Consider the following 288,358-nt stretch of genomic DNA (forward strand, 5'->3'; position numbering starts at 1 on the left):
TGGTGCCTTCCTCCCCTTTCATCTTCTCTCATGCCCTCCCCACTCTCAAATCCTTTATATTGGAATAATGTAGGGATGTTTTTATTTTCTTGTTCCTAGAACCAAAGGCCTGACAAGAAGCAACTCGAGATGAAGGGTTTACTTTGTCTTACAGTAAAAGGCATATACTAGGGAAGACAAGGCAGCAGGGGCATGAGGTAGCTGGTCACATTACCTCAATGGACTGGAAGCAGAGAATGAAAAGGCAGTGGGAACGTGCTTTAAAACATCACGGCTCACCTGTAGTGATTGACCTTCTTCCCTAAGGAGGCCCCACCTCGGAAGGAAGGTTCCATATCTTCCAAAACTATGCAACCAGCTGGTGAACAAATGTTCAAACATATGGGCCTTGTAAAGGACACTTGACATTCGAGCCACAACAGTGGACATAGTATTTTGTCTGAGAATGATAAGCACCTGTATTTCTTCCTAAACTAAATGTTTCTGCAAAAGTCTGATAAAATCAGACATAGGCTGGAACATCAGGAGTTGAAGGCCATCCTATGCTACACAGTGAGATCCTGTTTCACCAGACAAACAGATAAAAATGTTCTGATGAAAACTAGACTTGTTTTCCTGTTTTGAAGTACTTCCTCCACCCCCATCACCCCTGCTTCCTGTTAACTAGACAATTCTCTTGCTAACACTCAGCAACACATTTCAACACATTTCAATGTTGTCAATCTAGTATAAATGTTTCCTATTGGAAGCATGTACTTCCTTACTAAAGACATTTTCTATTATATATCTTTGAATACTCTCCCTTCCCATCTGTTCTTGTCTTTGGAATGGCAAGAGTTTTGTCAATTATCCATGTCTACCAATCTCTTCTAATTGCTTTCCTTTACACTTCACTTTCATTTAGTTATGATATTATGAATGTCGTCCACCACATTAATTTGAAGCTAACTATGTCTCATCTATTCTTTATTTTCTAGTATATTTCTGTTTTACATCTGCTTAGGATTCCCTAAACTAGTACTTACTTGCCATGGGGGAGGAGGGAGGGGGAGAGGAGGAGGGGAGGGGAGGTGGGATGAATAGGGTAAGATGGTGGCTGGGAGTGTTTTATTTTGAGACAGGGTTGTCCTAATTTACTTCTCAGTTGCTGTAATAAAGACCATGACCAAAAATAATGTGATGAGGAGAGGGGTTTGGCCTACAAGTTACACTCCATCACCAGGAAAATCAAAGGAGGGGTTCAAGGCAGAGATCACAAGCTATGTTATTTGCTGACATAGCTCCCTTTGGATTGCTCAGCTACCTTTCTCACACAGCATAGGCCCACCTGCCAAGGAGCAGAGCCACCCACAGTGTGTTGGGCTGTCCTACATCAGATAGCAATTAAGAAGATGCCTCATAGACATGGCACAGGTCAATCTGATCTGAGCAGTTCTTCAGCTGAAGTTGCCTCTTCTCATTTGCTTCATTGACCATTTATATGAACATTCTTCCACAGCGAGGGGCACTCATAGGGAATGTCCATTACTGAATTTATAGATTTTTACAGGTTTTTTTTTTACATCTTGTATTTGCTTACAATTGGCAATATTTTTCAGACATTATGTATTTTGTTTGTTTTTTTGTTTTGTTTTGTTTTGTTTTGTTTTTCAAGACAGGGTTTCTCTGTGTAGCCCTGGCTGTCCTGGAACTCACTCTGTAGATCAGGCTGGCCTCGAACTCAGAAATCTGCCTGACTCTGCCTCCCAAGTGCTGGGATTAAAGGCGTGTGCCACCACCGCTCAGAGATATTATGTATTTTAACACGTGAACTCAAAATCATGTTTTTAAAAATTTCCACAGCCTTCCACAACAGTAATGGCAAAATATTTAATTCTGCTAATGTCTACCACAAGAAGAAATTAATAATTAATACATTCAAATATTGCTACATACTGACACTGTGTTAAGCACTTCAAGTTGATTTACTATAATTCCATCATGGTAGGCACTACCTTGCAGTGGCTAGCTAAACAGTCTCTAGGACAAACTATGTGGGTTTTAACCTGTGTATTTGGTCAATAAATTATTTGTTCTCTGCAGACACTTGTTTTATAATATCTAAAACCAAAGTAATGAAGTCATTTAATCTTATTAATGGAAAGAGTGAGTAAAACAGTGTACTCATACATATAAGACACTATGTGTCAGAGAAATGAACGAATATTCTCAGAATAAAACTTTTAAATATCACAATGTATTTTCAATTTCAACTGACTTGATTCTAAATTTGTGAATTGGTGCCTTTATCATTCTTTTAAACAAGTACAGCTGTTGCATGCAAAGATGCAACTTCTAAACAGCAGCAATTCTTTAGCTCAGAGTGCCACAGAGAAACTGAAAGACGATGCTTGCCATCTAGTGGAAACCGGTTAAATTTCAGTGCCTCCACTGAGTTGTTGAATTAATACAAACTGGCACTCGGATTAAACATGAACCGTTCACTTTGTAATGTCCGTGTGCTAAGCTTCCTTCATAAACCTTTTTGTCTAAATTTATCAGAGAAAAATGTTCTGTAGTAAATAAAAGCAACAATAACAACAATAATCTTGAGTTTCCCTCTTATTATAAGAGAGTATGTATATCAAGGTATTGTTCATAAGCCAGGATTAAAAATCTGTTCCAGAAAACAATAAACAATTAAAAAGACATCTACTTGTTTAAGAGTTGTTGGAGGTCCAAGAATATAAATAGAATCCTGGGTCTAGGTTGCTTTCTGATTTTAAGGCTCATTTCTTTGTTTCTACAAGTTACCTTCTTTTTCTTCGCACTCATATATCTGTAGATAAAAGCATTTTCATAAAGTTCTGTCCTAATTTATCTTTCAAAGAAAGGTTTCATTTTATTGTTGATACCATCCCGAGTCTGAGGAAATGGCTCAGTGTGATAAAGTGCTTGCACCAAAACTTGAGTCCCCCGAGTCCCAGCATCCAAGTAGCAGCACATGTGTACAACCCCAGTATAGGGATGCAGGTGGCAGGCACTCTACATTGTACCACTTCCTCCGTAGAAAGAACAATGCTTGTCCTCACTACAGTAAATTCTTATTACAAGTATAGATTTGCTTTTCCTGCTCATAATGCATCTACCAAAACCATCTGTGGGCTTACAAAATATCCTATCAGCCATCATGGTCTTCCACACTATATTGCTTCTAAGCAAGGTATGTAGTTCACAGCCAGAGAAGTATGACTGTGGGCCCACAGCTATGGAATCCACCTGTCTTATCGTGTTCCCCACCATCCTCAAGCCATCTAGCCTAATAGAAAGATGGAATGGCCTTTTATCAACACAATTATAGTGCCAATTAGGCGGCAGCAGCCTGGAGGGTTGGGGCAGCATTCTCCAGAAGACAGTATATGCTTTGAATCATCACATGACCAGTTGCAGAAATGGGGATTACAACTGACATTTTCTGTCATATTTTATGAGGAATATGTTTGACAGATATTTGTGTTTTCTTTCCTCTAATATATGGTACAGTTTCTTCCATAGCTAAGATCCATAGGTACAAGGGTCAAAGGGTAGAAAAGAGAAAACTTCCACTTACTTCCTTCTTTACTAACCCACTAAGAAAATGTCTACTTCCACTTTCCAAAACCTTGATTTCTCTTGGCCTAGAAGCTTTGCCCAAAAGTGGGCAGCATCCCTGTCAGGAGTCACAATAAATATTACCTTGAACTGGAAACTCAGATATTCTCCCGGCCACTTTGGGCTTCTGATGTCAACATTCTGATGTCTTATGTCAACAATAGGCTAAGAAAGAAATAACAATTGTAGAAAGGGTGATTGAACCAGATTACTAAAGGAAAATTGGCAAAGTAACTGTCTCCATAATGCAGGTAAGAAAGATTGTCTGAGGTGTAGGAGACCCTTTAGGGCCATTTTTGGTACTACCATGTCCTGTGATTAAAGTCAATGAAAAATTACAACAACCTAACCAAGGTATGAGTTACTACTCTAGGATAAAAGCCAAGACCTAGTAAGGTGCTCCCTGGAGGAAATGCAGAAGGGCTAGTAGAGGGAGGTAATTATAAACACCAGCTAAGGCCACATGACCAGTTGCAGAAATGAGAATTACAACTGACATTTTCTGTCATATTTTGTGAGGAATGTGTTTGACAGATATTTGTTTTCTTTCCTCGGTATCTTTATAAAGAGAGCATCAGTGGATATGTTTAGGTTTAACATACTAAAAGAAGGGCTCTCAAGGTACATCTCCACCTAAATTTATAATATGTTTGATATTGTAGAAACTTAAAATTAATAGAAAGCTCCTATTTCGATTTTAAACCCAAACATTAACTTCCCCCAGGGACACATCCGGGGAGAAGCACATTTCAAAGACTCAAACAAACATTCCAGAGGAAAGGGCCCAAGATAAGGGAGATGAACCCTTAATGCAATATACCTGGATAAACAGAAGTCACTTAAACGAATTCTCCTGGATTATAAAGATAAAGGTATAAATTTGAGTTACTTAGGAACCGAGCCTGGGAATGGAAACCAGGCTTGAAATTGGCTGTTTGAAATCTTTTTAAAATATTGTCCAAGAAGCAATTAACTGTCCTTGTTAACTCTGTATATAAACCACCCTTTGCCTCAGTTCAGGGTTCCTTCTCACCTGTGAGCAGAAGGGTCCCGGTGCACCGGCCACTATCAATTCATCAATTCATCAATAAACCTTATGCTGTAGAGTGAAAAATTATAAAGGCCATTTTATGAAATATGTGTAGATTTTTTGCCTTAGACCTGAGCAGGAAAAGTGCAGATTCCAGAACATGGAACTGAAAATAAGATTTCAGGCCTTCACTACCCCAGGGCACATTCCAGGTGAAGGACATTGCCCCTGAATCAGAGGACACTTGCTGGATTACATTCCTCAAGCCTCAGGCAGCAGGCCCACCTGTGGGTGGGTGGGGGCCCCCGAAGCAGGAAGACACATTCCTGACCATAAAAAAATACAAGCCATCTAGGTGGGGCTGTGACTGGAGGAAGTGAGAAATATTTTGTAATGACGGCATAGGGACAGTGACTTGGTAAGACCACATTTTTGAGAAAAATGATTGTACTGAGTAATTTCCATAGCTATTAACCTTTCAGGGTGGGTTTCTCTGGAATGTTTTGCTATTCTTATGTTATGTATCCTTGGCAACCCCTCACCCCCTCCTCACTCCCCTGGTTTGCGGTTTTCCTCTTTAAAAGACCCCTTAGCCCGCCACTCGAGGCCAAACCTTGCTCTTGAGAGAGAGCTTGTGGTTTGACCACCGGCCAACTTCCCTAATAAAGCCTCTGCTGATTGCATCCAGGCATGGTTTCTTGTGATCTTTCGGTGGTCATGATTTCCTGAGACTTGAGGAAGGGTCTCCCAAGTATGGGGGGTCTTCAATTTGATTGCAGTGAGTCCCTTCCGTGAGTATCTCTGGGGAAGCATGTCCCATGGTTTTGGATCTTTAAAATCCAACAATACCACTATGCCTAATGGGAAATACTCCTTTAATCCTGACCTTCTGAGTTGGGAAAATCCACTTTTAGTCAGGCCACACCTTCTGCCATCAACCTATGTAGGGGTGATATTTAGAAAATGGCACCCAGTCTGGCTTGTTCCTGGGCAGCCGCCATGTTCCCGCTGCTCCTCAGCTCTGACCAGGGCTCCAGCTAGCTGGATGCACAGGCCCTGGCACCCACAAGACACCAGCCTAGGGAATGGCTGTGCCAATCCACCACACTGCATCTACAAAGCTTGGCTGAACCCCAGACAATATCTGCCATCCTTGTAGAACCCAGTTGTAGCCTCCAGCAGCTGCGGGAAACCGGATTCACCTGAGAGGAAGCCTGGGAATGAAAGGGAATGGAGGGCGAGAGAAACATGGGGCCATGACAAAATTCTCTGATCAAGGCCCAAAGTTTAATATTTTGCTTTCACATATAAAGAGTAAGCCCCACCCCCCAGAGTCTCTTCTCCATTCAGCCCAGGGGCTAGGTAAGGAGATAGCAGTCTGGAAGGTGTCAAGGCTAGCCCAGCAGGCAGTCCATTCTTCTTAGCTTGGTAGCAGACTCCAGGGCATCAAAGCTAGCAAGGCAGTGCCTCTCCTAGGTCCTACTGTTGTTTGGTCTATTGTGGTAAAAGACTCACAAGCCTGCTCAGGCCTGGGAGAAGGGCACACCCAGTAGAAATGAGAATTGAAGACCCCCATACTTGGGAGATTTATATATTTAGAAATGCTCAATCAACAAGATTCCCACACAATTAGAGTTGTTATCCAATATCTAAACTTTTGATAGAAGTTGCTAGCCAGGACAGCCTTCGACCCATCCGTGGTTCTCCCTGGCTGATAGCCTCCTTCTTCTCCTCCTCTTTTTCTATTTCTCTCTTCTGCTTTTTCTTTTTCTCCCCTTCCCTTCCTCTCTTCTCCCGGCTCCACCTCTTCTTCTACTGCCTGATCAGGGAGTTCTACTGTGAATACAGTATAGTAGAATAAATATCCTGCTACAAACCTATATAAAGGACATAGAAGACTGGAGCTTTCTTCCTTTGTCTACTTGCTCTCACTTTCCATTTTTTCACTGGCATTAGAATCTGTGTCATGACATTAATATACAATAGAAATATAAATAATACATTTTCATTCTATACATACATACATACACACACACACGCACAGGCACAGGCACATACATGCACTGTTGGCCAGGTGTGGTGGTACATGACTGTAATTCTAGCACAATGGAAGCTAAAGCAAAAGGATTTCAGGTTCAGACCAGCTTGGGTGATTTAGTAAGTTTGATGCCAGCACGAGCTACATTTAAAACCATTTTTAAAATATCTTAAACAGTTTTCTTTCTTAGCAGATTATTATTGTTAATAAGCCTTGCTTAATTTGAACTCAGTAAGTTCTTTTAATCCCCAAAGAGGTAACATAAATGGCCTAGATCTCAAAATATAAATTATGGCAGAGTTAAGAACTGTGGCAATGATGTACAGTTCTTGGGTCAGAATGGTAACTAATCTACATGTTGAAAAAGAGTCGTGGTCACAAAAGAAGGGAACTTGACAAAGTCATGAGCAATAATTCTTAAAAGAGGCAAGTAAGTAGAATCTATAAGAATTATTTGAAAGGTTAATGTGTTTAAAATATAATGAGTCAGAAACTATGGTCAGTCAGGAACATATGCCAATGAAGCAAGGTATAAATGTATTTGTGCAAAGGAAAAAGGCAGTTTGAATCAGGCTACTTTTGACATTAATCTGTATACTGAGCTGCTCTGTAACTAAACTTAATTGCTTTTATCTTTCAGGTAGGATAATTCACAGACCCAGAGGCATAAGAGAAAAGAACAATGATGAACATGTATGTCTAGTCATACAGATGTTTAATCTCAAATGTACCAGTGCACCTAGTAGTGCACACAATGTACATCGAGATGCCTAACCTAATCAGGCAGTGGACCTGATAGGGTCATCTCAGAATGAGCTTTCTAAATCCAGGCTTCATAGCAAGGCATTTTGTTTTCATCAGGCTTGGGAACAACAACAAAACCCCAGGCAATTTTTTACTGAAAAAAATGTCACTGTCTTACTATAGAACCTAGGGAGATAACTGTTAGTTGTTATCCCAGATGTATGTCCGTCGGCAGCAAACAGACCACTGCAGACCACACGGTTCCAAGGGGGGGGGGGGGGGGTGTAGCCGCCAGTGGCTACGGGAACTGGGTTCACCTGAGAGGAAGGCTGGGAATGAAAGGGGAATGGAGGGCAAGAAAAGCATGGGGCCAAGACAAGTATTCTGATCAAGGCCCGAAGTTTAATATTTTGTTTTTACATATAAAGGGTAAGCCCCCCCCCCCAAAGTCTCTTCTCAGTTCAGCCCAGGGGTGGGGTAAGGAGTAGCAGGTGTCAAGGTGTCAAGGCAAGCTCAGCAGACAGTCCATTCTTCTAGCTCGGTAGCAGACTGCAGGGCACCAAGGCCAGCAATGCAATGCCTTCTCCTAGGTCCTACTGTTGTTTGGTCTATTGTGGTAAATGGCTCTCAGGCCTGCTCAGGCCTGGGGGAAGGGAACAGGGGTTGGGGGGGGAGAATTATTCAGGAGATATGGCAAAGGTGGGGGGAAGAAGATGGAAGAATAAGAGGAGAGAGGAAGAGAAGTAGAGGCCGGCCATGACCACGTGGAGAGAGAGGAAGAGTGGGAGAGGGGACAGAGAAGCTAGAGGCAAGAGGGTAAAAGATTAAGAGTAAGAGATTAAGAGAGAGTAAGAGATTAAGAGAGTGAGGAGGGGGCAAGCAGCCTCTTTTATAGTGGACCAGGTCTACCTGGCTATTGCCAGATAACTGTGGAGGTAGAGTTTAGACAGAATACTAACAATAACAGTGGTAAGTTTCTCACCATAACTTGCCACGAAGTCCACACATTTTGTCTCACAAAACCTCTAGTATCATATATTTTATACATTGAACAAGCCAAGTGATAAGGCTACCTGCATTACACTCCACACTTATTTCTGAGTTCTTTCCTACTTTAAAACCATTTAAAGTTGGCAGTCTTTAATGTTACCCACAATATAAGTTGGAGAAGTATTTTGAGGTTTGCTGCTTACAGAATACTGTAGCTGCCTACAGCTACGGGTTACCGGGTTCATCTGAGAGGAAGCCTGGGAATGAAAGGGAATGGAGGGCGAGAGAAACGTGGGGCCAAGACAAAATATTCTGATCAAGGTCCGAAGTTTAATATTTTGCTTTCACATATAAAGAGTAAGCCCCAGCCCCAGAGTCTCTTCTCCGTTCAGCCCAGGGGCTGGGTAAGGAGATAGTAGTCCAGAAGGTGTCAAGGCTAGCCCAGCAGGCAGTCCATTCTTCTTAGTTAGGTAGCAGACTCCAAAGTGCCAAGGCTGGCAAGGCAGTGCCTCTTCTAGGTCCTACTGTTGTTTGGTCTATTGTAAAAGGTCTATTCCCCTCAGGCCTGGGGGAAGGGCACAGTTCCCCCCCCCCTTAATTTTTTAAGATGGCAGTACCAATATCTGGACGGGGCACAATATTTCATCCCGTCTAGGGTCTAGAGTGGCTGCGCGACCGTGCCTGGCTTAGGTTGGCATTTATATTACTCCTATATTACCCGTCATTGAGGAAATCATATATAGCATATTGATGTATGTCTCTGTCTTAGGTTTATAGGAGCTCAAAACACTCTTACCCATCGTTGACTAACCGGCCATCATTGGCACACTCTTTAGATCAAGACCACATTCAGATCAAAGGACCTGTGGGCATGTACTAGATGCAGTTCTTCACAGCGATGTGTAACTGCCATGATGAATAGCTGAGCTTGCTGAAAGCAATCCTGTGTGAGGGCAATCAATCTGCTTAAAATACAAGGTTCAAAGGTTAAAAGCAACATGATTATCCAGGCAATGTAGAAAATAAGGTTGGAAGTGGAAGTATTCCAGTATCTCATTCAACTGCTAATTAGCAGGGATCAGACACAAGTATGGCCACCAGATATATAGTGGGTGGCTTTAAGTAATGATAAAAAACACTCTCCAGTAAGAGTGGAGATTATTTGTCAAGTTAAATAAGCTGATTGATAAATATTTTGAGCCATCTTCATCATTAGAATCATAATTATTAGGCTCAAGATCTGTGTCCACTTGACAGACCAGTCTTTCAGGCAGCCATCAGGCTCCATTTTCATTTTCTTTTTCATGTAGACTGACCCACGACCTCAAATTAAAACAGGATTGGGACCACACCAAGTATTAGTTAAGGGGTCTCTCCACAAGACCCTGGCATATGAGCTAGAAGTAACTGGATGCCAGTGGCAATCCACTGCAGACTGACCTTTAGCATCAGTTTGCAGAACATTTAAAAGAAGGCAAAAGTAAGGTGTGCTTTTGGTGACCTTATGGGGTATAATTCCCCCTTTCTAGCTTAAAATAGCCAATTTTTTAGAATTTACAACACATAATTTAATTATTTGTGTTGAAGCAGGGGAAACTCAAGAAAATAAACATGTGATTTAATTACATATACTGTCTTCTCAATAGATGAGGCATCTGCAAATATAGTAAATATAGCAAACATCTTTTCAATGGGCTGCATGCATAGTAAATTTTAGGAAATACAAAAGCATCATAGAGAAAAACTGTAACAAATGATTATCAAATTTGTCTAAAAAGTTTGCCATATAATAGGCCAAATATCATTATTTTTTAATAACCAATTTAATAGCTATATAAGGAATAAACCTTTTATCCAAAATGCTTTTAGGGTTTTATCATATAATCTTGTATTAACACAATTATAATTTTATAATAGGATGTTTAAACTTTACTTGTAAATGAAGAAAGATGAATCCACATTAATGGTTTCTTTTGTCAAAGGGCTGCTGTGGGCATATGAGTAGTAATAACACAAACAGCCAATAATTTTTCATAGTCTATATAATTTATCTGTTTATAGCTAACAGCTTACTCTATTTTCAGCATAGCTATCTCTCTTTTATAGTTAATTGTCAAGGGGAATTAGGACTTGCATCCCCTTGAGAATATAAAACAGAGATTTAAATTTTCCTATGGTAAGTTTAAGATAAGATTTAAGCCAATTAATATCTCTTAACAACTTTTAAAAATCATTAAACACAAATCAAGATTAAAAGTAAACTATTTTCTTTCTGCATGTACACTTACATGCAGTACACTTACAAGCCAGAAGGGGGCGCTAGATCCCACCACAAATGGTTGTGAGCCACCATGTGGTTGCTGGGAATTCAATTCTTATATTTTTAATTTTAAGTCTAGTCTTTAACAGCTGAGCCATCTCTCTAGCCCCAACTATTTTTTATTAGAATTTTCTGTGTCACAATCTGTTTAGGATATAACTGAGGTCTCAAATATTGAAAAGATACTGCCTTTGAATCTTTTCTGGAGCAACAAGTACTCCAAAAATTTTTAAAGCTCGTTATATTGGAGCAAAGGCTTGCAGAAAAATTTCTTTAGAGAAATCCACTAATAAAGTATCACACAATGAATAATATACACTAAAAGATTTAAACTTTTAATTTCTAGTATCAAAGTAACAATAATATATATATATATATATATATATATATATATATATATATAATCAATTAATCATTCTTTGATATCAGTTCATGGGCTCCCAAAAATTACAAATAAATTTATTGACTGCAAACCTCCCACCTTTACCAGAAATGTAAAGGAATGGTATAAAAACATCTTTTATATCTATAATAATTCTATATGTATTTACTGGAATGGCAGCTGAAGTAGGCAAGTTAGGCTGTAATGTCCCATTAGTTTCATAAATCTTAAGTTTGAACTTCCTTTTGGATTAATTCAATAACCAATCTTTTTTAGCTGAGTGAGAATATCAGATAAAGGCCAAGCTGCAGGCAATAATAGCCTCTAAATATTGTTACACACATTAGAGGAACCAAAAGCATCTCATTTTTAACAACTTTGGGAGGAAGCGGATGAAAAGGAACAAAAACAAATTGAACAATTTTTCTTTTTTGTCAGCAAGTACAGTTATAACTCATGGAGGAAAGTAGGCATAATTTTAATGTCTCCAGCATAATCATAACTCTCGGCCCACAGACTGTTGTAAACATCTGATTTACCTCTCCTCCTGCAAGAAACAAGGAAGGCAAAAGACAAATTCCGGACCCATTTCTAGGAGCTCCTGGTAAAGACCCAGGACAAAAGGAATGCTTGGCACCTGGGCTGCAGAGCTCAGTCTGCATTGTCTTAATTCAAATGTAAATGTTCTTAATCTTGGCCTGTTCTCTGAGGCCTGGCTAGGCCTGTACTGCGCTGCAACTTTTTTTTTTTTTTAAACTTTAATATAACTCTATGTGCTGTATTTTTTTTTCTATAAACATGGGCAAATCAAAAAATCTCAAACTCACCATTGAACTACCAACTGTAGCCAATGGAATATTGGCAGTTTAACTATGTTTTTAAGCCTCTTTTGTAACATTAGAGTATAACCATAATTTTGAGAAAAAAAAAATTTTTAACGATGTAAGCAATCTATTTTCTCTAAAATCAACACCAAGTAGATTAGCTCTATGTTACAAAGTTTTGCTGCCAATTCTTATATATGAATGCACGATAGTGCAGCTTTTACTATCTCACTAAAGAGACATTGTTATTAAATCTTTATACATCTGGTTTCTAAATGACTCTAACCCTGAGTTACCAATCTTAAGTCAACTTTGTCACCAAGGTTGTAAATTTTTAATCATATCTAATATGTTTAGGCCAATAATCTATAACCAAGACATGTAGAACATATTTATACCTTAAAACCAATTAGAAACAAAAATGAAGTGACAACACATCTTATATATTTAGACCAAACAAAATTTCTTGCTTTTTCTGGCTGTAATTTTAAGATAAAAGCACCTTGTCACAGAGATTTTTCTAGGACAAACCACTCTTAGCTTCCTTATTGAATCCAAAAAACCTGTTGGTCCCTTTAAAAGCAGTTTATATGGACAATCAACTTTTGGAAAGACTTTTCTATTTTCTAGCTCAGCTCAGCTCTTAGCTACAGGTGTTAAGCAAACGTATCAGCCTCTGCTCTGCATATTAAAACTGCCTCTGAAAACCAAGTTAAACTAGACCAAGGGTTGGATCAAGCAATTTTAATGATCTTTTGAACATTAAACATAGAACACCACAAAACATAGACCACCAATCATTCACACAACAAAACAAGAAACACAATGAGACACATGGACATTGGCACACCAAGGACAAGCAAACAAAGGCAGAATTATGAATACTACTCAGTGCTCTGCCCTTTTTTGTTTTTCAAAAATTTTTAAACCCTGTTCCTCTCGCTTGAGGCTGCTTTTAGGCTTGCTGAATACTCTCCTATCCCCAACTCACTGTCACCTCCCTAGATGAGTTTAGCATCCGGTCAATGCTCACTCAATTCTAAACCCATATCCACCTTAAGCACACTTCCTGTAAACACTTCCATAACTTAGCTAGCATCAATGCTGTTCCCTGTTTACCAAGTGCTCAGGATACTCTACTTTTTCTTCCATTTTCCATGGATCTCTACTAAGACAGTGTTCCTCTGCTGGTCTTCTCTTCTCAGGTTCCACGGGTGGGTGCCATTCTGTAGCCGCCTGCAGCTATGGGTTACCTGGTTCACCTGAGAGGAAGCCTGGGAATGAACAGGAATGGAGGGCAAGAGAAACGTGGGCCAAGACAAAGTATTCTGATCAAGGCCCGAAGTTTAATAATTTGCTTTCATATATAAAGGTGAAGCCCCTCCCCCCAAGAGTCTCTTCTCAGTTCAGCCCAGGGGCTGGGTAAGGAGATAGTAGTCCGGGAGGTGTCAAGGCTAGCTCAGCAGGCAGTCCATTCTTCTTAGTTTGGTAGCAGACTCCAAGGGGCCAAGGCTGGCAAGGCAGTGCCTCTCCTAGGTCCTACCGTTGTTTGGTCTATTGTGGTAAAAGGCTTGCAGGCTGGGGGAAGGGCACAGAATACAGAGGTTCACCAGCTGATGTGAGTCCTTTTGATATGGAGAAGAGCAATTAGTATCTGAGCCCAACTAACTATCTCTATTGTATAGTGCAAGATCACAATACCACTCACAATTAAGATAGGTCTTCCTATAGCAATTAACATAGTCAAGACAATCCTTCACAGGCATACCCATAGGCCATCTCAACCTAGGCAATTCCTCAGATAACTAGATTTTGTCAAGCTGACACTAATGCTATTACAGAGCTATTCAGGCACTTGGCTAATCAATGAACCTTTAACAATGCTATGCCTTCTTTGCCTTGAGGGTCTTTTCCTTGAACTATAAGCTAAACAATCCTTTGTCCCTTAAGTGGCTTTTGTTAGTGTATTTATTATAGCAACAAGAAAAAGAAAAATGCACAATCACAAACCAAAACTACCACCCTAAGATTCTGTCTTACTCCAGTCAAAATGGCAATCGTTAAGAATACAAACAGACATGGGGGTCTCAATACTTGGGAGGCAGAGACAAGAGGATCATAAGTTCAAGGTCAGGCAGGAGAAATGACTCAGTGGGCAAAAGTGTTTGCAGCTCAGGCCTGGCAACCTAAGTTCAACCCCTGAAACTCAAGTGCAAGTCTTGTTAAGATTACCATCTGCTATCCCAGCACTCTAATGCCAACATGGCAGGACAAGACAAGAGGATCTTCTGGCAGCTTACAATCAAGCTGTTAGGTCTTGCGAAGTCTATGACTAGAAAAAGGCTCAAGCTAGATTATAGAAAGACTTCTGGCAGTTAGAGAAAAGCCAGAATTCCTCAGTAACCTGTAAAACAAGTTTTCTAACCCCCAAAGGGATGTTTTCCCCAGCTCCTCATCCTCTTTATAACCCTCTTGATTTGTCTAACACTCATGTCTCCTTATGCTCACACTATCTTGATACTCTCAAACTAGAGAGAATAAAGTATGTATGTGTGGGAAGGATTATGGACTGTATTGTGTTTATTCCCACTTATGGCTCATATGTTGAAGCCCCCTATTACTGGAAATCTTGTAACAAAATACTACAAGCTAGACACCTTTATTAAAATCATTTTTCTAGCTGGACAGTGGTGGCACACGCCTTTAATCCCAGCATTTGGGAGGCAGAGGCAGGTGGATTTCTGAGTTCAGAGACCAGCCTGGTCTACAGAGTGAGTTTGAAAGAGAAAAATCTAAGTTGACCCCCTGAACCCTCTTAAAAGCAAAGACATAAAAACCTGTAAGTCAAACACTGTGTCGCCTCAGTCCCAGGAAATTAGCTGACCATTTGAACAGATGGCCCTAACTAAACAAACCCTAAGATTAATGGTGTCAGGATGCTATGGGCCCGAGATTAGCCTGGCCGTGCTTTGAACTAACAGCCCTGAGACAGTTGGTGCCAGGATGCTAAAAGTTTGAGGTAAGCCTGACCCACTTGAATGAATATATATATATATATATATATATATATATATATATATATATTAGTGTATATATATCTCTCTATATATATATTAGTGTGAAACTAGTCCAAAATAGCCAATTATAAAGTGACACACCATCCATCTTAAGAATTTGAGATCAAATGTATCAATGACCTAGTGACCTGTTCCCCTTCCTTCCCCTTCCCTAACTCCACTCTCAGCCTTCCCCCTTCCCTAACTCCACCGCCACCTGTTTTGTAGATTCCCCCTTAAAAGCTGTAAAATTCTTTTGTTTGGGGCTGAATTCCTCTGCCCCTGTGTGGGCTAAAAGTGAAGACAGCCCTGGCTAGCCAGTAAACCTCATGCGATTGCAGCAAGTTGTGTTTCCCAGTAAACCTCATGCGATTGCAGCAAGTTGTGTTTCTCGTGAGTGATTTGGGGTGCGTCTGCAGTTCTCCACGGATAGTGAGGTCTTTTTTGGTTGGGCTTTACAAGTTCCAGGACAGCCAGGGCTACACAGGGAAACCCTGTCTTAAAAAAACAAACAGACAAACAAACAAACAAATACCCAAAACCAGAAAATTTGTTTTCTACAGTACTCGTGTGACTGTATTTATAAATATAGCCTTTAATATGGTAATTATGGATAAATGGAATCATAAGGGTGGAGCCCTAGTATGATAACACTGGTGTCCCTCATAAAAGAAGGGACAGCAAATATTTCTCTTTTCTTGCACTACAGAAGAAAGGCAATATGAAATCCCTGAAACAAGATGATGCATGCCTTTCTTTATTCTCTATGGGTTCATTTCCTGAACACAACAGCTCTTATGATATTAGACAGAGCAGAGCCCCTAGTGCAGGCTCTCAGAGGTTGGACAGGGTAGAATAGGGAGGAAAGAACATAGGAGTACAGTCTGACAATGTCTCAGAGTCATGTAGAATGCACTATGCATGCCCATGGTAGGATAGCATGACAAGGAATGTCAGAGCCAAGGGAGAGTGACAAGAGTATCAGCACTTGGAGGTTACCAAACATATGTAAATATGTAGCCCTCTGACTATAATGGGATACTAAGAGATTATCCTTAAGGGTCCTCTGAAGCTCTTCAATTATTTATGTGGAGCTTGAACTGGGAACTGAATTCATCAGCTCATCACTTTGTCCAGCCATACCAGCATCAAGAAACCAGCAATATTCTAGTTAGTCTTCAGTTTTCTTGAAACTCTCCTGTCAACATCATAGGAATGATGTGCCCATTCCTTATTCATTTCCTCCTTTTCTTATTATAAAGAGAAAGCCCACCAGGTACAAGTGAATAGAAAATTGCCAGGCCTTGGATCATTCCAGAAACCAGTTCAATTCAATCCTGTTCATCCTCAGACTTTGGGGGATAACCTGTGACTATCAGTGTACTTCCTCATGATCCTTCCCTAGGCCTCATCCCACACTTTTTTGATTGAACACTTTTTTTTTTTTTTTTTGGTTTGTGAGTCTGTCCTCTATGTCTCAGTTTTATTTCTGAAACACTGTCCTGTCTTGTATCAGGATCACTTCAGGGCTTCTTGTATAGGCTATGGAAATGTTCCCATTGACCTGACTCTCATGTGACTGTGTTTGTATTATCATAATTTTAGTATTTTATCTTATGAGGCAGGCTGTCAAAGCCATGTTAGTCTGGCTTCACAATACTTCCTACTGTGGCAAGGAAAGAAAGAGAAACTGTGGGGGACAGGAGAGGGCAAAGGAGCCCTTATCCTAGAATCTGGTTAAAGATTCTGGCAGCTGAGAAACAATATTTGCTGTCGAGTCTACTGATAGCCAGTTAATATTTCTTTTACATGTAGATATCCTATGTCAAAATAGCAATAGCCCAGGCTTAAGGCCTGAAGGTCTGTGACCATCCTTGAGGCCTTATTCCTTTCCCCCAACCTCTAGGGCAGTGGTTTTCAACCTATAAGTCATTGTAACCCCGAGGGGGTTGAGTGAACTTTTTATAGGGGTCATTTAAGACCATCAAAAAAAAAAAAAAAAAAAAAAAAAAAAAAAAAAAGATATTAGCTGCGCGGTGGTGGCGCACACCTTTAATCCCAGCACTTGGGAGGCAGAGGCAGGCGGATTTCTGAGTTCAAGGCCAGCCTTGTCTACAAAGTGAGTTCCAGGACAGCCAAGGCTATACAGAGAAACCCTGTCTCGAAAAACCAAAAAAAAAAAAAAAAAAAAAACAAAACAAAAAACCAAACAGATATTTACATTATGATTCATAACAGTAGCAAAATTACAGTTATGAGTAGCAAGGAAAATAATTTTATAGTTAGGGGTCACCACAGCATGAGGAAACTGCATTACAGGGTCACAGCATTAGGAAGATTGAGATTCACTGCTCTAGGGAATGCAGCTCAGGGGCAGAGTGCTTCATCAGCATCCATGAGGTCAAAAGGTCAGAAAGCAGGTAAGAAAAGAGCTGGCAGGAGAGACTGTTCAGTGGGTCAGAGCACTGGCTGCTGATGCAGAGAACCTGAATTCAATCCCCAGTGCTGATATGGGGGGGGTGGGGGTGGGTGCACAACTATCTGTAACTCCAGCTTCAGGGAGTCAGTACTTTCTTCTGACTTCATGGGCACATGGCAAAAATATATACATGGGAATTCATACACATAAATCTTTTAAAAATAGAACCAGGCATGGTGGTGCATGACTTCCAGCACACAGGAGACAATAGAATCTCTGAGTTCCAGGGCATCCAGAGATACATAGAGAAACCCTTACTTGAAAAACGGAAAATGAAGAAATTAAAAATTCTGCAGCAAGTCCTTTCCCCAGTCACTGAGGCTCAAACCAAACTGGTTCATCCACCTTAATGTATCTTTGTGGACTAGACAGCTGCCTTTCCAAGTGTTACCCTGTCAGGTGTCCCTAAAGACGTACCCAGTTCTAAGACAATAACTTTAAATGACCCAAATCTTGTATGTGACTAGTGTAAAAAACGAGTGTGCCCTCTCCCTTGAGGAGCCCATATCCACACTTAGGTATAGCTTCTTTCTTTTTCTCCTCACTTTTAAGCCTATATTAAAACAGCTTTAATAAAATCTTTTACTTTTCTTCATAAACTAACTAGTCCAGCTATGAATCCTGATTTGACCTGAGTTATGGTCCCTGAAACTTTAGAGGAACAAACTTTTCGGGCTGCTGAGGATGACAGTGGGGAGCTGTGCCTCTTTTACCGGTCCCTGCAAATGCTCAACCATTTCATCCTTCAAACTGTTGAGACAACAAGGCCCGAGCTGCCCCTGCCTAATTGAGCTTTCCTTAACATTTCTTTTTACAAAGGTTGAACGAAGGCTCAGTAGTCTCAACTTCCACACCTTTAATCTTTCACAACATTTACCCACTCATAAATGCTGCCTTAGCTTCAGTTTCTTGGAGGATCTGAATATAAGCAATGGCACAGAGAAACTACTAGGCTAGACTGCTCCATGGGCTTAAGATTTAATGGGGATCAAATTGCAAAGGCTATTTCTTTGGAGGTGCTGAAGACAGAAGGAAAAGCAAAAAACGACAGAAAAGCAAGATTTTATATGATGGCTAATGTCCGGTTTAGGAAAAAATCACCAGCACTGTTATTTTTTCCGGGGGCAGGGGGGATCGGTTTAGACCTGACATTGAGCAGGAACATCTTATAGTACTTACGAGATTGTACTATTTAGTCTGGAATTTGACCATCTTTACTCAAAAATTTAATTCAGATCATTTTCTCATGACCCTGTAAGGGCGTTTTCGCCCTCCCCGATGTTTTCCTCTCCTCTCCTCACATGCTTTTAACTTGAAATAGTTGACTGACTTATGATTCAGAATTCTGAAAAAGTTACTTAAATTTCTTTTCCCCAGGACAAGGACGGAGAGCCTTGTGCATAGTCAGTAATAATCAGCCGTGAAGCCACACCCTAGCACTCTCTAGGTTTTGAGACTGGATCTAGTTAAGTCACCCAGGCTGGCTTTGGGGATATCTTTCCTGGCAGCTGGGGAAGAGATATAACACTTCTGTAGGGGAAGCATTTCCCTTCAGAGCCCCAACACTTACAGTACATATAATGGGCTGCCCTGCCATTCTCCATCCTCCTGCCTCAACCTCCCAGCCTTAGGATAACAGGCATGTACCACCAACTGGCAAAACACACTCTAGGAACCAGTGCCACAAGATGCACTGCAACCGATATCCACTGAGAAAAGTGTCTTATTCTACTACGGTCCTTAGATTCTTGAAAATAAGAAAATTACATTTCTAGTTGGGATAATTCAAATTAAGTGCTAAAATTAAGCGGATATAACTTCACGTTACGTCTACTTCTCGGAACAATTCTTCTTCTTCTTCTTCTTCTTCTTCTTCTTCTTCTTCTTCTTCTTCTTCTTCTTCCTTCTTCCTTCTTCCTTCTTCCTTCTTCCTTCTTCCTTCTTCTTCTTCTTTCTTCTTCTTCTTCTTCTTCTTTCTTCTTCTTCTTCTTCTTCTTCTTCTTCTTCTTTCTTCTTCTTCCTTCTTCTTCTTCTTCTTTCTTCTTCCTTTTCTTCTTCTTCTTCTTCTTCTTCTTCTTCTTCTTCTTCTTCTTCTTCTTCTTCTTCTTCTTCTTCTTCTTCTTCTTCTTCTTCTTCTTCTTCTTCTTCTTCTTCTTCTTCTTCTTCTTCTTCTTCTTCTTCTTCTTCTTCTTCTTCTTCTTCTTCTTCTTCTTCTTCTTCTTCTTCTTTCTTCTTCTTCTTCCTTCTTTCTTCTTTTTTCTGGCCCAAAGGAAAAAAAAAAAACTAAACGGCAATCTGAAAGAAAAAAATCTTTCAAACTCTCTAAAGCACCTTTTCTCCTCAGAAATGGACCACACTGAAGAGAACCCAGCTTTGACAGTGCAGCCTCAAACCAACAAGTGTGGCCCGCAAGGGTCGGACTTTGTAAATCGCGCCAAGCCCAGCGCACAGGGCGTCAACCGTTGTGGGCTCCCCTACCCCACCCCCACGCGCCGAGCATCACGGGAGGAGTGGCGAGGCGGTAAAGGGGGCCAGGCTGTGGAGAGAAACAAACTCCACGCGCAACCCGTCGGGCCGCCCCTGCTCTGACGCTTTGTGCTCACACAGCGGCGTCCAGCGGCGCGGGGGTGGGGGGTGTTTCCTGGAGTTCCGGAAGACGCTCCGTGACGCAATCTCTGAGCGTGCCAATCCCAGGCATCGGAGGGCGGGCTCTCGGGATTCGAAATCCGGCGCTGTTGTCTGTGTTGGTGAAGTGGATGCTGAAGGCGGGCGGAGCGCCGGTCTGTGCCTCTGTGGACACGCGTGTCGCCCTTGCCCGGGCCTCCGTGGGTCTGAGGCGCTGCGAGCCCTGGGGCCCCATGCCCCTCGGCTTGGTGCCTAGCCGTAGCCACGGCCTCGTGCTGCTGCCCTCACCGAGGTAGGTCGTCTGCTCCCTTAGCCTCGCAGACCGGTTGTCCCGGCCCCTGCCCGGCTCTTCCGTGTTCGCGATCACCGGCCTCGCGCACGTCGGACTTCCGCAGTGTTGGCTCAGCCGCGCGTTGACCTTGCTGCCCTAGCGCTCGAGATCTGTTCTAAGATCAGACGTCTCTGTGAGGAGAAGCGAGCCAGCGCCCAACCCATCGTCTCCGGACCAGCATTCATAGAGGCATCCGCTTATGCGTTCTTAGGATTAAATTCTGTGCGTGTTGCAGGCATCTTTAGATGTTAGAAACGTTGTTTGAAAAATAGAAAGTCCCCCCCCCCCCAAAAAAAAAAAAAAGTAGCCGGGCGGTGGTGGCGCACGTCTTTAATCCCAGCACTTGGGAGGCAGAGGCAGGCGGATTTCTGAGTTCGAGGCCAGCCTGGTCTACAGAGTGAGTTCCAGGACAGCCAGGGCTATACAGAGAAACCTTGTCTTGGAAAACCAAAAAAAAAAAAAAAAAAAAAAAAAAAAAAAAAAAATAGAAAGTCCCTTCATTCTACCCTTAAAGGATAACACTTTGCAGTCAGGTGCATTTGTTGTCATTCTCCCCTCCCTTTGCTCCCTCAAACCCTCCCTTACAAACTTACTTACTCTCCTTCAAATTCAGTGGTTCAGGTTCACACAATAACAGTTGCAAATATATATATATATATATATATATATATATATATATATATATATATATATTCATTCCTAGCTATAACCTGCTGAATCCTTGTAATGTTGCCAGTATGTATGGTTTTTGTTGTCGTTTTACGGGTTTCTTATGTGCGCATGCTCATAAGCATGTGATTTGGGTTTTTAACAATGTGGCTATAAAGTCTGCTTTGCCATTTAATCCCTCTGCAATTTTTAATGTCGTTCTTATTGTTTTTGTTGTTGAGGACATTGAATTGAGATTTATAAATGAATTGTCACTGGGGGAAGCAGGAGCCCATGAGGGGCTCTGCAATTAGGATGTCCTGCAAAATTTGTCTTTTGAATATACCTGGTTTATTCACACAAACATTCCATATGACGCCATGCTGATATAAAAGTTAAACATACATCTCACCAAGCGAGTGACAGTATTTGGGTAGAAGTGCTGCTGCAGAGCTCCACTGGGCAATCTGGTAATAATGTTTTGGGATCCTGAGGGCTGGACCCGTATTTCCTGTGAAATCCCTCAGCTGTGGGAGGCTGGGATATTGCATTGCTAGAGGTACCAGGAGACACTTGAGAGCAGGACACTGACTTGGTGGTACCATGTGGGCCCAGCAACAGTACCTGAAGTTCCTTAGTCACTGAGGCCAAGGTCTCAAGTCCTCTTGCCAAGGGCTATAGACACCATTCCCAAAATTTCAGATTTTATTATTTTGGTGGTTTAGTCCTAGGGTCGGGAGGTCTGGTTGGTTCATGTTGCTATTCCTATGGAGTTACAAACTCCTTTAGCTCCTTCAGTTTTTTTTCTAACTCCTCTGTTGGGGTCCCCATGCTGTTGGGGGTTGGCTGTGAGCATCCACCTCTGTATTTGTCAGGTTCTGGTAGAGCCTCAGGTAGCAAACTCCTGTAAGCAAACACTTCTTGGCATTCACAACAGTGTCTGGTTTGGTATCTGTATATGGGATGGATCCTCAGGTGGGGCAGTCTCTGGATGGCCTTTCCTTCAGTCTCTGCTCCACACTTTGTCCCTGTATTTCCTTTAAACAGGAACCATTCTGGGTTAAAAAATTGGAGATGAGCGGGTGGCCCCATACCCCAACTGGGAGCTTTGCCTAACCTCTGGATATGGTCTCTTACAGGTTCTCCCTCCCCTTTGTTGGGCATTTCAGCTAATCTCATCCTTGTTGGATCCTGGGAGCCTCTTTTCCTGGCATCTGGGACTTGCTGGTGGCTACTCCAGTTCCCCATCCCCTATTGCTACACACCTTTGTTTAAATTCCTGACCCTCTGTATATCTGTCAGGGGCAGCTTTGCGTATACACTGAAGGCCTACAGCCATAGGCCTAAAATCAGCCTGCTAGCACAAAGTCTTGGGTCTCTGTGGAAAAACACTAGATCAGATAGCTATAAGATATTGTGAACAAGCAGCTTTGGTGGATAGTTGCCAGGCTTTAGTCATAGACCTTGTAGATAGGTAACCTTGGTGGATAGTACCAACTTAGATTAGGACAAGTGAATCATAGGCGGAGTCATAGTGTCCTGTTCCCTGAACCTTCACCCAGCTGGCACTCTGTTCTAGAAGATATCTGTACTCTTCCTGAACACCTACGCTCCTGTGTCATCCCCTTCCCCACATCCTGCCTTTTTGTGTATATAACCCCTGTGTGAAAAAAGTAAAATCAGCGATTTGATCAGCCTATAGACAGATCACCATTCTTTGCGTTCACCTGTCTCCCATCTTCTCTTTCAGGTGACTTCTGGACCCTTGTTTAATGCCCTGCTGGCCAGGACATATATCATCCCAGTCTCCTCCCATACCTGATCCTGGCCCCGTTTTTTTCCCTCTCCCTGTCTTCTCTTCCTCCAAAGTCCCTCCCACCCTCTACCTCGAGTATTTTGTTTCCCCTTCTAAGAAGCACTGAAGCATCCACACTTTGGTCTTCCTTCTTCTTGAGCTTCATGTTGTCTGTGGACTGTATCATGGGTATTCTGAACTTTTGGGCTAATATCCACTTATCAGTGAGTGTGTACCATGTATGTTGTTTTATGACTGGGTTAACCTCACTCAGGATGATATTTTCAAGTTCCATTCATTTGCCTGCAAATTTCATGAAGTCATTGTTTTTAATAGCTGACTAGTACTCCATTGTATAAATGTACGACATTTTCTGTATCCATTCCTGTGTTGAAGGACATCTGGGTTGTTTCCAGCTTCTGGCTATTATGAATAAGGTTGCTATGAAGACAGTGGAGCATGTGTCCCTGTTGTATGTTGGAGCATCTTTTGGGTATATGCTCAGGAGTGGTATAGCTGGGTCCTCAGATAGTACTATGTTCAATTTTCTGAGGAACCACCAGACTTGATTTCCAGAGTGGTGGTACCAGCTTGCAATCCCACCAACAATGGAGGAGTGTTCCTCTTTCTCTGCATCGTAGCCAGCATCTGCTGTTACCTGAGTTTTTGATCTTAGCCATTCTGACTGGTGTGAGGTGGAATCTCAGGGTTGTTTTGATTTGCATTTCCCTGATGACTAAGAATGTTGAACATTTCTTTAGGTGCTTCTTGGCCATTCGATATTCCTCAGTTAAGAATTCTTTGTTTAGTTCTGTGTCCCATTCTTAAATAGAGTTATTTGGTTTTCTAACTTCTTGAGTTCTTTGCATATATTGGATACTAGCCCTCTATCAGATGTAGGATTGGTAAAGATCTTTTCCCAATCTGTTGGTTGACTGTCTTAGTGACAGTGGCCTTTGCCTTACAGAAGCTTTGCAATTTTATGAGGTCCTATTTGTCAGTTTTTGATCTTAGAGGATAAACAATTGGTGTTCTGTTCAGGAACTTTTCCCCTGTGCCTAGGTATTTGAGGGTCTTCCCCACCTTTCTCTTCTTATTGTTGGATTCTAAGGATCCAAACCCACAGGAAGTGCTCCCCCAGAAATAATCACGGAAGGGACTTGCTGCAATCGCATAAGATTTATTGATGAATAGATGAATTGACAGTGGCCAGTTCACCGGGGCCCCCTCTGCTTGTAGGCGAGAAGGAAACCCAAGTGGAGGCAAAGGATGGTTTATATACAAAGCTCACAAGGACAGTTAATTGTTTCTTGAACAATACTAAAAATTATTTCAAACAGCCATTCCCAAGCCTAGTTTCTGTTCCTAAGTAACCCAATTTACACCTTTATCTTTATGCCTTTATCTTTACACCTTTATCTTTATCTTTTTGTTTAAGTGACTTCTGTTTACCCAGGTGGTTCATGGCCCTTATCTTGGGTCCTATTCTCCAGAATGTTTGTTTGAACCTTGGGAATGTACTACTCTTGGGATGTGCCCTGGGAGCAGCTAGTATTTGAGTGTAAATTGAAACTCCGAACCTAAAAAAAATTCTTCATGCTGTTACCTGAAATTACATTCTTACATTTCATTTTTACACTATTAAATTCACTTGATCCACTTGGACTTGAGCTTTGTACAGGGAGATAAGAATGGTTCAATCTGCATTCTTCTACATGCTGACCTCCAGTTGAACCAGCACCATTGTTGAAAATGTTGTCTTTTTTCCCACTGGATGGTTTTAGCTTCTTTGTCAAAGATCAAGTGACCATAGGTGTGTGGGTTCATTACTGGGTCTTCAGTTCTAATCCATTGATTTTCCTGCCTGTCTCTGTACCAATACCACGCAGTTTTTATCACTATTGCTCTGTAGTACAGCTTGAGGTCAGGGATGGTGATTCCCCCAGAAGTTCTTGTTGAGAATAGTTTTTGCTATCCTGGTTTTGTTTGTTTGTTTGTTTGTTTGTTTGTTTTGGTTTTTTTGTTTGTTTGTTTTTTTGTTTTTTGTTATCCCAAATGAATTTGAGAATTGCTCTTTCTAACTATGAAGAATTGAGTTGGGATTTTGATGGGGATTGCATTGAATCTGTAGATTACTTTCAGCAAGATGGCCATTTTTACATTTTAATTTTGCCAATTCACGAGCATGGGAGATTTTTCCATTTTCTGAGAACGTCTTCTAATTTCTTTCTTCAGAGACTTGAAGTTTTTGTCATACAGATCTTTCACTTTTGCTTAGAGTCACACAAAGGTATTTTATATTATTTTCGACTATTGTCATCCTCTTTATCCTTTGAATATAGGAAAGCTACTGATTTATTTGAATTAATTTTATATCCAGCCACTTTGCTGAAGTTGTTTATCAGGTTTAGGAGTTCTTTGGTGGAAGTTTTAGGGTCACTTAAGTATACTATCATATCATCTGCAAATAGCAATATTTTGACTCATTCCTTTCCTACTTGTATCCCTTTGACTTCCTTTTGTTGTTTAATTGCTCTGGCTAGAACTTCCAGTACTATATTGAATAGGTAGGGAGAGAGTGGGCAGCCTTGTCTAGTCCCTGATTTTAGTGGGATTGCTTCAAGTTTCTCTCCATTTAGTTTGATGTTGGCTACTACTTTGCTGTATATTGCTTTTACTATGCATAGCTATGGGCTTGAATTGCTGATCTTTCCAAGACTTTTACCATGAAAGGGTGTTGAATTTTGTCAAATGCTTTCTCAGCGTCTAGTGAGATGATCATGTGTTTTTTCCCCCCTTTGAGTTTATGTAGTAGATTACCTTGATGGATTTCCATATATTGAACCATCCCTGCATTCTTGGGATAAAGCCTACTTGATCATGGTAAATGATCGTTTGATGTGTTCTTGGATTTGGTTTGGGAGAATTTTATTGAGTATTTTTACATCAATATTCATAAGGAAAATTGGTCTGAAATTCTCTTTGTTGGGTCTTTGTGTGGTTTAGGTATGGGTGTAATTGTGGCTTCATAGAACGAATTGAGTAATGTTCCTTCTGTTTCTATTTTGTGGAATAGTTTGAAGAGTATTGGTATTTGGTCTTCTTTGAAGTTCTGATAGAATTCTGCACAAAACCCTTCTGGTCATGGGCTTTTTGTTGTTGTTGTTGTTGGGAGGCTTTTAATGACTACTTCTATTTCTTTAGGGGTAATGGGACTATTTAGATGGTTTATCTGTTCCTGATTTAACTTTGGTACCTGGTATCTGTCTAGAAAATTGTCCATTTTATCCAGATTGTCCATTTATCCAGATTGTCCATTTATCCAGGTGAACATTTACGTGAGGTGGAGTTTCCCATGATAGAAAAGAGGAGAAATGCTTTGTCCAATGGGAACGTTCCCTTGGCCTCTTGGCTTTTGGGGGAATTCCACAATGGTCCAAGAGCGCCAAGCCTTCCCGCAGATTTAAGAACTGGCAGCCGCCCTATAGCTTTTAAATGGCTGCTGCGTTACCAGTTTTCTTTTTGTTTTAAAGAGAGTCTAGATAGAGAATCTTTGCCAATGCCCGTTGTGGGCTGTCAGAATTTAAGCAGAGGCCAGGGAAGCCTTGAACCAACACCAGAGAGTGGCCCTGGCCAGGAGGTAGCAAAAGCTCCTTTGGCTTACTTAAATCCCCACGATGGCTTCCGACTGAAACACAGGAGGAAAAAACAGATTGCTTGTTTCAAGAGTTGGGGGCTTACCTTCCCGTGATATCAGTGGCTGCGTGGCTCTGTGGCTTCCAAGGCCCCACGTTGGGCGCCAGCTGTAGGGAAAAAATAAGGCTGGGGATCCCAGGGTTCCTCCATGCTGTGTGTAGTGTGTAGTCGGCTGGGAATGCCCTGGGTTCCTCCAGCTGGAAGTTAGGCCTGGCTGCTCACTAACTAAAGGCCTCTCCACAGTTCCTCACGGCACAGCCCCAACACACGAGGAAGTCCTTGGGTTTCCAAAACCAGTTTATTCACATGGCGGATGGTGGATGGATCTGATGCATACCCCCTCAAACCCAGGATTGACCTGAGTTAAAAAGGGGAGGGGAGAAGGGGAGAGGGGCTGGGAAGAAATGTTTAATCGGCTCCACTTCTGGCCTTCAGGTACCTCATTAGTATGTAAATCTCTCTAGGGCCTATTCACGCCCTCCACCTGTGACTGAAGGGTGAAGGTGGAATGGAGATTAGACCTCGTGTTAGGCCTGACAAGGTACATTTCCTGTATGCAGCAAAATGCTGGGTCTTGTCTACAGTCTGTTAGTCTATGTCTTTTTATTGGGGAGTTGAGTTCATTGATGTTAAGAGATATTAAGAAAAGTGATTGTTGCTTCCTGTTATTTTTGTTGTTAGAGGTGGAAATATGTTTGTATGGCTGTCTTCTTTTGGGTTTATTGAAAAAAATTACTTTCTTGCTTTTTCTAGAGTATAGTTTCCTATCTATTATCCTTTGTAGGGCTGGATTTGTAGAAAGATATTGTGTAAATTTGTTTTTGTCATGGAATATCGTGGTTTCTCCATTTATGGTAATTGAGAGTTTTGCTGGTATAGTAGCCTGGGCTGGCATTTGTGCTCTCTTAGGGTCTCTATGACATTGGTCCAGGATCTTCTGGCTTTTATAGTCTCTGATGAGAAGTCTGGTGTAATTCTTATAGGTCTGCCTTTATGTGTTACTTGACCCTTTTTCTCTTACTGCCTTTAATATTCTTTCTTTGTTTTATGCATTTGGTGTTTTGATTATTACATGACAGGAGGAATTTCTTTTCTGGTCCAATCTATTTGAAGTTCTTTAGGCTTCTTATATGTTCAAGGGCATCGCTTTCTTTAGGTTAGGGAATTTTTTTTTTTTTTTCTATAATTTTGTTGAAGATATATTGGCCCTTTAAGTTGGGAATCTTTGCTTTCTTTATACCTATTATCCTTAGTTTTGGTCTTCTTATTGTGTCCTGGATTTCCTTGATGTTTTGGGTCGTTGATTTTTGTATTTTCCATTTCTTTGAATATTATATCAATGTTTTCTATGGTATCTTCTGCACCTGAGATTCTCTGCTATCTCTTGTATTCTGTTGGTGATGCTTGCATCTGTGACTCCTGATCTCTTCCTAGGTTTTCTATCTCCAGGGTAGTCTCCCTTTATGACTTTCTTATTGTTTTTATTTCCATTTTTAGAGCCTGGATGGTTTTGTTCAACTCCTTCACTTGTTTGGTTGTGTTTTCTTGTAATTCTTTAAGGGATTTTTGTGTTCCTTTTTAAGGGCTTCTACCTGTTTACCTGTGTTCTCTTGTATTTCTTTAAGGGAGTTATTTATGTCCTTCTGAAAGTCCTCTATCATCATCATGAAATGTGATTTTAAATCAGAATCTTGCTTTTCCAGTATGCTGGGGTATCCAGGATTTGCTGTCATGGGAGATCTGGGTTTTGATGATCCCAAGTAGCCTTGGTTTCTGTTGCTTCTGTTCTTGCACTTGCCTCTCACCATCTGGTTATCTCTGGTGTTAGTTTGTCTTGCTGTCTCTGGCTGTAGCTTGTCCCTTCTCTGAACCAGTGCTTTCAGGTATGTCAGCACTCCTAGGAGACTAGCTCTCTCCAGGTGGTAATGGAGTGCAGGGAGCTGTGATCTTAGGTGTGTCACAGGGATTTGGTTATGGAGAGCTGTGTCACAGGGTTAGTTCAGGGGCACTGATGGAGACAGGAAGGATCCTGTCCCTGGCTGCTCTGTGGTACTTGTGTGTCCCTCTTTGGCCAGTTAGTGGAGCAAAGTGGTAGTCTCATCTATGAACTTAGGAGCAGTCCTGGGAGAACAGCTGTTTCTGAGCAGGATGTGGGTACGGAGGGCAATGGGACAGTCTTAGCTCTGGGGGAGCTTTTTTTCTTTTTCTTTTTCTTTTTCTTTCTTTTTTTTTTTAAATGGGCAGTTTTGAATGCCAAACTGCTCTTCTCTTGAAAAATGATGAAAATTGTAATTTAATAAACATTAAACATCAGCCTGTTTTGTGAGCTATATATTCTCTATTGTTGATAAGAACTAATTAAGCCTTTTAATGGTAAATGTTGTTAATGAAAAATTGGTAAATTTTTTAAAGGGACCAAACTGATGAATGTTAATTTCATTACAGGTTTCTCTGGACTCCTTCTGAAGTTCTGTCTAGAAATTTGTGTTGATTGAGTTTTTTATAAAAAGAATTTTGTTGCCACCGTTCTATCAAGATGTTTGTAACACCTTTGAAACATTCAGGAATTCATTTGTCTTCTGGGACATTGCAAAAAGGAAATATGCCTGTAGCTGCAGTCTTTATTGACAGCATCCCTTCAGGCACACTTACTCCTATGAAAGACTTGATGAAATATCAGAAGTCCTCTCTAAAATTGAATGGTCATAAAAAGAATCAGTTATTAGAAATAACAACTTCTAACAATAAAAATGTATTTCAATCCACCATGCTATCAGAGGATGCCCTTTCAAACTGCTCTCCTGATGTCAGTGTTATAAAGCCCAATATGGATATGATTTATGAATCACCAGGAAAAATGTTTCAAAGAATGAAAGAAAAAGTACAGTTTGACAAACAAGAACAACCATCAAGGAGCATGTTGGGATCACCAAAATGTGAACATAATAAAGTCTTTCCTCCTAACAGAGGCAAGAAAACTCAGTTGCAACATACCTATATCTGTGAGGAAAAAGAAAAATCATTCCAATCCAATAACTCTTCATTGGGAGGTTAGTTTGATTATGTAAGGGTTTAAAATGTCTTTTTAACTGTTTAATGTATCAGTTTTAAGATCTTGGTTATAATAATGACAGAATACTAAAATGTCATCTCAAATTCCAGTGAAAGTAATTTTTATGGTACCACAGAAAAGAGAACTGCAGACATGGTATCAAATTCCACCACTGGGGAGGCATGTAGTCTAGATTGGCCTCAAGTTTGAAAGTCTCCTGAATACTGGGATTACAGAAATATATATCACATTGCATTACTTGATATGTGTATAAATACATGTTGTATGTGTATGACTAGAACACATTATTTGATATCTATATATCATGTAGTGTGTATATAAATATATACTGTGTGTAGGGAGTGTGAGAATCAGTAGTAGGATTTAAGAGCAGATAAGTTCCTGTCTTTGAGATTCTGATGACTCTTTGTCTGGTGTGCACATATAAAAATGATCTTTTTCTTCTCTGGCACACATTTTAAGTGTTAATTCTCTTTATATATCAAAAAAGTTCACTTCTGTATTTAAAAAATGCATTAAATGGAAAGACTTAGAATATAAATCAGGATAAAATAAAAATAGTACTGCCAGTCCTTATTTATCTAGTTGACAAACTTTGATTTCTCCACAAACTTTCATTTCTTTAAAGGCCTAACCATTATGGCGAAAGCTGGGTGTGGTGACCTGTAATCCCAGTATTCAGGAGTATTCTAGAGGCCAATCCCGACTACAGAATGAGGCCCTACTGGCAAAATGTCAAAGGAATATAAATTTTTGTTGAATTTGTAATTAGGTCTTAATATTTTGAATATTCAAGGGTAGATTCAAAGTCATTAATTGTTTATGCCCTTAGTCAGAACCACCTGATGGAACCTGTGGTCAGCCACTTAGGACTTTGGCATTCTCTGGTAAACAGTGGGGTGGAATGTGTTGTTAATCCAAAATCTGAGTAAAGCAGATAGCGCCCATGGCATTTGAGGACTATATTTTAGTCTTCGGTGCTGCTTGTACTAGGAGGAATCACAGCCCAAGACTGTTTACAGAGGCTTAATAGTATGCTTTTGTCTTGAAAAGGCAAATTATAATTTGGAAATTGTTAATGTTTTTTCTCTTTCCTCAGTAAGTATAGAAACTGAAATGAAGGCAAGAGAAGATAGTAAAGGGAAAGGTTTTTAAATTAATTTATTTTCATTTTATGTGCATTGGTGTTTTGCCTGTATGCATGTCTATGTGAAGGTTTCAGATCTTGGAGTTAAAGACAATTGTGAACTGCCATGTGAGTGCTGGGATTTTTAGCCTGGGTCCTCTGAGCCCTCAACCACCTAGCCATCTCTCCAGCTAATACAATTCCCTCTTTGTTCCCCCCCCAATCCCCACCCCTCAACAGGGTTCTCTGTGTAGCCCTGGCTGTCCTGGAACTTCAGGCTGGCCTCATAGAGATCTTCCTGCTTTGCCTCCTGGGTACTATGATTAAAAGCTTAGCTAAAGGGAAATTTTTATGTCATTGTTATTTATCATGAAAGCATACTATACTGGTCTGAAGACCTTTTCCTCTGTGTTTCTAAAGTGCCAACCTACAAGTTATTCTAGAATCATCAAGCATTTCCAGTGTCTTAGTAATTGTTCTTTTGCTGGGAAATGACACCATGATCATGGCAACTCTTATAAGAGAAAGCATGTAATTGGGAGCTTGCTTATAGCTCAGAGGCTTAGTCCATTATCACCATGGTAGGGAAGCATGGTGGCATTCAGGCAGGCTCTGAAGCAGTAGCTAAGATCTACATCCTGATCCACAGGTACAGAGAAAGAGAAAGGGGGTGGGGAAGGGAAAGGGAGAGGGAGGGAGGAAGGCAGAGAGGCTTTGAAATAAAGCCTACCCCCAGGGATATACTTTCTCCAACTAGGCCATACCTTCTTATCATTGACTAAGTTTTCAAATAGATGAGCTTATGGGTGTGTGTGTGTGTGGGGGGGGTCATTCATATTCAAATCATCACACCCAGCTAACAAAAGATTCAACACCAGCAGTAAAAGTGGAAAGGTACAATTTTAAGTTGTGGTAGACTCTTATGTGTTGTTGGCTCCTTATGCTTGCAGTTGACATTTTTTGGCCAGTTACTTCAAAGTATTCTTAAATGTTCTAGGTAGTTTCCAGTGGGTAATAAGAACTATCTTTGTACCTTGAGTTATAAAAGTGGGTGTGGTGATGCATGCCTTTAATCTCATCAGTCAGGGAACAGAGGTGGGTTTGATGCTAACCAAGGCTATATAGAAAGATTGTCTTAAAACAAAAAACTAGCCGGGCAGTGGTGGCACACATCTTTAATCCCAGCGCTTGGGAGGCAGAGGCAGGCGGATTTCTGAGTTCGAGGCCAGCCTGGTCTACAGAGTGAGTTCCAGGACAGCCAGGGCTACACAGAGAAACCCTGTCTCGAACCCCCCCCCCCAAAAAAAAAACAAAAACAAAAACAAAAAACCAACAACAACAACAAAAAAAAAAACCAAAAAACTAGAGACACTTAAATTGAACTTGAGGGTGGACTATCCTTAACGTGGTATCTTTTTAATATAAACAGTTTAAAACTTTTAATTTCCATAGCACCTTTCTATAATTTTTTGTTGTTGTTAATTGTTTTTTACTTTCGGCAGGTCCTCCAATTCTGAACCAAGAACAAAAAAATGTTTCAGCTTCATGCATTTCAAGGAAGGCATTAACTAGAGCTCAGTTTGGCAGACAAATTCTTCATTCAAAAGGGAGGCCACTTGAAACCACTGTGTTCAAAAAGAACACATATGCTTTGGAAGGCATTGATTCTACTTATGAAAAGTTTGAAAATACTGATATTCGTAGTATTTGTGTTCCTATTAAGAATCATAGCCAGTCTACTACTTCTGATAATGATGTGACAACAGAAAGGACTAAAGAGGATATTACAGAAGAAAATGGAGAAATGATGTCTAGAAAGACTATTCTTCAAGATCCCATGAAGAATATATCTAAAGTTAAGCGTGTAAGTCCAAGACTTAATTTAATAGTATCTGACCGGTCTCAAAGAAAACTTACAAAGCTTGAAACTGTTGTAAGTGAAGTAAAACAATATCAGGTAGGGGGACATTTAAGGCAAGTATTTATTCCTGTTTTTAATTGCCCTCTTATCTCTGTTCCTCAAAGGTTTAGACTCTCTATGCTTTATTTTTTATTATTACGGTAGCCACTATAAGCCTAGTGAAAAAAACAGGTGAGCTGAAAATAAGGTGGCTTGGTTGTTAATTCTTACCTTGCTCTATTGCCAGTTGTAAACTCCACTTATCCTGAAAGAGGTGAACACTGACATTGCTCCTACTTTTATTCTGACTTTTGAGGAATTGTTAACATTTGAAATAGAAAGGAATTATTACAGCCAAAAGGTTGAGATTTTTCTTGATAAAACTTACATGAGATGAACAGTAAAATATTTTAAAGCATCAAACTATGTTGTATTGAGGTACATTTTTTGAAGGAAATGTATTATCAGTTCAAGAAGTACAAGCATGTATGAAACTTAGGCTTGATCTTCCAAGACTAAACAAAGAAAAAGGTCAATGTAAAACAAAAGTATGTCCATTAAGTTTTAAGTACACATTAATGGGTATCCAATTGAGATAGTATGTAATTCTATCTTAGTTTTAGAAATGATGAAGTGTTGTGGACCGCTCTATCAGTGTTGGAACCTGTGCTGCCCAAAGCCTTGGGGCTAAACTGTCAGAGCCCTTACTGCCCCGAGCTGCTCCGGTCCATGGGTTGGGGTTCAGCAAGAGAGAGAGTGAGGACAGACTCAAAGAATGGAGACCAGACAGAGTGATTCAATCTCGTTTATTCTTCAGTCTCTCTTCCTAGTCCAAGTCCCAAGTCTTGAGTTCCTAGTCCCTAGTTCCTAGTCCCTAGTGCCTCCAAGTTCCAAGTTACTTCTTCCAAGTGCCAAGTGCCTACTACCTAATAATCTTCTGCAAGTTGTACTGAACTCTTCTGTCTGCCTCTCTCCTTTTATATGTCTCACGTCTAAGCCACGCCTCTAAGTCACACCCTTAAGTCACACCCTTAGACCTTGTCTCTAAATCTGATCTCTAAGTCACGCCCTTAAGTCTCGGCTCTAAATCACAGCTTTGAGTCTCACACACCCAAGGGAAGATCCTGGGTATCTATAGCAAGATGTTATCAGAGTGTGCTCAGCTGTTGTAGGCTGATGTAATCAAGTCTCTTGTCAGGGTATATGGCTCAAGATGGCTGCAAGGTTGATAGCCGCCTTCTGTCAGCTCCCCACAATGAAGTGGTTGCAATTTTTAAATCTCACGTATTTGCTACAAATTGTATCACATACAAATATTTAATGTTTGATATAGTGATAAAAAGTTTGGATATTGATTTAAATGTATAAAATTATTCTAAGATTTCCTAGTACTTCTTCATCTCTACCATGCCTGTTTATACCAGTTGCCATAAGAACTTTAAGCCTTCCAGAACTTAAATCCATATGTTGTACATTCCACAGCTCTGACCTAGTCTCTCACTCATCCTCATTTTTTCATTATATTGTTGCTTCTTCAGTCTGTGAGGTATATTATCAATACCCTGTCACTTATGTCCTATGGATATATTTTTACCCTGCTCTAACTGAAATGGGCCTTCTATAAACAACCCCTTTGGTTTCTTTGTCTTGGATGAGCTCACTCCTACCTTTACTCTCTACGCTAGCATTACTGCTAGCACATGAGCCAGATTCTCAGTGCAGACGCATCTCATGCTACTGTCATTACCCTCTTACTGGTCTTTATACCTCCAGATCAGTATTTTTACATCACTAAGATAGTCTTTAGTTCATGCCATTTGCATGTCCACCATTACCAGTTTCACCCCATGCAGATTTCCATTGTCCGGTTATGACCATTATTAGGTTAACTCTCAACTCTATTATTCTAGTAACTTCCAGTTGCAGAAGAAAACATTAAGCCTTTAGCTCATGAATCTCTGAACTTACTTTTTATTCCTTCTTGCTTAGCCCTTTCAAGTAATTGTGCTTTCTATGCTACCTATTTAGGGCTTTTAAATTTGTTCTTTGATTAGAAAAATCTTATAAACCTGGTGGCTTATACTTCATTTTATTCAGTTCACTGCTCTCAGACCTTTCTTAACTGTCTTAAAGCGTCCTTGTGTGCCTTTATTTATTCATTGTAACTATGTGTACCACCTCCTTCCGTCTTCTACTTCCTTCCAGTATGTTCTCACACCCAGGCAATGTTGAACCTGTAAGGGCAGCCATTTTATTTCTTGTCCAATCCCCAATGTCTGTAACAGTGTGACTATAGCTCAAATGTTTTATGACAGCATATTTTTAAATAAGCAATAGAGCAAAAGATTCTAGAGGCTGAATTTAATTTGCAAGCCATATATGTCACTAGCCATATATTTCAGGAAAGTTATTTAGATATATTTTACAATTTATTTTTCTGTAAAATGGAGATGGTACTTGCCTCCTAGAGTTGTAAAGATAACATGAACTAGTGAATCTAAGGCACATGGAACACTTCCTCATATTTCCTATCACTTACCTGTATCTGTCTGTATATCCAAATGTGAAAGAAACAGTGTTAATCCTACTCTTCTAAACACTTTCTCAGTTCTAGGAATCAAACTCAGGGATTTGTGTTATATCATTGCGCTACAATTCCAGATATCTGTATATCTATATAAAAGGATAATTAAGAAATGCGATACGAAAGACTGCCCTCCCATTTTAGAATCTTTTCTTGGTTCAGTTTAAAGTTTCTGGGAAATTTGTCTTTATATAAAAATTTATACTTTTATTTAAAGTGAATGGTCACTCATTAGTTATATTAATTTTGACTTTAGTTCCACTTAGAAACACTTTCATCTTAAATTCGTATCAACTATAAATGTTCTTACTCTCAGTGTTCATAGAAAATTTTACATTTTAATGGGATTTTACTTACACTAAAGTCTCTTTTTGACTTAGATTCAGCTGTTTACTTGGGAATAGAATTGAATCTTCATTGCTAGCTGTGATCTTTATAGAAACAAAGTGTCACTCAAACTCAGCTTAACACATATATATTTAACATATAAATATATATATATATATATATATATATATATATATATGGAGACAAGATATGTGATACATTTAACATTTTCATCTCTAAGTTGCTGTGTTTTCTATAAGATTTCGTGGTTCAATGTATATGATAGGATTCTCCTCCTTTTGGCTAAGCCATTTTTTATGAGTTTTTTGTTTTGTTTTGTTTGTTTGTTTGTTTTTTGTTTTTCGAGACAGGGTTTCTCTGTATACCCTTGGCTGTCCTGGAACTCACTGTGTAGACCGACTGGCCTTGAACTCAGAGAAATCCGCCTGCCTCTTCCTCCCAAGTGCTGGGATTAAAGGTGTGCACCACCACTGCCTGGCTTTTATGAGTATTTAAAATGCAGATCCTTCTGTATTACAGGCAAACCATACAGTACAACTTCAGTTAAGTTTTTGTATTTTTTTTTCTTTCTTTCAATACTGTAGTTTTAACAATTGGTACTTTAAATGGGCTGATTCCTGTATAGATGGCTACTAAGAAATAGCCTTAACAGATGGCTATTAAGAAACTTCTTAAGACTAAGAAGCAGTATTACATAGGACTTTTCTTGTAATTCACATTTTCTGATGTTAAATGCTAACTGTAATACTCTATGCAAGTAGTACAAGAAATATATATATTTTTTTTTATGATTGATTAGGTAGTCCACCTACAGGAATGGATGATTAAAGTCATCAATAATAATACTGCTATATGTGTAGAAGGAAAGCTGGTGTAAGTACAACATTTAAATGTTCTTTTAATAATGATTAAGTTGGCTGTATGTAAGTGATGAGTGACAAATAGCATTTCCTACAAAACATGTTCTCATGCGGTTATAAACTGAAGGCAAAAGCAAAACATGACATCAGTCCCTTGCTTAAGTTATTTGATGTAAATTGCTGATCCATGAAAAGATCAAAATTATTTAAAGTTCCCAGGCAGTTATATGTTAGTTGACACTTTTGGTTCTCAGAAGTGAAAACATTGTCAGACAGTAGACTTTACCTCTGATACTCTTTTCTACTTCTGAGAACCAGCTTCTCCATAGTAAACAACTTGTGCTGGCACAATGTCATTTATTACTGCTCAAGGTTGAACATATAAATTCTCCTGGTCTACTCTGTCTTACCAGAGTAGACCATGCTCTTTTTCATGTCTAAGATGCAGCATAGAGTACCTTTGCAGGGATCCCGCTAATACTGCTTACTACCAATGTTGCTTGAACAAATTACTTCTACTCTATGAGGCTCAACTTCTTCATTAGAGCAATGATAATAATATGATTAATATTATGGGAAGACTTTTGTTTTGAGAGTGTATCATGTAGCCTAGGCTGACCTTGGGTATTATAAGTACTACATGTAGGTAAAAACATTTACCTGTGTATTTATATTTTTAAAAAGATGAAACAAACTTTGAAATGAGATAGATCTACTTGACATTTTTGAGCATGAAGCAGGAGGGAGGGAGTTAGGTGCACATGTAATCTATAACCTCAGGTAGTTGGAGGATGGGAAAGTCCAAGGCTATCTTGGGTAACATATAAGACCCAGGAGCCAGCAAGATGGCTCAGAGGGCAGAGCCTGCTGCAAGGCTGTACAACCTTAGTTTGGTCCCCAGGTCCCATATGTTGGAAGTAAAGAACTGATTTCCAGAAGCTGTTTCTGGCTCTATATGAATTCCATTGTATACACACACACAAAATAAATATGTGGAAAAAAAAATCTCAGCAAGACACCGTCTGAATAAATAAAAATAAATTTCTACAAAAAGCCAACAAAAATGTGAAAAGGGCCTCCAAAAATCTTTGAATTCTTAGGAACTATTAAGCTGAAATGTCAGATGTTGCCAGCAGCAAATGTTTGTTAACAGTGTCTTTGCTTTCTAATGCTGTATCTTATATCAGGTATATATATAGATTGATTGAGCACAGTATGGTTCCTTGGCATAGACTCTGGGGATTACATTAGCCAAGCAGTTGAATTCTGTACTGGTCAGTCCTCAGGTGTATTGTAATTAGATTAATAATGCCATGATTGTTGTGGTAGCTAAGAGTACAAAATGAGCACTTCCGTTTTGGAGTAGAGGGTAACTCAAGACTGCATCTCACTGTGAAGCCCTAGTTGGCATGGAACTTAGTATGTAGAACAAGCTGGTCTCAGATCTAGAGCAGTCTTCCTACTTTTATATACAAGGTGTTGAGATTACATAAACCTTGCTCCAAATCAGTATTTGATTATCAGTTTGTATGTATGCTTCTATATGTATATACAGTTCCTGGTAAAGTGTAAATATTTTGATCTTACTAAACTTATTCTTTTTTCCCCCTAGAGATGAGACTGATGTTTATTGGCATAGTAATGTGATTATAGAGCGGATTAAACACAATGAACTTAGGACCTTATCAGGCAACATTTATGTATTAAAAGGATTGATAGACCGAGTTTCCATGAAAGAAGCAGGTAAATGGGTAGCATTATTAGTTAAATCTTTTCATAGCCTCTCCTCTTTCCTAAATAAATCCCAGGATCATAAATTGACCCTACCCCTTGTAATGTCCCACACAGTCATGACTTTTATTACTCATTTCAGTATTTGTCTAGTACTGACTCTTCATTGCAGTCCACCTTTGCTCACCTTATTTCACAAACAAACCAGCTGTCTGTCACAAGGCATTTTCCTAGTTCTAATATTCGGATTCCATTTTACCACATGACTCATTCCCTCAGGTTCCCATGACCTGTCTTTCTATTTCAGTAGAATTTTCTTGACTACCCCCTTTTGAAATTGCTGTCCTCTCTTTTTCTCCCATGAATATGTTTAACTACTTTTTCTGAGATAATCAGTCTAGCAAAGAATTTTACTTCCTGGGTTTGCTTTTTCTCTCTCTTTTTTTTTTTTTTTTTTTGGTGGGGGGGTATTATATTTATATTTCAGATTTTATCCCCTTATCCCACTTCCCCCCACCACCCAGAAACCTCTGCTTTTTCTCTTATACACTAGAAATTCAGTGTGTAATGATGTGGATTTTTATTTTTCTAACTGATGGGTCCTTAGTACTCCATTAGTACTTAGAATATAGTAAACCAGAAATATACATTTCTTGACTGACAGTGAGTTAGAGGGACCTCTTTAAAAGTCTAGGCTTTTGGATAATTTCATTTTCTTATTTTTAAATTAAAATAATTTTGTATTTATTTTGCTCATTGTTACATAGGATATCCCTCTATTTTCACAAGAAAATTTATGTTTGGATTTCCTGAAAATTGGAAGGAATACATTGATAATTTTCTAGAACAATTAAGGTAAACTGTCTAAATTTTTAAAAATCAGCTTTATCAAGGTGTAAGTTATAGTTCCTAAGATGTACTCATTTAGATACAAAATATAATGTGCCTTTTCAACTGTATATGTTTATGTAACCAATGTAAAGTGGTTTTTAGTTTGCTGAGTTTTTGTGTTTGTGTGGTAGTTTTGATGATTTTTGTGATCTTAGGAGTTGTATAAGTTAATTGTAATAAATCTTTATTAGAATTTCTGTCGCCGGGCGGTGGTGGCACACGTCTTTAATCCCAGCACTTGGGAGGCAGAAGTAGGCAGATTTCTGAGTTCGAGGCCAGCCTGGTCTACAGAGTCTGAGTTCCAAGACTACACAGAGAAACCCTGTCTCGAAAAAAACAAACAAACAAAAAAAACCAAACAAACAAACAAAAAAAGAATTTCTGTCATGTTGAGTAAATTCAAAAAGAAAATAAAATTGGAGACACATTTCTAAGGAAAATTCATAAATTGCCTACCCTTTGGATAGCGTGTAGTTATTAAATATTGGACTGGGGTTCTTGATTCATTTTTCTCTATTTTCAGTAGTTTTTGAGTACCTGCTAGGTACTCATTACAAGGGGTAGGGCCAATGAGAGAAAAATGTTATTAATTCTTGTTCTTCAGGAGCTAGTAAGGGATAAAGAGCTTTAAACTTGATCAAGTAACTTATAATAGGAATTGGTGACTATTTCTTCCCGTAAAGTACCAGATGATATTTTTCTGGATATGTTGCTTTTTTTCTCAACAATTTAACTCTGTCTTTTCAATAGAAAATCAACTGTAGGTAATGTAAATTGAATGAGTATGTCTGTGTTTCAGTAAACCTTTCTTATAAAAATAGACCACTTCCCAATAGTGCTTTTTAATCCTGACCTCACATTTGCTAGGTAAGTACTTTATTTCTGGAAGCTCTTTGTCATATAGTTTTCTTAAATCAGATTACATAGTTTTGTTTGTTTGTTTTTTTTAAAGTAGTTGTTTTAGAAGGGTCTTATGTAACAAGTTATCCTCACTGTGTAGCCCAGTCTATTCTTGAACTCTGATTATTATCCTATTTGTGGGTTGAGGTCTTTCTTTCTTTTTTTCTGTCTCTGTCTCTCTCTGTCTCTCTGTCTCTCTCTCTCTCTCTCTCTCTCTCTCTCTCTCTCTCTCTCTCTCTCACCAATATTTGAGAAAACAATAATACAATTGTTGTAGGGCTGAAGAAAAAACCAAGAGTAAGACCAGACAGAAAACTACAAGATCCCAAGATAAACAAAAATCGATAAAAAATGATGGAGAAGATAAACAAACAGATGTCCTCCAAAAGGCCAACATCACTTACCACCTTAATGGTGATAGCTTAGGTACGTTTGAATTTTTCTTTGTTGCTGCAGTGGTAGAGTTTTACATAACCTAAACATTGTTTGTAGTATGTGTGGTGTGTGGTATGTTGCTCTTTGACCGATTAGGACCTTAAAATTCCTTCTTTTTTATTCTAAGGTGACTGCATTGCAGACTGCTGCTTCATCTTTTTATTTCATAGAGTAAATCCTTAATCACATTCCCAACCCCCTGATAAATAAATATATTAGTGAAAGATTATATTACGACTACCAGCAGTCTTGTAGTAGAGACAAGTGCAATTTGATTTTATGGAGGAAATTGCATGTATACTTGAGTATCATGTACTATAAGGGTTGGTAGAACTGTTCTATGTGAGCTCTTTTTACATTGTAATCTGCATCTCACACGACCCCACTTTCGCAAATAATATATGAAAGTGATTAAAGTTACTGAAATCCTTTGTGTACGTTTCTTGGATTTTCCCTTGACGTTGTAGCTAAAATGTGTACAAATTTTTAAAATCTCTGAGACTTGCACATTGTTTTTGCTGAAGCTGTGGCACCATGTTAGATGTAAATACACTACAGCTCTCTCTAATGCTGTTATGTCATCTCAACTCCCTTTCTCTTGGAAATTTATATTTTTTATTGGTTTAAAGAAAGCAATAACTTAAAAATATAAATGATTGCAGAAATTTCACTTACTAGAGCTTTAGTTTTTTTCTCAACCCTTCCTTTTTACAAAAGTCATCAATTTTTCTTAACTTTTGCTGGTTGCTTATCATTTCTAGAACATTTTGAATCTTCTGGAATCCTGGGACTGTATTACTTGCTATTACCTCCACCCTACTGCCTTTTTTACTCCTAAATGAAAAATAACTCTGGGCTGCCTTTTTAGAAAAGTGATCTGAATTGTAACCATGATTATTGCAAATGTCATAGAAAACATGTGACAAGTAGGATGGAATGCAAAGAAGGTGGAAGTCTGCTAAACGATTTAATACGCTGTCTATGCACATATGAAAAACCAGTCCATTATAAACCTTGCTTTATGCTAGAAATTTGGGGATGAATAAGGCTTAGCAGCTCCTTTTAGTAAGTGCTGTTTAGGGTATATACTATATTATAATTGTATTCTTTTTCTAAGAATACACTTAAAGATGCACTGTATCTTTTGTTTTATGATACTTTTAGATAATTATTTTATGAAGTTTTAGGTATCACAGATTTTGATCAATGATATTTTAGTGATTATTTTTGTTGTCATCAGTATGTTATACTTTCTATGAGAAAATAACAAAAACCACTGCTAGAAAAGATGACTCAGTGGCTGAGAGCATGGATTGCTCTTTCTGAGAACCTGCTTTTGTTCAGTCCCAGCACTTACTAAGCAGCTCGCAGATGCCTGAGTCTCTACCTCCAGGGAGTCCAACACCCTTTTCTGGCCTCTACAGTCATATACACACTACACACATACACACACACACACACACACACAAAAAAAAGTTTAAAAAAAGGGCAACCTTTAACTGTGCCTAATGTTAAACAATAAGGTTATATAAATAATCTTATAAAATGCCAACCCGCCGGGCGGTGGTGGCGCACGCCTTTAATCCCAGCACTTGGGAGGCAGAGGCAGGCGGATTTCTGAGTTTGAGGCCAGCCTGGTCTACAGAGTGAGTTCCAGGACAGCCAGGGCTACACAGAGAAACCCTGTCTTGAAAAACCAAAAAAAAAATAAAAAGATAAAAAAATAAAATAAAATGTCAACCCATGATCCTTTAAGATAGCATAATTGTATTTTAATTGTCTAACATGTAATTTTTCATATTTAATGCTGTAATCATTATATCATAGTATTGCAGTTTAAAAACTATCTCTGCTATAATATAAGCATGTTATGAAGGATTTATTAGAATATCAGTTTCCTATACTTTTACAGTAATCTCTAGGGCTAGAGCCATCCATGTTGTGTCTTACAGTTCTTAAAAGGGTAATAAAATGCCTTTAAGGCCAGATATTCTGGCACATACTTCTAATCCTAGCACTTAGGAGAATGAAGCAGGAATTAAAATTTGGGCCTGGTCTATAGGATAAAACCCAATCTCAAAACACAATAATAACAACTCAAAAATTTAGTTATACACTGAAGAATATAAATTAACTGAAACATAATTTCATACACATAATGAAATAAGAGAAATAACCACTAGCTTTTTATTTAGTTGATGTGCAATTAGGTTGTACAGGATGTGTGAATTCATAAAATTATACTATACTATTCTGTATTTAGATATAACAATAGGTTCAACGCAGGTATAAACAACAATGTGATTTTATATATATATATTTTAGGATAATAAAGGTGATTTGAACTGAACCATACTTTGGGAGAGTAGTCTGTGGTACAAAAATTATTTTATTATAATCGAATTACAATGGATAGAATATATTTGACATTTCATTATACAGATTGCTTTTTTCATAGTTAGTTCTTTAATATGGAAAAGCTGTGTATCTTTTTGTCCTTCCATTTTTTTCTCCTTCCCTGCTCCTCCTTTTTAAAAAAATATTATTTATTTAATGTATACGAGTACACTGTAGCTGTCTTCAGACACACCAGAAGAGAGCGTCAGATCCCATTACAGATGGTTGTGAACCACCATGTGGTGTCTGGGAATTGAACTCAGGACCTCTGGAAGAGCAGTCGGTGCTCTTAACCACTGAACCATCTCTCCAGCCCCTCCTTCTTTTAAACTCTTTTATTCCTTTATTTTTTCTTTTTATCTATTCCCCACCCCCACCCCTTCCTGAGATAGTTTCTTTATATTGTCAGCATGCCATCTTCTTTAGTCTCTAGGATGTTGAGAATATAGGCATGGATCATCACACTCTGTTGAAAAACAGCTAATCTTTTATGTAATTATTTAATGTTCCATCTTTGAATTCACAGAAATGAAGAAAAATGAGAACAGAAAGTTTTCAGGAGCTGCAGAAATAAACACCAGATATAACAATTGTCAAAATAAGCCACAGTTAAGGCTCCTACATAAGCAAGTAAGTTACTCTATTTGTCTTAGTTAAGGTTTCATTACTGTGAAGAGACACCATTGTTTCGAATTTCAGAGTTCAAGGTTCAGAGGTTCAGTCCATTATCATGGTAGAAAGCATGGCATTGTTTAGGCAGACTTGGTGCTGGAGAAGCTGAGAGTTCTGCATCTTAGTCTGAAGGTGTCAGAAGGATAGTGTCTTGTGCAGGCAGCCAGGAGAGGACTCTTTTTCATACTGGGTAGAACTTGAGAATAGAGGCTTCAAAGGTCATGCCCATGGTGATGCCCCAGCTTCATAACCCTAACTCTGTCTACGTTTGTTCTCCCCATTTATTTAACCAGTCAGAGAATACAGTTTACATAACATTTGGTGTGTGTGAGAGTATGCTTGTTAGAGGCAACCAGATCTGGTGTCCAGAATTAAGCATTTGAGTACATAGCAACAGACTATCCTGCAACATTTCCCCTTTCTGTCTACCTAAGGCTCTTTCTCTTATAATAATAAATGACAATCATAAGAACAAGTAAGAAACAATTAGGTAAGAGTTAAATTTATAAAGTCCAGTCCATCTGTATTTGGCACCTTTGGATAAAGTTTTCTATTATCTTATCTTGGTGAGTTTAGAGTTCTGTACTTAAATACTTTTTTTTAAATCATAACTTTCGTTACCATCATAAAACATCTTTTAAAATCCTAATCAACTTAAGTCTAATTGTGAGAGTATAAGTATTTAGTCTTCAACCCCATCAGAGACATGAGAAGGAATAAATATTATTTGAGTATGTAGAAAGTACAGAGCAAGCAGTTTCCAAAATGATAGAAATGACAGAAAAGTTGGTTGCCTGGACAATCTTCCAGAATTGGCTCTAAAATGCTGAAACATCATCCATCTTTAGCCTTTTGGCCCAGAATATCTGATAGACTTTTCTGTGGATCAGGAATTATGAAGGACTAGCCTACCATATGCTTGCAAAACTTGGCAGTTGACTCCCTGCATCCATGTTTTACATTTTGGACAGCATTTAGTCTATCTTAAGCAAGAGGAGTTTAGAAGTTATTTGTTTTATTATAATAATAATAATAATTCCTTGAATCACATATTCTGTAAGTCTCTGGGTTTTTTTTTAAACCATCTATCTATTCATAGCATATCTGAATAGGCAAACTTTGTTTCTAGCTATTTGCTATCTGTTCAACTTGGAAACAGTTATGTGATAAACTAGACTAATGTCTAATGTGACCGTGAATTTGATTGTCCAACTCTTAACTTGCGTTTCTTAATTATCCTAAACAGTTTGTAGTAGCAACTTTAAAAGGACTAGAACTTTACATTATTAAGAATCATATTGGTACAAATACCTCAAATAAGATTTGAAAACATGTATACATGGTTTGTTGTACTGAAAATAGACTGAAGTTTTGCATCAATGTACAAAGATCTATACCAATTTAACAAAATATAACCTTAATGTGTATCAATATATAAAGATCTATACCAATGTAAGATTATTTTTGATTTAACAGTAGATTTAATAATCTACCTCCTTTTCCTATTATTCCTATAATATTCCTATATTGCCCCTTTTTCTTTTCAACCCCTCTCGCTCTACATAAGAAAAATAAGGATAGAGAAGAGAAAAGGAGAGAAATCCCTGAGTCTAACCTCCTATACCTCTTTTCTGTCTGATGAAGACCATTTAATAACTTGTAACCAACCCCTTTATAATGGCAAGCATCTATCACCCAATAAAATGACCCAAAACTACCCACTCTGCCTTAAGGGAATGAGACATTGCTTTCTTAAAATTTCTTCCTGCTGATTTGGGGCAAAGTATTTGGGGGAGGGGGCAATAAGATTGGGAAAATTGTTAGTCTTAAGAAAGTTAGCATTTAGCATGTCCAGTCTCTGCATGCTGAGAAAGTTCAGGCTTAAGTGAAGTCCTGAGTGGATTAATCTGTAATGCTGGACAAATTGAGTTAGTTGTTTTGGAAGCAAGTCTTATGGTGAAACAGCATTCTAGCACGTTTCCTATCAGTAGCTGATCAATTTCATTATTAACTTGTACCAGAGGGCCTGGCAGACTCGTATGGAATCTGATATGTATTGTATACAATGAATAATTTCTATTTCTAATCACTTGTTTAATGAACAGTGAAGTTAATTTGGAATCATTCTGAATAAGTTTAGGAGTTTCTATATGTAAAACAACTCTTTCAGTATATTGAGAGTCAGTTACTATATTAGATTCTTGAAAATCTAATAACACCACTAGAATTGCATATAATTATATTTTTTAACTGAATCATAAGGACTGTTAACTACCTTACTCATAATTTCTGACTTATATCCTGGCTTTCCCAATTTATTTGCATCAGTATAAAATGTAAGGACTCCAGACATTGGTGTCCCTGCAGTTATACAAGGGAGGACCCAGTTAGTTCTTTTCATAAACTCAAGTCCCATGCTTTTTGTGTATTTGTTGCTAATTTCTCCCCCCAAAATTATTGCAAGCTGTTTGTCACAGTGATCATTTTCTGCTCATAATCATTCATAGAAACCACAATCTTAGCTGGATTTATTCCAGCTAATTGACATAATGTTAAATTATGGTTTGAGAAAGTTGTTTATGAATTATTTTCAATGGCTGTTATACAAAATAGTGGCATAAGGTAGAGTCCTTCAACATTCCTGTGGCAAGACTCTTGGGTTGTTTTTTAGTTTTCATTTTTGATTTGTACCATTTGTTTGGCATTGGTGTACTGTTTTGTTTTTTCGGGGTTTTTTTGACATTGAACAGCTAAATGTGGTCATTGTGAAAGCAAATCTTTATCTTGTTCTTATAAAGTAATTGTGAAAGAGCCATCTTTTAAATCATTACTATGGCCTGTCTAGGTAACAAAGAAGCTAACGAGATTCCAGGCTGTAAGGAACCCATTGGCTGAATAATCTTATTACTTGCTCTCAGATCTGTCAGCATCCTCCATTTGACCGATTTCTTTTTAATGACAAATATAGGAGAATTCCAAGGGCTAGTGGACTCTTCTATATGTTGAGCTTCCAACTGCTCTTAGATCAGATCAATGGTTAGCTGTGAGCATCCTCCTCTGAATGTGTCAGACTCTGGCAGACCTCTAAGGAGACAGCTATATCAGGCTCCTGTCAGCATGCACTTCCTGACATCCACATCAGTGTCTACCTTTGGTGACTGCACATGGGATGGGTACCAGGTGGAATGGTCTCCAGATGGCCCCTCCATCAGTTTCTGTCCCACACTTTGTCTCCATATTTGCTCCCTTGGGTATTTTGTTACTCCTAAGTAGGACCGAGGCACCCACACTTGGTCTTTCTTCTTCATGGGTTTCTTGTGGTCTGTGAGTTGAATTCAAGGCCACACCTTTTAATAGTGACACTTACCATGGGCCAAGTATATTTAATCCACCACACTATTCAGGTGGAGTAGTTAGTTGGATAATGGACTGATGTTTAGGAATGAAATGTGGTACCTGAAAAGTTTCAGGACTGCATCAAAGGATACAAATTTTTTTTGGTGAGTATGATTTAGAATTGTTGAAAGTGCTGTTGAAGTTAAATAGGTATTTGTAATAGGGATTATATTCTAATAAATGATAAAGAATAAAAATAGAGGGATGAACATGCATTTCTGTTGTTAGAGTATTTGCTGTGTGTGAGATACACAGTAGTCCTGAAATTTTAAGGTATGTAATTTGCATAAATGTCTATAGGATAAAATTTCAATCATTTTTATGCCTCTTAAATGTCTAGATGAGTTGTAATTATTTGTTAGCACTGCCTGCAGTCAAATAACCACAGTACACATCTCTAGACAGTAGGAAAATTTTTTGTGTAAGTCTTTTTCTTTTGAGAGCCTCTTAACTGCATTTTGGGAAAAAAAATCTTTTAAATTTAACTTTAATTCTCATAGGTTTGATTTTTGTTTGTTTGTTTGTTTGTTTTAAAATTTACATTTATTTATTTATTTGGTGAGGGGGCATATATGTGTTACCTGAAACATGGTGGCAGGCAAAACTCAACTTACACAGTCAGTTTTCATCTTTCATCACGTGAGTTCTGAGGATCTTTTCTTGCTGAGCCATCTGTGCTTTCACTCATCTCTCCAGGCCATAGAGATTTTTATTATGTTGCAACTATAAGTAAATGATACTTTCCATTTTTTAATAAAAATATACAGGCATCAATAATATAAGTAGAGTAAAGCTATGTAATGCCTTAAATAAAGCATATAAAAATACTTGATAAACTACAAATATGGGCTGGAGAGATGGCTTAGTGATTAAGAGTGCTTTTTGGTTTTCCAGAGGATCATAGTTCAGTTTCCAGAACCTATAGTTAGCTCACAGTTGTCTAACTCCAGCTCTAGAGGATCTGATACCCTCTTTCTTCTGGCCTCCATTGTACACTCTTAGATACATGGCATGTATTCAGACACATAGATTACACATAGTTTAAAAACTAAATACTTTTTAAAAAGTAAAACTAAGTAATAAGGGACTTTTGTAGGATCATGCAGCCGTATGTAGCACTTACTCGTAAAGTTACAGTTCCAATAGGATTTTCTGAATGTTCCATCAATAAAATTTGTAGAGTAGTAAGGACGTAGAAATTTTTTTATACTTGATTAATGCTGTGTAATTGCCTAAGATGATGTCTAGATTGTAGTTGTTAAAAGTATAGTGTTTGTTTTGCAGGAATTAACTGGAAAGAAAAATTGCAGAAAATTTTCATCAGAAAGCTTTGAAAATTGCGAAGAGATCAATGAAACAAAAATTCACAGTCAGGAGGAAGGTAATATCTTTAGTGGGTATGTGATGACTAGGATAATAACTGCTTAAAATATTTTTTAACATAATGAACTTTTGAAGTTTCTGGATATACAATGAAAAATATGTTTATGATTTAAAGTAGTTATTTATACATAGAATGATTATTTAACCTGTTACTTTAAGTATGATATTATTTACAGGTTTGGCTTTAATGTGATCGATCCCTAAGTAACTTTGTTTCACAGAGTTTTATATTACTTCATATGTGCTCATATGAATGTCTCCTTTTATGAAATTAATGCCATAATTAAGGTTTGATAAGTGTTGAATTTTAGAGTAATTAAAGTCTTGTGTACCAAAATTAAAGTGTTTTTTGTCTGAATATGATTTCCTGTCATGATAAATCCATGGGCCTAGTGGCATTTTTTACTAAAACTGAAAAGTAAAAATGAAAACAACCATCAAAACAAAAGTGGGAAGAATGCAGTACTTCTATGATTTAAAGTACCTTAAGGAGGCTGGATGATTATTAAGATTATTAAATAAAGTGGAATGACAGAAAACATTCTTACTAGAAATATTTTGAAATAAATGAGAATGTTCAAAATTTTTAAAATGTCTAACTGAATGCTTGATTTGATTTATGTAAGGAATTACAAGAAATATTTTGTAAATGTACGATTTCTGTAAAAAATATTGTGGAGACATTTTTTGGGTTTCTTTTCATTAGGATAGTTGCACTAATCACATAAATTATTGATAAATTATAATATTGAAGTTTTCCCATCATCATTAGTGGTTAACCTTTCAATTTTGGGTTTATCTGTTATGGCATGATATGTGTACATAATTGCAGTATTTTATCCTGATGGTGAAGTGATTTGCAATTCATAAATGTGTCTTAGTTACTGTTCTATTTCAGTGAAGAAACACCATGATGAAGGAAGCATGTACCTGGGGGCTTTCTTATAATCTGTTGCTAACATGATAGTAGGTAGGGATGGTGCTGGAGCAATAGCTGATGGTTCATGTGTGACCCAAAAGCGTGAGACAGAGAGCTAACTGGTAATGGCGGGTTTTTAAAACCGCAGAGCCTTCTTCTCAGTGACATAACCTCCTACATACTGTACAGTCAGCCTCCTAATCCTTCCCAAACAGTTCCACTAACTTGGGACCAAGGATTCAAACCACAACAATAAACATAAGTAGGAGTTAATACGGTTAGAATTTCAGGTGGATTTGTTTCTGGATTCTCCATTTTTAGATCAGACTGCTGATCTTATTTGCTTTCTTCACCTGTGTGTAAGATGATTGAATAAATATTAAGTTCTGTAGCTTTAGTTATTTCCCATGATAATTCTTGGAGATAGGGAGAGATTTCAAAGACGAGCTGCTTTGGCTGCATTGAGGATCAAAGTAGAGCTGTGTGGATAGTGTTTCACATTTTCCTAATTACATCCTTAACTAGCACAACTTGTTTTGTATCTTACGTGGCTGCTTAGGATTAATGACCCTTGTGGATTTCTTATGTCTTCTAACTATTTTATGTCTTGAGAATTGATTTTTAAAATATTTGTTGAATATCTACTAATTCTTGAGTGTCTACACTAACATCAGAAAAAAGAAAGTTTATGAAAATTAAGTTCTGACATTAATGATTTTCTCAGTCTAACTAAAAGATAATACTGATGTACAACTAAAATGTAGGACACCAAATGGCATTCTAGAGAAAATATTGTGGGAACTCAATGGGAGAATGGAAGAGTTTGGAGATAGAGTTGGCCGAAGAGTGAGTTCTGAGCAAACAACTGAGGATCTTGCAGATAAGTAAAGGAACATTTTAAGGGAGAGTAAACAATGAAATTCAGGCCCAAGCAATTTTGAGAAATATGAGGTCTAATACCCATAGAGTATGGTTCTAATTTTAGGTCAGTAACAGACTAAAACTATATTGAAGGCCAGATAGAAAAGCTACATGTATGCCAGCCAACTGGAAAGTCATTGGCAGAATTGTATACATGTTTACATTTGAAGTGATCTAAGTAGACCAGTACTTTGTGTAACCTGTCATGAAAAATTGTCTTCTTTTGTAAGAGTATTCTCTCCTATACTTATGAGATTTTGTTTTCTGATTTCCAATGAAATAAAGAGAGAACTGAGGTACTAAATGTACCCATTGATCCCTTGAACTCACTGGAACAGTCTACCCCCGACAAAGAAAGGAAACACCTGCCTGTGAGTCAGAAGAAAGCTTATGTTTTAATAACACCACTTAGAACCACGAAGTCGATAGTGCAAAGATGTGGGGAGCACAGTCTCTCTTTTGAAGGAATAACAGATTTTTCCAAAGCAAAGCATCAAGAAGAAAGTGAGTCAGATGTACATGAAACTCCAAGTCCTACCTGTAAGTCCTTAGAGACCTTTGAACATAGAGTGGGTTATGAAGGCAATACCAAGGAGGACTGCGACGAATGTGACATAATCACTGTCAAACATATTCAGTTACCTTGCTTGAAAAGTAAAGAAATGCTCACCAATAATTTTAAGAAAAAGAACAAGTTGCCCTCGAAACTGCAGAAAACTGAAAAACAAATTGTATCACTGTATAAACAGTCCTCATCACATTTGTCAAGTGAAGAGAATGAAGTAGAAATTAAAAGTAAAACCAGAGCAAGAAATACAAGGCTGAATCAGGAGAGAAAAAACACAAGCAACATTACAAAAGATATCCTCCTCATTTCAGAATCTAAAGGTGAGAGTGATTCTTACATCACACCAAAGAGACTTAGATCTTCTGCTAAAGGATCACATAACAAATCTGATGTTAGCAAAACCTTTCTAATTGAAGTTAAGGCATCTGATACAACTAACAGGCAACAAGTGTTAGACCATCTACCTGATTTAGTTGATGATGGAGAATGGACTGAGCAAGAGTTACAGAAGCTTCATCGGTAAGTAGTTTTGTCTCTGGAATATCTGCAGAATGGTTACAAAACAGCAGAAATGACTTAAAGATTTACTAGTGATGTTAGCAAGCTTTTCAGAAGATGTGAGTAATTAATTATTCTGCTTGTAACTGGTGATAAATCACATTCTTTAACAATTGAAGTTGAGTTTGGCTGGAGAGATGACTCAGCAGTTAATAAGAGCACTGGCAGCTCTTCTCCAGGACCTGAAATTGATTCCCAGCACCCACACAGTGATTTACAATCTGTAAGTCCAATTCCAGCGGATTTTATGCCTTTCAGACCTCTGCACAGATATAGGTGTAGGCAGAACACTCATATACATAAAAAGATTTTATTAAAGAATAATTGAATATGACTATAGAGACTTACTAAGAGTAGTGTGGTAGTATGGAAACCAGATCACAATTGATTTATGAAGCCTAAATAGGAACATTAAAGAGATATGAGAACCTTTGTAGACAAATCAAGAACATTGGCAAAGATGAGGACTAGAAATCCATGTGAAATAAATATAAGGGAGTGTAGAAACAAGGGAAGATAATTTGGTTGCTTTTTTGTCAGAGAGTTAATGCTATCGTAGAGTGGTAGCTGATGGAAGTGATGTAGTCAAAGGAAAGGAAGCTGTAACTGATAAAGGAGAGGCTGAGAAAGGAACATGCTACATTTAGTGTTCTGTTTACTGTATGTCCTAAAAGTGCGTAGCTTTGGAATACATTTCAAATCTTTCTGAAAGTTCTTTCTGCGACATTTCTGTGACACTGTACGACCTTCACTGATATTTTCAATCCCTTACATGATCCTTTTTTGATTATTTTTGAGGCAAATAATTCGCTTTTACATCCTCAAATTCTTACTTTTGTCTGCTTTCTTGCTATGGTATGTCCCTTAGTGGTCTTAATCCTCCACAATTCTGACTTTCTTCTTTGTACGGTGACCCTCAGATTTACCATGGCCCTGAATTGTTATACTTAGATTTCTATGCCCTTGGTAATTTTGTAAATTTATTTTTTTTTTTTTTTTTTTTTTTTTTACTAATTCACTGTACATCCTGCTCACTGCCCCCTCCAGGTCACCACTTCCCACAATCCTTTTCCCCCTCCTCTTTTCCTCTAAGCTGGTGAGGACACTGTGGGTCCCCTGCCCCCCAGGCACAAGGTGCTTTCTTTCCCACTGAGGCCAGACAAGGCAGCCCAGCTAGTAGAACATATCCCACAGACAGGCACCAGCTTTATCGCCTCTGATCCAGTTGTTTAGAATCTGTGCATCTGCTGCATATGAGTGGGGAGATCTAGGTGGTAAGTTTTTATTTCTGAAGATGAAGTTTTTTCCATCAAATATATTTAAACTTTGCCACTATTGGTTAAAAAAAAAATCGTAGTGGATAGCTATTGCATAGGACCATCTATGTGCAGCCTGTTTTCTTACTATTCCTCCATTTCAGACCTCACCTATTTAATGCCTGGATTGTAGGAAGAGCTTTGTGCTTGTCATATGTACTTTCCATCTGGGTAATCTAGCTCAAATATCTTCAGATTAGGCTTGAGAATGTCACTGAGACACAGTTGGTGGCAGTGCACACCTTTAATCCTGGCAATTGGGAACTAGAGGCAGGTGGATCTCTGAATTTGAGGCCAACCTGGTTTACAAAATGTTCCCAGGACAGCTAGGTCTGTTACACATAGAAATTCTGTCTTCAGAGAGGGTGGTGGGGGCATGGGGAGAGAGGGAGAAGAGAGTGTAACTGAGATTCTGAACTATCAGAAATTTTCATTGCATTTAATATAGCATCATATTTTATATTCTGCTTTAGGTCAAAGGCAGACCATGCTAACAGTTTTACCTTTTCTAGCTGTATCTCTCAGCTTTCCTTATAATACAACTTTTTAACCTTACTTTATATAATAATATATATAATATATTATTAAAATAAATAAATATTTAAAATATATATTATGTATATATATAATATATATATATATATTTTTAATATTCATTGCCGGGCAGTGGTGGCGCACACCTTTAATCCCAGCACTTGGGAGGCAGAGGCAGGCAGATTTCTGAGTTCGAGGCCAGCCTGGTCTACAGAGTGAGTTCTAGGACAGCCAGGGCTACACAGAGAAACCCTGTCTCAAAAAACCAAAAAAAAAAAAAAATTATTTACTTTTTTGTTTGAGACAGGGTTTCTCTGTGTAGACTTGAGTATCCTGAAACAGACAAAGCTGGCCTACTATTCTTGATCTGGGTTTCACAAGTGCTTGGATTACAGACTTGTACCAGCATACAAAGTCCCTTCCTCCCTCTTTCCTCCTTCCTTCCTTCTACAATTGAAAAATCCGTAATGTTACATATCACCAAACCTGGAGTAAATGTCCATTTTTCCTTCTTTTATAGCCTCACCTACACTAGACTTAAAGCTAAAAGCAATCAGGAAATGGACAAACAGGTTTGTCCGTTCTAATTCCCTTGCTTTTCTTCTTTCTTGGTAATCTAGTCTACTTGTGATCCCACAAGGGCTATTATCACAGCATGTCTTAGAGTTAGACATAGACATAGACAGATGAAGACCAGTTTTATCTATCACTTCACTGAAACTATTTCTTATCACCTGTTCTGACTTCATTAGATGTGATGTCTTTTTTTGTGAACAAAAACCCATGCTAATCCTTGTCATTGATATAATCAATTGATGAGCATCTGAACAACGGAAATTACTGCCTAGTCTTACTTAGTGAATTGAAATCTTCAATAGCTTTGTATTTTTTATTGTGTTTATACCAGAGAAGGCAGGTGTTTAGCATATACAGTAATCACTGTAACAAGTTTATAAGAATATGTGTTTATGAGACTATAAGCACAGTCTGACCTACTTTAGATGATATGGGAACTAAGAGGTGAAAGAGATCAAAAGTGAGCCGAAGCTCCAATGTAAGTGTGTTTCATATAGAAAGGGAGAGGGTATGCTGAGAGATCTTAAAGGAGCCTGGAATGAACAGAATAATGAAGGTTGAGGAAAGAGCACATGAGTGATGGACTAATGCCAATCAGAATATCACCATAAGTTAGAGCAAGAATTTTAATGGCTGTGATTATATGTTAAATTTGCCTCATTATTTATCTGGGATAACTTGGAAGATAATGATAATTGCTGACTTTTATTAAATGCATTAAGAATTATTTTTTAATGAAAAAATAGTTCTTTTAGACAGTTGTAGATTTGCTAATAATTTTATACAATACTAGAGAACTTGATAAAGTTGAAGTAACTTTGGCATACTAGTTAATTATCCCTAATCTGAAAGCCCAAAAGCTCCAAAATCTAAAACTCTTTGTCCTAACTAATAACATCAGTGGAAAATCCATACGTAACCTCCTGTGACAGTGGATCACGGAACATAAGGTACATTAAAGACTGTATGAAATCATCTTCTAGAGGTTGGTACGGTTTAATAGTAGCATGCTTCCAAGCTATCAGAGAAACAAACTTCTGTAATTACTTTTGGTCTCCATTTATGAACATATATATGAAATATGAATTAATTTCATGTTCTGACTGGGTCCTGAAACACTTGTCTCAAGTATATGAGATAAGGAGTATTCATCCTGTGCCATTCTAGGGTAATTACTGAATTAGTTATCTGGCTGAACTGTCACCTTAACCACAACATAGCAAGTCTTGATGGGACTATGGGGAGGTGGAAATAGTATAGTAGGCTTTAAAACAGTGATTTGCAAGTGAACTTTAGGGTTTCATTTATAGTTTGAGTTGGAATCACCTTGTATTTAGACTTTTGTTAGTTTTTGAGACCTAGTATTGCTATCCTTAAATTTTAACTTTTTGTCTCTTGCCTCAACTTTCTCTAGTTCAGGGATCACAGGTGTATGTCACCATGCCCAGCTTCATTTTTATTATAAGTAGTCTTAAAACATTAATTATATGAATTAAAGGGTTTCTCTGTGATAATTCCATTTATGAACATGTCATGCATTGATCATGCGCATCCACACCTAATCATAAAACTATGGAAGAACTAGGAGTTTATCTTCTTGAGATTTAGTACTAGCAATACTTGATAGACAATATACAGAAGTTAATATATGCCAGAATCCCTCAGAAATGAAATCATTGACTAGCTGGATTGGGGAAAAACGTTGAAAGATTAGAAGAATTATCATATGCAATAGAAATAGTTTGAAGGCATTTTACTAGACACATACTGTTATATCTTCACAGTTTATTATATTATAATAATAAAATTATGGAATGGAGAGAGATTAGTATCTTTTCTGAATAGTTACCTAGAATGATTTTAGTTTAAAAAACATCCTTCAGCTTAGTAAATATGACTGACTCAGTATGTCCTCAGATTATTTTTATTGATTTGAATTTCCTGTCCTTGCCTGGTTTTGGTCTGCTGTAGTGCTTTTACATCTCTTCCAAAGTACAAACCTGGCTTTTGGTCAGATGTGGCTATGGCAGTAGGTTCTCGAACTGCTGATGAATGCCAGAAGAAATACACAGAAGAACCCCAAGGCAGAGGCTCCCAAAAACATGTCTCTAAGAAAAAGCAAGCCGACTTCAAGGTCCAGAACGGTAAATCTTATTACTGTTTTCTCAGAGTGTGTAATGCAGTTGTTCTCAGCCTCCTGATGCTGCGACTCTTTAATAACGTTCCTCGTGTGGGGTGACCTCAACCATATAATTATCCTTTGTTGATACTTCATAACTGTAATTTTGATAGTTTTGAATTATAATGTAAATGTCTCATATGCAAGATAGCTGACATGTGACGCTTCTGAAATGGTTGTTTGGCATCCAAGGGGCTGTGATCCACGTGTTGAGAACCACTGGCTTAGTTTCTACTCATAACTGTTTACCAGTTATTTATTCATGAATCTGTATTAATTGTTTCTTTCAAATTTTAAAATTGGGAACACAGAAGATAATATTTTAAGCCTTAACCAGTGTAGCTAATTCCATCAATAATAGTTTAGTAGGTCATTTTTTTTTTCATTTGTTCTAGGAAGCTTGATATTGGATAAATACTTCAATGTCTGAGGGTATAAGTTTACTTGAGCATTTGCTTTCAGTTCATCCTCCTTTATTGAAACTATCAGATTTCTGCCTTGTAATCTGAGATGTACTGTTATCCATGGCTGCTAGTAAAAGGTGCTCTTTGTCAGGGAAGTTCTAGAGTAAGCATAGAGAGTACCTAGTGCCCACTGGCATAATAACAGTAAATTAAGTGGATCTCACAGAGTTACTCTATTTGGTTTTATTTTTTAATTGAACTTAGAGCCCTGTACATGCTAGGCAAGTACTGTATGGCTTGGCTATATTCTTCAGTCCCACTAAGAAGTTTTGTTTGGGTAGGGAAGAGGTTTTTTTTTTTTTTTTCTTTTTTACTATTTATTTACTTTACATCCCAATCAGAGTTTCCTTCCCCTCCTCACCTCCTAGTTCCTCCCTCTCACCTTCCCTTCTACTCTTTCCACCTCTCCTCCCCTTCTCCTCAGAAAAGAGAGGATCCCATAGATACCAACTAGCCTTGGCATAGTACGTTTCAGTAAGACGAAGTACATCTTTTATTGAGGCTAGACAAGGCTGACAGGGGGAATGGATCCAAGGGCAGGCAGTGTAGTCAGAGACAGCACCTGCTCCTGCTTTAGGAATCCTACATGAAGACCCAGTTGCACAACTGTTACATATGTTTAGAGGGCCTAAGTCTTTCCCATGCATGCTCTCTGGTTGATAGTTTGGTCTCTATGAACCCTTATGGGCCCAGTTTAGTTGATTCTGGTTGTTTTTGTTGTTTTGTTTTTGTTTTTGTTTTTGTTTTTGTTTTTGTTTTTTGGCATCCTTGGCCCATCTGGCCCCTTAAATCCTTCCTACTCCTCTTCCACAGGATTCCCCAAGCTCCAGTTAATGTTTGGTTGTAGGTCTAAGATGTCCTTACTATGTTCTCTGGCAACACTAACTGGGACACAGTAACTATGTAGACAGTCTGGCTCCTTTGAGTCTTGTAACGTTTTTGTGTATGCTTGAGGAGTATCACATGAGCCAGTACAGCATCCATTCCAATGTAGCAAGAATTACTTGTGATACGTATGCTACAGGCTCGGAGTACCTTCCTGCCATTTACTTATTTGTTTGAGGGGTAAAAGTCTCAACTTTTTTGTCCAGACTGAGCTCAAGGGACAACAGGCCTATGTCAAGGTACCATGTTCATAAAGTCACCACATTTTTTGTCTGAGCTGTGCCTAGTAAGCGCTGTTGGGGGTTTTGGCCTTAGGAATAAAAGTTTTAGATGGGAAGTTGCCTCTTACCTTTGGTCTTTTTTTTTTAATTTGAAATTTTATTAGCATTTATTTGTGTATGTGTATGCTTGGTGTGTGTGTGTGTGCCAAGGCGTAAAAATGGAGGTCAGAGGACATATTTGGGAGTTGGTTCTCTTCCACCATGCAGCTTTTAGCTATTGAACTCAGGCGGTCAGGCTTGGAGAAGGGTACCTCTACCTGCTGCGTCTTGCTGGCCACCCTTGGTCTGTATAAGGAAATGCATGGGAATTAAGTTATTCTTAGGACAAAACACACTTTGAAAGAGTGAGAGTGGAACTGGGGAGATACCTGAGTGATTAAGAGCACTTGTTACTTTTTCAGAGAATCCAGGTTTCGTTCCCAGCAACTCACATGGTGGCTCATCCCGTCCACAATGCCACAAGTTCCAGAAGCTCCAGTATTCTCTTCAGCTTCAGCAGCACTAAGGAGGCATGTGGTGCACATAAGTGGATGTAGGCAACACACATACACAGAAGATGAAATAGATAATTAAAAATGTATTGAAAAAATGATTTGTTCTGTAGGAAACTTAAGAGAGGCTTTTAGTTTTATAAAGCAGGTAACATAAAGACCAAATCATTATTAAAATGTTTTATTGATTCTTAGATGAGGAAGATAGTACTGATGACAAGAAGACTATTAAGATAACTGCCAGAGAGGGAACTCTTAAAAGGAAACGACAGATGAGGGAATGTCTCGAACACTTGCCAAAAGACAACCACGATGATTTTTTCACTGCAACACCCTTGCAGAAACAAAGAATACGGGTAAGATTGCTGAATGCACAAAATCTGAATTTTTATATATTGTTAGTGTATATCACTAAGTAAGAAAGTCCAGGATCTGTAGTCTTTACAGACATGAACAAAAAAATATGAAGAGATCTGCTGATAATATGCCATTCTTATCAGTTTCTAGTCAGCTCTCGAGTGTTTCAAGAGAATACTGTTATAACCTAAAACAATGAAGGGCATCACGAGATACAAAACATCACTTTTCTTTCACAAAAATAAGCAAAGCCACTGGTAGACAGATGCATGTGGAAAGTCCAGACCAGAGTTGGAATGCACACAGCTCTAGAGGACAGAGGCCTCTGTCCTTCCACCCCTCGTGCTCACAGATGTCACCCTCACGGAACCACCTAGAGCAGCAGTGCCTGTTGCTGCAGCACCTAGACAGTGTCCTATAGGAGATAGTTGGTTCAGCTGGGATAGCTTAAAAGTCTCCCATATAACAAGTGATTATTATTTTTTTGTTGTTGCTTGGGATCTGTTTGATAAATGTTGTTTTTAACAAAATCTCGAATGTTCCAATTTTACTAATAAAGACTCAGTAGCTCAGAGAGGCAGAGAACGCACCCAGGTGACTTTCTTCCTTTGCCTATGTCCCAGAAGGAAAAAAATCAGCTCTCCTTTTTGCCTTTTCCAAAACCCCTCAAATTGAATGTCTCTTCCTTCTCCTTCCTGTGCATCACCCTATCAGTCCTGTCTCCTCTTCTTCCCTGTGTTCATTCCCTGTCAACTGATTGTTTGCTGTGCCTCTTGATCTATGGTTGACATTATTTAATTCTGTTTACAATAAGCAGAAAGGCCGTGGATTAAAGGTGTGTACTAGGGCTGAACCACACCACGGCTTTTCCATGACACAGGCTTTTCCAGTAAACAACACAATATCAGGGTTCACAGTATGACCACATATCGTGTAACAAATATTATTAGTCTACATAATTCTCATAAAGAACTGACATATTACTAAATGGGATGGGTGCTGATTTTTATATGTAGAAAGAGTCCCCAAAACTGAAGAAGTTAAGCAACATTGCAGCTCTAAAGCCAACACATAAAGCTAGGGCTTTGTCTTAGTCAGGGCTTCTGTCCCTGCACAGACAGCAGGACCAAGAAGCAGGTGGGAGGAAAGGGTTTATTCAGCTTACACTTCCACATTGTTGTTCATCACCAAAGGAAAGTCAGGACTGGAACTCAAGCAGGTCAGGAAGCAGCAACTGATTCAGAGGCCATGGAGGGATGTTACTTACTGGCTTGCTTCCCCTGGCTTGCTCAGCTCAGGGATGGCACAGCCCAAAATGGTCCCCCACCACTTGATCACTAATTGAGAAAGTGCCTTACAGCTGGATCTCATGGACCTCATGGAGGGAGGCATGTCCTCAAGGGAGGCTCCTTTCTCTGTGATAACTCCAGCTTGTGTCAAGTTGACACACAAAATCAGCCAGTACAAGATATATCTTCGTGATTACATGTGCCAGGCCCTAGGTTCTATTTCTACCACTTCTCAGTGAGTTTAACCTTTACGTGGGTTCAAGGGATTAAACTCAAGTCACCCATCTTCACACAAGTACTTTTACTGACTGGCCCTTTCACCTGCTTTTTATAAACCAAGTTTTACTGGAAGGTAGTCATATACATTTGCTTTTGTGTTTGTATTACAGTCTTCGTACAGCAGTAGCAGACTTGAATAATTGGGACTACATGGATCATAAAGTCTAAAAGCTTTTAACATGCTTAGAAAATACTTGACTACCTCTGTTCTCCACAGCCTTTAGAAATAGGTGTGATTGTCTTTATTTTGTAGAAGATAAAGTTGTTTTTGTAGTGACTATTCTGTGTTCTATTAGTTTTAATTACAAAATTTGAAAAAAAAATTTATAGAGGAAAACAACCTAACCTACAAAGTTATTTTGTGATGACAAAAATTTGAGAACATGGTGAAAATACCTGTTTTCTAGTTGCCAAGTTTTCAGTTCAGTCAAGACGATGCTGCTCTGCTGTGTATGGACAGGAACCCAGCATCCCCGCCTTCGGTGACTGCCACACTGACAAGCACCACTCCACAGTGCAGCCATGTCAGTCCCAGCATGCTAGCCTCTGTAGAAAGGTAAATGTGAATGTGATGCTAATGTCATATTTAAGTTAATTCAATATTCAAGAACATTAAAACATTTTGTGAAATGAGGAAAGTATCAAGGGAAAGTTATCATTTTAAAAAATGAAGAATAAATAGTTCCTAAAAATTAAGCATGTTAGGTTTCAGCAAGTTATTGGTTATTTCAATGTATAATACTGGAAGTGGGATAATTTTATCTGAAAATTTTCAAAAAATATATTAAAATTTTTAACTAAACTCATATATGATATATACCCCTAGTGATCCTTTGTAGTATTACACTGTTAGTTAACAGTCTTTCTAACTCGAATGCAAAACCCATAAATCACTAATGAAAAGATCTAATATATTTTATTTGCCACCAATCACTGTCTACAGTATTAAGACAATCAGAGAAAAGACTGTCCTCTGGGTCTGGAGAAATGACTTGGTAGTAAAGAATACTTAGTACTCTTACAAAGAATTTGAATTAGGATCCTAGCACCCAAGTCAAACAATTCATTCCAGCGCCAGGAAATCTGACTTCCTTTTCTGGCCTCCATGAGCAGTGCACTCATGTGCATAATGCCCACCCCAACTCCCACCTGCACGCATGATTAAAACTAATACTATAAAACCTTTTAAAAAGGAATATAACATAACTTAATCCAAAAAATGTTCCCTTTAGTATATTTAGCATTACTGTAAATTAACAATGAAACAGTAACCTTTTTTTTTTTTTACAACATGTTAGCAAAAAACTATAAATCAGTATTATCTGTACAGCTGCAATTTGTTGGCATCTATTACTATAGTCATGAACTTTGACCCAGGAATCCTACTTTTGTAGTGCAGTGTTCAAAGAAACTAGAAGTTAGTTTGCTGTGCGTGCCTTTAATTCCAACACGTTGGAATTAAGACAAACAGATCATTGAGTTTGGGGACAGCCAGGACTACATAGTAAGATACTGTCTCAAAAACTGAAAAGGGATGTGCATGTGTACATACACAGTTACTTTTTATGACAATTTGAGAACTAGTATAAAGTGAAAAACTTCTGCTATACAAAACAATCGCTTGGAAAGTAGACCTGTAGGGTGCTAATCTGGGTAGACCTATCATTCACTAAGCAAAGTATTAGTAACTGGTTGGTTTATTCATTTGTATGCTTCTGATTAAGTCATGTATCTTAATATATAGTCAAACAAGAAACAGAATTATATAGAAAGAAAAGACTTGCTAAGTTAGATTGGAACTTGATATAATTGGAAGATACAAATTGATAGTTTTAACATACTAGGCATAATCTAAAAGAGATCAACTGTGATACTTGGTTTGGATTAATGGAACTGAACAACAAAAGTAGTGAAGATAGGAAGTGAACAGTTTTAGGGACAAACCTAGATGGTGTCTTAGTTATTGCTCTTTTGCTGTGAAGAGACACTATGACGACAACTCTTATAAAAGAAAGCAGTTAATTGTGGCCTGCTTACTGTTTCAGATATTTATTAGTTCATTATCATGGCATGAGCATGGCGGCGTGCAGGCAGACATGGTGCTGGACAAGGCAACAGCAGAAGAAAGACCCTGGGCTTGGCTTGGGCTTCAGAAACCTCAAAGCCCCCCCAGCCCCATACTTCCTCCAGCAAGGCCACGCCTGCTAACCCTTCTCATGTAATGCCACCCCTGACAACCTAGCTTTCAAACCATAAAAATATGGAGGCCATTCTTCTTCAAGAAACTACAATAGGATAGTGACCAGTTAACAGAACAGTTTTCTAAGATAGTCTTTTGAGTAAAGTTAAGAAAATTTTAGACTTTTATTAATTGCTGTTTAACTTATAGGTAGAATTATGATAATGCTGATTTGACTTCTTGGTATAATTTTATATTCACACAGGAATGATTGTGATAAATATGTTTACCATATGCAAAAAAATGCTAAAAAATATGGCAAGAGTAAAGGTGGCCTTGTCTGGGGCAACATCAGGAAAAAAACAGTAAGTATGTTTATTATTTATCCTACACTATATGTAGAACAGTTATGATGCTTGATCAGTTATTGTAATTATAAGTTGTATAACTGTCTATGCCCTCCAGGAACTTACAACCTAATCTAAATTTAATATGAAGCTATTAGTGATGTAAGCACATAAGCACTGTTTGTACGGTTCTTGAGATCTGCCTGCCTCTGCCTCTGCCTCTGCCTCTCTCTGCCTCTGCCTCTGCCTCTGCCTCTGCCTCTGCCTCTGCCTCTGCCTCTGCCTCTGCCTCTGCCTCTGCCTCTGCCTCTGCCTCTCTGCCTCTGCCTCTCTGCCTCTGCCTCTCTGCCTCTGCCTCTCTGCCTCTGCCTCTCTGCCTCTGCCTCTCTGCCTCTGCCTCTCTGCCTCTGCCTCTCTGCCTCTGCCTCTCTGCCTCTGCCTCTCTGCCTCTGCCTCTCTGCCTCTGCCTCTGCCTCTCTGCCTCTGCCTCTCTGCCTCTGCCTCTCTGCCTCTGCCTCTGCCTCTGCCTCTGCCTGCCTCTGCCTCTGCCTCTCTGCCTCTCGGCCTCTCTGCCTCTCTGCCTCTCTGCCTCTCGGCCTCTCTGCCTCTCTGCCTCTCTGCCTCTCTGCCTCTCTGCCTCTCCTCTGCCTCTCTGCCTCTCTGCCTCTCTGCCTCTCTGCCTCTCTGCCTCTCTGCCTCTCTGCCTCTCTGCCTCTCTGCCTCTCTGCCTCTGCCTCCCAAGTCCTGGCATTAAAGAATGAATTAGGTAGTGTTTCTTCTGTTACTATTTTGTGGAACATTTTATAGAGAATTGGTATTAGGTCTTCTTGGAGGTCTGATAGAATTCTGCACTAAAACCTGGTCCTGGGCTTTTTTTTTTGGTAGAGAGACTTTTAATGACTGCTTCTATTTCTTTAGGGGTTATGGGACTATTTAGATGGTTTATCTGCTCCTGATTTAACTTTGGTAACTGGTATCTGTCTAGAAAATTGTCCATTTCATCCAGATTTTCCAGTTTTGTTGAGTAGGCTTTTTTAGTAGGATCTGATGATTTTTTGAATTTCCTCAGTTTCTGTTGTTAGGTTTCCCTGTTCAGTTCTGATTTTATTAATTTGGATAATGTCTCTTGTGCCTTCTGGTTAGTTTGGCTAAGAGTTTATCTATCTTGTTGATTTTTCTCAAAGAACTAGCTCCTGGTTTTGTTGATTCTTTATACAGTTTTTGTTTGTTTGTTTGTTTGTTTCTACTTGGTTGATTTCAGCCCCGAGTTTGATTATTTCCTGCAGTCTACTCCCCTTGGGTATATTTGCTTCTTTTTCTTCTGGAGCTTTCAGGTATGCTGTCAAGCTGTTAGTGTATGCTCTCTCCAGTTTCTTTTTGTAGGCACTTAGAGGTATGAGTTTTCCTCTTAGCACTGCTTTCATTGTGTCCCATAGTTTTGGTATGATGTGTCTTCATTTTCATTAAATTCTAAAAAGTCTTTAATTTCTTTCTTTATTTCTTCCTTGACCAAGTCATCATTGAGTAGAGCATTGTTCAGTTTCCACGTGTATGTGGGCTTTCCATTGTTTTTGTTATTGAAGATCAGCCTTATCTGTTGAGGCCTGTTTTGTCACCAATTATATAGTCTATTTTTGGAGAAGGTACCCTGAGGTGCTGAGAAGGTATATTCTTTTGTTTTTGGTGAAATGTTCTATAGATATCTACTAAATCCATTTGGTTCATAAATTCTTAGTTTCACTGTATCTCTGTTTAGTTTCTGTTTCCATGATCTGTCCATTGCTGAGAGTGGGGTGTTGAAATCCTCCACTATTATTGTGTGAGGCGCAATGTGTGTTTTTAACTTTAGTAAAGTTTCTTTTATGAATGTGGGTGCCCTTGCATTTGGAGCATAGATGTCCAGAAGTAAGAGTTCATCTTGGTTGATTTTTCCTTTGACCAGTATGACGTGTCCTTCTTTATCTTTCTTGACAACTTTTGATTGAAAGTCGATTTTATTTGATATTAGAATGACTACTCCAGCTTGTTTCTTCGAACCATTTGCTTGGAAAATTATTTTCCAGCCTTTTATTCTGAGGTAGTATCTGTCTTTGTCACTAAGGTATGTTTCTTGTATCTGGAAAAATGTTGGGTCTTGTTTACATATCCAGTCTGATAGTCTATGTCTTTTTATTGGGGAATTGAATCCATTGATGTTAAGAGATATTAAGGAAAAGTGATTGTTGCTTCCTGTTATTTTTGTTATTAGAGGTTTATTTATTATTTATTTATTTATTTATTTATTATGTTTGTGTGGCTGTGTTCTTTTGGGTTTGTTGAAAGATTACTTTCTTGCTTTTTTAGGTTATAGTTTCCCTCCTTGTTGGAATTTTTCTCTCTATTATCCTTTGTAGGGCTGGATTTGTAGAAAGATAGTGTGTAAATTTGGTTTTGTCATGGAATATCTTGGTTTTTCCATCCATGGTAATTGAGTGTTTTGTTGGGTATAGTAGCCTGGGCTGTCATTTGTGTTCTCTTAGGGTCTGTCCAGGATCTTCTGGCTTTTAGAGTCTCTGGTGAGAAGTCTGGTAGAAGAAGACTTCTTTGGAGAAGTCTGGTCTGCCTTTATGTGTTACTTGACCTTTTTCTCTTACTGCTGCTAATATTCTTTCTTTGTTTTGTGCATTTGATGTTTTTATTATGTGACGGGAGCAATTTCTTTTCCGATGTAGTCTATTTGGAGTTCTGTAGGCTTCTTATATGTTCATAGGCATCTCTTTCTAGAAGTTTTCTTCTTTAATTTTGTTGAAGATATTTACTGGCCCTTTACGTTGGGAATCTTCACTCTCATTTATAGCTATTATCCTTAGGTTTGGCCTTCTCATTGTGTCCTGGATTTCCTGGATGTTTTGATTTAGGAGCTTTTTGCATTTTGCATTTTCTTTGACAGTAGTTTCAATGTTTTCTATGGTATCTTCTGCACGTGACATTCTCTATCTCTTGTATTCTGTTGGTGACTCCTGATCTCTTTCCTAGGTTTTCTATCTCCAGGGTAGTCTCCCTTTGTGATTTCTTTATTGTTTCTACTTCCATTTTCATGTCCTAGATGGATCTTTCTACAAATTTCTTCACCTGTTTGGTTGTGTTTTCGTGTAATTCTTTAAGGGATTTTTGTGTTCCTTTTTAAGGGCTTCTACCTGTTTACCTGTGTTGGAGGAGTTAAATATTTATGTCCTTCTTAGATTCCTCCATCATCAACATGAGAAGTGATTTTAAATCTGACTCTTGCTTTTCAGGTGTTATGAGGTATTCAGGGACTTGCTATGGTGGGAGAACTAGGTTCTGATGATGCCAAGTAACCTTGGTTTCAGTAATCTGGTTATCTATAGTGCTACCTGCACTCACTGTTTCTAACTGAAGCCTGTCTGTCTTGTTATCTTGGTTGTGTCAGAACCCCTTCCAGAGTTCAGCTCTCTCTGTGATCCAGAGAACTTGGGTTTTGTCATGGAATATCTTGGGTATAAAAGCTCCTGGGATTCAGGCAGCTTTCTGGGATCCTGGAATCCGGGTGTGACCAAGCTCCTGAGATCCTATTATCCTATGTACCTGGGTATGTTAGACCTCCTATGAGTACAGCTTCCTCTGGGTGTTCTGGAATTGGGTGCTGAGCTGGTGCCCTGGAACTGCTCAGGTCCTAACATGCACTTTCTTATAGGTTGAAACTGATCTCTCATCTCCGATACCAACACGAAAAGCCCTGTTTAACAAAGGTATATTTCTTTATTTTGTAGCTTAGTTTCATTATAATATGATCTCTATTCGATGGTATTAAATCTTGCTGGTTCTCAAGTAGACAAACCTACCATTTAGTTTCTTGGTATTGTTTTCAGTTCTGTTACAATGGAAATGTATTAATTCTTCTCATTAAATTTTTCTTTTCAGATTTAGATGAAAACACTGATATTCCAAAGTTTTTCATTGATGATATAGAATCAGATGAAGAAGAGAAAGATTATTACTTTTCCAATTCTGACTGACAGTAAAATGATATGCAGGACTTTTACCATCAAGAAGAATATACTTATATTCTCATTTGATGACTCACTATTTTCTTTGTAATTAGGGAATGCAGATTTGTTTTCCAAAGATGTCTTATGTTTGTATGCAAGGTAAACACCCTATAGAGCATACCTCAGAGTTATAGCTTACAAGTACAATTATTTTGCCTGTGTATGCATTTGTAAATTTTATGTTTGTAATATTAAAGTATATAAAGGTCAGTCTCTTGAACATCCAAATCTGTTTACTTTAGTAATCATGTCTCAAGTAGATTTTTAAATAAAAATTTAAAAGCCCTTAAATGAGGAGAGGTAAGGGGCTGGAGTTAACAGTGTGGATTCGTGGATACCAGAATGAAAACGTTTAGCATCATGCAGCCTGGAATTATAAGCCAGAGTTCTTTCTCTGTTAAAATTATGTCATTCAAACTTTTTTTTACATGTTTTTATGTTTTACATGTTTTTTCGTCTGATAGTTCTTCTTACATTTTTTACTATATGTTGGTCTGTTTATGAAATCTATCTCTAATTCATTGTTCTTTATTATTTTATAAATAAAAGGAACCAGAGGACAGGTTCTGTTGTATTCTGCAGCCCTGCTATAGTTGATAGATCCACTGTTACAAGGAATTATGATGTCATAATAAACAGGTTTTCCCTTTCGACAACTTTCATTCTGCCATTGTTTTAAAGTTTGACATATGTATGTATTCATCTACCCTTTGCATCCAGATAGACTACTCAAATAAAAATGTAAATTTGTGAAGTATTTTGTTTCTGGATTTGTTGTTGTTTTATTTGAAAATAATACATTTTGTTACTGCTTTCTAATTTGTTTCTTAAAAACTCACTGGAACATATAGTAAGAAATAAATTATTCATTCCTATTTGACTCTGTTTCTGTCTCTCTCTTCTACCTAAGTCAGGGTCGTACTGTGTACCTGGGCTGCCCTGGACTTCACTATATAGAGCAGGCTTTTTAATTAAGCCTAGGCTTGGTGTTTCAGTCATGTAATTAATACCAGTTACTCAGGAAATTGAGTCAGGAGGAACTTCAAGTTTGAGACTAACCTGGGCAATTTACTGAGACCCCATCTCAAAAACAAAATTAAGGGAGTGGAGAGATGGCTCAGCAGTTAAGAGGACATGAATTTGGTGCCCAGTACCTATGTTTAGTAATAAACAATTACGTGTAATTCCAGCTCCAGGAGATTGAGTACTCTTCTTGCTGCCACGGGTAATAGACTTAATGTACACACACACACACACACACACACACAAAACCACAAAGAAAAACATGAATAAATGTTTTTAAAATATAAAAATATAAAAAAAAAACATGAAGTGGAGGGAAGAGGCTGGAGGTAACTATTAGAACACTTGTCTGCCATGCAGAAAGTACCAGGTTGAATCTCCAGTAATACCTCTCTCCCAAAGAACCTACAGTTATTCCAGCTGGAGAATAAAAGGAAGGTTGTTTTAGAATCACCCTAAACAAAATCGAATTTGTGTTGTCAATATGCAACCTGATGCTGTGCTGGTTGAGGTGATAGGTAACATTTTAGAAGAAAATCATTAAATCTCCTTTATAGCTTGCAGTGTTTTTTTTTTTTTTAAACTGAATAGATATTGAATATGTGAATTTAGATCTGAGAAGTATTCACTAATTGCATGCTAGCCAATATATTTGAATACTTTTTTCTCTGGTTATAACACAATTTTGAACAGTAGATTAAGAGATTAGTGGCAAGCAGGAGATCAGGTTTTAAAATATCAGATGATCAAAATTCAGAATGGAGTACCTTTTGTAAAAAAAAAAAAAGGTTTCTGGGCAGTGTTTCTAAATTTACCAGTGTAAATATGAACAAGCTAGTTTCAAGGTCTTATTTTTACGATCAACACAATTATGAACAACACAAATTGAAATAGATGAGTTCTGAAGTTACTGTGAGATGTAGGATGAGGAACATCTGGGACTTTAGAAAGTATGGAGGCGGGGAAAGCTGACAGAAGGAAGTCACATTGCACATATAAACAGGCACATCTTAAAATACGGCGTAAGAGGAATCAAAACAAAAGTTGATGTTAAGTATTGGACTACACTTGGATGGAAGCTTTATTTGGTGGTAATGATATATTTACTTGGACATTTGACTTTAATTATTAGATCATTTGTTTCATATCCATATTTTACTATCTATCAATTTAATGTTTGTATGTATGTCTGCACAATGTCAGTGCACCGCCTAAGAGGGCCAAAGACATTGGATACACTGAAGCTGGAGTTAGGCAGTTTATGCTACCGCATGGGGTTGTTGTGCATACAAGAGCAGTGTGTGCTTTTAACCTCTGTGCCATCTCTTCAGGTCCCCTGGACTTAGTATACTTACAATGTTATATATTATAATTCACATACAGCACAAATTTATTATAAAGTTTTTGCCAATCATAGGTCATAGTACTTATTAGGAAAATTCTAAAATACTATTGCTTTTATGCTTTTTTGAGACAGCATCTTGTTTGTAGCCAAGGCTAGCTTCAAAATCATGTGCCTACTGTGCTAGCCTACAATGTGCTGGTATTCCAGGAGTATGTCATCAGTCAGCATACTCATCTTTTCTATTTTTGCAGATGTGAACACACAGCCAGGAATTGTTTGTGTGGTGGCTAGAAAACTGACATGGTCTATTTTCATCTATCACTCTTCATCTTTTTTTTTTTTTTTTTTTGCGAGACAAAGTTTTCCACTGAACTCAGCAACTTTGCCATACGAGCTAGCAAACTCCTAATATCTTCCCTCCAGTCTCTGAAGCCCCAGCACTTTGATTCCATCACTGTATTTGGCTTTTACATGGGTATTGGGAATTGTCTTAGGGTTTCTATTGCTTCGATGAAGATGAAACACTATAACCAAAAATCAAGTTGCAGAAGAAAGGGTTTATTTGGCTTATACGTCTCTTCATTGGAGGACGTCAGGGCAGAAATTCAAGCTGGGCTGGCACCTGGAGGCCGGAGCTGATGCAGAGGCCATGGAGGGTATGACTTGCTCACCTTGGTTTCTTACAGAACCCAGAACCTCCAGCCCAGGGATAGCACCACCACCAATGGGCTAGGTCCACCCACTCCCATCAATAACTACTTATATATAGTAAGTAGATCTTTTCTCAGTTGAGGTTCCCTCCCTTCAGATAGCTTAAGTTGACATAAGACCAGCCAGCACAGGGAGGAACTCCGGTTGTCAGGCTTGTGCAGCAAACACTTAGGCAGCTGAACATCTCCCAGCCCTTTGGCTTCTTTTCTTAGATGCTTAAACCACTCTGAACAACATTTCTAACAGTCTTGATTTATTCATTAAAATTTTGTTTCACAGTCTAATCAAAATGATTATGGAACATTAAAGATTTCCTTTTAAAAATAAATTATATAGTCTATAAATAAAAAGGTATATACAATATAAAGATCATTAAGAGATGAAATACATATTTTTAACTGGCAGTCACAAACTACAATGATTATTGAAGTATATTAGCATCATGAAAGTTCTTTCATAGTGACTCTGAATGTTGATCATGTATCAGATTTTTGTCTTTCCTGGTTAAGATCATTTGGCAACATTTGCATGTCAAATATATAATGAATATATTTATAGATCTCCTCAGCCTTTTGACGAGTTACTTGCGCACATGTGAAGATTTCTTCAGGGGAGCTGAAAACAAAAAAAAATAGTGAAATTGGCTTTTATGAAATTACTATTTTTATCATGGCTCATGATACAGATGTAAGTCAGTGGAGGAGCATTTGCCTAGCTGGTAGGAGGCGCTTCATTCAGTTACCAGCACAAACGCAAAGCTTCCTCTTCCGCTATACATGCAGTTAATAGCATTAGGCCAACAGTATGAAAGCTTGTTTTGTTTAAACCTTCAACAATATACTGGGCATGGTAGTGTACTCCTGCAATACCAGCCTTTTGAAAGCAAAGTTTGGAGAAAGCATGGTCTACATAGTTCCAAGGCTACAGAATGGGACTGTCTCAAACAGTCATCTACAAAAACTTAAAACTTCAGATGCATTAGAATATACATCTCTAAAATCTTTCCCAAATTAATCATTTGTAGGGCCCTGAAGCGAAGATTGCCAATATTGGAAGACTGGACCTTTAAGAGTTGGGGACTTTGGGGAAAGTCCTTAGGTGCCTGGGGGTTGATACCTCTGAAAAAGTGTAGGTTAGTTTTTGCTGTCAAATCCATAAAACTTAGAGCCACCTTGAAAGAGGGATGACAATGCTTCCCATAAGATTCATAGACTAAAAGAACCCTAGTAGCACGCATGAGAAACAACCTTTTCAGTAGTTAGAGGAAGATGAGAGACTCCTATAACAATAGAGGCTATTGATGTGACCCTTGGTTGCCTCTCTGAGGTTTAAGGTAAACCCCTGATGCTTAAGACTCCACGCATTTAGGACCCAGACCTTAGAAGATTCAAGTAGGGTTTGACCTGAAAGTCCCTCCCCTAGATCTAACATCATAGTACCAGACAGCAGACCACAATGGACGAGAGTGGCAAGGTAAATGTAACTCTGTCTTCAATAAAGAAGCTTCTTTTAGGAAATGGTGAGATAGTTGAGAGTACTGGCTACTCTTCTAGAAAAATCAGGTTCAATTCTCAGCATCTAACATAATTCAACTGTTACTCCAGTACCACTTGGGGATTTGACACACATGGAGGCAAAGCATGCATGCATGCATGTTTATATACACATAATACACACACACACACTGTCAGGAGCCATCATAGGAGAAGAGGTAAGGAGCCATCATAGAACCTAATAACTAGCAGCTGTTCTTCCTGAGCTGGGTCTGCCACAGATTTGCTCTGGTAAGCAAGGCCCAGGAAAAATTCATTTTAGGAAAGATTCCTGGTAGTTTTTAGCTTCTATGATGGCTCCTGAAAAAATATAAATTACTTACACACACACACACACACACGTACACACACACACACACACACGTAAAACAAAAAACTCTTTGCAGCAGATGGAGATCACTACAGAAAACCACAACTGGTCAAAATGTAGAGATCAAATGATTTTAAGGTGCCCAGACTCAGTGGACACATCTACAATACAACTCCTGCATGAAAGGCTCAGGAAAAAACAGCAAGAGCCACGGGACCAGGATCTGTGAGACTGTGTCTCCTAGAAATGACAGGGAAGCTACACCCATGGAGACTTAAACAATACCTGACGAAGTAAATACCAACAGACATATTAAACATGGCAGGGGGCAAATCTCTCAGGACCATACCCACAGACAAAGAACTATAGGCAACTAATGACTACAGACTACAGAGAGAGGGGCAATTACTCTTTTCCAGGGATGGGTCCCAATTAGTTGATTCAAGTGGTCAGCCCTGAAATCATACTCATAAGTAATACAGACTCAGAAGGTTATATAATTTTGTGTATGTATGCAACAAAGTAGAGGCCATCAATATGCGAGTGAGAGGAGCAAGGTGACATAAGAGAGACGGGAAGGAAAAGGGGGAAATGACACAATTATATTTACCAACTTTATTAGTAACCACAGAAATTAGATATAAGATTTTAAACTTTAAGACAAGATTTTACACTCATTACATGGACACAATATATGTGATAAAAAAAAAAAAAAAACAAGGCAAGAATAACAGATGCAACACGTGGAAGAATAAAACACAAAACCCAAGACAACTCCAGGAATTACTTGACATACAATAATGGCATCTAGTGAGAGTGTGTTAGATGAGATCCCAGACAGAATTCACAAGAGTGATGGTAAACATTCAGAGAATAAACTCAGCTGGAATACAGACAGCTGTATGAGATAAGATAACGCAAAATACAGAAGAAGGATTCAAGAAAAACAACAGTAACAAAGACAGTGAAGACAAACCAACCCGAAATACTGGAAATGAAAAGCAAGCCCAACAGGAAGTCTAGCAGTAGGATTATGGACAGGACAAAGTGTCTGAGCAGGAAGACAAGGTGAGAAGCTGGACCAGTACAAGGATAGAGATGAGATAGAAATGACTGTATAAACAAGGCTGGGTCAATGCACATGCTAACGTGCATGAGGAAGGTTTTCTCAGGATCCTATTCACAAAGAATGCAACTAATGACTTCTGGGAGAAAGAATTTGCCTTCACTAGGGACCAGCCCCCTCACTTGCCCAGTGCAGAATGGTCAGGGTCAGCCTTGAAACCATATACACACAAAAACAGTTCAGCAGGTTGTCCTTACATATATGTGTGCATACACACACATATATGTGTTTAACAATAATAAAAAGAGGCTGTCAGCTTGGGAAGGGCATGGGATAGGTTTGAGGGAAGGTAGCTGGGAAAGGCTAGGGGCGTTGGGGGGAAGTGATGTAAAAAATAGTAAGGTACCAGTGGGAATTCTAAGATGGACATCTTAACAACTATGGATAAGCATAAAGAAAGGAGAAATTAGTCATAAAGGGTAACTGTCGTCTGCCGCTGAGCCGCGTCACGTAGGTTTGATTCCTCAGACTTCACGGGTTGGAGAGAACCAACTGCCACAAACTGTTCTTTGACTTTGATGTGTACACTGTGGTAGGCAGGGAGATGCATGTATGTGCGCACGCGCGCACACACACACACACACACACAAATGCAATTTAAAAAACATAGTAACCATTTAAAAATACTAGTAAAACAGACATACCTGTTAGCCATCTTTTTCACAGATGAAAACTGGTGACACATATTTAAGGCAGTTATGTAACTTACACTGGGAATACTTAAATAGAACTGAAGTGCCTCACGTTTACTAGGGCTCAGCAGTGCTGGAATATGAATACCAACATTCTTTCTTTGTTCCACCAATGATAGCTCCTTCAGTAAATCTGCAGTCTCTTCTTGTCCAGAGCTAAAAAGGATTCGGATTCCAGCACCAACTAAGGCAGTCAGCAAACTGTCATAGCACTTCGATCTTCTAAACATTTTTGACGTGTCTCCTAAAATTTTCATATTTAGGAAAAATATGTTTAGTGATAAAATCAGGGAGAGTAGTTGATACACTTTATTATAGAATTCTACCATCTCATCGTTGAGTTATCGTACCTTTTACTAATGAGAAACTACAATTAAGCTTTAAATTGATTCTCTAATATCTGATCTGAAATTAACTTATTAAAAAGCTCATTAAATATTGACTTAGTTGATATAAAATTGTCTATTTATTCCAGTGACTAAGATTCCTGGACGGCCTTCTAACGTTGTCTACAGTAAGCTCGTCAGTAAGCCGTTTCCAGCATTTCTACCAGATCCGTTTCCATTCTGTTTTAAGAGTTTTCTTCACCCCTCAATGTTCCAGTCAGGGTAAGAACAACAACAAATGGAGCCCATTTCTGAAAGATGCATGTACGTGCGCGCACACACACACACACACACACACACACACACACACACACACACGCGCGCGCACACGCACACACACGCACACACACGCACACACACGCACACACACGCGTGCACACACACACACATATAAAAGCTTATCCAAGGCACAACCACAGCACACTGTAGTCATCCACCCCAGAAGCACGAGGAAGGAAATGCTGTCCAATCTCTAAACCAATGTTTTTCACAAACCAGTATAAACCAGTATTCCCTTTTACTCAAGTTTCCCAGTATTTCCATAATAGCTTTTAATACCATGGTTTTATCTCATCCTTGTAACCCCATGAGATGAGCAGGGGAAGCAAGCATCCCATCAGCACTAAACTCTTGTCATTCAGTCAACGCTTTGTCAATGAAATACCAACAAAGCGGCAGAGAAAGCAGACATCAGTGCATCTGCTGGCTCTGAGGCCCAGAGCGTTCACTGTTCTCAACATCAGTGCATCTGCTGGCTCTATAGCCAAGGGTGTTCACTGTTCTCAACATCACTGCATCTGCTGGCTCTGTAGCCAAGGGTGTTCACTGTTCTCAACATCAGTGCATCTGCTGGCTCTATAGCCAAGGATGTTCACTGTTCTCAACAGATCCTCCACTGATTAAGCTCACACCAGAGAAATCCTACAGCGATAAGCCCAATCTTGCATTTGTAGGTGCAACCTAGGCGCACCTATTTCAGCGACTTGTGTAAATCCAGTCTTGCCATGTTTAGAATGAATCCTCCCTTCCCCGTCATGTACACCACCACTTATACTTACAGTTACACAAACATTTACTGCACTTTATCAAAGACGTTGTTCAGCCCGGAGTAACTCAGCTCTTCCCACCAACCCCACACACCCTGACTCCTAAGCATCTGAGTCCTCTTTCTTCCCATGACTGTACTGTTTAACAAATTCATCTTTTCTTATGATTGGTCATCTCCTTGATTCTATGATTGTGGTTTCTTACTGTTCAGTCTTCATAGGCCTCATTAAAATACAACAACTAACAAAAACATAGTGGTATTAAGTATGAAATGACACACTCTGACAGCAGAAGAATGAACTAAGCAATAGTTAATTCTGTTTACAGTCTCACAAATATTTGAAAATACAAACCTGCTTTTTCTCTGTCTTTTTCCACAATTACACATATTCTTTGAAACATGCTTTGCAGGCGCTGGATCTGCTCAATGAACTTGTTCTTACCAGTATTACTTGACATTTCAGACTGAGACTTCCTCTCTACTACCATCCGGTTGCTTACGATGTAGTCACAGCCATTAAGAGGACAGATCTCCACTCGTAACCCATGAACTGTTCTTAGCGAAGAGATTATTTCCAAACCGGTAGTGATTTCACGACTGTCTACAAGAATGCAAGCCCTGTTTCCTTCTTGCGGATGCCTAGGGGCTGTTTGTACCTCGGCCACATGTGGTAGGAAAGTAGAACAGGGTGCTGCCGAGGTGGCACTGTGCTCGTCCTCATCAGCCTGAAAGAGGGGAAAGCACGGGTCACACATAGTCCGCTGGATATGTATGCATCAGTACATGAATGTCACCTGGCTCTTCCTACTGAAAAACTTCATCATTTAAACTTTATCGTAACCAAGTGACTCAATAATGTAAGTCACCACGCTAACAATTCAAAGTAAAGCCACAGCTGACAGCAATCAATAGGAGAATGGAAAGTCACGATGAAATACAGTGAAGTCTACAGCCAAACAGGGAAGAAAATACATTTTCAAAGATAACATATTTTTTAAGCTAGGGAATGTCTTGATAACATGAAAGCAGACTGAAACACATCTCAGGAATAAGGACTCGAGACAAGATTTTATTGAAAAACTGAGATTAGATAAGCAGAAACTCTTTCTAGGTGAAAGTGAACCTTCATTGTGTTTGGGTTTCTCTGTTCTGTAGTAGTGAACCCAGGGCCCCTTGCATGCTAAACAAGTGTTCTACCATTAAGCTACATCCCTAACCCTTTAGTAACCTTTTTTTTTTTCCTTTTATCATTTTTGGGGACTTGGCAGGGATGAAAAGTGGTAGTAGGGACTGTACCTAGCATCTTGTATGTGCTGGGCAAGTACTGTCCCACTGAGCTGTGTATAAAGCCCAGCAATACAGTGATAGTTTTAAATATTGCATTATTACATGATGGGTGCATGGGTGCATGCCCTTGTGCACCTGTAGAAATCACAGGACAATCTGGAATCAGTTCTTTACATCAACCTCTCCATGGGAACCAAGGACCAAACTCAACAGGCTTAGATGGCAGGTGCTTCTGCCCACCCCTAGTAATGTTTATGTGTATGTGCCTGAGTGTATGTGTGTGCATCACATGTATGCAGGTGCCCACAGAGGCCAGAGAAGGGTATGTGAACCCCTCAGATTGGAGTTGCAGGAACACTGAAAATGGAAGCTGGGAACTGAATGTAGGTTTTCTTCAAGAAAACAAGTTGCTCTTAACTGCTAAGCTATCTCCAGTTTCTTAGTAAGACTTAAAAATAATTAGAGCTGAAGACGTAGCGCAGTGTTAGAACACAGACCTCGTCCACACAGGCTCCAAGGATCTGGACCAGCAATGTAAAGAAAACAATAGATACATGACTAGCTGACATGCAGAGGTCAGAAACAAAATAAGAGTCCTGGAAATGAACTAAGCCCAAATAAACCCGAGTTCTCTTAGCAGCTAAATCCTGTTCAGAGTGAGTTCTTTATGTAGAAATCATATGTACACCCAGACCTTTACTTTAAAAAAAAAAATAATGTTAAAAAAAAAAAAATCAATGGTCTGGGGAGATGGCTCAGCAGTTAAGAGCACTGACTGCTCTTCCAGAGGTCCTGAGTTCACTTCCCAGTAGCCATCTGTAATGGGATCCTATCCAGTCTTCTGTCTAAAGACAGCTACAGTGTACTCATATAAATAAAAATAAATACATCTTAAAAAATCATTCAGTGTAAAAATAATTCTATTACATGAAAGCAGAAAGCAAGAACTAGTTAGGTGAAGACAGAGAATTTTCTTAAAATCTGATCCATCAAAGAACCCTTTAGCCCGTGACACTGAAGCCAAGGTGTATGTAATGCCTGCACTGTTGGCAAATCCCTCAGCAACTGACTAGAAGTGTTCTCCAAACACAAATGCAAATGCTCGTATGTCATTTGCTATCACAGGAAAAATGCTACCTTGGAACTTCATGTTAATGCCATTTCTCACTAGATAGACTGTATTCTGTTGATGAGGTTTAAACAATCAGGAATTCTAAATTGTATAAAAAACAAACAAAAAACAGCAAAACCCTATGGAAAAGTTAGAAAATCCAGGTAGTGGTAGCCCCTGTCGTAGGAGGCAAAGGCACATGGATCTCTGAGTTCATCACCACTTTAGTCTACAGACTTTTCTTCTAAGACAGCCAGGGCTATATGGAGAAACAAAACAAACACAAGAATTAAAGAAAAAAAAAAAAAAAACAGATTGGCTGGGCATGGTGTTAAGTCTCAATAATTCTACAACTTAACACCTAAGGTCAGCCTCAGATGAAAAGCTATCTCAAACAAAACAAATCAACAAACACTCAACCCAACCCAAACCAACCCAAACCAAACCAAAAAACCCAAAAAACCAAAACCCAAAAGCACTTGTCGAAAACATCAAAGGCTGGAGACGCAGAACACACACATAGGTTTGATCAAGGACACACAAGCGGAATGAGAGATTAGGAACAACCAGATATACATCAATTCTGAATGGTTGAAAAAAAAGATACAATCATACAATAAGGGTTATAAAGAAAAATACTATATCTGTACTCTAGTATAAACCCTAAGATAGATATTTAAATGAAAAACAAGTGGAGACAAGAGTGAACTGGATGCTATAATTAAACTTGCAGAGCCCAGAAAGACTTCGTGTCCTGCCTTACCACTCTTTGCATAATCTTTTACATGGCGCACTTCTCACTGAACCTAGAGTGAGGCCGGCAGCCAGCCTCCCCAGGTTCAAGTTTGAGGTTCACCTGGGCTACAAGAGACCCTGTTTCAAACAAAACAAAACAAAACACTATTTTTTCTTTGACTGAGTTATTTAGTATAAAATTCAACACACACACACACAGGCATCAGCGACAGTACCTTCCTTCCTTTTCATACACACCTTCACCTGAACTGGCCGGTTCCCACGTTCCTTCCCTGACTCAGCACCAGGACATGGCGGTGAAGGAGATTTGATTGGATTATGGCTCTGAGCCTTCAGGTTCAAGGCTCTAGGAACAGCATCCTTCATATTGGGTAGCAGCTGTAGTCTCTGCCCGGATGACTGATTCCCTGCTGGGTTAGAAAGGATCTTGGGCTGCACTGAGGACCCCGATGGCCCCGAAGCCCAGCGCTGGCCCTGCTGTGTATGCTCATCAGCAGCGCGGCCACCAGCACCAGAGTCCTCTCTGTCACTGGCGGTGTTTTCTTCCTCACTTGACTCCTCCTCGGGTAAGATAATTCTAGACAATTTCTTTCCTGACCGTGTGTAGTTCTGTCTCTTGTTCATTTGTCTGCGCTTTACTGCGTATCGGGTTTTATATCTTCTGTCCTCATCTGTAAAGGAATCCTTAGTCAAGTTAAAATCAACACAAATTTCTTCTTCACTTGACAGGCTTTTGCAAGACTCTTCTTCATCAACACAAAAACTGTCCTCTAAATAGTTTTCATCTTGCTCAGGAATCTGTAAAAAAAAAAACAGGCAGAAATATTTAAATTTATAATTAGTCTGAATTTACATTCTTTGAGGAACTAACTCTTTTGTTTGTTTGTTTGTTTGTTTGTTTGTTTTAGGTTTTTCAAGACAGGGTTTCTCTGTATAGCCTTGGCTGTCCTGGAACTCACTCTGTAGACCAGGCTGGCCTCTAACTCAGAAATCCACCTGCCTCTGCCTCCCAAGTGCTGGGATTAAAGGTGTGCGCCACCACCGCCCAGCGAGGAACTAATTCTTATTCCATTAAATGAATATCTACGAAGAACATTCATTATAAAAAGAAATGGGAACTTGGGAGATTAAAAAACAAACAAGTAACATCTTATGTTCTAGAAATTTACAGTCCGCTGCAGGCAGCTAGAAAAGTAAACAAGAAAAACCTGTGCCAAGTGCTACAGAACTAGAGATGTAAATAGCTGTATTATCCAGCAGAATATGGCAGTTTATGGATAGAGAAAATATGGCCTACATTGAAAGCTATCGTATCCATGCATGTTGCTGTGTGCTTGTAATCCCAGCCATATGGAAGATTTTCAGTGGAAGGGCCTCGAGTTCAGGACCAGTGCGTGTATGTAGGTAACGGAGAGAGGTGCAGCAACTGCCTAGTGTGTGGAGTGAGGCCCTGGGTTTGATCCCCAGGACTACAGTCGGTAAAAATCAGATATCAGCATGAGCAACACAATAAAATCTCATCCAAAGCCCGACAACAAGCCGGCCTGCAGAGGAGGTGGGGAAGCTCTGGTTACATGTGGCACTGTGGATTCATGGGAAGTTCGGCACAGAGTAAAATCCTATCACAAAATACCAATAAAGGAAGAAATGAAAGATCCACATGTAATTTCTAGAAACATTTTTATGAAAAAGGAAAACATTTTAAAAGTATGACATACAAAAAAAAATTAGCTAGTAGATGATCAAATTCTATTCATTTTCTTTAAACTAATTCTCCTGATGAGAAAGAAATTCATAGTAAAACTATCCAAGCTACCTTTGACTCTCTAAGTTTAGAAATGAAATGGAAGCTTTATTAATTGTACTGTATTTAAAATTACAATTAAAAAAGTCCACAATTATTTCAGAGGTATATACCTGTGAGAAAATGTTCCTGTTGGTGTGCTTCTCACGGACCATTTTGTACTTAGTGCCCATCAATGGACTACGTACAGATTTCATGTAAATAGCTCTCATGTCAGAATCTGTAACGATAAGAATTAAAAATGAAGTAGCAATATCAGTTACATGAAAATTGTCATTTAACTCTGACTACTCCAGATTTACTTGGCTCAACATTAAGCAAAGGTTTATAGAGAAGATACACACAAATATGCATGTGTGCATGCACACGCACACACGCACATGCGCACCCACGCGCGTGCACGCACCCAGATGTATGTTTGTATGTATACATCAGTTTGAGCAACATGGTGAGATCTCATCCCAAACCTAAATACACCTCAGTATTCCAGAAATCGAGGCAAGAGGATCTGCGGTGACTGACCTGGCACCCTGGATACTTAGCAAGTCTAAAGTCTGGCTGGCTTAACACAGTGAGATCCTGTTACAAAACACCAACCAAGAAATAAAAGATCCACCTATAATTTCTAGGATAAAATGTTTTTATGAAAAATTAAAATTTAAAAGAAATAATGAGAGAAAGATGGGAGGGGGGAGAATCCTAAAAACAATTATTTAAAATGTTGTCAGAGGCCAGGTGTGATGGTGCATGCTTTTAATCCTATAATCAGGAGACAGAGGCAGGCAGCTCTCTGAGTTTTAGGTCAGCTTGCTCTACAAAGTGGGTTCCAGCCAGAACTATGCAGTGAGAGCCTATCTTTAAAAAATAATAATTTTAAAAAACTCTCAAAAGAACACTAATAATGATGTTGAAAGTTTTACCTTTGAAATCACTGTTTAGTTGGGTGAAAGGCATTTGGCAATTCGGATTAATAAAAGCAATTGAAGAAAACACTAACTTTACTAAATTTATCAGATAAGGAGATCTGCTTTCAGAAAACCATGTGGTCAAATAATGTTTGGGCATTCACAGTACATTCAGAGCAAAGAGTCAGACTGGCTGCCCCTGAAGTGAGATCTATTCTGATTGGCTCATCAATACTTTGGCCTTTGAAAGATCAGATCTGTCTTATTGACTCTGTCTTTGCAGTCTGGTCTAATTTAAAGCAGCAAAGTTTCCTAAGGACCACGAGATTAAAGGGAAAAACATGCTTTTGGACACAGTTCTCCACATTTTTCATAGCATAGTGCCTTCCGTGCTCAGTCATTCACATGGCTTTTGCAGATTTCAGTAAAATCTGTTAAGATTCAAAGATAACAACAATTCAAAGGCCCTCAGGCAGCAGCACTCCTTGACTACAAGGACTTCATCAAGAGCGGGAAGCAGGGCATGCAGACCCGTTAGGTCCCAGTCTGGTATTAGTCAATCTCCTCACAGTGGAAGGGCAGCTGGATGGCTGCACAATGCACAGGGTGACAGCGCTCGCTCCTCCAAGGACAGGACTGGTGAGGGAAAAGGACTAGACTCCGGCCAGCAAAGCTCCCAGGATTCTGAGAGAGCGGCAGGAGCCTCCGGAGGGACAGGTGGACGTCTGTGCAACTGGGCCCATGCAGTGGCTACAATGAAGAGGAGAGACCCCTATCTCTAGTTAGGCAAAGCACCTTTCAAAGAAAATACTTCAAAGCTTTTTAAAATTACAGAGAAATTCTTGTTATTTTCATGTATGGTTTAAGTACTTTTGCTACAGCTTTTAAAAACAGTATTCGCAACACGTAAAAAGCCTGCGTTTCCCCACTTTCTCCTACACCAAAACTATCAATGTTCTTGTCTCACAGAAGCTTTTCAGTACATTTTCCTTTCTGGTTGACTGCATTTCTTCTCTTACTGTTTGAGCTTTTTTTTAAAAAAGTCCTTCTGTAAGTCAGTTTTGTCGTGAAGTCTTTTCATGCTTTTGTTCTGAATAGAGGGTTGTGGTCCTGCTCTTCATTTTCTGAAGACAGCTTAAGGCAGGCACTGAGTCCCGGTTAAATGAACAGTTGATGCTTGAACCACTGAGGTAAATCTGGAGACACGTGAGTACTCAGAATCTATAAACGAATGGATCTAAAAACTAGTATTTCAGAATTCAAATGAAAGTGAACAAATAAAGGTTTTGTACATACTGCATTTAATCCCTTAATTAAAGCCAAGCTTATGAGCATCATCTTTTAAAAAAGATGACAACAGACACACTGAAATTACCAAGTGTCATGACGGCATTTACCATTTATAGCCTGTGAAAGCTGCGTCCGGTCATTTACAAAGTCGAGGAGTGAGGAATCCTGCTCGTTCTCAGAGTCATCACCCTCATCTGAGGAGACACAGTCTGCATCCTCTCCAGAAACCGCTGCTTCATCGTCTAAAAACCTCCGAGCTAGAGTCTGTGGAAAAACAAGAAACATGAAGATACCCCACGGAGATGAAAATAATTTTTGTTTGCAGTTCTTGTTCTGGGAAGTATATTTTTAAGTTTTTATTTCAAAAATTGATTTTGCATGTAATTGCACATATTAAGGCATTTCAATACATGTATATAATATGTAATACAGAGATCATGACATGACCAGGACCTTACACATTCTTGATGTGGGAACAACACTGAACAACACAATTAACTGTGACCCAGAGCTGCCTACTAAGTCACAGACACAGACAGGGTTTCTCTGTGTAGCCCTGGCTGTCCTGGAACTCACTCTGTAGACCAGGCTGGCCTCGAACTCAGAAATCCGCCTGCCTCTGCCTCTCAAATGCTGGAATTAAAGGCGTGCGCCACCACTGCCTCGCACAACACTGTTGCTCTTAAGGAAGTGGCTTTCTTGTCAATATTTTAAAATACACACACACACAAAACAAGATTAAAAACTACAACAACAACAACAACAAAAGACATCTGTGTAAAATTTCTTCTGATAATGTTAGATAAAACACCATTTAAGACTCTTGCTGGCTTGCTAGATGTTTCCCAACAGACTAGAGAGATAGAAGTTAAGCTCTGGCATGAAAACACTGACTATCAGAAGCACTAACTAGACAGGGACATGTGCTACCGAGTGTTTCTCAAATACTTAAACTAATGAACAGAGCTAAGGGAAATGGAATCAGTGAGCTGGTGTGAATATGACCAAGATGATGACCTGTGTCCGACCCGGAGGGAGGAGGAGCTGACTCCCACAGTTTGTCCTCTGACAGCCGCTTTCCCACTGTGGCATGCACCAACGCCTGCCACCCATACAAAGCAATAATGTCACAAATTAGCAGTACTGGTTCTTTTATTTATTTATTATCTTTGTTGGTTTTTTTTTAAGTTTTAGTTTTCTGTCTGTGAGTAAGCTGCCTACATATATATCATGTATATCTATGTACTACGTGCATGTCTGGTGTCTATGGAGGCCAGAAGACCCTCTAGAAATAAAGTGACATACGGGCGCTGGCCACCATGTGGGCTGAGACTTGAACTTTGGTCCTCCGCAAGAGCGGCCAGTGCTCTCATCCACTGACCTATCTCTCCAGTCCCAGTTTTTATTGTTGTTTGTTTTAAGAAATTGTTTTTGTTTGTTTTAAGAAAAAAGCAAATTTCCTAAAACTTAGGTCTGGTTCTACATTTTCTTCAAATTGAACAAAAAGTCGATATATTTCAATTTCTTCATTTAAACATTCAAGATAACATACCACTAATAAGATAAAGCCAGAACACACACACACACACACACACACACACACACACAAAGTAGTACACTTTGAGATTTTTAATTAAAAAACAAAAAAAAAAAAAAGAAATACAAAATTGGTGGTTAAGTACTTCTTTTAAAAATGTGTTTTCTGGGGCCGGAGGGATGGCTCAGCACTTAAGAGTATGATTTGCTTTTCCTAGCACCCACACTGTAGATTACCATCATCTATAATTCCAGTTCCACCCTTTTCTAGCCTATGTGGGCACCAGGCACATATATGGTACATAGATACATAGAGGCAAAACTCCCATACACTAAAATTTTTTTCAATTCTATCTATCTGTCTGTCTGTCTATCTATCTATCTATCTATCACATGTTAACATAGCATATACACATAGACACGGATTCTAATCCACATGCACATGTATGAATGTAACAAATATACATTCAAAAAAAGAGTAAGGAAAGATTACCTTTACTTGAATCCGTTTCTTTTGGGCTTCGGAGCCTTTTCTGGTGTTCCTGTTACGATCCTTGAAGTGTTTCAGTCTTGGACATGGTCTGTGAAAATTCTCACTCTCATCGTCGCTAGATGATAATTCTGACTATAAAAAGTTAACACAATACTTACATAAGAAAGAAAAATCTAACTGGATTGATTTAACTTATTATATTTCTCAAAGGTGATTGATTTTAGTTTTATTTTTCCTTTTCAATGACTAAGTATTCTAGTCAACATTCCCAATTGTTTTCAACAGTTAGATCACAAGTGTCAGTCAGGTAACAGTAGTCTTAGAGTTTATATTCCCTCAACCTAAGTGTTACATCAAACATATCTGGTGAAAACTTACAGTATTTTCTGTAGATTTTCAAGGATTTCATGAAAGATAAATTTCATCCAAACATACAGAAAACCTTTGAAGTCAGCAAAGTAACGGAACAGTGACAAATTGTAACACAGACCCCCAACCACTGTTGTTGCACAGTAAGAAGACTGCAAAGTTTATCAGATAACTTCAGTGTGTAGGAATAATTTTCACAGAACGCAGCCCAACTTTGTCTGAATTTTAACTCACTTTTTATAAGCCACTAGTTATTTTGGGTAGAGCGTAATGTTAAAGCAAGTTTTTAAAGTGCATGTATGAGAATACAGGTTAACATGGATTGGTGGTATTTTTAGTCAACTGATCCAAATGACCCATTAGACAGAAGCTCGACAGGGTAGCGCCTGCAGATACTTGCTGCTACAGTAAAACACATATGAAAGACAAAGATACTATCTTATGCATGAAGCAGTTACATGTCCCTGGCTTGGAGGAGACAGGACGAAGTTCAAGACCTCGTAGTGCAGAGGTGCAATTGCCCTCCTGGGCCCGTGCAGGCTGTTCCTTCTGTGCACAGCCCCTTTCCCGGCCAGCTTCTTTGCTGTGTTGTCCATTCTGTCCCCTCTCAAGAAGCTTACCACGTACACCTCCTAATATTCAGGCTAAAGGCTGCGTTTTTCTTATCTGGACTTCAAAAATTACACCTCCGTAACCTGCTTTCCTTTTTATTAATTCTACTTTTGTCTCTTTATTATTTATACTTGTTATCATCAGGAAAGCTTACAATGAATCCATTTCTTACAATGAATCCATAGCACAAGTAGAAATTCTAATCAAATAATGATGTCAGCTGTGTGGGAGCGGTGGTGATGCACGCCTTTAACCCCAGCACTCAGGAGGCAGAGGCAGGTGGATCTCTGTGAGTTCGAGGCCAATTTGGTCTACAGGGTGAGTTCCAGGACAGAGAAACCTTGTCTCGAAAAACAAAAACAAAACAAAAGATATAATGTCTATTGTTCTGCTAAGCATATACCTGTAAGATCAAATATACTAATTTTTTTCTTCTGTGCAAGTTTTTTGCTTATATTACTTATCCTAAAAAAATTTAGGTTACTGTGGCTGAAAAGATGATGTCGTGGTTAGGAGTACACACTGCTCTTCTAAGGACCTGAGTTTGGTTCCCAGCACCCATTGGTTGGGTGGCTCGCTCACCCTGTAACTGTAACTTCAGCTCCAGGGCCTCTGATGCCCTTTCTTGCTTCCCTGGAACAGGCACAGACACATATAGACACCCAGACACACACACCCCTAGGAATACAAATGCCTGTGTAATTTACTTACCCTAAGAACCCTGGACTTTTTTACAACATGAATAGGTGAATCAACTTCGTTGTTTTTCTGATACTAGATAAAACAAACGGATAAAACAGTTTAAGATATAACACAGTCCAAGGGAGAGCATGGCTTCACCTGACTGCAGCACTGTGGGGAAGGAATGACTTACCTCGGGGGACTTCAGGACATTTCCTTTTGGTTTTTTAGTTTTTCTCAGGAAAACATCATCTTCGCTTTCACTAGTTAAGTGTTCAACTATAATTAATTGAAAAGTGAACCTAGTTAATAATTAAAGTTACTCTATCACAATCATATTATTGATTACCATAATAAAAAAATTCCTAATTTTCTTAATCTCATTACTTATTTACTTTTGTGAAAGGTCATCAGGCCAGGCATGGTGGTGTATATCTTTAAATTTAGTAGATGGAGGCAGATCTCTGAGAGTTTGAGACCAGTTGGTCTACATAGTGAGTTTAAGGTAAACCAGGGATACATAGTGAGATTCCATCTTAACAAAACAAACTAAGACCCCGTCTTATCAAAACTAAAAGATCACCGGAAGTTTGACCAACATCAGCATACAGAGACAGTTCTATAAAACAGTGATGGGCTGGAAAAATGGTTCAGTGGGTCAGGGGATTTGATGTTCAACCAGAAGACCTGAGTCTAGTTCCTAGTATCCCTGCCATGCAAGTCACAGTGGGCTTCCAAGGACGAACAGATATGTGGAATATGTTCACAAAGACACACACACACACACACACACACACACACACACACACACACACACAAATTTTAAAAAAATAAGATTTTTAAAGTATTTTAAAAAAGAACAGAGAATAAAAGATACTGGTTTGCTAATAAATACATATTTAAGAGCCTGGAGAGATGGCTGGCTCAGCAGTTAGAGCACTGGCTGCTTTTACAGAGGACCAGGGCTCAGTTCCCAGCACCCACATGGCATTTACAACTTTCTGTAACTCTATTTCTAGGGAATACAACTCCCTTTTCTAATGTCTGAGGACACTACATGCATGTGGTACACCTGCACTTGTGCAGGCAAAATACTACTCACATACAGGAAATAAAAATAAACCTTTAAAATACATATTTAAAATTATAAAATGTAAAGAGAAAAGGCAGATGTGATTTTATCAGTCCATGCCTTTTTGTTTTAAAGAAACATTTACAATGTGTGGGATATTCGTATGGTACAGCACACAGATGGAGATCAGAGGACAACCTGTGGCGTCTGCTCTCTACTCTGCCACAATTTCTTTGATCATCAGTTTCTTTCCCCTTGAGCATAGGACAAACTTAGTTCCTAACAGAAGTCTTTCGTGGAGCTGGGGTGTGGCATGTGGTGGGGTAGCTCAGTTGGTAGAGCATGCACAAAGCCTTCCTTGATTTCTATCCCTAGCATGAACAAAACTGGGAATGGTGCTAAATAAATCTGCCTGCTGTGGCTGCTCAAGCCAGTAACCCCAGCATCGGAGACAGGCAGGAGTGAAACCTGAAGGTCACTCTCCACTACACAGGGAATTCAAGGGTAGCCTGGGTTCACTAAAAAACTAAAATACTATCAGTTAAATATAAAGGATGTGTGTGTGTGTGTGTGTGTGTGTGTGTGTGTGTGTGTGTGAAATTAATCATTTGAACCTGAGTAGTCTCTAGAACCTATGGTAGAAGGAAAGAACTCCTAAAAATTGTCCTTTGACTTCACACACTCAACCTGGCATGCTTGCAACCCCATTCTACTACCCAGCATCCACACTGTGGTGGTTTGAATGAGAATGGCTCTGTAGCTACACTCCTATGTTTGAATACCCCCAGATGTTGATAACACTTGGAAGGATTAGCAGGTGTAGGTATTAGAAGAGGTGTGCCACTGGGGGGCAGATTTTAAGGTTTATAAGCCCAAGCCATTCCTAGTTAGCTCTCTGCCTTGTGCTTGTGGATCAGATGTGAGTGCTCAGCCACTTTTCTAGCACCAGGCCTGCTGCCATGCTCCCAACACTATGATGTCCATAGATTCACCCTCTTAAACTGTAAATGTCCATAAACTCTTCTATAAGTTGCCTTGGTCATGGCACCTCTTCACAGCAATCAAAAGGTAACTGAGACAGGGCTGGAGAGATGGCTCAGCAGTTAAGACCACCAGCTGCTCCTCCACAGTGCCCGAGTTTAGTTCCCAGCACCCACATGGCATATTACAGAACTGCCTCTAACTGCCTGACTTTCCTAGTGCTCTGTGGTTGTAAGGACTTTTGTGCCTCCAGCTGAATGACACGCTCATTCAGATATATATGTGCAAGCAAAACACCAATGTACAATAGAAAGACAGACAGACAGAAAGACAGAAAGAAGGAAGGAAAGAAAGACAGAAAGATAGAAAGGAAGGAGGGGCTGGAGAGATGGCTCAGTGGTTAAGAGCACTCACTGATCTTCCAGAGGTCCTGAGTTCAATTCCCAGTGATCACATGGTGGCTCGCAACCATTTGTAATAGGATCTGATACCTTCTTCAGGTGTGCCTGAAGACAGTAACAGTGTATTCACATACATAAAATAAACAAATCTTAAAAAAAAAAGAAAGAAAGAAAGAAAGAAGGGAAGAAAGGAAGAAAGGAAGGAAAGAGAGAAGGAAGAAAAAAAGAAAGAAATGAAAAGTAACTAAGAAAGGCTGATACCCAGAGCAGGGCACAGCCGTGACAGGCTTGACCGTGGTGTTTCTGGAGGATGTGGAAGACTTTGGGACTTGGATTAGAAAAGGAAACGTGGACTCTAGTAGGGCCTGGAAGACAGTGGTGCGGAGGGCAATGTGCACTGTGCTCAAGGATACAGAGGGCAACAATGTTAGTAAATGGAACAGAGACAGCTGGGGCACAAAAGTCCTTAAACCACAGAGCACTAGGAAAGCCAGGATCAAACACACTGGGGCCTCTTCTCATCAGAGGTTTTGCTTGGTTTTCTGCCCAGAAGGCTGGAAGTGGGTTTTGTTAATGACCTGTAGAAGCACACAGGTAGCAGCCATTCCCTGGAGTGATTATTGGAGACCTTTCCTTCCCTGGACTGGTTACCTATGCTTGGGGGAGATGTCACATACAATTTATGGCCTGCTGATCTCTATGCTGTTGGTCAGAGGCCACACTAGACTCTAGGCTGTTGAGCTATAGAACCCACCCTCATGGTCACAGGAACTTTGTAAAAGAGTTTCTTTTTTCTATATAGTCACACCTTAAACTTTATTGTGCAACTGGAATTGCTGCATGGAAATCTTCCCCCAGATTGTACTATGCTTTATATATGCTGACAATGAACTGCCTGGATAGATTTGACTCCCCAAAGTCATCTCTTTGCAGGTGCTTCCCTGCCTGACACCTGCAGGGATCCGCTCTACAGACCACTGTAGCAATGAATGTAGCTGGCCCAAGATTCTGCTTGAGGCTAAATTGAAGTGTTTTTGACTACCTTTGTGGCAAAAACTTCAAAACAGCCTAATCTGACTCTGTCACATAGTTTATTAGTGGTCACTCTTATGCAAGTGAAAAGGGGCATGGAGAAGTATTTAATGTGGTAGCCAAAGTTTGTACTGAAAGAGATAAGGAGAAAGAGAATAAAGAGTGGTGCCCTCAGGGAGCGACTCCACCCAAATAATCCTCCTATTTGTAAAAAGAAAAGGCCTAAGAAATGATCTGTTCCTGGAGCAACAACAAAGCAGAGCTGGCGGCTGTAATTCAGGGGCGGCCTGTTCTCAGCCCAGACAGGCACTGGGACTCGGCAGCACCAGCCTTGTGGCTTTGGCTTCAGAGTAAAAAAGATGCAGTGGTATAGGAGTTGTGGAATCTTCCTCCACAGCTAAGGGAAGCTACCGCCAGGAGGGAGGCAGGGGAGTCCCTGCAGGTCAGTCTGGAGAAGCCATTGTGTGAACTGTGAAAGCGAAACCGAGATTGGTTTGGAGAACCCAAGATGTTAGAGCTGCCAGAGCTTGCCAAGGAAATCTGCAGATGGGTAGCGGAACCAGCCCAGGACAGAGAGAGGTTTGAAGTTAGCAAACTGGAAGTGTGGAGCCATCTAAGCCTTGAGGCACTGGACATAGAGTTATAGTTTTTGAAATTTCCATTACTTGGTCTGGGTTTTGTTTTAGTCTTTATTATCCCCCAATTCCTCCCTTTTGGAATGGTAATGTATATTCTGTGTCATTATATGTTGAATGTATGTAATATGCTCTTTGACTTTACAAGCAGTTACAGTTAAGGGATTGCTCTGGGTCTCAAAGGAGACTGTGGATATTGTGTTGGTACTGTGAAGGACTATGACAACTTTTGAAGCTGGAGTAAATGCATTTTGAATTGTGGTGGTTTGCATGAGAATGGACCCCGCAGGCTTGTATGCTTGACTACTTGGTCCTCAGCTAGTGGAACTGTTTGAGAGGGGTTAGGCGATGTGGCCTTGGTGAAGGAGGTGTCACTAGGGGCAGGCTTTGAGCTTTGAGCTTTCACAGCCCATGCCATTACCAGTTAGCTCTCCGCCTTGTGCTTGTACAGGGTCAGATGTGAGCGCTCAGCTACTGCTCAGCACCAGGCCTGCCTACTGCCATGCTTCCCAACAGGATAGTCACGGACTCATTAAACTGCAGGCTCCAAAGAGCTTTCTTCTACAGATTGCCTCGGGCAAGGCATCTCTTCACAGCAATTGAAAAGTAAAAAGGTAAGGTGTGCGTGCACACGCGCACACACACGCACGCACACACGCACACGCACGCACACACACACACACACACACACGCACGCACGCGCGCACACACACACACACACACGCACACGCACACACACACACACGCACACGCACACGCACACGCACACGCGCACACGCACGCACACGCACACCCCACATAATTTGAAAAGAGACTATAATAGAAATGAATATGGGCTACTTATAAGTCAAGCTCACTTGCTCTATCACTTTTATGATTTGGGCTAGGAGAAACCAGAGGTAATGATTTTTTTTTTCTATGGTGTCCAGGGTGGTTATGAACTCATGGGTTCACCACACTATTGCCTCAGCTACCTGAGTAGATGGCATCACAGCCATACACAACTACTCTAAGATACTAAGCAACCCCACGAAGAGGTTTACAAGTAAAAACGGAGGAAGTCCCTGACCAGCAGTGCCGTGAGCAAGCCAGCTTACAAGCACATCTTCCAGGGGTGCTGGGGAGATGGCTCAGGCACAAGAATCTAAGTTTGAATTTCTAGTACCCAAGTAAAAAGCCAAGCATGGCTGTGTATGCCTGTATCCCCAATACCAGGGAAGGAGGGAAACAGATACTGAGAACCACTGGCCAGCCAGCCTAGCTGAAACAGCTCAGTGAGAAACCCTGCATCAAAAATAGGCAGAAGGTGACAGAGGGAGACACATAATATCATCTGCTGACTTCATGCACATGCACAGGAGTACAAATCTGTGCATTTATGTGCATTCAAGACATATATGCTCACATGAAACGCCCATCTTCCAAACACTGTCATGGTTTCAGAGAACTAAAATAAAGCCCTGGTCCAAGGGTTGAAAGCAACCTCAATATCCTGAGCCAGGCCCACCTGGCCACACTTGAACTCACGACTCACAGAAACCCAAGGAAATAATGTTTTTGTTCTAAGCCATTCAGGTTAGGGGAAGTTCACACTGTAATACCACATATATCACGTACATTTTGATATCTAGAAAGAAGAGGCTGCAACTACAAAAACCTAAACCAATGAAGTAGCTTTGGAGCTAGACCAGGGGTACGATCTGAGATGATTTCGGTGGGTTGCAAAGGCTTAGGGAATGTTCACAGAGAAGATCAATGGTTTAAGAGAAGTTACTGGTGAGAGCTCATTAAAAATCTTCCTGGAAACAGGAGAAAAGGAAATCCCTTAAAATCATGTGAAGAAAGTTTAACATGGTAAAATTCAATGCCCCAGTGAAGAACTCATACCCCAGATCTGTAAGGTATAAGCAGCTGATCCTAGCTGCTGTAGCAAAACAAACGAGACAAACTACTTTTAAACAGGAAGCAGCTGGAACTTACTGTTTTTGAAAATCCCCAGCCTCTCTAGATGACAAAAAATACTAAAATTAAGAGATCTTCCATTCAAACATCAAATCCAGGAGATAGCCAGGCCAACATGAAGCTGAGAGTCTGATAGCAAATCCTTGGGAAAGACCTCCAGAAGGTCAAAGGTGACACACAGCATGGTACCTAGCAGGCAGACAAAAGGCACCTTATGTTTTTAAGGGATGCTCCTCAAAGACCCTTGCAGGTCTCCTTCTATGGGGCTTAAAGAATAATCTTCCAGCATCTCAGTAGAACAGGTCAAAGTAGAGGATGGCTTTTGTTCAAAAGGATTTGTGAACAGGGAGTGCAATGAAGCGCTCTCTGAGAAGATCCACCAGAAGTCCATTCCTGGAGATTGCTTAAGAGTTCTCAGGGTTGTATTAGAAGAAGTGGATCTAGTTACACAGAGGCCTGTTTGTGCTCGATGTATCTGCAGTGCTGGGGAAGAACCTACAGCTCAGCATTGTGTCACACAAACTCACTGAGCCACACCCCTAACCCTGCATCCCCAAGAAAAAATCAAGGGGAATCAGGTTCAGAAACCTCACAGGGTCTACACAGGATGAAATCAAATTAGAGAACAGTCACAGGCCCAGAGTTCTAATCCAGGACCTCCGAGTGGCAGGCTAGGCATGGGCACACAGACTTTTTTTGCCATTTCATGGCCAACAATTCCTGAATGGGGCTGGTGGAAGGAGGTTCTCTGTGCTCAGTTGAGCTTCCAGGTGAGTTTAACTCTAACATCACTCAGCTAAGACACTGCTAACGTTGAGTGAGACGCTGAACATTATATATTCCAATTGCCGTTCTTTCTTCATTATCTTCTAATGAAGCCAGAGTGAAACACATCACTTAGCTACAGCAATTATTATTTCAGGAAGCCTATGTTTTAACTGCCTTGGTGGAGTTTTAAGGAACCTTCCTCCCACAGCAAACATACAGAATGGTAAAAAAATATTAAATCCTCTTTTAATTAGGTGAAGCAAAAAGTACTAGCTACAGATTCCCTTATTAGTAATTCTTTTATCTATTTGCTGTTCATTGTGTTGTATGTGAGCAATAGTTAAATCAAAGGCTAGGAGAAGTTTCAGTTTAAATGATACAAAACTAGAAACTGACCGAGGATGTCAGTAAACAGGAGCGGAGGCTCCACAGAACTCGGGTTCTCAGCCTTCCTAAGGCTGCTGCCCTTTAACACAGTTCCCCATGCTACAGTGACACTTAATCATAAAATTATTTTCGCTGCTACTTCATAGCTGGAATTTTGCTACAGTTACGAATCGTAACACAAATATCCGTGTTTTCTGATGGTCTTCAGTGACCCCTGTGAAAGGGTCAATTTAACACACCCAAGGGGTCATGACCCAAAGGTTGAGAGCCACCTAGTAAGAACCACCATAACTAGTGAGGAGGTGTGTCAGAGCAGTCCCTAGGTTATGTTTTAAAAATTTAACGTTATTTAGCAGGCATGGTGGCGTATGCCCACAAGCCCAGCATTTGAGAGGTAGACACACACAGGAGGAACTCAAATTTAAGGGTTCTCTGACGTGCTGTTCTCTTGATCCTGTGGTCTGACATTAGCCTTCTAAATATGTTATATAAACACTTCGACCCCCTAGCTGTCCTTTGTTTCATTAACTTTAACTCCTCAATTCTTTATTACTTTCAACACCTAAATTATATGCATCCCTGGGGAACCAAACTGAAAGTCAACAATACCCAGGACACTTCCCATCTAATCTTTTCACCACCTTCTCAACGTCTTCAACAGCCAGTATCTTGGCAGTTACTGCTACACTTTACTGGCATTTCCCTAATGTCTTACACGTGGTTCACACACAAGTAATTGGGCCAAATTTCACACTTCTTTGTGAATTTGACAATAAATAGCATAAAACATTCCTGTGGCATACAAACCCATATCTCCTGGCAGCAGCAGCATCAACTTAAGAAACAATACATATGTAATTATCTAGTTTGATATGTATGCTAAGAAAAGTTAGTTTTGGAGTAGTACAGACTTACTTTTAGAACATGTTTCCCAGAAAGTCGTGTATTTCAGAGACAGACTCTTACCTTCAGGGTGCTGAGGGGATTGATGCACAACGAGCTGATCACTGCTCTTGGTCTCTGCTACAGAAAATCCTAGATTGTCCAATCTTGGGTTTAATGTCACTTTGAAACCCTGCCCACCTGCTTTCTCCCTGGTAGAGTCTAGTGTCTTGAGCATGTGTGCTCCTGTCTTAGAACTCGTGTGGGACTTAGAAAGTGGAGTACTCATGACTCTCTCCTTCACAGGAGAGGAAGGGGCAAAGTGGAAAGACGCACATTCCTCATTCTGTGCCCAAGGTGACCACTGCGCTTCTTCAGTTGGGATTGGTGAGATGGTTCCACCCAATGGACCTGAAGTCAAACTGGCATCCTTTGTCTCCTTATCAGAACTCCTTGAAGGCACATTACCTGCTCTTAGGGCGCTACTCCTCTCAGAGGCACGTGCTGAGATTTCATCATCAGAACCTGAACTACAAAATCCTAAGTCAAAGGTAACAGAAAATAAGTCTGCAGAGCAATCAAAAGTCTGTTCCTTGGTCTTCAGCTCTTCATGTCCATCCTCCACACCTTCATGACATTTCCAACTCTTGGTATCACAGATGACTTGATCTTCAGGTTCAGAGTCATCATCTAACAACAGCTCATCCGAAATGAAGAAGCGAGAGACCGGAGGCACGACACCTGTGAGAGTCTCATCCGACACACTGAGGGGCTGATTGACACTGCTGACGGGAGGAAGGCCCGCCCCATTCAAGTCTTCAGTAACATCTTCAACCTTCTTCAGGTCATCTTCAAACAACAGTAAGCTCTCATCCTCATCAGTGAACACTACAGGGGCTTCACTGTCTTCATGGCTATTCTCATCATCCAAATTATTTTCAAGGTTTACTTGTATTTGACCATAACTATTAGATGTTAAATTTTGATTTTCAATATTATGGGACTTACTATCAGAGTCACTGAAGGAGGGCTGATCAGAAATCTTATTATGAGTTGTGCCAGGAAGACAATATTTTTCAGAAGGATGATTAATACGTTTAGCTGAATTCAATTCTAAATTTTGTTGAGAATTCCCAGCAGAGTGTGATGCCAGAAAAGCAGGTTTATGACTGTGTTCACGCTCTGGGTAGGGTGAGCCAGGTTTATGACTGTGTTCATGCTCTGGGTAGGGTGAGCAGGACACATTGTCAAGTTCAAAACACTGACTAATGTCATACTCCACGTCTGAGAGTCCACTGAGAGATGGGGGAGAACAGGATAAAAATCTCTCCACATTAGCTAGTACTTCTTCTGTCACGGGCTGACAATTATAAAACTGCTCAGCTGCTCTATCTGTGTACAGCTCCTCTTCCAACGGAAGGAACAAATTTGATGACACAGATTTCTCATCACTGAAACTACTATACCCAGAATCTAATGAGTACCTGGCAAGTGATTTATCTGTGATCTGACACTCCATTAGTAATGTTCCTGGATGGCTATCATCTTCAGTAACAGCACCCAGGATGGAAATTCTACCTACATCTGCCATCCTTTCACCTCTGGGTCGTTCCACCTGGGAAACAGCTCTGGCAGGAGAATGTCTGTCAGTGTCTGAAAAATCTGTATCTGCATCATCAGCATCATCATCAGCATCATCAGCATCATCACCACCACTTTGCTCACGAGTCTGGCCTTTTCCCACTGCTCTAAAAGCTTTTCCCCTTAGAGAAGTAATTTTGGTCCATTCAGAATCCGTTTGTTTAACAGTGGTAGCACGCTCTTCCTCAGACTCTATCACTGACAAGGAACCTCCTGCATCTACACGCGGTCTAAATGAAGACTCCTTGTGAGCAATACTGGTGACACTGGCTACATTATTATATCTATTCCTGGGAGCATTGTACTTTGAGCAGATATCTTCCATTTGTAGAAAAGGCTTAATTTTTAATTCATAGCTGCATTCATTCTACAAAACAAGAAACAGCAGAAAGTCAGAAAAACAAAATAAGCCAATTCTAAGAAATAAGTTTCACTCCATATAATTTTCCTAAAAATCTGTATCATTCAAATGATTTTGTTTGAAATCCCCCAAATTCTAACAAATCAAGAAAAAAAAAAAAAAAAAAGCCAACACTATGAAATCACTGACTACTTTTAAATCTCAAGACACAGAGCCACCATAATGGCTAGTCCTTCACAGAACAGCTTCAATTAGTATGTAAGGTTATAGTATAGATACCTAGCATTTAATATAGTAAATTTAAATTCTCAATAGTAAACCAAGAGAAACCTTGTTTGTTTGTCTGTTTTGCTTTCTGAAACATGGTCTTGGCTTGTAGGTCAAGCTAACGCATCCTTTTGATTTTGTCTCTGGGGTGCTGGGGTTACAGGCATGCACCACAACCTGGCAAAAACACTTTCTGAGGGCCCTAAAAACAACAGAAGCTTTGGATATAGTTCCATTTTTAAGCAAAATTATCAACTAACACAGTTTTTAAAATTTCCAACCAATTTTTTGCAGGGCTGCAATCTCCATGTTCCCGCTGCCCCCGTGAGAACGCTTCTTCAGTTACAATTTCTCTGCTGCCCATAAATGTAACCAGTCACCTCTCTCTATTTCTGAATAATAAATAAAGCAGTTATTAAGGTCAGCACTGTCTGTCTCTGCTAACAGATGTATGCAGAGAGACAGGACATTTCCTTTGGTCTCTTCACGTTTGTGGTGCTATGACCTAGAAGCCAGTTTCAGATACGGAAGTCCTTCAGTAAATGTAATGTGTTAACTAGATGGAACATAATTTGCTAAGATCTATAACTCTAGCCATTTTCATACATAGACACACTCACATATATACCAAACAAAGAGCAGGAAGAGGAGAGAGAAGAAGAAATACGGAAATGTTAAGCATTCTAGGTTTCTAGTTTCATCAGTACACTATCGAGAGACAGCCATAGCCACATGACCAGAAGTGGCAGCACATGCCTGTAATCCAGCACTCAGGAGACTGAAGCAGTTAGGCTGGAGTTCAAGCTACATAGCAAGACCCTGCCTCCAAAACCTGACAGAGCGAGGAAGGCAGGATGAGAGAGGATCAGAGAAGGATTTGTAATGACAAGAGCTGTAAGAATCGGTACCTCTTCATGTCTCATCCCTTCTATCATTTGCATAATGCTTATAAAATGGTGGCAGCGATCTGAATGGTCAACTTGATGTGTAGGAAGCGGATGGTCTTGCCAGACACTCCACTCAGAGAGAGAGAGCTGGTGAATTCCAGTAGTTGGTTCTTGAGTCTTCATTTAAAATAAGTAACAGGGAATGAGATTTCACAAGCCAATTTTAAAGACATGTTTTATTACAAAAAAACAACCTTAAATTGGAACTTAAAATGTAAACCACTTAAATTCATACAGGCACTCTCAACTGAAATCCTCAGAGAAAACAGGAAAATAAGTTTATAATGTATAAGGTTGCTTTTTAAATTACATTTAAAATTAACCGTCACTTGAGTTGTGATTTTACTGTATTCCTGTTTCTATAAAACACATTATGAGCAAATATTTGAAAAAAACGTTTGGTTTTAAACTCACTACTTTGCTATATATAGATCCCACAATATAATGGAGTGGCATCCATTGATCCTTGATCAAGTGATCGCAACTCTTCATGCCCACTGCTATGTCATTCTGCTAGTGAGAGAACACACCTTCATAGCCAGATTCAGAAGCCATCCCTGAGCGTCTCCTTCCAGCTATCTCATAGCACATCAAATCTGGGGCACCTCTCTCCACTGTAACTAAGCTTACCAAGTTTGTTCATGTAAGCAATTAGCATCCAACTTAAAGTCTTGACTAAAGTTTCAAAAAAACAAACCAGTTTGCACAGAGGGACACAGGGCAATATAATTCATGCTAGTACCATACTGAGGGTCTAAAGCATAGCAGGGAAATTGCAGAGGACTCTGCGCCATTCTGCAGGGTGATAATGACCATGTAATGTTATGAAATCAAACTACAACCTACATAAAAAACAGTTATGAGAAAGGAAATGAAAGAGGAGTTCTTAAAGGTTTGACTTTGGTGTTCCCTTTTAAACTGACCATTACTTTAAGTGAACTGACATTCCAATCACAAGCATGTGTTACTGCTGCCAAACCCACTGCACAAGCACCACACACAGCCAACTCACCGCTCTGTCCTCCTGTACAGACAGGAAGTGAGACTGAGGCAATGTCACTCCTTTAACTGTGTCACTGTCTCCTAACCTATAGAGTCTGTTCCATAGGTTAAATTCCTCTTCTGATAAGAGCCCATCTTTATTCGAATTACTAGCTCTTGTTCCTGGAAGTTGAAACAATAGTTGGGAAGAGATTTAAAGGAACCTATCAGACAAACACAAGATACACAGTACCACCTGAACCCTACCTGCTTCATCTATTTACTTCTGGTTCTGCTAAACCAAGATTCCATTTCTGGAAACTAGAACCAGTCACATAAAATTACTCTGTATTGCTTCTCCATTCTACTATTGCCTAAGCTTCTCTTGGCGAGCTCTTTGAAATGAACTTTGAAATGAACTGGGTGCACATGTACGAGCTAGCCTTAGCAACGGGTTCATTAGTGGAACAGAGAGCGAGGTGTCTGGCTTCTCAGCTCTGGCTTCTCTTGGACACCCATGTAAAGCTTGTTGTGAATCTGAGTTAGACTGACTTACACATGAAAACCAGCACTAGCACAGCAGTACCAACATGGTTATCTGAAGCTTCTGGAGACAGAATAATATCAAGAACAAGAGAAGAACACAGGGGAGGGGAGCAGAGCTGTGGTCCGACTCAGGCAGGAAAAACAACTCAAAGGTTACAAAACAGGAATTCAGAAACTTTGGTCTGCACTATTCCTAAATACTATGCACGAAGTTTTAGAAAAATGACTTGTCTGAAAATGTTTTCCCATCTTAAATTAAGCCTTTAAGTAAATGATCTTAAGGGCTGTCTTGACTTATTAAGATAATGTCATTTCTTTTATGTGTATGGGTGTTTTTACCTACATGCACAGTCCACTGACACACAACATGTATGTCTGTGCACTATGTGTGTGCAGTTCGAAAGGTTAGAAAAGGGCACTGGATCCCCCTGGGACAGGTACAGACAGTTGAGAGTCACCATGTGGGTGCTTAGAGTAGAAGCCAGGTACCCTGAACAGCAGCTAGTGCTCTCAACCACTGAGCCATGTCTCTAGCTTTTTAAATAGGAAGAGACTCCAATGCTTTAAGGCTCTACACATTGATAAATTACACATTCGTGCACACGCAAGACAATTTATGAGAAACTGCAGAGAACATACTCACGTAATTTTGGAAAGGAGGGTCATAGCGCTGAGACAGTCAGAATGGAGGGAAAGTAGGAAAATGTGAACTAGCAAATACTTCATCAATTTTGCTTTGCTTTGTTTTTAAGACAACCTCAAAACTGACCCGGAACTTGCCATATAGTCCAGGCTGCCTCCTAAATATATCACAGTGCATGGCTGTGAATCACAGTGAGTGAGGAAATGCGTGCAGCCAAAGGTGGTGTCCTTCTGTATGAAGGCAAGGTGACCTTGGGAACATGCATGGAAAAAGCAGTGTCTGCCTGGGTGCACATGTGGGGAGAACTTCCTTCTTCCTTTGTTAATACAGGAGACGGTGCAAATGCACATGCAATCTAACTGAATGCAGAGTCTGCAACTGTTTTCTTTTTAAACTTTCAGTTTCCCTGCAGAGTTTCTGGCACTCCATGTCACCAGTGTCTTCCATCAGTTACATCAATAATTTCTTATCTTTCCTAAGACTCAAAGCATCTTAGAACATGGACATTTTTAAAGAAAAAATACTGTATAAAGATAGGTCATGTGGCAGGCAATGGTGGCACACACCTTTAATCCCATTACTCAGGAGGCAGAGACAGGCAGATCTCTGAGTTGGAGGCCAGCCTGGTCTACAGAGTGAGTTCTTGAACAGCCAGGGTGACACAGAAAAACTGTCTTGAATAACTAAAACAAGATGATGACGGCGAGGAAGATGGCAGGAGGAAGAGGTGGTGAAGGAAGAAGAGGGTGGCAGAAGAGGAGGAGGATGGGCATGCTCTGTTTCTTTCAGGAGCCAACATTTTCCATTAACTCTCCAAAACGACAATATACTGGGAAAGAGGAGAGGTGCTCATGCATGTTCTCCAAGCCTTTTAGAAAACAGTTGTTTCTTTGGCCACATACATGTGAATCTACAAGAGTGATGCCATAGTTATTCAAGGATTAGGCACTTTTCAAAAAGGAATCCCTAATTGTTACCATGACAAAAGGAGCATCTACAATGCCACTCAGCTGCTGCTGGCCTTGTAAATGAGCATGTTAAGGGCAAGATTCCTGCCAAGAGAAGGAACAGGCACAGTGAGCATGGTAAGCACTGTAAGAGTCAAGATGGCTTCCTGCAGTGGATGAAGGAAAGGTAAGAGTCAAGATGGCTTCCTGCAGTGGAAGAAGGAAAGGTAAGAGTCAAGATGGCTTCCTGCAGTGGATGAAGGAAAGGTAAGAGTCAAGATGGCTTCCTGCAGTGGAAGAAGGAAAGGTAAGAGTCAAGATGGCTTCCTGCAGTGGAAGAAGGAAAGGTAAGAGTCAAGATGGCTTCCTGCAGTGGATGAAGGAAAGGTAAGAGTCAAGATGGTCCTGCAGTGGATGAAGAAAAGGTAAGAGTCAGATGGCTTCCTGCAATGAAAGAAGGAAAGGTAAGAGTCAAGATGGCTTCCTGCAGTGGAAGAAGGAAAGGTAAGAGTCAAGATGGCTTCCTGCAGTGGAAGAAGGAAAGGTAAGAGTCAAGATGGCTTCCTGCAGTGGATGAAGGAAAGGTAAGAGTCAGATGGCTTCCTGCAGTGGAAGAAGGAAAGAAACCAAGCCAAAGGGAAGGCACCTGAGGGAAGGAACTAAAGGGTTCCACTGAGGTTTCAGCCTGCTCCATATAGGGAAGCACTTTGTGTGAACAGAAAGGAGTCTGAGATGCTGGAGCCCATGCCTCAGGAATCCCTGGCTCAGTAGATGTACAAATGAGAATGAAAGACCTAAACTGTAAAACAAAAACAGGGCATACCAAGCATGGGAGGGAGTGAAGAATATGTCAAGTGAACACGTATTACTTACCACCCCTCGAGGAAAACGACTTTCGCTGTACACTCCGAGCCTTCTCTGGTTCATAGACACTATGTGTGATGAACATTTTGTGTAATTCAGGATTGATTTTATCAGGAACCATTCGTGGGCTTTCTTGGTATAACTGAAGTACTTGTCTGCTACCTGAAATAGCTTTATAAATATTTTTTTTGTTGGACTGACTCTGATTATATGTCTGCAAAACAAATACAAAATACAATTTTTCACTGTTTTTTGTAGTAATCATTTAGCTATAATAAGCAGCTAATATGTCCAAGATTATTTTAAACGTAAGATTAAACTTTGATTCACTTAAGCACTAGAGAACAGAATTCCTACAGTCTTGAATGTAAAAACAGATCAGTAAACTTAGATTCTTGAGGAAAATCTATTACTACAAAAGCTTAACAACTATTTGTAAAAAGGAAAAATAAATACATATATGTGGGAATCTCAAGGAACTATTTATTTTTATTGGATTACTGCTTTTGATATGGCCGACATTTGTACCTCAGTATAAGGGAAGGGAAAAGATTTACGAGGCAGGAAATGAAGCCTTTACTTCAGCTTGTTCATCTGTCTACATTTCCACTTTCTTCACTGTCTCCAACAACAGAAGCACCACGTTGCTCAGAGGCACGGGCTGGATTAGATAACACAGACAATCTCGAGCACCTGAAACACTGCACAGCGCACATGAAGCCCTCATCAAGTAGGAGACATTACGTCCATTTTACAGATCAGAAAACACATACCTAGGTAAAGGTGTTAAGAGCTCTGGCTAGCTAATAAAATCAGAATGTAGATCCCATTATTTGACATCTAACATTACATTTATTAGGATCATTTTATGGGTAATACACGTTATAATCAACATGAACAGACTTATTAAATGGAATTCACTTTCCAGGTTGAATTGAAGGGTGAATAAAACATTTCAAATCAGTTTCTAAAAACTATCACAGATAATGAGAGAATCTATAAGGTGAAATTGTGTATTTGCTTACTGAATTTGTCCCAATATGTTATAAAGTTAGTCAATATTTTATTGTGATAGTATAAAAAGTGCAATATCATATCTAAAAAGTTCTGCCACTCACGATTGTAGAGAACATTAGTATAATTCAAGTTCCTTCTCAAATAGATGAGGCACCAACACCTCAGTGAAGAACTGGAGCATCAATACATTAAGTTTCACATACTGTGCTAGCTCTGGTGCATGTTGTTAGCTTTTCATTTATTTATTTAGCTAATTACATAAAATGCAAAAATACTGTTAAAGGAAACTAATCTAAGCACATGGGTGTCCTAGCAGTGCAGGGAGGGGCTGCACACACAGCTCGGTCGGCGGAGTGCTTGCCCAGCACACTGGAGCTATAGGAGCTGTGGCAGCACTGGTATACACATTTAGTCACAGCACTTAAGAAATGAAGGCCAGAAGATCACAAGTTCTAGGTCATCCTTGGCTACAAAGTGAGTTCAAACCAGCCTGGGACACATGAGATGCTATCATTAAAAGGAAAGTATAGGGAAATGGAAAAATGAATACATATTAATTGTTATATCTTATCTGAGTTATAGTGAAGTACCAAAATGTGTTTCCTCAAACGAGAAAAAATTAGGAAAGTGAATTCTGGCAAAAATTTCTTTCTTATAATCAAGACAAACTAAGAGCCGGGAGGTGGTGGCGCACGCCTTTAATCCCAGCACTTGGGAGGCAGAGGCAGGCGGATTTCTGAGTTCAAGGCCAGCCTGGTCTACAGAGTGAGTTCCAGGACAGCCAGAACTACACAGAGAAACCCTGTCTCGGGGTGGGGTGGGGGTGGGGAACAACAAAATAAAACAAAAACAAAAAACTAAGAATCTAGTAACAATGTAGGCACCTTTGTGCAGAGTGCTTGGATTTTGAATGCTAGAAGACTGTCTTTGGGTTGTCTCTCAAATTCCAATGTCAGTCATGTTTACATAATCCACTTACACGCTCTTCCCGTCCTTCTGCGAGGATAACAACAATCCTGCCCTGCCGTCTGCGGCCAGTTCTACCCATGCGCTGTATGAGGCGGATTGGGCTCTTCTGGGCATCAAAGCATATTATAAGATCAACTTCCCCTATATCCAAACCTTCTTCTCCAACACAGGTGGAAACCAGTGTGTTATAGCCGCCTTCACGGAACTGTCTCACCACCTCAAACACAAACACAAACAATCAAAAATCACTTCACAACAATATCACAGATTTTCAGAGTTTGCATTATTTCCCCATTCATCTTGAAAAGATAAAATCAGACTTTAAAGCATTAAGGTGGTGAGGGCCTGGGGTGTCATAAGATGGCAAAGTAAATCAAAACCATGCTGATACAATGGAAAGAACAGCCCCAATGCCTTTGTCTTAATAATGACTAGGATGCCAAGTCACTCTGTTAATAACTTTGTATGTTTCTTTGCCTATGAGGAAGCCCAGTTTTACTTTTAGCACCACTGAGAGGAGAAGAGGGCAAGGAAAGAGCCTGGGGCCAATTACTCCTATTTACTGTACCTTAGAAGTAAATGTATGGTTATGTGTATCTAAACTAAGAATGTTCAGTCCTGGAATGGTCATGCTCATTTTAAATCCTAGCATTCAGGGGGCAGATGAGTCTGAGTGGCAAACCAGCTAGAGCTACAAAGTGAGACCCTGTCTCTAAATAGATTTAAAAAATCAGAAAGAATGCCCCAGGTCTTAAGAAGAAATTGAGCATCCTTGGAGTTACTCCAGTTGTGGTGAGACAGCCACTAGACAAGAATTGCCTCTTTCCATCTACAGACAAATTACTGTCCAGAAAAGGACACATTTGCAGAATAGTCGACTGATTATATCTGCCTAGACAGAGTAATCAGCCCTTAATAATTCTGCAGCACTAAGGTCTGTCAGATGATCCTGGGCCAGAAGGCGGAAGAACAGATGCTCCAACGTTTTGTAGTAGAGGGAGTGTCCAGGTGTTCAGAGGTCTCTATAAATTGGCTAAGTTTTAGAAGCTATGCTTTGTGTTTCCCACAATTATAGTTAACTCAGTCATTCTGGATTTCTGACAGGGTTGAAAACTTATAGCCTCATAGCCAATCCTGGCTATTTACCTTGAGAGAAAAGATTTGAGTGGATGGTCGTCAGCTGACATTCATCCTAAAGCCAAGGAAAAAGCCAAACTCAGAACTAAGTGTTTTAGTTAGGATAGACGACAGAGGTTCTGGTTAGTCAACAAAATGATGGACTGGGTATTAGGACTATCTTGTACCTCACTGGTACAAATTGGCATAATTATGCTCTAATTGTATTTAGACAGAAAAGTTTCATTTTAACAGGAAGGGTGATATGTAGGAGGAGCTAAGGTGGGAGGAGTACTGAGAGGAAGAGAAGGAGTAAGAAGAGGAGGAGAAGGAGGAGAGGAGAAGCTAGGTGATGAGAGAGAGAAAGAGGGGGGAGACAGGGAGGCAGATGTTCACGTGTCTCCACCAGTCAAAGATAGTTGATATATCTAGGTTGGGTATTGGGTTACACCTCTGATTGAGCAATATCAAACTTATAAAGCCTTTGATTAACATTTTTAAAAAATATATAAGTGCAAAAAGGAAAAGGGGGCATGGGATAGGGGCTTTCTGGGGGGGGGATGGGGAAAGGGGATGGCATCTGAAGTGTAAATAAAATATCCAATAAAAAAAAATGGGGAAAAAAAAAGAATGCCCCAGGTCTGAAAGAAGGCTCAGCATGTGAGAACACTTGCCAGCAAGCCACGCAACCTTTGGAATGATGGAAGGAGAGAACAACGGATTTCCACAGTTTGTCCCCGATCTCTACACACATGCTGTGATGTGTGTATCCACACACAAAAAATAGCTAAATCTAACAGAAAGTTTAAAATAAGGGCTGTAGAAATGGATCAACAACTAAAAGCACCTGCTATTATTGTAGAAGACGCAGATTTGGTCCCCAGAACCCACATCGAGCCAGTTCATAACCATCTATAACTCTAGTTCCAAGGAATCGCCTTTTGATCTCTATTTTAATCGTATGTACACATACTCATACATACATAATTAAAAATAAAAATATTTATAGAAATGTAAAATGTTTTATTATTCCTAAAACTCTGGCACCCCACGGGCAAACATGGGCTACATGCTGGATATGTAAGAACAAGATCATTCAACATTAAGCAGGTTTCAAACCCTATATAAAACATATCTGACATTTCAAAATGTGCCCATCTTTACTTGCATATTAATTATAAAATTATCCTTTTGTTTTTGCAGGGTTCTTTTTTTATGTTTGTTTGCGACAGTCTTGCTATGTAGCTCTGGATGGCCTAGAATATGCTATGTAGATCAGGCTTGCCCTGAACTCAGAGAATGCCTCTCTTTCCCTCCTGAGTGCTGGCATTAAAGATGTGCACCACCACAACCAATTAGAAGATGGATTCCAACAGAGCTAATCCATCCTATTTTTATTTCATTACCTGGAGAATTAATAATTAATTACCTGCAGTTGTTCCTTCTGGGTAAAACCTTTTGTGTTTTTCCCTGAAGCATGGCCCACAAACGTCATTACTCTAATAACTGGCTGGTGCTGTAAAAGCATTTCTGCAATTTCCTCAACGCTATCTCGAAATGAAGAGAAGATCATAACTCTGCTCTCATGGTATTTCTTTTCAGTGGTGTTTTTAGCTGTAGAACAAGAAATATGTTATGTTTCTAAAGAAGCATTTAAGGTTAAGAAACTACTTCAGTAGTAGATGGCCTAGCACGTACAAAGCCTTCTGCTCAAGGCCTAAGACCACACCCAAACCAAAGAGCATTGTGAGAGCACCTGCTAGAAATCACAAGCCTGAAACTACACACTCACGAATACCTACTAACTCAATTTCTCACCGGCTGTCATAAAATAAGCTCAACACCTGGAGCAGTACCTGGCTGGCCCATCGATTCAAGCACATGCATGTTACTTCCTTTGTAGACGAAAGCACTACAGAACTCCAACTGCCTGCACCAGCCTCTCCATCTTCACTGCAGGCCCTGTCTACTCCAAACCTGCTAGTCTTTCCAATTCCCCAACAGGGGCTGATTACTGCAGCCTATATCACACTACTGGCCAGTGTCTCAGTGCTCAGGAAGAGAAGGAAGGAGCTGCTAAGAGCAACTCTAAGAAAGACAGTGTCACTCCCTCTCCTGGTGTCTCCCAGGGATCGAGAACCATAGCATCACTAAACCTACTTGAACTGGTTGATTCTCTGTTTCCTTTATATTGCCCCAAACTAAACTTTTCATGTAAAATCCAAGTTTTCAAATTCCATTTTTCTTTCACTCTTCCTATCCTAGCTCTTCAGATGTTCTAAATATCATTATCTAGAGTAATTAGAATCCACCTCCTCCCTAGGGATTTTTTTTTTTCAGTTAACACTTTGTCTTAAAGCCACTAATTGTGACCCACCATTCCATGACTTGAAGTGTTCAAGTATAACTTCTTCCAGTTTCTTTAACTTTGGATGACTATAGACAAATTTTTTCTCTTTATTTCCTGAAGAGGGGAGGAAAAAAAGCAATTATTTTTATCTATTGATGATATTCCTATATCAATGATGGTCTTGAACTCATAGAGCTGCTTGCCTCTGCGTCAGGACTGCTGAGATTAGAGATGTGCACTACCACGGTCAGCCCATCTCAATTCTCTTACTGTGGAGTAACAGATCTTTTTGAAAATACACATTATGGCTGGAGAGGCAGCTCAGCAGGTGAGAGCACATGCTGCTCTTGCAGAAGACCTGAGTTTGCTTCCTAGCACTCATATCAGGTGACTCACAACCACCTGTAACCCTAATCCTCCAGCAGCCACAGGCATCCCCCCACCACACACACACACACACACACAGACACAATTGTAAAAAAATAAATCTAAAACAAGAAAAAATACATATTAAAACTTAAAATTTTCCCTCAGGTATGGTGGTACACAGTTGTAATTCCACCACTTGGGAGGCTGAGGAAGGAGAATTACAAATTCAAGGCCAGCCTCGGTTACAGAGCGCTCAAGGCTAAGCCTTAGCACATGAGAACCTGTCAAAAAAAAAAAAAAGCCCCAAACACAAAACCTTACTTTTTTTGCCTGCCAAATGTAAGTACCCTCTATACAGCATATAAGTACACACAAAACCTTTAATTTTCATGGGAATGTCATTCTGAGAAAGAATTCAGATGAACTCAGCAAAACAAAAGGGATTAAAAAATACATACTTCGTTAATCTACATTTCAATATTGAGTTGTTCTGGGACTTTTCACTACCAATAACTACGTACTGACATATCCATTTACAGTTTATTATCCTTATATAAATTTGTATACATCAATTTTAATATCCTAACTCACTAAAGAAAACATACTTAGCAGGACCATGGCTACACGAACAGAAGAATGTATACACAGATGAACACAGGGAAAAGTTTCAAAATTAATCTTAAGAAAAACAATATGTAGTAGTATTTATTTTTCTGAAAGGGGTCTCTTGTGCTGGGGGGCTGCCTAAAATCTTGGGCTGAAGTGATCCTCCGCCCTCAGCATTGCAAGCAGCTGTCACTGTACTCAGCTAAAACAACACAGTTTTTACTAAACTATCAGACCTTTCTGGAAAGCCAAAGCATCGCTGGCTGCTGCAGGATCTCGAGTGTGAGCAAACACATTCTGCAGGTGCGTGTAGAGCTTCATGAAGTCCTCATTTCTGCTGAGCTCATTTTTTGCCCTTGTCATTCCTTTAGGAAATATGAAAAGGTTTCACAAATAAGAACATTTACTCCTTATTAAAAAGAAATGAAACTTTAGCTATGAAGCAAACTTCTCAAATTTAACATGAAAGTCAACAATCTGCCCTAGTTCATGATGTGAAGTGGAAACTGACGGGTTCTTTGGAGAGTCCATTGTGTTGGATGGTGTTCTGCAGTGGGCACAGCTGAAAGACTGAGGCAGATGTATGAAGGAACATTTAACTGCAGTAGACACATGAAAGAGGATGCTCTGCTGAAGCAAGTATGTGAAAGGACATGAGATGAAGGACTCTTAGCTAATGACGCATGTATTCGTCCCCCTTGCATTGCATAGTTGAGGTGCATTTGTTGGAACTCCATATGGAGAAATGCACCAAAAACCTCCTGATGATGTATTGTAGTTTCTTGCCACTTCCATAGACTCAGGCTGATTGGATACGTGTGCTGAGGCAAGACCCAAGGAGGACACTGGATGTTTGGAGGGTTTAAATAGGACTCACTGGACAGTGATGGCGACTGAACTTGGCTTGCTTATAGAACTAGCTGTGCAAAGCTTGCAAGTCTCACATCTTCGCAGATCTTCCCTTTGTTGAGAAGACAGCTGAGAACTTCTGACATCTCTCCGGGCCCTTCCTGCTGACTCAGCTGAGGCTTGGCTGTCTCTGCTAGGTTCTGTCACTGCTGGATATGCAAACCATACTTACAAGGCCCCATGCCCATCAATAAATGATCAACACAAAATGAACTCAGCGGTACTTAAGGAGATGTTTGTTTCATATTGTTTTGTCTGGGTATTTTCTGCCTTACTGGTCTGTTTATGGTTTCTGATTTTGTTTTCTGGGATTTGCTTTTTTGTGTGCATATGTATTTCCTTTATGTTTTCTGAAGAGAAAGAAAGAAAGAAGTGGAGTCAGACTGGCCAGGCGGCGGGGAGGACCTGGGAGGAGACCAACCCAGCTCCACTTTCCACCGGGGGGCGGGGAGGGGGGAGACACACAGTGACCAGAATATAACTACATGAAAAAAAATTATTTTCTCTGGGAAAAAAAAAGTTAAAGTTTGAGTGGACTCAAACTGTACTTTTGGCTCAGTGTCTTGAACTGGAACAAATGTCATTTTTTTTGGGAATAATTTCCTATAACTTACCTTTAGTTCCATCCATGATTCCAGAAAGAAAGAAATATAATGACCGCATTCCCATCTGCTGCAGTAACTCATAACCATGATACAAACTAATACAGATGGCAAACTCTCCTTCAATTATGCCTTGCTGAATTCCCTGGAACAAACATGTCAAATTTAACCAAAGAAATGACAATACCCACTCCATGCCACTGTCACTGTAACATAGAAAGGTTCAGATGAGCAGAATAACCATTTATACTGGTTATAACTTGACGGTTCTACCCAGTGTCACATGACAGGGTGTGGCTATGTAATTATGTAGTTTCCATATAAAGCCCATCCCTTAAAAAAAGGAATTAACAGCAAACTAGTATTTATTATTTTTCTTCATAGGTAATTTATTTACAATATATAGGTCGGTTCATGTGTTCTTTCAAAGCCATTAATCTTCCACAGGTCAAGCACTAAGGCAAATATGTGAGTTATGAAGGAAATGAAAAATAGTTGGATAGACATGGTCTCACGAAGGACAAATATTTTGTTTTGTTAATTTCTGTGTGCGTGTGTGCACACGCATACACCAAAGGGTCTTGCTATAAGGCCTCAATCTAGCCTGAACTCAGTATATAGCCCAGTCTGGCTTTAAGAGGCACATCCATATGAGAGCTTTAGAGGCTTACCCAGACAACCTTCATTTTCCTGTCTCTGATAAAAATACTACTTTCCTCTCTCCCACCTTTCCTTCCTTTCTTCCTTCCACTGATCTATTTTGTTCGTTCGTTTGAGACAGAGCTCCCCAATTGCAGCCTAGGCTGTCTTGAACTCTTAGCAACCCAGCAATCCTCCTGCCTTAACCTACTCAATGTTGAAATTATAGGCATCATACCCAACTTAAATCCACTTTCTTCCCTACTTTCTTGCCACAACTCTGCAAAAGACTTGTCGGTACACATTAATGACTTCCAGTCCCATCTCAGCCACTGTCCTCTTTCAATCGCCTCTGGCCTTCTGGTACAGATCATTCTCAGTTCAAAGGACTCAGCCTTTCTGTATGGTGAACATCTTTTCTGACTTCGGATATAGTTTGATAGAAAATTTCCCATCCATCCACTATTTTTCTACTGCAATTAAACAAGAAGCTTGTGGCTCAGCAGGTAAAGGTGCTTGCCATCAAGACTAGTGACCTGAGTTCAATCCTGGAACACATATGGTAGGAGAGAACGTCCTCTTCTGTGTCCTCGGACCTCTACACGCATGCTGTGCATACATGCCTATAATACACACACACCCATATGGGCATACATACATAAACAAACAACTAAACATCTAAACAAATATAATCAGTCTTTGTTTCTTGGCTTCTTTCTTTCAAGTTTGCGAGAACGCAAACTTGACTTCTGACTTCTGGTGTCAAGAGCTAGACTAAATGCTGTGGCTTTAAATTTTAGTCAGAAATAGATTAAAAGACTATTTGTTAAAAGCTAAAACATTGGGTAGAAAGATAGCTCAGCTCTAGCTACACAAGTCTGATGGCTCAAGCTTCATCACTGAACCCACATAAAAATACAGGTACAAGCTTGACATGGTGGTGCCTGCCTTTAATCTCAGCAGAGGCAGGTGGATCTATGTGAGGTCAAGGCTAGCCTTGACTACATTCAGAATGTAGGGCCAGCCAGGGCTAAACAAACAGACAACTGGGATGTAATATGGCACATTTGCATTCCCAGCACTCCAGGCAAAATGGGAGGTAGGTGTCAGGGGGCCAACTAGCCTGGAGTATGCATGGAAGCGTCACAAACAACAGCCTCTGCTTCAACAGCGAGGACAGTGGAAATGAACGGGGCACACGTGCCCAAACTCAAATATACGTAACATAAATTCGTTAAACACAAACTATATAAATCATACCCAAATTCTTTTTTAAAAACACTTTAAATACATTTAGTGTGTATGTGTGTAACTCTCCTTGCATCACACAGCTTCCGTGAATAAACTCAGGTCGTGAGGTTTGGTGACAAGTGCTTTTACTGCTGTTTCCTTCGTGAACTGATAGCAATGCTCTCACCTCAGCTTCCCCAGTGCGAGAATAACAAACTCGAACCAGCACACCTTCACTAAATTGTATGTAAATGCCGGGCGGTGGTGGCGCACGCCTTTAATCCCAGCACTTGGGAGGCAGAGGCAGGCGGATTTCTGAGTTTGAGGCCAGCCTGGTCTACAGAGTGAGTTCCAGGACAGCCAGGGCAACACAGAGAAACCCTGTCTTGGAAAAAAAAAAAAAAAAAAAAAACTGTATGTAAATTCTTACTGAACTAATTAATATATACCTAAAAAATTATCATTTAGACTTCACCAGGCACTCAGTAAACATTTAGTTAAATACAACAAAATGTATTTAAAAATACATACCACAATATTTGGAGATGGGTTTTTTCTAAATTGATCTCTTGCCAGAATTATCTGATACTTTGTTAGATTGGGAATGTCTCTTTTCATCAAAACATTTCTCTGAATCAAAGAACTGGCAAATGTTTCCAAAATCTGCCAATTTAAAAGACATTTAGTTCAAGTTTACTTTTAAGTCCTTTTTCAAATACAATGACTTTATCATATATTTTTATATGTGTTATATTAAAAGTTCTGTATTTAATAAAATATACTATGAAATTAATTTTTAAACACAAGACATCAAAATTCCAAAACACTGGCATTTATATCCAGATACCATCTACCTAAGAGTGGGCAGAAACATAAACTCAACTGTAATTCAAGACCATATCCACTTCTTTTCCTTTCTTCTTCAGCATGTAGGGCTGAACCCACAGTCTTGTACAAGAAAGGCACAAGCAAGTGTTCAATCACTGAACAAAATCCCAACCCCATTTCTTTCTTTTCTTTTTCCTTCTCTGCCTCCCTCCCTCTCTGCCTCCCTCTCCCTCTACTTCTTAGGCAGATGCTCACTATGTAGTCCTGGCTTGCCACATAGCATCATGTAGACCAAGCTGAACTCACAGAGATCCACTTGCCTTGGTCAGCTGTGAGTGAAGAAAGGTCTCTGTGTCCATGCCTGGCCTACTAGCTTATTTCTAAATCAGGACAAGCCAAATTTGAGGAAAGGGAAACTTGATTTCTCAGTTGAAGATACATGGTTCTTTTCTAGGAGACTAAGAATAAAGGACAGACAGAATGACCTTGAAAAAAAGACACTAGCAGTTTCTCAATGGCTGCAATATTGGCATATGGTAATTGGGCCAGAGAATCCTTTGTTGTGGGATGCCTATTCTGTATGCTGCAGGATGTCAGTCACTTCCTGGCCTCTATACAATAGGAGCAGTAGTAACTCCACACTAGGTCCCCTTTCTCGCATCCCCCTGCTCCCAGATAAAACAACAACAAAGTGTCAGAACCTTGCCATCACCTGATGGGGAAAGTCACTTCCATTCAAGAACCATATTATAAGAATATTCTAAAGAAACTATTGCTGTCACCCAAGGGGCAGGAACAGGCAGATCTCGGTAAATCCAGGCCATAGCAAATTCTACATAGCAAATTCTAAGATAGCCAGGGAGACCTTGTCTCAAAAATGGAAAGAAGCTTCTGGCTGAACTATGGCTATGTTGACTCTGTGAAACTTCAGAGCCACAGTTTGTGGGTAATGCTGCTTATATACATGCATGCCCATGTGCATTTCACACTGTGGTCCACAGGGTCACTTAAAAAATATATAATTGGCTCAGGAGGCCTCAACCCTAGACAAAGAACTACAGGCATCCAAGGAATGCTGAGAGCAGCAGAAAAATCCTGCGCAGGAAAGAGCTCACTAGCTGCTTGTGTAAGACAGACTGGTCAGCTTTACAGGACACTATGCAGATCGAGCAGGATATGGCCATGTATTTAGTAATGCACGCACGTACGTACGTATGCATGCAGACACGCTCACCAGGAATGTTTCCACATTCCTTGTGCAGGGCAAAAAGGTCCTTGTGTATACAGATACATGCTGGAGAAGCCAGGAAAAGGGAAAAATACAGCTGATCTCTCAAAGGGGAGAAGATATTAGCCTATTTGTTCTTCCAGAATGCTGAGGGAAAAATGCAGTTTACAACTTGGTGATCCTTTGCTGTCTGATGAGCTGGTCTCTCCACCTGTATGTCCCCAAAGTGACGCTTCACTTATCCCAGATCCTTCCCCTAAAACCTTGAGCATTACTTCTCGGCCATAAAGCTCATCCTTGTGAGAGACGACACTTGTACTTTACAATAGTCTAAGTGACTTCTATGTTTTCTCCTATGGGCATTATGGCTTCTGTTTACCTCAGTCACTCTCCCTAGACCTTGTCTTGAGCATAGTTTCTAAGTCAACCAGAACCCATATGGATGGAGCCATATATAGTTTGTAAACACGTCTTAACTTTTGTTGCACTCATGGGCCCGAGTGAATTGTTATGTGAAAACTTGTTTCCACAATTGTGGTGTACTTAAATACCAAAAAATAAACGAGCTGATGTCGACCCCTAAAGTACTGGCCAAACACCAGTTACTAAAATCAGACTGAATTGAGTTCCATTCTTCCCTCACCCACATGTTTCCCTGTGGCGGTGTAAAGCTTTCAGGGACTGCCTACAATTCCTGTAATCCTAATACCCAAGAGGATGGGGCAAGGTGGTCACAAGTTCTAATCCAGCCTAGGTTACAGAGAAGAAAAAAAATAAAGCCCAGAGTCATCTAGATGTATGTTCATTAGGTACCAGAGGCAATCCCAGCAGCACCCCCACAGCCAGTATAAGGCTATTTGTTTCACAAATGACCATTTTTGTAAACAAAAAAATGGTTTAGTGCATATGAAAATGCACTAAATAACTGACCCCAAAAAGCTTCAATTTCAGAGATTTTTTTAAACTTCATAATTATAATGAAATGAAAGGCTGCATAGATACTCCACTCTACACAGCATAACCTCACTGTACTCTGAGATAATTCCATTACCAGCTTGTTTATCAGAACCCCAAACTGATGAAAATAGCTTACCTGGATATACGTCTTTTGAATGGCTCCTAGTTCTTCCCCAAGGGGAACAACGAGCTTCTCAACTCTTCTTTCATGAGAATAAGGCAAAATATCTGGAGAATCTTCCGAACGAAGCTCTATCTTCCCAATTCGTAGGTTAGTAATCACCTGTTGCACAGCCTGTACAGAACCAGTGAAGTCTAAGTTAGATAGCACGCTCAGCTATAAATCTGAAGCTAGCTTGAGCTACATGACAAGACCCTGCATCAAAAACATGATACAATAATAAATACCTTTCTGAGGAAATTTTCACTCACTTCAAACTTAGTGAGACTTAGATCTATTGGGTAGGAAGACTACAGCCCTGACACTGTGATCAGTAGTTAAAAACAAACAAGCCCGTCCTGTGAGTGCAACCACATGCCTGGCAGGGCCTCAAGGCCAAGGGCTGCCAGGGCTTTGGACTAAGTGAGACTCTACCTCAAAAACATTAAACAAAATGGAAGGGATTCTGACTTAGTTTAACTCAAAAAATATTGAAGCAAGAACCACATCTTAGGGTTTGGAAAGATGGTTCAATGGTTAAGAGAACTGTCTGTCTTTCCAAAGGATCCAGGTTCAGCTCCCAGCACCCATATGACAGTTCACAACTGTCTGTAACTGTAGTTCCAGAGGATCACCACCCTCTTCTGGCCTCCCTGGGCACATGGTACGAGAACACAGATGGAGGCAAATCATTCATACATATAACATAATGAAATACCTTTCCAAAACCAATCTCATCTTAACCATCTCTGTACACCCAAGACTTAGCACAGGACAAATGCACCCACTATACTTACTGTAGGAGGTCCATGGATCTAAGTAACACATTTACACCACTTCATAAAATTAAGGCTTTCAGCTGGGCGGCGGTGGTGCCAGCAGTGGCACACACCTTTAATCCCAGTACTCAGGAGGCAGAGGCAGGTAGATCTCTGAGTTCAAGGCCAGCCTAGTCTACAGAGTGAGTTTCAGGACAGCCAGGACTACACAGAGAATTCATTTCTTGAAAAACAAAAGCCAAGCAACCAATTAAATGAATAAAATTAAGTCTTTCATGTATTATTATCTATTTAATAGAGTCAGGGTCTTATTGTGTGGCTCTGGCAGACCCGGAGCTCACTACATAGACCAGGTTGACCTCAGACTCATGGAGATCTGCTTGGTTCTGCTTCCTCAGTGCTGGAACTAAAGGCATGTACAAAAATACAGAAAAAATATTTTCTAAATTTCAATCACTCAACAATTTTCTTGTTGTTGCTCTCCTTCCTTCCTTCCTTCCTTCCTTCCTTCCTTCCTTCCTTCCTTCCGAGACAGTGTCATTTTAGCTAGAGTAGTCTGGATCGTACTATATAACCCAGGGTGGCCTCAAACTAGAGGCAATGTTCTTTCGCTTGGCCTGTAAGTGCTGGAATCACAACTGTGAGCTACCATACCACCTCAATGAATATCTGGGTAAATCCTATAGATCAGGCATTCAGTTAGTGATAAACTATTGGTAAAATGGGCTTAACTACTGTGTGCATGTATTTAGTCTAGTTGGGGCAGAAAGATAATAAATACATTTTTAAGAAGGCGGATTATAATGAATTTTAAATTGAGAAACAATAGGACTGAAAAGATGAGTCAGTGGTTAAGAGTGCTTGCTATAAAAGCATGAAGACCTCCATCTGAGTCCAAGTAAAGGTTGCTTTAAACACTAAGAGGCTGGGTTTGACTGTGTGTACTATATTATAACCCAGTACTATGGGGGACAGAGACAGGGAGACCAGAAGAATCCTAGCGCTTGATGGCTACCAGCCTACCTCTAGATTAAGTGACAAGCCCTGCATCAAAGGGGGCGGGAAATAGAGCTAGACGCCTGCCACTCTCCTGTGGGTTCTGGATTTGAGCACAAGCAGGAATACCACATATGCACATGTGCGCACACAAAAATAATAAAAAGAAAAGCTAACATGATAAGGAAAGCTGGCTTTTGATAACTTAGTTAAAACTTGATCTTTTAAAGAGGATATTTTAGATCTTTTATAAAGGGGATATTTAAGCATTAATAAAGAAGAGAAGAGATGAAATTTTTCCTTGTCATGAAGACTATGTATGAAGTATGGAATTACCAAAGAATAAACACAAGAAGATATGCACAGATGCAGTGTGTCAGAGGTAAAAACAACCTAAGAAAACAAGGACAAGGAAGTAGGCTTCAGGCGGGAATCTGACACTGGGCCAGGACACGGAAGTAAGCTCAAGCAGGAATCTGATTCTGGAATAGAACAAAGAAGTAGGCTTCAGTCAAGAATATGACTTTGGGCTAGGACAGGGAAGTAGGCTCAGAGAAGCCCTTAAAAACAGTGACGGCAGAACTTTGTTCATTGCCTTGCTTGTTCCTCAACCTAGAACTGACCTTATTACTTACATGTGATTAAAATGGTATAAAAGCAGATTGGGAAAAAATAAACCCGCCTCAGCCTCGGAACTGGTTGGGGTCGTGCTACAGTGTTGTCTAATTGCCTTTTTTCTTTTTAATCCTCACTCCTGCGCTGGAGAACCTGCTGACTGAGCTGGCTTTGTCAGTGTGGTGTGATACGGTGGTACATGACTAAGAAACACAGGAGCCATTTCAAAATGGCTTTTCCCAATGGGCAAAGCTAGGACAGCTGGCACCAAAGCAATGCCTGAATTAGTCCACAGACAAACAATGAATATACATTAGCGCACATGACGATAAATAAATAAAAAAGTAAATACGGTTTTGAGAGAACATGGGTCTTTATTGCAGAGGTCACACCGCACATGCCAACCTGGACTAGGAATTCATTGCAACAGTAGAGTACTTGCCCTAACAGGAACGATAACTTGGGTTCATCCCCAGCACAGCCTTCCTTTGGCCTAGTGATTGCATGTCTATAGGACCAGGATTCAGGAAGTAGAGGCAGAAAGATCAAGAGTTCAAGGTCACCTTCAGTTACATAGAGAGTTCAAGGCCACCCTCAACTACGTAAGACCCTTTCTCAAAAACTAAAACACTAAGTAAAAGGAAGTAGGGAAAGGAAAGAAGAAATGACAAAGCTGCAAACGTTAAGGGAATAAGTGCATCCGGAACTGTGACTAGTGCTGAAGCAGGATGCGAGCTTTCTGTGAACCTCCTCCACCAGGAAGAAAGCCAAGGTTACACCACAGAAGACCACAACTATCACTTTAACCAATTCAAGCAATAACATGCATTCCTTGCTAGGCTATGCTGAGAAAGGCTCTACTTCATTTCTAGAACATCACAAAAGCACCAGACAAACCCAAACTGAGTGATAGTCTACAAAACAGCCCATGCCTACTCTTCAAAAGCCTTCAGTCATGGCTGGAGACATGATCAGCAGTTATGAGCACCAGCGGCTCTTCCAGAAGACTGGGGTTCAATTACCAGCACCCACATGGCAGCTCACAACAATGTAACTCCTGTTCCAGGGGACTGGACACCCTCACACAGAAATACTGAATAAATTATTTAAAACACAACAACAAAAAAAGCATACAGTCCTGGAAGTAAGACTGAGCTATCACCATCCTAGATGGGAGTTAAGACATATTGTGTCTAACCACAAAGTGGGATCTTAGATCACAATGCAGAATGCAAAAACCATGGGGGTGGTATGTGTATGTGTGTGGGGGGAACACTGGTAAAACTCAGTAAGATCTTGCAGAGGAGGTATTAGTTTGTCCATTTAATATTGTGGTTTAAATTTATAGTTATATCAATACTAATACCAGGAAAAGAAAGGTGAAATTCATATAAACATTTTAATCTTCTACAAATTAACTTGATGGCAAAAATGGTGGAAAATCAAACTTAAAAACAAACAAGCGGCCGGGCAGTGGTGGCGCACACCTTTAGTCCCAGCACTTGGGAGGCAGAGGCAGGTGGATTTCTGAGTTCGAGGCCAGCCTGGTCTACAGAGTGAGTTCCAGGACAGCCAGGACTACACAGAGAAACCCTGTCTCGAAAAACCAAAATAAAATAAAATAAAATAAAATAAAATAAGCAAACAATCAAACAAAAACACATAGCTAGGCCCTTAAGGTGGCATAGGCCTACAATCTGAGGTGCTCAGGAGGAGAAAGCCAGGATTGCACCTGCCTAGGGAGACCATGGGTTAATAAATACTAAGAAGAGGCTGGGAGCTCAGAAAAGCACAGGCAGAGCATGCTTAAGGCTCTGGGTTCAAGGTCCAGACCAGCCGTTTCAGTTGCGGCTCAGGTCTGCAGTCATAACCAAGTTGGAGGCTGAGGAAGGATGATCCCTTAAGCAAGAAGTTGAAGGCCTGCCTGGCAACGTGACCAGAACCAGTCTCCAAACAGGAAAGAAAAGAGAGAGGAGAGAAAAAGAGGGACAGATGCTACTATGATAAAGAAACTTCTGCAGTTGTATAAATGCCACAGGCCTCAAACCACAGCAGGTTAAACACTAAATTGGAAAACTGACCTGGCTCCATATAAAAATTTGTATTTTCTTCCACATAATAAATAGAAAGTTAAGGTGCTCACCTTGACATCACTACCTGGTGTGGCAGTAAGAGCCAAAATTCGAAAATGGTTGGTGTGTTTGACCAGTTCCCTTACAACCTTAAAGAAAAAAAAGGACATTAATTTCATCTGCTCAATGTAAAAATAATAGTGGTTCAATTAAACAAGGCATTATGTCTGGTCTATTCTGGTTATTCCTTCATTGATATACTGATAGTCTGGTGTATGGAAGTACCATCAATCATTTTATCCCATAAACAAATGATTTAGATTTAATGATATCAAGCTGAATCTCCACTAATGCTCAAACATATTATTTAAGGTACTTTTTTTTAAAGATTTGCTTATTTAAGTGAGTACATATCTGTATGTACACCTGCATGCCAGAAGGGGCATCAGATCCCAGGAGAGATGGTTGTGAGCCACCATGTGGTTTCTGGGAATTGACCTCCAGACCTCTAGAAGAGCAGACAGTGCTCTTAACCACTGAGCCATCTCTCCAGGCCCATTTAAGGTATTTTTTAAAGATGCTAGACACCACATATAAAGGCATGCCATTTTATACAAGACAGACCTCAGTAGATTTAGTCCAATTAAGAACTAATGAAAGCGGACATGGTGGGCCACACCAGTAATAATCATAGCACTTAGGAGGCGAAGATGAAATAGCCAAAAATCAAGGTGAGCCTGGGCTGCATGAGTTCTAGGCCAGCCTGGGCTACAGTGAGATATGGAAACAGGAGAGAAAACCATTATTGATAAAGATCCAAGGACATAACGGTGGGAAAGCGCTTGCCTAGCATGTACACAGAAGGTCCTAAGGGTCATCCCAGCACTGCAGAAACAAAAAGTTTCATACAAGATAAAATATCCTCAATAACCATGTTTGTCTCAGTGTTTCTCTAGTGCACTCTGGGGAAGACAGGGTTTATTTCATCTTACACGTTACAGTCGATGGGTGAAATGCTGGAAGTCAGAGTAGGCACTGAAGCAGACACCACAGAGGATTTCGGCTTACTCATGAGCAAGGCTGGCTACCTCACAATAATAGTTAGTCAAGGTGACCCCCAGACATATCCCTAGGCCCATCTGATGGTGGCAGTTCCTCATTTGAGGGCCCCTTTTCTCGGGTGACCCTACTTTGTGTCAAATTGACAAAAACTAACCAGCACAGCGCTAGAGGTGATCCCCTCGGTACTGTAGAAGGATGAAAAGCAAACGTACGGCCGAGACAAGTAGAAGATAGAAGCCAGTGGCTCTCAACCTCCCCAGTGCTGCAACCCATGTTACATGTTACAGTGATCGCCAACCGCGAAATCATTCTCGTTGCTACTTCATGATGAAAATCTCTGATAGGTGACCCCAAAGGGGTTGAGAGCCACTGGTGTAAAAAGAGCACTTTCTGGATTGGTTCGTTAAAGAACTCCTTTTTAGGATGAATGCGGTAGGAGCCTGCAGCCTTTGCTCTCAGGAATCTTAGGATTACAGCAAGTTCAAGGATAGCCTGGACCACATAAGCAAGACCTTTGTTGGGAGCCGTAGTGAGCATGCCATTCCAAGATGGTGCGGACATTGTGTCCTCTCCACTGGTAAACAATTAACTGTGCAGCTGCAAAGGCAGAAAGCCCGCCAAAGTCACTGGCCAATCTCGAGGCGTAATATTGGGTGATGAGTGAACAGCCAATCAGAATACGTCACTCTAGGGTGTATTTAAGCTGGGCCTCTTCCTGTCTTCAGCCCTTCCGGGGACTTTATTTAGAGTAAAGCCTCGCTGTGGTAACTACCCGAATTCTGCCTCTCATGTTTCTCTTCCACGGGCGGAGGGGACACAGGAGGTGCGCGCAACAGACCTTGTCTCTAAATAAGCAAATAATGACAAAAAAATGTAAATGAAAGCTACTGGGGGTGGGATGAAGCTCAGTAGTTAGTAGGCTGTCTGTGCAGGATGCTGAGGCCTGAGTTTCATCTCAGTACTTGAAGTACAAAAGAAACTGCTCTATGAGAACCAGGATTCAAAGCGTTCGTTCAGACAATGAAGACATCTTTGGCCAAGTAACCTTCTGTGCTGCATCCATATCCACCCAGTATGTCTACCGAACTATCATACACAGGAAGCGAGCTGCTGGGTTGCTCACAGCTATACTGCCAGTGTTTGGAAGACTGAAGGAGAAAGACTACCCAATGGTTTAAGGTCAGCCAGGTGCCTTTAATCCTAGCACTTGGGAGGCAGAGGCAGGCAGATCTGAGTCTGAGGCCAGCCTGATCTACACAGAGTTCCAGGACAGCCAGGGCTACACAGAGAAACCTTGTCACAATTCCTGACACCACTACCACCACCAACCCTCAAAAAAGGAGAAAGAAAGAAAGAAAGAAAGAAAGAAAGAAAGAAAGAAAGCAAGCAAGCAAGCAAGCAGTCTGGGCTATCCAGTGCTTGTGTGCTTGTTGTCACTTGTAACACACACACACACACACACACACACACACACTGTCCCTAAGACTGACAAGTATTTGTCTTCTTACCCCAATTCCAAACAAAGCAGTGAATATCTACTTCCAAAACTGGGATTATTTACACTTACATTGTACTTTAAATTATTGTCTAAACTAAGACCAGGCTTATCTAGAGATTATAAATACAGCCTTACCTACTTTAAGAATGCTGCTGGGCGGTGGTGGCGCAGGCCTTTAGTCCCAGCACTTGGGAGGCAGAGGCAGGCGGATTTCTGAGTTCGAGGCCAGCCTGGTCTACAGAGTGAGTTCCAGGACAGCCAAGGCTAACAGAGAAACCCTGTCTCAAAAAATGAAAAACAAAAAAACCTACTTTAAGAATGCTTACATACCAGGTTCTTAAGGGGAGAACAATTTGACAGTTCATTAGACAGTTTTGGATCTGTGATGAGGTCCAAGTGTGAAAGCAAGCTGTTATGTAAGCATGCAAATACACTGTCTTTAAATAATTCTCACAGAAGAGCATAAGATTCGAGGTGAAGCAAATTCTTTTTTTTTTTTTTTTAAAGAACTGAGGACCGAACCCAGGACCTTGTGCTTCTAGGCAAGCGCTCTACCCCTGAGCTAAATCCCCAACCCCAGAAGCAAATTCTTGGCCTTGCTAAAGTTAAGTTAGCAGAGAGTTGGGTGTGGTCGTATACTCCTAGTAGAGACTTGCAGAGCTCTGGGAGTTGGAGGACAGCCTTGTTACACAGTGAATTCCAGGCCAGCAAATCGACATAGAGAGATGCTGTCTCATGAAAGAAAGAAAGAAAGAAAGAAAGAAAGAAAGAAAGAAAAGAGAAGAGAGAAAGAAAAAGGAAAAAGAAAAGGAAAAAAGCAGCAAACACAGATCTGAATGCACCAGGGAGTGGGTTTCCCGACACTTTCTGTTCCGACAGAGTGAATGCAAGGTATTTACAATCACACTAGCAATGTTTCCTATCACTGAGACTTATTCCCCCACATGCCCCTTAACAACACAGGCGTCCTTAACAAAATGGCATCTGACAAAATGATTACCTGGCAGTAAGCATAGTTCCCAAGGGCCTTGTGAGCTTCATCAACCACCAGACACTTCACATGGGCAGCAGGAACAGCCCCTCTAGTAAGGTCATTTACCATGACCTGAGGTGTGAGAAAAAGAACCCTCCTGCTGGACCATATCTCCTTCCTGTTGATAGCTTGAGTTGAACCTGTGAATAAAAGTGACAATGGGGCAGCAAGGTGTGTTGGCAGTCCCCTGTAACCCCAGGTCTCTGGATCTTGAGGTAGGACAACTGAAAGTTCAAGGCTAGCTTGTTTTATGTATGGAGTTCCAGGCCAGCCAAGGTATACAGTCAAGACTGTCTCAAAACAGAAGAAACAAATAGCAGCCCAGTGAACACTCAGAAACTTCAGACCATCCTATAGACTGTAAATAAATAGTCTGGCCTACTTTCTGAATACATTCAGGCTCTGGTACTCTACTTAAGAAATACTTCGTACTCTACCAAGAAATATGTTCAGCATTCCTTCCTCCCCCCCCCCCCCCCAAAAAAAATGTTTCAAAACACTGGCAATTTACAAGATACCTTTGAAGATATCTTGCATCAGACTGGGGCTACCGACAGACGATATCTTATGGGAAAGAATGTGAGATGAACGCATTTGCATCGGGCAATTCTGCCTGCATAGTTACTGCCACAAGAGCAGGCCTTTCCCCGGGAGTCTAGTTTTTCTCAGATACCTGTCATTTCAGCCATGTGAGACTGTGGAATACCCATCACGTGGAAGCAGGCTTCCATCTGCTGTGTCACCAGGGGCTTCGTGGGTGCCATGAAAACCACCTTGCCAGAAGGGAACCAGCGGTAGAAATTATACATGACCACGGCGGCAATAAAGGTCTTCCCCAGCCCGGTGGGCAGGCACACCAGGGTGTTGCAGAACAGAGCGGTCCGGGAGATGTCCAGTTGGTAGTCGCGCACCGGGCAATTGGTAGGGTAGATCCACAGGGCGCCCGCAGCCGCGCAGAAGCCGCCATCCCCGAGATCCAGCTGCCGCTCGGCCTCGTAAGCCGCCACCAGCAGCACCTCGTCGTCGTCCTCCTCCGGCAGCGCCTCCGCCACCGCGGGCGAGCGCGGCTGGCCGCAGCCGGGAGCGCCGGCGCCTCGCACGAGGCTCGGGCCCCACGTCTGGAAGAGCGTTCTCTGCCGTCCGCTCATTGTGCCTACCAGCAGCGGGGCTCCGCTGAGGAACCCGCCCGGACGGCAGCACAAGCGCCGCGGCTCGGGAGCCCATCAGTATCCCACCGGCGACACAGTGGAACACGGGGGCGGGACTGCCCGCAGCCCGTCGGGTTGAAGAACCCGCCGCCGATTTTGCGGCGGGAAGATGATTGGTTGTTACTCCGGAAACCAGCTGAAACGCATGCGTGTTGCGCGAAGGGGGCGGGGCGGGTGCCCGGATTTACAGTCTTTGCAATTTTTGTTTTGGTTTGGTTTGGTTTTGCTACCCTTTCCTCCCAGGCGTGGTGGCTCTGCCCTGTGGTGTAGTATGAAGAATCAGGAGGTCAAGGTCATCCTTGGCTACCAGAGTTTCCAGGTCAAGAGTAACATAAGTAAATAGAAGGTAGTTTTTGCTCTGCTTCAAATGAGGTGTCACTGCTAACGGGATACTACATACAATGTCAAAACACATTACTTGTGATCCCAGGGCAAGCATTCACTCATCATTTGTGACCGTAACATTATTGAATATTTAAACCTGAAGATGAGAGTAAAAACAAAAGTAAGGTAGAGTTATATAAATATATAAAATATATAAAAATAATATTTTTCCATTTATGCTGAGAAAATGTAGTCTTGTGCTACAAATGGCAATTTTAATATTCTGCCTGTCTTTGGGAGGCAGAGGCAGGCGGATTTCTGAGTTCGAGGCCAGCCTGGTCTACAAAGTGAGTTCCAGGATAGCCAGGACTACACAGAGAAACCCTGTCTCGAAACCCCCGCCCCCTCCCCTAAAAAAAAAATCCTGCCTGTCTAAAGAAAGTGAATGTGCTCTGGCCCTGTATTCATTGAGAAACTAAAACAAATTTTTGTCATGGGATTTCTTTTTCTGTTTCCCTTCATATGTTTTTGTTTCACATAGAATCTTGCTCAGAGGCCCCCTCTAGCCTGGATCTCAGCATGTAGACCAAAATGATCTTGAGCTGGCCGATGTCCTGCCTCAGCTTGTAAGGGGCACAAGCTCCTAAAGTACTACAAGCATACACTTCGCATCTTAACTCTCACATAATACAGACTGAGAGCAGTAAGCATTTTTGCGCAGTTCTGTCAGTCATAGCTTTCTGCATTCAGACTTGGGTACAAGTACAAATTGGGTAAATATCTATTCCTTCACCCACTGAAACACAGTACAAACACACGTAACTCCTGCTGCATGCCATCCTCACTATCCGAAAGAGGTATTTTAAGTGCAGCTTAATTACATTGTTTTATTCAAGTCTCTAAATTTGTAGGCAAAGCTCAGTCGGGGGAGGTTTGCATTTAGCTTTGTGTAAAGTGTTTGGATGAGCAAGGACGAAGCCAATTCAGATAAGATTAGAGTACAAGTAGATAAAATGAGTCCGAAAACCGGAATGCTGGTTTTTTCTTTAAACTTTTTTTTTTTTTTTTTTTTTGGTTTTTCGAGACAGGGTTTCTCTGTGTAGTCCTGGCTGTCCTGGAACTCACTCTGTAGACCAGGCTGGCCTCGAACTCAGAAATCTGCCTGCCTCTGCCTCCCAAGTGCTGGGATTAAAGGTGTGAGTCACCACTGCCCGGCCAATGTGTACTTTTAAACACATATTAGGCTGTAAAATAACAAACAAATGCCTGGGATATTAGGCAAGCAAAAGTGATGACTGCCCAAAGAATGCCTCAGAAAGCTTAAAAATAAGATTTCACATCATCATTGCATTCAGCTGGCGGAAGCGGCCTCAGATTTTCATTCTACTCAATAAGGTCCTCACAGCCCAGTCTTGACATCACCCTAGCCCACGTCCCAATCCGGTTTAGGATCGTGGCCGCCCTGCCCCTGAGTTTCCTGCAGGCCCCATGGCGACGGAGAGTGGACTCAAGAAGCTCCAAAGTGCAGCATAACAGAAGCCACGCCCCCTCCAGCGCGGCGCATGCCCAGGCCACGCTTCAGGGGCGGGGCTCCGTAGAAAGTGTGGCCGGACTCAGAAAGGCGGAGGCCCCACCCCTAGAGCGTGGCGTAAGCCCGGGCCACGCCCCGAGGGCGGGGCAGCGCCGGACTGAGGCGGTCCGGCTCAGTGCTGTGGCAGCAGCGGGGGAAGATGGCGGCGGCTGTTCCGCAGCGTGCATGGACCGTGGAGCAGCTGCGCAGCGAGCAGCTGCCCAAGAAGGACATTATCAAGTTTCTGCAGGATCACGGTTCAGATTCGGTACCAAAGGCATCTGGGCGGCCGGGCCGGGGTGTCCCGGGGCTGCTTCACCCCCCCCGGAGATGCCTTACATACCGGATTCCTCGGTGCCCCCGCCCTCGCCTTCTGAGGCCGGTGCTGGCCAGGCCGGAGCGGCCCGCGTGAGCTCCCACTCTCCCGCCCCTTGGGCCGCCCCAGAGTCCATGGGGATCAGCCCTGCTCTTGTTTCCTAGGGCAGGCCTAGGAGCTGCGGCCGGAGATTTAAATTTCAGTTGAGATCTGTGAGGGCCGAAGACCTGAGCAAAAGGAACCTGAGATGTTGGCGTCCGAGGCGGGGGCGAGGAATGGGGAGTGCATGCTTCCCGGGCAGAGTGCTTGCTGGCCGCTGGGAAATGGGAGGGATGTAATGTGTGCGAGCCTCGTGTGCATCTTGTTTGTCTTACCAGTGTACTAGATACCGAACTAGAAACTGTTTTTTTTTTTTTTTTAAATCCCATATATTACTGTCATAACTTTTTTGTTAGAAAATCTTTTACAAAATACCTTTATGCTTAGGGGAAATTCAATGTGAATTTTTTATACTGTGGTCTTCTATGACTATAAGCACGCGGATTTGAAAAATTCTAGTTGTATAATGCAGTTTTCGGCCTTGCTGCATCTTAGCCACCCATTTTGTAGTCACGGGTTGTTTAGACTTGACTTTTTGTCCTTCAGAAAGGGTCATTCATTCCGCCAACCCCGCGACTCCTTACTGTTTTTTGGAGGCAACATCTCACATAGCCCAGACTGGCCTCAAACCCCAATGGCCTTACCTTCACCTCGAAAATGCTAGGGATAATAGCCCTGCGCCATCACACCATGTTCCGGACCTCAGTTAAGTGTTGAATGGTGGCACACGTTGTGCATATATATCTCTACCATTTTAAAATAGAAGGTGCGGCCTAAATTAGGTTTTCCTACAGTTTTTCAGATTCTAGAATGTCAAGATAGCGAGTGTTGTGTGATTCCAAAGTATGGAAATGCATTTAGTGACAGACATTTAAATGCGTGTCGTTCCCCCCCCCCCCCCCCCCCCCGTGATCATCACATATTCATGCCTGTGTTTTTACAGTCCTGCCATTTCAGTTTAAAAAGTTTTGGAATGTTTTTTGAAACCAAGATTGTATTTTCACTTAAGATCTTGCTGGGAGGTTCAAGAACTCTAACACTTATCCTGGCATCAGGCTATGGTTCAGCCCATATTTATGAAGTATGTATGGGTAGTAAGCTCGACAACTGTGTTTGAGTGAATGTACAAGAGTGAAAAGGAAAAGACACCTTTGCAGACAGACCCGCATGCCAGGTTAATGGATATTCTCTTGAGCCGTTATGATTTTCAGCAGTAGGGTTAGGCATTTAATATCTCAATACTTGCTGTACTTCTTTAAGCTGTCTTTAAAGAGCTTATTCATCCCAATTTAGACTGTGAAGGTTTTGATTTTCTTTCTTCTTCTAGACTTGTAGGCTCCACTGACCTGACTTGGAACATAGAACAGTTTTGTAATGATTTCTGTTCCCACTGATCATTCTCTTACCTAAATTAGTCGATGGCCATTATTTTTGTTGATCATAAAATATTAGATAGTTGTATTTTAGATATTTTTCTGAACTCTTTCAAAGAAATGACGAGTGCAACAGAAACTGATTACTTCTATATAACCAACTTTTATCCTTTTTCAGCAGTCTTTTATCATCAAAAATATATATTTTTTAATAGGAGTAGAGATCATGGTGGTGCATGCATTTAATCCCAGAGGCAGGTAGATCTGACTGAGTTCCAGGTCAGCCTGGACTACACAGTACATTCTAGGCTGGCCTGGGTCACATATTGAGAGGGGAAGGAGAGAAAAGACCAAAGACAGACACATGCAGTGGGGACAAAAACCAAAAGTAGTTTACAGAACTCTTAGGTGCAGGAGACAGCTGGAGAAAATAGGAAAATTTGGAGGTTTGGAACTTCCAAATACAGTGACGGAAGGAGACTAGAATAAAGGGCAGGAGAAATGGCTCTTGGGTATGATGTTATGAGTTCAGATGCCCAAACCACTCTGGAGCTGTAGGAGGGAGTATGTGCCTATAATCGCAGTGAGAAATGGAGACTAGAGAATCCTTAGACGCTCTTAGGCAGGCAGGCCAGCTAGCCTGTCAGAGAACCTGTCTCAGTGTGGGAAACATGGACCTCCACATACGGAATTTTGACTTCAACATACCATGCATGCTTTTTGTGTGTCCATACGCACCATAAAGATACAAGGGTGTTTTAAAAACCCACACCAGATTTTAAGATGAACATACTATGAATTGATTGTTGATTTTTTTTTTTTTTAATTATTTTGTTGCTTAATTTTTTCTTCTTGAGACAGTCTTGCTGTAAGGATAAAGGTAGTCCAGAGCTCCCCATCCTTGCTCAGTCTCAAAGATGCTTTATTATTTTACATTTATTTACATATTGGACTAATGTGTGTGGGTATGCATGCCATGACACTTGCAGAGTTCAGAGGACAATTTGTAAGAATCAGTTCTCTGGGTGTGGGTTCTGGGGGCCAAATTCAGGTTTATTAGACTCTTAATGTGACAGACTCCACTGCTCCACCTCAACTTTCTGTCATCACTCTGACATACATGCTTCGACTAATCTTGTACTGTAGAGAACCTGGGTCCTTTTAACTTTACTTTGTGTGTATGTGGGGGAGGGCTCAGAAGACAGCTTGCAGGAGGAGCCTGTTCTCCTACAGTTCAGGACACATGGATTGAACTCAGGTCACCAGACGATCCTCTAGGCCTAAACACGAGTCTTGAAAAGCTTGGTCTCCAGACTAGGGTGAGAGCTAAGATTTTAGTCCAGATAATATGACGCCATAACCTATACATTATCCTTACCAGATAGCGGGTTGTAAGTAGGTCCCGGTAGCCATTCCCAACATGGCTTGAGGCTTCCAAAGGCATGGCAAAAAGCATTCTATCAGGAGCTTATAGTGTCCTTAATATCTAGATAATCTTTTCTGTGTATTCTGTAACGGGAGAAAGGTTAGAATGAATCTGTCTCCCATATATACTATATAGTTCTTGCCCTTTAATGCCTGATGTTTTAAAATCTGCTTTTTAGGAATGAGATATAAAATACAGTGTTTTATTTCTCCATTATTACTATTAAAAATCATAACAGCTACCACAAAAGGATTGTTTCTAAGCTTCTTGGTTTTGAGACAGGGTCTTACTGTCTGAGCAGACTGGTCTTGAATTTGTGAGCTCACAGGATCTTGCTGCCTCAGACTATAGTAACAGCAGGCTACACTTTCCTCCTTTCTTTTCTTAAGACGGGGTCTTGTGTATCTCAGCCTAGTTTAGTCATAAATTGACTGTGTACCTGGCAGTGGCCTTGACGCCTCTCAGTGCTGGGTTTTAGGTGTGCAGGTGCAGTGTGTGGTGTGTGGTTTGCGTGCATCTGTCAAGCACTCCACCTACTGAGTTACAGCCTCAGTTCCAGACGCCATTTCTAATTTTAGATCCTTTCTACTTGAGGGAAAACGATTGAACTAATCAGCTTTTTCCTTTGTAGTTTCTTGCAGAGCATAAATTACTGGGAAACATAAAAAACGTAGCTAAAACTGCCAATAAGGACCATTTGGTTACAGCCTATAACCATCTTTTTGAGAGTAAGGTAAGTGATAATATCCTACTAAGAAAATTTCACTTAGGTATCTTACTTCTACACACAAAGTTTAAGTACAGTTTTCTCTTTGAAGAATAAGTTGGGGTTTTTCCACCTGTAGTTTTTCTTAGCTGTGATCTTAACTGGGCTTTCAGTCATAGAAAGCAAGGCTAATTTAAAACATAGTTCAGTGTTTAGGGTATTTTTAAAGGAACATTTTTGTTTTTTAATTTCCTAGTGGAAATAAAAAAATTAATTTGTTGTCTAAATTGAGACAGCACTTTTTTTTTTTTTGGTTTTTGGTGGTTTTTGTTTTTAGTTGTTTTTGGTTTTTGGTTTTAAGTCATAAATCCATTAAGTCCATTGTCATTCTCTACTCTGTTATAACATGTTGTTGTTAGTGGTTTAGATAAGCCTTTAAGAAAAACAGAGTTTGGAGTTGGAGGCTGGAAAGATGGCTCATTGGTTAAAAGCCCTGACTGCTCCTGAGTTCAGCTCCCAGTAACCACATGGTGACTCACAGCCATCAGTAATGGGATCTGATGCCCTCTTCTGGTGTATCCGAGACAGCAACAGTGTACTCATATACATAAAATAAATCTTTTTAAGAAAAAAGAAAAACAGATTTTAAAACATTTTTAATGTTTGTTCACTATAAAGTGATCATCATCTACAAGAAAGAATTTTTATGGAAGGAGCTGAGTGTACACATCTCAGGTCATGGTGCTTGTTTAGAATTTCCATCATGCAGTAGTTTAAGGGTCATGATTTATTGACTTTATATGTAAATCAGCAATAGCTTTGCTTTTAGGTGATCCCCTTGGTTAGTTGACTTTTGTTCTACTCACGGATCGATAGTGTGTCTTCATTGTGCAGATGTTTATTTCCTGGAAGGGAATGCTGGATACCCTTCCTAGTTTTTACCTTGTCGTCAGCACTCATCTTAGATTTTTTTTTTTATAGCGTTTCAAAGGCACTGAAACTATAAGTAAAGTGTCTGAACAGGTGAAAAATGTGAAGCTTAATGACGATAAACCCAAAGAATCCAAGTCTGAAGAGACTCTTGATGAGGTTTGTATATAATATATTTTACCTTTCTCTTCCTTTTTTCTTCTTTATATAGTACTAGGGATTGAACCTAGGACCTCGGAATGGTAGACAAGTGCATTGAACTAATCATAGGTACTTGTTTGAGTTTTGAGAAGGGATTCACAGGCTGGCCTCCATCACCTGACTAGCAGGCATTAAAAGCCTAATAACCCCCACCCCCAAGCCCACCTAACATTTACTTTAAATCTCTAAATACGTGGTTGAATGCAGCCACTGTTTTAGAACTAAGCTGTGATTGGGACTATAGTGACTCCCTATTCTTAGTATAGAAGTAAAACAAAGCAGTGAGTTTCTGGCTAGACCTCCCAGGCTTTCTACTCTAAGAACCCGATTCTATAGCCAAGTCAGGCTGAATTAAAGAAACTTCCTTTAAGTGATTTTTAGCCTTTCTAATGAACATAGTGTGCCTAGCTATGGAAACAGTCCATGCCTGGTTTCAAGGTATGAGTTCATGTCTAATCTTTCCCAGCCCAAGTTTTACATTTTTTTTGTATAAAGTTTGAAGAAATCAAATAAACTCTTTTGGGGGTTTGTTTGTTGGTGAGATATGGTTTTACTTTGTAGTCTAGGTTGGTTTCAAACTCTTCTTTTTTGTGCCTCAGCCAGTACAAGAATTGTAAGTCCAGCTGTAAGCTCATTCATTGCAAGCAGTCAATATTAACTTAAGGCAATTGCGCATGTTTTCACAGAGTGTAAGTTAAGGTGTAGTGAAGTCAGTTAAGGTGTAGTGAAGTCACGTAGTTATGTGATTAAAGTTAGTTAACTTCACAGAATTTTTTTCCTATTGGTCAGAAAGCACAAATAAATGTGTGTAGGTATGTAGACATAAAGCCATTTGGATGAAGTTATTATAAGACAAGAGTTAAGAAAAAGGGTGGTGGTACATATTTTTAATTCCAGCATTCAGGAGTCAGAGGAAGCCAGCCTGGTCTACATAGCGAGTACCAGGGTAGCAAAGGCTATGTAGTCATACCTTGGCCCTCTAAAAATTTGTATAGAAAGATTTTTTTTCTAGTAAAAACATAATTTCTTAAGAGCCAGAAGCAATTCAAAGAATATTTAAAAGGTAATTTTTGAGACCTGTAGCTTTGACACTTAGAAGCTCTATGAATACTTAAATACTTAATTCTCTTTTTTATTTCTCCTGTGTAGAAATATGACTAAAAAAAAAAAAAAAATAGAAAAAAAGAGCAGGCTCTTGTTAAGTTATTGAGTTTGGAACATTGAACTCAAAAATACATTCTCTCCTTTCTAGATGCCTCCCTCACTGAGCCTGTACTCATTTCTGTTATGTCTATGCTTGTACTTTGGAACAACAGAGGAAAAGCACTGAAGTGAGCAGAAAGTATTCATTAGGTCTGGTCTAAATTCATGTGAAGTTGGTTAATTCTTGGCCAAAGTCACAAGACAATTATTTTAAAAATCTGAATGTAATTTATTGCCCTTATGGGTACTCATGTGACTCACAATATATATATCTTTTGTATATCTCATCTTGTAACTGACTGGCCTGGAACTCGATGTGTCTATTAGGCTGGCCTTGAGTTTACAGATCTGCTGTCTGCCTTTTTGAGTGCTAGGATTAAAGGTGTGTGTCACCATTCCTGGGTCCATCTACGATTCGTTTATTGTCACATTCAGGTTGTGGATGGAGGCAGCATAACCATTCATTTTTATTAGCTAGGATGAAAAAAAATCTGGTAATAGAATTATTGGTGCCTGTACAACTCAAATTAGTGTGTGAGTGTGTGGGGGGGGTGGTGTATTATAATACCTTAGGAATTCAGTAGTATTTTTCTGAGAATTTATGGTATGGAAAGATGAACGTAGTCATGCCTTAAGAATTTTAGTTTCCAAAGGTGCTCTAAGTTATATGACATTCAATTATGGCCTTGTGTTTTTTTGAATAGTATTCTCATTGTTGTGTTGAAGATTTCTTATAGATGTTGGCTACTGGTAATTTATCACTCTGATCTGACTTTGATAATATTTCTGTCTTCTTTTTAAAAGCACGTAACTGTATGCATTTATTTTTAGGGTCCACCAAAATATACAAAATCTATCCTAAAAAAGGGAGATAAAACCAACTTTCCTAAAAAAGGAGATGTTGTTCACTGCTGGTATACAGGGACACTCCCGGACGGAACTGTTTTTGATACTAATATTCAAACAAGTGAGTGTTAACTTTTGTGCAGTAGATGGATGGCATTCTTTTTGCTTTTTTCCCTGATGTCATTTGTACCAAGATTTTCTTGGCAGGATTTTACTATTCATGGGTTGCTGGCTGGCTAATCTTATTATTCGGCAAGCAAGGGATGAGGAATTTGAAAGCTTTGTCTGTTTTAGATCTCTTGAAATTGTTAGATTTGGTTTGGCTGTCAGTTGTGGCACTCTAAGAACAGAGTAGAAGTGGTCTCTATCCTCTCTACTCTTTAGTACTCGTGTGGTCACGATTGAGGGCGGTCAATGCTCTCTGCCTGCTCTGGTAATCATTCACTCTTCAGTTAACTACTCAGCCCCACAGGAGGAACATGTTCCTATGAAAGAAAAGCATTAATATTATACATATAATAAAGGTTCCCCCAAACTCTCAACATAGTGTAATTGGGGACCAAGCCTTAGTATCAAATTAGTAAGGACAAACAACAAACCTAGCAGTGTTTCAGAATGCATTAAGATTTTAATGTAAAAGAAAAAATAAAAATGAGCTGGGTGTGGTAGTTCATACCCTTAATCCCAGAACTTTGGAGACAAAAGTTGATTGTCTGAAGTCCTAAGTTCTATGCCAGCTACACAGTGAGATTCTACCTCAATGGAAGAAGGCAACAGAGCATGTTATTTAGTGGTCCTGATCCTCTGCTTTGGTGTTTACCTTGAGGTTACATGCAGCTATAGGTAGTGATATACATATATGTATGTATGTATCTATACATGTATGTATGCAGCACAAAACATTTCAAACGTTTTAAGGATACTTTTGTAACTTGACTGTAATTCTTAAGTACCTAATATTGCAGTTTAGAAGGTAATTAAATCAAATGTAATTAAAAGAAAAATCTGTTTTACAGGTTCAAAGAAGAAGAAAAATGCCAAGCCTTTAAGTTTTAAAGTTGGAGTAGGCAAGGTTATCAGAGGAGTAAGTAAAGATGGCAAATGAGTAGATAGGTGTTCCAAACGCGCTATCTGTGGTGTAAGGCTCTAAAGTTTGGATTGTGGGGAAGTGGGGGAGCTTTGTGATGATCACTTGCCTAGCATATCAAAGGCCCCACCTAGGTTAGATTCCAATGTATTCTGTAGCTATGAAGAAACACCATGACCAAGACAACTCTTGTACCAGGCAGGAAACTGGGCCTAGGATGGGCTTTTGAAATCTCAAAGCCTACCTCCAGCAACATACCTCCTCCAAACAAGGCCACACTTTTTAAAAAAATGATTTATGTACATTGGTATTTTTCCTGCATATGTCAGTGTGAGGGTGTTGAATTCCCTGGAGCTGGATTTACAGATGTTGTGAGCTGCCGTGTGGGTGCTGAGAATTGAACCAGGATCCTCTGGAAGAATACTCAACTCTTGACAATTGAGCCATCCCTTTAGCCCCTAGTCATACTTTCTTGATCCTTTCAGTCATCAGCTGGGGACTATGCACCCAAATGACCAATAGGGGGCATTCCCATTCACACCACAACACAAAACACAAAAACGTTTTTTAAAGTCCAAGAATTAGGGCTGGTGATACAACAAAAGTAATCTTTGAAGGCAGACATCATACTTGCTGGCTGAACTTGTACAAGTTTTCCGAGTGTCAATTTCCTCACCTATAAAGGAACCCTGGGCCTGGCATTCTGGCTTACACTTAGCACTCTATAGTCAGATATAGATACATCTCTGAATCAGCCCTCCTAGATAGCAAGTTCCAGCATACCCAGGGCTACACAGAGACCCTGTAGACCCTGTCTGAGAAAACAAAAAATACCTACAAACCCCAGAGGTATAAGGTACTATGTCAGAAAATAGCCTTTCACATTTAGGCTTTTTATAAAACATTACATAGCTTTCTTTTTGTCACATATAATGAAAACATCCATTCCACTGAAAATACTTACAGAGACAGGAATTATTCCTTCTAAAAAAAAAAAGCATGCTTTTGTTTGCTCAAGCATATGGGAAATAACCAAGTAAGTCTTAAGGATTATCTATTATTACAATGTACTGAAGAAATTAGAAATTGGGTTAAAAATTTACTCAAGTTTTCATGTTAGAGACTGCCTATTGTTCAAATTTAGTTCCTCAGAAATTCAAATGGTTACAACCAAAATGCTAACTTAATGTAGCTATAAAAGTGACATAGCTACTTTGTGTATGTCTAAGACTCCTATGTAGAACTCAAAACAATGCAAAACACCAAGTCAAAGGTTTTAGTTGGAGGTATAGCTTGACTGACAGGTACAAGATTTGATCTCTTAACTCAAAAAAGCTGAGTGGAGCCTTCAGGAAGTACAAGCCAGGGCTGCATAAACATAAATCCCGTCTCAAAAACACAAGCACAGATATTTCTGGGTTTTTTTGTTTTTTTTGTTTTTTTTGTTTTTTTTTAATGTTTAAGATTTATTTAGTTTATGTATATGAGTACACTGTTGTTGTCTTCAGACACACCAGAAGAGGGCATCTGATCCCATTACAGATGGTTGTGAGCCACCACGTAGTTGCTGGGAATTGAGCTCAGTGCTCTTAACCGCTGAGCCATCTCTCCAGCCTGATACTTCGTTTTGTATATGCTTATGTGTATGAATATCCATCCATAAAGGTTAAAATAAGGGGGTTTTTCAGGAGAAGCTGTCTGATGTGGGTTCTGGGAACTGAAGTCTTGCCCTCTTCAAGTTCCCAGAAAAGTATGTTTTGTCATTCTGTGATTACATGTTTTTTGAAAATTGCCATAACTTATTTTGCTTTTAGTGGGATGAAGCGCTCTTGACTATGAGTAAAGGAGAAAAGGCTCGACTGGAGATTGAACCAGAATGGGCCTATGGAAAGAAAGGACAGCCTGATGCCAAGTATCCTTTTTCCTTTATAGCACACACCCTCCCCCACCTCAAGTTTACCACCAAGCCTTTAACCTGAATTCTTGGATCCAAGACTCCTATGCCCACAAGTTGTCAATGCAAAATAGTCAGACTTTGTTCTGCTCTTTTTTCCTCTCTTCTTTCTCTTGTAGTTTCATTTAGCTAAGTGAGAATTCAGAAACTTAGAAATGGAACAGTTTACCACATCAAGGAGATCACAGGACAAATAATGTTAGTAAGCATTTATTAATGATAACAGCATTTCTATGATAGGGCCCAGTTTGTCAACACTTACAAAAAGCAGAAAGGCAATAATTCTAGACCATTTAGACTAAATTGATCTAATAGAGTGGGAAGGTCATTTTTGTTGATTTCATTCTTGTTGGCCAGATTTTGATACTGTAATTTGTAGATGATAAGGAGTGAGGCTTGAGGCTGGGAGTCCTCTGTGTAGTCTTCAAATGTTTCAAGAAGAAAGCCTTCTCACTTTTTTGTTTAGTTTGTGCAGACAAGGCTGTCCTCAGATTCAGAGATCATCTGCCACTGCCTTCTGAGTGCTGGGATTTAAAGCTGTGCACCCATAGCACACCTAAACTTGTCTTTTAATTCACAGTAGATCACATATTCTACTGACATACATGAATACAGTGCAACCTTCATAAGATACTGGCTAATTTGGTAGCATTAGTGAGGTATTGATCATCAAGTATACTTTTAAGAAACTCAAGCTAGCCTGAGTGAAATACAAACCTGTCCTCTTAAATTTACTGGTACAATCTCTGGCTTACTTTTAATTTTGTCTCCACCACACACATAATCTGATTTCACAACTCTAATATTGTGCTACGGTTTAGTGGTTGGGGGAGAGGCACTTTTCAAATTTTCCTTGACAATTTCCCATAGAATTCCACCAAACACAAAGCTCATTTTTGAAGTGGAATTAGTAGATATCGACTGAAACCAGTACTTCAGATCAGTACATCAGCAAACATAAAAACCTAATTAGAGCTTGTTACTGTTGTAAGGGAAGAGTCAACTGGAAGCTTAAAGAGTGAAAGCTTGTTTACTTCCTCTCAGCTTTTGAGAAGTGTAATCCCCTGTAACTCCCTTTAAGTCTCAGATATTTTCCTACAGCTATGTAAAGTATTCAGGAGAGCTGCTTTTCCTTTTACCTCAATAGGCTCAATAAAAATGTCATGGATTGTCTTGACTGATTTATTCTGTGTTCTGTGTTATTATTGTTACATAAGAACTAGTGACTTTATCCAAAGAGTTGAACTGCTCATTAAGGTGGCTGGCTCTGTCCACGGACATTTAATAAATAATACTTCATGGTCAATGTTAAAAGGCACAGAACTTGACAAAAACCAAAGCAACTAAAACATTCTAGTTGGAAGATAATAAATTTAAAGCTGACTCTAAGACAATGTTTCTATTTTGTGTTCCTCCCCCAAATGAATTCATAAACAATTGCTGTATGAGTCTTCATTTTTATTACAAAAATGGTAAGTTTGATCAAAATGAAAGCTTGCTCATAAGTTTTACATGAATATTCTAGATACAAACTCTCCTAAAACATATTGTGATATTTCATTTCTTAAGGGGATGCTGACTTTACACTTTCTCACTATAGTCTATTCAAAGGCAGAGCTCCGGTTCATCTATGCTGGAGTTAAGAGCCAAATTCCCCAGTATAACTGAAACATAGACAGCCTTAGGGTTTGAGGTTAAAGTCAATTTTTTAAGTATTTTTTTATATTATAGGAGGCAAAATTCTCAATAACCAGCCCTTATTTTTTTTTTCCCCAAATCTTTTTTAACTGACATGATTTATAGTCAGTTTTTCCCCAACAGTTAAGGCTACAAATCTCCTGCATGAGCTGCAAAAGAATTCTAGATCATTTAATGCAAAAAAATAAGATAAAATAAAAATAAAAAAAATAGTTCTCCAATAAAAAGTAAATTTTAAAAATGGTAGGAAAGTTTCTATGGTACACTATTAATTGACATTTCCCGCTATTAACTAAACAAATGTTATACAGAAACTGGGAAGACAAATTATCAAATACAAGCTTATGCTATGTTTACATCCTTCAAAAAAAATAATTCCACATATCTCATATAAGCCATCTGAAATTTATATTTTTCCATCAGGTTGGAGGTGGAGGATAATACTGTCCGTAATTCCAAGGATTCTGATAATTGTACTGAAAAGGTAAAAGCAAACATGTCACCAACTAGAATCAGTTATGAACCACATATAAAATTAGATAATAGGTACTGATTAAATTCCAGAATTCAATTATAAAATATTTTCTTTTAAAAGAAAAGAACTTACTGCAAAGAATAAATGATGCAGACTTACCTGATACCAGGCACTGTAATTATATGCAGCTTGATTTGCCTGTAAATCCCCATCAATGATCTGTGCTGATGACATATCTTCTGTGTGTGCTTTCTTTTCTTCTGGTTCTTCTGAGCTATATATAAAAGGTAAAAACAGAAACTCAAAATTCCCATATACATGAACTTTCCTAGATAATTACATAATGCATGTAGCTTTGTTTTAGTCATGTTTTCAATAGTTTGGGAGCAAGGTACTGTCATCAGATAGCCAATAAAGAAAACTTGTGGGAAACAGACTGAAACCTAGGCTCAGTTCACCTTTCTTTATGGAGCAATCTTTGAACTGCCTAGAGTACAGAAGGGACTAATCCCTGTCTTCGTCAAAGGACCAACAGTAGCCTGCAATTTCATTTACTAGATTTCAGATTCTTCTGAAATAATGAAACCTCTTTGCACTCCTATTTAGCCTTCTTAATCTCCATAAAGCTACAACTCTCCATTTACAGAGGGTAACCCTTTGCTGGAAAATCACACGCTCCAGTCTTTATGCCAGAAGTGGCAAACAGACCTGGGGTCTGGATTATAACCTGTTGTTGGATTTGTCTTTGATATTTAAAAAATGACAGGCATGGTAGTATACATTTTTAATTTTAATACAAAAAAATCACATTGTCTACAATACTGAAGATGAACTAACTTTACAGCACAAAATTACTTCCAATTATCTACAGAAATACAACCACACTGATTGCCACCAAACCGCCTTGAACTGTCATTCTAACTACACGGCTTTCCCTAACTCTCAACTTTAGAGTGGCCCAACTCTACTATCTTAGTAGCATTCCAACTCTGATATTGGACCTTAGGGAGTAACAGGCTGAAGGTGCCCTTTACTTGGTTCTGAGATAAACCATTGATTTTTTTTTTTTTAATTTTTTTCAAACCATAAAAAAACCCACATTTTCATAATATAGAGATAACACTCACAAGTATGTATTTTAAAAGGCATTCCTTTCCTGATTAATCAAGAAGTTACATACCCATTTTCAGCTTTCCTTTTTAAAGAATCCTGTTCTTTTAGAAGTGTTTGATGTTCATCATATGCATTTAGAAGCCTGAAGGGGAAGAAAAAAAATCCTTTGGGATGTATAATTTTTAAGAAAGATTTAAACTTATTTCCATTTAAAAACAGCTCATATAAATTTCTAAGTGGGCTCTTTTGTCTTATCTTGTAAGATTTAAATATTAGTCCTGATATTTCAACTCTTTACAACTAAATTATATTCAAGGGCCTAATAGTATCCTTTCATTGAACCATTTCATTTGGCCATTACTAACAAATCAAAATGATAGTTCATTCAAGTTTGTAGATGCCAGTTCTAAGAGTTTACTATTGATGGCTGAAGCTCTGAACTTCAAAGGCAAAATATAATCAAGATCCTAGTTGTGGCCAGGTGTGGCATTCATGCCATTAACCCTAGCACTCAGAAAGCAAACAGCCAGCTAGGGCTACAATCTTAAAAGAAAAAAACCAAAAAAAAAAAAACAAAAAAAAAAAAACAACTTTGTTCTGTAGAAGTAGGTTCATTGGTTCCATAGGTAAAGCGCTTACCTGCCATTTACAAGGCCTTGGCTTCCATAGTTAGACTACACACTATTCCAGTCATACACAGGTTACTGTCAACATGTATTTCCCATCACTATGTCTGTCCTATCAGAATCCAGTAGGAACTAAATGAGATTACCTCTTTTAGAATGCATGACAAATCTATTTTGATCCATACAGATCAAGTATATGCTATTTCATATACTTTCATTGGACCATAGAATCATATCATCCCAACTAACATTACACAAAACCATTTCTTCTATACACATTCTTCAACATAAAAGCAGAAGATGCCGAGCAGTGGTGGCTCACGCCTTTAATCCCAGCACTTGGGAGGCAGAGGCAGGCAGATTTCTGAGTTCGAGGCCAGCCTGGTCTACAGAGTGAGTTCCAGGACAGCCAGGGCTACACAGAGAAACCCTGTCTCGAAAAACCAAAAAAAAAAAAAAAAAAAAAAAAAAAAAAAAAAAAAAAAAAACCAAAAGATACTGACTATATAGCATACCAAGTAGTTAGGAACAGAAACTATAAAACAGGGTCTAATTTTGTCCTTATAATTAATAACATGAAAAATTTGTATACCCAAGTGAGCCTCTATCAACTAAAACAAAATTATATGTATTCATTAATGGCTATGAAATTTTTAAAAAAGATTTACTTATTTTATGTATATGAGTACACTGTTACTCTCTTCAGACACACCAGAAGAGAGCATCAGATCTCATTACAGATGGATGTGAGCCACCATGTGGTTGTTGGGAATTGAACTCAGGACCTCTGGAGTCAGTGCTTTTAACCACTGAGCCATCTCTCCAGCCCCAATGGCTATGAAATTCATACTACACAAATATACTGAGCAAGGTTTCAAGAACTGAAATACTAGCTGCTGTGTTAAACTGAAATTTTACCCACCATCAAAAACATAACCACATACGTAAACATACAAGTTTAGTGTGGTTTCCATGGAAATTATTCTAAATTAGATCAGCAAAGGCACATTGCTATTAGGCACTGGAATATATTACAGCAACAGATAAAGACCGGAAGGAATTTTACCAATGTTCTAGGTTGTATTTCTACTTTCAGGGTTATCAATTTTAAATTGTAAGCTTAGATCCACACCTATCCTTACATCACCCTCAACTTTCAGCTTTATTATGATTTAGTAGGAAAGGCCACTAGGCAAGATCAGCGTGATTGAATTATCTACCTTCTTTGCAAACCTGAGATACAATGGCATTTCTACTCCAGATCAGTCCTATCCTAGCTCTGTGCATGTTGCTGAGCAATGAATCAGAGAGGGCCTTGTCTATGACAGACAAGTACCCATTGAACTTTACATTGAGTACAGCCAGCCGGCCCTCCCTCCCTCCCTCCCTTCCTTCCTATCTTCATGTGTATCTCATAGTTCAGTCTTTATCTCCCTTCTCTTTTTGTGGGGCCCACATGGAGGAAGGAGAGAACGAACTGCTCCTAGTTGTCTTCTGACCTCCACATGTGCACCATGGCATATTCACACACAAAACTGATTTAAAACAGGAAAATACTTTTGAAGGGATGATGAAGCTTACATCCTATATACACATTTACAAAAATGAATTACCTCCATGTGTTTCTGAAGGAAAAGTACCCTAAACACTTAAATTTAGCATTAGGTACAATAAGACAGTTCAGCTCATAAAGCATGAACAAGCCTAGTTACCTGAATCTGTTCCCTAGCGCCTATGCAAATGGTAGGAGAAAAAACCCCAGAGAAGCTGTCTTCTGACCTTACATACATTTTGGAATACACGCACTTTCCCATACATACACATCAGAAAATTTTAAAAATAGACTTAGCAATGTATTAATGTATAATAACCATCTTCATAAAATAACAATAAAATAGATGAATTTAAGATCTTACTTATTAACATCTGAACCAAAATCTTCAAGGAATTCCACTTTTCTTTGAGAAAATGTAATTCTCATTTTAATAGGCAATGAACCATGTATGGCTTTGTCAAAGCAATTGAGGATATTTTCTTCATTTTGCTTGAGGTCACAACTGTATTCCATTTCAAGTAAGTTGAGGTATAACTTTGTGTTCTCCTGAGTAAAAAGCAGTATCAATTAATAACATTCCTACAATATTTTGATTAAAAAATATTTAAGATTAAAATATACCCATGGCTGTTTTCAGTGTGTATACAGCGAAGTAAAATAGATTCTTCAGGATGTTTCTTATCCTGCGGTGCTGGGTGCTGAGAATAGTACATAAGTATTCTAATACTGGGTCACAATCCTTATGTTTCTTTAGCAATACTGATAGGTTGTGAAACCACCTTATTATTTCACATAGTGTGCAAGTGTGTTCATTATCCTATGTTAATTAACTAGATCTGACCAAACATGAAAATTATACAATATAAAAGGATAATCTGTATACTGCACATCTAATTGTGACTATAAATACTTAATTATAAACTGCAGATATAAATAAATATAAATGCGTCGGTGGTGGCGCATGCCTTTAATCCCAGCACTTGGGAGGCAGAGGCAGGCGGATTTCTGAGTTCGAGGCCAGCCTGGTCTACAGAGTGAGTCCAGGACAGCCAGGGCTACACAGAGAAACCCTGTCTCGAAAAATCGAAAAACCAAAAACCAAACCAAAACAAAAAAAAACCGTGTATCAACAGGCTCAATAAAGTTAAAAGTCAACAAAATGAGCCTGACATGGTGGCACATGCCTTTAATCCCAGCACTCAGGAGGCAAAGGAGATGGATTCCCTTTTGAGTTTGAGGACGACCTAGTCTACAAAACAAGCCTAGGACAGGCAGGGCTGGTTACATTGAGAAACTCTGTCTTGAAAAACAAACACAAGAAAAAACAAACAACACAATCCTAAAAATAAGACACTTCCAGCCGGGCGGTGGTGGCACACGCCTTTAATCCCAGCACTTGGGAGGCAGAGGCAGGCGGATTTCTGAGTTTGAGACCAGCCTGGTCTACAGAGTGAGTTCCAGGACAGCCAGGGCTACACAGAGAAACACTGTCAAAAAAAAAAAAAAAAAACAAAAAAACAAAAAAAAAAAAAAAACAAAAAAGACACTTCCAATAGTTTGTATTCCCTGTTCTGTAAAGGGAGGTGCTCACTAGGTGAGCATCCGTCACTATACTGCTGTTTGCTCCTGCTGTCTTTTTGTTCATGAATGCTGTTCCCAGGCCACTCATCCTACTTAACAGTCGTCACACTTCTACAAAAGTTAATTACAAAGACCACAATATTTACAACTTTAAGTAACCTTTCATTTTTGCACACTTTAAATCCTAAGAAATAAAAAAATATTAAAGATGGCAACATCAGTTTAGAGGGACTGTTGTCCTCATTTAGTAATAAACGTATTACTGTATAGACCAAATCTTTCATCACGGTTGCCAAAGGGGAGAAGTACCAGCTTTTTATGAAAGGCTGTTAAAAATGTGCATACCTTATCTTTTTCCATTGCTTCCAAAAGTACCTTTCTTGATTTTGGAAGATTTTTCTGTATTTTGAAAAGATGTCGGGCTAGTTTGATAGCATAAAATGACGACTCATTATTTGATTTGGCATTCTTTATAGCGTCTTGAAGCAAATGTTCAGCTTCTTCCATATTTCCGTGCCGTCGCTCTAGACTTACTCTTCGCAATCGAACCATTGCCAGTCCTAGAACACATTCTTCAAACGTTCTCAAGATAATCCTGGCTTCATTAATATTCCCTAAAATAATAATTATGTATTTATAATTTTGTTTAAATTTCTGAAACAGACTTTATACCAAATACTGAAAAACATTAGCCTGCAGTCTAAATCTAGCTTGAGGTGGGGAGTAAATACCCATGCTTACATATTGTGTACTGTCTACAGCTGCTCTTAGGATTCGGCAAGGCTGAACTGTTAAGGACACAGTAAAGCTTTTATACAAGTAATTGCCAAATTCTTCTTTACACCTGCCTTAGTTCTCAACTCCTGTGACTCCATCCTGACACAAGGTGCTAAATAAAACATCAACTGAGGGGCTAGAAATAAGATGCAGCAGTTAGGAGCACTGCTGCTGTGGCAGAGAACCCAGGTTCATTTCCCAGCACCTTCAACCTTCTGTTTAGTTCAGTCTCTGAAATTCTCATGCCCTCTGCTGGTATCTGCAAACACTAGGTCCAGATATGCATGCAAGCAAAACACCCGTTCACATAAAGTAAATACATAAATTAAGTAAAATAAATGAACTAACAATTCTTGTTCTTACCTTGTTGTTCTTCAAAAGCTGCCCAAAGCATATGTGCCATGGGTTTCTTCGGGAGATGAACAGTACAAGCTCTGCTGAAGACATGCCTCACTCCTTCAATGCTATGGTTTTCCATGTACTTGGCATACTACATACAAAAAACAGGAAATACTGAATAATTTACAGTTGAACATGTGATGGATTAAATATGTGACAGAACGATAAAATTCTATTTTTAAACCCATTCAGCACCTTTATTGAACCACTAGACTAGTTTCTGTAAGGAAGGACGAAGAGAGGCAACGAGGTTGGCATATGCAGCAGTCAAATCTGGTTGCAAGCAGACCATCTCCTAATGCAACAGATATAGTTATATGAACAACATTCAACAGAAGTACAAAAAAGGTTAGTCACTAGATCAATGTTACAATGTATTCAAGTTAAATACACTATATCATTTTCTTACCTTAATCCAAAACTCCTCATAGAGAGCACAAGATATGACACATCTTTCAAAGAGAACCACAACTCTTTCATGAGTCCCATTTTCAATTTCGAATTCTAAGTATTCTTTCCAGTTTTTTAGCTGAGCCTTTTCCAATGGTTTCACATGAAAATAAGGTCTTTTAATCTGTAAAAATATTATATGGCAACAAAAGTAAACCAAAATCAAAATATTTGAAGTATAATGAAATAATTTCACATACAAAGAAAATGTTTAAAAATGCATTAATAATTATTTTGAAGTGTGTGTGTGTCCTTAAGATAAGGTCTATACATAGCCCTGGCTGTCCTGGAACTCACTATGTAGACCAGGATGGTCTTTTTAGAGTCCTTATTTTTATTACTAAGGTAAACTATATTGTTTATTTATCAAAATTATTTTATATCCAGCTACAACAGACATATAAATCTATTTATAGGCTAGGCCATGAAAGGATAACTTACAACAACAAAGCCACATCAAACCTTAATATTGGAACTGAGGAAGCTAAGCTGCAGATGAGTAAGAAGGATTAGAAGAACTGAAGAGGAAATGTGAGAAAAAAGTAAATCAACTATGCTGATGGTAGTATAGGTGAACTAATGAAATGCATACTTCAAATACGCAAATAGTTTGGCACCAGTCAGAAAATAGTTAAATTCATAAGACAAAAAAATTCACTATAATAGATGGTTGGATGTATTATTTTTAATTTTTGAGATGAGGTCTAATGTAGTAGAAGCTGATATGGAACTTATACAACTAAAGATGATTCTCAACTTTTGAATCTTTTTTCTCTAGCTTCCAAGTGCTAAGATTAAGACTTGGCATCCAAGCCAGTCTATATGTGGTGCTGGGATCAAATTCAGGGATTCATGCATGTTGGTCAAGCAGTCTAGAAACTGGACTGCAGCCCTCTGTTTTATTGTTCACAAGATTTAACTCAATAAAGTTGATTTTAAAAGAAATGCACATTAATCAGGAATCTTGTTCTTGAAATATAAATGTAGTAAGATTCTAAAACTGGTAATGGAAAATGTTAAATACAACTGAGATACATACTTTGAATTATTACTAAAACAGAAAGAAAATCCACAGCAGTGTCACTACTATCAGAAAAAAATCTTATTTTTATATTTTAAAGACTATATGAAACAAAACTTACACCTTCTTCAAATGTCCACCTCTTACTAACTTCATGCTCATTATAATTAAACATTTCTTGATGAATTTCAATGATTCTATGTCTCATGTTTTCTATTTCAGTAATCAGCTTGGGAAAAAAGAAAAAAAATTAAATTTTATAAATTACATACTAAATATTTTCAATAGCACACATTTAAGTACCTTTACAGATATTTCATTCCTCAGTAGAGAGAGTATTTAATTGTTACATGTTATTTTAAATATAATTTTGTCTGTTTTATTTTGTTTGGGACAGGGTCTCTAATATATAGCACTGGCTAACCTGGAGCACCTTATGGAGCCCCAGGCTGTTCTGAACTAATGGAGATCCAATTGACTTTGCCTCCTAAATGCTGGCATTAATGGTGTATGCCACCACACGCTGCTTTAAAAATGAGTTATAACACAACTTCAAACAGCCAGTTTCTTATGTATTTTCTAAAATAGGAATAGTAGATTACAATTAATTTATTTTTTCTAGACTACTTACTTCCAGGTGTCTCATGGTTAAACTTTCTCCTTGAAATTCATGCTTAAATCTTACTGATCTAAATGCCCAGACTTATATCACCTTCAGTGCATGCTACTTAGCTTCTTGATTAAGAGGGTTACCTTTGCTGGATCCGTTATGTCTTCAATTCCTGATGGAAGGTCATCACCAGGAGGTCCGTCATCACCACTGTGTCCATTTACAGAAGCTAATTCCCTTCTCAGCTGAATAAACTGTTCACCAGTTAAAAGATCTCTAGGCAAGTTATTTTGTACATGTTCTTTAAATCTAAAGGAGGAATTAAAAACCACTTATCAGCTACCTCCTGCATCTTATTCCTTCAAATAAACAAACAAACAAACAAACAAACAAAAACAGTCGAAATATAACATTTCTCTTTTTGTAGTAAAATCCTAAAATCCTCCCCTTGATGAATGGCACATGCATGCATGTGTGTGTGCTCCACTGTCTGCAGTAGAGTGTCCTCCCCTTGATGAATGGCACATGCATGCATGTGTGTGTGTGTGTGCTTCACTGTCTGCAGTAGAGTGTCCTCCCCTTGATGAATGGCACATGCATCCATGTGTGTGTGTGTGTGCTTCACTGTCTGCAGTAGAGTGTCCTCCCCTTGATGAATGGCACATGCATGCATGTGTGTGTGCTCCACTGTCTGCAGTAGAGTGTCCTCCCCTTGATGAATGGCACATGCATGTGTGTGTGTGTGTGTGTGTGTGTGCTTCACTGTCTGCAGTAGAGTGTCCTCCCCTTGATGAATGGCACATGCATGCATGTGTGTGTGCTCCACTGTCTGCAGTAGAGTGTCCTCCCCTTGATGAATGGCACATGCATGCGTGTGTGTGTGCTTCACTGTCTGCAGTAGAGTGTCCTCCCCTTGATGAATGGCACATGCATGCATGTGTGTGTGTGTGTGCTCCACTGTCTGCAGTAGAGTGTCCTCCCCTTGATGAATGGCACATGCATGCATGTGTGTGTGTGTGTGCTTCACTGTCTGCAGTAGAGTGTCCTCCCCTTGATGAATGGCACATGCATCCATGTGTGTGTGTGTGTGCTTCACTGTCTGCAGTAGAGTGTCCTCCCCTTGATGAATGGCACATGCATGCATGTGTGTGTGCTCCACTGTCTGCAGTAGAGTGTCCTCCCCTTGATGAATGGCACATGCATGCATGTGTGTGTGCTCCACTGTCTGCAGTAGAGTGTCCTCCCCTTGATGAATGGCACATGCATGCATGTGTGTGTGCTCCACTGTCTGCAGTAGAGTGTCCTCCCCTTGATGAATGGCACATGCATGCGTGTGTGTGTGTGTGTGTGTGTGTGTGTGTGTGTGTGCTCCACTGTCTGCAGTAGAGTGTCCTCCCCTTGATGAATGGCACATGCATGCATGTGTGTGTGCTCCACTGTCTGCAGTAGAGTGTCCTCTCCTTGATGAATGGCACATGCATGCGTGTGTGTGTGCTTCACTGTCTGCAGTAGAGTGTCCTCCCCTTGATGAATGGCACATGCATGCGTGTGTGTGTGCTCCACTGTCTGCAGTAGAGTGTCCTCTCCTTGATGAATGGCACATGCATGCATGTGTGTGTGCTCCACTGTCTGCAGTAGAGGGCAGAGGACCTCTAATTCCAACTCTAGTATTTAATTCCAACTCTATTTCTCTTCTCATAATCTCAGTCTATCTATAAAACAGAACATATCTATTTTGCAAATTTAAATGAAACAGCTAATCCATATTAAAATTCTAAAGCAATCACCCACCAATTACTCCTTCATCTATTAACAATCAATGACATTAGCTTAATTAAGGTCACCAATTACCATACATGCAAAGTATAATTTGTTCTTCAGTACAGCCTCTATCTTCAGCACTGGAACCTGCTAACCATATCTTCATACTTTACAAGTGTCTTCATGGCTTGGTTTATGAGGTGCCACTTTCTCGGCTTTCCTCCAAGTCTTTCTGATTGCTGCTTGACCTCTTTTGGATCCCCACTACTACAGACATTAAGCCTATGTTTCCAAGAATTCTCTTTTATTCTCATACTTTTATATACTTTCTGGCTAAAGTCATTAAGAGAGCTTAAAGTAAGTACTGTATCAACAAAACTCAAACAGAAGTCCAAAACTGTAAAGTCACAGATCACTATATCCAACTGCCAACAGTCTGGAGAGAAAGAACATGTCATTTTATATGAATGTAAGCTAGTTTTACTAATGTATAAAAACTTCTGAATGTCCTTTTAGACACTGACTTACTGGCTGAGACTGGCCTGAAACAAGATCTTTGTACTTGCATCATAGACTATAAGCGATCTACTGCTACACCCAGTTAACACACTTTCAATATAATGTAATCTCACTATTTTATCTGTTTAATTTTTTATTTTTTTAACCTACACAAGGTTTCTCTGTGAAACAGAGCCCTGGCTGTCCTAGACTCACTTTGTAGACCAAGATGGCCTTGAACTCACAGAGATCCACCTGCCTCTAACCCCACCCCAGGCTGGGGTTAAAGGCCCATGGCACCATGCACCATACCTTTTCTTTTTATTTACTTTTGTTTTTGTAAACACTACTTTATATACTCCAATTTTAACTATAAAGAGGAGCTACGCTATTTTCCAATCTTGATTTTAATATGGAATCTCCTATATTATATTTATTTGTATATTTATTGGGCTTGTTTTTCAAGACAAGGTCTCATTCTGTAGTCCTGCCTGGCTTGGAACTCTGCCCATCTGTAACTCCCTAGTGCTGGGGTTAAAGGCATACTGCCTAGAACTCACGATATACCTGAGACAGGCTATGAAATGATAGCCCTCTTCCCACCACCAAGTACTGTCTCCTGGTCATTGCCAGTTACGTAATCATTCACATTCCGTGGGATAATAGAGCCTATTAATCCTATTTTCTAAATACATCCTTTGACCTTACTTTTCTCCTGAATAAAGGGTCCTCCAACTTCTAGGTGTTTATGTTCCTCCAATGTTATTAGAAATGATTTAAGAAAAATAAAGTAATGTAAGCAGAATGTGGTGGTGACACATGCCTTTAATCCCAACATTGGAGAGGCAGAGGCATTCTAGCTTTGGGCAGGTAGGTAATAAGGATTCCTCAGGGCTTGCTGGCCAGCCTGAGCTCCAAGTTAATGTGAGACCCTATCTCAAACAGTAAGTGAAGACTGATCAAGAAAACACAAGAGGGCTGGAGAAGAGCACTGGCGGCTTGCTTTTTCAGAGGACCTGGTGAGCATCCTAACTTGTAACTACAGTTCCATAGATAACAGAACTGTATGCGATACTTAGATGCATGTTAGGCAAAATACTCATACATAAAATAAAAACTTCTGAAAGACAGAAGAACACAAGCCTTCAGCCTCTTAACCCCTGAAAAGAGCATATATAAGTTCATGTCTGTCTGTGTGTGTGTGTGTGTGTGTGTGTGTGTATGTGTGTGTGTGTGTGTGTGTGTGTAGGTAAAATATTCATACAGTACAAAGAACAAAAATATTGCATTTACTTATTTTGGAGGTGGCAGTGAGGGTCAGGGAGCAATTTGTGACAGTGAGTGTTCTCGTTCCACAACGTGGGTACCATAGACTGAACTCAGGTCACAAGACTTAGAATTAAAGCCATTTATCCACTGCCCCATCTTGCCCAGGACACATGTATTCATACTGAAGCACCCAGCAGGTCCCAGTACTTGGAAGACAGAGGCAGGTGTATCTCTGAGTTCCAGACCATCATAGCCTCAGAGTGAGTTCCAGGACAAACAGGGCTATACAGAAAATAATGTCTCAGTAATAAAATAAACCAAGCAGAATACTTATTTTAAAAAAGATGTGGAGGGCTAGAAAGAGGGCTCACTAGCTAACAGCATGCATGTACCACTGTCATAGCACACCAGAGTTCAGTTCCCAGCACCCATGATTCCAAGAGATCCGATGTCGTCTTCTGGACGCAATGGACACACAACTACACTCACATGCACATACTACCATCCCAAGTCACAATGAAAAAAAACATTCTAAAAAAGACTGGAAGGACTCAGTGGTAAATAAAAAGATTTAGAGAGCACAGAATTCAAACATGGGAACTGTCTGAAAGGTATTATCTCATTCCCAGGGATGTCTCTTTCTGTTTCCAGGTAATCATGAAATAAGCAGCTCGGGCCACCTCCTGTTCCCCACTAGTATGTTCTGCTTTACCCAAGGCACTGAAGTAAGAGCCAGGTGATCATGGCACCTTTAAAATTGCTGTTACAGGAGCTCATGAGCTCCATCCCCCAAGAATTGCTGACAGTGAATGGTTTCTGGGGAAGAGTCAGTTTTCTTTAAGTGTGGCTGGCCTCAGACCCCAAGTATACAGGTAATATAGGCAGTGAGCAGGATGTAAAGCGTATAAACAAAGATTAATTAATTAATTAAAAAAACCACACAGACACTAAATTTGGGAGGGTCAGGAATTAAGAAGTAAATATGATCAAAATACAATGTATGAAACTCTCAAAACCATACAATTTTTTAAAAATCAATTGTTACAGTAATAGAAAAATCATTTCTTGAATAAAGGTCTTATAATCTAAATGTCACCACAGTCTATGAAAATGCCTTGTCTCTGCCCTTCATTTGTACAACATGCATACTTACCAAGCATTTCCAAATACTTATGTTAGTAATTTATTTCAGCATGTGGGTACCTAGGCCATTATGTACTAGACACCTGTCTACGTGTTCTAGCTCAACAACAAGAGACAGGACACTGACCTACAATGTCTCTTTTTTCTTCCTAGTTCCTATTTCTAACACAAGTCTAACTTCTAACTTTTTATCATATTGATCTATAGTAGTTTATAAGTTTCCATTAAATCTACTTTTGAAATTCAGAATATCGTTTAAAATGTTCTTCAATATATGACATTACTTATGACAACAAATATACAAAATAACAGGGTATGGTGGTACATACACACATGAAATCTTAGCACTTAGAAGGTGGAGACTGAAGAATCATGAGTTCAAGGCCAACTGGGGTCACCTGAAACAATCTCAAAAGAAAACAACCCAAAACAAAGTACATGTTATACACATACTCTATGAGGTTAAAAAAAACAAAAAACAAACAAATAAAAAACCCAGCAAAGTCACAATCTTATACTTATTCAGACTTTCTGGGTTTTTAGCAATGAGATACCTTGCAGCTGAGCACGGTACACACACCTGCAACCACAGCACTCAGGAAGCACAGGGAGAAAAAGATGCAAGGTCAAGGCACACAGGTGCCACACAGTGGGTTCAAGCCAGTTAGAGCTACCTACCTAGTAAGATCATATCTCAAAAGAAAAAAGAAACCAAAGATACACATGGAAACCATAGTACAGAGAGTTCTTTTAATAGTTACAATTACTTTGAAAACCTATAAAGTTATTTATACAACTTATAACTAGAAAATCATGGAGTAAAATTTAAATAGAATGATACTTAATTTGATGAATTAACAAAGACAGTGTAAGAAAAAAGTTAACCTTTAAACTGCAATCTTTGCTGTTCTGGATGTTTATGCACATCAGAAATGTACATTTTGTAAATCATTAAGTAGTTAAAAAAAAGTCTATAATCTCAGATCTTGTGATGCTGAGGCAGAAGGATTAAAGATTCTAGGCCAGCATGGGAAACACATTAACATACTATCTCCAAATATATATATATATATATATATATCCAACAAGCACCATATAAATTTAGTATTACAAATAATCATTCATTAAACTCTATTTTCTCATTTCTTCATTGCTCTTAAGTACCTCACATATAAAATGAACAAGGAAAATTTTCCATATAAAACTATTAAATCATTAAACATTTCACAAGATAACAAGGAAAATCTAAAAATTACGACATAAAATTTGATTCTCTATAAAGTTAATAAAATCTCATTTCAAAATAAATTATTGAGGATTAAGCACCTAACTTTCAAAGATCTTTCAACATACCTTTGGAAATGATGGCTGTACAGCTGTGTTGGAATACCAAGAATACGGTCATACACAGCTGTGACTTCTCTCAGATTTCCCTGCTCATTCTCCCAGTTTATATACATTTCCCATAATTTGTCAGATCGAAAATCCGTTCCTGCAGCTAGAACAGCATGCTCAAAAGTTCTGAAAAATTAAATTGCTCTTAAGTTATCTTTTCAAATAAAATAATTTTAAAATATTATTTCTAAATTTAGAAAGCAATACTGAAATCAAAGTTATATTTAGTTGCTTCTTAAGCAAGCATGAATCAAAAAGTGGAATCATGGAAAAGTTCATCAAAAGAATAAGCAAAAACACAAAGTGAAAAGGAAGATGAGTGCAGTTTCTCTTGTATATAATTACAATGGAAAACATTCACGAATCACAGAAGTAAGAGGAATATATAAAGAGTCCTTTAGTGCAGAGAACAAAACTGAAGAATTTGCAGACAAGTGTCCTCAATTCAAGGAATACACTAGCAAAAATAACTCTAATAAGGGACTCAAATTGTCATATAAGCTAATGAGAATATACACAGACTGTCAAAGTACCTTCAATTATAATAGTTCACTGTGGAAGCAAGTATTTTAGAATATCATCTAGTTTCAAGAGATATGTTTAACCAGTAGATCTGATATTTAATAAACAAAACTTCAGGACTGGAGAGATGGCTCAGCAGGTTAAATGCTAACTCATAAATGTTAGAATGGGAATTTAAATTCCCAGAATCCTTGTAAATACTAGGTGATGGCATGGCAGCCTGGCACTAGTAAAAGAGGGAGACAGGGGATCCTCAGAGCTCAACTAAGAGTTCTATTTCAGCGAATAAGGTATTGAGGGACTGAGAAAAATACCTGAAAAGTTAACTCTGGGACTCCACACAAACACCCACACACACAAGTGAACTCTCACACTACATAATAACTAAAACAAAACAAAACAAAACATTCATCTTTTTAGTAGTTTCAAAACAAGCACCTTAAAAATCAACCACAGGCCAAACTAGTCCAGCAAGTCACATCACTTGCCAGAAAGCCTGAGAGCCTAAATTCAATCCCCCAGACTCACATGATAGGAGAATTAACTCCTACAAGTTCACTGACCTGTAGCATGTTTCTCCCCACATATATTTCAAAATGTTACAAAAATTCAAGTTAAACAAACACCCCCCCCCAAACAAGGGTCTCTTACCCAAACAGACCACACGTCTTAAATTATCTTACAATTTTCATATAATCAAAAGAGTCATAATTTAGGAAGAACAGAACTCTCAGATTTGATTTTTATATACTATTAAATACTACAAGTGTTTTTATAAAAGAGCAATGATTTCCTGAAAGCATCATAAGAAAATCAGACATTATAGCTTCCTGGGTACTGGGCAGAGATGTGGCACATGTGCATATACAAAGGGTAAGCATTTATTCACACAAAGTAAAATCATAAATCTTAAAAAAAAAAAAATGAGCGCCTAAGAGAAAAAAGATGTAATAATTTAACGTATGTAAAGGAGGCATTTTAAATCAACACAGAAAGACTAAGCTATTTAACAAAGGGAAGGATTCATGTGCACAGCCTGCTCTTCAGGAGAACCCAGAATCTTAGCACCCACAAGGTAGCCCAATCATCTTTGACTCTAATTGGATCTGGGATCCAACACTGTATTCCGGCACTCAGACACCAGGCACTCACATGTTACATAGACATACACGCAGGCAAAACATCCACATCCATCAATAAGTTTCTAAATTAAAAATACAGTATTTATATATTCTTGGCAAGAGATACACAAAACTCACAATCCAAAGACATAATTTTTAAAGACAGGTCTCATTATGTAGCCCTGGCTGACCTAGAACTCACTGTATAGACAGGCCTACTTCAAACTGCCAAATTGACAGGGATCTGTCTGATACAGGGAATCTGTCTGCCCATACTTCCAGAGTGCCAGGATTAGTTACCTGACATCATGGCTAGCAAGACTGAATATTTTGATACATTAAGAAAAAACTATAATAAAAAGACACTAAGCGCCGGGCGGTGGTGGCGCACGCCTTTAATCCCAGCACTTGGGAGGCAGAGGCAGGTGGATTTCTGAGTTCGAGGCCAGCCTGGTCTACAGAGTGAGTTCCAGGACAGCCAGGGCTACACAGAGAAACCCTGTCTCGAAAAACCAAAAAAAAAAAAAAAAAAAAAAAAGACACTAAACAAAGTTTATTTGCTTTTATTTTTAAATATTTTTATTTATGTGTCTATGTATGTCTGTATGAATATATTTGGAACAGACTGGAATAGTGGATGTCCTGGATTTGATTTTACAGGTGGTTGTAAGCCATCTGATGTGAGTGCTGGAAACTAAGCTTGGGTCCTCTCCATTTGTGAATTCACAAAACAATGTTTAAAGACATAGTAATACTGGAAGAAATGTTTACTATAGGAAGAGAAAAGTATTGAAGTATGAGTGTGCATACACATGCGTGCGTGCGTGTGTGTGTGTGTGTGTGTGCGTGCGTGTGTGTGTGAATAAATGTTACTACCTTGGAACAATCTCAGTGATCCAGAGAATTACCAGCCACCGAGAAAAGTTGGTGAAGGAAACATAGTAAGAGAGAACGGCTAGATGAAGGACTGCTCAGTCTATAGTGGGGCTCTGACTCTGGCCAGCTGTGAAACTGCAGAACTTAGCTTTACATTCATCAGGCAAATCAGATGCTCCTCCTCTGAAGAGCTCCTAACTCTGCTTAGTGTAAGCCTTAGACCAACAATATGATTTCTCCAACAAAAACCTAAATGGTTTTTAAATGTTTTTATTTCAAAGACCCCCTATGAAGAGGCTACTGGCCATATACATCTATACGGTGGGTGTAAAGAAAGAACAAACTCCTATAAACACAGTATAGCAGAAAGAGGACAACGAGGACAGTGAGGACACACTGCAGAACAAAAACGGCTATAAGAGGGAGAAGGGGAAAGGTAAGATGTACAGATTATCAACAGGCCTGTTTGGAAAGCTGTATGAAAAGCCTTTTTATTAGACAAATGAGAAACACTTAGGTTAAGTGAGAAGAAATTAAGCCCAGAGAAAATAGACTGCCAAAGATGACCATGATGAAAAATATCTATAGATTCAAAATGACTAAAATACATACACATCATCAACAGATTTACTGAAACCTAATATATAGCTATACAACAAAAAAATGGGAAAACAGGGCAGAGACATTTATTCTTAATAAAACTTATAAATAGACTAATTCCTATTAGTGGTAGAATGTACATAGCCATAGATTCAATATCAAGCACAAAAATTTATATATAAAATGATAAACCAGGACACGCAATGACTTACACCCACACCCACACAGTGTACATACGCCTGGTGCCTGCAGAGTCTAGAAAAGGGCTTTGGATTACCTGGAAATGTAGTTACAGATGTTTGCAAACCACCATTCAGGGGCTAAAAACAAAATCCAGCTTCTCTGCAAGAGCAGTAAGTGCCTTAACTGCTGAGCCATGTTTCTAACCGTAATATAACCACATTAAAAGAAAGATATCACATGTGGAAAAAAGTGAAAAGGCCACAAAAAAGTTAACTACTTTCATACATTTGTGGGTGTTTAAAATTGATACTGTCTTTGAGGAACATTTGCAAAATGTCTTTACAGACATGTTCATTCCACAAAAATATATGTTCAGAGACTACTAGTTGCAGAACTACATCCCATAATAAAAGTTTGGTCAAATAACATATAGGGCTTTAACACATTTTTTTTTTTTTTTTTTTTTTTTTTTTAAAGTTAAAAACATGTTTGGGAGAAATTACAAGGCATCTTGTTAAAAAACGAGTTGAAGAACAGTATGTAAAACTCACACATAAATATGTACACTATATAATACCTGGAGGCACAGACATTAAAACACTGACCAGAGGCCTGGAGAGAGGGCTCAACAGTAAAACCAGTTGCTGCTTTTCCAGGGGACGCAGGTTCCCAGCACCCACACTGAAGCCCACAACTGTCTGTGACTCCAGTTCCAGGGGATCCAATGCCCTCTTCTTGGCCTCCTGGCACACCAGGCCCACAGGTGGTATACAAAAACGGGATGGGGGTGGAGGGGACGACATTAACCGCCTATGAGTAAAGTGTAACTCAGAGACATAAGTAAAGGGAGGATGTGTGAAAAGAGGAAGGCTGCATGTCTTAAGTAATCAGCAAAGTTTATTTTATGTACAATTTTGTAAACTAGGAATGAAGAAAATACATACTAACTTCCAGTTTAGCATTCATGAATAGTTCTCTGATCAACACCTACAGTTATACAAGTCTTAAAATACATTCAATATCAAATACATAACATACCCTCTTATTGTACTGTTTGTCTCAGGATCACCAGGGTCCAATGTTTCTTTTAAGAAGTTTATATAATGTATCCAAAGATCAACACTAAGAGGTATTGCCTGAAGACCTCGTCGATAAACCTAAGAAGAAAACAATAAACTGTACCTCAAATATTTAATTATTTATCAAAAGAGAGGCAACACTGTGTTATCCGGTGAACCTTAGAAATACTAATTACTGGAATTTTGTTTAAATAATCTACCATTACCATTTGGGTGGAGGTTGGATAGAACATGGCAATGTTCTGATCCCCACGTGCAGAGTCTTGATCTTCAAAGCGCAGCAGTCCCTGCATTCTGACCGGGTTGTGTGGGCAGGCTTTGGGTTACAGACCATAGGGCACAGACCCATTAGAGCATCAATGACAGCGTCTGACCAAAAATGCAATAAGACGTAGCAAATGTGACTAGCAAACCAACTATATTGTTTGGAAAATGAGAAATAAATGTAAGTGAGAGAAAAGCCCTGCCCTACTTGTTAAGCTGCAGTGTAATACAGAGGCTTGCACTGCAAAGCTTGACAAACTGTAGAGGTTTAACGCACCTGCCAACAAAGAGAGAAAATATTAGCTACAAATGCCACAATAGTGACAAATGCAAATAAAATACCCTATAAAAAAATGTTTGACCATAAATGGTAGGTACTGCCAGCCAGAAAAAAAAGAGTCTGTTTTGTTATGAATTGGCTTACAGTACCTAACAGAGAAAACTGTATTCATTGATGTACGCACCTCATCTGATTGTTTAATGTTGTCATGTCGCTTTTCAAGGTCTGCATACTTTTTCCAGTAACCATAGCAATACGGGTAGTGTATAAAAAATTTGTCAAATGCTTTCCTGGCAGCCATCAAGTGATTCTGATGAAAATAAAACAATGTGTTTAACCATCTCAGAAGCTTTTATCAGAGAAAGAATAAATACTAGCTTTGTCAAATAGCAAAATGACCTCCCCTCCTCTGGAGCTGGGATCAAACCCAGGCTCTCACTGGTGCCAGGCCAGTGTGCTCCACCTCACTGAACTGCACTCCCACATGCCCAAGGTTGAAATAACCCACACAGGAATTTCAACTATTACACAATATTCAACATTGTGCCCTTGGACTCTCCACAATACATCAATAGTATGTAAATTTCAAAACTAAAATATATGCTTTTAGCATTACTGAATATATGCTTCTAGTATTACTGAACTTAATCTGAAGATTACTTAAGAGATTAACTTTAATTACAAACAAAAAAGCTTGAATTGATACTACGAAATTATTCTGTAAGTCTTACATATACCATTTAAAGAGTTACTAACCTCCTGTTCTACGTACTGAAGCAGATATACCCAGCCTGTAAAATCCTGAGGATTCGTTTCTACAGTTTTCCAAAATTTTTCAAACTCCGGAGGGAAGTTTCCTTCTGTTTCTGTCACTGGAAGGTCCACAGCATTTGCCATTTCATTTTCCTCTGTAGATGCATGTGCGCTGGGAGAGGCATCAGGGGACTGCTCCATCTCCGTAACGTTCATAATCTCTGTACTAAAATCTGGATGCTCTACTACTACTACCTCTGAACTGTTGCCTGTGCTGCCATTATCAGAGTTCCTGTACTCATCCATGTGGGAATTTTGCATAGCTATTTATTTGGTCTTCAGTTAATGATCTGCAGACAAAAAAAACACACACACACAAAAGAGAAAGTTTCCGAATGCTTACTAGTAAACCTGTTTGTCATGACCAAACACCCTTTTCTTTAGACTTGTTTTGTTTTGTTTAATGTGCCTATGGGTATTTATGTATATCATGTGCATGCCTAGTCCCCAAGGTTAGAAATCAATGCTGGATCCCCTGGAACTGGAATTACAAATAGTTGTTAGTGACCGATTGGAGGCAGGAACTGAATCTGGATCTTCTGTGAGAGCAACAAGTGCTCTCAAACAATGACCCATCTCTCCAGCTCCACATTTTATTAAAAGCCCTGTCTGCCTACTAAAAACAGTCAGGAAAATTAGTACATTTTATTGATCTGTCAACAAATAATAGAAATCCTATTGATAATAACTATTAATCCTCCTGTCTTAGTCTTCCAAGTACTTGGTATTGCAAGTATGTACCACAAGGTCGTATACACCTGATAATAGTTCAGGTGTGCCAAAGCTTTTGATCTTGTAACATACCATCATCAACAAAGATAATGCTTTAGAACCCTGGGAATGAATTAACATCTACCTTTTCCCAAATTTAAATCAATGTTTTGAGAAAATCTACTATTTTGTGTTAGACTGCATTTATAGCTATCCCTAGACACATGTGGTCCTGGAGACCATAGTATGGACAAACACAGAAGAAATTTATTCACTCTTATTATATTTGCTTACGTGATATACAGTTGGCAGTGTGTTAAGACTGTGGTTCTCGACCCCTTTAGGCAGGTCAAATGGAACCACAGATATTTTATTACAATTCTTAATAGTAGCTAAAATATAGTTATTATGGCTAAGGGGTCACCATAATATGAAGAACCGTATTAAACGGTCATAGAATTGGAAGGGTTGAGAAACACTGAGTTAGAAGCTTGCAACTGTCACTTAATCCCTACAGATTACTCCATAGACAGAAGTTGTTTAAAGAAATATTCAAATTCAACCAGGAAGAAAATGACATACACTAGTCAATACTGTCCTTTTTAAATTCAGAAAAGCAAAAACTTCCCAGAATACTACAGCATTTATAGCCTCCTAATCTCTTATATGGAACCTGGTACACTGCTGCTTTAAACAAAGTATTTTAATAGTACATATAACATAAAAGGGATACTAGATAGGTAACTCTTGTAATCAGGACTTCACACAACTTCCTAAGACATATCAAGCATAACCCCAGATCTGTTTTTCATTTTGATCCAAAAGTTCTAGTCAGTATTTGACCATATTATCACACTGGTGTGTGTGACTGAGTGTTTCTATGTGTACCATATATGTGTGTGTGTTCCCTTAGTTTAATTAAATACAGATAAACCAAAACACTACAACATTCATATCAATTCTGCTAGGAAAATAATTTAGCACAAACTAGTGAAATTTTTACGAATTGTATTTTTTAATTACGGGAGAGGTCGTGCACATGTGAGTACAGCTGCCAACACTGTCCAGAAGAAGACATCAGATTCCTTGAAGTTGGAGTTCCAGAAAGTTGTAAGCCACCCAACCTGGGTGCTGGAAAATGAACAATGGTCTCCTAGAACTTTCTTTCCAGTCCTCCAAGTTACTCTAACACTCTAATGTGCCAGTTAACTACTGTCAGACAGTTTTCTCTCAACCACCAATAACGTAACTAAAAGAAAGCAGCAAATGGTACAAAATGACTTTTAAAAGAAAGGACAAACAAGTATCCCAGTACTCTGGCACTCTGGAGGGTCAGGAAGATCGTAAATTCAGTTAATCGAAAATACATAGGCACTCCTTTAAAAAATAATACAACCAAACCATCAACAAAGTAAAAGGACAACCTAGAATGGGATAAAATATTAAATGTCCAATATTTAATAAGGGGTTGATAGTCAATGTAGCTCAACAACAAAATATCAAAACAACCCAATTTAAAAACAGAAGATTCTTAAAAGTCACCACATGTATTTATTCATATGCACTCACACAGCACTTCATCACTGTGAAGGTCACAGGACAGCTTTCAGAAGCTGTTTCTCTCCTTGCACCATATGGGTTCTGGGACAATTTAAATATCACTTCCTAAAAACTATTCCTACAACTCTTCAAATTAGTTCCTGCTAATGATGCACCTTCAGTACAATTCTGTCCTATTCTTTTGAGCACAAAGTTGCTCAACTTTGAAGGTTCCTACAAGACTACAAATCCCCCTCCCCCACTTAAAACAGTGTTTCACTGTATATCTCTGGAGCTAACCTGGAACTTCCGTGTAAAGCAGCTGGCCTTGAATTTGGATACCCTTGCCTCAGCTTCCCTAGAGCTGGGAGTAAAGATGCATGTGTGCTACCATACACAGCTAAACTTACAAGTTTTTGACATGTAAGAGCAAGGTCTGCCAAAATATAACTGTCTAGAGGCCCAGCATACACAAAATTCACCAAATGATGAACAATGCCAGAGTCCTTAGTCAAGCATACAAAAACATGAATGCTATTTTGATTATTAAAGAGGCCAGCAGAACTAGTCTCATCATTTAATCAATTCTGTGTTACTTAATCTAACTTTACCTACAAAACAATCATACAATATTTTTATATCTTGTTATAAAAATTATCTCCCTTTTTGGTTTTCAGAGATGACTTAGCAGTTAAGAATGTTTCACTTACCTTTCTTCCAAAGGATAAGTGATTGAGTTCCCAGTACCCATGTTGAGTGGCTCACAACCATCTGTAACTGCAGGTTTTCTGGCCTCCAAGGTCACCCAAGAACACAAATTCACACAAACTCTTTAAAAATGCATTTCTTTCTTGGACTGGAGAGATGGCTTAGCAGTTAAGAGCAAAGGCTTCCCTTCCAGAGATAATTTGGTTCCCAGCACACACATGGTGGCTTAGCACCATCTATAACTCTAGTTACAAGGCACCTAACACTCTCCTCTGATTTTTTTTTTTCAGGCACTAAGTCCAATTGTGGTAAACAAACATACAAGAAAAAATATCTATACACATAAATATTAGAAAAATTTTCTCTTCAGTCATACTGCTACTGTAATAATTATCTCTTCTGTACATCAATGTTTTATTCAAACTACAGACTACTTCTTCTGATTTTTTAAAGTAGAAAAACTGTCTTGAGTCCAGAAAACATCCAAGTCAGGCAGGTGTGGTGTTACAAGTCTCTAATATCACCAGCCTTTGGGACTGGACGAGGACGAGCAAGAGCGCTGCTACACTGGACTACATAGGAAGGTCCTGACTGAAAAACATGCTCAACTCTAATCTCAGTAACCCAGGAGACTTGAGGTTACATAAAGCCAGATGGAGCTATATACAGGACACTGTATTGGGGCTGGAGGGAGAGCTTAGTTGTTGACACCATCTTCTGTTCTCAAGGTGAGGTATTCACTGGCAGCACCTCCATACCCACCTGCATTGACAATGCACATAACTACACACACATACACACACACAGAAGAAAAAGGGTTTTCTTTAAAAAAAAAAAAGAGTAGATACACACTTTACAGTTGTGTGTGTGCTGAGATACACACACAATTCAATTACTATATACAGCTTCTACTTTGGGTGCAGCAAGAAATAAAATACACAATGCTGTACTATTGATGCAGATAAATAAATCTTACTATATTAAGAGATTTAGGGAGAAAGGAACTTAGTTTTGCTCAATGTTGTATTCCTAGAAACAGTTGAACAAATGACACCTCCAGTCCTAACTTAACTTACTTAACATATTGATTATATAGTTCTTATTTATTTATTTTCGTTTTTGGTTTTTGGAGACAGGGTTTCTCTGTATAGCCTTGGCTGTCCTGGAACTCACTCTGTAGACCAGGCTGGCCTCAAATTCAGAAATCCGCCTGCCTCTGCCTCCCAAGTGCTGGGATTAAACCACCACTGCCCGGCTTTTTTTTTTTTTTTTTTTTTTTTTTTTTTAAAATGGATACTTTTCTTATGTTATGACATCTTCTTATATAATTATTATAGGGATGGCAGACTCAAATATGTGCGGTAGAAAACTAAGTATGTGTCACATAGAAACACAATTCCTCTATAGTGAAAATTAACATTTATTTTATTTGGGGTCTATTAAACACTTGCCTATCAGTATGCTGTTTTAAAAATTAAAAGGAATTTTAGATGACTTTAAACATTAAACTCATTAAATATGATGCATCTGACCTCTAATACTTTACATGATGCCTTGCATGCCTCCTATGCCCAGGAGACATAAAACGCTATATATCACTGACCATAGGCCAAGCATGTCTTTTGTTAGCTAGCTAGCTTTCCAATCCGAAGTCACTCCCAGTCTCAGACACGGATGACTCATCTGCATACCTAGGCTGTAAAAGGGGGTTATTACAACAAGTGGTTTTGGCAACTGGTTTTTAGAGACTAAGTAGGATGTTCACAGACAGATCTTGTTTCCTCATTTTAAACAATTATATCCCAGAAATTGAACGTTGCTTATGTATTTACAATGTCTCCATAATCCAGAGATTATGCCTTACACAGAATTCTTAACGCCTAACAGACAATTCTGCTCCTCTTTGAAAATAAAAATCCAACTTTTATAACGATATTCAAAATCTTTTTTCCTCAATTCAACTATAAGATACAAATAGCACTAAGTATTGAGTCTTTAAAAAATTCTGGGGTCTGTGAGACGGCTCAACAGGTAGACACTAGCTGCCAAGCCTCAGCGTACGGAGTACTCCTGTACACGAGTACACAGCTCCAGTGTACATGAGTAACACACAGAGTAGAGCAAGGAATTTAACAGCAGTTGCTGAAAGACTGCCATAGGTCCCAGTCTTAGCTTCGTATTTTCGTGTATGAACCGTACCTTCTTGGCATTACCGTTTCTAGCAGCTGAAAAATTTAAAGTATTTCTGACCTTAGATTAGTTTCCTAGTGTTAAGTTTTTGAACAGAAGGCCGTATCAATACCAACCCAAAACCAGGCATCTGAGTCGGCATAAAGCTGCACAGTGTTACTGCATCATTACTAGTATTGCTTACATGACTACTAATACCTTAAGTAATACTGTGAACGCCGAATAGTATTTACTAACTTAAAGACAGTGCAGGCTCTCGAGCACGAAAGGTAAAAAAAAATCTATATAGCAGATTGTTTTTTTAAAAAAAAGATTCTAGTAAGCTGTTTCTAAATGTTTGCCTCCCGCCCGCCCCTCTCCAAAAAAACCCTCCGCCTGGCCACGCTATGTGTTTTGCAATGGCAAACGTTCTCGCCCTCAGCTCTAGGGAAGCAGGGGATTCAGCCTCAGCAGTGAGCGGGTCGCAAATCCAGGCTGAGGTTCCGGCCCCGACGCACCCCTAAAGCGAGGCGGCGCGCAAGGCGAGGACCCCAGGCCTGCTCTTCCCAACAGGTGGGATCGGGAAGGAGACGCGCAGCCCGACGCCGGACGCCAGGCCTAGAGCCGGACGAGCGGGTGAGGCCGCGGCCCGGTGCGGCCTGAGGCGGCACAGGCCCTTCCCGTCCCGGCGCCTCCCCTGCCGCCTGCTTCAGGGCGCCCGCCCCAGCTACCTCACGATGGATGCTGCTCGGTGCCATGAGCCGAAGCCTGGGCCAGGATCGCCAAAGGTGGGCCTGCCAACGCCTCAGTCCGCGCAGCTACCGCCGCCACCACCACCAGCGCCGCCGCCGCCTCTTCGGGACCAGACTGCGCACGCGCGGCGGCTCCAGAGGCTCGGCGGTCACGTGACGCGCACACCATAAGCCCCGCCCCTTGGGGGGGTCTAGGGGCGCAAACTTGGCTTCACCGAGGCTGGTTTCCCAAACCCCATTGGCCACCGTTGCGCTCGCTGCACTTGTGGCCCGGCTTCAGCTTACAAGAAAACCTCGTTATTCTTTTCCTAACTGCGCAGGCTTTATGCATAAAAATGTGTCAGGAGATGGCCAGAAGTTCAGCCTAAAACTTCCTCAAAACACTGGCTGGTTGGATCAAGTATTCTGAATGTTGAAACTTCCTTTGGGCGTGAGAGTTCAAGGCTCTGAAGGATTTGTGCATAAGGCTTTCAGGGCAAAGGCAGGCAGGGAGCTCTGTGTTAACGATCTTTGTAGCCCCCTTCAGTTTTTTATACCCTAGTCCCCACTTTTAAATATCCTTTTAAAATCCCGTCTTCTCTCAGTAAGACTATTAACAATTGATCGTGCAAACGTTTTCAGACTCACCGGTCTTCTGTCTGGGGTTTCAGTAAAATCACAGCTGGGTTTTTACTCCTCCCTCTAGAATCCGTCTCCAGAATTTTTCTTTTTAAAATGATTTGTAACCGTGTTAGTTATAAACCACTTCTACTGCTTCTCTGCTCCCAAATAACCGACTCCTCCCCATTGGGCCTTTCATTTCCATGGAATAGTCACTTTTCTCTTTGCCTCTTCGTTGGACAGTTTTGTATTCTCTAACAAATCAACAGCCTTTAAATGTATACCATCTGAAAGGGCAGTCAGACTGACCGGGCGGTGGTGGCGCACGCCTTTAAACCCAGCACTTGGGAGGCAGAGGCAGGCAGATTTCTGATTTTGAGGCCAGCCTGGTCTACAGAGTGAGTTCCAGGACAGCCCGGGCTACACAGAGAAACCCTGTCTCGAAAAGCCAAAAAAAGAAAAAAAAAAAAAAAAAAAGAGAGACGACACTGCTTTTTTTTTTTTAAAAGATGTATTTATTTTTATGCATGTGTTTGCCTCTATGTATGAGGACCAAATACTTGCATTCCTATGGCCAGAAGAGGTCTTTAACAATCACATCAACTTTCTCACGGTTTTACCTTCCCAAACTCTTCATGCCTGTGTAGGTTTTTTGGTTTTTTTTTTTTTTTTTTTTTTTAGACAGGATTTCTCTATGTAGCCCTGGCTGTCCTGGAACTCACTCTGTAGACCAGGCTGGCCTCGAACTCAGAAATCTGACTGCCTCTGCCTCCCAAGTGCTGGGATTAAAGGCGTGTGCCACCACTGCACAGTTCCCAAACTCTTCATAATTCACTTCTCTAGAGTTCTTATGTATTCTATTTGATTTGCCTAAAGCGTGTTCATCATCACTGAAAACATAAATTACCCAGGAATAATTGTGCATGTCTATAATCAGGCTTGGGTAGCAGCAGAAGAATCAGAAGTTTGAGGTAATCAACTGCTTGAGTTTGAGGTGAGCCTAGGCTACATGAAACTCAAAACAGCAGCAGCAGCAACAAAAAGAAAGCCACACAAACCACTTTAAAAAACCGACCGAGCCATATTTTATCCTAAAATAGTGCACCAAAAATCCGTAAATATAATAAAGACGTGTTATACGAAAATACAGTGGTTCATGGTCTAAGAGTTCTCAGCTTTTCTAATGTAGAGACTCTTTAATACAGTTCCTCATGTGATGACCCAGACACAAAATTATTTCATTGCAACTTCATAACTGTAACTTTGCTACTGTTATGATACCGCATACTCCTTCTGATCAATTCTATGCCAGCCCGATCTGTTCCCTGGAGACTGACCCTTACATACTGACTGTATCAGTGAATTCCCTTGTTCCCAGGCTACTGTTGGATCTAGTCAGTTGTCCTTGTCTAAATGGCATGAAAGAGTAAATTTGGGGTATTCATTTAGCATTCTCTATTTAGAGGTCTTAGGTCTGATAAAAGTGTCCCTGTCCATATCAGCTGCTACAGCTTTCAGATTCTAGGTTTCCCTAAAGCCTGCCTTTGCAAACAGTAATTCCTTATATTAGTTAGTCAGGGTTCTCTAGAGTCACAGAACTTACGGAATGTCTCTATACTGAGGAAATTATTGTGATGACTTATAGTCTGTAATTCAACTATCCTAACAATGGTCAGCTGTGAATGAGAAGTCCAAGAATCTAGTAGTTGCTCAGTCCCATGAGGCTGGTTGTTTCAGCTGGTCTTCTGTAGAAGGAGATTCCAACAGACGTGCTGGCAAGTAAATGCAAGAAGGCAAAGAAGAGAGAATCTTCCTTCTTCCAATGTCCTTAAGCAGACCTCCAGTAGATGTGGCCCAGATTAAAGGTGTGTACCACTACACCTGGATTTGGAAGTGCTTTGTTCCAGGCAAACTCAAGAGATCTCCTAGCCTTAGTCTCCTGGGATTAAAGGCCTGTACGACCTTGCCTAGGCCTAAGCTCTTCATGGCCACTATGCCTCAAGATCTCCATGCCAAGATCCAGGTCAGAAACTTGTGTCTCCCAGCCTTAAGATCTGGATCACAGGTGAGCCCTCCAATTCTGGATTGTCATTCATTCCAGACATAGTCAAGTTGACAGCCGGGAATAGCCATTACATTCATCAAATTCTCATTTTGGTATTCCATCTACTTTTGAAAAATCTAGACTGGTAAAAGAGCAAAATGGTTCTTTTGGGACTATTCAGTACAAGGTTTCTTTTTATGCTTTCAAAACAGCACTGCCCAGGTACAAATAGTACAGTTCTGTACTCTTTGCATTTGGGAAGACCTTTTTCTTTTCTTTCTCTGTCTCGCTTTCTCTTTCCTTCCAGGCATATTATGAGATTCAATGGTAGCAAAGTGGTTCTATGGCAAACTAACATACCCATCATCTCACTAACACACCCATCATCTCACTAACACACCCATCATCTCACTAACACACCCATCATCTCACTAACACACCCATCATCTCACTAACACACCCATCATCTCACTAACACACCCATCATCTCACTAACACACCCATCATCTCACTAACACACCCATCATCTCACTAACACACCCATCATCTCACTAACACACCCATCATCTCACTAACACACCCATCATCTCACTAACACACCCATCATCTCACTAACACACCCATCATCTCACTAACACACCCATCATCTCACTAACACACCCATCATCTCACTAACACACCCATCATCTCACTAACACACCCATCATCTCACTAACACACCCATCATCTCACTAACACACCCATCATCTCACCTGGGTTTCCTGCGTGTGTGGGAGGGTGTGGGGCAGAAACAGCTGAAGTATATTCATTCAACAGGAATCCCACACAATTTACCACAGTGCTATTCGCTATACTTTTGTTGTAGATTGGCTATGTACCTTTATTCCTAATATGTATCTGCTATTTCACACTTTCAGCCCCACAGCCACTGATTTCCTAACTGCTAATCCCATCCTGTCTGCTTTATTGTTGCATCTTTGGGTTTTGGTTATGTTTTTTCCTTCAGTGTGAGATCATGTAGTTTCCTTTCTCCGTCTGGCTTACTTCACTTAGTATAAAACTTCCACAGGGAATTAAAAAAAAAAAAAACTAGCAAGAAAACAAAGAACCCTATTTTTAAAATGTGCACATGACTCAAATAGCAAATAAACACAAATAGAAGGGCGAGATGGGTCGGAAGTGAGACGCTTGCCATTCATCCTGGGAACCTGAATTCAACTCACTGAGTTCTCATAAGAGGAGGAGAATATTGACTCCTGCAAGTTGTCCTCTGACCTCCACATACATGCTGTTGATTTTTGTGCTTGTACACACACACACACACACAGACACACAAAGTCTAATTTTAAAAAGACAAGTAATTGGCCAAAAGGCATGTGAAAAATTATGCCCAACATTACTAATCACCAAAACAATACATTTTAAAAACATGGAGAGTCAGGTGTAGTATAGTGGTTTATACTTGTAAATTCAACACTATGGAAGGACTGGCAGGAGGATCGTGACTTGAGGCTACATCCTATGCTAAAATCAAACAAGCAGACAACAACAACAAAACCCACAATGAGATCTCACACTAGTCCTGTTAGGATTCTTTCCTCCAAAGATAAAGAGCATGAGAAAGGAAGTGGAGAAAAGAAACCCTGTATCTTGTTGGTGAAAATGTAAATTATGCATACAGTATGATAAACTAAATTGAAATTTAAAAAAACTAAAATGAGTAAGTAATGATGCTCTGAATATTTAATTATGCATGGTTATACAGAGAAAGGAAAAGAAATGAACACAGTAAGATTTCTTCATGTCCATACTCATTGAAGTATCCACTGTAGAAGAAGTATGATAGTACTGGACAGTGTTATGTCAGCTTGATGAAAGCTAAAGGCGTCTGAGGGAGCCACAGTTAAAATGCCTCTATTGTGTCAGGCTATACTAAAACCTGTAGGGCATTTTCTTAGTGATTGACATGGGAGAGCCCCGCCCATCATGGTATTGCCACCCGTGGACTGGTGGCCCTAGGTTCTATAAGAAACCAAGGTGAGCAAGACATGGAGGATCGAGCCAGTCAGTAGCACTCCTCCATGGACTCTATCAGCTCCGGCCTCCAGGTTCTAGTCGTCCTATTTGAATTCCTGTCCTGACTTTTTTTCAGTGATGAACTACAATGTGGGAATGTAAGCCAAATAAATGCTTTCCAACTTGCTTTTGGGCATGGTATTTAATCACAGCAATAGTAGCCCTAAGACATCTATCTAAAGTAGGTATCTTTCAATGGATCAAGAAAGCATGATATATACAAAAAGGGAATGCTCTTCAGGAATCAAATGAAACCCTGTCATTTGCAGCAGTTTGGGTGTAACTGGAGAACATTATGCTAAGTGAAATGAAACAGGAACTGACACTAACATAATCAAGTGTCTAATTTAAGGTGATCTAATGTATAACCTAAAGTGGTTGAATTCAAGGAAGTGGGGGTTGTCAGGACTCGTGGGGAATATGTTTAAGACACTAAGTTTTATTTGGAATTAATTCTGCATATCTGTTGTATAATCATAATGATTGTGATTAATGATAATGTATATTTGCAAACAGTGTAAGAGGAGGCTTTAAGTGCCCTTACCACAAAGAAACATGTGCTATCATCCTATAATGAATTTATAAGAAAGCATCAAGTTGTACTCCATAAATATATGTAATAAATATCTCCTTGCTTATGCAAATTAAAATTATTAGAATATAATCTTGGTTACAGAATATAAAGCTGTAATGTGAACCTAGAAGTTTTATCTTCAGAGTTCCTTAAAAATATTTATTTTATGACTCTATTCAAAAACAAATCTGTCAATTATAAACCTAAACTAGAGGCCTATAGTTTACCTATAAGAAAATATGAGGTCTATGTAATTATAAAGTAATGATAAATTGTCACTGTCCTCTTAACTTCAAATAGGATCAAAATATGTTGTTCTGTTTATTTCCTCAAAAGTCACAAATATACACAAAAGGCATTACTTTAGAAACAGGCAGACAGCAGCTGGGGCACTGTGCATGCTTATGATCTGTAAGCTCCTGGGTTCTTCCCATAGCTCACACCCTCCCCAGAGGCAGCCACAGAAACTGGAAACACACTGACTCATGAAGTAAAAAAAGAAAACCAGAGAATCAGAATTTTAGGATGAGATAAGACCTTAAAATGTATCTAGCCTAGCTCTTAGAAACCAGGGGAAAGAGACTAGACTCATACTTAAAGTCATGTAGCTAATTTCCTGTAATTCAAGAATGATAACTCGGATCTACTTGTAGATAGCCCATGAAATAAAAGAATAGGTCAGTATTAAAACTTGTTTTCACTTTAACATACGTTAGTGAGAAAAATAGGACACCTGTCACACATCTACAGAAATAAATCCTTTTATTTTAAACATTCCTTTTCTTCTTTAAGATGCATACAGTACTTGTGAGCCCAAGAATTCTGAGAAAAACTATAGAAGACCTGGCACTATTTTTGAGAATTACACAACTGGGCAGCAAAATAATACCTTTATAAATGGACAGACATATACAAATTAAAAATTTAGTGTTTGCACACAAAAATAAAGTTACATTCAACACGTTTCTTGAACGTGCATTCAAATGTTTAATGTTTTCTAAGCTTTGGTCATCATGCTTTATTATAACTCTTAAATTTCACAATTGTGCAGATGATTAAACCCAAAAGTTTAGCAATTATATATATCAGTAACACAGCAGCTATAGGAAGCTAATACTGCATAATCATATTAGCAGACTGATTAAAAAACATGTTATTCACAAATAGCACACAAAACTTATTTTGTGATAACAGTTAAATGACTTTTCTTCCACTTCATAAAACAAGACAGAGTAATGAGACATAGCAGAACATGATTACATAATAAAAAGTATATTTTTAATTACAAATCTAATTGTACATATGGGGCAACAAATTGCAGTTTCTATAGAATAGTGCAAATGAGCAGAATTTTTCACAAAAGTATTTAAAATTTAGTTCATCCCAGGTGCCATGGATTTCATATCAGTTTATATTTCATATTAGTTTATATTCATTATTTTAGTTTTTCATGTGATGGCTGTAAGGACAGATCTATACTCACACGTAGGCTGCAAATAAACATAGCCCCTGACTTAATTTACTGGACATGAAATTCAGGCACTCAAAATAAAAACGTAACTTTAAAAAGATTTCATCTGTCATCAAGTAAACTGTTCATCATAACTAGTTCATCAAAAACTCATAATTCACTTAAAACTGTCACATCAAGTAATTCCTCTAAACTTTTTTTGATATGTGGTGGTTGAGATGCAGCCTGGTTTAATAGACTCTGACCCATCTGTGCAAAAAGGGCTTTTGATAATTTAGCTGTGGCTGTTCGTATATTTCCACCAGCTCCAGGCAGGGAGCCACTATGTGTCATATTCCCTAAGAGGTGCCATAAAACCACCAGCACTTTCTGTTCTGTGGCATGAGGCTTCCTTTGATAAAGCTCCATAACAATATCTGGAACAGAAAACATGAGCAACAGTCAGAGCTTCCCCAGTGCAAATCAATGTCTATTAAATAACAAGTATCCAAAATATGGGCTTCTGCCCTGAGCCATTTGTTCTAAAATGTTAGGCCTTAAAAACAAAACAAAAGCTAAATATCTCAACCTTTTCCAAATACAGGTAAATACAATGTACAGAGCTCAACTCCTGGTCCATCATCAAACAAACAAACACTGAACCCCCTTCATCCATGAGCGATCACAATGATCTAATGTCTAATGTCTGTTTAACAGAGGACAGACTTCGTTCTCTTCCTTTCCCTTCTTCTTCTTCTTTTTTTTTTTTTTTTTTAAAGAATTATTTATTTTATGTGAGTACACTGCAGCTGTCTTCCTGTCTTCAGACACAACAGAAGAGGGCATCAGATCCTACTATAGATGGTTGTGAGCCATCATGTGATTGCTGGGAATTGAACTCAGGACCTCTGGAAGAGCAGTCAGTGTTCTTAACCACTTGAGGCATCTCTCTAGCCTGTTGCCTCTCCTGTTCACAGTGTTGGGCATCAAACCCAGATGTTTAGGACTGCTAAGCAAGCAATCTATTATAGAACTAAACCTCAGTCCTAGAATTATTTTAAAGAATATTTTGGAGTACATGTATTAAAAGGTTCTTTTATAGACTATTACATAATTTATTTCTACTCTGTACAGCAGCCATATTGAACTGATAGCTATAATTAATTAAATGGAAACAACATCAATTTATCCTTAGTATCATTTACAGGAAAATGAACATACCTGGCAATTGTCATTGTAAGCATCGATCAGTGTATATAAAATACTTTGTATAAAAATGTCTTTACATAAAACCTATGCTAGGTACAATAAATATATCTCAATAAAAATTCATATTAAAAGTACATTACTTTAGAAAGTACTACTTTGGACCAGGCAGTGGTGATAGTGCTTTTAATCCCCGCACTCAGAAGGCAGAGGCAAGTGGATCTCTATGTCTCTATGTCTCTATTTCAAGGACATCTTGGTCTTACAGAGGAAGTTCCAGGACAACCAGGGCTACAAAGAAAAACCCTGACTCCAAAAATAAAACAAAACAATAACAAAAAAAAAAAAGAAAGAAAGAAAGAAAGAAAAAAGAAAAGAAAAGAAAGAAAGAGTTTATTATGTAAAGCTATTTTACCAGCAAGCTTTTCTGTCATATCTTGTTTTGCTTTTCCATTTAGAAACTGAGCTTTTGTGCAAAATGGCTGTAGAAGCAAGTAATTGTCTAAAATAAAGAAAAAAGAATCATGTCTAAGAATGAGATATCAATAATTCTGACTAAAAGCAATAATAGAAAAAGGAAACAATTTCAACAATGCACATGAAATAACTTAAGAAGCCCACATACTTAATCCCTACTTATAGTTTTCTGTAAGTAACAGGTAAAAATGAAACAAGAATATATGTAAGACATTAAAGAAACTGCCACAGGGCATCTAGACATCTTAGTTTCAAATGATTATGGCTTTATTATAAAACAAGAAAACATTTTTTATAAAGAAGTGGTTTTTATATTTAATGATATTTTGAGAAAAGTTTTTATTGTAACTACATCATTTCTCCCTTCACTTTTTTCCTTCCAAACTCACATTTCAAAAGATTCTATAAAGACAGTACTGACATGCCTTTTGCATTGAAAGGTTACATCTTACATAATTATAGGAATATATCAAGCCAGGTAGTATGGTGCACGCCTTTAATGCCAGCACTCAGGAGGCAGAGGCGGTCGGAGTTTGGAGCCAGTCTAGTCTACAGAGTAAATTCCAGGACAACCAAGAAAGAAACCCTGTCTCTAGAAAAAAAAAAATGAAAATAGAGATTCATGCAACAATTAAGTTACAGAAGTACAGTTTATTGGCATGCATGGATCATTCTTTCAGAATGATTTTTAAAGCTTTATTACATTTTAATGTCCTAACATAATTTCATGTTATGCCCCAAAAGCATGTAATATTTTATATTTTTAAATCTATAATCCATTTTAATCTCATGAATATGAGGTTAAAAAAATAAGCACTCAATGAAAAAAATAATCAATTTAAAAATTTCATCACTTAATTTATGAAAAAAGTTTAAGATACACTATTAAATGAAAAATAGTACGTATTTCAACATACAAAAATACATGGGATCAAAAAGCATGAAAGTTACACCAAAAAAATTTGAGTGTCAATTTAGGATTCCTTACCTACATGTTGACTCAGTGCATGAACCACATTTGTGGCTGCAGCATAGATGCCTGGATTCTTGGAATTCAGGTTGTTATCCACAATTGCAGGAATCAGCATATTGATTATAGGAGACAAGTTGTCTCTAAGTAAAGGAATCATTTTATGCATTGTTTCTAGAGCCACCAGATTCACTTTGCTATTAGAATCATGAAGTCGAGACTTAAAAGCATCAAAGATCTGGAAATAAATTGGTAAATTACTTAAAGTAAAAACAGTATTTATCCTATTGTATTATCCTTCTGCAATTTCATTTCTGTTTACTCTGTACACACAGACACACAAAGACACACACACACACACACACACACACACACTATTTAAACTAAACTTAGATAATAGAAACTTTCATTTGCTAACTTTAAATTTTACAAGTAGTAAAAACTTACTCTAAAAGATGTTTTAATGAAGGTTACAAGTGTGGCTTGATGCCACTGTGAACATGACTAGTGTGCTGTTAGCTAGGAGATGCAGATCAGCCTCATTTGATGCTAAGAACTTGGAGAAATTTTCTATACCTTTATTTAGAACAGAAGATGAAGAAATGTTACTGTGGATACTTTATATAACTTTAGTTTAATGTGTTAGGACAACTACATGGAATGTCACCTCCTGCCTGTGAACTGCAGTAAGAATCAAAGCCAAGGCCTCATGTTCCCATGCTAGGTAAGTGTGCCATCACTAAGCTGCATCTCCAGCCAGTGCCTACGTCTTCCAGTGTTTAGTTTTCCAGGCTGCTCTTGAACTCAGCATGAAGCTAAAGATGACCTGGAACTGCAGGCATGCACCATACTCTGGCTTATGTGGTGCTTGGGATCTAACCTTTTTGTGTTTTAGGCAAGCATTCTACATCCACAGCCTTCTCGGAATAATTTTTTTTTAAATACAATTCTTTAACAATTATCCCTTTTTCTTCAGCTTTCTTAACTTTCATAATCTCAACATACAATATAATGAGTGCTAAGAAAGCTTTAAGTCGAGACTTTGCTGAGGACAGCTCCCTCCGGTCCGCCACTGTGTTCAGCACCACTCACTGTACTGGAAAGATGGCACCGGTTACCGGCCAAAAAGGGGATCTTAGAACGCTTAAATGCTGGAGAAGTTGTGATTGGAGATGGAGGATTTGTCTTTTCCCTGGAAAAGAGGGGCTATGTAAAGGCTGGACCCTGGACCAAGGAAGCTGCCGTGGAGCACCCTGAGGCAGTTCGCCAGCTTCATCGGGAGTTCCTCAGAGCTGGATCGAACGTCATGCAGACCTTCACTTTCTATGCAAGTGAAGACAAGCTGGAAAACAGAGGAAACTACGTGGCGGAGAAGATTTCTGGGCAGAAGGTCAACGAAGCTGCTTGTGACATTGCACGGCAAGTGGCTGAAGAAGGAGACGCTTTGGTTGCAGGAGGCATGAGCCAGACACCTTCATACCTTAGCTGCAAGAGCGAGATGGAAGTTAAAAAGATATTTCACCAACAGCTAGAGGTCTTCATAAAGAAGAATGTGGACTTCCTCATTGCAGAGTATTTCGAACATGTTGAAGAAGCCGTTTGGGCAGTGGAAGCCTTAAAAACCTCTGTCAAGCCTGTAGCGGCTACCATGTGCATCGGGCCTGAAGGAGATCTATCTGCATGGCGTGTCCCCGGGAGAGTGTGCGGTGCGTCTGGTGAAAGCAGGCGCCTCCATTGTCGGTGTGAACTGCCACTTCGATCCCAGCATCAGCTTGCAGACTGTGAAGCTCATGAAGGAGGGTTTGGAGGCTGCTCTGTTGAAAGCTTACTTGATGAGCCAGCCCCTGGCCTACCACACCCCTGACTGTGGCAAACAGGGATTTATTGATCTCCCAGAATTCCCCTTTGGATTGGAACCCAGGGTTGCCACCAGGTGGGATATTCAAAAATACGCCAGAGAGGCCTACAACCTGGGGGTCAGGTACATCGGCGGCTGCTGCGGATTCGAGCCCTACCACATCAGGGCGATCGCAGAGGAGCTGGCCCCAGAAAGGGGGTTTTTGCCACCAGCTTCAGAAAAACATGGCAGCTGGGGAAGTGGTTTGGACATGCACACCAAACCCTGGATCAGAGCGAGGGCCAGAAAAGAATACTGGTAGAATCGCCGAATAGCTTCTGGCAGGCCGTACAACCCTTCGATGTCCAAGCCAGATGCTTGGGGAGTGACCAAAGGGACAGCTGAGCTGATGCAGCAGAAGGAGGCCACGAGTGAGCAGCAGCTGAGAGAGCTCTTTGAAAAACAAAAATTCAAATCTGCACAGTAGCCATGGGACAATGGTTTGGAGCAAATTCTTCCATGCCTGGGCCACAACGTGTACCCAGAAGGAAAAAATGGCTAGAAGTGAGTGTTTGTGTTAATGCCTGCTTACACCTATGACTAGCACTAGTTACACAAAATAGAATCACAAATAGTGTTTTACAGTTACAAAACGATGTTTCAGAAATGTACTTAGAAGCAAAGAAAGGAAAAGTCCACAGTAAATCAAAACTGATTTCCTAAGTACCTGCCATGTAATAGGTATACAGAAGTCACTGCAGCAAAGAGAAAGTCACCTAGATGCCAATCCCACTTCAGGTAGGCTAGGACACAGACCACCATAAGTGACATAGTAACTACTCAGGGACCGTATCATAAGTGACACAGCAACCAACTTTATCTAAGATGCTTCTGGCAGTGACTCCCAAGATCTTTTGAGCATGACCCTTAGATAGAAGCATTATATGCACCAGCCCTGCAAAACTTAACATATAACCACAAGGAAGAAATAACGAATCAATTCTGGAATTTTCTGTTCTGTCTGCTTAGATTCTATCTCATTAATAAAATCATGCTAGTTGAAAAGAAAAAAGAAAGCTTTAAGTCAGGTCATGCAATGAAGGAGCTACTCTGTGAAGCTAAGGCCATTAACTAATCATTCCTTAGACTTACTTTTTTTTTTTAACTGAGACTTTCTGGTTTATTATTATATCTCTATTTTTTAGTGGATATTTTCTTTATTTTCATTTCAACCAGATCTCCCCTTCAGAAATCTCTTACCCCATCCTCCAACTCCCTGCCTCTATGAGAGTGCTCCCCCATCCACCCACCTACTCCTGTCTTCCCGCCCTGGCATTTCCCTACACTGGGGCATCCAACACCATCAGGCCCAAGGACCACTCCTCCTACTGACGTCCAACACTGCCATTCTTTGCCACATGTTTGGGTGGAGCCATGGGTCCTTCCATGTGTAGTCTTTGGTTGGTGGGCCAACCAAGTAGAAACAAAAAGAACTATACAAAGAATCAACAAAACCAGGAGTTGGTTCTTTGAGAAAATCAACAAGATAGATAAACCCTTAGCCAGACTAACCAAAGGGCACAGAGAAGTATCCAAATTAACAAAATCAGAAATTGAAAAGGGAGATATAACAATAGAAACTGAGGAAATTAAAAAAACCATCAGATCCTACTACCAAAGCCTATATTCAACAAAACTGGACAATCTGGATGAAATGTATGATTTTCTAGACAGATACCAGATACTAAAGTTAAATCAGGATCAGATAAACCATGTGAACAGTCCCATAACCCCTAAAGAAATAACAGCAGTCATTAAGTCTCCCCACCAAACAGAGCACAAGACCAGATGGGTTTAGTGCAGAATTCTATCAGACTTTCAAAGAAGACCTAACACCAATACTCTTCAAAGTATTCCACAAAACAGAAACAGAAGGAACACTACCCAATTTGTTCTATGAAGCTACAGTTATGCTGATATCAAAACTACACAAAGACCCAACAAAGAAAGAGAATATCAGACCAATCTCCCTTATGAATATTGATGGAAAAATACTCAATACAATTCTCACAAACCGAATCCAAGAACACAGCAAAACAATCATTCACCACAATCAAGTAGGCTTCATTCCAGGGATGCAGGGATGGTTCAATACAGTGAAATCCATCAATGTAATCCACTACATAAACAAACTCAAAGAAAAAAACCACATGGTCATCTCACTAGATGCTGAGAAAGCATTTGACAAAATTCAACATCCCTTCATGTTAAAAGTCTTGGAAAGATCAGGAATTCAAGGCCCATACCTAAACATAGTAAAAACAATACACAGCAAACCAGTAGCCAACATCAAACTAAATGGAGAGAAACTTGAAGCAATCCCATTAAAATCAGGGAGTAGAAAAGGCTGCCCACTCTCTCCCTACCTACTCAATATATACTGGAAGTCCTAGCCAGAGCAATTAGACAACAAAGGGAAGTCCAGGGGATACGAATTGGAAAGGAAGAAGTCAAAATTTCACTATTTGCAGATGAAATGACAATATACTTAAGTGACCCCAAAACTTCCACTGGAGAACTCCTAAACCTGATAAACAACTTCAGCAACGTGACTGGATATAAAATTAAATCAAATCAGTAGCCTTCCTATACTCAAAGGATAAAATTAAAGAGGCTGAAAAAGAAATTAGGTAAATGACACCCATCACAATAGTCACAAACAATATAAAATATCTTGGTGTAACTCTAAAAAAACAAGTGAAAGATCTATATAAAAAGAACTTCAAGTCTATGAAGAAAGAAATCGAAGAAGACCTCAGAAGATGGAAAGATCTCCCATGCTCCTGGACTGGCAGGATTAACTTAGTAAAAATGGCCATCTTGCTGAAAGCAATCTACAGATTCAATGCGATCCCCATCAAATCCCACCTCAATTCTTCATAGAGTTAGAAAGAGTAAATCTCAAATTTCTTTGGAATAACAAAAAACCCAGGACAGCAAAAACTATTCTCAACAAGAATTTCTGGGGGAATCACCATCCCTGACCTCAAGCTGTACTACAGAGCAGTAGTGATAAAAACTGCATGGTATTGGTACAGAGACAGGCAAGAAGATCAATGGAATAGAACTGAAGACCCAGAAATTGAACCCACACACCTATGGTCACTTGCTCTTTGACAAAGGAGCTAAAACCATCCAGTGGAAAAAGGACAGCAGTTTCAACAAATAGTGCTGGCTCAACTGGAGGTCAGCAGGCAGAAGAATGCCAATCAATCCACTCTTATCCCCTTGTACAAAGCTCAAGTCCAAGTGGATCAAGGACCTTCACATAAAACCAGATACACTGAATCTAATAGAAGAGAAGGTGGGGAAGAACCTTGAATACTTGGGCAGAGGGGAAAAGTTCCTGAACAGAACACCAATGGCTTATGCTCTAAGATCAAGAATTGACAAATGGGATCTTATAAAATTGCAAAGCTTCTGTAAGGCAAAGGACACTGTCAACAAGACAAAATGGCAACCAACAGATTGGGAAAAGATCTTAACCAATCCTACATCCCATAGAGGGCTAATATCCAATATATTCAAAGAACTCAAGAAGTTAGAGAAACAAATAACCCTATTAAAAAACGGGGAACAGAAGTAAACAGAGAATTCTCAACTGAGGAAACTCGAATGGCTGAGAAGCATCCTTACTTATTTTTAATTTTTCATGTTAAAAATAAATTAACCAGCCAGGGCTACACAGAGAAACCCTGTCTCGAAAAGCCAAAAAAAAAAAAAAAGAAAAAAAAAAAAAAAAGAAAAAGAAAAAAAAAATTAACCAAGAGATTTACTTTTATTTAACAGATACTAGAAACCTACACACTGAAATGCAGAAGTGATTATGGTATGCTTTTCAAGTTTAATGTAGTTATGTCAACTTTAAGTGGAATTTAATTAATAAATTACTAATAGAATTAACTCAGTTAGGTTCTAGTAAACAGAAGTAACCTGCGTTTTCATGCTACAATGTTTATCCATCTCCATGGCCTTTGTTTATATAAAGATATATAAAAACAAAAATTATATAAATATATAAGGTAGGATAAGGTATATATCCTATTTTTGTATACAGATTTCTAATAAACGCAAAAAGTTCTAATGTCTGTAATGAAGCCATAGTAAGTTAGTTTGTTCCTTCCTTCCTTCCTTCCTTCCTTCCTTCCTTCCTTCCTTCCTTCCTTTTTTCTTTCTTTCTCTCCTCTTTCTCTCTCTCTGTCTCTCTCTCTCTCTCTCTCTCTCTCTCTCTCTCTCTCTCTCTCTCTCTTTCTTTCTTTCTTTTTTGGGTTTTTGAAACAGGGTTTCTCTGTGTAGTCCTGGCTGTCCTGGAACTCTCTAGACCAGGCTGTCATTGAACTCAGAAATCTGCCTGCCTCTGCCTCCCAAGTGATGGGATTAAAGGCGTGTGCCACCACCGCCCATCTATACTAAGTTTCTTAAATTGTCGTTTTTTTTAAGAGTATGTACTGAGTCTCTCAACATGTATTTACTGAAGCCAGACTAAGAACTCTCAAAATACTTGTAGCTTATCAATATGTAGGATGTTTCAGAGAAATGTTGACTCTTTTCTTTTTAAGACTTCTATTTTTATTTATGTATATACAATATACATATAAATAAATATAAATGTTCCCTTAAAAGTATTGGAGTTTGCTGCCAGAAGTGGGTGCTGAGAAGCCAACTCAGGTCCTTTGGAAGAACAAACACTCTGAAGTGCAGAGCTAGCTTTCCAGTCCCCTCCATGACCATTTTCATATGTTTTTCTATTACATTTTAGTTGCCACAGCATGTCAAATCCTATGTGATCCATAACTGACAAACTTTTTTTTCTTTTGTTTTGTTTTTTTTTTTTTTTTTGAGACAGGATTTCTCTGTGTAGCCCTGGCTGTCCTGGAACTCACTCTGTAGACCAGGCTGGCCTCGAACTCAGAAATCCTCCTGCCTCTGCCTCCCAAGTGCTGGGATTTAAGGTGTGCGCCACCACTGCCCGGCTGACAAACTTATTTTTAACACTTTAAAATAACACACATAAAGCTCCATGGATTTGGATAATTTGCTAACTATTTTATTTATTTATTTATTTATTTATTTATTTATATTTTTTAATTGGATATAGATTACAAATAAAAAGTAATCTTGAAGGCCATGATGCCAAGGCCAAGGATCTGAATTTGATCTTTGGGTCCCATGTGTGAAAAGAGTGAACTACCTCCTAAAAGCTGTCCTCTGAATTCCACATATAGACAGGACTCATGTACACACGTGCATGCACATACATACATACATACATACATACACACACACACATACATATATACATACATACACACACATACACCACAATGCCTAACAAAATTAACTTTGAGGTTCTTACCTTCACAATGTTGCCTACAACAAGCTCTTGATTGTTTTCAGTGTCTGATAAAAGTTGTTTAATTCCATTAATACGATCACGAAAGTCTTTTGCATTTAATAACCCTGTTATGGCTTTAATATACTCAGCGCTTTCTAAGGAATTACGAGCAGCTGATTTTCTGGGGACTTCTCGAACTTCAGTTACTTCCCTAAAATGAAAGATATATTTCATTTTTACTTCCCTACAAAACCCCAAATTAAAAATTCTTATTATAAATTCAATTTTATTTTTAAGAAATTTGGTAGCCCACCTGTGTTGGGAATTCCAATGATTTACTAGAAAGACTCACAAGTCAACAAGTCAACTAGTGGTTGAAATGTATAAAAACAGATACCAATCAAAATCTGCAGAGGGAAAGGCACATGGATCTAAGTCTAAAGAAAACCAAACACATGTTTTGGTGGTGCTGTTTTTTATTTGTTTGTTTGTTTGTTTGTTTTGTTTGTTTGAGACCGAATCCCATTACACAGCTCATTCTTGGCTTGGATACTGTAGACAAGACTGGTCTCAAATTCACAGACATCTATTCACTTTGCCTCTGCCTCCCCAGGGCTGGGATTAAAAGTGTGTGCCACATGTCTGGCTAGACACAAGCTTTTAAGGGACCTGTCACAGCAGCACTGCACAGAACACCACGTGAGATACAGTCTAACAAGAAGATTATTAAAGATAATGACTCTTCCCTGGATTTTCATTGTGTCTGCCTAGGATGTAACAAAATTACAGACTCTTTGAAGGAAAGCAGCTCTTTTTATATATTCAGACAGTTTATGTACAATAAAGAAGCTTACAAATTAGAGACTAGTGCACTGCTCTTCAAATTCTATTTTCTAAAGCTAGTAAAGTATTAACTTTGCAGGCAAATTAAGAACAGCATTTTTCCCCCAATCAATTTACTTATTTTGTTATTTTTGTTTGTTTGTTTGTTTGTTTGTTTTATTTGAGACAGGATCTTTCTAAATTAGCCCTGGCTATCTTCTACTTCAAAAAGATCCTTCTGCCTCTACCTTACTAGCGAGTGCTGGGATTAAAGATGTGTACCACCAAACCTGGCCAAGATCAGTAGTTTTAAACTGGATGTGGTAGTATATATACATCTTTAATCCCAGCACTCAAAAGGCAGGGGCAGGTGAATCTCTGAGTTGGAAGACAGCTTGGCCTTCATAAAAAGACCCTGTTTAGAATAAACAAACAAATAAGTAAGTAGAGTAACAAAGGGAAACACTGGATGTCAACTCTGGCCTCCGCATGTACACACATAAGAGCATGCACGCACGCACGCACGCACGCACGCACGCACGCACACACACACACATCTTTAAAGTATGGAATGTGAACCATGATATCTAAAAGGCCCCTTTCTAGGCCATCTACTACACCAGCTCATTTAGACCATAGCTGAGCATGCCAAATAGACTCATCTGCACAGCATCCTCTTGATGCATGAATACAAACACTCATCCCTTACTCAAGAGTCATTAACTGGCCAACTGGTATTGGATAACAAGGAAGGGGGACTTTATCTTAGTTTCTACAATGCTCTAATTTAAAAATAGAAATAGAAGTCAACACCCATAATCCCTTGGGTTCTACCTCCCTCTAATCTGTTGCATACAGTTCTATTTTATATATAAGCAAAGATCACAAATACTGCACCTAAGGTATTTGCCATGGCTTATATCTCATTAGTATCTTACACAAGGTACTTAAGAGATATATCTAAAGACAGAGGTCTTAAATCCTGCCATGTAGTAGCATCAAGACAGGTTAAACAATATGGTTCACTGCCAAAACTACTGCCTTATATTTTACCTAATAACTTCACTAACCTGACACGGTCAGAGAGCCCTCCCTTCTAATCTGAGACACCTCCCCTCTGAACTCTCTAAGTGCAAGGAACTTTTCTATGGGTTGAGATTGGAACCTCCTATCCCAGCTTCTATGTTGTGAGTGGCCAGCATTATTAAAAGATTATTTCTTTCCTTTTGATAGATGTGTTGTACGTACAATGTATATGCAGACAATATATGTGAATATAGGCCCTCACGTCCCATGGTACTCATGCAGTGTAGACTTTCAATTTGGTATTAAACCTATACTGAAGTACATAAATAATATACACATCTATCTATCTATCTATCTATCTATCTATCTATCTATCTATTACTATTTTGCTTGCTGGTTTTATGTCAATTTGACACAAAAGCTATAGTCATCTGAGTAAAGAGAACCTGAGTTGAAAATTTCCTTCCATAAGGTTGGACTGTAGGCGTTTTTCTTAATGACACGGGAGGTCCAAGGCCGTAGTGGGTGGTGTCATCCCTGGGGTCGTGGTCCTGGGTTCTATAAGAAAGCAGGGGAATAAGCCACGAAGAGCCAGCCAGTCAGCAGCACTCTGTGATGGCTTCTGTATCAGCTCCTGCCTCCAGGTTCCTACCCTGATTGAGTTCATGTTCTGACTTCCTTCAATTATGAATAATAATGTGAAAGCTTAAGCCAAATAAACCCTTTCCTCTCAAAGTCACTTTGGTCATGGTGTTTTATAACTAGGACACCTAAGCACCTATTCAAAAACATTCTTTAAAATACATTAAAAATATATCAGACAGGGGCCTTCCAGATTTATAATATGCTTAAGTAACTTAACAACCATAATATGTTGACACTACGATTTTAAAAGTCTAGAAAACAATCATTATGACCTTTTGGTATGATTTTTGAATTACAAGAATTTAAGCTTGAGGACCTGAGCTCAATCACTGGGACTCATATAGTGGAAAAAGAGCCGACTCTTACAAACTGTTTGCTGACTTCCGAATGCTCACTGTGGCACATGCTTACCCTTCCAAAGACATGCACACACACAAAATGAACAATGTAATTTAAATATTTTTTTTAAGAAACTAGGTAACAGAAACTATATTGATAGTTTGAAAAATTTTAAAAATTCTATTGTCAGTATATAATGATTGTCTAATAGCTTAAAATTATACATACAGTAATACTTAATAAAAACTCAACAATATTAATTTTTAGTTGGCATTACAGATAACTAGTTAAATACACTAAAAACAGTTTGGTTTAAAAATGTTCTTTTCTACTGAGACAGATCATTAGAACATCTAGTTGAGATAATGAGGGTCATTTCTCAAACACTGTGGACGATCAGATCATGTTACCTCTCAGAAGAACTGAAAGCATCTCGAGAAACAGATGATGACCTTGTGTTCCCAACACTGCCAGTGTGAGAGCGCCTTCCTTTTGCTGATGGTGTGTCTAGTGGTATCTCTCCCAAACCCTGTAAGTAAACACAAAGTCAATGGGAGACATCTTAAAACTAGCAGTGGAATAGCTTACAAATCGACTTTTCAAAGCAGCCCTGATAAAACACAGTACTAATTCTATGAAGCCTGGAGAGAAGCTCAGTGGGTGGGTAAAAGGCCTTGCTGTGCATGCCTGCCTGATGGCCAGACTTTTTTCCTGGAACCCATACAGAAGCTGAGTTGAGGGGAGAACCAATTCTACAAAGTTGTTCTCTAACCTCCACATGGTCACCATAATATTCTCACAACTACACACAAACACACACACACACACTAAAATATTAAACATTTTTCTATTTATTCTACTTGAAATGACTCACAAATACAATCAACTTCATTTTACTCATTTCTTTGCATGGCTATTTTAGTAAGTTCTGTATGAGCAAGTTCTCTATGAAACAGTCAATATTAATAGGCAGAAAATTTAGTCTAAAATGCTTGTTACTATATATATTTGTATATCCCTTTATAATTGAGTTTTTAGCCCAAGGTCATTTAAAAAGTGACATGAAGTTACAATATAAAAAGTGTACATTAAGCACATTAAAAATGTATTTTTTTACATTTTACTACTATGCTCATTTTATAAAAATAAACATTGCAGTTATAGAAATGAACTGCTGTGCTATTATGTGGTTTGAATTTTAATCCGAGTCTTACAGTTCTAACATAACAATAGCCTAGCAAATAAGATTTTTTTCTAGCTTAGAGATTAAAAAAAAAAAAAAAGATTTTATTTATTTATTTTATATATATGACAAGAACACTATTGCTGTCTTCAGACACACCAGAAGAGGGCACCAGATCTCATAACAGATGGTTGTGAGCCACCATGTAGTTGCTGAGACTTGAACTCAGGACCTCTGGAAGAACAGTCAGTGCTCTTAACTGCTGAGCCATCTCTCCAGCTAAGATTTTCTTCAAACAGTGTCCTAACATCATTTACTTTTTCTTTTTTAATATTTACTTTAAAAATTATTTCCACTATTATTTTATGTGTTTTTTCTATCTGTATGTCTGTGTACCACATGTTTGTCCTGGTCCTAGGCATCCAGAAGAAGATACTGGTCCTGTGGAATTCAAGTTACAGACAGTCGTAAGCCACCATGTAGGTGCTGGAATTGAACCTGGGTCTTCTGGAAGAGTAGAATGTGCTCTTAACCACTGAGGCATCTCTCAGCCTCATAATTTAAATGTTAATAAGCAATGGACATTTATCCTTTAGGGCCAAGTGTACATACATCAAAATAGGGAACATAAAGTAATCTAAAAAACAACTCTTTAATTGTTTATATTCTTTATTTTTAAGGAAAAATAAGCCCTGTATTTATTTTTACTCATTTATTTCTTAATATATTAATTTATTACTTTATTTATTTGGAGGTTTTTTGTTTTGTTTTGTTTTGTTTGTTTGTTTGTTTTTTAGAGTAGGTATTATGTTGCCAAGGCTAAGCCAGCACTCAATATGCAGCTGAGGACACCCTTCTAATTTTCTTGCCTCTGCCTTTCAAATGCTGTGAATGCCTGGCTTATAAGCTTTTTGTTTTTGCCGGGCAGTGGTGTCGCACGCCTCTAATCCCAGCACTTGGGAAGTAGAGGCAGGTGGATTTCTGAGTTAGAGACCAGCCTGGTCTACTGAGTGAGTTCCAGGACAGCCAAGGCTATACAGAGAAACCCTGTCTCGAAAAACAAACAAACAAACAAAAAAACCAAAAACCAAAAACAAACAAAAAAAAGCTTTGGTTTTTTTTTTTTTTTTTTTTTTTTAAAGAATTATTTATTTAATGTGTGTGAGTACACTGTCTGTAGCTGTCTTCAGACACACCAGAAGAGGGCATCGGATCCCATTACAGATGGTTGTGAGCCACCATGTGGTTGCTGGGAATTGAACTCAGGACCTCTGGAAGAGCAGTCAGTGCTCTTAACCACTGAACCACATCTCCAGCCCCTAAAAGCTTTGTTTTAAAAATTGTTTTACATAACAAAGTTGATTTACATACCTTTTGCCGTAAATTTTTAACGGATTCTTTAATATATGGCAAATCTTTAGACGGGATATACTTTTCAAGTAGTTTTTCAAAGTTAGGATGACCCATCATGAGGAAAAGCATCTTTCGACCATAATACCTATGGATTTGTAAGAAATACATATATTAACAGATTCAGTTTCTGTCCTTGATATACTTTCCCCGAGGAAAGGGATAGGGGCTATGGACAGAGAGACTGCTAACCCCTTAGGCAGAGAAGTCACTGAGTGACTGAGTGAGAGAACGGCAGCCCCTTGCTTTCATATCTGCTCCCTTTTAAAGGCATTGCAGCTTCAATCTTTCAGCCATAAGTCAGATGGGAAGCATAAGTTTTGGCAATTCTTGATTTGTGTGTGTGTGTGTGTGTGTGTATGTGTGTGTGTGTGTGTGCACAGCAGTCCATATTTAAACCTGCATTCTGCAGAACTGAGAGCTAAGGGAATTGCATCATCTCTGTCTTAGCATCCTCATGCAAGGACTTTGCTGCTCCTCACCAGCCAAAAGGTCTGGCCTTTGTTTGTTAACCTTCTCTACATCCTGTCTTTCTGACTCTCTCTTTCTCCTTTCCTAACCCAAACTTACCTGGATGCCACTCTTCAAAATTCTATTCTCTATTATTTAAGTTACAAATGTAAAAAATGAACCCACTGTTAGATGACACAATTAAGGTTGATATGCGACTAAAATGGTGGGATAGTCAAGCTATGATTATGTTACATAAACTAAGCCAAACCCTCTTAAGGTAAAGAAGCCAGATGTCAATCTAATAGTGGAACATCAGGCATCATAGAGGTGCCTACTGGAGACATCTCGGGACAGAGATCTTAGTACCACAGTATTATTCCTAAAGGAGGACTGGCACTTAGACAAGTCACAGTTACACTTGTATTGACAAGTGTCAATACTACAGGAGACTGTAAGACTCAAAAGACAAGTTCATGTGAGAACAGAATGATCTCAGGACAGTCTGACAACCAGATCTCCTCAGTAATGAAACTGAAGAAAACCATATGACAGCCAAGAACAGGAACTTTCCCCACAGATAGAATAAAGTCTATAACTCTTCAGGTAACTACACCTACTCAACTGTAACTTCAAGAACAATTCAACCTGTTAGCCTAGACTATTAAGTCAAAAAGAGGTCTGCCATAATGCTCAGAAATATGGGAAAGGCTAAAACTAAGAAATTGAACAACTGACCTAAAAACCTGAGCACCGGTAAAACCCCCACAGACTAACTAAGCATTTTGTACTCTCCCAACTGCAGAGAACACAGGCTCTGTGGTGCAGCACTTTCCTAGTGTTTAAGGTTCTAGGTTTAACCTCAGCACAAAATGGAAAACACAAAGCAAAAGAGGGTGGGGCTATGTCAGGAGCAGCCTTGCTTATGCAGTGAAGGCCTATAATCAGCAACAGGCCTAAGTCAGCCATACGTGCTTGCTAACACAAAGTCTTGGTCTCTGTGGAAAAATACTGACCCTAAAACAGATAGCTATAAGATCTTGTAAACAGGCACCAGCCTGGATAGTCATAGACCTTGTGGATAGGTAGCCTTGGTGGATAGTAACAGCTTAGATAAGAAACAAGTGAATCATAGTCAAGAGTCATAGTGACCTGCTGCCTGCTTCTTCACCCAGCTGATACCCTGTTCTGGAAGATATCTGAGAACACCTACACTCCTGCATCATCCCCTTCCCCATATCCTGTCTTTATGTGTATACAACCCTTGTGTGAAAATGATAAAAATGACGGTTTGATCAGCCTATAGACAAGCCATGGTTCTTTGCATTCACCTGTTTCCCCCATTCTCTCTTTCAGGTGATCTTCCTGGACCCTGTTCACCGCCCTGCTGGACAGGGCAGGGCTAGTAAAAGATAAGGACACATCTTATAACCACTAGGAATTCTTTATCTCTTTCTTACTAGTCAATGATTTCATCCTCTTGAACTCTGTTTTGTTTTGTTTTGAAGCAGAGCCGTACTAAACAGCCCAGGCTATCCTTGAGCTTGAGATCACTCAGCCTGCTTCAGCTTTCCTCAGCTTTCTGAGTTGTAAATTACAGTTATTACTATGTCTGGCTCTCTTGGATTTTGTTGTTGTTGTTGTTGTTGTTGGTTTTTCTGTTTTTTTTTTTTTTTTTTTAGACAGGGTTTCTCTGTGTAGCCCTGGCTGTCCTGGAACTCACTCTGTAGACCAGGCTGGCCTCAAACTCAGAAATCCGCCTGCCTCTGCCTCCCAAGTGCTGGGATTAAAGGCGTGCACCACCACTGCCTGGCTTGGATTTTTCTAAATGTTTTTGTTTGTTTTGTTTTTTCAATACAAGGTTTCTCTGTGTAGCCCCAGATGTCCTGGAACTCACTGTGAAGACCATGCTAGCCTCATATTCATTGACCCACATGGCTCTACCTCTGAATGCTGGGATCAAAGGCATGCACCACCACCACTGGGCTTTTTATGGAACTTTTAAAATGGTTTCTCTAAGCTGTCTTACTCAAATTCCTGAAATTTGTATGAGATATCCCTTGTGCATGGGCCTCATCTAATCAGACTGTCCTTAGAATTAGAAAGCTTTCTGTGGGTACTTATGGAACAGGAGGTAAGAGAGATTCTACACCAGGGGATTCAAGTGGTTTATTTTACAGGACCTCTAGCAACACCTGAATTCTGCCATCAACTTTATTTTAACCACATGGAACACTAAGCAGGGGACTCAGTTGGGTCATGCTAGACTTCTCAAGTAAAGAACTGAATAACCAAAGCAGCCTTACACTGCTACATTGTGCTGATATCTTATATAACAATAGAAAATGCATTTACTCACAATATTAGCTTTTGGTATAAGGAATCCTACAAGATTTAACTCTAGATATGTGAATAACAGACATCTTTGTCTTAAAAGGTCAAAACATTTTAAATTCTTTAACTTTCTTGCACAAAGAATGCTCTTTCCACTTTAAAAAAAAAAAAAAAAAAAAAAAAAACAAAACAGCAATAAGAAAACCCAAAAAACAAATAAAAAAAAACCTCCAAAACAAAAGAAAAAAGAAACAAACAAACAAAAAAAAACCCCATGGTCTCTTTATATAGTCCTGGCTGGCCTGGAATTCCCTGTGCAGACCCAGAGATCCATTTGCTCTGCCACCTGAGTGCGGGATTAGAGGTATGCATTACCACTTCTTAAACCTATATATTTTGCCCATGCTTAGAGTGCCTATCATGTCCATCCCTCCTAAACGTACAAAACTGATCAACAAAGACTAAATAAATAACTTATTGAAGGGCAATAGTGATATAGAAAAGGAACTTACCCTATATTTCTGACTAAATAAAAATTTCCTGCTGATGTTGGAAAACTATTCTTGTGCACTGTGTATGAAGCAGTAACTTTATCATATTTTTTAACATCTTCTCCTTCTGATGAAAGTGACTAACCTAAGGTAATTGGTTTAATTAACAGCTGACAGCCTATAGCAGGGCAGGAGAGACTAGGTGAAACACCCAGGGAAAGAGTCAGACTTGGAGGAGGTTGGATGTAAGAAACTGAGGAGAGAGCCGGGCGGTGGTGGTGCACACCTTTAATCCCAGCACTTGGGAGGCAGAGGCAGGCAGATTTCTGAGTTCGAGGCCAGCCTGGTCTACAGAGTGAGTTCCAGGACAGCCAGGGCTACGCAGAGAAACCCTGTCTCGAAAAACAAAACAAACAAACAAAAAAACAAAAAACAAAAAACAAAAACAAAAACAAAGAAACTGAAGACAGGTAAAGAGCCACATGGCAGAACACAGATTAAAGTAAACAGGTTAATTTAGAGCTAGTTGGGAACAAGCCTAAGTGAAGGCCTAAAGCATTCTTATTAATAAAAGGTCTATAATCATTATCTGTGAGCTGATGCCTCAGAGACGGTCTGGCGGTATGCTACCGCTCTAGGTATTATGTTATAAACACTATCTTGCCTTCTTAGCTGATTGTTACTAACCTTCCTAGACTGGTTCAAGTAATAGTCATCCGAAATTTATAAAGTACTGTAAGTATAACTACATTATTTTCTGTTGTTAATATGTTGTTATTCCTATATTTGACATGTGTACCTCTTTGATTTTTATCTATTTGCTTTAAACACCTAATTTTTCCCAAAATTTATGTGACTTTTGCCCACAATAAAGTTCTGCCACTTTCCTGCTCATTCCAGTCTTGTATCATTCAATGATGTAAAATCTTACTAAGAATTATGAAGTGACATCTGTAAATTTGGAAAATTCACTATGTTCAGTATCACTTAAAATTGGTAAATAAGACTATCCCCCAGTGTCTATCATTTTTCCATTCAGAAGAATGTTTATTTCTTTTTAAAAATCTCCACCTTCTAAAGCCTTATTTCTAAATTTTCAGTGTGTGTAAAGGCACTGGCCTTCAAGCCTGGTGACTTGAATTCAACCCCAAGAACCCACGTGGTAGAAGGAGACTGAGCAAAATGCTCTGACTTTCACGTGCACACCATGACATGTGTGTCTTTCACGTGCACACCATGACATGTGTGTCCCACGGCACACGTGTTCCCCTGCCCTCACACACAAAATGAGCAAGTATAAATTTTTAATTATGAAAAAGGAAAAACTTAGAAAATATTACCAGTTATTCACCTGGTTTCTTGTGAACTGTCTTGAGCAAACTTGGCAGCAGCGGGCAATAAACGATCAGCCATATCCTTTGTTCCACATGAGACTCGCTCTGGTTCCATACACTCTACTACATCTGCCAGGTGCTGGGCTGTACATCTTCTTACTGCAATGTGCAGATGGCTACAAGAAAGCATGACGAAGTAAAAGTAAGATGAGGCATGAACTTTTTCCAAGAGTATATTACTGTTCAACAAATTTAATTTGTTAAAAATTTAACAACTCACTAATATTCCTAAAAGCTTAAAATGACAAAGGTTGCACATTATCTGTCCCCAAGAAGATACATCAAAAATGTCAATACTTTTTGTATTTATTAAGACTTGCTTTACTGTCTATTTTGTGATCAATTTTAGAGGTTCTATAGGATGCTGTAAAAAAAACGTGTATTCCAACGCTGTGAGATGGCACATTCTGCAGACAGCTATTAAATTCAATTGGTCTGTGTTATTAGTGAGTGTGGGAATGTGACTGTGGAAGCACACGTCAATGCGCGTATGTGAAGGAATCTGTTCTCTTCTCCATCATAGGATCTGGGACAGAATTCAAGTAGCCAGGGTCGGAGCAGAGGCCATTACCTGCTGAGCTATCTCATCTTCTACTCAAGTTTAGCACTCAGGTTTCTTTGTTGATTTTTAGTTTCGCTGACCTATTAAAAGACTTGATAAGATAATAAAGTCACACACTAGTACTGTATCAAGATCCTTCTGATCTTTCATTCTCCTTAGTGTTTCTTTGATGAAGTTAGGCATCTCAACATTAACTATATTTGTAATTATTGTAACTTCTTGATAAACTGTTGCCTTCATTAATATGTATTATCATTATCTTTTCTGACACGTGGTTTCAACTCTATTTCATTAGGTATCAAAACAGCTACACTTGTTTATGCTTCAAAGGTTGACATCCATGCTTTGACTCTCAGTTGGTCTCTCTTCCAGTGAGGTGCACTTCCTATAAACAGATCTGGAATTTAATCTCATCAGCTGGTCTGCAACTTTTACTTTTATTATTTATTTTGAGGCATGTTTCCACTACATTGTTAGGCAGGCCAGGCTAATTTCTAACTCAGACATCTGCCTTCTGCCATCCAAGGGCTAAGATGAAAGCATGCAGCAGCACACCCAAATGATCGTATCTGTTAATGGTGCCTCTTTCTATTTAAGGTTATTATGGAAAGGCTGGTAACGGGCAGTTTTGTTAACTGGTTCTGGAGGAGTGGACTAGTGCTAGTTCTTCTCTTCTCCCTGTTCATATTAGGGCTTCTTTACTGTGCCAGGAATAGAGGGTTTTCTCATGTTCAACTCTTCCTCTCACGAAATGTATTCTTTCTTGTGCTCACATGAATGACTTTCTTCTTTACTGTACAGTATTCCTTGAGTGTTCTCCTCAGTGCTGGCTTGGTTGTCATGAATTGCCTGTTGTGCATTATGTAGAAAGATCCTCGTTTCTCCATCGGATTTAAAAGACAGCTTTCTCTTACATCTCGGTCAGCAGCTATTTCCTTTTATGACTTAAACTACATCCATGTTTCCTGGGTTCTGAGCTGTGAGACATGTGATGTGATTCTGAGATGCCTGTCTTTATAGGTTAGCTGTAAGGGTTTTTGTTGTTGTTGCTGAAGTCATTTTTAAAAGTGTGTATGAATATCTGAGTACATGTGTGTGAATATGTCTGCTATGTAATGAGTGTGGAGGTCAGAGGACAACTCACAGGAATAGTTTGCATCTTGCAGCATGTAAGAACTGAGGACCAACCAAAAGTGACCAAGCATGGTGGCAGGCGGCTTTGCCAGCTGAGCCCTCTGACCAGACCCTTCATCATAGCTTTTAATATTGTTTCTCCGCTTTGCATTTTTGACAATATTTTTATTAGCATTCATTAATTAATACATAATAATGGATTTCATTATGCCTTTTTTACATCTTGACTATGATTTGCCATGAAAAGGTTCTTTTCTGGTCAAGACTATTTGAAGTTATAAATGCCTTTATGATTAGAGTTGCATTTCCATGCCAGCCTCAGAGACAGCTTCTAGCCCATCATCATCTTACCTAAAGTCCCAATGTACTCATGAAGAACATGACTGACAACAGCTAAGCTTTACTTAGTTTCAGATCTTTGAACATACGTGATATTATTAGGAAAACAATATTATGTTTCTTTTCATGCTTAACACAGGACTCTATTGTAGAAACTATTTGTGCAAAATTTGCTTTTATCCTCACTATCCACAGAAGCACAATCTAGTTTGTAGTTTGAGGGTATTTCCAGATTATTTTGAACATTACCTCTGTCCTCCATTGATGAGGGAAGTGACTGCACGCGCAGGAGTTACATTATTAACCATAGCTCTCAATGCCTTGTCAACGTCTTCCCTTATGAATGTATTCGATTCTCCAGCCTTGTGCAACAAAGCTCTTACTGCAGTATCTAGTTCTTGATCCATGCTCTTTTTCAGGTATGTAAAAAGGTCACCTAGGCACACCACAGCAGCCCGGGACACTCCAGAGCGTAAATTTTTCACCTAAAAAACAATTATGAGACAGAACTTTTCACATGTTAGAAACTCAGCAATATCACTCTGGAATTCATCTTTAGTATTTAAATATCATAAAATTATATGTTTGCTTGTTTAGTTAAGGTTTCTCTCTGTAGTCCTGGTCATCCTGAAACTCACTATGTAGACCTTGCTGCCCTTAAACTCACAGAGATCAGCCTGTATTTGCCTCCCCACTGCTGGGATTAAAGGAATGCACCACCATGCCTGGTCATGATTATGCATTGTTATATATCCTAAAAAATCAACATCAAATATCTTTTCAAATATTACAAATAAAGTATGCTCTACACATATAAGTACACTCAAATCAGAAAATGTAGAGTTGTCTAAACAATGTGAAAATCAAGTTAAGTGTGGTATGTTAACTCCTAATTAATTAAACAGTCCTCAATTTATCACAAAGCATTACCTCTTGAACTACTGCAAAGATTGTTTCATGTAATTTTGTGTTCAACAGGTCGGAATGAAAAGCAGCTAAGCATCGGACAAAATTCAGTCCCTCCATCTTCTTCTCCCTATGGACACAGGAATGACAAAGTCATAGAACAGAATCTCCAATGTCTTTTCTTTTCTATTTTTCTTTTTCTTTTTTTTTTGGCAATGAGGAAATTACTTTCTTATTTTTTATTTCTTTACTTATTATTTAGTAATCTCCAACATCTCTCTATAAAAATTTTTAACAACAAAATCCACCATAAGAGTCAAGCTGAGTCATGATTTTTCTCAGTAAAAGTGCCGTCTTCTTTCTGGAGAGTAGGAGACAAAGAACAAACCAAGCTAAGAAAAGCAGTGAGAGAAAAAGAAGGTCAAAAGTGACTTGTTAGCTCCCTGGTAAGGAAATGACTCAGAGCAGTGAAAACCAACATGCTGATTTCTAGAGTTTGTATTTATATCTTTCATTTTCAGACTTAAGGGGTCTGACGAAGGGTGGACACTAACAAAGTAGGTTGGGACTCAGCTGTTAGTTAGGCGTAACATCATATTTGATGATTTTCATTTCTATGTATAAAGAATGTGAAGGATCAAACCAGTGTAGTTGGTAATACTGCTGGTGTCCACCATGTGTGCACTATGTGTGAGGATGGGCACATAGCACGGCATGTATACGGAGGTCAAAGGACAACCGCTGGGAGCTGGTTCTCTTTACCATGGTTTCTTGGATCCAACTCAGGCTGTCAGGCTTACAGTGCTAGCAATTTTACCTGCTGAGCCACCTCACTAGCCTAATTTTGTTGTTGTTTATTGTTGTTGTGGTGGTGGTGGTCCTGCCTGGCATGTGTATATGTATTATCTGTGTGTGTGCACATGTGGATATGAGTGGAAAAGCAAGAGATCCAAACTGGATATCTTCCTCAATTACTCTCTACGTATCCAAACAGGGTCTCCTACTTGATCCCAGAGCTTGCCAATTCAGTTATGTAGCTGCTGTGTGGACCAGAGCCTCATGTATCTGATGACTTCTGAGCACCGGAATTGTGGTGGGCATTAATGTGGATGCATGAGGATTCAAACTCTGATATCCACGGAACCATTTCCTCAATCTATATTTTCAGTGTTTTTATTAGTTTTTATATATACCTTCAGATTTATCACTCTTTTCTTCTACCATGTCTAGTCATCAGTTAATCCCATTCAGTATATCTGTCATCTCAAAAAGTAAAATTTTCATCTGGACATAATATATTTGTATTTTTAAAAATACTTTAAGTCTTCAGCTTCACATATGGAATACAATTATAATTATAGTTATGTTTATAAAATTTATTATGTATCATTTTCATATTAATTAAAATTGTTTGTTTTATATCTTCTTAGACTTCTATTTTCCTTCTGTTTTTGTCAAGCTTTACATCCCCAAGGCTCAGGGAGCAGTGTGGAAGAGGGAACAAGAAAAAAAACAAAAACAAAACCATGAGCCAGAGGATCAAGCAGTCTTCTGAACAACTGTGCCTCACAGGAATGTCAGCAGCTAAACCCGGAGAGTATCACTGATATGACTACCTAAGCACGAGCTGAAGAAAGATGCTAAGATTAGACAAGAATAGATACATTAGGTCTGAGGCTCCCAATATGTCTATAATCAGCTCAAGCTGAACACTACTCATCCACCTTCACTTACATGATCTGTCTCCCTGCGCTTTCTCACTCTGCTCTCTCTTACTCTCCCCACTCTTCCACTTCCCAAGCCCGGCTATGTCCAGTCTGCTTTCCTTTCTTTCTGCCCTGGGCTCTTTCAAGTGCTTCTGGATCTTTGCTCTCTTACCAACAATAAGAACCTCCCCTAAATGGAGTGCCCCCTTGCAAACACTATGGTGGATGGGACTAGGGTGGATGGGGAGAAGTCCATGGAGTCTAGAAGAGGGTATCAGATCCCATGGAGCTATAGGTATAGATGACTGTGAGCCATCACATGGATACTTGGAATCATAATCAAGTCCTCTGTAATGGCAACAAGTGTTCTAAATCACTGAGCCATCTCTCCAGCCTTAGATAGTTTCAAATTCATATATTCTATTGTCTTCTTGCTTGTGGGTTTGGGTGAGGGGGTATTATAGACAAGGTATTATATAGCCCATGCTGGCTCAAACTCACTATGCAGTAGTCTGGCTCCCTGCTGCAACTTCCCAGGTGCTCTGATTTTAAGTGTCCACCATCTCAAGCTATCTAATACACAACAGCAGAGTTGAGAGCTCACAACAGAGATATCTGCCAACTAAAATATATACTCTCTGGTGATTTACAGAAAACAGTTGCCAAGGAAAGACTATCCCTGATATATACAATGAATGTAGCTTGGAGAACACCAGAGGACTGAATTGCACAGTACTCCTAAAACAGAATAAAAGAATCAGAAAGCACTACAGCAGGAAAAGAACCAACAGGCTGATCTTTCTAAGGCAAAGTGAATTTACCAAGACAACAAAAAAATATAGTATCAATTTAACAAAATAGTGGCTATAGTGTTGGTGACATGAGTCTTAACTGAGAGACAATTAAAGAAGTGAATAACTAAACAGGAGGTAAAGCTGTAGAGACGAAGAGTCACTGAGACTTTAAAATAGGAGACATACTAAGTACTGGGGGTCAATCTAAGGGTGCAGGGCATGTGTGTAAGCCGTGAGTAAGACCCCAAGCTCAAGGGCACAGTTTGATGCTGATGCACATAGTCTGGCAGAGGAGGGCTGATGATGAGGTTTAGAACTGGACTGTAAGCTCTTTGAGGGGATCCAGGAGAAAATGAGAAAAAAAAGAATGCTACCAGACGCTCCAGCCGAAACCTGCCAAGTATTTACAGAATGTGGGATCCCCCCCCCTGCCCCCGCCAAACCCCTAAGACAGGGTTTCTCTGTCTTGACTTGCCCCAGCTGTCCTAGAACTCACTCTTTAGACCAGGCTGGCCTGGAATTCAGTGATCCACATGCTTCTGCCTTCTGAGTGCTGGGATTAAAATCCTGATGCTGTAGTTGTTTCCAAAATTGCTTGTTATACATTATATTTCAAGTTAATTATGAGACGTATAGTCCAATACCAAAGGTTTTACATAACATAATGAAACTGAACTAAGCCCTTATGACATAGAAGTTAAAACATAATTGCTAACACATCTGGGCCAGAGGTAGCTACATTAGTAAGTTCAAAAGGCTCAGATGCCTAAGAACTAAAATAATCTTCAGTGACACTATGAAGAATATTAGGAAGGGTTGCTAACTTACCAGTCCTCATCAGCTAAAAGCCGTAAGGCTTCTGTAAGTGCTATTTCTGGTTTGGAAAATGGCCGAAGTTCTAATGAATCCATTATCTCTGGACTGTGAGTGACAGAAGACATTCTTTCTTTATATTGTGGAATGATTCCAGGAGATGGTTCATCTAAAATAAAACATTAAGTAAGTCAAGAAGAAACCTTTATATAAAGGACACAAGCATACGGATTTCCTAAACAAAACTCCAGTGGCCCAGGCTCTAAGATCAAGAATTGATAAATGGAACCTCATGAAACTGAAAAGCTTATGAAAAGCAAAGGACATAGTCCATAGGACAAATCAGCAACCTACAAATTGGGGGAAAAATCTTTACTAACCCCACATGTATAGAGGGCTAATACCCAAAATACATAAAGAACTCAAGAAGCTAAACTCCAAAAAAACCCAAACAATCCAATCAAAAAAAAAAGGATATAGAACTAAACAGAGGATTCACAACAGAGGAATCGTGAATGGCCAAGAAGCACTTAAAGTATGGGGAGGTCTGGGGTGTGAGGGTGGGGACATCCTTTTGGAGACTAGGTTTGGGAGGAGGGGGAGGAGGAATGGGATGAGGAACAGTCGGAGGGCGGACCAGAAGGGGGACAATGACTACATTGTAAAAAAGCACTAAAGAATAATAATAAGAAAAGGGAAAAACAGAACAAAAGGAATCAATGTGGTCTAATTTCTAAAAGCTGTGTGTATACTTATTTTACTACACACCTATTAATTTAACAATAAAGAACATTGATCTCTATAGAGACAATTATAACAACACAGATTTTTTTCTATTGACACATAATATTTTTATTAATTTATTCTTTGACAATTTTACCATGTATGTAAAATACTGTGGTACCACAATTCATCTACCGTCTCTTCTCCCCTTACCCACACTCTATCAATATAGTATTGATGACTATTATAAATCTGAAGCCCAAGTGTAGCAATATGACTGTGCTTCTTTCATAATCAGGTATTTACCAGACATTTTCAAGGCACTAAGACACTGGGAAAACATTGTCTCCCAATAATACCCTGAGAGCAATGCACAATATAAGACTATGTATTAGAAAGGGGAAAAAACAAAGAATGAGCCTTTGTGAGGAAAGAAAAAATCAATTTGTTCTCTTTTTATTTAATGATTTTTAAAAAGAAATTATTAAGTACTAGAAAATAATTATCATAAAAGATTTTACCCATGATATTGGTAAGAAAATCTTAAAATTAAAAGAGTAAGAACTTTCATTTGATGTTGTTCACTAATTATACATACAAATGTTTTAAAAATTGAACTCTAAAGGCAACAATGTATTAGCCATACTTTATTGAGTTCTTTATTATAGACCTTGATAAGTGTTTTACAGATTCTTTCTCTCTTTAGAAATTTAGTTTACCTGGTGTTATTACATGAGTCCGCGTGGTTGTCTGTAAAAGCCAAGAAAAACCAAAGGTAGCTGGGGCCACCCAACACAGGTGCTAAGAAATAGTACGTCACATGGTAGGAAGGCGGTGCCAAATGATGCCAGAAACAACCCACTTCAATTAGCTTTTCTGGTTCAGATCTACTTTTCTTTGGGCATCATGAATGTACACACACACACACACACACACACACACACACACCCCTAAAAGGAATTGTATATAAGCCAGGGCAGCACACACTCAGAATCTCAGTATTTAGGAGGTAGAGACAGAATGATCTGGAGTCATCTGAGGCAACATAGTTTGTTTAAGGCGAGCCTATGTGACACAAAACCTTATCTTAAAAACACTACCACTCATGCTCCACTGAGGAGCCCTAATCTTATATACACATGAGCCTACTAACAGGGCTTCATGGATCAAAGAAAAGGACATGCAGTTGTGTAGTATACCCAAGATCTATTCATTGGTCTTAAAGACACCCCAGGAGATGGCTCAGTCATTAAATGCTTGACATGTAAACATTATTTCCATCCCTAGGATCCACGTAAAAAGATGAGCATGGTGACACAGGCCTCTAATCTCACCAGATGGAAGCAGACAGGGAAAGATCCCTGCAGTTTGTAGCCAGCAAGTCTAGTTGATTTTGCAAGCTCCAGGTGCAGTGAGAGACTCCAACTCAAAAAATAAAGCAGAAAACTTAGATGCCAACCTATAGCTTACAAAAACACACACACACACAGGAGTGCATGAATACAAACAGTTAAGTGCATAAAGCCAAACATGGACATGGGTATACACACACACACACACATACACACACACACACAGCCACACCTCAGGAACCATGGCACTTACTCTTGCCTATGGGTAGAACACAGTAGTGCTCAAGGACAAACTGAACAAATGATCACTAGTGACTTACATTTTTTAATTACATTTTTGTATGTGTGCATGCAACACTGCACTTATGAAGAGCAGGGGATTACTGGTGAGTTAGTTTTCACCTTTGACCATGTACTTCCTGGGATTTAAATGTAGCTTCAGGTTTGACAACAACCACTTTTACCCTATGAGCTAGCTCACCAGCCCTAGACTGACTGTTCTGGTCACTATCTCAATTACCCTAAGTATAACAACACAATAGCATTTTTTTTAGTGAAAAGGGAATAATTCTAGTGAGTATAGAAGGGACTGTTGAGTCAATCTGGATCTGAAAACAATCCAACAGTTTCATAAGCTGAACTAAATTAGAGCTGTTCCCTGGTCTTAAAGCTAGGCAAAGTCAGAAGCAAACCTAAGAAGCAGCTCCGTGACGCTCTGTTGTGACAACTGTATTTTACCAAGCATTCACAAAACAACTTACTCTCAGATGTCATTTTCTCAGTTCCTGGATGTTTTATTCGTTCCCAGGGATTTGTCTCTTTCCGTTCACAATCTTTAGCATCAAAAAGTTCTTTTTCTTCCTTTCTTTTTTGTCTCATTTTGTCATAAGTAGATTTTGCAATAGAAACTTTAGTCTGCAAGAAAAAGTTGAAATATCTGGAATCACTCAAGAAGCTTACCTTTTAAAATATCTTTATCTCAGAAAAGCGTGAGCAAGCATGGTGAGAAAGGGCAAGTGACCAGGGGAAATACATAAGCACATGAAGTGACTATAGAAAACACACTGTACTCGCTGTTTTGAGACAGGATCTCATATCATATAGCCCAGGTTGGCCTTTCCCTTTCTCTACAGTCCTAATACTTTGAACCTATGATTTTCCTGCCTCTTCCTCTTCACGTGCTAAGATTATAGGCACACATTATTGATTTTGGACCAACTAAGAGTTTTTTAATCCTTATTTTACAACTCCTAAAATCTGAAAGAATTATATAGTTGTCGGGAGCCATAATGGGACAAGCTAATAATGAGCAGATGATCATCCTGAAATGCTTGCCTCGGATTATTATATAATCTGCGACGAGTGTGCCCCATTAGCAAGGCTATGGTGGACGTGATTTTGGGAAAGATTCCTGCTATTAATATGCTTTTCCCATTATTACTATTATTAGACATATGCTACTATCACCAAGTAATAGCACACCCCTTTGTAGCAGATCTCTGCAGATCCACGAAGATGTACTGTCTTGTAGTGATACTATATAGACAAATAGATGACTTCTTAAGTCTTAATGATGATCTTATAAGAATTCCTAAAATTATATCAGTGATTACTAAGCTCTTTGATAACGGGACTGCTATTAAGTCTCTTAGGCATAGTCAAACTGCAATGAGAACTCTGCCAGTCTCCTGAGTGTTATCAGTTAATTGCCCCAAGAGAGATAGTAACTGGATCTTCTCCTGCCCAGAGCACATTCCAAGAGGTCATAAAACCATTAGCCTAGGTTACTAGAGGGAATCTAAAATTTATTATAGGTACCAGGACAGAAGAGAAAATATTGCCTGGGTTTATCTATACAAAACTTCACTAATTTCTTAAGTTATAGTTTCAAACTTTCTGCGAACCTGTGGAGCTAGACAGGTGATGAATGTCTAGTTAGATAATTACTCCTAATGGGTATTCATGTAAACATTTTATGTTGTAAACTTCTATTTCAATTTATGACTTGAAATTTGGTGTGAACTTGTGATGAACCTTGTAACATGTGACCATGTGCTCTGAAAGATGTATAAGTTCTGAGGACAAAGAGATGAGAGCAGTTAGAATGGTGAGTTAGACTAGTCAGTTAGTTAGTTAGGACCCCATCGCCCTTTCCTTTCCCCCTGCCTAGAATTTTTCTCCCTTAGAATTTTACTTTGTTAGAATCTTTTCTTCTTCCCCACTCAGGACCTTTCCACGTTTCCCCTCAGATAGCTTTCATAGGATACTTTTTACACTAAATAAACTCTATAGTAACTTTTCTAAAGTGTCTTTTCTTCTTGTAAGTTAGAGCCCAGCAGTTCCTGCTGAGATAGAACAAAGACCACGTTGCCTAATCCTCTGCTGTTAGGCTACAGGTGTTAATCACCCTAGCCTGCAGTCCATTGACCCTCAGAAGAAGTTTTTAGGATAGCACAGGGCTATTTACTTAACACCTTGCTGGTCTTAGGGCCAGGATGCTGACTGCAGGTCAGCTACAGTAGCATAGGGGCTGCCTCGGAGAAGAACCGGACGGTGGGAGGAGGAGAAGAAAGAAGAACCAGCTGCATCTCTCTCTCTCCCCTTCTCTCACCCCCAAGCCGGGGGCGAGGGGGTTGGCTCCCGGCATATAGTACTAATAATTAAATCTATGCTTAAGGATATCAATCTGTCAGTGTTTGAAAATACCCCATAAACTGTTGAATATATACACGTGCACAACCATATTATATAAACCATGAGTACAGCATAAAAGCAAACTATATATCACAAATTTAAGTAATTAAAAATCAGAAATTTCAATTACCTAAAATATTAAAAATATAAATCAAGGTGTGGGGTGACAGTTCTGTGTATACAGAGTATACTGTTCAAATTTGCTGAACTTAGAACTGTAAAGCACAAATAAAGCCAGGCATAGTGGTATACTTCTAGTTCTTCTATAAGAGGGAAGATGGAAACAGTAGAATTCCCAGAAAGTCTGTACAGCAACTAGCCTGCCTTATACAGTATAGTGATGGAGATGTTCCTTCAAATAAGGCGCAAGCGGTGGACCAACACACAAAGTTGTGTTCTCACTTCCACACAAACAAACATGCGCGCGCGCACACGCACACACACACACACACACACACACACACACACACACGCACGCACACACACACACACACACGCACGCACGCACGCATGCATACATGCACACACAAACCCATACACACACCTATACATGCATGCACATGTAGGAATACACAGACAAGTTCAAAATAAAAGTAAAGTTGTTAATTAAATGAAGTTTGCCACCCCATATCTTATATAAAGTACATTTTAAGATATAGATAAATATTAATAGATAATCTCACATCTTTGTCATTTTCAACATCAAGATATAGTGGAGTATTATGCTGGACTGCTCTTCCATAAACCCCCGATGGTGGTTCAATGCTTGGTTTCACTGAAAATGTATCCTCATTTTCCACAGAGGATATCACTGGCTGGTTGCAAGTTGTTGGTACTGAATTTGGATTTCCAAATACACCTGCAAACCATCAAACAGTTATTGTTTATGTTGTGGCACTCCAGATAACAAATTTTAATATCACATATTTCATTTAAAAAACAAACAGTACACTGTCAAACACATGTTAAATAACCGTGAAATGCACAAACAAATACCCTAATCATACAAGAAGACAGTTGTTTCTGAAAATGTAGGTGAAAATCACATATTTAAGTGAAGTTCATGGGAAGACTCATAGAAAGACTGTTGTGAACTATATATTTAAGAACTATATATATAAGATGATTTCTAAACGCAAAACTTTAAACTGGAACTTGTTTAGATACACAAGGAAGAGAGGAAAGCATAAATTCTAAAGTAGATTTCCACAGTTTTATGGAAAGTTGGACCAAAAAAAAAAAAAAAACCTAACAACAAAAAAGCTATGTCCAAGGTATAGTGGTTTGAGTAAAAATGAACCCCATAGGCTTGTAAATTTTAATCCTTGGTCACTAGGGAGGGGCGCAATTTGAAAAGATGGAACTATGGCTTTGTTGGAGGAAGTGTGTCCCAGAGAGTATGCATTGAGGTTTCAAAGGCCCAGGCCAAGCCTTTCTCTTCCTGCTGCCTGCCTGTAGATCAAGATGTAGAACTCCCAGCTATTTCTTTAGCACAGTGTCTGCATGCTGTCATGTTTCCCGCCACAGGATAATGGACTAAGCTCTGAAAATATAAGCCAGTCCCAATTAAGTGTTTTCTTTATAAGAGTTGCTGTGGTCATTGTGTCAGAGGAACAGAACACAGACAAAGACACAATAGAAATTGAAATTATAGACAACAACTCTTCAGGAATAGTCTAGAGATAATTTGAAGAGTTTTCAATGAGATTATCAAATTAAGTATTTCCAAGAAATTCTATTTCATAATATTTAACAAAAAGATGCCTTCCTTGCTGTGTATCTTACCCATCTTAGTTTTTCAGTTAAGAAAGAACTAAGGAGCACTATCATTCACCTACCTCTGCCTTCTGACTGCACACACAACAGCAGTATGAAGCACTGCCTACAAATATCACAACCCAAGCTGGCAGCAGAACTTGACAGCATAATCCATATGGGTATTTTTTAAATAGACAAAATCTAAGAGTTAAATGGTCATGGAAATTTATGTCAAGGTTCCAGAAAATTATGGAGTCCTGGCAATGCATGACAGAAACAGTTTCTATGCAAGGGGGACCCTGAGAGGCTACTGAATGAAACTGTCCATACAGTCTCAGGCATTTGAACACTTGGTCCCCACTTGTTGATGTTATTTGGAGGTGTGGCCTTGCTGGAGAAGTATGCCACTGGGAAGGCCAGCTTTGAGAGTTTATAGCCTCACTCTACTTCCAGTTTGCCCTCTCTGCTCCTCCTCCTACCACCATGCCTGTCACCTGCTGTCAGGACTCCCTACCATGATGGGATAGTATCTTCCATGGCCTCTGCTTTAGTTTTTGACTCTAGGTTCCTCCCTGAGGTCCTGCCTTGGCTTTCCTTCCTGATGGACTGTAAATTATAAGCCACATAGATCCTTTCTTTTCTCAAATCAGTTTTACCACAGCAACAGATTCCATTGGACAAGCTCTGAACATGAAGCCTAATTTGTAACGTAGACCTCAGTAGGTAACAATCCCAGGACCACGGAATGTTTTTGAAGGAAGCTTCATGCACAGAGGGGGGCCGGCTCAAGAAGAGGGCAATGTGCTGCAGATAGTAGAGCTAGAAGCCCAGGGCTACTCAAAGACAGACAACCAGAAATTGTGATCACAAGGCACATGGTTCAAGGGTTTGGCAGCAGTTCCCTTGAGTTTCTATCTTGCTTCGGTCTGATCTTTCCTTGGCTTTATTCCTCCTTTTTGAAATGGGCATGTTTACTTTGTGTCATTGTATACTGAAGTGTGCAACTTGGTTTTACTTTATTTTAAAATTTATTTGATCTTATTGGGGTTCATGCTATAAGACAGCCTTCAATCTCAAGAAATTCTGGACTTTTTAATGGTGAGATTATGGAAAGTTTTGAAGTTGGAACAAATACATTTTATATCATGAGATGATCATGAACTTGTAGGGTCAAAGGTGGAATGTTATGATTTAAAAGTGATGTGTTTGAACATCAAACTGACAAGGGGTGCAGACTTGTGATAATAAATCTACTTGACTGAAATTAAAGTCATCTTAGAAACAGCACCTCTGGGTTAGTCAAGGAGGACATTTCCAGAGAAGCTGACTGAGGGATGATGCACCTTGAAGGTGAGTGGGGTGGGGTCCTACACTGAACAGAAAGCAGGAACTAAGCTGAACACGAACATTTATCTCTCGGCTCCTTACTGCAAATGCAGTGTGACCAGCTACAGTACAGCCATTATGACTTTCCCGCCGCAATGCACTCTATTCCCTTAAATCCTGGGCTAACACACAAAGATAACTTCACCTCTACAACAATCACTGTTCCTTAATATCTCTTAACATCAATGGACTCAATTCCCAAATTAAAAGACACAGGCTAATGGACTGGATACATAAACGGGATCCAGCATTTTACTGCATACAGGAAACCCACCTCAGTGACAAAGACAGATTCTACCTTAGAGTAAAAGGCTGGAAAACAATTTTTCAAGCAAATGGTCCTAAGAAACAAGCTGGAGTAGCCATTCTAAAATCTCCAGCCTGAGAACACAAAAGGAGGGACTCACGGCTCCACCTGTATAGGTAGTTGAGGGTGGCCTTGCCAGGCATCAGTGGAAGTGGACAGACTTGGTACCTTAAAGTTTGGATTCCCTAGTGTTGGGGAATTTCAAGAGCAGGGAGGTAGGAATGAGAGGATGGTGGGAGCCACCCTCATAGTAATTGGAGTGGGGTAAGGGGTTAGGCATCAGTGGAAGTGGAGGGCCTTGGTGCCTGAAAGATTGGATTCCCTAGTGTTGAGGAATTTGAGAGCAGGGAGGCAAAAATGGGAGGATGGTGAAAGCACACCTTCATAGAGACTCCCAGAATTATATGGATCAGACATGATAGAGGCAGGCAGCCAGAAGACTAGATTCCAGAATTCAAACAAACAATTATCTTGATACTAAAATTTGTTTTGAGAATTGTATATTGCAGAATACATAGCCTTGGTGTATCTAGTCATCAAGCAAGCTGAGCACACCTGCTCGAATTTCTTATGTCCTGGAATTCCAGGCAGATGCAGTGAAGACACAGTGTCAGAGGCTTATCAATTTATTCTTCCCCCAACCCCTCTTCTAATATCTCAACACCAATAATCAGCTTGAAAAATTAATGAAGAGTCGGCGCCCCTATTCCCTGGGCTTGGGGACTGAGGTGGTTAATATTAGGCTGTCTTTCTAGGGAAAAGTAGTGGTTTTGATGGAACAGGGAGAATTAGCTAGGATTTATTGCATAGCCATAACTTACTGGTAGAAATATGTATAATTGTTATTAAGATGAAGTTATAATTTCTTAAATGGTACAAAATTTACTTTGACTTCAAATTTAAGGTTTTTATTGGTACGAGCTTCTTATTGATATAAAAGTGAGATGAATATTGTTACTATCATAGGCATTGCGCCTGTATAACACATTTAGGAATACAAGGCTTAGACCCAGTCCTTCTTTAAATTTTTTAACTTATTTGAGATGGTTAGACTGAGAGTTAAGGGTCTATAGCAAATTCATGGCTTTGAGTTTATTGTTAGGGAGTTTTCTATATTTTCTTTAGAAATAGTTGAGAGGAGTTAACAGACAACAGCCCAGACAGCCTTACATGGATAGTTGGTTTTCAAAACATCAGAAACCCACAGAATTGACGATACAAACATTTCTGTATTAATGTTCATTTTGATTAGAGACCTGTCTGCTCCTGACAGCTTCCTGTCTTGGATTCCAAGAAGAAATTGAGCATCTTTGGAGTTATTCCAATTGTGGTGAGAGAGCCACTAGGCAAGAATTGCCTCTTTCCATCTACAGACAAAATACTGTCCAGAAAAGGACACACTTGCAGAATAGTCCACTGATTATATCTGCCAAGACAGAGAAATCAGCCCTTAATAATTCTGCATCACTAGGTCTGTCAGATGATCCTAAGCCAGAAGGCTGAAGATCAGATGCTCCAACATTCTGTAGTATAGGGACTGTCCAGGTGTCCAGCAGTTTTTATAAATTGGCTATATTTTAGAAGCTATGCTTTGTGCTTCCCATAATCTCAGTTAACTCAGTCATTCTGGATTTCTGATGGGGTTGAAAACTTATAGTCTCATAGCCAATCCTTGCTATTTACTTTGAGAGAAAACATTTGAGAGGATGGTTTTCAGCTGACATTCATTCTAAAGCCAAGAAAAAAAAAAAAAAAAAAAAAAAGCCAGGCTCAGAACTAAGTCTTTTATTTAGGAGAGATGATAGAGGTTCTGCTTAGTCAACAAAATGATGGACTGGGTATTAGGTCTATCTTGCACCTTACTGACATAAATTGGTATAGTTATGCTCTAACTGTATTTTGAGAGAAAAGTTTTATTTTAACAGGAAGGGTGATATGTAGGGGGAGCTAAGGTGGGAGGAGTACAGAAAGGAGGAGTAAGGAGAGGAGGAGAAGAAGAAGAGGAGGAGCTAGGTGACGAGAGAGAAAGAGAGAGGGGGGCCAGACATGGAGGCGGATATTCACATGTCTCCGCCAGTCAAAGATAGTTGATATGTCTAGATTGGGTATTAGGTTACACTTCTGATTGATATTGAGCATTACCAAACTTATAAAGCTTTTGGTTGACATTAAAAAAAATTGTATAAAAGCAAAAAGGAGAAGGGGGTATGGGATAGGGGTTTTCTAGGGAGGGGAAATGGGGAAAGGGGATGGCATCTGAAATGCAAATAAAATATCCAATAAAAAAAAAATCCTGGGCTAAGTTAAACTGCTTATCTCTCAGGTTGCTTTTTGTATGGTATCTGGTCACAGTCATGAGAAAAATAAATGAGACAGCATTTAAGAAAAAAAAAATATTTAAAGATACTTAAAGTAATTATCCTACTTGAAGGTCCTCTTACATCTCTAAAATACATAACATGGGTTCATTTTGATTAGAAACAATATATTTTATATTAAATTATAATATTGCAATTTGACTTTAAACCATAATAAAATTTTTATAGTTACCTTGGAACTGTCTTAGAACTATACAACTACTTTTTGAAAGTTACTAACAATAACAACCCATAATTTCACTCAAGGGCAGAAATATAAATTTAAGCATTCATTTTTAATTATTTAAATTTAATATTGACAAAATTTGCTTATGTGTAAAGAATGCAAAAATTAATAGCCTAGATAACTTTGAAATACCTTTTCCAACAACTACTACTGAGTCTTCTGATAAGGTATTTGTAGATGTGAAGTCAAAACTGGAAATCTGCTGTAAATTTGATGACCTAGTAAATCCTAAAACAAAGGAAAAGGAAGAAGAAAGGGGGGAGAAAAAAAACACATTTAAAAAACTATAGTATATTTTAGGACATGTGGCCTTTTAAAATTGAAAATTTATTTCATAAAAATTATAGATGAATTAATTCAATGAATATTCAAAATCAGAGTACCCATTATACATTAGCTACCATAGAGAACAACAATAATACCTTACTTCCCTTAAGGAGTTTACATAGGCTAGGGTTGAAGATGAGAGAAACATACAACCAGCGAGCTAAGCAATGAAAGTGAAGGAAACAGTTCATACCAAAAAGAGATGAGGCCAATCTCAAGAAAACTGCACTCTTCTAGGCTGCTCAAGCTGGGTTACTTTCCCAGTTTGCTACAGGTAAACACACAGCCTAGCATTCTTGACCACCTCCCCATCTACGATGTCAGATGGTCAGAAACGATGAAGTACAGAGGTCCCCACTCCCCCTTTTCTTCCGTGTCATTTTTGTGGCAGAGTCTTGCTATGTAGCCCAGAGTAGCCTCAAATGTACAAACATCTTGCCTCTACCTCCTGAATGTTGAGACTGCAGGTATGCACCGCTATGTGTAGCTAAAATGTTCATCTTATCAGCGCCATAGTTGTCACATCTCCCCAACCCCCAAAAGGCAGCTCTTTACTTATTGAAACTTACAATGTACACCAGGCTGGCCTTTTAAACTCATGGTAACCCTCCAGTCACAAGCTCCCAAATACTGAGACTACACGAAGGAACTAACATCTAGCTAAAGAAATTGGTTTAAGTGCAGCTAGCACAGAAGAACTTAGGAAATGGACAAAGCACTCACCCACAGTACTGATCACTACTGCAGTTTAAAAACATAACAGTTACAGTGGCTAGTGACAACAGAGAAGTTCTAGCTAGCAGAAGGAAGGTACATTCCTGCTGCCACATCTTAGGTTCATGGTTACCACCTACATAAACAACTTACATGATTTTCTTACTGTATCTGAGTGATAAAATGCCTTATAAAAAAGCTGTTAGTATGTATGTACCTGTACATGTTCTTGGGGTGAAGCCCAGTATGGAGTCCTAGTTTTAACTAATGTTTACTCCTTTGCATTGGCTCCTTTAGATAAGAGCATAGACCATAAACGTAAAATGTTATGTAAGAAATAATCTATCAGGAGAATGGTAAGTTAAAAATCTTAAAGTTAAGAATTCTAAGTATTTTTTCTTGGTATGCTTAGAGAAGATTCTGACTTAGATATATTGAATATTAAAAGTTTAATTTGTCATAAAATTTACAAACCTTTTATATGCTTATGTCTTGGGTGTTCCTTATTTTGTATTTTTAAAGCACTAGGTGAAATGTCATGTGACCTATCATCTTCAAAATCACCACATCCAAACCCATAGTTCATACGTTGACCAATTATGCTTACACTGGATGTTGTTATCCCTATAAAATAAAATAATATTTATTTAAATAATTTGGTAATATTTACAATAGGTACATATCTCTCTTCTAAATCTATTTTGTTAAATACTTTTAAAAAAAGATCAGCAATATAATATTAGAAATTATGTTAGTAATTTTCAAAGTTTTACTATATTTTAAGCTATGTAACTTTCAGTGAAATAAAAACTATGTTTGAAAGAGTTAATTAAATAATTGTATGTTTAACTTGATGTAGTGGTGCACACCTATAATCCTAGCATCCAAGAACTAGACACAGGAGGACCACAAGTCTGAGGTCAGCGTAGACTACATAAAAAGTTCAATCACAACTAGGGCTACAAAAAATGAATTAAGGATTTAACTGATTAAATTAATAAATAAAATCCTTAAATTTTTACAAAAAATTCAAATTTTATAGCAATGGCTAATTTTATACAAGAAGGAAAGAAAGAAAGAAAGAAAGAAAGAAAGAAAGAAAGAAAGAAAGAAAGGAAGAAAAGAAAGGAAGAAAGAAGAGAAGGAAGAGAGAGAGAGAAAGGAAAAGAAAAAAATCCAAATGTTAAAAGAGGCATAAAGGGGTCTACGCTCTTTACTTCTCTCTCTTGTGCTCCCATGTGATGAGTGCACACTGGTCTGCTTAATGATTCAGACACTTCACGATTAAGAGCTCTGTAGCTCTGTACCTGGAATCATGCTCAACAGCCTGTAGATTTCTGTCCTGCAACTTAACTGCTGAGACATCCTGGTAACTCATTTAGTATATGTAAAATTGGAGAGTAAAAACTTTTCCAGAACTATCACATGAGTTAAATGCAGGAAAATGAATGCTAGGCAGAGTGGTATGTGCTTAAAAAGTTCTAGAGCCTAGGATGGTGAAACAGGAGAAACACCATGAGTTTGAGGCCAGCACAGGCTATATACAAAAAGCTTAAGGATAGCCTGGTCTACACAATGAGGCCTTGTTTTATATATCCCCTCTCCCTGGGGCTGGGCCTGGGGCAAATACACATAAAGAATTTAATATACTGCCTAGCATATTGCAAATACTCAAACAATATCATATCCCTAAAAAAATAAAATACAACAGTATTGTTTTTATGTTCCTTTTACAAGTAGCAAAGAATGTACTACTTGTTAAACATTTAAATGTTTAAATCTACATCTGCTTATTTAAATCATCTATACTATACTAATACTTTACCACTACTGGAACTACAAAATGTTTACTAAATAAAAATTCCTATTCAGTAATTTTGCATCCCTGCCCATATTTATACATAGCTCCAATATTAAACAGCAAGCAATAATATACTTCACTTTTAAATAATGCAATACTTGGGGCTGCAGAGATGGCTCAACAGTAAAGGGCAGTGAGTGGTCTTCTAAAAAACCCGGATTCAATTCCCAGCAACCACATAGTAGCTGACAATTATTTATAACTCCAGTTCCTGGGGATCTGACACATTCACACAGACCTACATTCAGGCAAAATACCAGTATATATATAAAGCAAAAATAAACCATAAGTAATGTAATAAATAAACAAATAGCTGGAAAAGTGCTGGCTGTTGAAAGCTGAGCTAGGAAGAACCGGAGTCAAAAGGCTTCAGCTAAGTGTACAAAAGAACTGCTTACATGAATACGGCCCTAGGTTAGATCCCCAGCTCCACATAAGACTGGCATGAGTCCCTGAGCTTGTTGAGGTAAAGCCCAGAGGATCAGATGTTCAATGCCACACAGTAAGTCAAGACCACCTGGCTACATGAGACTTTATTTCAAAAAACTAAAACACAAGCCTCATTTTAAATGATAATGGCCTTTCAGAAGAAACTGAATTTTAAAATTTTTAGTTTTAACAGTTAATTTAGCTATTAGATATTAGTAGACTATGTTGGCTTTAGGTAGAAATGTATTGGAAATTAACTTAGGAATTCAGTATTATTTACAGTAAAGGATAACATATACAAGGAAACATTCCCTGGAAACACTGCAGTAAAGGCATGCTGTCTTTATCATCTTTATACCATGTCTGGACTTAACTTCACACAATCTCTATTCTGATCAGTATTCTTTTCATGTTTTATAGTAAATAAAGTGTAGAAATCACTTACTGATAACAAAGCAAACTTAAATGAGAATGATCTTCAACATTATCAATTTAATAGTTTGATAGACTGTTAAATTTATCAAGGATATCTTGCATTAAACCTAGTAACAACAGTGTTTCTCAAGTTTGTTACTAGAAATCCCCAGGATTTGATAAGAGTACTGATTTCTCCTCATAAACGGGAGTTCACTAGGTATGAGGTGTGACCTCAGAATCTATTCACATACAAAAATTAAGTATGTATTGAAATTACCAAATATTTGTTAATTTTAGAAAAACACAATATATTATACATAGAGGTAGGTATTATTATAATCAATTGCTGATTGATATAAATACTGCCTAAGTTCACAAAAGTAGCAGCAGAAAGGAACTCAAATCCAGGCTTTAAATCAGTTATTTTTCCAAACCTAAGGTAAACTTAGAGTTCCTTTTACAACTCGATTCAGTCTAGGAATCAGCTCGCTCTTCAACCCTGTATGAATGTGTTTAACATGATAAATGATGTTAGGACGCTCGGTATTAACAAAGATTGAAGAATTGGTTTAGGATGTCTTACGTCCCTCCCTGTGTGAGATACACCAGTGAAAGCCCATCAGGTACTGCGTATGTGCTATATGCCTAAGGTTTCATCACGCTTTCCCAGCTCTTTATTATTAGATTGAGAAACAAAGTTTCAAAGTAGTTCATTTGTACATGGTGTGACTATTATTATATATTAATTTGGAATTAAGGTGGTGGTTTTTAACACACTACGGCTACTAAATAATGACTCTGTATACTGAATATATATCTCAATGTTGAATATTATTAGCTTTTGCAAGCCAGAAAGCCAAACACACTCATTTAAGTCAAGGATTCAAGATTAGGGTAGGCACTTGGCAAATAACTGAGGAAATCAATCACTGGAAACCAAGAATCTGAGGGTTACCTGGACTCAGTGGTACACGCCTGTAACCTCGGTATTCAGGAGGCTAAGGGAGGGGTTCTGCCAATTCTAGTCTGTTGCTACATAAAATAATAATAATACTAAGAAGAATTTTAGAGTCAAAGAAAAAACATATAATTGCAGTAGCATAAATCAGTGTGTGGCTCAGTAGTAGAGGACTTGCCTAGTATGTATATGGCCACACAAGACACCAAACATATATGCAATAATCTTATCTGAAGCATATTATAAAACATATAATAGTATCCAAAAAAGGTTAGTTATCAATACTGTCTGTGAAACAGAGAAGGCAACTGAGCCAGAGGGCGGGACAGGTATATATTTCATCCACAAGACGTCTGAGAAGATGCTAACGGATAGAAAGTGGATGAACTGTGCTCTGAGACTAACTGGTCTAAATGACTGAGTCAAGGGGCCGAGAAAAGCCAGCAGGAGCCAGATCGCTGGGAACTGGCCAATCTAGTCAGTTTACAATGGGAAATGGATTCTGAGTGAAACAGACAAACTATGCAGCTGAGCCTGCTTACCAACCAGGTAAGAAATAAGGAATTGTGACAGAAAGCCGTGGTGACGGGATTCAAAAGGATAAAACTAAAACATATCTCAGAATAAAGTTAATTATCTTATAAATAATCATATACAGGTCATTATAATGTAAATAACCTCTAAAATTGTTAGAAGTTTTTTACATTGAAATCATATAAAAATATAGCCCAGTTTGGTATAATTTAACCGCGATTCAATATAGTTTTACTAATCACCAGGAAAAGTCATACCTATGTTCAAATTGTAACAGACTAGAGCCTAAATATTTTTCAAAATGATTACTAATTTCTAAAGGTATAAAGTAATAATCTCAGGTTCAGAAAACTAACAAGGGCATACAAACTTATTTATTAGTTCATGTATGTTAACAAATAATAGTTAACTAGTGTCAGCTAGTAGTAACTAGATGAATATATTTTTTGTCATCTGTGATACTTATGTTCTCAAACTGTTATATATTAGAATTATGAAGGGAACTCTCAAAATTCTGACAGTCAGGTCTCAATGCATACCGATTAAATAAAATATCTCACAGAGGAATCTGCCACATCAAGACCAATGACTGAGTCAAGTAAATATTTTTTTTCCCCAATCAAAGCCATGTTACCCTCATTAGAGTAGCTTTTTAATGAGTTATGATTAGATACAAACTGTTAAGTAAAAAAACAAAAATCTAAGATGTGTTTGTTATCTTTTTTTATATTACAAAACAGTCATATTCTTTATAAAGCATATTCATAAAACATAGAATACCTGTACTGGAACTCTGTTCAGTAGCATGGGAGATTTTCTTTGCAGAAGAAAGTCTTGTTGAACAAGGTTTTGATCCGAATGTTGGAAATATGTCTGACCTAATGAAACAAAGTAATTTTAATCAACATTCACAATTCAGAACTGTGCAACACACATATCATTTATTGTATATTCTCTTCCTTAACTTATTAGGAGTCTAGGTAAACATGAAATATATGACTGAAAGTACATGCTTGTGTTAATGCTTGTGTGGGTCGTTGTGTTTTGACTTTGAGACTAAGTCTCACTATGGAGTCTTGGCTGTCCTTCAATCCACTATCAAGACTCATAAACATCTATCTGTTCTCTAGCTCCCAAGCAAGGGGGTTAAATTTGTATATGACCATGCCTAAACCAGGAAAGATTTTTTAATGCCTGAACCATAAAGGAAATAAATTATCTAAATTATCTCCTAAGTTACTATAGACATGTAACATACCATTATAGAGAGAGAAATAGAGACTGGACAGTATTAGGAACAACAGCAAAAACTGAGTTTTGTAAACGCCATTTTCTTAACTTTTCTTTGTTCTACCATTTACATATTATAAAGGCCCATGGGACATCCCTATCTCCTGAAACAAGTCATCGCTCAGTGAGCTGAAAGAGACACAGGATTTAAAACCATACTTGTAGAATAAAGATCTTTCTTTCATCTAACTAAAATATACTCAGTATGATTTTACATTTCTAGTAGTCTAGAGAAATGGCTCTTTCCAAATTTTCAAAACAAACCATCAAAATGGCTCTCAGAATAAAGGTGCTTAACACCAAGCCCGATGACCCAATTTTGAGCTCCAGGACTCACATGGGGAAGGAAAGAAACAGTTTCTGACCACCACATGCACACTGTTGCACAAATGCACTTATATACACATACATTTGTGGACACAAAATAAATATGAAAATTTTAATTACTTAATTTGATTTCTTAATAGGACCAATGGAATTCCATGAGCAAAGCCATCCTAGACTATACAGCAGCCTGGACAACTTGGCAAAACCATTAAAACAAACAAACAAAACAAAACAAAACAAAACAAAACCACTCCAAAACATAAAAGTGCTGCAGACGCCGTCAGGGACTCCATGCTGTTGTCTAGCAGCTGCAAGGCCCTGTTCAATTCCCAGGATCATCCACATTGCCCCAAATGGAAGTATTCCAAAGCTGTGAAACTCAAAAATGCAGCAATCCTAAGTTCATTAAAGGCAATGAGGTCAATCTCATGTAGAAGAGTTCAATACATGAATAACTTAGACATAATTCTAAATGTTGCAAATATAAAATGAACTTCTCTTCCCAATTGGTTTGAAAATTTTAACATGTTGCAACTATAGGAGTTACACCACACAATTTCATCTTCTTATAGGATCAATGACAGACATTAGGTCTAAAAATTACATGTTTAATACAAGTTGTTACTTTGTTAAAGTCATTCTAGATCCATTGCATAAATATATCCCAATATTCTATCTAAGTAGGAACAGTGAAGAAATTTCCAGGAATAAAAGGTTTCTGAGTATAAGTTATGATTTAAGTTAAAATTGTGAAAGAAAAAAAACATAAGACAAATTTCTAAAGTGAAACATAAAAACTCTGCTAAATTCTATTATTGCTGATATTTAGGCAGTCTCTACTTCCATTTGGGAGAGGTTTATCAAATTGAAGATAATTTTAAATTTTAAAAATTTACTTCTGATAGCTGTATATTAACAAATAAAGCCAAAAGAAAACAAAAGACTGACATTAAATTTTAGCAAGACTGAGCAACAGTCATAACTTCCACATTACCAAGAGGAGTATAAAATTATGCCACTACTTAGAAAAACTATTTAGCAATTGTTTAAATATACATCTATCTACCCACATCATGGCATTTCCACTATTGACTTGCAGTCCCAAATAAAGGGAGAATTACTTCAATGAAGTATTCTGTGACTATGAAGTCACAAAAACGCCCAGAATCCAGGTGAGGTCACTCTTTCAGAGCAGAGGTTTCCTGGGCAAGCAGGTATAAGGTAGCCAGGACTTGAATCCCAGAACTGTTAATCTGGGCCGACCAAATCCTCACTGGGCTAAATAAATGAGCTCCAAGCATGGAACCCTAAGCTTTCTAAGATAATGGAAACAAATATAAAACAGAGTGGGGCAACATTGGGTAGAGCCTGCCCATAACCCAGAGTAAGCTTGTGCTGACCTAGAAATAAAAATAATAATATAAGTCAATTGGCAGAAAAGTGAATGATCCAGGAAAGAGCTAAGGGACGAAGAATATTAGAGTAAATCTTAGGAAAACAACTGAAGCATTTGATACACGGCCCATGATAACTTTGGAGATCTAAAGTTACAGTTAGAGTCACACACTCTTTCTATCCCTACTCCACAAAAGGTAAGCAAGGTACGATTGGTCAAATTCCACAGTGTTTTAAAGGTATTTAACTGTTTTAAAGTTGTTTTGTTTTGTCTGAAACGTGGCCTCTATAGCCCTAGCTAGCCTGGAGCTGTTATACAGACCAGGCTAAAGTCAAGCTCATGGAGACTCGCTTGCCTCTCCCTCCCCAGTACTAGCATTAAAGGCATATGCCATCACATCCAACATATTTAAATATTTTAAGAACTAAAAATTAAATGGCTTTACTGCTTTTCTAGATACAATCCGTTAGAGGTCTAGATCACAAATTATAGGTGAATATCAACATGTCAGAAAATAAAGTACATTATTCTCTTCCCCTGGGGAGTTGTAGAAAGAGACGAGGTCAATGACTCCTGGCTATAAACTCCACTTTCACTGTAAGAGCTGATGTTTGGAGAGGAGGATCGGGATGGGGAGTCAATGGTCAGCTCAAGCTTCATGGCAGAGTCGGGACTGTCCACATCAGAGGTACTGCTGCTGCCACTCAGTTTGGCTCTTTTCTTAGCTGCACTATTACGAAGGGACCTAAGAGAGCTCTGCATCTAGGAAAAAGAAAAAGAAACAACTCATGAGATCAGCTGTTAGATATATAAGAGCTAGATTTTTGAACTTCATTAATTAGCCAATCCTCCATCTAGTACAAACAAAATAGATGACATTATACGCACAGAAGAAAAACCAGATTCCATTGCTTGGGTTAATAAACAACCTACAAGGCTGTGAACTGCTGTGGAGACAGTTTTCTGCTATTATTAACCAGGACACTTTATGGCAACGGGCAAAATGACTGAATATATTGTATGAATTCAATTAATACTTAATCAGTGACTCTGAAATCACAGATTATAAATGAAAGAAGCTAATCAGCTGCTACAGGTCCTTCCACACTCTAGGGAGGGTAACGAGAGATAAGCCCCTTCAGAGAATGGGACATTTACATAGAACCTGCAAGGGCTACAGGTCAAAGTAATGGACCAACATAGGGAACTTCTAAAGTGAGCTACAAGTGAGTTACACTGCCAGTTCCAACAGGAATTATTTTCATAAAAAAAAAAAAAACAAAAACCTGTTACAGTGTTTTAAAAATACCATGTTTCCCCATGAGTTGACTGTATTACAAAATATGAAAGGGTTTTTTTAATGATTAAAAATGATATTTAGTTCTCACCTCTTCCTGATCCAAATCTTTATCTCTGAAGTTCAATTCTGAAATATCAATTGTAAGATTATCTTTTTCACTTTTCCAAATATCATCAGGCTGTTTCTTTATGTGTCCCACTGTGCTTAAGTCAGTTTTATCAGGCAAAAGGCTTATTCCCCTTGGTATGGGAGGGACAGGTTTTGACCCATTTAGGCCTCTTCGGGAAGAAGGCGATCTCACCAAGGCTGGTGTAAGTTGAACTGGAGTAGTTTTTTCTTGAAAATTTTCTCCTACATAAAAAAAAATATATATATTTTATTTTTTCTTATTTTTATAGGAAGTATGTTTGAGTCATAAGTATTTAGAATAAAATAATTTTAAATTAAAGTTTATTATCTTAAATTAGAATGAGACTTATATAAATAAGACATAAAAGTATTACTATTCAACAAAAAATAAGTGTATGAAATCCTTCATATTATATAAAATACTATATATTAAGCTACATTTAGAGTTATCATAACTAATATTTGTTAATGATAAAGTCCAAAATAAAGCCAGAAAGTTGACACATTTGGTCTCATTTTATTATACAAACAGTATTTCAGTGACTGGTGTATGTTAAGCAGCATTGGGAACTGGAAAGAACAAGCTCGCTCACACACACACACACACACACACACACACACACACACACACACACACACTTCCGAGATTTCAGGGATCAAACTCATCACTTTACATACACTAAGAGCAAGAGCTCTACTACTATGTTATACTCACAGACCAAACTCTTACCTTTTAATATGACATTTGATCTTATATAAAGAACAAACAAATTAATAGAAAGGTGTGAAGAAGGACCAGTGGGAAGAAAATACTATGCTAGCATAGGCAGAGTAGAACAGCACTGGCAGTGGGCTTAGGGTTATCAAGTGAACTCTAGGTTTGTGAGTGACTTTAAAAGCAGACTATCTTCCCTCAGAGACAGAGGATAGAAACGCATGTAGAATATAGGGAATGCCTCTAAATAGACTTTATTTGGAAACTGGATTTGTCTAAATGAATTTACATGCTAATTTCATGACTATGGTGTAAGATATTATTATTATAATTGGTTTGTTTCTGTGTTTTCAAGACGGGGTTTCTCTGTGTAGCAGAAGCCTAGCTGTTCTGGACTTACTTTGTAGACCAGGATGGCCTAAAACTCAGAGACCTGCCTGCCTCTACCTTCCAAATGCTGGGATTAATGGCATGTGTCACCATGCCTGGCAAGGTGTAAGATATTAAGAGAGAATATTTTAGTTAGTAAAAAGAGAAAATTCATTACAATCTTTTTTTTTTTTTTTTAGCAAATAATAAACATTTTCAATGAATGTCAAGTACATGAATAGATATCATAGTAAAATATAAAGAATTTTTATATTTTCAATGCTAAAAACTTGCTAGTAGGCCCTTGCAACATGTTCCTTTATACTATAAAGAAATGTTACTTTCTTAGTTCTAAAAAGAAAATCTTAAAGTGGCAATATAGGTTAAAAAAAAAAAAAAGGCCATTTCAAATCAATTTTTTACTGTTTATTTGCTCTATTAAGTATATTATTATGTACTTTCTTAAATATTTGTAGACCAGAGGAAAAATATAATTAGCTAGGTTTTAAAATTTAATAATGTTATATATTAACTTCAAAGCACTAATTCAAACATAAATAAACTTAAATAAAACACTGATCTTTACCATCGTTCCTACCTGTAGGGTCGGATGATTTCTGGTTGACAAGCTTTTTCTGTGGACTTGGCTTTGATAGTCCTTCGAAGCTCTTAAGAGGCCAAGAATTTGAGAAACTAATGGCATTATCCTGAGATTTCTTTGGAGATACAGAAAGAGGAGACGTGTGCTTCGGACTAGTTCGAGGTGATGAGAGAGGGCAGGATGGAAGGATAAAGGGTCCTGGGCTTGCATTTGAAGCAGAGTATGAAGAAGTTCGTTCTGATTGACTACCAAATGTTTGCTGTGTCTTACTGCCAAAAGTAAGGCCAGCATATACTGTAACAAAACAAAGACAGTATGTTACTTACACATTCATGGTCTCAGAGTTCAAAGGCTTTTCCCCTTTCACATTTAGCTCCCCCATATAGCATTTCTGTTTTTGTATGATGTCAGGAAAAAAACTAATTAATTTTGAGAAAAACACTTCATATCTTTAAACCCAAAGTTTTCTTATCCTCCTGAAATTTTCTACTACATTGGTAGTTATTTTCTTCTTGTAATTTTATAAAATTGTATATATGTAAGCATATATATCGAATACATATGTAAAAAGAATATTTTTAATGTATCGTTCTTATTTTCTCATAATTTTGGTGGACATATTTCTATATCAACATATTCATTCTGTGAGCATATGTGTATTATACCTTTTCCACATTTTATTTTCCCCCAATTTAAATGTGTGTTGCATTTAGTAGAGTCTTTCACATGTTAAGCAAATTATCTACCATGGAGCTGTATCCCACCCATTAACACCTTGACCTCCCCATGCATAAAGCAGCATTTCAGAGGAGAAAAAACATCTGATTGCATTTCTTTATGTACTTAGTCCATGCATATGCATGTGGAGAACAGAAGTTTACGTCAGTTGTGGTCCTTAACTGCTCTCCACTTTATTTTTGGACTAGGCTGAAGTACTCTGACAGCAACAGACTGTGTTAAACAGAGCATCACCCTCTCTCTGTCTTGGCAACACATTCCTGGCTCTGGAACTTGCACAGATGCTAGAGATTGAGATTAGAGGTCTGCATGCTTACAAGACCAATAATTAACAACTCAGCCATCTTTCCAGTCCCATCACTAAAATTCAAATGGTTAAGTTTTTCCTTTTATGTTGGTGGTAATTATTAAGTTAGATTTAATTCTATTATCTCGTCTTTGTTTTTACATTACTTCAGTCCTATCTTTTGTTTCTGTTGGCTAGGAAGCTGCCTTCAAACTTCCTACATACCCTGTGCTGGCCTTGAACTTCCTACTCCTAATGCTACCTTCCTAGAGCCGAAATTGAAAACATGCAAAACAGGCATAGCAGGTTTTTGTTTGTTTGTTTGTTTGTTTGTTTTGTTTTTATAATAAAGGTTCTTGGGTGACACCAATTGCCTTCCTAGGCAAGCAGTCTTCTACTAAGTAAGCTACCATAAGCGTCAGATCAGTTCCTACTACTACATCCTCTTACACCTCTACGTATTTTTTTTTCCTGTTGAAATAGGGTCTTGTGGGAAAACTCTGCTAATTAAGGTCAAAGTCCACCTCTAAGCTTGGCTCAATATGGACTGGCTCCTCTCACCTTGTCAGAAGCATTCTAACCCCCCCGACACTGGCCTCTACTTGAGAAACCTTAGTTCGATTACAGGATCAATTTCCTTTCTCCTGATAAAAACCCATTTAGCTGGTACCTAAGATTCTTGCAATGCTGTCCCATGCTAATGAGGCATTTTGGTACCCTAATTCCTCACCCAATGATATTTGCTCATCCTAGATGTCCCTACCCTCAGTTCCCCAAAACTTTATACGCCTTGAATCACCCAAAGTAAAGTTGTGTCCTTTTAGCCATAGGTACACTCCCAGGGCTTCTGAAGCCTCTGCCCCCTTTGCCCACGTGGACCTTGTCAGTCAAGAATCCACGAGGGTGAAAAGAACGGCAGGGTCTCACCCTATAGCCCGGGTTGGCCCAGACTTTATGTTTATGTCATTATGGCAATTCTCCTGCCTTGTCCCAAGTGCTGGGATCACAGGCATAAGCTATCCTGTCTTATCTGAAAGGACCTGTCAGGAAGTTATATATTTCCTAAGAAGACACAATAAATTCTATGTAGCTTTAAAATTTAAATAAATGCATGTACATAGTACTATTTAATTAATGTTACTTTCAATTCATGTTGGCCTTCATCATAAGTTTAGTCATATTTAAATCAAGTTTTAGAAGTCTAACATTTTAGAATAATTATAAAAATATTAGTATCATTACATTATAACAAGTATTTGTTATGATCATCCAAATTAGTGTGTGAGTTAGTGTCATAATGACACTAGTGTAACATTATAAATAACATTATAAGTGTTACTTATAATATGTAACATAAATAATGCTGCTTTGTAAATCTGGAGCTTATACCTTTATCTTGATGGCCATTGGCTGTCCCCAGGAACTGTAAGTCAGAACCCACACTGCCAGTTTTACAACCTATCTGTGACAATCCAAGTTGCCCACATTTCCCAGAAAGATTTGTCTGAAGATTTGCAGTATTACCTTTGAAAAAAGAAGGCATGGAGGAACAAAGTAAAAATAAAGGTTATTTTATAAATACATATTTCATATATGTTGGTAAAATTATATTCTGGACTTTAACTCTTTTTTTTTTTTTTTTTTTTTGTTTTGTTTTGTTTTGTTTTTCGAGACAGGGTTTCTCTGCATAGCCCTGGCTGTCCTGGAACTCACTCTGTAGACCAGGCTGGCCTCGAACTCAGAAATCCGCCTGCCTCTGCCTCCCAAGTGCTGGGATTAAAGGCGTGCGCCACCACCGCCCAGCCTAATCTATCATGTCTTAAATTGATTTAATATTTGCTCCCCTGCTCTACTAGAAATTGATGCTTTTCTGTTTGTTTTGGTTTTGAGACAGGGTCTCACGATATAGTCCTGGGTGGTCTGAAACTCTCGTAGACCAGCCTGGCCTAGAACTCATAGAGATCTGTTTGTTTCTTCCTCCTGAGTACTAGCATTAAAGGTATATACCACCACATCCATCACAGAACACGAGCCTTTGAAGAATTATACCTTTCTTGAACGCTCCATCACACCTGACATGTAGACATGCGCAAGAAACATCAGTGTCTTTAGTGACCATGGCCTACATAAGATGACCTATGATCTCAAGAGACAATTGCGTCAAAGTGTCTGCTTTTTAGCCAGTCTTCAATAAGCATTTATTAATTTATTATTTATATATGACATAAGTAAATTTATAAGTAACAGACAAATAAAATGCATAGTAAATAATATAATTTATTAAACCTGACTTGTCCATTGGATCACATATGCTTTCTACAGGCCCTCAAGTGGATTATGAAGTTTAGAGAAATCTTTAAGTTACTTCAACACACCTATTATTTCAAATATTTACTTACCAGCACCACATGTAGGAATTGAATCTGAGTTAAAATCCCGACTACTCTGAAATAAGTTTCTTGATGACCTTTTTTTGCTAAAACATAAATCATCATTGGCTGGTACTCCTTGAGAGGGCTTTAATTTTGGAGATGGAATAAGGTCATGAGCTGAAAACTGAGAAGAGAATAAATTAGCAAATTTTTGCTAAGCCTCCTCGGTTATAAATAATTTAAAACCAATTACAAAACTCAAATAAAGAAAGTATTATTGAGTATGTAATACAAACACTCATTCAGTATGACACATTAACAGTATTTTTCTTTCCAAGATAGAAATGCTACCTTTTCTTTCTTTTACTAGACTGCAAGTCTTTTCTTTACCTTTCTACACTATTTATCTGGCAGTAAGAGAGGAGACAAACTCAAAGGAGCAGGATGTCTGACTCATCAGCGGTAAGTCTGCTCTAAGCCATTCCAGCAGCAGGCAACGAGCAACTTACCTGACAAGCATCCTACTCCTCAGACAAGAGGAGACAGTGACTACTGATGTTCTGTAGCCCGACTAAACTACTACAAGCAAAGGTAAAGAATGGTACCACAGGGCTCTGGTTACAACCACTTAAGTAGGGGCTAGAGATGTGCTCAGTGATAAAATGTGCTTACAGGCCTATGAGAAGACTGACTAGCAACAAACAAACAAAGAAACAAACAACCTCCTGTACATTACACACACAGTTCTTGATGGTTTCCAGATGCTGTCTCATAAATATAGCATGATCTGTTAGTGATATATGTTCTTCAAAGTCAGGATTACAATTTCCACAATTGTTCATATGTTATTAAACAAAAAGCCAATTACAGTGAACTTCCAACTGAATACTTTAAAACAAAAGATACATTAACAGACTAGTAGATGATCTAATAAATAGTATTCACTGTGCAGTCAATTTTACATTATATTTGTTTTGTAATTAATTTCAACTTTTTAAAACCCATCCTCTCCTATTACCTTTCCAAACTCTAATAACTCTTCTACATTCAGGCTAACATTTTTTTTTTCAGTTTCCACATTAGAGAGAACATGAAGTCCTCTATTTCCATTAACATGATTTTCACGGTTTTAAAAATACTAAAAAAAAAAAAAGTTTTCATATTCAGAGAATTCTAAAATTTTAAAAAGTAAACCACTTACTGGTAATAATCTAATATCTACACTGATAACTTTCAGGTTATTCACAATTTTGACAAGCTATAAATGTAAAGGTTGCTTGTTTGGGAGGGTTTAAAACAGGTCTCCTAGCTCAGGCTGGGCTCAAAATCACTATGTAGTCAAAGATGGCCTAAATTCATGGGGTTTTTTTCTTTTGTTTTTATTTTTTTGCTTTTGTTTTTGCCTTTACCTCCCAAATGCTGAGACTACAAGTATGAGCCAGTAGACCTAGTTTTTGCAACACTGGAGACTGAACCCAGGTCTCGTGCATTCTAGGCAGGCAGGCATTCTACTGACTTAGCTATAAATTCATTCTCAAGCTAATGTATTGATTGATTGATTGACTGATTTATAGAGGCTACTTACAACCCAGGTTGGCTTGTAATTCACAATCTTGCCTCAGCACACCAAAATACAGGAATTATAGGCATGTTCCACCATACTCACATTCACGTAAGAATACTGTCAGTATCCCCTAACTGGTACCTGCATCATATAGGTACCAGTTATTCAACACAGGTCATCAGGCTTGGTGGCAATTGCCTCTGCCCACTGAGTTACTGACTGGGTTGGCTCTACAATCTGTGTTTTGAAGAAGATACTGATGCAATTCATATGCACATTAAAATTTGTTTTTTCCTTTGACTATAAAACTCTCTCTTTCACAAGTGTGTGTGTGTGTGTGTGTGTGTGTGCAAACACACTCACAAACCGCACTATAGAGCCTCATTTAGGGAACAGTACCAAATACAAGCAATAAGACAGAACAAACATATATTTTACATATGACTGCAGGGGTGAATTTTCTGTATCTTTCATACTTAAAATTTAGCACAGAGTATATGTGCTTAATTTAGAATTGAATCTCCAGACTATCTTTTTATATCAGGGCTCCTTTATTAAAAAGTAACCAGTAATAAGTCCATCCTGCCTATGTCCTGGTGCTACTGTGTTGCCTGGTGTTTTCTCTCACTGTCAAACAGCGGAAAACAAATTGGGGTTAAAAAACCAAAACCACAGGTTGGAGAAATGGCTCAGTGGGTAAAGGAACTTTCTGCCAAGTCTGATGACCTGAGTTTGACCCTCACATTGAGGAAGCAGAAAATCAAATCCTACAAGTTGTCGTCTGACCATAACATGCTAACTGTGACATGCACATAAATGCCACAGAAACTATACCTTAGCACATCATCTTCCAGTTACGGAAAAATCAAAGACAAAGAAGATACTGGAGGCAAAGATGAGGGGAAAAAAAAAAAAGACAGAACCAAAAGTAAAAATTACATCCGACTCCCCAGAAATCATGGAAGAGAAGAAAGTGAGTGAAGTAAAATGTCAAGGAAATGAAAGAGAAAAGCAAACGCCACCAGCCTAGCTAGAGGTCTGAATCCAGGGAAATCACCACAAAAATGAAGGACAAAAAGGCATCCAGAAACAAACAGAAACTGAGGCATTTTTCTAGTATGATCTTTCCTTACAACAAATGTTAAGAGTTCTTCTTATGAAAAGAAAATTAAATAGGTCAAAATCTTTGACATACACACAGAAAGCAGAGAGAAGCAAAGAGACTGATAGACAGACATATACAAGTGCACTGGAGAAACAATAAGGGAGGTATAATGAAATATTTTTTAAATTTTGTGTGTGTGTGTGTGTTGCCTGCATGTATATCTATGCATCATGTATGTGTCTGGTGCCCAGGAAGTCCAAAAGGGGGTGTCAGGTACCCTGGAATTACAGAAGATAGTGAGTCACTATGTGGGTGTTTAGAATTGACCCCAAGTCTTCTGAAAGTGTAGCAAGTACTCTTAAGCATTAAACCATCTCTTCACCTTTTTTTTTCTTATTCTTGATTGCTCTAAGAACAACTCAAAACAGCAGTATTAATATTTCTATTTATTGTGTCTGTGATATGAATGCGTACTCTAAGGCAACTACAAAACAAAGAGCAAAATAAAAGAGCTATGAAAAAGTTAAAGACAGAATCATAACATTCTCAATTAAATCTACAAAAGACGAAAAATGTTAAAGACAGAAATAAACAGAAGCAACAAATAGAAAATATTATATATACTAATTCATCATATTAACTGTTAATAGAAAATATTATGTATACCAATTCATCATATTAAGTGTTAATAGAAAATATTATGTATACTAATTCATCATATTAAGTGTTAATAGAAAATATTATGTATACTAATTCATCATATTAAGTGTTAATAGAAAATATTATGTATACTAATTCATATTAAGTGTTAATAGAAAATATTATGTATACTAATTCATCATATTGTTAATAGAAAATATTATGTATACTAATTCATCATATTAAGTGTTAATAGTTTAATCTATACCAATTAAAACACAAGATGGGCTATGGAGATAGTTCAGTAGTTAAGAGCATTTGATATGCAAGCAGGAGGTCCTGAGTTCAAATCTCCAGAACAACGAGAGAGCGAGAGCGAGAGCGAGAGCGAGAGCGAGAGCGAGAGCGAGAGCGAGAGCGAGAGCGAGAGCGAGAGCGAGAGCGAGAGCGAGAGCGAGAGCGAGAGCGAGGCAGAGGATGACTGAACAGAAGCCTGTAGCCTCAGTGCTGTCAGACAGAGACAAGAGCATCTCTGAAGACTGCTGACTATCAGCCTAGCTCCAGGTTCGGGGAGAGACCCTGTCTGAGGGGACTGAGGCACAGTGATTCAGTAGGACAACTGATTCCTCCTACACACACACAGCCTATAGCGCATACATATACCACACTCACACAAAAGAACATTTTAAAGGAGTTGTCTGCATAAAACAAAAAAGCAAAATCTAACTATATATTTTCTACAAGAAAGCAACTTTAAATATATTAATGTATACACATTAAGTAAAAAGATAGAGAGATACTGTGCTAATATGAATAAAAAGAAAGCAGGCATGATGCTGAAGAGATGGCAGCAGTTAAGAACACTGACTGGTTGCTCTTCAGGACAATGGTTAGACTCCCAGCATATCCCTAGCAGCTCACAAACGTCTCTAACTCCAGTCTCACAGGATCCAGCAACACCTTCTTCTAGCCCCCAGAAGCACTGTACATATGTGATACATAAAGACGTACATAAAGGCAAATACTTATACAAATAAGATTAAAATTAAAAACAGGAAATCAGGCATGACTTAATTTCAGACAAACTGAACTTGGGAGCAAAAAAATTATTAGCCATAAAAGGAGTGCCTCTCAATAAAGAGATCAATACTCCAAGAAAATATCATTTTAATAACAGTATAGCATCAAACTACGTGATAGAAATAGAAGCAGAACAGCAAGGAGAAATAAATAAATCCACTAGTACAGATGGAGACTCTATCGCCCTTCAACATGCGAAACTGACAGATCCATATGGAGAAAAATAGAAAGGACATTGAACTCAACAACCTGAATGAACTGGATATAATTATCATCTACAGATAATTCCATCTAGCAACAAATTGGGTATTTCTCTCAAGCTCACATTCATCAACATTAGAGAATAGTCTGGGCTAAGAAGAAGATAATTTGACCAAGTCTACCTCTAAATTCAGGTACTTGCTGCACAAGCGTGAGGACCTGTGTCCAGATCCCCTGTGGATGCAGGATCTGTAACCCTAGTGCAAAGTGCATGAGGCAGACAGAAGCTGATCCCTGGAGCTTGCTGAAGAACACTCCAGCTCCACGTTCAATAAGAAATCACACCTCACAACAGGAGGCAGACATCTATAGAGAAAGGCACTCAGCCGAGGCAGAGGCAGGCGGATTTCTGAGTTCGAGACCAGCCTGGTCTACAAAGTGAGTTCCAGGACAGCCAGGACTACACAGAGAAACCCTGTCTGGAAAAACCAAGAGAGAGAGAGAGAGAGAGAGAGAGAGAGAGAGAGAGAGAGAAAGCTACTCAACATCAACCTCTGGTCTTTACATATTCACACTTGAGAAGTACCCTCTCATGAATACATACACACACAAACACTGAAAGAGAGCATACTCTTTCAAAACACTTTAAAAATTTTAAAGGAATATGCCAATATAATAGCTGTTCTCAAACTGCGAAGACATTAAGCTAGAAATCAGCAACAAAGAGAAAACACACACACACACACACACATACACACACACACACACACATACACACACACATACACACACTCACACACACACACATACACACACTCACACACACACACATACACACACACATACACACACACACATACACACACACACACATACACACACACATACACACACACACACACAACACACACACATACACACGCACATACACACACACATATACACACACACACATACACACACACACATACACACACACACACATACACACACACACACATACACACACACACATACACACACACACATACACACACACACACACATACACACACATATACACACACACACACACATACACACACACATACACACACACACATACACACACACACACACATACACACACACATACACACACACACACATACACACACACATACATACACACACACATACACACACACACATACACACACACACACATACACACACACACACAAATCCCCCCCCCCCAAAATAACCAGTACTTGGAAATTAAAAAATATACTTATAATTTACAAATAAGTCAAAGAAGAAATACTAAGTGAAATTTAAGCAAATTTCAAACTAGATAAAGATGTTTCTGGAATAGCAAAATTGTTTCCATTATTACAAAAACGAAAGTTTTTGCACCAGCAAGATGGCTCACCAGGTAAAGGCACTGCCAAACCTGATGAACAAACTTCAATCCCACAACCCACATGGCCCAGGAGAGAAGCAACCCTCTCCAGCTGTCCTGTGACTTCCATACATGTATTATGGCACATGTGCTTCCCATCTCCCTCCAATAAATAAATAAAATGGAAACAAGGAAAAGAACAAGCTAAAATAAAAGCAAGTAGAGGAAAAAAGTAACAAAAAAATAGCACAGAAATCAGTGAAAACATGAAATCAAAACAGACACTTCACAAAACCAAAGACTGGCTTTTTTAAAAGATCAATAAAACTTTTAGTTAGGCTAAAAAAAGAAGACACATTTTTTAACAGCAGAAATGAAAGAAAACCACATAAATCATAACAACATTAGGATGAAACAGATGATTTGACCAAGTCTACCTCTAAATTCATTAAGCGGGCTTATTAATATTCCTTAAAAAATCATTAATGTTTATAATATATAGTAGTACAAAAATCAAACAAAAAAGATGGAACTGGAGATATAGCTGGAAAGAGTTGAGTTCCTACTCCATTAAGGCCCTGGGTTCAATCCCAGCACAAGAATGCAATCCTTTGGAATGGGAAGAGTAAGTGAGCAATGGGAACACTTAGAAGTCAGTTCCATCTGCTTCTGTACTAGTGCGAAAACTAACCATGAAAATGCACTAAACACACTGTAATTTCTTAACTTACAGCTTTTACTTATGGCAAAGCAATATACATTCAGTAGAAACAGTACTTGGACTTTTGATCCTTCCTTTGCACTGCTGAGCAGCACCAACTCAGTCCCAAGGTTGTGAGCAGAAATAACATCTTCTCTTCAGTATACCAGGCTGCTAAGCTATGATGTTCAATAGGCTAGGCTTAATAAATGTGTTTCGATTGATAATGTTATCAGGCTACAGTGAGTTTACCGGAGTATAAATCTATATCATAAGGAACATCTGTATCTGTCCTGCCAAAACAACTGAGTTCTTCAAAGTTCTTGTACATTGTTGTTTTTTGCTTTCATTTCATGTTTGTGGTGCTGGAGGTGAGCAGGGGCTTGTACTTGCTGGACAATTCTGCCACTGAGCTCCACCTTCAGCCCTTTAAAAGTCGTAATATAAAACTTTATGTGATAATTCAAAATACAACAATAACTGTGGAGCTAGACATAATGGACACATCTTTAATCTCAGTGCTCAGGAGGAGAATCTCTGTACGTTTAAAGTCAGCCCAGTCTATGTAATGGATTTCAGGATAAGCAGAGGTACATGAGACCTGTCTTTAGGAGTGGGGGCAGTGGGGACCAAAACCAAATCAAACCAAACCAAATTCAAAAGACAAAGAAAACTATGAAGACACCTTGGTTTTTATTTACTAGATACTTTGGCCTTAATTTTTTTGTGTTAGGTACGATACAGTGCATGATACTGGAAGTTAGGCTTTTGTTACAAAAGAGGGAAGACCAAATATAGAATAGAAAATAGCAGAGAACTTGCACTGCCAATTCAAGATACTCATAAGAACTCATTAAAAAAAAAAAAAAAAAAAGATACCTTTTTGTTCTGTCCACTGAAAGGGTCAATCTGCAATGGCAAGAATTAGCAATAAATGAAAACATACACTGAATTTGACTTTGAAATACTACTCTACTCTACTCTACTGGTAATAATAGGATCCTGGGTGGGGAGTGGGAACAGGTGATTCCAAGTGGAAACAGGAAAGATAGCAGGTAACTCTTAATATTATATCTTAAGGAAAGACCCAAACACATGCGGAAGATCACAGGGAGCCAGCCATTGGTCAAATATGGGGCAATTTAGCATCAAAAATCCTAATTTGATAGCTAACACAAAATGAACTTAATGGTATATTTAAAAAGTTTTTGTCCCAAAATGTCTCTGTGTGTGTGTATGTGTGTCTATAAAGCCTTACAGGTTTTTACTTATATACTATGGCTTCTGGTTTTGTGTTTTTATCATATTTCTCAGTGTTCAAGTGTGTCTTGTGCTTTTTCTTTGGCTCTTTTTTTTTGTTATTGTTGTTATTTTTTCCTGTTTGCATCTTTTGTCCTATTCTGGTTTGTTGTTTGTTTTTGAGTTGCCTGTTGGTTTTCTAGTGGAGAAAGACTGGATTTGGGTGGGTGTGGAGGTGAAGAGGATCTAGGAGGATCTGGGGGAAGGAGAAACTGATGAGAATATATTGTATGAAATAAATCTATTTTCAACAAAAAGTAGATAGAACTATAAATAAATTTTTTAAAAGCATCACTTGGGTTTGGAAAGAAAGCTGAGCAGTCTTCAGAACTCTTGTGGGTCTTATAGAGGACAATCCTCAGCATTCACACAAGGCCCAGAGGGCAGTCCTCAGCATTCACACAAGGCCCGTCACAGAACCCTGCAACTCCTCTAGCTCAATCAGAGCGGACACCCTCTTCTGGCCTCCACAGATGAAAACACACACACACACAAACACACACTCATACATACAGACACAAAAATAGAAATAAATCTTTAAAAAAAAAAACTTTTTAATAGCAAAAATTAAAGACAGACATGATGATTACATATAGAAAAGAATTTTAGGTGATATAGAGAAAATGTTTATCTTTAATTACACTTTGTAGCCCCCAATGTAATAACTAATATAAAATTATTCACTGGTTGTCAAAAGCAATGAGTAAAACATTGTTGAGCTACTTGTAGTCTCAATGTAATATCTACAGTGAAGGGGAAAATATACCTTTATAATAGATATTGTCACTTAATCAAACGATAAACCTTAAGCATCGCTCAAGGTGGGGCAACCCTACTGTACTGTATCCATTATTGAGGTAATATATTTGCTAACTATTTTTAACCTGAGTCTACTCAAATAGAAACAATTATATAAACTCATGTGATATATTCTACAAAACAATTACCCCAGCCTTTCAGGGGAAAGGGGACCTACCCTGAAAAAAACATACAAATCCCACAAACAAGTAGGGACATAATACTAAATAAAAAGACAATACCCATACCAACTATAATTGGATATGGGACGATAACAGTGAAATAAAAAACATGCAATGTTTGGTAACAGATGGAGAAAATTAAATAAAAGCTATATACAACTTAATTACTACTAGTCTTCTGAAGAGTTTATACTGTTATATAGTAACTTAATTTGGAAGACGTATGTCAAAATACAAAGAAATGGAATCCAAAATGTGTGCAATTTACTATCAAATGGTTCATAAAATATAGAGCAAAAATAGGACAAGATGTTAACTTAGAAATACAGATGAAGTATAAAGTACTGATGGTACTCTGAATTTACATGTAAATTTGTAAATTTTAGAATAAAAGCTTTGCAGGGACAGGAATCTGAGTTCAAAGATCAGAACCCTGAAGGCTTCTTTGCTTTTTGTTTTTCTAGTGGAATTAGGTATTCCACAGCACTCTGTATTTCTATCCTAGCACTTAACATATTAATTGCTAGTTTATAACCTTCTCCAGAAACCTCCTGGAAGTGCAATTTAGTTCCTTATCTGGTACCTACTGGGTATTCAGTGCTTGTTGTATGACTGAGGTGAGTTCCATATGATTAAAACAATAACCCATAATTGACACCCATTTATTGTCCATAGCTCATTTTACCTCAAATTTAATCAAGGAACCCATTAAATGGACTATCATAATCCATACCATTATAATGGATGTTTACATCAGCACTTAATTCAAAAACTTAATTGTGAATTCTTTCACTTTTAACAAGAATAGTAAGCATACCTGCTCTGTCTCTTTAATGTCCTTGGAACTGGAGGTTTGGTTTTCTCCCATGACTCCAGGCTGCTCATTTTCCCATGGTAATTTATTTTTCCCCTTTCCAGCGCTTAAAACCCTTCGGGTACAGATAGTTGGACTGTAGGATCCATAAAGTTGCATGCTGTCCCTGGTGTGGTCACCACAGTAGCAGTGTGCACTCTGAGTCCTGTTACCAGACATAAGCCAGTCTGTATCTGCTCCATGTGCCAAATGGCTTGACCTGCCCTGGGCAGAAGTCGGCATGAGTATTGCATACTCCACAAATCCCTGTTCTGTAAGCCGTGGGAGAGTTTTTCTGGCCAATCGGGCCTGCACAGCGTTCATCACTCCATCGCCATTATCCTGCAATTCAACAGTATCTACAGCTTTAAAAAGAACATTGGTTTTACCTGAGCCCAATGATGATGCCAAAACAGCAAAGGCTTCTAGAGCTGCCTGGCGAACCCTGCGTTTGCTATCCACAAGAGCTGGAGCAAGATCAAAAGACAGTTTGGATAAGTCAAAATCCTCACTGGGGTAGGTCAGGAGGGAACAGATGCAAATGTTCACTACTTCCTCCCGGACTCTGGAATGCTTATGTTTAAGGTTTTCCAGGAGCAAAGAAAGAACCTGCTGAGGACCTACTTCTTTCATTAGCTTTAGAAAGATTTTCATGTATTCCTGCTTGATCACCAACTTGTTGTCTGCCAGCACTTTCACAGAAGCTGCTATAACTGGTCCCAAGAACTGTTGCACCTGCTCTCCCAGGCGAATGACCAGTAAATGGAGAACTTGAAGGGTGCCATGGACCACTTTGAAATTGGAATCGTCAAGCAAGTTATACAATAAGCTAATGAAACCAACAAGACTAGAATGAGGGGTAGAACTTGGGTTAAATTTTCCCAGCAACTGTTTTAGCTCTTCAACAGCCTGAGTCCTGTTTTTATAGTCTTCCTGATCCAACAATCTTGCATGAAGTTCCTGAGGAATAATCCCAAATTTAAGATTGCTGCTGGAAAGATTCACTACACATGGGGCAGCATCTTCAGAAAACCCAGAGGCTTCAAGCTCCAAATAGTATGGAACCTGACTTCCATACTGGGACTCCAGGCGGCGATTGTAGTGCCTCCTCAGCGCAGAGGGCAAGCGAGAGATGTAGGAGTGAAACCTCTCTTGGCCAAGTCGTTCTCCAATTTGTTGAAGCGTGGAGAATGCCGTCTCAGATTCTTCTTCCATCTCCTGATCGCCAAGCTTTCGGGCGAGAGATATTATTACTTCAGTGAGATCCAAGCCCAGCAACAAATCCTCAGGAGTAAGCAAGACGGGGAGCAACAGCGCAGTGGAAGCTCTAAGCCGGGCATCTGGACTTTCCAGGCCTTGTATAAGAGTCCTCAGGACCTGACCAGAACTACGCCTCAGACAAATATGCAGGATCTGCAGCGCATCTTTCCGTAGGGCAGGGTTATCTTCTCGTAAGGAGACAACGAGTTGAGGCAAAAGCGCTAAACTAAAGGCCTCTTCCAGTTGACCCGCCTCGCCCTGACCCCGAAGAACGTCCGAGAGAAGCTGCAAGCAGAGCCTCTTCTCATCACTACCGCCTTCCACAAGTACTCGGCCCAGCGCCCGATATAAGGCTTCCTTGCGGCGGGGAAAGCCAAGCCGGCCGCCCCGCCGCGGCAGGGCAGCCTGCAAAGCCTGGAACGCCTCCGAAGGATCCGGTGCGGTGCGCAAGAGCTGAAGAAGCCGAGTCTCCTCCTCATCTCCGCCCGACAGCCCACTTCCAGGACCGGACCAGCTAGTTGAAACAGCCTCCGCCGGTAACAGGAGGGTCGAGGCCAGAGGCGAGGGTGTCGCGGGGCAGGAGCCGTGATCCCCGGCAGCCCCACGGCAGTAGTAGTTTTTCTCGCCTCTCATGGTGCCCCCAGATCGACGACCATCAGTCCCTGGGGCGGAAGGACGACAGCGGCTCAGGAGGCGATAGGAACCAGGGGTTGCAAGAGGCGGCAGCGGGAGCAGCTCCGAAGGCGCGGCCGCCATGGAGGGTGGTCAGGTTGCGAGAGCTAGAGGGAACCATTGCCGTCTTGGGAGGGCTGGATGAAGCCCAGCCTTCCAGCTCCTCTCCAAGCCCTGAGCTGCGGAGGAAGAGAAAGAACGGCTCCGGTCAGCTGCCAGGCCGCTCCGGCCTTCCACTCCCGGAGCCAGCCTCCGGCAAAATGGCCCCCGCCGAGCCTGGGACCCCACAGCCGCCACCCGGCGTAACCAGGGCCACCACGTGACCAAACCGAGCGCTTCCATGGTGATGCACCCCAGAGCGGATCTCTTGACCCGGAAATTAACCCACCGCGGTGGATGCTGGGCCATGTAGTCCACGTAGGGAGTTAAGCATAAGCCGAAGATTCCTGGAAGAGGAAGTCTGAACGTAGCTAGAATGGAGAGGCGGGGTCAAGGCCTTCAACGGAAATGACGCTGCACTGTCCTGGGCGGAAGTTTTCCGCCCCACCCGTAAGAGTTGAGGTTTGACCGGAGCAAGAGAGGATCCTATCCCGCGTTCCAGTTTTCCTTGGCTCCTCCTCCTGTTGCTGCAGGTGTTATTCCTGGGACTCAGGTATTTTCCTTTTGCTATTATATAGTGGTGCAGGCTTTGTTGGAGTGTTGCCCGAGTGCTCCATGAGCCAGAGTGCGAGGTAAAGGACCGGACCGGAGCTGCCAGAGACGACATGTTCTGCACAGTGCTGGTTACCATTGTAAACGTTTTACTCACTGCTATCCTGAGTGAGATTCTTTCTTCTTGCAGACTGCTTAGCAGTATAGGAGAACCCAAACAAGGCCAAGCTCACGGAGTACTTTTGTTTTTAAACTTCCTTGTCGTTGGGGACCTTCCTCGCCCCGCCCTCTTCTCCCTTACCTCCTTTTCCTCTCTTCAGCCTCTGGCTGTGCATTCTTAAAGGCTTCTGTCACTTTTCATTTCCCGCATCACCAAGTGTTCTTATAGTTGTGTAGAACCAGTGTTTTCCCCTTTGCATTAAACGGAGTTAAGCTTAAAGCCTTTATCATGTAGCTCCTCTGTGGGACTTTTCCTTTCACCCCACCTCCACCTCTCCAGTCTCCCCTAGGACTCTCCAGTCTCTGCAGTCTTTCAGTCTCCTGGAGACGGAGATCACTAGACAATTTCAGTTGTGGTGCAAGTTCTTGACATTACAGTCCTAAGAGAATTCTGCCCAGAGGATTTAGGTTGATAGACATTATCTTAAGCAAACTGAGAATTTGATGGCTGGATGAGTGTTTTCTCTTTGTAAAAGAACTGTAAATAGAATCAGTTCAACTAAGAGTATCTCCTATAAGACCAAACCGCTTTGGGCCATGAAAGAGCAACTTCTGTGTCTATATTTGAAACATTATTGCTGAATTACTGTGTAGCCCAAGCTGGCCTTGAACTCTTGACCCTCCTATCTCAACCGTCTGAATGTTGAGATTACCAGTGTGCACTGTCAAACCAAGCTTGAAAACAGATTTGCTGTTGTTTTGGTAGACTTTTAAAGGAAATAATACAATTAACTTTTCAGTGAGAAAAGACTGAGTTATAATTTGAAGTTTCAAGCTTATATTCTTTAAATGCAAGTATTTCTGTCCCTCTTTGTATCAAATGGGATAGCTCCCGTTTTTGCTTGTTTGTTTGTTTGTTTTTGTTTTTTTTTTTTTTGAGACAGTGTTTTTCTGTGTAGTCCTGGTTGTTCTGAACTCTCTCTGTAGACCAGACGTCCAATTTAGAAATTCGCCTGCTTCTGCCTCTCAAGTGTTGGGATTATAACCCTGTGCCACCATACCCAGCTATATTACTTTTTGAAATCTTGGAATAATTGAGTCACGTGTCATAGTGCTTTATAATAATAATTAATACTCCTAGTGACGCAAATTGAAACTGTATTTATTAGTTTTTATTATAGCACAATTAAAATATATTTGTCTTAATGTTTTATCTTGGAAAAAGTATTACTATAAATGAGGCTGTATAACCATGTATCCTGTGCTTTGGTTTAAAGCCTTGATGGTTTCTTCACTTTCGTTTGTTTTCTGTTTTGTGGTTTGCTGCTGCTGTTCTGTCTTGTTTCACTGTCCTGAACATTGAACACAGAGGCTTTGTTGGTGCTAGAAGTGTCCTGCCACTGAGTATAATCCACAACCTTCATTTGTCATTTTGATATATAAGTGGATCGACCTCAGTTTGGTTTAGCAACTGTATATTAGTAGAAAATCAATAACAAAAGTGCTGCTATCCCCACCCATTTTCTACTTTTAGAGAAAGTAGGGATGGAGATGAAAACGAAAAGATGATTATAATGCTTGTCAGTGAGAAAGAAGGACTGTGGGGTGGCTGGGTGTGGGGCTTATAGAGCACTTGCCTAACATATGCAAGGCTCTGAATTACACCTCCACTTCTACAAGGAGAGGTGGGCAACTAGCCAGATTCCCATATCCAACCTAAAAAGCTTCTTGATAACTGTATACTACTTTCCATATGTGCTGAGACTTTCGGGACCCAATCCACATGAAAGGGAACAAGAGAATGAAGTATGCAGTAGAATGTCCACGTCAGAATGCCAGGTTATGTTGGAACAGAAGGTGATTCTTTCTAGTGATAGGAATTTTCAGATTGAAAAACCCAGCACACTCTTCATGTATCTAAGATCTTAGGAAGCCAAGTTACTAACCAGACTGAGGTTGTATTGTAATCAGTATCAAAGAAAAGGAACTTAGAAAGTCTTGCATGATGTTTCATTATTGGTTATGGCATAAATATAAGAATTTTCCTGTCCCACTACAAAGAATACTACTGAAGGGATCTGGATCCATAAATCAAGCCGTTGTCCTATTATTTTACTGCAAGCAAACAAAATGAGTCCTTTCTCGCAGGTTCCTATAGCTCCATGTGTGTTACAGATTGTAATTTGTTTATGTCTATTACATTATGGCTCGTAGAAAACTTGGAAAATGCATTAATTTCATTGTGGATGTTTGGGAAATTAGACTCACTGTCATATGTCTTAGTACCTTTTAAGACGATCTTATAGAATATAAATCTCATCTAATATATTTTATTATATCTATTAAAAGTACGTAAGTTTCTTTTAATCTTATTTTTGAAGTCTAGGAGCCCTTTCTGTATTTTCTAGAAAAGCATTTGTGTGTAATAATAGAGTTAGATAAAAAACAGAGTTTTCTCTTCTTTTGGTTTCTCAAGACAGAGTTTCTCTGAGTAGCCTTTCCTAGCCAGAAACTCACTCTGTAGACCAGTCTGGCCTCAAACTCAGAGATCTTCCTGCTTCTGCCTCCCAAGTGCTGGGAATAAAGGCATTTGTTTAATAAGATAATAGGAGTGCACTTTTTGTTGTCTTGTAAAAGTAAACCTCGGCAATTTGAGAGGAAATATGTCTTTACTAAAAGTTGCAAATTTGAACGCAGCAAATTTTAATGATTTCAAAATAATTTAAACAAAGTTAGCAGATTACAGGAAGGTCTATGCTGCCTACCTTAATTCTTTGAGCTGTGTTTAAGTAAGATAAACACAGTTGTACTAGATTTGTGTTTTATTTCCAGAGTCAGAGATAACGAATTTGTTGGATGAGTCACTTTATGTCTTTGTGTGTTCTTACTTAAGCTTTATAGGCATCTCTAAAATATTGGAAATGAAAACAAATCCTGTAAACTATAAAAACCTGTACAATTTAAGAAGTTGACATTATTAAGTACAGTGCAAATGAAATGTTATTACTATTAAGCAATAATTGTAATCTGTTTGTTGTGTGTCATCTGCCAAGCACTGTGCTAGCTACTTCGTAAATACTCATTCATCTAATCCTCTCAACAACCACTAGAGGCTCTGTATTCTTCCTTTGTATTATACACATTTTAAGGGTCAGAGGAAGAAAATAAAACTCAAATTAGTCAGTTTAACTATTTGTTTAGAGCTTTTAGAAGTTTGGTGAAAAGGGGAAGGGTGCTAAAGATAAAATTTGATTTTTTTCTATTATTAATCTTTATATTTTATGAATTATTTGATTATATATTTTGATCTATTCTTTTTCCGTGTCTGTTCTGAATCTTACTAATTGTGTCAGAGCTTTAATAAAGTTAAATTTTTAGTTTTTATTTTGTTTTGTTTTTGTTAATTGTGTTTTGAGACAGGGTCTCTCTATATAGCCCTTGCTTTCTGCAGCATATTTCCAAAACCAAGATATAAAGATTCATGTTAGTGACAAGAAGCTCATTTTACTTTTGTTTCTCTAGATATAATAAAAATAATTGTCAGACAAAATTTAATTTTGCCACTTTATAGGTATATACTGGTAGAAATATATATTATAATTGTTTGAGTTCTACTGTAAGGAAAGCTGAACTGTGGGAGAGAATTTAATGACAGCAGTTGTGATAAAAATCTGATTTGTTAAATTACATTGGATTTTTTTAATGCAGCTCTTCTTTCCTATTTATGTGCTGCGACTGTGATCTCTATTTATACGGTGACAGTTAATTGCCTCCCAGCTGATTTCAGCACCACTTCTTTGTAGCTTAGGTGTCAATGAAGTAGATAGAGACTAACTTGCAACCTGATCTTCATTATCTCGGTTATAACAACCTAAAATTATGAAGTCTTCTTTTAACATGTTATGGGTATCGGTACAACATGAATATAATTAGAAATGAAATACAGTGCTGTTGCCTTGTTGAAAATTTGACATTGATACTGTTTGTTCAAATTTGACTAATTTAGTTCATAGAGACATAGTACTCATTCGGTATTTGTTTTATTTTAACAAAGGTTTAAAAAAATATGGCTATCATGTAGAGGCAACTCAGCATAACAGATGTACTACGACACCACCAGTGAAGGGAGTTACTATTATCTGGACTTCCTCTTTTGTTTGCTTTAATATGTTGATGTACTGTTTATGTGATCTAGGCATTTACATATGTGTATATTTATCATTTATTCTTTATAGACTTACATTTTTAGAATTCTTTGAGACAGGATTTCATCTTGTACCCAGGTTGATCTGGAACTCACCATAAATCCTCCTGCCTCAGCCACCTGAGTGCTTGGATTGCAGGCATGAGCCACCAATCTCAGCTTGATACCACATTTAATATACACAGATACTAAATTTTACCATATGTCCAAGGTCATAGAACAGTTCAGTACATTTGGCGAACTGTGGACTTGACTCAGACTTCTCTGGCTCTAGTTCATATTTTGTTTCCTGTTCTTTCCTGTTTCCTCAGTACTTGTCCGCCCTTCTCCACAAGGTTATTGGTGAAATAAATGAACACAGTAAAACTATTTGCAAGCAGGGATTTTAAAGATCAGAAATTATTTTTTCTTTGAGTTACTTTTAGACACTTATGTATAAATAGCTGAGAGCCACATATAATCAAAATTATGAATATTGAATAATTTACAAGTATAATTTACAGTATTTAGGCTGGAAAGAGTTGACCTGATTCTCAATGTTTGCAAGTGTAAGAAGCATCAGGAGAGCTGAAAACCGCTGTCTCACCTCTGCACTTTCCTATTTTACCTTCTCTATTTAAAGTTTTAATTGTAATTATTTTAGTTGAGCATTAAAAATAAGATATATGTGAATTTTATTCCCAATAATTGTTGCTGGTAGTAAGCAAGCTTCCTTCCTTTTTTTGGTTAACACAGATGAGAGTCCTTTAGGTGGGAAAACTCGTTATCTTAAGACTAATATTGATACTGGTAAGAAATAGCATCTAATAATTATTGGGCACTACATGCCAGCACACAGAAAGACATATCCCCATTTTAAATACTGTTTTGACTATGCTAAGCACATAAGAAAACATGAGACTTTAAGACGACCTTCATAGGGTCATAGAGCTATTAAATAATTTAGACAGTATTGTAACGTGAGCAGTCTGATTCTAGTGCTAAATCTCTTAAAATTATATTGTCATACCTATCTAGATCTGTGTAATATGTATCATCTGTATGTGCTTATATATATTGTGTGAACACATTATTTACAAGTTATATTATGTTATGCCTTTATACCACATGTACCATAGACCCTAGAGTAAATTTCTTATCCAATACTAAGAGGTAGCACAACATAGAAAGCTAATGAAATTGCTAAGACCTCACTGCTAGATACTGTTTTAAGAGTTTCATGTGTATACATTCATTTAACCCTCAAACCAACCCTTACTGTAACTGAACGGCATTTATCCTGTGGCTTACCACATAACCCTCAGTTTTCCATTTCTCTAGACTCAGACTTCTCAGATCTATTACTCAGTGGACATGATCTGAATTCTTCTCTTCAGTGGGTGTTATGGCTTGTTTCAATTCCCTTTAAAGCATGATGCCCAAAGGATGTGAACCTGATACGAACTGACGTTTCCAGAACATTTCTGACATTCCATGCATTATAGTTCTATTAATAAAGCTTAAGCCCACGTCAGCTTAGAGTATTAAAGTAGTACTATAATTAAAATCCCTAAATCTTTAAAACATTCTACAGATTGGTTAGTTCTCTCCTTTACATTCATGCCAATGTTTTAGAATGTTTATATTTTATCTCTATTAAAATTATTATGCTAGTCAGGTGGGAGAGGCACCCCATGCCTTTAATCTCAGCACTTGGAGGCAGAGGCAAGTAGGTATCTGTGAGTTCATGACCAGTTTGGTCTACAGAACAAGTTCCAGGACAGCCAGGGCTACACAGAGAAACCCTGTCTTGAAAAACAAAAAAACTAAAAAATATGTTAAAAGTCAGGTGTTTTAGGATTACTGATTTGTTGTTCAGTGTTTTTGCTGCCCTTTGTGATCATTGCATAAAGGAAGAGCAGAGCCCCGCCTGTGGACTGCGGTCTGGTCCTGCAATGCGCCACTAGAATCATTCCTCCAGACTTCATTCTTTGAGTTGTATGTGCTGGGCATCTGCTAATTTACCTACCTGAACTAGATTATAATTTTAGATTTGTTTTCAAAAATTTCTTTACAAATCTCTAATTAAATATAAAATACACTTTTCTGATATAAAACTCTAAGCTCATCATGAGAGGACAGCCTCTGATGTGCCTTATTATTATTGTTCACTCCTTTAGACTACACTTACTGATCCATTTTATGTATTCACAGATCACATCATTAATTATTTCAGAGTGTTATCTGGAGCTGAAATGACTCCTCTCAGACCGTTTATAAAATTTAGTCTTGCTTTTGAGACTAGTGTCCACTTCTATAGCACTGGTATTAGTTCAGGATCTCATTTCTAGGTCTTTGTAACTGTTGTAGCATGTAAATGTTTAGTTTAAGAAAAGTATAAAATACCTAGCTCTTCCCTTTCAAACTTTCTGTTTTCCTTTGGCATTGTTCATTGTTCACTGTTTAGTCTGAATATGATTCTCCTTGTTAAACAGGGAGACAAATGAGAATGGGGAGTGGTTTAAAATCTGAACATGTAGCTGGGCGGTGGTGGCTCACGCCTTTAATCCCAGCACTTGGGAGGCAGAGGCAGGCGGATTTCTGAGTTTGAGGCCAGCCTGGTCTACAGAGTGAGTTCCAGGACAGCCAGGGCTACACAAAGAAACTCTGTCTCGAAAAACAAACAAACAAAAAAAAATTAGAGAAATTTAAAGTTGACTTAGACTTTTGAAATTTGTATTGAGGAAGAAGGAGGAAAAGGGAAAGGTTATAGATAATACCAAGCACTCAGTGAGAAGACATTTGGAAGAGTGCACATTTTATAGAGAGCTGTAGCATTAATAATTACATGAACAGTATTGGAATGAAAGACTTTTATGGGAAAGGATTCAAATTAGTGAATATGGAGGTCATAGGAAGAGGCAATTTAATAAAGTGAACCTTTACAAAGTCAGTGTCTACTGGCATTATTGAGGTTATTATTGAGAAAATAGCAGACAACTAGTGTTTCAATACTAATTTGGCTCTAAGGGACTTTCTCCACATACTGATTTTATTATAGTGATAATTGAGTCTTTAATGAGAATACACAATGAAACATGTAGTTTCTATCTAAAATTCCTTATGGTTGGATACTTATCCAACATTTTGATTTTCCACTTCCTAATATCTATAACAAAGGAATTGAATTAGGTGATTGTTAAATTCCTTCTAACTCAAGAAGCCTCAAAACCCAGCAGATCGACAAGTAAACAAGTCTGGTTTGTACTCTTTGAGACACAGACTTAACACTGGCATGGCTATTTTGAAGTAACTGTTCATGTCTTGTATTTTTCTGTAGATGGACCACACAGCCCCGACCTACATGCTTGCTAACCTAACCCACTTACATTCTGAACAACTTCTGCAGGGACTGAATCTTCTTCGCCAGCATCACGAACTCTGTGACATCATTCTTCGAGTAGGTGATGTTAAAATTCATGCTCATAAAGTGGTACTTGCCAGCATCAGCCCATACTTCAAAGCCATGTTCACTGGAAACCTTTCTGAGAAAGAGAACAGTGAGGTTGAATTTCAGTGCATTGATGAAGCCGCGCTGCAGGCCATTGTGGAGTACGCCTATACAGGGACCGTTTTCATTTCTCAGGATACAGTTGAATCTCTCCTGCCAGCAGCAAACCTACTCCAGATAAAACTTGTCCTTAAAGAATGTTGTGCATTTCTTGAAAGCCAGCTTGACCCTGGTAATTGTATTGGAATTTCCCGTTTTGCAGAGACTTATGGTTGTCATGACCTTTATTTGGCGGCTACTAAATTCATATGCCAGAATTTTGAATCTGTTTGCCAGACAGAAGAGTTTTTTGAGCTTACACATGCTGATTTGGACGAAATTGTCTCCAATGACTGCTTGAATGTAGCTACTGAAGAGACAGTTTTCTATGCATTAGAATCTTGGATCAAGTATGATGTACAAGAGCGTCAGAAGTACCTAGCACAGCTGCTGAACAGTGTGCGGCTACCACTGCTGAGCGTTAAGTTCCTCACGAGGCTCTATGAAGCGAACCATCTTATCCGTGATGATCGCACTTGTAAACATCTCTTGAATGAAGCCCTAAAGTACCACTTCATGCCTGAACACAGACTCTCTCATCAGACAGTCTTGATGACACGACCTCGCTGTGCTCCTAAAGTATTGTGTGCAGTAGGAGGAAAATCTGGACTCTTTGCCTGTTTGGATAGGTAAATAGAAAGGTTTCTTAAAGGAGTGCTACTGACAGATTCTATACTTTTAGATGTGATGATTTTCTGTATTTAAAAATAATTTTATTTTTGTTTTATTTGCTGTTTTAGTGTTCTTTCTCTCCTTTTATTTCCTAAGATTTTTACAAGGATATTTAATCATATTTTTGTACATCCTCTGTGATACTCAATTATTAGTTCTTTCCTCACCTTAAGTAAGTACATTTGTCTATCCTGGTTATATACTAATTTTTCTTCTGTTTCACTATGCCTACCTTCTCCTCCTCCTCCTCTTCCCTTTTGTCTTTCTCTTCACCCTCTCCTTCTCCTCTTCCTTATGACACAATGCTAAAGAAGAGAGCTGGGATCCTGCAGTGAATGCAGACTGAAGATAGGAGTTGGTTTGAATGAAAATAGTTAAAGGAATATCAAGGAAATGACAAAAATAAGAAATTGCCCTAAATAATAACTTTCATGAAAAATGTGTTTTTTACAAGAGCATTGAAAAAAGTTCTTTTTATTTCCTGACATTTTACAGCAGGGATTGCCAGTGTGTTTCTATAAAGAGCCAACTAGATGTTTCAGATTTGTGGGCCCTCCTGTCTTTGTTGCATCTACTCATGTCTACCTTTGTGGGACGAGAGCATCCATAGACAGTATGTGAATGTTTAACCATGGATGTTTCAATAAAACTTTAATTGTAAAATTAGATGGCCTTAATTTTAGCCCATGGCTGTGTAGCTTGCCAGCCCTTGATTTAATTCTATATGCAAGTCACCTTTCAACACTGACAACATATTTTGGGGCCTTTTTTTGTTTTTGTCTTTTCATAGAGATCACTTCTGAAAATGTTCTTGTTTGATACATTGTTTTAATACTCTTGATTTCTTTCTAGCCATTTCCAAAAATCTGTCACACACTTCTTTCCCCAATAGAAAATTTGATATTTCATCAATGGCAATAACATATTCTAAGTATTTAAAAAAGTCTCAGCATACATTTTCTTTATGACCTAACACTACTGTTACTGAGATTGGGCTACAAGCAGATTAGTTGCTGTGCTAGTCACCCATGTTAATTGTCTGACTTGTGCTTGAAAGAGTGGAATATTGGCATGAACCAAGTAACTGACCTCAGGACAGAATTCCAAATATGAGTATATATTGAAAAAAATCCTTGTATAATTGCCTCTTAGTTTCTCAAGTATTATGAACTTGTTATTGAAAACTCAGAAAAACTGCCTTATATCTAATAATCTTCCTCACTGAGTCTATCATAATAAAATTTGAAGTAGCATTTTATTAAGCTGTTTATTACAGCATTATTAATAATTGGAAAAATTGGGACCAAGCTGATAACCATTGAGTTTAATTCTATACCAAATAGTGCTAAATAAAGGGCCTTCAATAAATTCATAATTTAGTAAAGGAGACAGCATTTACATATAGTATGCTAATGCAGTGATAAAGATAATTCTGTGCAACTATTAAAGAGAAGTATGTATTCCACTTAAGGGATTTAGTGAAGATTTTATAAGGAAGTTAATGTCTAAGTTAAGTTATTTAAAGGAAAGCAAGAGCCAAGCAAAGAAGGAGAAAAAAGAGAATGTGTGTAGAGACAGTGACATGATACCGTTTAGGTCACACACAAAGCTAAATAATCTTGTCATACAGTATAAATTAAACTATGAAATCTTTGATGGGCACTTTTACCAGCATAAATGTCTTTTTTTTTTTTTTTTTTTTTTTTTGGCAGATTGAGAACATATAGAAAGGAAAAAGAATTGATTAGTAAATGTCAATCTAGAATCATTTTAGAGATTAAAAAAAAAAGAAACAAAGAGTTTTAAGGACCCCAATGAATTTAAGTTTGTCAAGAAGGAGGGAACATGATCAACAAATTCAAGTATGAAGAAAAGGTCCAGAAAGATAAAGATGAAAAAGTAGCTCTAATATGTGACAGTATAAAGATTATTAATGTCTTTCATGTCAGCATAATTTTAAGACATTACAGTGCATTGAGAATGAATGAAGAAAGTGAAAGTCAAGAGAGCAACGGATAGGTCAGGAACGTTTGACTTACTATATTTGGTTCTTGAATAGAAATATCTGAGTCTGTTGGAAAGAAGATGCCCATAAAGAAGGGAGTGGGCTGAACATACGGAACAGAGGACGGGTACCGGAAAACAAGGTCTTCAGACAGTAGAACGGCAGCAGAAACATGGGATTTAATAGTCAGGGAAGCCTAGAATATACTGGTAGAACAAAGCGATGAGAGAAGGTCTGGGGAGATCCCATTCTGTGTATTTTTTTAACGTAGGGCTTACGACTTGCTAGAGAAGAAAGTGTAAGTTAGATAGCTGAGAGGTAGCCAGGTTAGATAGCTGAGAGGTAGCCAGGTTAGATAGATAGAGGTAGCCAGGTTAGATAGTTAGAGGTAGCCAAGCTTCTACTTAGACGTAGGGAGTCATAAGGATGACGTACTAAAAATACTTACAAGTAACTGGGAATATGTTAAATCTTGAATGGATATGTGGCAACACATTTACACTCATTCCATGAAAGTATTGATAAAACTGATTGCCATTTGCCCTTACAAGATTTATTGGGGGCCAAATGTAATAGCACACACCTGTAATCCCAGATGGGCAGTAGGATAGCCATGAACACGAGGTCATCCTGGTCTACCTGAGTTCTAGGCTGACCAAGCCTACATAGTAAAACACTTCCAAGTTAAAAACAAAAGAACAACCAAAAACCATTAGGATGAGTAGTACCTTTATATGCAGTATCTGCTTACATGAGTTCTCTGGTGTGAGTTAGGTAAGCACAAGTCCGTGAATTCTAGATAATCCCGCTTAGAACTTCTAGGTTCATTTCCACTGAGGTTTCTTTCTTTCTTTTCTTTTTGTTCCTTACACCCACCAATTTTCTAACACCACCAGGGCATTTAAAAGTTCAGTTCAGTTCTGATGTTAACTCTCTTGAATTGGCCCAAAGCACACAGATACAGGGCTTGGTCTCACAGCACTGCGCCTACTGGGGAGCGGCTACTTCTGTCGTTACCCATCACTTTAGTAGTCTAAAGCTTGTTTTCAGGTATTCTGCTCTCTTACCCCCTCCTTTCATGCCAGCGTATTTCAGCACATGTGCTCTATTATAGTTTGAACTTATTCCTAAAATGTGTGTTTAAAAATGGATTTTTTTCTGAAAGAGAGAACTCTGGCTCTGTTCATTCCCCTTTGGCGTGTTGCTGTGTTATAGTGCGGAAAGAGTGCCCTTGGCAGAAACAGGCCCTTGATCTCCAACCTCCCAGCATCAAGTACCATGAGCCAAATAAACTTCCATTGTTTATATATACCCACGCAGAAAAGAAACTGACAGAAAACTTGCTACCCGTAGAGGGGAGTGTTGCTGGAGCAAATGCCGGGAAGCCCGGAAGCGAGGAAGCAGTTTGGAGCTGGGTAATGGAAACATGTTGATCAGATTTGGACGATTTTTCTAGATTTTAATTAACACAACATTAAAGACAGTTCTGGATTCAAGAGGAGACAGTCTGAATCTTCCTAGACAGTTACATATGTTAGTGCATGACCCCTGTATTGAAAGAAATATGTGTGATAAAAGACTATTGTGATGTAGCTTTAATTATGAAGAACATCAGCTTGGAGGAAACATAAGCCTTGTTACACAGTTGCAAAGAACTTGTTACAAATTTGCACATTCCTTATTTTACATAATACAGCACAGGAATGATGACCGAGGTTACCTAGCAAAAGAATTTCTAAGCAATTTTTCTGTATAGCTCTTTTTAACTGAATGTGAGTAAGGTATGAGAGGAAAGAAATGACCTAAAGATAGAATTTATAATTAAATGGCAATCAGAATGGAAAAGTTGAGAAATTCACAGCTTTGTATGCAAAGAGTTGTAAAGGTTTGCTTAGAGCAACCCAAAGCTAGGACCATGTGAACTCACAAACTAGAGTAATTCAGCATAACACTATGACTACTCCAGCTTGTTACTCAAGCAGGCCCAGCTACAGCTTGACCTACCAGAGATTCCTAACACAATCTCTGTGGGCTTTTCTATGTAAGTTTCTAAGAGTATGTCGATATGATTGAAAGCCAAGGCGGAGATTCAGGTAGAGATGGAGCAACTGTAGAGAGCCCCCTACTTAGAGTCAGTGAGCTTCAAGGACGTGGGAGAGCTACAGGCATTAAGATTTCACACACTCTGAGAGACTGAGTAGACTGAACCCAACAAAGCCGTAGAGTTGAGGCTTCCTTGGGCCTTATGGGCCTAACTCCTACCCCAGTATGCTCAGCCTATATAGAATCAAAGGAGATTGGTCTTTGGTGTAAACATGTAATTGCATTTTGTTTGTGTGTGTGCGTGAGTGCGTGCGTGCATGCGTGCGTTTGTGCATCTTTGGGACTAGTTGTTCCTTTGTTGCCTGTTTTCTTGAAAAGGGAATGTCTGCCCTAACCCTATCTCTCCCTTGTATCTTGAAAGCATATAACTTGTTTTGGTCTCCTAAGCTCAAAGGGGAAGTGAATTAAGACTGATTTGTATAAGTCTATGCTGTTGAAATGTGGTCTGCTGCTGTGTATTATAATGCTAACTGTGGGTCACCAAGGTCTGGTTGCCCCAGAGACAGAGGTCACATAAAGACCCAAAGTAACTATGTGGCTTTGCCCAAGTTATTTCTGATTGGTGAATAAAGATGCCTACTGCCTATAGCTGAGCAGAATTGAGAGAGGTGAGGCTTGGGGTTGCCAGGCTTGGGGTCAGAGGAGACCATGAGGGGTGAAAGAGAGAGAGAGAGAGAAAGAGAGGGGTTGGGGGAAGGGGAGGAGAGGAAGGCGGGAGAGAAGAGAGACGCCATGGGTTAGGAGTCAAGAAAGAATGGCCATGTGGCTGGCCAGTTGAAACATAGTAAGTAAATCCTCAGTGTTACCAATAGGAAAGAGATTTTAATAGCATAGAGGGTAAATATCTGCCCAGTTTTAATGCTGATAAAGGCTTATTGAAAATAGTAAAAGTTGTCTGTCTTTTATCTGGGAACTAAATAGACAAAGGCAGGGGTACAAATCCAGATTGAGATTAAATATTTTCTGCAACACTGCTTTGAACTTTGATATTGAAATGAGTTGAAATTCTTGTAAATAATGAGATGAAATAATTGTATTTTACATCATGAGAAGGATATGAGTTTGGGGGACCAGGGACAAATATAATGCAGTTTGAATGTAACTCCCCTAAATTCATGCATTAGCAACTTAGTCTTCCATGCAACAATATTGACAAGTCAGATCTTTAAGGGGTTGGCTCATGTGGCATCACTCAGATGGATTAAGAGCATCATTTTGGGTGTTGAAAGTAGGTTGGTTAAAAAGGGATGGGCCCTTTTCCTCTCACCATGTTACACCATCACAGTGTGTAGTAAGAAGGCCCTCACCAGATGCAGACCTGCAGCCTTGAACTTCCCAACCTCCAGAGCTGTGAGCCGAGTAAATTTATAATTGAAATTGCTCTTTGTAATTTACTCAGACGCTGCAGCAAAGAGGGGCCTAAGAAACACTCTTGTGACTCTCCTTCCCTCCAGGAGGTTTGCTGTCACTGTCATCATCCCTCAGAGCACAGCCATGGCTTCCTAGCCTCTCCATTTCTTCATCATATCCTTGTGTTAGACCGGCATGTTTACTCATGCCATGGCTCTTCTGAGCTCTGGAGCGTGGCTGGAGGAATATGTCATTGTACCTGGTCTCCTATGGCCCCCAGCACTCCCCAGCACTCCCCAGCACTCCCCAGCACTCCCCAGCACCGGCTCTACATCTCCTTCATCAATATGTTCTTTGACTTCCTTGGCCTCCTTAGAAACATCAAGCCATCACAGTGTGTTCCTTACCCTGTTGAAAAAATAGAGGCAACCATAGACCTGCCTCCTTGCCATGCTCGAATCTCTGAGATCACTTCTCCTGCCTCAGTATAGTCAGGCGCAACCATAGATCTGCCTCCTCGCCATGCCCGAATCTCTCTAAGGTCACTTCTCCTGCCTCAGTATAGTCAGGCAGTTGTTTTCTCTCCTTTAAACTTTTTTTTTTCTTTTCCAGTTGCCCTATATGTCTCCTAAATCCTTACCTCTTTCCACTTCAGCACACAAGCATGTTCTGGTTAAAGCACCCAGAAATAAGTATCCCCAATTTTATCTGTTGTATTATTTTGCTTTTCATTATAATTTTCCACATACTAAGTGTCTCAAAGATATGAAGGTTTTTGACATTTTATTTAAATATATTTCTTCAGAGATGTGCTTTCTCACCAGGCAGCAAGGTTGTAAAATTTATTTGTTACACTACATGAGGAAGGACTTCTTTTTCTTTCATGAGCATTTGGTACTATAGTATATGGATATAATATGGTTTTAACTTTAAGTATTAAAATTTTACACATATGCAGAGTGAACAAACCCCACATGTACAGTTTAGTCAGTTATAACAAGCGAAACAAAAGTTGGTGTAGTAGAATGTAGCCAGCACCCAGAACCAACCCTGAGCTCCCTACCTGTTCTTCCTTGCCCAAAGGTAATAACCACAAGTGTTTCTGATCCTGGAATTTAGTTTTATGTATTTGTGAACTTGATACAAATGAAAATAGAATTGTTTTGAATTTAGCAACTTGTTCTCATATGCGTAAAATCCATTTTCACTGTTGTGTGAAATACCATCATTTTTCTATTTGACGCTTGGCACACATTTGGACTGCTTGCAGTCTTTTGAAGCGGGACTTAGGCATCCACTCGGGTATATAGATATGTGGATGCATTTACCTTAGACATGGGGCAAATGTATACAGTGCATCTAGATACTCTATCATTTAGCCATTTTCTTTGTGATGAATTATTGTTTTGTGCCCCAGTGAACATTTTTGAATATGGTGCCTACTAAGATTTGGCTACAGTAGATATTCAATAAAAGAGACACATTAATAATGAAATCCTAAGTGAAGGTATGTATTCTCCACCTTGTCAGATAAAAATTGTTTTCCAAAATAGTTTATACCGTTTACACTCTTAGCCAGTGTGTCCATGTTTGTAAAACACTATTGCCAATGGTTATTTTCTGTCTGCACTTTGAGCAGTTTGGAAGGTATATCATGGTTTCTTGTGGTTTTGATTTGCATGACCTTGACTATTAACACAAGTAAACATGCTTGTTTTATGGGCCATTTGCGTTTTTAATCTATTATTTCTCTGCTTATTCGTTAGTGTGGAGATGTACTTTCCCCAGAATGACTCATGGATTGGTCTGGCGCCCTTAAATATTCCTCGCTATGAATTTGGAATATGTGTTTTAGACCAAAAAGTCTATGTTATAGGTGGTATTGAAACTAGCGTGCGTCCTGGTGGCCCTGTCAGAAAACATGAAAATTCGGTGGAATGTTGGAATCCTGATACAAATACCTGGACTTCTCTGGAGAGGATGAGTGAGAGCCGAAGTACTCTTGGAGTAGTAGTACTTGCGGGAGAAGTTTATGCTTTAGGTGGATATGATGGACAGTCTTACTTGCAATCTGTAGAAAAATACATCCCCAAAATAAGGCAATGGCAACCTGTGGCCCCGATGACAAGCACAAGAAGTTGTTTTGCTGCAGCGGTCCTGGATGGGATGATATATGCCATTGGAGGGTATGGCCCCGCTCACATGAACAGGTACCTAAGACAGTAATTGAATTGCTTACGGTTGTAGACTTCTACAGAAGCAAAATTGACATTCATTTCTGAGTTTTACATTTTGTATAAATAGATTTTCAATATGCTTAAGTAATATTGATAGGTATTTGGAGATTTAGACTGCTCCTAATAAAAAGTGTAATATTTTGTATCACTGAGATTCAAATCTCTGTTAAATTTTATATTCAATTAATGTATTCAACTGTATTTTAGAGCTCAGAAACCTAAGAAGACAAATGGAGATTTCTGTATGATGCAAGTATGTGTTTATCTACATGTGTGCATGATCTTTTCTCACACTGCTTAATGCAATCACATAGAAGTGCCATTCCTGTATTCCAGCACATTATAAAACATTTTAAAATTAAAATCTTGGGCCAGTGAGATGGCTCAGTGGGCAGAGGTGCTTACTGCACAGCTGAGTTTGTCTTGCAGACTGTGTTCAGTCTTTGGACCCCATGATGGAAGGAAAGAGCTGCATCTCAAGAGCCTTTCTTGTTTTTTTGTGGTATATTCACACTCATATTTATGCATACATAATAATTACTTTAAAGAAGCAGCTTTTAAAATTAAAATATTATTTCATATTCCTTTTGGATTCTTTGGTCATACTACACATGTCATCTACTATTAGAGTAAGAACGCGAGACTTACATTCTGTAATATATTGAATAAAGGAGAAATATAAATAAGAAAAAGTAAAGTTTACAAGTTACTGACTTATATACGGTGGATCATAGTTATAAACCTTTGTTTAAAATTGTTCTAAAGATTTTTACCTCTGGGAGTAGTGTTTTACTCACTGTGAGCAATCTAATGAAAAAGACTGGTGCTTAAATGTACTGCACCGCCATTTTTTATGAGGGATTGTAACATCCATGGAATTGGCCCTGCACGCTTTCATGGATATCTAACTGTATAAAAAAATAACATTCAGCTCTTGTATCCTTTTCACAAAGTGAGCTTTTTATACCTGATATCTGCAGATGCGTAAACATTTGAGACAAATCACTACTATTTTTATCTGTCTGTTTAATTTTAAAAGTGTGGTGGGCTTTAGTTTTTCAGGAATAATAAGTAACAAAAATGACCTGTAAATGAATTCTTCCTCATGTAAACACTTGCAGTGTGGAGCGTTATGATCCAAGTAAGGATTCCTGGGAGACGGTTGCATCCATGGCGGATAAGAGGATTCACTTTGGCGTTGGAGTTATGCTAGGTTTTATCTTCGTGGTAGGTGGACATAATGGTGTTTCACATTTGTCAAGCATTGAAAGATACGACCCTCATCAAAATCAGTGGACAGTGTGTAGACCAATGAAAGAACCCAGGACAGGTAATGTTTTTATATTCATTCTTGTTGTTTGTTCTGTAGTACTGGGGATTGAAGCCTGAGCCTGTGCATGTAAATACTCCAAAATTGAACTACATCTTGAGCTAGCTGTTAACTCATTAAACTCAGCATACAGAGCCGTGCTTTATGTAGTGATATTCTTACAATACTAGCACCTTGGTCCTTAACAGTAAGCATATTATTAGAAAGAAATTACTGTGTACTTGTGTGTATGTGTACGAGAGACAGACAGACACACAGATTAACAGAGAGCAAGAGAGAACAGCAGGTACACAGTGTGGTATACCACATGTGTGTGAAGATCAGAGAATTTTAGAGGAGTTGGTTCTCTCCAACTTTGTTTTGAGGCAGGGTTTCTTTTCATTTCGTTGTGTTGTGCTGTATACTGGCCTGTAACCTTCCATCCATTTCTTCTGACTCCATCTGCCTCTGACAATAAGCCACTATAAGCACGAGTCTACAGGTATCTTTATTATGTGCTGACTTTCTTTCCTCTGGGTATGTACCAAGAAGTGGGATAGCTGGATGTTATAGTAGTTCTATTTTGTTATTGTGGGGAATTCCATACAGACTGCAGTCATGGATGGACCAACTTGACACTTTCCCTGGTGCAGTAGCAGTTCCTGTTCTGGGTGTCTTTTCTAACACTTGTTTCCTTTGAGGATTAGCCATTCTTACTGGGGTAGACTGTTGGAGAGTTTTCATGTGTTCATGATTTGTGCTGTTGAGAGGTCTCTGTTTAGTCTGTTTATTCATTTATTGATTGAATTATTTGGATTTTTGTTTGAATCATTAATATATTCTGAATATTGGTTTCTAATTAGATAAATATCTAACCTAGGTTTTTTTTTTTTTTTTTCTGTTTTATAGGCTGCTATTTCACTGTGACCATAGTTTCCTTTGCTGTCCAGTCTTATTTCTCAGTTACTGTTTACTGACTGATTGGAGTCCTTGTCAGAGAGTTGTTACTTAATCTTTCTCTGACTTGAACAGTTTTCTGTTTATTTTCTTCTTGCTGCTTCAAAATTTTAGATCACACATTAATGTTATTTTTAATGTATTTTGAGTGAGTTTTTGTAGCGGGTGAGAGACAGGTATTTGGTATTGTTCTTCATGTGGACTTGTAGCTGTCACAGCACCGTTTGGTTAAGAGCTCTTTTTTCCAGCATGTGTTTTTGGCTTTTTTTTCAAGGTGGCTATTGCTGTGTGGATTTGTTTCTAGGTCCTTTGTTTTATCCCATTGATCTAAATGTGTGGTTCTTTTGTTTGTTTACTAAACCCATTTATTTTTATTTAGGAATTGTGATCATTAATATTTAGAGTTATCATTAAAAAGTGTATTAATGTGGTACTGTTGAGTTGTTTTCTCAGCTCTCATTTGATTATGTTTCCTGGAATTATTTGTTTCTTGTAACTTCTTGAGTGTGCTTATCCCTTCTTTCTAATATCATTTGTAATATGTCTTGGAAGAGAATTAATTTTCTGGTCTTTTCTACTTGGTGTTTCATAGCTCTCTTGTACCTGGATAGGCATTTCTTCATTAAGGTGGAGAATGTTCTTCTGTGCTTTATTTTTCTGAAGATATTTTCTATGCCTTCACTATGATTTCCTCTTTCTATACCCTGCTTGGGTTCCTTAAACATATTTATAATTTCCATTTAAAATCCTTGTCTTATACATCAACTAAGTTTCTTTTTTTCAGGGGACAATACAATTAGAGGTGCTAATTTATAGAGACATTGTCTTCCTTATTCATGGTGTTTTTGGCTTTTGCAGTTGGGATGTAGGCATCTAGAATTTGGTCAGTACTGTTTTGTTGGTGGTGGTGTTTGTTTTGGTATAGACATCTGGTCTCATCTTTGTTGAGTGAGTGTTTGGATCTTTCTTTGCTATTGCCCCAATTTGTCAATGTATAGACCAGCTGAATGGTGCTTGGTGTTCAGAGGCCACTCTGTATTGAAGTGTTCGAAGAGTGTCAGCAGTAGTCTTAGCTCATCCAGGGATAGGTGCAACAATGTCTGAGCCTAGGAGCAAACCTGTAAGCTTAGAAGATTCCCATTGCCAATACTCAGAAGTCTCAGGAGAGTTCTTCATGCTCTACAGTTGATCCTTGTAGATACCAGGGGCCAAAATCATAGTGGAAGTGTGTGATGCTTCATTGGGATGGGGTTCAGGATATCCTGCTCTCAGGTAGAGACAAGTGAGGTAGATGCTGCTAGGCTGTGAATCCTTATCTGGGGTCAGGCTACAAAACTAGGATTTGTGTGTTAGTGTGGAGACTGATTTGTGAGGGGTGGCCAGAAGTTGGGTGTACTGGGACTGAGGAGCCTTACCTGAGAGCTATGTTGCAGGATGCCTTGCAGTCCTGAGATTTCAGGTCACTGGAATTTATTCGGTCCTAAAGCTAAGTATTAGGTGAAATGGCATCTAGACAATTGGGTGGGTGGTCTGTGTCTGGGCTTCGGTTTGGATTCCAAGCAGTCCCAAAACAACATAGTGGATTGGGTGCCTGGAGTTTCAAATCCAGAATTATATCATTTTAAAAAAGCAAGTAATTATACTTCTTCCTTTCCTATTTATATCACTTTTCATTCCTCTGTCTTGTCCCTTCCCCCCTTTTTCTGACTAGAGAATTTAGGTATTAGCCTGAATTAGAATCTCATTGTGTATTACCGCATTTCCTGCTTTTAGAGGAAATAATTTCAGTTTTTCTCCTATCACTTTAGATTTGGGGAATTTTTGCTCTCATTTTATGAAAAGGTTTTCTTTGTCTTAATTTGTATGGCAGGCTCTCTTGTTCCTATCCCATAGTTATTTAGTTTGGTCTCTTGATCATGTCCTAGAGGACTTGAAATCTGCAGCTATCTTGCCATTTAATTGATCTTGTCCTTATCGCTATGGTGTTCTTTCTTCTGTGTAACAAGAGCTATTAGTGATGCTTTCTCCTCTGACTACTTCCTGTCCAGTGTCTCTCATCGGTTTCCGTTCAGAACCTCAGTGTCTGTGCTGCTTTCTCATCTACGTTGCTCTCTTTCTTAGGTCTCGGTGTTCTTACTTCACTTCTTGTTTGTTTGCATTCTCTGTGGCATCACTGGTTATTTATAAAATTTGACTTTGAATCCTTTGTGTATTGCTCATTTCTCAGTTAGATTCTGAATTCCTTCAGACATCCTAATATCTTAGGATTCAGTTATCAAGGTATTACCATCTTTTGGGGTAGGCAAATTGTCTTGCTTTTTAATATTTCTATGTTTTGTGTTGCAAGTTTCACATTTGTTGGAATAAATATCTCTTTTGGTTGTTGTTGTTTTAATAGATTTCTTAGTTAGAAACCTTTACTTGGGATCATAATTCCATCACCACTCAGAGAAGAAATAGCAGTCAGCAGCAACTGAAACAATTGAAAAACAAATCAGGAATTTAAATGTAGTATAAAGCACTTGGACACGTAGCTGATTAATCAGGAAGGTTAGAAAAATGGAGCTAGGACATCTACAGTATAAGTTAAGAATTTAAAAGTTCCTGAAGCTAATGATATTAATACTTAAGTAATAAAAACAGATGCTGGGGAAAGAAGAAAAGCAGATTGATACAGAAATAATAAGGCTGTGGGGATAGATGGCGCAGTGATGGCTCACTGAGTGAAGTGCTTGGTGAGCTAGTGTGAGCATCTAGGTTTGGATCCCCGTGTTCATACTAAAAAACTGGGTTCATGGAGCCAGAGATAGCCGTCAACAATTAAGAGCACTTGCTGCTTGTGCAGAGGACCAGAGTTTGGTTCCCACCACTAATATTAGAAAGCTTACAACTGTCTGTAGCTCACTGATCCAGAGGATCCAACACCCACATCTGCCCTTCCCAGACACCCATACAGAGACACAGAGAGAAACATACATAAAAATAACATTAATCTTAACAGACACAAACAGGAAATCTGGTCACAGCATTGAATGCCTGTAATCCTAGCAGTAGGAAGGCAAGACAAAAGGATTTCAAAGGCTCAGTGTCTAACCACATCAGCAAGCTCCAGCTTCAGTGAGAAAACATGTCTCAAAATATAAAAGAGTATAGCAATAAAAGACACCTGATATCAACCTCTGGCCTCCTCCTGTGCCACATACCTGCACATATGCATACAGCATACATACACACACACACTAAAGTAGGAAAATTGTAAAGTAAACAGAGACAAGCAATCTAGAGATGAAAGAAAAATAAAAGAAAGGAAGAGAAGGAAGGACAGAAACTATCAGTATATCCATCTTCAGAGAAAACACACATGAGTACTATTCACATACCACACATACACACACACACACACACATACCACATACCAACCACATAACTATACACCACACACAAAACATATACACCATATGCACAACACACATGTACCACAAACATCATATACCCTATACACCACACATATCACATATGCCACATACGTACACATACCACAAGAACCACATATATACTATATACCACATATGCCACACAAAAACCACATAACCATGCATTACACATATACCACAAAACACACATGTACACACCTTTCACACACACATGCACATGCATACATACACACATATACACCACATGCACCATACACACATGTGCCATATACCACAAATATGCACCACAGAATACAGATACACAACATTCATACACCCATACACCATGCACATACTACATATCCCCACATACTTCGCTGTTTTCTAGATGGAGTATATAAGTCACTTTTTCTTTGTAAAGTCCTTACAATTTAGACTACAAAGGGCTATTTTCATCTGAGCCCCATCAGAGTTTATCTAGTATATATGTAAGCCTGTTAATGTGGAGTACTGGCTCCATCCTCTGAACTGCTCCCACCAGATGAATCCTCGAACACACTAGATGGATGATGACTCCTTTCAAAGTCACTCTTATTACGAGGATTTAGCATGAGAAATTTCCGCAACTTACTGTGGTCCTCTGAGACTACACAGGAAGCCATAGACAAAGCACAGGACTGTGACTATTTTGTGTGCCAGGGCTTTTCTCCCTTATCTTACTACAACTTTGCCTCTGTGATGTGACTTTCACAGGTCAAGTAGAATTCTTTTCTGTGACTCTCAGTCCAAGTCACAGTGACTTCTTGGAGTGTTCAGTCATTGAGGAAAGGTGTGGTCTTTGTTGTTTAGAGATGTACAGAAAAGGAATGTTGTGCTTTCTTTGCCCAAGTTTGAGTGTGAGACCTCTACTGAGATGACTGCCACCCATATTACCAGTGAGCAAGCTTGAAAGTGCAATCTGTGTGTAACTTGCCACGAAGAACAGGCTGGCCTCAAATCATAGAGAGCCACCAACCTCTATGTCCAGAGGGCTGGGATGAAAGGTGTACACCACCATGCCAAACTAGAAATGCCATCACAAACTTCATTTTTTTTTCAGTGTGTCACCTAGTGAACATGTGGAACCTTCCATATTGTTCCTTTCTCACTGGAGGATGTGCCTCTTTCTCTGCTGTTTGCTTAGTGCTCCATGATAGATTTCTTCTTTTACAAATCTGCACGTCTGTGTTTCAGTATTCCACCTGGGCTCTGCCTGCTGCTTACTGTTCTCCTGCTTTTCCACACCAGCCACCTCTCTACATATCCACATACCTAATGGTTTCTTCCGATTCTTGAGGATGTCTGAAAGTACTGTGTGTCCCTAATCCACCATCGCCCCTGCCCCCTCCTCCTGGCTGCTCCATGTATCACTGTCTGTATGTTCACTATCAAACATTCTGTCCTCTGCAGGAAAGATAGTTCAGTCAAAAAGGAGTTGGATTTTAGGATTTCTAGAGAAGAAACAAATACATCATTAGGTATAAGGAGAAATTGTTATTTTTGAACACAAACTCAAATGATATTATTTAAAAGGCAGCTTTAAATGATAGAAATGTTTTAGGGATTTTCACAAAGATGTGAATTATGATGGAAAAACTTCAGAACCATAGGCACTCAAGGGACATCAATAGCACAAAATACAGAGAACCTTTTAAGTGATTAGTATAGCTTCTTACCCTCACTAAAGAAAGCCGTAAAAACAACGAGGATGTTTAAAATGTAGGTGGACTTACTATTTTTAGAACTACAGGTGGTAATATCTAAGAGGATGTTTAAGACGTGAGTTACATAGTGCGATGTGTTTGAAGGCATGACTATATGAATGTCAGAAAACATACAAATATACATTATAAATATACTGCTTTCTTCCTAGTACTTTAAGAATGCATGGCAATTACCCTGATTTGATCATTGTACAATGTCATACTGTACCCTGTGAACATGTACATGTTATTGTGTGTTGAAACAAAAAGCGTATTTTGAAAATGCTTTCCTGTAGTGGGCAACTGACTGTTTTGTTAAGGGGTTTTAGTTTGTTTCTTTCTTTGTTTTCGTTTGTTTTGGATTGTTTTGTTTTGTTGGTATTTTGTTTATTTCCTAGTAAGTCTATATTGCTGTATTGCCTGTATAATTACAGGATATTGTTGAAATAAGTGTTGAAAACACATTAAAATATAAATTATTCTCTGTGAGACATAGTTACTTCTTAATTAACCTGTTTGTTCTTTTCTCCCCACCTGTGCTAGGAGTTGGTGCTGCAGTAATCGATAACTACCTTTATGTAGTCGGTGGTCACTCAGGGTCTTCCTATCTGAACACAGTACAGAAATACGATCCTATCTCAGATACATGGCTGGATTCAGCTGGCATGATATACTGTCGCTGCAATTTTGGATTAACTGCACTTTGACAAGTGTGAACTTGTGGAAATCGCACAAGGTGGTACCACAGGAAAGAATGCCCAGTTTCCTGAACCTGAAAGTCAGCTGCACGGCTTTCTTTGTAACTTGAAGTGGCATGAAGACTCAGTTTTGTTAGGTACTTTGAACTGACTATTAGTCTGCTCTTGATTATACAGTGAATCAATAATTAAACAAGGAAACAAAAAGGAAAGACCTAAGCAATTGAATTGTGTACTTTTCTCCACTGAGACTGGGAGAATTTTTATGTTCCTACATGTAGACAAACCTTGCTGCTTTTTAGCTTTGTTTTCAATAATTTAAGCTCTTCTTTCTTGATCTGTGTTTGATTTTCTAGGATGAGAGAAGTTCAGACTCTGGAGTGTATCGAATGACTGGACAGAATGTGGGTAGTGACTGTTGGATGTAAATTCATATGCTTCATGTGGTTTGTTTTGTTTTTTAAAAAGGGCTGCTTTTACTTTGGGTACTTTTAAGGATTGTAAGTAACACGGCAACCATCTGCGTGCTCTTTCTGGTCATGATTTAGGACTGACAGTACGGTGAGGTCGCAGAGCAGTGGCTTTCAGTGTCATCTGTGGGGCCCTGCTTTAAAGCATTACATATTTATTGTTTATGCTTTTTCTATATGGGCTGGTTGAACTTTGTTACCTGTGCTTTGGTAAGCTGGGATAGAAAACTAATCATGTCTGTTTGGTTCTTTAGTGCTGCACAGCCGGCTTCTGATAGGTGATGTAAATATATTTGAAAGGTGTTTAGTACCACCCTTGATGCATTTTTGATAGATTCTTAATTTTAGGGTTTTTTTTAAAGGTCTTAATTTTGTTTTCAGTGTTCAATATAAAAACGGTGCTAACTGTAGCATGTATAACAAAGGTGGACCTATGTTGTTTGGGTGTCCGGTGTGGGATGCGTGACGCACTGATGATCATTTTCATTTTTACTGGCTTGATTCATTTGTGCTTATGGAAAATGTTAATGATTCCATAGTGTTAGTATCCAGAACCATCTGAATGGCTTGAGTTATACTTCCCATAGTTTTTAATGGTGACTTAGAGATGATGCTTTTTTTTTTTTCCTTCTTTTTCTAGATATTACATGTTCTTCAGCAAAGAAATATATGCACCAAACACAGTGTGCTAGGCAGGTGTGCATTACTTCGTTCATTTCTTAGGTAACTGAATACTTTTAACTTATTGAGGAAAACTGGAACTTGATGTTTACTTGAATAAATGGTTCTAAATTTGGTTCTGCTTTGTTTAAAGAAATTATCTTTTAAAACAAAACTGTTAAAGCAGCTGACAGCTTATTTAAAAGAAATAGTTAACTTATTTTCGCATGGTTTAGTAAATATCTGTTAGTCTTAAACACATTAACTTGTAGTTTATTATGACGTTAGTACTTGTATTTTTGTATTTAGTAAGTTTGCTTTCATGTTCTTTACATTTTTTTACTCACCTATTCTCTCTCTTTATAATGTCTATAACATCAGTGAATATTTTTTCCTAAGAAAAATCTCATCCTGCATTCTTAAGTGCCATATTATTGTAACTGTTGTTAAGAAGCCATTTGTAATATAAAGCCTAGCTTTACCTGTTAGCATACATGTTATGACTCAAAAACTATAGCTGGGAAATTTGTAGTTTTTCTTGTTCTTCCATAAACTACCAGTTGTAGATTTGAGAGTATACTATGAAACTATGTAAAAGCATCTTTAGTCATAAAGTAACACCATGCTTTATAAATATTTGCACAGATTATGAAGCCTTGCAAGTAATGTTTAGTCTCTTCTAACCTAGCACTTAACAGGAGCTAAGAAAATCAACTTAGTATTTTCTACGTCACTTGTTTGAGTATCATAATGACACATAGCAATAACTTTTTCATTGATTTGAATAAATCTGTTGAATAGGAATAAGGTGCACTATGCAGTTGGCCTGAACCTTATTTAAAGAAAAGAAATTTAAATTAGATTCTAGCACGTACTTACTTTTAAATCCTCAACTTAGTTTTTTTATATCAATCAAATTATTAAATGTACTCTGTTACACTAACTTTAATATCTTCCTCACAAAAGTGAAGTGAATTTGAAAGACTAGAAAGTTATATTAAATATAAACATGTCTATTTCATTCTGTTTTAATAGTGGTTTACCCCTATATTGTTTATGGTATACAATTTATATATAATCTGTAGACATTTGGTAAATTAGATCAAAAAGTATGTACTGATTTTTTTAATCTAAATATTTTATCTGGCTTAAAAACTAAATGCAAAACATTTGGACAACAGTAGGATCATGTTCCTGTGAACAAAGTATAAAATCATACAAAGCCAAAAAAAGCACTTAAAACTTAGACATATACTTATTTTAAGAATCCTATTAAATTGTTCATAATACCCAGAGCTACTGTATGGCCTGACACCTGTTAAGTTTACAACAGAGATTTCTCTTACAAATTTGAGAAGTTTCATATGAACACTGTGCTGATAAGTTGCGAATTTAAAGTTCCATGTTTCTTATGCTAAAAAGGATGAAATTTTAGATTATAAATCCCCAGATTTAATGTCTTTAGAAATACATATATAATATATATTATATATGATATATATATAATGATATATAGGTTATATGAATATATCAATATGTATATTGATATATACATATATATTATATATGTCATATATATATATATATATATATATATATATATATATATATATATGCATATGTATGTATATATTCAAGCAAAAGTCCTGAAAGCATTTAAGACTGCCCAGAAATATTTTGGTAATCTGGTCAATTGCAGTGTCACTTCTATAATTATGTCAAAGAATGTGTGAGCAGTGTTTGGGTATTTAATATTTATTGTATGTAGTAATTGAACTTAATTGATTTTTTAAGTTAAACCCAAAGGGTATTTGCAAATTTCATGTTTTTGCTAATATTGTTTTTAATGTGAATGAATATCAAATTATAGGCATTAATATCAAATGATAGAAAAGTGGTTCTTGGTGTTGAAAGGTTTTTATAGTTTGACATATATGAGGACTCTACTACATACATGTAAGACACCGTGTTAGATGCTGTGGTGGCATCTACTGAAATATAAACAGGATACAACCCTCTCTCAAAAGAGTAAACTATAATGGAGTTCATTTACTCCAGTAATTATTATGAAAATGTATAGCCTAGTTCCTTATTTCTGAGGTCATAGGAAGGAATTTGAAACCTAGTTTATATATAAATAAATACATAGTGTTCTGTTAGGTTTTAATGACATAAGGAAGACTTATGAAAATCAGAACATTTCTAGAATCCATGTGGGGTCAGGAGACATGGCTCAGAGGTAAAATCAACTGCTGCTCTTACAGAAGACCCTAAATTGGTGTCCAGCACCCAGAGGAGCACAACTGTCCCAGAGCTCCAGCTCCAGGGTTCTGATGCCCTTTCCAGCTTCCTGGGTATCCCCCTGACACATATACACACAAATAGAAATAAGTCTTTTCTTATCAAAGATTTCCATGTTTCTTGGAATTAGATGGTTTATTTTCTAAAGGAAAAGCAAAACTAGGAAAGAACACACCCAGAACCCATGTTCTAGAACATCATGGCTCTGAAGAACATTGAGGAAAATCCATGTATGTATCATGTATGTATCATGTATGTATCATGTATGTATCATGTATGTATCATGCAGTGTTTTGTTTTATGTTAGTTTCATTTGTAGTGTTCGATTCCTGGTATTGACACCAAAGTGTTCATTTTTAGGAAAATCAGATTCTATAATAAAGTTACTGCTTAAAGTTCAATAAATTTATGATGGCCTCTCTAAAGCTTCTGTTCAGAAAGTTACACAGTTACGTGACATGTCAGGTTAACATCCTGGTCTGCTACTTAATCCTTTCTTTCCCATGGTAAACAGCCCTTTAATTAGACAAGATATGATTAGGTAACAATTCTGTGGCTGAATATTTATTGGCTCGTCACTTCAATATACTGAATTCAATGTTTGTATTCACATTTAGAAAATAAGTTTAATACATTTCAAATAGAAGAAGTTTACAGATATTACTGGTGTGAATATGGTCAAATAAAAATCCAGTTTACATCTCTGCATAGAGAAAAATTGTCACACGGTTTCATATTACATATCCACATGTCTTCTACATTTAATTTTGTCAAGATAATCATGTGTAAAGTCCCACTCATTTTAAAATACCAAGCAAAAAGTTCCAAGTTTGCCTTAATGTACATGTGAAGTTAAAGTACTGGATGATAATGCTTTTATCTTTGCCTTATGAATTGTGCCGTGTCATGAACCAGAGATGGCTGTGATTTTAGCGGGACTCTGAAGCATTGTCAATATGGAGTACCAGTGGGTGTCCTCTGTTGCAAATAATGTGGTTGGTTGTCAATAAGGTTCATGTTTAAATGTTTTTGTACCTGTATTTTACCTCTGAATAGATATTTTTTAGCATCAGGGTTTTATTTTATCTTTGTTTACATAGTAAAGTGGCATTTAACTTGTTGAAGATTGTATTCCTTCATTTTCATTATTTTAAGAGTTTTGTGCATATTATTGTGGTAATGCTCTGTAATGGTTATAATATTTCATTTAATGTGAAGAATTTAAAATAAAACTGAAAAATATAAATTTGTATCATGTAATAATTATTGTAAATGCATGGATGGATGGATATCTCCAAAGATTTGGTGCAGAAGTTTCACTGTACAAACCTGTAATACTAGGGTGAGCTTAGATCTGGAAAACAAGGGTGGACCAGCTCCTTTAAGAGGGTCTGCTGCTTGCTTCAGGATTGGAGGGTTGCCAAGTCCTAACAGCATCTGGAAGAAAAATCTACTAGGAGAAAAGAACCTGCCTAAGTGAGGGTTTCCCAGGAATGAGTCAGTAAAAGGGGAGCCCAGGACCCAGCCACAAACTCCCATCTCACTGGGGGCTCTTCTAATAGAAGCTGTATTTTTTTTTTATTTCCCTCCCACTCCTTCCTTCCCTCCCTCACCCTTCTTCCCTCTGCCAGGTTCCCTTGCTTCCTCCCTCACTCCTCTGTTCCCCTCTTTTCTTCCACCCTCCACATCTCTGCTGCTTCTTTCTCATGCAGCATCTGATACTGTCACAGTTTTCCAGTATCACCCTTTAGCTTTCTCTGTGTTGCTCTTCTTTTCAGGGTGCCCCTAGATCTACTCCTATAGCCCCAGCATATATAGGCTACGTTTCAGGCAAGCCTACTGTAGCTGCTGCTTTATAGTGTCATTAATAAAAGCATGCCATAGGGCAAATTCTCTATGAACCACTTCAATAAATAATCTTTATATTTAATATTATAATTATCAAAACAATAACTGTCAAGGGGCCGAAGAGTTGGCTCAGTGGTAAAGCACACTGGCTGTACTTCCAGAGGACCCAGGTTCAAATCCCAGCACGTGCATGGCAACTTAACAACTGTCTATAACTCCAGTGCCCTCTCCCAACTTCTACAGGTACTGTACACACACAAACATGCAGGTAAAGCATCCATATTCATAAAATATCTCCAAAAAAAAATTAGCTGTCAATGAAATTGTGAAAACCAAAAGTACTTAGAGGCGCCTGTTGTAAGTTTATGGTAGAGCCAGACTACTGAAGCCACGTTGAGGCCAAAGAACAGGAGGTAGGAACTGATGGACTACCTCCAAGAGAACGGAAAGCAGCGCAGCACTGCATCAGAGAGGATGCCCCAGATGAGAGTCAGGAAAGCAAAGCGAGGGCCCACAGGGACTCTGGGAGACCTCAGGTAATAACAGGATGCTGTGGTCTTGATCTGGATTCCTGAGACATGCAGTGTGTGTAGTTTCCATTTTCCTGAAAGTTCCTCCTTGGTCAGGGCCTTGGGCAAGCCTGATACCTTGAGTGTGAGTTATGTGAGTGCTAGCTCACTGTCCTATGCCTGAATTTTAATTTAATTTTATTTTTTTTACTAATTTTTTCACAGAATATATTCTGATCATGCTTCTTCCTTGCCCCATCTCCTCTCAGAACCTACCCACCCACCAAACCCAAGCGCTCTCTTAAAACAATCCAACTAAAAGCAAAGAGGAAAAACCACACAAAATTCCACAAAATGTAAACCAAAATATATAAGCAAAGGACTAATGAAACAATACAAAAGCCCAAACAAAGCAATATGAGATTAAACACACACACACACACACACAAATACCACTGAGTTCATTCTATGTTGGTGTTAGCCATCTGCTGCTGGGCACAAGCCTTACCTTTATATAAAATTAATACACCCAGTGAGTCCATTGGAGAAAATTAATTTTTCCTTTGAAAAAGAGTGGCAATTGCAGGTAGCTTCCCCTTCTTAGTACTGTAACTCTGCCTGCATTGAACCTATGGCAGGCCTTATGTGTGTTGACACAGTAGCTGTGACTTCATGTGTTATGCCTGCCTTCTTGATGCAGGAAACTCAAACTTGAATTTGGTATTTAACAGATACAGCATGAAGTCAAGAAGCATTTTGAAAAGAATACATTAAAATGTTGACATTAAGATTTCTTTTTTGATAGGGTGTTGTTTTGTTTTTGTTTTTTGAGACAAGGTCTTTCTACATAGCCCTGGATGTGCTGTATATCTTTATGTAGACCAGGTTGGCCTTGAACTCACAGAGAGCCACTTCCCTCTGGGAGAATTAAATTATGTGTGTGCCACCACAGCTGGATGAAATTAAGATCTCTTGTTTAAGTGGATGCTTTCACAGTTCTGCCTTTTGTCCCTATTGGCGTGCCCAGGACCGTCCACATCACCAGGGAATCAATGGAAGATCAGTCTGTTCAGTACTTGCAAGGAATGAGGGAAGGAGAAAGGAGTGTGGCTAACCGAACACTCCACGCACTGAAAATGACAGCATTCGCAACTCCACTCCTCCAGTTCACTCACAATAGAAAACATCCTGCTCCAAGAACTTCCTCTGGACTTCTTAAAGATTTATGTATTTATTTATGTACACCATCACTCTCTTCAGACACACCAGAAGAGAGCATCGGATCCCATTACAGATGGTTGTGAGCCACCATGTGGTTGCTGGGAATTGAACTCAGGACCTCTGGAAGAGCAGTCAGTGCTCTTAACCACTGAACCACATCTCCAGCCTTCTGGACTTCTTGAGTTTTTCCTTCAACTTGCTAGATGCTTCTTTATTTAGGACAATTGTGTCTCAGAGGTGAACAATAATAAGAATTGCAGGAGTCTGAATAAACTCAGTGGAATTCAGAAACTTCTCATGCCAAACCAGAGCTCAAGACTAGGAGCAAGTGCTGTGCTCCACACACTACAGGGTGAGAACCCGTATTTTAAAGAAGGAAGGAAGGAAGGAAGGAAGGAAGGAAGGAAGGAAGGAAGGAAGGAAGGAAGGAAGGATATTCATTTAAACGGATTAATTTGCAAAAGCTATAGTGAAGTTCTTTTATTTTCTGTAACTCTGATAACAGTTAAAATCATTTCAAACATTTTTGTAATTTTTTTTTCCAAAAAGCAAAGAAGTTCAACAGAACAGAACAACGATGGCTAAATGTAACCCCGAGGTTGTCAGGGAACGTTTAATGAAGTAGAGTGTCCACATTCCTGAGACAGAACAATTGATTGAAACCACACAGCAGTGGGAGCTCAGAACACACAGTCTGCCCATAGAGAGGAGAAAAATTATCCCCTAATAGTACTTCAGAGAATGGGTTGATAAAGAACTTAAACATCAAGGAAATAAAAGCACCAATCAACAAAGGTACTATAAGTTGAAAAGAGAGTTTGGAAAAAATACACAAATGGCCAATGTACTTTTTAAAGTGTTCAATATTCCTAGCCATTAGGGAAATCCAAGTTCAATCTGTTAAGATACCACCTCATCCTGGTCAGAATGGCTACTGTCAAGAGTTCTGACATCAAATGTTAGAGAAGATTCTGAGAACCGGGAGCTCTTATTCACTGCAGTTTAAATGCAAATGAATAAAAACCAATGAGATTGATCAGTGTGGAGGTTCCTCAAAAAATGAAAAGGACGCTATGAACTAGCTACTCTACTCTTGAACCAGAGAACTCCATATCCTACCATAGAGATATATGCATTCTCATGTTGTTCTATTTATGATAGCAAGAAAGTAGAACCAATGTAGTTGTCCATCAGAAGATTCATTGGTAAGGATCTGGTGCATATATAAAAATGGAATAATACTCAGCTCTAAAAATAATGGAATGACAAAATTTGCAGGAAAATGCAAATGGACTTAGAGTATATTATAGACAAGATGATCCAGTCTCAGTAAGGCAAACAAACACTTTTGCTCTCCCTCATCTGTGGGTCTTAGCCTATAGTGTGTGTGTGTGTGTGTGTGTACACAAATGTATGTGTGGGTATGGCATAGCATTTAAAAAGAATAAGAAAGGGTAATTTTTAAAAGATAAAATGCAAACTAATGAGTTCATGCATACAATATATATGTTATAGCTTATATCTCTCAAAGTGTTGGGGATTGGTTCTAATGCTTTGATTTAATCAGGAATCTGTGTGTTCAAATGCTGAAGGTCCTTGTCCATAATTGGTTTTTGATTAATTAATAAAGATGCCGGCAGCCAATGGCTGGGCAAGGGGAGATGTGTGGATGATAGGACGCAGGAGAAAGAGGAGGAGGATCAGATTTATAGCTGCAGAAGGAAAACCATGAGAAATGTAGATGAGAAGGCCCGGAAAGGGCCGCCCAGAAGAAACAGGGCAGCAAAGATAGAGCATAGATTTCGAGAGTGCTGAGCCAGGAGTATCAGAGGGAAATCTGTGACAGCCAGGCGGGGATTAGAACTCCCCAGGCTCTGAGCTAGCCAAGGCATTTCAAAAATAAGCTAATGTGTGGGTGTCTTAACATTCGCGGCTCCAAAGAGTTCCTGGGCAGGTAACTGGAAGCTTGGGACCTTCTGGGAGCACAAAGCAGTGTAGCTAAAAACTCCCCGATACACAGGCATAACACATTTTCAATGTAAAGTCAGCCCTTAAATGGACAGTGTCTACATGTGATTCTATGAGGGGCTGTTATCTTACTGGGAGACCTGAATTGTAAATTTTGTTTATTGTTTAAATATTCCTCCAGGCTGTAGTTCTCTGTAAGTACTATTATTGTCTTGTATTCTTTAAACATGAATTTTGCTATTCTAATAATAGAGTATGAAAGTTGTTAAAAGTATGTTTAAGAAATTTATAATTTTTAAAACTCAGAATTTCTGGGAATACTTACTTATTGTTCCAGAGTTTGAAAACACTAAAACTTGCTTTCCCTACCCCATATTTCATAGTTTTATAAGCTGTTAGAACTGACAAATGAGTTTAAAACAAAGTTGCAGGCTAAAAAATACCAAAAAAAAATCAATATTTACATATGGCAATAAATTATCTGAAAAATACATTGAGAAAGCAATTTCATTTACAGTAACTCTAAAAATGTCTAGGAACAAATTTAACCAATGACATGAGGCCTCTGTAATGAAAATTATCATGACTGATGACAGAAATTAAAGAACACACATACTACACATACACAGAAGTATCATGAAAAGTTCATGGAAAAATCAACATGCTAAAATGTCCAATACCCAAAATAATCCGCAGATTCATTGTAATTGCTATCAAATACCAATGACATCACAGTAGAAAAATTCTAAAATGTATACGAGACTTCATACTACTTTCTTATAAAATATTTTACAAAGCAGCATTATACTGGCATTCAAAAACCAATGGAGTTTGGGGGTAGAAAGACCCCCAAAACAAATGCACACTTTATCCCCAACTGATTTGTAGACAACAGTGGTAAAACATACTTCAAAGAAAGGAAAAGCTTAATAACAAATAGTTGCTGGGGCAATATAGCAACATTTAGCAGATTAAAAAGTAGTCTTAGCACTTACCAAAAGAAAGGGCACGGGGAGGTGTATCTGTCACTAAAGTACTTGCTTTGCAAATATGAGGACCTGAATCTGAACACCTGAACCCGTGTTTTAAAAAGGAGGGTATGATGTCACCGTGTATAATCCTGCTTCCAATAAGATAGAAAAACCAATGTTGATAGCACCTAAGGAATGACGTGTGAGGTTGTCCTTTGATTTCCAAATGACATGCACATGGGTACACGGACAGATACAGTATATATAGGCAATGCATGCAGATGATGCAATAGACCTACATGTAGGCAAGATACCCATATGTGTTCTATAACAGTATATCCATATAATATATAACTAATATATACACAAATTTAAATAAATACTTGATAATAAAAATAAATCATAAAAAGAATCATATACATACAAGCTCACAATGGGTCAGAGGTTTAAATGTAAAATCTGAAGCTATGACATAACTATAAAGACTGGTGAAGTGTTTCAGAATACTATAATGGGCAACTATAATTTTAGACAATCCCCCAAAGCCCAGAAAATGAAAGCCAAAGAAGACATGTGACAGTATATCAGACAATAAATGAGGGGGGAAGTATACCAAAATGGAGAAGATATCTGCAAATTATACACCTGATAAGAGTAAAAGGCAAAAATATACACAAAACCAAAGAAAAAACCTGAGTAATAGACCTATACAGATATTTCTCAGAATCATATAATTCTCCAATAGAACTATGAAAAAAATACTCAGCAGCACTAGCCAAATTAAATTTAAAAATTATTTCATTCCAGTTTGAATCATTATAATGAAAAACAAAACATTTCTGTTGGTAAAAATGAAAATACTTGTACATAATTGGTGGATATGTGTTGTGACCCCGTACTCTGCCTCAACGCTTTGGGGCTAAGTGCTCTGGTCAAGAGAGAGAGTGGGGCTCTTGGGGCAGGCGACGCAAAGAATGGAGACAAGACAGGGTGTGATCAAGTCTCTAGTCGCAAGTCTCTTTTATTGTCTCTTTTCTCAAGTCTCTTATCAAGTCTCTAGTCTCTTACCAAGTCTCTTATTAAGTCTCTTTTATCGTCTCCTTTATTGAAGGGAATTCTGAGGTATTTATACGCTTTTGTCACGTGCCTTGTAGGCGTGTGGATACCACGTGCCTTGCAGGTGTTGATATGACGTAAGCCTTACAGGCGTCTATAGCGTGGATAGCATGTGCACTGTGTGCCTTGCAGGCGTGGATACCACGTGCGCCTTACAGGCATGTATGGCCTGGATAGCACGTGGACAGCACGTGAACCGCATGCCTTGCAGGCGTGGCTACCACGTGCGCCTTCCAGCTGGGAGCAGTAAATAGCAACACAAAATATGTGGGATATCAGAGTGTGCTTCAGCTGTTGTAGGCTATTGAAAACCAAATCTCTTATCAGGGTATATGGTTCCAGATGGCTGCAAAGATAATCTAGCCACTTTCTGCTAAAAGTCAGCTCCCAACAGGTCCCCCTTTTTAAATTTTTTTCAAAAGGGAAGGCTGGGAAAACTTACGGAAACCGTGCCTGTCCTAGGTTGGAACAAAGGACCCCAACCTCACTTAAGATGGTGAGGCCTCCCTTATTTTAGGGACAAGGGTTTTGAAGTGTTCCTTTACCCCTCATTGGCTATCCGGCTTAGTGCGTAAGTTAGGGGTTAATCCTCATAGTCTTGATGACAGAGGTTTCAGAGTCCCCTACTTCCAGCCTGTAATATTGGACCTGTATGGGTTTCATTTGAATAGCATCTATCTGTTGTCATACAAAAGCCATCAGTTTGTTGAACAGCATGAACCCGAGAGACAAGAGAGTTAATGCCTAAATAGTTGGTATAAAAGCAACACTCTTTAAGGCAACACACAACTTCCCCTGTTGGAGAAGTAAAAGGTCTAAGCCTTGTACCCACAAATTTTCAATAGAAGAAATTATACCAACGAAGTCTTTGAATTTGTATCAGCTTAGTAACAATTATACAGATTTAGACAGCCTAATATTAACCACCTCAGTCCCCAAGTCCAGGGAATTGGGGTGCCGACTCCTCATTAACTTCTTCAAGCTGAACATGAGCGTTGACTTTTAGAAGAGGAATGAGGGGAAGGGTAAATTGATAAGCATCTGAAGTCTGTCTTAACTGCATCCAGCTGGAAGTCCAGGGCATCAGTGAACATGCAGGTGATAAGAAGATTCATTCACCAAGGCTGTGTATTCTGTAATATACAAATCTCAAAACAAGTTTTAGTATCAAGATAATTATTTTGATTCTCTGAAATCTAGTGTTCTGGAGGCCTACCTCTGTCATGTCTGATCCATATAATTCTGGAAGACATAACTACTACCTTAATGACCTCTTCAGAAAACTCATAGAAAAACCTTTTTTTCCAAATTAGCCTTTCCTTAAGCCAGTAACTAGAAAAACCTTTAAATATAACTATATAACTCAGAATCACACCCATTTTGAAAGTTAAATCAATTAACATTATCATTCTGCTTAGCTCTCTGTCTAGAGCAGCCTTCTATTTATTCCTCGCATCTTTAAAGCCCTTTTCATCTGTTTTTACTCACTTATTTCTTGCCCCATTTTCGTTACTATAACCTTTATTTATTTATCTGTTTGGCTCTCTTGACTCAGAGCAGCCTGCAATTTACTCCTTGCATCTTTAAAACCTTTTTCATCTGTTTTTGCTTATTTTTTGCCCCATTTTTGTTACTATGCAATCACCTTTGTTTCACTTCCGAATTCAGCCAGCTCCGTCAGTCCACTGGTTCTCCAGCGCAGGGTGTCTTCCACTGTATCCTGCTTACCGGAGCCCGATGTTGGATGCCACAATGTTGTGGCCTTTACTCTTCCTCAACGCTTTGGGGCTAAGTGCTCTGGTCAAGAGAGAGAGTGGGGCTGCAGGGGCAGGGGACGAAAAGAATGGAGACAAGACAGGGTGTGATCAAGTCTCAAATCTCTAGACTCGAGTCTCTTTTATTGTCTCTTTTCTCAAGTCTCTTACCAAGTCTCTTATTAAGTCTCTTTTATCAAGTCTCCTTTATTGAAGGGAATTCCGAGGTATTTATACGCTTTTGCCACGTGCCTTGCAGGTGTTGATATGACGTAAGCCTTACAGGCGTCTATAGCGTGGACAGCACGTGCACTGTGCGCCTTGCAGGCTTGCATAGCACGTGCGCCTTGCAGCTGGGGGCAATAAACAGCAACACAAAATATGTGGGATATCAGAGTGTGCTTCAGCTGTTGTAGGCTATTGAAAACCAAATCTCGTATCAGGGTATATGGTTCCAGATGGCTGCAAAGATAATCTAGCCGCTTTCTGCTAAAAGTCGGCTCCCAACAGATATGTAAGTTAGTTAACTATTATGGAAAAAGGACAGACACACAGTGGCCTGATAATGAGAAGTTCACTGAAGGCTCATGTGTTGGAAGCTTCTCTGACAGCTGATAAAACAGGCGGGCTGGTGAAAGCTAGTCTTTTGGATTGAATCTTCATGGAGTTGTTATTAGGAGGTGAGGCCTAGAGTTGTAGAAAACAGGTCACTGAGAATGTCCCTTGCAAAGATACATCTTGTTCCTGAGCTTGCTTCCTGCTTCTTGGCCACCATAAGGTGAACACCCTTTTCTACTTGTCCCCTCTGCCATGACATTCGTTCTTTTCTCAAGCCCAAAGCAATGGACCATTCTGACCTTACACTGGAACCTCTGAAGCTATGACTGAAGCATAGCCTTTCTCTTTTACATTATTTCCTTCTGTTTTTCCAATCAACAAAAGATGATTTATTATTATCATTCTTATTATTATTTATTTTATTATTTTATTAAAGGAACTACCAGGCAGCGGAAATGGCTCCTTTGTTGTTCTGAAAGAAATAGATTTAGTTCATAGCACCTACATAGGCAGCTCATAACTGTTACTTCAGTCATTCAGGGACCTGATGCCTCTGACCTCTGACCTCCTAGGGAATCTGCACCTGTGTGAGCACACATAGATACATATGATTCAAAATAAAAATAAATCTTTTTATTTTTAAATTTTTATTGGATATTTTATTTATTTATTTACAATATAGATGTCATCCCCTTTCCCCATTTCCCCTCCCTAGAATCCCCTATCCCATCCCCCTCCTCCTTTTCGCTTTTATACAATTGTTTTTAATGTCAACCAAAGGCTTTATAAGTTTGGTAATGCTCAATATCAGTCAGAAGTGTAACCTAATACCCAGTCTAGATATATCAACTATCTTTGACTGGCGGAGACATGTGAATATCCACCTCCATGTCTGGCCCCCCTCTGTCTTTCTCTCTCATCACCTAGCTCCTCCTCTCCTTCTCCTCCTCCTCTCCTTACTCCTCCTCTCTGTACTCCTCCCACCTTAGCTCCTCCTACATATCACCCTTCCTGTTAAAATAAAACTTTTCTCTCAAAATATAGTTACAGCATAACTATACCAATTTATGTCAGTAAGGTGCAAGATAGACCTAATACCCAGTCCATCATTTTGTTGACTAAGCAGAACCTCTATCATCTCTCCTAAATAAAAGACTTAGTTCTGAACCTGGCTTTTTTTTTCTTGGCTCTAGAATGAATGTCAGCTGAAAACCATCCTCTCAAATGTTTTCTCTCAAAGTAAATAGCAAGGATTGGCTATAAGACTATAAGTTTTCAACCCCATCAGAAATCCAGAATGACTGAGTTAACTGAGATTATGGGAAGCACAAAGCATAGCTTCTAAAACATAGCCAATTTATAGAGACCGCTGGACACCTGGACAGTCCCTATACTACAGAATGTTGGAGCATCTGATCTTCAGCCTTCTGGCCCAGGATCATCTGACAGACCTAGTGATACAGTCCTTTATGCTTTTATACCACTTTGATTACATGCATGTATTAAGGTCAGTTCTGGGTTGAGGGTCTAGCAGTACAATAGATGCAAATAGTCAAGGAACAAGCAAAACAATAAACACAAATAGTCAAAGAACAAGCAAGGCATTAAGCCCAACTCCTGTGGTCACTGTTTCTAAGGGCTTTTCAGGATGACTAAAGTGTCTGAGCCTACTTCCCTGTCCTTGCCCAAGGTCATTTTCATGTCTGAAGCCTACTTTCTTGTCCTAGCCTAAAATTTAGATTCCTGTCTGAAATTATTTGTTGGTTCTAGTCTAATATTTAGGTTCCTGCCTGAGATTACTTCTTTGTTTTAACCTAAGATTTAGATTCCTACCAGAAATTACTTCTTTGTTCTAGCCTAATGTCAGATTCTTGCCTGAAGCCTACTTCCTTGTCCTTGGCCGATGTCATATTCCTGCCAAAAATAAATCTTTAAAAAAATGGAACTACCGTATGTTCCAGCAATTTTACTTCTAGGTTTGTATACAAAGGAAATGAATTCGGTATTCTGAAGTGATGTGAGCCTTCCTATGTTTATTATAGCCCTTTCATGGCATCCATGAAGTGGACACAAGGAAAGTGTTCATCAGCTGATGAAATATAATTACACATTTATGCATCAAAGGACAAAAATACAGTAATTTAATTTAAAACAGTGTGAAGTGATTTGGTTGTCAGTATGTCAACTGGAACAAACCAGATACATAAACATGTGGAAGTTGAAAAAGTTGACCTAACAGAAGTTGAGAATATCGTGGAGTCTAAAGGAAAGGGGAGGGCATGATGATATCAATTGATGGGTAGGGAGTTGTTGTTAGCTGATAGAAATGCTTTCTGGTGCTCTGCTGTGCAGTGTGGTGACTATAGATAATGCACTATCTAAGAAAAGCTAAAAGAATCCCAGGACTTGGGATGGCATAGACAAGATGGTTTCAAGTTTTAGGCCAGGCTGGGCTACACAATGAGATTCTGTCTTCAAAGGAGCAAATAAACTCATAAGAAGTTTAATGTGTCCCTTAAGGTGAAAACAGTTAAGCAAAGAGTAATTCCATTCTCACTGCCTACCTTTCACCTTATGTTTTTTCAGGTAACCAAATTATTGCTTTGTAGTCTTTGATATACTGTCTTCGTAGAATCCCAGAGGGTAAATACTGAAGCAAGGACAGGATTGGAAACCATCTACAACTCCAGTAGCAACCACCAAGAGCTGCTACAGCCATACAGATCTGAAAGAGCAGAAGAACCCTGTTAGTAGCCTCGGTGAACTCGACAGCATTCGCCATTACAAGATGGCGCGGGCATCCTGTGCTCCCACAAGTAAACAACTAACTGCGCAGGTGCAAAAGGCAAAAGCGCGCCAAGCCACTGCCCATCCCGAGGCGTAACAAGGGGTGATGAGTGAACAGCCAATCAGAAGTGAACACGCCACTCTAGGGTACATATAGCAGTCCCTCTTCCGGGTTCGGGGTCTTCAACTTCAACTGGTACGAGAATAAAGCCTCTCTGTGGTAACTACCTGAACACTACCTCTCGTGTCTCTTTCGAGGGCGAAGGGGACTCGGGGCGGCGTGGAATAGAACCCCCCAGTTCTGCTTGGCATCACTTGAAGTGGGATAGCCAGGTATATGTGCTTCACGAGCTGGTGCCTTGTCTTCATAATACACTTCCTAAAATGAATGAATTGGGAAAAAAATCTAAATAGAACCAAGTCTGTATACCCAATGGAACCAAGACTTTACATCTAAATTTCAATTTATAGAAAATTGGACCAAGACATGTTAAATAATGAGAAAAAAAACCCCACTCAGCCTTATCTAAGAACTGGGGCAATCTATGGCACAATCGCTTGTTTATTGAACGAAGATAATGCATGAAAAAGAAGGGAAGGAAAAATATTTAGTAAAGAAAGAAATTTAACAAATTTTACAAATGCAACTATTGATCCTGTTTAGGTCCTGACCCAAAGCAACTAATTTTCCCTGAAAATTAGTGAATTAATGTCAATTGAGCACAAAGTGTTACAAAAGCATTCATTTTTAAAATTGTGATTATATTGTCTGACCAACACAATAAAATATGTATGTGTTTCTATTAACTAGAGATAGCATTTCTTTTACTTATATGTCATAGCACAAATGAATAAAAGTGAGATTGGCCCTGCAGAAGAGAGGGAGGAAGGACTGTTGGAGCCAGAGGGTCAAGGACACCACAAGAACATGACCCACAGAATCAACTAATCAGGGCTCACAGAGACTGAACTGACAATCAGGGAGCCTGTATGGGTCTGACCCAGGTCCTCTGTGTATGTTATCACTGTGTAGCTTGGTATTCTTGTGGGACTCCTAACAGTGGCACTCTTTTGCCTGATTTGGGACCCTTTTCTTTTTACTGGGTTGCCTCAACCAGCCTTGATCATAGGGTATGTGCCTAGTCTTACTGTAACTTATGTGTTTGGTTCATATCCCTGAGAGGCCTGCTCTTTTCTTCAGGGAGGGGCAGTGGACAGGAGGGACTGGGAGAAGGAGTTAGGGATGACGAGGGAGAAACTTTTGTCAGTATATAATATAAAGTGAATTAAAAAAAAAAGGTAGAATTAGCTGTATTTGAATGAGTGCTGAAAAGAAACTGCCAAAATAGCTGCTCAAAGGGGGGAAGATTTTCATTGTGGATAAGAGAGGAAATCTGCAGAGGCATCTGGAAAAGTTCAAAGCAGAGAAACAAAGGACAAAACCAAGCAAAACAAACAAAGGACTGGACTTTTGCTGCCCTCTCCCCTAGGGAAGCAGAGAAGACAATAGAAGAGACAATAGCAGGGATAACAAGAGAGAGAATAGTAGAGAACAGGTTATAAGGAAGGTAAGTAGCTGGAGCTGGGGAGGGGGGGAGCTGGGTTGTTGTTTTTTGGGTTTTGTTGTTGTTGTTGTTGTTGTTTTTCTAACTGCCAGCCATCCTTCTCTGGTCCATCTTGACTTAAACCAAGACTGTCATTTCTGGACATAGGCACTGCCTGTTGAAGTTTGGGTACTGAAGTTTCCTTAGGAACGGATACTACAGAAATGTGGTTAATAATGGCTGCAGCTGTGCAGTAGGAACACAGGAGCTCCATCTCTGTTGAAAAACAATGAAAAGCCTATGTATGAAAGCTCACCTGAACTGACGTAGTAAAGTCTCATCACAGCCCATGCTTTTATTCCAGGACTTTCATCCTAGTTTGGTCTCAGAAGGGTTTCTTGGCATCTCAGTATTTCAGATTCCTGTAATCTTCCAGCATATTATTTTACTCTCTCTCTCTCTCTCTCTCTCTCTCTCTCTCTCTCTCTCTCTCCACCCTGACTCTCTTTAAAAATTATTTCTATTCCAAATATTGTTCCACTTCCTGGTCCCCACTCCCTGAGTTCTTCACCTTATCCCCCCTCTGCTTCTGAGATGGTACTCCCCCACCGGCCTGCCCTCCCTAGCCCCAACCTCACTCCCTGCCCCTGTCCCTGGAGCATCTTCCACAGGGTTAAGTCCATCCTCTCCCACTGAGGCCAGACAAGGCAGTGAGTCCTCTGCTATATATGTGTCTGGGGGCCACAGACCAGCCCATGTATGCTCCTTGGTTGATGGCTCAGTCTCTGGGAGCTCTGGGTTGGGGGGTTTGGGTTAGTTGACACTGTAGCTCTTCCTATGGGGTTGCAGTCCCCCTCAACTCCTTCAGTCCTTCCTCTACCTTTTCCATAGGGGTCCCTGACCACAATCCAATGGTTGGTTGTAAGTATCTGCATCTGTCTCAGTCAGTTGCTGGTAGAGCCTCTCAGAGGACAGCCATACAAGGCGCCTGTCTGCAAACACAACACCGCATCAGTAATAGTGTCAGGGTTTGGTGCATTCGAGTATGGTATAGATCCCCAGTTGGGTTGGTCACTGGATGGCCTTTCTGTCTCTGCTCCATTTTTGTGCCTGCATTTTCTTTAACAGGAGCAATTCTGGGTCAAAACTTTGAAGATGGGTGGGTGGCCCCATGCCTCAAATGGGGGCCATGTCTTATCTACTGGGGGTGGTCTCTTCAGGTTCCATTTCCCTACTGTTGGGCATTTCAGGGAATGTCATCCCCATTGAGTCCTGGGAGCATCTCACATCCCAGGTCTCTGGGAGTTTCTAGGGGCTCCCCCTCTCCCCGTGCCTCCCACCCCACAGTGCTGCTTACTTCAATTCATTCTCCTGACCCTCTGGGCTTCTCTCATGTCTCTCTCTTCCCCATACCTGATCCTGCCCCCCCTTTCCCCTCCCCTTCCTCTTTTCCACCCAGGTTCTTCCCTCCCTCCGCCTTCCATGATAGTTTTGTTTCTCCTTTTAAGTGGGTTTGAAGTATCCACACTTGGGATATTTCCTTGTTAAGCTTCCCACAGTCTGTGAGTTATATCATGGATATTCTGAACTTTTTGGCTAGTATCTATTTATCAGTGAGTACATACCATGCATGTCCTTTTGGGTTTGGGTTACCCAGGATGATCCAGGATGATATTTTCTAGTTCCATCCATTTGCCTGCAAAATTTATGGTGTTGTTTTTAATAGCTGAATAGTATTCCATTGTGTAAATGAACTACATTTTCTGTATCCATTCTTCCATTGTGGGACATTTGGGTTGTTTCCGGCTTCTGGCTCTTACAAATAGGGCTGCTATGAACATAGTAGATCATGTGGCCCTGTGGTATAGTGAGGCATCTTTTGGGTATATGCCCAAGAGTGGTATGGCTGAGTCTTCAGGGAGATATATTTTCAATTTTCTGAGGAACCACCAGACTTGATTTCCAGAGTGGTGGTACCAGCTTGCAATCCCACCAACAATGGAGGAGTGTTCTTTCTTCACATTCTCACCAGCATGCACTGTTGCTTGAGTTTTTAATCTTAGCCATTCTGACTGGTGTAAGGTGGGATCTCATGGTCATTTTGATTTGCACTTCCCTGATGACTAAGGATGTTGAACATTTAATGTTCTCAGCTATTCCTCTGTTAAGAATTCTCTGTGTAGCTCTGTACCTGACTATTAACTGCTCCCACCTACCAATTTTACAAAAGAACCCAAGAGGAGGGGAGCAAGTGGGACAGAGAATCTGAGCCATATCTTTTCATTTTCACAAAGGACCGAAGGAAATAGTTTATATTACTCTTTTGCATCTCTCTTCATGACTTGGAATGAGGCTGATTTTGCAATGATTTCTGAGTAATATGAAAAGTTCTTTCTGCATAACTTTTACTTTAAAAAGCAGAACATAAGAAGCAATTGCTTAACCAAGAAATCTCAATGTTAATATTTTAGTATGTGCTCCCTTTCAAATATAAGTTATGTATTTTATTTTATGTACAATTTAAATAATTCAGGCTATATTAGTTAGTTCCAACTTGCGACTCTGAATTGCTCTCACCAAGAATGCAGTTGAGGGTCTGGAGAAATGGCTCAGTGGCTGAGTGCTTGCTGCAACAATAATTTTCAATTAACACAGTTGAAAGACGAGTCACCTAACGTCCTGGTTCAGGGCAACTTAGGGCCTCTTTTATGCCAAGATGGTGATCTGCCACTGAGCTGCGTGACTAGGTTCAGCTGAGTTCAGCTAAGAGGACTTTCCTGTCCTCGTACAGTTCTCAGCCTGGATAACTGACAACACAGTTCCAGCTTCAGTAGACCACTTCAAGACCCTAGCTCCCTTGCTCTGGGCTCTCCAGTTCTACACAGCTGACCATGTAGTCTTTTAGAAAGACTTTTACCACATAATTATCACTGAGCTTAGAAATGATAAACTTTCCTTTTCATGTATTTTATACTGACTGCTTTATACATTGTTTAAAATGACAACAAAAATTCCAAGTTAAAAAATAAAGCTACAGCCAAGTGTATAAGCAGGTTTCTACATTTCCTGTACTGCTCACAATCAAACATACACATAACACACACATGCACACACACATACTGCATACAAGCTAACTTGCATGCACACTCAAACCTTTTCTTACCCATAAGCTAACACAGTCACACACAACCTTGCTTTTCTGTACCTGCACACAAGCTAACACATACATAATGTATATACACAACACAGAATCATAAGCATACAAACCAAATTGTGGGATTGGCACAAGTTGAGGGTTAACACTACTCACAGTAATCCACCCCCAAGGGTAGCCAAAAATATGAAATTACTTCCTTGCCTTTTATGTGGTAGTTTGTGACATTTTGATTAAGAAAGTATCATTCCCTTTCTTCTGACTCCGTTTCTTCAAGTTGATTTCTCAGGGGGGTTTTGCTTCATAAAGAAAATGCTCTTTCACCACCATCACATTCTATACACAGGCTACTCGACATTCATCTACAGCTTGCCGGCCTGGGGTAGTTTCTTTTCTAGAAGCCAGTGAGCAAGGTAACAACAGATGACCTGTTCTTCAGTGCCAACCTCTCAGGGTCCAGAAGCCATAATTAAACCCTACCACACATTAGTGATACAAGCCACTACTGATTTTCTTTAGTGGTATGAATACTACCTGAATAATTTTTTTTAAATTGTAAAAAGTTTGTAAGACAGAATCTGAGAGACTACCTATACACAAGAGGTAGAAATATGTTTTATTAGCGTGTTCAAGGTAGTCAAAAATGTAACATCTTAACCCTCACAACAACCCTGTGAGGTAGGTAAGTGGTTACAATAAACTAATATCCCATATAAAGTGCAACTCCCTGAAGAATCTGTATTAAGAATAACTCAGTCAATAATATAACCATACCACTTTGTATGTATACACTAATATTTGTGTTCTGTATAGTTTGATTCATGCAATACATTGTTACTAGAAAAGCTTGCAGTAAATCAAATCCCATTTACCGTATTTGGGGAACTATTTAAATAAACCCTGGGGGATTTACAAAAATACTACCATTCTTATCTTCTGTTAAAAATAATTTCCCTAATGTTTACTGAAAGTGAGATAATGTCAGGAAGGTTTCACCCTCAGCTGCCCATCCTCAGAGCAAGTTATTTCAACAGGGCACCACAGCAGTGAAGATTTAGAATGAAACCTTTACAATTTGGTATTCGGCAGTGAAGTCTGTTGTCATGTAGTCTTCAAATATACTGCACCCAATCTCAACCTCAAACATAAACAATGTTATTTTGCTGTAAACACTAAAATTAATGATAGTTCATTAAGTATTCTCCCTAAAGATATTTCCCTTTAAATTGCAAAAGAATGAGTGACATTAGGTTATTTATAACAAAACATGAAATTCTGCCAAATGTTTTGACTTTGCACCCATGGCATTACAAACCCAAGCATCCTGATGTCAGTAAACAGTTTCAAGGGAACCAGATGTTACTAATTTTTTTAAAAATGTTTTTTCCTCTGTGCCACTAAAACACTGAACTAGAAGTTTGACAAGGTACCCTATTTCCCTCTTAAATATAGAATACATTTTTATTGTTAGTCCAACACTAATAAATATCCAATGGCCTAATATTTTTGATAGTTGCTTTGTTTGCAAAATAACTTACTGGAGAATTTTCGTTAATCTAATGATGAGATTATTTACAATTGTTATATAATTTATTTGTAATGCTTACATTAACTAAAGTTTGAAGGTTAGCCTGAAATGTGCTGGCAGGTTTACACTTTGGCAAATAGTTACAGTAACTTCCTACTACAAAGAAATGGTTTAATCTACAAAAAAACAAATCATATTATTTTTAAAAATTGCCCCAAGGAAATCAGCAAGGGGTAAAACACACTAGGCAATTGGCATCCATTTAAATCCTACTAAATCCAATGCAGTGCATTTTGAACGTAAGGCAAATAAATATAGTCAGATAACCAAAATACTGACTTTATGCTAGGTTTTACTCAGGTATCTAGAAAGGGAAATTTAGAATTCAAATGACAAAGTATTTTCTTGGATTTAAGGATAGAAGTGTAAAAAGCTGTTGAGGTATATATAAATAAAAAAGTACAAAGGCCACGAGATACATTTTATTTGAACATAACATATGCTTGTATAAAAATAACCCAGAAAATACTTTAAAAATACATTTTTGCATAGATCATCCATATAAAACATTTACCTGGGGCAAAACAATGAAAAATACATCTCTGAAACTAGTATAGTTGAACTGTTTCCTTGGATACCAAGTATATACAGAACAAAAGCCCTTCATCTGGGGAGCATGGGCAGTCGGGAGAACAATTTAATTCAGCATCAGTCTATATTTATTTCTCTGTTGCTCGAATATAAACCAATGATGACAAGAGGAGAAACTCTGGGGGTTTATTTAACAAAATTAAATTCACATTTCTGAGGCCATCATAGTGCATCCAATGTCCGTCAATCTGGAAGGCTGCCGAGTAATGATGTTCCTCTTTGTTAAATAAAGTGGCGCCTTCCAGCAAGTATCTGCAAATAAATGACAACATGTAACAAATGATTAGATTTCATTTTTATGATAAAGTCTTTTTTTAAATATATTTACTTTTACAGATATATGCTATCATTTACTATCATTTCTGCTTCATCGATAAGAACTGTTATGTATGTCCTGTAAAAGGCAGAACTAGGGTTTCAACACTGTCCTCTTCTATAATCAAGCCCCTAATCATTATGGATACTATGGATACTGCTATCACTCCACTTCCTCATGGTGGATTCTGATCCCAGTCAGAATCCAGAAATCCAAAACGTCTTTTTTTTTTTTTTTTTTTAAGGGTCTCACCGCGTAGCTCTGTCTGGTCCAGAAATTCCTAGTACAATGGATTGGTCTCACGCTCACAAGAATCCTCCTGTTTCTGAGTACAGAGTTCTGGGGTTAAAGGTCTATGGTACCATGTTCAGGTAGCAACATCTTAATGGCTAGTAAAAATCATGGTGGACCAGTTTTTTTCTCTAGTTTTGCAAATCAAGCAAATAAACAAACAAAAACTACCGACTACCTACTTGTGATCAGACAAGTCCAAGTGATAGGGTACGTAAGCCAGGTCCTCGGGTCTCCAGTGCTGCATATTTAACACAACAAAAGGGGGCGCCCCGTGGCAGAAAATGCGTTGGGAAAATTCTCTTAAACCACCACACCTGAAATGAAAATTGGACACGGACATTATTATACATAGGACAAACTGCTTCTCAACACTTCTGAATTTAATTTTCTAGTAAGTATAGTTATATTATTATAACGGGTAATGGAATGACTGTTTAATATTACCTTATTTTCCTAGTTCTGGAGGTTTATAGGGTTCTCTATACTGCAAATGATACTTTAAGAATTCCTGGAAAAGTCGATTGTTTATGTTTATATTATGTTATAAAAGCATGAATCTGTTGAGCCATCAAATAGCTTCTATTTACGCATAGAGTTTCCTCTTGAAGGTGGATCCAATGATGACTGAGGGGGATGCCCCCTCTTTAGGATCTTCTATTACATGAACTGAATTCTCACCCGCCCCCACCTCTGTCTCCAAGTATTTAAGGATACAGACCGAATACAATTTTACAGTAAAATCTCGATTAACCGGAAGGCACAGTCCTCTAATTGGAAAACATTATTGACTATCCTAAGTTTACCAGAGAATCAGTTACTTCAGTACCCGTTGCTGAACTATTTAGGCTTTTTTTTTTTCTTAAGAGTCTTTAACATATGTATCTTTATTTTTCCTTCTTTTATGATCAAGATCTTCTATGGTTTTATAAAACCATTCTTCAAAATATTAACTCCTAATGCACAAAATAATGTGGACATAGAAATTTCTAAAAGATCGGAATGAATGTTTGTGCCCCACTTGACTTCTTTTTAACTGTGTTAAGTTTTTTTGTTTGTCATTTACCTTTATCCTAAATGAGGAATGCAGAAAAAAGTCCATTTAATTGAGGGTCCTGATTAGCTGGGTTCCGGTTAACCAAGGTTTTATTGTACCTACTCAGCAATGAGGAAAAAGAAAAAAGGTATTTGCTTTGTATTCATCAACTGGCAATTGTAACATATTTTATACTTATATCTGGTAACAATACACAACACATGATGACAAACTACACGAGCACTGAGAACTGCCAGGCTACCTAAATAACTAGGTGTTGCTGTTTCACATATGAATTAACTTCAAGGAGCTTATCAGATTTCTTCATAACACAATATTACTTTCATTTCAAATGTCTATCATGTACTCACCCACGCTCTTCACAAAGTTCAATCTTGGAACAGAATAACTCATCCACAGCCAGTCGTATCAAGTTTCCATGCGGAATTTCTTGGGGAGGACTACAATAGAAAATGCAAGAAGGAATGGTTTTTAACAGTTCACTACACTCCATTTCAGAGGCCAACGCAGTAGGAGCAGAGCAAAAGATGTAAATCGCATGACTTCTGCTGTCTTAGGGTTTTTTGGCTGTTTCATTTAAGATAGGACCTCACTTCTGTAGCCTAGGATAGCCTCAAAGTCATCCTTTTGCCTCAACTCCCTGCATGTTGGTATTATAGTCATACAAGAGCATATGTGACCAGCCTTATGTTTTAGGCAAATACTATTAAAGCAGCTGAACTAAATACTGCATGGGTAAAGTTTCCATGATCGTACTGATCCACTTTCTGATAAACTTCAAATCGACACCATTTTATCAGCAATACAGAAAAATAGATGACACATGTGTATGTACAGTGTACATTTCCAGTCTATTAAGCTGTTTTTTTTCCTGACTACAGCCAAATTCCCTTGTGACAATGTCTGGATTTGTTTGTCTTCCCCCAGTGTCAATCCCTTTCCCTATCAGGAGCCCTGAGACTTTAATACCTGCCACCCCTCCACCAGGTCTTCCCAGCTTGGCTTTCCCTACCATGCTTTACCATCCTGGAAGTCTGCATTTTCTCTGAAAGCCAAAGCTACTCAGCTGCCTCCACTCAGTGTTAACCATTCTCAGACACAGCCTTTCCAGATATGAGAAGCCAAACTTGGAGTTCCTGTCATAAATATGTTCTGGGCCTGTCCACAAAAGAGTATTTTTTTAGTTTTCTTGTTCATGTAGAAGTATTCTTTCTGATGGGACCATTCAAAAGATAAAACACTCAAAAAATTAAAGTGCCCTTTGGGAAGATAAATCTTTGGCATAAAGAATCTAGTAAGCATGACTCACTTTGCATATTGAATAATTTATTTCTTTGCTACTAAAAAATTACCAGGTAGTTTTATACATAGATGCATTATAATTAAACAAAACTCATTTAAAAGTAAATGACACAACAGAGTTGAGAGCAACTTACTTTATGCTAATCGTGCGCTGCTGGTCTTCCTGTACTCGGGTAGGGCAGCGCCGGTTAGAACAGTAACTCTCTTGAATGGTAGACATAAGATTTTCAAGGTTTTTTGTAAAATTATCATGCTCGTTCCCAAACAAATCAATTACTAATGAAGCTTTATGAACTTCAGATTTGTATTGCTGTTTTTCCATCTTGTCCCAAATCCAAAGCAGCTTCACAGTTGTAAAACTGTAGGTGTCCATTAAATAAAGAAAACAGTCGACAAACTCCCTGCCAAAATGGAGAGAGAGTTCCCTGGGAAAATTTTCATTTTCATTAAGAATGACATACAGTAACATCAAGAATCCGTCTATGGTGCAGGTATTTTTCAGTCTGATCTCAACATAGAGGGGTGTACAGGATACTGCTTTGCGGCCAGCTTTGATAGTAAAAACTCCTCCCCAAGGAAGGACAGGCCTCCAAAATGATCGATCTTGGTTATAGTTATTTTTAATTGATGCTTTGATCTCTTCAAACAGTGTCTTCATCCTGAATTTTGAATGTGAAAAAGAAAATATATAAAGAAATGAGATTCATTGAAATGAAAATGACTCTAGTTACAGAGTCAAATTAGATTGTTAAGAGGCTTCCTAATGTGAAAATCATGACAATTTAATGCATTTGGGGGTATGGGCCAATATGCATTGATCCCAGGAACCCACAGAAGGGTGGAAAGAGAAAACTGACTCCACAGAGTTCCCCTCTCATCTCCACATGCATGCTATACTACGTGTAGCCACGGATAGATGGACACACACACACACACACACACACACACACACACTTTTTTTTTTTTTTTTTTTTTTAAGGAAGTGAGCTTTGGTACCTAGGTTTTTGTTTTTTTTTTTTTTAAATTAGTTTTTAATAGACACGGGCTGGAGAGATGGCTAAGTAGTTAAGAGCACTTGCTGTTCTTGCAAGATGACTTGGGTTCGGTTCTTAGCACCCACATGGAGGCTCACCACTACCTGTAACTACAGTTCCAGGGAATCCAGTGCCCTCTTGCCTCTGTGAGCACAAGGTGTGTACACTGTGCACAGACACATACACAGATACCTGAATACACAAAATCAGAACAATGTTTAAAAAAATCCAAATCCTTCTTTATAAGGTTTAGAATAACCATCTGATGGGCCGTTGTATTAATTATTTTAGTTTTTATGTGTGATATAGGAAAACCTTATAATAAATGAAAATAAGTTATTAGAAGGTATAAACTTATGAAAATTGCATAAACACTATTTTGAAAAGTTAACATGTGTTAATAAAAAATAAAAATACATATTATATTTTTATTCTTAATGTAGACCTCTTTCTACCTCCCCAATTAAAAGCTGTGCTTCAGTTCCTTGTTAAACAGGCAGGTCCACGTAAGAAATTGAAATGAAACTTAGATATTTTCAAGTGCAGAAGAGCCATCTCATGGTTTTATATGAATTATATGCAAAGTGTATCTATACTATAGAACAAGTACATAATGCTCTGTTGCTGTAGATGAAGAATAATCTGGCATTTAACCTAGACAACAAAAGAGAAGTAACATCACTTCTTAACAGTAGCACAGCTTGTATTTCTATTCACTTTGGGATATTTATTTGCATCCTAGAATTGTGCTGGTCTGTATTTTAACTATAGAGGGCATGTTATGGAACTCCCAGAACTTAATATCCTGATTCTTCCCTCTGCCTATTCTGGCAATAAAATGGAGTGTGCTTCCCCTTTCAATTGCTTCCTTTCCTTCTCCTGTCCTTGAGGACAGCCAAACACTGTTTTTAGAGTCACTGACACTATTTTTAAAAAGGTGCTTGCATCCTATGTATGTTACATAAGCAATTAAAAAAACACAGCCCATGTTGATAGTGTTTTGTAAAAGTAGCTTCCCTTTACTTGGGAATAAATAACTATAAATGACAACATTGCTTTCTAATGTTACTTTCACAGAGACGTTTAGGGGGATATATCTAAGGGACAAAAAATAAAATAAAATAAAGAGAAAGAAATGGCTCAAGTCAGTCTCTCTTGAACTCCCTTTTCTTTTCAAATATCCCATCCTCCCAAACCCAATACAAACTCAACTCTAAACATGAGTTTTATGTCCAAAATTAACTTCGAAATTATTCTGTGGTAGCAAATTCCGTTGTACATTAATGTGTACACTGTTTTCTATTTGAGACAAGATACAGCATTCTAAATTATATAGTACTATATTTGGTCAGAATCCTGGGAGTTTATATATAGACTGTTAACACTGGCTCTCATCAATCACTTTGAAATAGCAGAGTGTGACAAATCGGGAGACAAAAGGAAACACATTTCTTAAGATAAACTGATCAGTCTCATTTAGAGTTAAAAAAAAAAAAAAACCCTAAGGCATTCAAGTATTTTTAAAAATGAGAGAAACTTTTCATGATCTGAATTTTATCTCATGAATTTTAAAGAATTTTTGTTGCTTGACTTTGGATTTTTAAATATTATACTGGAAAAGGAAGCCTAAATCCTTAGCGTTTGTGTTGAAATTATCTTTTGGATCTGATCAAATGAGGGGTAACCAGAGCTCTGAAAAGCAATGACTATAATCTGCACCATTAAGACCGCATGATATATAAGGTATATAAGGCACGAACATAACTTTGGAGTTTAGAGGCAAGGCTGGAAGACCTTGGGAACACTTAAAATTCTAGCAATAAGTTAGTCAACTGTTCAAATGTAAAATGCAGTAAAGCGTAAAGAAATAAAACGGAAAAGGGGAAAGAAAAGGGAGCGATGGCTGCAAAGAGCTTAAATGAAACAGCTGGGAGCTTCTGGCATGTAGTCACTGATGGATACACTGTGCAGGCTCTTACCTGCCTCCATCCCAGCGCCTTCAGTTGGACTGAGCCTGGGAAACTCCCCAGCCTCAGTTTCTCCACCAACAGGACCCCCTTTTCCTGAGCTGTCATACCCAGGGGTCACACTGGATTCCCCGGAGGACTCGACCACCTGTCACGGGAACCGAACACCGCACTACCGAGGGGCGCGGGACTCGCTGTCCTGGGGTGGGGGGGAGGTCCACGCCCGCGCGGCCACGCCCACCCTCCCGCCACGGCGGCCAGGCCTCTGGGCCGCAGGCCGCTCCTCCGCGCCTACCTCCCGCGGGACCGAAGACCGCCGGTGCCGCCGCACCCGTCGCTGCCGCCGCTCGCTCATGGAGAGCCCGGGCCGCCGCCACCGTGGCCGCCGCATCTACCAGCTCGGCCGGCTGCCTCGGCCGGCCCCGGCGAGCGTGCGGGGCTCCGGCACGGCCTCCATCGCGCCCGCCGCGGCGGGAGCCACCGCAGCCGCAGCGCCCAGCCCCACCCGAGCGGCTCACGCAGCCGGGACCGCGGGGCGCGGCGCGTCGCTTGTTACGGAGCAGGATTCCGCGGGCCGCCCCCTCCCCCCAGCCCGGCCAGGCCAGCCGCGGGCCGCGAGGCTGCGCAGGCGCGAAGGCCCCGCCCAGCGTGCGCGTGTCGGGTGTGTGTGTACAGCCTTCAGATTTGCCCAATCGGAGCCGGGATCGGGTGTAGGGGGGCGGGTCCTGGCGGAGAGGGGCGGGTTCCAGCGTGACAAGGTGGGTGGGGCAGCCGGAAATGGGCTGGGTTTTCCCTGAGGCGCAGCTGTCTGGGCTGGAGCTGCTCGGCCTTTTGAAGTTAGTACCAATTTTGAACCGGTCTTGATTT

General features: G+C 39.0%; 7 protein-coding genes, 1 non-coding gene and 1 pseudogene across 17 annotated transcripts; 4 read left to right on the forward strand and 5 right to left on the reverse strand.

The window, feature by feature from the left end:
- The first annotated feature begins 20,199 nt into the window (after positions 1-20,199).
- On the forward strand, positions 20,200-66,516 carry Mis18bp1 (MIS18 binding protein 1). 2 transcript variants are annotated; one of them, XM_076941826.1, is made up of 16 exons: positions 20,200-20,410; positions 29,034-29,638; positions 32,290-32,651; positions 36,419-36,492; positions 38,092-38,222; positions 38,978-39,065; positions 40,279-40,427; positions 43,360-43,463; positions 48,186-48,282; positions 50,410-51,211; positions 55,648-55,820; positions 58,172-58,332; positions 60,309-60,457; positions 62,346-62,445; positions 66,122-66,176; positions 66,349-66,516. In XM_076941826.1, exons 2-16 carry the CDS (start codon positions 29,125-29,127, stop codon positions 66,441-66,443), a joined length of 3,054 nt encoding a protein of 1,017 aa, XP_076797941.1. In that variant the 5' UTR covers positions 20,200-20,410; positions 29,034-29,124; the 3' UTR covers positions 66,444-66,516. The 2 variants fall into 2 exon arrangements, with proteins under 2 accessions (XP_076797941.1, XP_076797940.1); XM_076941825.1 differs by having other exon boundaries at positions 20,231-20,410; positions 32,290-32,744.
- A 3,275-nt stretch (positions 66,517-69,791) lies between these two features.
- Positions 69,792-123,128, reverse strand: Fancm (FA complementation group M). Of its 2 annotated transcripts, none has more exons than XM_076941828.1 (23): positions 122,540-123,128; positions 121,834-122,006; positions 118,345-118,422; positions 113,788-113,946; positions 111,170-111,301; positions 108,782-108,914; positions 107,495-107,623; positions 106,311-106,397; positions 105,363-105,547; positions 102,828-103,034; positions 100,841-101,045; positions 97,863-98,014; positions 96,812-96,967; positions 93,719-95,642; positions 85,708-85,793; positions 85,545-85,607; positions 83,853-83,984; positions 81,931-82,087; positions 79,742-79,848; positions 78,062-78,622; positions 75,113-75,395; positions 73,189-73,480; positions 69,792-70,170 (listed from the first exon to the last, which is right to left on the reverse strand). In XM_076941828.1, exons 1-23 carry the CDS (start codon positions 123,012-123,014, stop codon positions 70,032-70,034), a joined length of 6,015 nt encoding a protein of 2,004 aa, XP_076797943.1. In that variant the 5' UTR covers positions 123,015-123,128; the 3' UTR covers positions 69,792-70,031. The 2 variants fall into 2 exon arrangements, with proteins under 2 accessions (XP_076797943.1, XP_076797942.1); XM_076941827.1 differs by having other exon boundaries at positions 75,023-75,395.
- Positions 123,129-125,071: 1,943 nt separating this feature from the next.
- Positions 125,072-136,290, forward strand: Fkbp3 (FKBP prolyl isomerase 3). Its single transcript, XM_034514330.2, has 7 exons — positions 125,072-125,236; positions 128,814-128,915; positions 129,870-129,977; positions 132,054-132,189; positions 133,085-133,152; positions 134,970-135,067; positions 135,980-136,290. Exons 1-7 carry the CDS (start codon positions 125,129-125,131, stop codon positions 136,032-136,034), a joined length of 675 nt encoding a protein of 224 aa, XP_034370221.1. The 5' UTR covers positions 125,072-125,128; the 3' UTR covers positions 136,035-136,290.
- On the reverse strand, positions 135,304-163,261 carry Prpf39 (pre-mRNA processing factor 39). Of its 4 annotated transcripts, XM_076941830.1 has the most exons (16): positions 163,077-163,209; positions 157,162-157,508; positions 156,590-156,715; positions 156,334-156,402; positions 156,068-156,230; positions 155,821-155,939; positions 151,439-151,606; positions 145,558-145,723; positions 144,926-145,033; positions 143,743-143,907; positions 143,298-143,424; positions 142,503-142,771; positions 140,938-141,122; positions 138,463-138,537; positions 137,442-137,556; positions 135,304-137,283 (listed from the first exon to the last, which is right to left on the reverse strand). In XM_076941830.1, the coding sequence occupies exons 5-16, from the start codon at positions 156,152-156,154 to the stop codon at positions 137,227-137,229; spliced, it is 1,641 nt and encodes a 546-aa protein (XP_076797945.1). In that variant the 5' UTR covers positions 156,155-156,230; positions 156,334-156,402; positions 156,590-156,715; positions 157,162-157,508; positions 163,077-163,209; the 3' UTR covers positions 135,304-137,226. The 4 variants fall into 4 exon arrangements, with proteins under 4 accessions (XP_076797945.1, XP_034370216.1, XP_034370215.1 ...); XM_034514325.1 differs by having other exon boundaries at positions 156,068-156,402; positions 163,077-163,214; XM_034514324.2 differs by lacking the exons at positions 156,068-156,230; positions 156,334-156,402 and having other exon boundaries at positions 163,077-163,261.
- LOC117717431 (small nucleolar RNA SNORD127) lies at positions 142,367-142,452 on the reverse strand. The gene has a single exon (XR_004607918.1). It is a non-coding gene; the product is annotated as a small nucleolar RNA SNORD127 (small nucleolar RNA).
- Positions 163,262-169,136: 5,875 nt separating the features above from the next.
- On the reverse strand, positions 169,137-233,731 carry Togaram1 (TOG array regulator of axonemal microtubules 1). 4 transcript variants are annotated; one of them, XM_034513907.2, is made up of 21 exons: positions 231,428-233,720; positions 221,689-221,845; positions 220,679-220,813; positions 218,263-218,559; positions 216,540-216,802; positions 215,675-215,913; positions 212,919-213,016; positions 208,414-208,563; positions 207,031-207,126; positions 201,527-201,702; positions 198,911-199,064; positions 196,090-196,243; positions 192,786-192,891; positions 192,105-192,340; positions 189,778-189,936; positions 185,113-185,239; positions 182,969-183,087; positions 179,748-179,937; positions 172,513-172,732; positions 171,463-171,549; positions 169,137-170,278 (listed from the first exon to the last, which is right to left on the reverse strand). In XM_034513907.2, exons 1-21 carry the CDS (start codon positions 233,477-233,479, stop codon positions 170,013-170,015), a joined length of 5,481 nt encoding a protein of 1,826 aa, XP_034369798.1. In that variant the 5' UTR covers positions 233,480-233,720; the 3' UTR covers positions 169,137-170,012. The 4 variants fall into 4 exon arrangements, with proteins under 4 accessions (XP_034369798.1, XP_034369801.1, XP_076797947.1 ...); XM_034513910.2 differs by lacking the exon at positions 208,414-208,563 and having other exon boundaries at positions 231,428-233,731; XM_076941832.1 differs by lacking the exons at positions 207,031-207,126; positions 208,414-208,563 and having other exon boundaries at positions 231,428-233,628.
- On the forward strand, positions 173,150-174,818 carry LOC117717310 (betaine--homocysteine S-methyltransferase 1 pseudogene; annotated as a pseudogene).
- A 174-nt stretch (positions 233,732-233,905) lies between the features above and the next one.
- On the forward strand, positions 233,906-258,701 carry Klhl28 (kelch like family member 28). The gene is made up of 5 exons (XM_034514334.2): positions 233,906-234,047; positions 241,729-242,627; positions 249,895-250,338; positions 251,487-251,695; positions 258,330-258,701. Exons 2-5 carry the CDS (start codon positions 241,729-241,731, stop codon positions 258,491-258,493), a joined length of 1,716 nt encoding a protein of 571 aa, XP_034370225.1. The 5' UTR covers positions 233,906-234,047; the 3' UTR covers positions 258,494-258,701.
- A 21,239-nt stretch (positions 258,702-279,940) lies between these two features.
- Dorip1 (dopamine receptor interacting protein 1) lies at positions 279,941-287,988 on the reverse strand. 2 transcript variants are annotated; one of them, XM_034513778.2, is made up of 5 exons: positions 287,787-287,988; positions 284,625-285,149; positions 283,539-283,628; positions 282,314-282,448; positions 279,941-281,776 (listed from the first exon to the last, which is right to left on the reverse strand). In XM_034513778.2, exons 2-5 carry the CDS (start codon positions 285,146-285,148, stop codon positions 281,593-281,595), a joined length of 933 nt encoding a protein of 310 aa, XP_034369669.1. In that variant the 5' UTR covers position 285,149; positions 287,787-287,988; the 3' UTR covers positions 279,941-281,592. The 2 variants fall into 2 exon arrangements, with proteins under 2 accessions (XP_034369669.1, XP_076797949.1); XM_076941834.1 differs by lacking the exon at positions 287,787-287,988 and adding an exon at positions 287,504-287,717.
- Positions 287,989-288,358: the final 370 nt, after the last annotated feature.

The sequence above is a fragment of the Arvicanthis niloticus genome, chromosome 11, assembly GCF_011762505.2.
Source record: "Arvicanthis niloticus isolate mArvNil1 chromosome 11, mArvNil1.pat.X, whole genome shotgun sequence".
NCBI classification, from domain to species: Eukaryota; Metazoa; Chordata; class Mammalia; order Rodentia; family Muridae; genus Arvicanthis; species Arvicanthis niloticus.

Coding starts and splice junctions, on each gene's coding strand:
- Mis18bp1 (XM_076941825.1), top strand. CDS start 29,125: ATGTTTGTAACACCTTTGAAACATTCAGGAATTCATTTGTCTTCTGGG. Junction 43,464..48,185: donor TAAGGCTCCTACATAAGCAA/GTAAGTTACTCT, acceptor TTTGTTTTGCAG/GAATTAACTGGAAAGAAAAA. Junction 60,458..62,345: donor ATGCTAGCCTCTGTAGAAAG/GTAAATGTGAAT, acceptor ATATTCACACAG/GAATGATTGTGATAAATATG.
- Fancm (XM_076941827.1), bottom strand. CDS start 123,014: ATGAGCGGACGGCAGAGAACGCTCTTCCAGACGTGGGGCCCGAGCCTC. Junction 106,398..107,494: donor TGCTTTGGCTTTCCAGAAAG/GTCTGATAGTTT, acceptor TCCCCTCTTCAG/GAAATAAAGAGAAAAAATTT. Junction 103,035..105,362: donor CCCAGAAGGAACAACTGCAG/GTAATTAATTAT, acceptor TTTGTGTTTGAG/GTGGTGAGACAGTTCCGTGA.
- Fkbp3 (XM_034514330.2), top strand. CDS start 125,129: ATGGCGGCGGCTGTTCCGCAGCGTGCATGGACCGTGGAGCAGCTGCGC. Junction 129,978..132,053: donor CTGAAGAGACTCTTGATGAG/GTTTGTATATAA, acceptor ATTTATTTTTAG/GGTCCACCAAAATATACAAA. Junction 132,190..133,084: donor TGATACTAATATTCAAACAA/GTGAGTGTTAAC, acceptor TCTGTTTTACAG/GTTCAAAGAAGAAGAAAAAT.
- Prpf39 (XM_034514324.2), bottom strand. CDS start 157,479: ATGCAAAATTCCCACATGGATGAGTACAGGAACTCTGATAATGGCAGC. Junction 145,724..151,438: donor TACAGCCATCATTTCCAAAG/GTATGTTGAAAG, acceptor TTCCTCCTTTAG/ATTTAAAGAACATGTACAAA. Junction 143,425..143,742: donor ATGAGGAGTTTTGGATTAAG/GTAAGAAAATGA, acceptor TTTTGTATGTAG/TATGCCAAGTACATGGAAAA.
- Togaram1 (XM_034513907.2), bottom strand. CDS start 233,479: ATGGCGGCCGCGCCTTCGGAGCTGCTCCCGCTGCCGCCTCTTGCAACC. Junction 185,240..189,777: donor GACAGTTCACAAGAAACCAG/GTGAATAACTGG, acceptor ACAAATCCATAG/GTATTATGGTCGAAAGATGC. Junction 183,088..185,112: donor TTAAAAATTTACGGCAAAAG/GTATGTAAATCA, acceptor GTTTACTTACAG/GGTTTGGGAGAGATACCACT.
- Klhl28 (XM_034514334.2), top strand. CDS start 241,729: ATGGACCACACAGCCCCGACCTACATGCTTGCTAACCTAACCCACTTA. Junction 242,628..249,894: donor CTCTTTGCCTGTTTGGATAG/GTAAATAGAAAG, acceptor CTTATTCGTTAG/TGTGGAGATGTACTTTCCCC. Junction 250,339..251,486: donor GGCCCCGCTCACATGAACAG/GTACCTAAGACA, acceptor AAACACTTGCAG/TGTGGAGCGTTATGATCCAA.
- Dorip1 (XM_034513778.2), bottom strand. CDS start 285,148: ATGAAGACACTGTTTGAAGAGATCAAAGCATCAATTAAAAATAACTAT. Junction 282,449..283,538: donor GAACTTTGTGAAGAGCGTGG/GTGAGTACATGA, acceptor TTTTCATTTCAG/GTGTGGTGGTTTAAGAGAAT. Junction 281,777..282,313: donor TTGGACTTGTCTGATCACAA/GTAGGTAGTCGG, acceptor ATTTATTTGCAG/ATACTTGCTGGAAGGCGCCA.